Source organism: Tamandua tetradactyla, chromosome 9 (assembly GCF_023851605.1).
Source record: "Tamandua tetradactyla isolate mTamTet1 chromosome 9, mTamTet1.pri, whole genome shotgun sequence".
Lineage (NCBI taxonomy): Eukaryota > Metazoa > Chordata > Mammalia > Pilosa > Myrmecophagidae > Tamandua > Tamandua tetradactyla.
This window is the reverse complement of record NC_135335.1, coordinates 33,305,719-33,594,076: the sequence shown is the minus strand read 5'-3', so window position 1 is coordinate 33,594,076 and position 288,358 is coordinate 33,305,719. Positions and strand designations below refer to the sequence as shown.

The following is a 288,358-nucleotide window of genomic DNA, read 5'->3' as shown; positions in this document are numbered from 1 at the left end:
AATTATCGATGAAATTCATTTCATTAATTTTGCATTCCTACTAAGTCCTCGCAATCCAGTGTATATTTTATACTTTTAGCACATCTCAACTCCAATTAACCACATTTTAAGTGTTCAGTAACCACACATGGCTGATGCTGCAATATTGGACGGCACAGATCTGGAGAACGATGGGGCTGGGTGTGGGGGTAGCCAGGAGTGTCTGTCACACCAGTTGATCAGACAATGCCTCTGATTTCCAGAGACAGTTTCTTGATTTTCAAGCATGGCCCTGGAGGCAAGGCAATAAGCCACTCAAGCAGAGGGAATGGGACATGCAAAGGCCCTGAAGCTGGAGTGAGGTTTTGCAGCTGGAGCTACAGAAGTCACAGAGGGAGAGTGGAGTGGTAGGAGATGAGTGAGAACTGAGAGGCACTGTGGCCAGACTTTGGTTTTTCCTCTAAGTGCTTTGAGTTCTAACGGTAACACTCCACGCGACTGCACAGGCTCTGCCTGGGTGTGAGTCCTGACCCTCGGTGGTGTGACCTTGGGTGTGACGTGTTGTGAGGGTCGAAGGAAGGAATGGAAGCACATACAGAGCTGCATATAGTACTGGACCCACGGTGGAAAGAGTCCTACGTGTCAAAGGTAGCTCCTGCTCTCTGAATCTGGGTCTTTAGGTGAGACTCAAACATTTCCAGATGCTAAGGATCTGGGCTTCCTGTTTCTTGGAGAAAGTGGGCAGCCCTTCCCCTCCCCGCAAACACACTCCTCTCTCCATGCCCTTCTAACTTTGGTCTCTCCAGTTCCACATCCCTCCCTTTGCTACAGGTGACAAATGGCTTCCCAGTCAGGCAGCCCTTGGGCCTCTGACATGGCGGCCTCCACTTCCTTTGCCCCAGGATGGGTGGGCAGGTGAGACCCTCGACCCCACCATGAGGTCCCCACACCCCATCCTGGCCTCTGGGTTTCCCTCCTAGAGGCAAAGGACCATTGCAAGATCCTCTGCTCTTAGGTCCATGTGGTTCCTCCACACTTCACTTACTCATTCAACAAACATTTATTGAGCACCTGTTCTGGGTCAGGCACTGTGCTAGACCACGGGGATGTATGGCTGGACAGGACAAAGGCGCTCATCCTTGTAGAGCTGTGGGGGTTACCTAGGAATCCTCTAGCCCTCACATTATGGGATGCTCTGAGCCCCTGAGCTTTACTTTATTTCCACATTATGGGGTTCTCAGAGCCCTTCAGCTTTCTGACTAGATTCCAACGAAGTCCCTTTTTCTCACCCACCTCTGACCCCCAGATGGTAGCTTCTCAGGGCATCAACCATTTGGGGGGGCATAGTCTGCGGTGAATTCCCCAAGAGGGATCTAAGCTAGATGCAAAGAGCATTTACTGGTCTTCTGAGGGAATAAAACTTACAATAATAAAAGGAAAAAGTGGGACTTCTCCTTGCCTATAGAAGTTTAAATAAAATCTTTGAAAACTAAGTATTGTTAGGGATAAAAAAAAATAAAGGACCTTGGCAATCCAAGCCCCATAGTGTTTCCAGTACAGAATTACAAAAGATAGTTTTCACTTTTGCTTTCCTATATTCCAGATTTTTCTACAATGGGTATATATATATATATATATATATCAACTGTAAACTCAAGGTTTTAAAAAGAAGAAAATGTGACCAAACAATCATGGTTTTAAAACCTAGCATGTCATGGAGTCTTCTGGAGAGATGATGTCTGGCTGGTAGGCCCAGGCTCTCACTAACCCAGGAGAGAGATGGGGTGACTATTTGCTTTAACTCCAGGGAATCCTTCTGGCTTGGGGCATTGGGTGAGGGCAGCAGTGTTGGAGTTGGGTAACTGCATGGCCAGGAGCTGGGCTGGTGGAAATGGATAAAAGGCATGCTAGGTGGAGAGAACAATGCCAGCAGGTGAAGTGGGAGGTGAAAGTGAGGCTGGGGAGGACATAGGTGTCAAGTTACCCAAAGCTCTGGGTTGGTCCTGTAGGTGATGGGGAACCACTGAAGGTCTGTGAGCAGGAGAGGGATGTGGTTTGGGAAGACCAGTGGGGCATCTCCCATTTATGGCACTTTTTCCTTTATGGCACTCATCCTAGACTTCTTTGTAGTATAAATTTTCTCAGCCTTCTCTGGAAGGCAGTATGATTTGGTGGTTAAAAGGAGGTTGTCTAGAGCCTGACAGCCTGGGTTCAAACCATAGGTCTGCCACTTTCTAGTTGTGTGTCATCTCCTCAGAACATGACCTGACTGCATTCTATTTTAACTCCTCACCTTAAAATTAGGAATGATCCTAAAATCACAACCTCATGGAATGGAGAAGGACATGACATGAGTCAAAATATATACAGCATTTTAAAAGACATATAGTAAAATACTCAATAATTGTTAGTCATAGTTATCACCACCACCACCACCGTCATTGTCATCAACACCATCCTCACCACCACCATCACCATCATCACCACCACCACCATCATCACCATCATCACCACCATCATTATCTTCTCCACCACCATCACACCACCATCACCATTACCTCCACCACCATCATCACCATCATCATCATCTACACCACCATCATCTCCACCACCATCATCACCATCACCACCATCACCACCACCATGATAATCACCACCATCATCATCTCCATCACCACCATCACCATCATCTCCACCACTACCATCACCACCATCACCATCATCTCCACCACTACCATCACAGCCATCATCATCATCTCCACCACCATCACCATCATCTCCACTGCCATCATCATCATCTCCACCACCATCACCATCATTTCCACCATCACCATTGCCATCACCACCATCACCAACATTATCATTTTAACCTTCCACAATACTTTAAGTCCCTCAAGGGCAGAGATCAGCTCAAACTTACGTCTTTCTCCCTTTAAACATCATTATTTGTTGGACAAAGGAGTAAAAACATCTCTTTCTCCCCTCAGGAGACCACTTGGCTCTTTATCTTATTTAATCTCTTCAGCAACCCTGACAGGGTGGCCATTATTATCCCTATTTTACAGAAGAGGAAACTGAGGCTGAGAGAGGTGAGGAGGCCTGCCTTAGACCAATGCCACCAAAACCACCACTCAATCAAAGTGGCTTCCTCAGGGCCCTTTACAGGCTAGTGCTTACTAAGCCTCGTAAAATGCATCTTCCAAGGCAGAGACCCAAGTGGAGAGGGTGAGGGCCCGGGTGAAGGCAGGAATAAAGAGAAGTGCTTTGGTTTCCCAGGATGCTCTTGGCTCCCAGAGCACCAGGTGATGTAGCTGGTCGGGGCTGGGGGCCCCAGGTGGGGAAGGGTAGAGATGGGGAGGCACCTCTGGCCTTTCATCTGGAGCCCGCAGCCTGGCCTCCTCCCAGCTCCTCGGGGGTAGGGGTGGAGGGCCACCGTCATTCATCTGGAGCCATAAATGAGCACAGTTCTGAGGCCCACCTGTTGCCTAGCAGCTATACCAGGACCTAAGGGGGGAGGGGCCTCCCAAGAGAAAGCATTGCCCACCTTGAGCTCACCTGTGCCAAACTTTTAAAGCACCAAAAAAGCTCACAGACCTTAGCCTCTGCCAAACCTCACCTGTCTGTCGAACTGACCCCCATCCCCATTGGGATTTGAAGCTGGGATACCCAGCTGAGTGTCAGCCGAGCGGAGACCAGACCTCTCTGACCCTCAGTTTCCCCTTCAGGTCCACCGTGCTCCCTGCCCCTGGCCTGGCCTGGCCCTGAGAAGCCTTTCCGACTGTGGGGAGAAAGCTGGCATCTTCACCACCCCACACTGTCAGCTGTCTCTGCGGTTCTGAGCTGGAGTTTACCCTGTAGCGGGCAGCAGGCTGGGTGGTCCCTGGTGAGGCAGCTGGGAAACTAGGCCCAGACAGCAAGTCCTAGCCTTTGCCTGGGGCTGGGTGGACTCTGTCTGCTCTGTTCCAAGATAGTTATTGAGCACCTGTTGTATAGTGGTTGCTGAAGAAAGCATTATGATTCTCATTTGACTGAGTGGCTGAGGCTCAGAGAGGTTAAGCCCCAGCCTGGGTACCCCTGGGTCAAAATCCTAACCCAGATTTGCTTCACTCTCAGACCTCAAAGAAGCCCCAGATTCCTGTAGCCACTGGGAATCGGTTTTCAGGAGCCAGGGCCCCACCCAGAAAGGACCGCAACACACCTGTCCTTGCACTATGCACTGGAGCTCCTGGGTTTCAGAAGTTGGATTTTCTAGAAAAACAGGTATGGAGAGGAATGGGTGCATACCCTACCCAGCAAAGAGGGAGAGGTAAGCCTTAAGGTAACAACTGTGCGATAAGGCACTTGTGCATTTTCTTTTTGTACCTTCAAAGCGATTTACAGAACCCAGGCTAATTACTTTTCCCCAGAGCAGTGAGGGCCATCACCTGTCTCAATCCCCAGCGTCCCCCCTGCCACCCCCTGCAGCCCCCAAGCGCATCTGAGGGAAGGAGAGCTGATCTGGGAGTCCCCGAGATGGCAGAGAGGATAACTCAGCTGGCAGAGCCCTGGGGGAGAAATGAGGGCGGGACTGGCCCCTGGGAGGCAGCCCAAATGCAAGGAGAGAAGCCCAAGATTAGAGGCAGTAGGAGGGCTTAGAGCAGGCAAGCCTCCACCTGCCCACAACAGCAGGGCCACATGGTCTACCTTTGTGGAGAACCTTAGTGATCACTGGAGCAATCCATGTGCCAGCATCACCTCTGGGCTGTGCTCTGTACCAAGGGCTGGATGTGAAGAGGAGCGGCCAACCTGGTCTCTGACCACAGTATGGCAGCCGAGAAAATTCATTCTTTCATTCGGTTGCTCCCTCACCTTGCTCATTTATCTGATCAGCAATAAATTGTTAGTCTCTGGTCTGAGCCCTGCAGTCTTTGTGTTAAGAGCAGAGACCTCAGATAATAAAACCCAGCCCCTGCCTTGTGGAGGACCCAATCTCCATCAGGAGAGACCATCAGCCAGTGTGGGTGGGAGTGGAGTAAGAGAAGCACAAGAGGGATGCCAGGAGAGGAAGCCCAGAGACTTGAGAAGTTTCACACAAAAAGCAACATTTGGTTTCAAGCTGAGCTTTGAAGGGTGAATAAGAGTTTGCCAGAAAGAGAAGAGCAGAAAGGGCATTCCAGCAGAGGGAATGGTAAGTGCAAAAGCCTAAAGCCCTGACAGGGAGTAATTCCAAAATATTTGAGGGGAGGGTGCCATGCCAAAGATGGGTATGGCTTCAACAGTGGAACTCTGAACCCATAAGGGCTTCAGGTAGTGCTTCCCAACCATCACCTTCCTTCCCCACCCCCACAGCATTTAGAGAGAATGATGGCATGGGGTCAGAGGTTACCAGGCTGGGGGATCTAGCCATTCAGACCCCTTCAGCTGTCTTAAGGCAGAGGGAAACCATCACTCAATACATCTATAACCTATTTGTTTCTCATTGATTAGGAATATTTATCAAAAACATTCATATTGAACAAATAAGAAGTTCCAAAGTAGAGACCCTGGGCTTGTTCAGAACCTAAGTTTTTCTAATTCCCCACTCTGCAACCCTTTGCAAGTCACCATATTTCCCTTCATGGTCACAAGATAGCTGCTACAGCTCCCAACATCACATCCCCTCCCCTGATGGTAGCAGCATGAGCAAAAAGTAGGGAAGCTACAGCTAAAAGGAGATTTTCTTTATGCATGTTTCTTTCCAGGAAAATCGTTCTCAGAAGCCCCTGACAATCCTTCCCTAAGTCCTACTGGCCAAAATGGAGTCACATGTTCATACCTAGGCCAATCCCTGGAAAAGGAGAGTGGGACTGCCAACATCAACCAAGTCCAAGCAGAATTCAACTTCAAGTTTAGGCACAAAACTCAAGAACAAAATCTCAAATCTTTGAGCCTTTAATATATATTAAATACTCCATCCTCACTCTCTGTCCCCAAACCTGCTCTATTTTTCTAATCAACATAACTTCAACTGTAGCCTTATATTTTAGTGTTTTCTGTATTGTCTATTTCCCTGTCAAAATATCAGTTCCACAATGTCATGGTCAAGTTCATGTGTCAACTTGGTCAGGTGGTGGTGCCCGTTCACCTGGTCAGGCAATCGTTGGCCTATCTGTTGCTATGAGGACATTTCATGGACTTAAATCATGATCATGTCAGCTGCATCCACAGCTGATTCCATTTGTAATCAGCCAAGAGGAGTATCTTCTGCAATAAGGGATGCTCAATCTGATCACTGGAAGGCTTTTAAGGAGGATTCAGAACAGACAGTCACTCTTCCTGCTTCAACTGGTGAGCCTCTCCTGTGGAGTTTGTCCAGACCCTTCATCAGAGTCACCAGCTTCGCAGCCTATTCTATGGATTTTGGACTCTTTCATTCCCCTGGTTGTCTAGTCAGCCTCTCCTGAGAGTTCATTGAAGACTTTCATCAGAGTTGCCAGCTTGCAGCCTGTTCTACAGACCTTGGACTCTACATTCCCACAGTTACGTGAGACACTTTTTATAAATTTTGTATCTATGGATAACTCCTACTGGTTCTGTTTCTCTAGAGAACTCTAACTAATACAATTTGGTACCAAGAGTGGTTCTTAAGAAACAGAATCTTAAAAATGGGTTTTTACACTTGGCTTTCTACTCCAACTGGACTCAAAAGGCACTAAGGACTCTGTTTCCCGTAATCAGACTGACACTACCAATCTATGGGTGAGCTGGCAAAAGAGACAGTCAAAATTTCACCATTGGATTCTTCTAATGTGTCACTTACATGAGGCCAGGTTCTAGGGGATAATGTTTTTGACATCTTTATGGAGTTTTGTGGAAATAGGATATATAGAGATGTTGGCTGGTTGTTGTTAGATACGCTATATACATTGATGAGGGAAAGGGATGAGCTGAAGACTTCAAATGAGAAGTTTATGCCATATGACAGATGTAAACACTTCTATGAGTGCCCTGAAGGAAAATCTCATTTTCTGTAGCCACAGACTTGAGATCTCTGAAAATCAGACTCAGAATCTTATTGTTGGAGTAGCAACTTTACAACATAAACTGAAATCTCAATGTTGCATGGTGTTTGCCATTAAAGTGAGGGCAGTGATTGGAAAGGAGTGGGACTCTGAAAAATAGGATGGTGACATATGGATTGATAATGATGTCGGGGGTGAGGCTGAAACCCTCGGTCATGCTGAGTCTTCTCTAGATAACCCTGTAATAGTCTGCACTGAGGACATAACTGCCCCACCTCCAGCCTGCCCTGAGGAGTTGGCCACCCGACCTCTACCTGAAGGGGTTAACCCTAGAGTGATTAATCCTGTTTCACCAGATGAAACTGCAAATGAATGCCTTGAAGCAATTGGCTTGGAAGATACTTCTAGGTCTTTTCATGACCCACTACCAACACCCCTCATTTCTTCCAGACCTATAACTAGACTAAAGTTCCAAAACTTTACCAAAGTAACTTTACCTCCCAAAAGGTAAGGTACAAAGTGTCACCCATGAGGAGGTACATATACTCCAAAAAAACTGTGGGCGTTTTCCAATGTATATAGACAGAAATCACGGGAATATGTGTAGTAATGGATTTTAAGGGTGTGGGATAATGATGGAAGGAATGTAAAGCTGGATCAGGCTAAATTTATTGATATGGTCCCACTAAGCAGAGATTCTGCATTCAATGTTATAGTTTAAGGGGTTAGAAAAGGAATTAACTGTTTGGATGGTTGGCTGAAACATGGATCAAAAGGTGGCTGGCATTACCTGAGGTTAAAATGCCAGAACTGCCCTGGTATAATGGAGATTAGGGGATCCAGAAACTTAGAGAGATTGGAATGTTAGAGTGGATTTATCAAAGCCTGCTCTTACACCCCAGGAATATCCAGAGGACACACCTTTTATCAGAACAGTGATAAATTTGTGAGACTAGCACCATCATCCCTGAAGAGCTCTATATTTGCCCTTCTCTGTATGTCAGATATAATGTGGGAACTGCTGTCACTGAGCTAGAATCCTTAAACACAGTGGGGATGATGGGATCCTGAATTGGCAGAAGCCAGGTGGCACCTCTTAATTACCAAAGACAAAGTGAAGGTGGCTATCAGAAAGGACAGCAGACTCAAAGCAAGAGTTAAAATAATCTGACCCACAGAGACTTATGGCACTGGCTAGTAGATCATGGGGTACCTATAATTAAAATGGATGGACAGTCTACTAAATTCTTGTTTGAGCTGTATAGGCAAAAGAGTTCTAGGTCAAGTAAATGTGAATTACAAAAACAGATAGTCATGGCCTCTTAGTCAATTTCCAGGCTTGAGACAGTTTACAGACTCAGAGCCCCTTGAATGAGGGGGAGGTCAGGTCCCTTTGGGGGAGGACCCTGTTACACTGCCACAAATTTATATTGTTAATCTTCCTCCAAGCCTTTCCCAAGGTGATTGACAGCCTTTTACCAAGGTAATTGTGCATTGGGGAAAAGGAAATCATCAGATATTTTAAGGATTATTAGACACTGGTTCAGAAGTGATATTAATTCCAGGGCACCCAAATTGCCACTCTGGCCCATCCATCAGAGTAGGGATTTATGGAGGTAAGGTGATCAATGGAGTTTTAGCTCAAGTTCATCTTACAGTTGGTCCAGTGGGGCCCCAGACCCATTCTGTAGTTATTTCCCCGGTTCCAGAATGTATAATTGGCATAGACATACTGAGCAACGGAAAGAATCCCCACATTGGCTCTCTAACTCGTGCAGTGAGGGCTATTATAGTAGGAAAGGCCAAGTGGAAGCCACTAGAACTGCCTCGACTTAGCAAAATAGTAAATCAAAAGCAATGCAGTGGATTATCATAAGCTCAACCAGATGATAACTCCAATTGCAGCTGCTGTTCTAGATGTGGTACCATTGTTTGAGCAAATCAGTACATCCCCTGGTACCTGGTATGCAGTTATTGATCTGTCAAATGCTTTTTTCCCAATAGTTGTTAGTAAGGACCACCAGAAACGGTTTGCTTTCAGCTGACAAGGCCAGCAATATACTTTCACTGTCCTACCTCAGGGGTATATCAACTCTCCAGCCCTATGTCATAATCTTGTCTGCAGGGAACTTGATCATTTCTCCCTCCCACAAGACATCACACTGGTCCATTATATTGATGATATCATGTTGATTGGACTTAGTGATAAGGAAATAGCAACTACTCTGGCTTATTAGAGGATGGGAGATAAATCCAACAAAAATACAGGAGTCTTCCACCTCAGTGAAGTTTCTAGGTGTCCAGTAGTGTGGGGCATGTTGAGCTATCCCATCTAAGGTGAAGGATAAGTTTCTGCATCTGGCCCCTCTTATGACCAAAAAACAGGCACAATGCCTATTTGGTCTCTTTGTATTTGGCAACAACATATTCTTCATTTGGGTGTGCTACTCAGGCCCATTTATCTAGTGACCAAAAAAGCAGCTAATTTTAAGTGGGGACCTGAACAAGAGGACAGATCCGGGCTGCTGTACACTTGGACTGTATGACCCAGCAGATCCAATGGTGCTGGAAGTGTCAGTGGCAAATAGAGATGCTGTCTGGAGCCTTTGGCAGGCCCCTATAGGAGAATCACAATGCAGACTCTTAGGATTTTGGAGCAAAGCCTTACCATCTGCCACAGCTAACTATTCTCCTTTTGGGAAACAGCTTTTGGTCTGCTCCTGGGCCTTAGTAGAGATTGAATGTTTAACCGTGGGCCACCAAGTTACCATGAAACCTGAATTGCCTATCATGAACTGGTTGTTGTCTGACCCACTGTTCTAGTTTGCTAGCTGCCAGAATGTAATACACCAGAAACAGAATGGCTTTTAAAAAGGGGAATTTAATAAGTTGCTAGTTTACAGTTCTAAGGTTAAGAAAATGTCCCAATTACAACAAGTCTATAGAAATGTCCAGTCAAAGGCATCCAGGGAAAGAGACCTTGGTTCAAGAAGGCTGATGAAGTTCAGTGTTTCTCTCAGCTGAGAAGGCACATGGCGAACACAGTCAGAGTTTTTCTCTCTCATCTGGAAAGGCACATGGTGAACACGATCAGGGTTCCTCTTTTCTCTGGAAGGACACATGGTGATCACGGCATCATCTGCTAGCTTTTCCTGGCTTCCTGTTTTATGAAGCTTCTGGGAGGCATTTTCCTTCTTCATCTCCAAAGTCGCTGGCAGGTGGACTCTCTGCTTAGTGGTGCTGCAGCATTCTCTGCTCTCTCCAAATCTCTTTCATTCTCCAAAATGTTTCCTTTTTTATAGGACTCCGGAAACTTATCAAGACCCACCCAAATGGGTGGAGACATGTCATCACCTAATCCAGCTTAACAACCACCCTTGATTAAATCACATCTCCAGGGAGATGATCTGATTAGAGTTTTAAACATACAGTATTGAATAGGGATTATTCTGCCTTTATGAAATGGGATTTAGATTAAAATATGGCTTTTCTAGGGGACATACATCCTTTCAAACCAGCAGAAATTTCTCTGCAAGCCATATAGTTGAGCACACACAGCAGCACTTCATCATAAAAAGGAAATGACATATACGAGATAGGACCAAAGAAGGTCCTGAAGCTACAATTAAGTTACACGTGGAAGTGGCCGAAATGCCCGTGGTCGGCACTCCTGCCACATTACCTTCTCTTTCCTAGACCAGAGCTATGGCATCTTGGGGAGTTCCTTACAGTGAATCAACTGAGGAAGAGAAAACTCAGGCCTGGTTTATAGATGATAGGCAGGTACCACCTGAAAATGGACAGCTACGGCACTACAACTCCTTTCTGGGATGTCCCTAAAAGACAGTGGTGAGGGGAAACCCTCCCAGTAGGCAGAACTTCGAGCAGGGCACCTGGTTGTTCATTTTGCTTGGAAGGAGAACTGGCTAGAGGTGCATTTGTATACTGACTCATGGGCTGTTCATAATGGTTTGTCTGGATGATCACAGACTTGGAAAGAACATGATTGGAAAATTGGTGACAAAAAGGCTGAGGAAGAGGTATATGGATAGACCTTTCTGAGTGGGCTAAAAAACATGAAGATATCCCATGTGAATCCACACCAGAGGATGACTTCAGCAGAGGAAGGTTTTAATAATCAAAAAAAGGATAAGATGACCCGTTCTGTGGATACCAGTCAGCCTCTTTCTCCATCAACTCCTGTCATTGCCCAACGGGTTCATGAACAAAGTGGTCATGGTGGCAGGGATGGAGGTTATGCATGGGCTCAGCAATGTAGACTTCCACTCACCAAGGCTGACTTGACTACAGCCACTGCTGAGTGCCCAATCTGCCAGCAGCAGAGACCCACAGTCAGCCCCCAATATTGCACCATTCCCCGAGGTGATCAGCTGGCTATATGGTGGCAGGTTGATTACACTGAACCGCTCCCATCATGGAAAGGGCAGCAATTTCTTCTAATTGGAATAGACACATACTCTGGATATCAGTTTGCTTTCTCTGCACACAGTGCTTCTGCCAAAGTCTGTGGATTTACAAATGCCTTATGCATCATCATGGTATTCCACACAGCATTGCTTATGATCAAGGAACCCACTTCACAGCAAATGAAGTGAGGGAGTGAGCACATGCTCATGGAATTCTCTGGTCTTACCATGTTTCCCATCATCCAGAAGCAGCTGGATTGATAGAACGGTGGAATGGCCTTTTGAAAACTCAATTACAGTGCCAACTAGGTGGAAATACGTTGAAGGGCTGGGGTAATGTTCTCCAGGAAGCTGTATATGCTTGGAATCAGCATCCACTGTATGGTGCTGTTTCTCCCATAGTCAGGATCCATGGGTCCAGGAACCAAGGGGTGGAAATGAGAGTGACACCACTCACTATTACCCCCAGTGATCCACTAGGAAAATTTTTCCTTCCTGTCCCTGTGACCTTGAGCTCTGCTATCCTACAGATTTTAGTTCCAGAAGGGGAAGTACTTCCACCAGGAGAAACAACGATGATTCCACAGAACTGGAATCTAAGACTGCCACCTGGTCACTTCGGGCTACTCATGCCCCTGGATCAACAAGTCAAGAAGGGGATTACTTTACTGGCTACAATGATTGACCCTGACTATCAGGGGGAAATAGGACTGAAACTACACAATGGAAGTAAAGAAGAGTTTTCTTGGAATATAGGAGATCCCCTAGGGCGTCTTTAATACTACCATGCCCTGTCATTAAAATCAATGGAAAACTACAACAACCCAATCCAGGCAGGACTACCAATAGCTTTCAAACTTTAAGAATGAAGGTTTGGGTCACACCACCAGGCAAAAACTCATGGCCAGCTGAAGTGCTCGCTGAGGGTAAAGGAACATGGAATAGGTAGTGGAAGAAGGTAGTTATAAATATGAACTACAACCACATGATCAGATACAGAAACGAGGACTGTAATGCTGTTTTGTTCATGTGGTAGTATTTAAGTTATAAGATATTCAGTTTAAGAGTGAATATTACCCAAGGATTTGCACCCTATTCTAGGGAGATTTAATGTGTTTCTGGTTGTACACCAGACAGTTGAGTATTGTTAGGTGAGGGAAAAATGTGTCCATTATTGATTTCCATTTAGAGATTAAGTATGGTTTAAAGTGATGTGTATAGCTGTCAAGTTGACAAGGGGTGGGCTGTCATAGTCAGGTTCATTTGTCAACTTGGCCAGGTGGTGGTGCCCAGTCATCTGGTTGGGCAAGCGCTGGCCTGTCTGTTGCTATGAGGACATTTCATGGACTTAAATCATGATTACATTAGCTGCATCCACAGCTGATTGCATTTGTAATCAGCTAAGGGGTGTGTCTTCTGCAGCAAGTGATGCTTAATCTAATCATCAGGAGGCTTTTAAGGAGGTTCAGAGGAGACAGTCACTCTTCCTGCTTCAGCCAGTGAGCCTCTCCTGTGGAGTTCGTCTAGACCCTTCATCAGAGTTGCCAGTTTGCAGCGTGCCCTACAGACCTTGGACTCTACATTCCCACAGTCATGTGAAACACTTCTATAAATTTTATATCTATGGATATCTCCTGCTCATTCTATTTCTCTAGAGAACCCTAGCTAATACACACAAGATCAAGAACTTGTTGGTTGGTTTGGGTTCATTACACTATGTCTGTATTCTAGAGCAGGGTCTGACACAAAGTAGGTGTTCAGCAAATGGTTGTTGATTGAATAAAGAACAAACTGGTGCATATGAGTAGGAAGTAATGGGATGGAGGCTGGAGAATCAGTGAGTTCCAAGTCACCAAGGACCTTGAATACCCTCCAGGAAAAAGCAGCTATGGGGAGGGTTTAAACAGGGGATGGACCAGATTAGTGATGAATTTGGAAAAGAGTTCCCCTTGGCAGAGGCATCAGGAATAGATTGGAAAGGATGGCTAGAGACCAAGAGGACAAGGAGGAGATGGTGTAATGTGTCCTGAGCTAGATTAGTGACAAACAGAATGATTTCTCTGACTCCCTTCCATGTCCAGCCCCTCAAACTTTGATCCCAATGCCTTCTATACTTAGAATGCCTCAGAGCCCCATGTCCAGACTTCTCCCATGCTCAGGATCCTGCTCAGGCATCCCCTCCTCCAGGAAGCCCTCTCTGCTGCCTTTGGATAACACAGGCCTTGTAGTGAACCTTGGATTTGAGCTACAGTCTGAGCCTCCCTTTCATACCCCCCACAGGGCCTCCACTGCACATAACAGCAGTCAAGCAATGTTTGAATGAAGGAATCAGAGACAGCTGGAGACTGATAGACGTGGGTTCTGGGATGGCACTGGCCTTAGGAAAATAAAGGCAAGGGAGCTCCTATGCAATGCAATGCCAACCCACAGAAGCTTCTAGGGAGCAAGGTAGTTGTGAAGCCCAGCTCTCTGGGGGGGAAGGAAGAGCAGGGGCTGTGAGGTCTGATGAGGGTCTGCAGGGGAAGGAACAAGGGGAGCTCCCTCCCACAAACTACCAGCTAGGGTTAAGGGTGTAGGCCTTTCTCAGGTACTATCTCATCTAACATCTCAAAGCTCCATTTATCAGAGCAGAAAACCAAGGCTCAGGGAGCTAAGTAGTTTTTCCAGGGCTCTACACTCAGCCATGGTCCCTGCAGCTCACAGACTCTTCTCTAAATAAACTAGACTTCTTCAAAGGGATTGATCATAACCCCCTAGCAGCAAGTAGATATGTATAGGGTGTTTATGGACATCCTGGTCAAGGGGAGGGTGGAGCTACTGCTATTTAGCAGTTGGGATTCCGGAATGCTGGGCCCCACCCCAGAGGAACTGTCCTGTATCCCTGCTGCCGGACACCCATTTAGGTGAAAAAATCTGCTTACGATCATCAGAGTCTAGAACTGCTCTCTGACAGTTAAACTCAAAGTGGTGATTATTTTTTTCAAGGTTTTATAAAATACTTCAGTACGCCAGGAATGGAACAACCATGTAAATCAAGAGAAGACTGGGTTTTCTGTTTCCCGGAACTTCCCCAAGAGTTGTCCCCCTGTCTGAAAATCACAATCTTCAGGGAGAAAGCATCAACTTGCTGATGCCTTGATTTTGGATTTCTCCTAGCCTCAAATTTGTAAGCCAAAAAATCCCCATAATTTAAGTCAACCCATTGGGTGGTTGACCATTCATGTCACCTGGAATCTGGAAACTAAAACTCTGTGTGACCTCAGGCAAAGGCCATAACCTCTCTGTGCCCCAATCTCTTCATCTATAAAGTGGAAATCATGTTAGCGCTTAGATTATAGAGTTGTTGTGAGGAATTATTGCTTATTTCATCTTAAATACTTGTAGTCCCTAACACATAGTAAGCTTTCCATAAATGTTAGCTTGTTTTATTATCTCAGAAATCCCCCCTGGGAGAGTTGATAATCCTTTCAACAAAATATTCTCAAATTCAACCATGTATCAAGACCTGTGCTGGGGCTACAAAGAGAAAGAGGAATTCCACCCCTACCCTTAAACTTACATGTACGGTATCTTGATCAGGGTAATAGAAAGACCCTTGAGAAAGCTTCAGAAAAAAAAATTAATGTAATTTAAAGTGATTTATAGAACAGACTGATAAACGAAAGGAGCCAAGACCTGGAAATTCAGAGGGTTATCAGGGCAGATTCTTTCTCTTCATTTCTAGAGTATCCACTGTTGCATATTCTCTATTCCATGCTTGGAAGGAACACTATTTCACTTCAGTTGAGAGCTGAAGTTTCAGGGTCTATCCCTGCTCTGTCATTTACCAGCTGGGTGACTTGGGACCCCTTTCTCTATCTCATCAAGTTTCAGTGTCCTCATCATACAAACACAGATAATAATAAGGATGAGGAGAGTTGTGGGAAGGGTTAAGTAAGCCCATGGAGTAAAGCCCTTAAAACAATGTTGGGCTCAGAGTAAGTGCATAATAAATAAATGGTGATTCTAGAAGGCGACATGAATGGTGCATTCTGGAATCATGTAACACAGTGGCGCCACCTATTTCCTCCTTCTAGGACCTATGTACAGACTCAGTAGGCTCTGGGTCTTGGTTTGATGAGGCCAGAGAGGTCTACTCCTTCAGAATCACCCATGCCCGTAGGCTCTGGCCCCCGAAATCTGCACCAGAAGATGGATGTCTTCAAAAGCTTTGAGCAGGAGTCTTTTTTTGATTGAGTGCAAGCCAAAAACGAATCCTCCATTGCATGGCGCTATGACACATCCTGTCTAACTCCCCTAATTGCCCCCCCTCAGCTTTAACTGGGAGAAACTCAAGGTTGCTAATACTTGACCACTCTGTCCATGGTGAAGATAAGCCATTCAACCTATTGAATTACATCTAAGCCCAAGGGCAATAAGAGGGCCAACAGAGATGAAGACTTCAATAGCAAAGATGGTATCATTGGCTAGTTCATTGTGATTACAGTTCAGCAAACAGGCAGCATTTTACTTAAATTGGCATCAGTGTGGGCTCTTTTCTTCTCCAAGCCATCAAGTGCTCACAATTGGACTAATTTTAATCCTTGATTCATGGGAACTCAAAGAATCTACAGGTGAATTACTAAACACAATGGGAAAGTTTAGCAAGGTGACTGGCTATAAGATTAATATACAAAAGCCAACTGCATTTGTCTATATCAGCAACAACCATTTCAAAAACATTATTTTTAAAGACCTATTTGTAAACGCAAAAGAAAAAAAAATACTCTACCTAGTTATACATCCAAAAAAAGTATTTTACAGAGAAGTAAAACATCACTGAAAGGCATTAAAAATGACCTAAATAAATAGAAGGATATGTTATGATCGTGGATGGGAACATTTGTTAAATGTTGCAAAGATGTCGTTTCTACCCAAAAATAGTCTTTAGGTTCAGTACAATTCCAATCAAAATCCCAACAAATTTCTTTGGGAACCTTGATCCTAAAATTCTTCTGGTCCATTAAAAAAACTATTAGAGCTAATAAATGAATTCAGCCAGGTTCAGTCTACATGATCAATATACAAAAACCAAGTTTTATTTCTATATATCAGCAATGAACAATCTGAAAATGAACTTAAGAAAACAATTCCATTTACAATAGCATAAAAAGGAATAAAATACTTAGAAATAAATTTAATAAAAAAAGTTCAAGACATATACACTGAAAACTATAAAACATTGTTGAAAGAAATTAAAGACCTAAATAAATGAAGACAACCCATGTTCACTGTTGATGAGAAGATTTAATATTGCTAAGCTAGCAATAGTACCCAATTGATCTACATATTCACTGCAATCTCTATCAAAATTCCAACTGCTTTTTTGCAGCAATTACAAGATGATCCTTAAATTCATATGAAAATATGAGGGACCCAGAATAGCCAAAACGATCTTGGAAAAGGAGAATGAAGTTGGAAGCCTCATACTTACTGATTTCAAAACTTATTACAAAGCTACAGTAATCAAGAAAATGCGATACTCCATAAGAATAGACATAAGATCAATGGAATAGAATTGAGAGTGCAGAGATAAACCCACACATCTCTGGTCAACTGATTTCAACAAGGGTGCCATTCAATGGGGACAAAACAATCTCTTCAACAAAGGGTGCTGGAAAACTGGATAGTCGCATGTAAAGGAATGAATTTGGACCTGTAACTCACACCATATACAAAATTGACTCAAAATGGATCAATGACCTAAAGGTAAGAGTTAAAATTATAAAACTCAGAAGAAAAAAATAGGTGTAAATCTTCATGCCCTTAGGTTATGATTTGACACCAAAAGCACAAGCAACAACATGAAAAGAAAACAAAAAAATTGATTTCCTCAAAATTAAAAACTTTTGTGCTTCAAAGGACACTATCAAGAAAGTGAAAAGTCAACCCACAGAATGGGAGAACATATGTGTAAATCATATATCTTAGAAGAGACTTGTATTGACAATATAAAACTAAACTAAATTTTTAAAATGGGCAAAGGAATTGAAGAGACATTTCTCTAAAGAAGATATTATAAACAGCTGATAAACACATGATAAGATGCTCAACAACATTAGTCATTAGGGAAATGCAAATCAAAACCACAATGAGATACCACTTCACACCCACTAGATGGCTATAATAAAAAAAAAGGCAGACATAACAAATGTTGACAAGGATGTGGAGAAATTGGAACTCTCATGCACTGCTGATGGGAATGCAAAATGGTCCAGCTACTTAAGAAAACACTTTGGCAATTCCTCAGAAAGTTAAACACAGATTTACCATATGTCCCAGCAATTTCAGTTTTAGAGAACTGAAAACATATATTCACACAGAAACTTGTACACAAATGTTTATGGCAGCATTATTCATAATAGCTAAAAAGTGGAAACAACCCAAATGTTCATCAACTAATGAATGGGCAAATAAAAGGTAGTATATCCATACAGTGGAATATTATTCGGCCCCCAAAAGGAATGAAGTGCTGATACATGCTACAACGTGGATGAGCCCTGAAAACATTATGCTAACTGAAAGCAGCCACGAAAGTCAGCATATGGTACAATTTCCACTTATATGAGATGTCCAAACATAGGCAAGCGTATAGAGACAGAAAGTGGATTCGAGTTTTCCAGGGGATGTAAAGAGGGGGGCGGGGAGGGTCTGTTTAAGGGGTACTGGGCTTCTTTCAGGGATGATGATATTCTGGTATTAAACAGTGTGATGACTGCACAATCCCGTGAATATACTCGAAAACCACTGAACCACTGGGAATCATGAGTGCTATGGTATGCAATTTAGTTCTCAATTTAAAAATAATAATAAATAAGAACAACCAAAAAAATTATACAGAAACGAAAACAGCCAAGACACACCTGAAAAGGAGGGTTGGGAGACTTGTCTTAAAACTCTAGTAATTGAGACACTGCTACAGGCCAGGGACGCCTTGGGTTTTCTATTAAAGCTCGACCATGGCATGACCACACTAATACGCATATTTCATTTTGTGGTTACCTTCATGAAAATACCATTGATGACATTCCACAAATGTTTGCAGGCATCTCTATTCCAGTGACCCACAAAGTAATAAATCATCCTGTCAGTGGGGCCGTGGTATTTCAGACCCAGCCCCCAGAGCTTTCATTGGCTAGGTGTACCCAGCAGGGAAGGAAATACAGACAGGAGATGCCACAGAGCCGTTTCTCAAAGTGGGGTCCATGGGCTTTCGCATCAGAACCTTTGGGAGTACTGGGAAAAGACGCAGGCAGCTGGGCCCCATTCCAAACCTCCTGTATCAGAAATTCTGAGGGTGGGCCTGCAAATCTCCATATAACTAGGGCACTGTGCGATTCTTCTCTAAGTGTCGTTAAGGCAGCATGGCCGTGAAGTCTGTGACAATGGACTACGGGGCTGGCCAAATGTAGCCAGTATATTCCAGAGTTCAAACTCCTTTGAGGCTCATTCCAGAAGAGTGTAGCTTGCCTGAATTCCTTAAAGTGCAAGGAGTGGGGATGCATCTCTCTGCAGCATTTCGCAGCCTTCAAAAATATTGGACAAGGCAAACCGCTTCACAGATTGTGGACAACAACCGTCGGACAATGAGCTAAAAAGATGGACAGGGTTTTGTTGGAACCCACCTAGAGGACAATTGCCATCCTAAGAGCTACATGAAAAGTAGCTCTTTTAAAGTCATACTTCCCACACCCCAAACTCCCTTGGCCAAAATTTTAATGGGCTCTGATGATGTCACAGAGGTTTCTTGCATCATCTAATTCTTTCCATTAACCTGGGGAAAGCCGGGATGCCAAATGCGTGATCTTTTGCTGATTTTTAAAAGTATTTTTCCATGGATGTTTGATATTGTAAATACAGTAATTAGCCTAAGATTTAAAGGGCTAAGTATTATTTTGCAATTTTACTCCAACCATATGAACTTTGATAGCACGTGACAATTTTTTTTCAAGTGAACTATTGGAATCATTCCCAATCCAGTGGCTGCTTTGCTTGAAATCCTTTTTAAAAATCACAAGGAAAAACTTCAAACCACCCTTGAGTCTGCCTAGAGTGTACTTTAACAGTAAATCCCAGGTTCAGGTGTTTCTAAGTGTATTCTTATTTTATTGTTGACAACTCCCATTACTGTACCTACAATAGGGTGCCCTTCCACCTAATTAAAAATTATTTATAACATACAATGAAAGATAAAAAGGTTGACCTTGGCCCAGCTTCTCAACTGAGAGAGTCCAGACAGTTAAAACCTAAAATCCTAAGGGTTCTTATAACATTATAACTCAGTGCTGTCAGATGTATTGACATTCTACTGTATGTGTATCAGTGACTGTGCTAATGTCAGATTATGCCAAAGCCCATTCTAAGTTTGCAGAAAATCTTCGCATTGAAGAATAGCGTCTGTGCTTTAATATATGACCTGTTATTTTCTACGATTTTTTTATGTAGTCAGTCTTTTATTGAAAATGAAAAGGGGTTTGGCACCTACATACAGCACATGACAGTTTCAGAGCTGTGAAAAGACAAGGGGAGAGATTCAAGTTGGCTTCGAAGCCCCTTTGTCCATGCTAAGAACATGACTTGCATGCTGTTTGGCACTGATTTGGTGGAGCAGGGGTCTCTTTTCTACAATATTCAGGTTTCTTGTTTTTTTTCCTAACTTAAATATCTCGAAGAAGCTCTCTACATGTCATAGAACTACTAATAGAAATGATCATAATAGAAATAATCACGTGAACTATTCATTGATCACCTATCAGCCAGTCCTTTTAAGCTATTTTTTTAAGGAATACACGTGTCCTTACAATCTTTTTTATCATCCGGATGAGAAAACCAAGCCCCAGAGTAATAGATTAAAGTATCCAAAGGCAAGATCTCACTCAGACCTGAACCCCAACTCTGACTGATTCTGACCTCTGCACTGTCATCCCTCCTGGACAGAAATTCTGAGTTCCTTGAAATGATAAAGCAGGAAATAAGAATTACGTGATGGCAACCCTTTCCAAACCAGCTTGCCATAGAATCTTGGAGGAATTTATTTAATACAGATTTCTGAATCTTGTCCTCTGGGATCCCAATGGAATAGGACTGGGGTGGGGCCTGGAGCTCTGTTTTTATATTTATAACGTTTTGAAACAGCCTCCTAGGGGATTCTGAAGTAGGCTGTGCACAGATTATTTGTGGGGTAGTGGTGGAAACTGCCCTTGGAACCTCTCCTTCTCCCTCCTCGAGTCCCTGCGTTGGGAGCTCCCCTAAGGCACCAGCCAGCCTGATGAGGACACTCAGTGTACAGTTGCAATGACACTCAATGACTAGATGAAGGAAAAACAGCGTCAGGAGTCCCTTCTGGGTGGACAGTGTTTTCAGTTGGTAAAGCACATCCACACCTGCAAAGCCGTCTGAGCCTCCCAACCAGCCTACACTGTTATCCCATTTTTTAGATGAAGAAGCCCACAAGTTACAGGCAGGGCTCAGACTCTGAAATCTCCCTTCACTCTTATCCCCTGCACATTCCAAAGAGGACTTTCAGCTCCAGGCTCAGAGCTGCGTGGCCTCGGAGTAGGAGGAAGTTGAGGACAAACTTTTTCACCTGAGTACTCTCTGAACTTTCTGACCCTGGCTACTTTTTCGACCTCATATCCAGGAAGAAATATTTTCCCGATGGTATGAGCCAATGATGTGCCAGACCCTGTTCTAAGCATTTTCTGTAGATGATCTCATTTCATTGTCCCCACAGCCTAGGAGGGAGGGGTGACTGCCGTCTCTGCTTTGCAGATGAAAAACTGGGGCTCAGAGAGGCTAAGCAACTAGCTCACGCACACACAGTGAATAGGTGGAGAAGGTAGCCAAGGGCTCTGGTTCCAAAGCCTGTGCTCTTGAATGCCATGAGTCATTAGCATTCATTCATTCCCTCAGTCACTGCTTCACAGTCCCAGAAATTGTGTTTATGCCATGCAAGATGACCCACTGCAGGAGAACGCCCCTTATATTTATCCAACTCTTTCACAGTTCTCTTTCTGTGCTCGTGCAAAATCCTATGAGTACATGTATACGAAATGTATAACTTATAAATGAATAAATTGTGAAAATGGGGAACCATGCTCAATTTTTTTTACTGATCAGGGTGTGCACTCAAAACACTGGTTAAAAGCACCCCCATTTTCTGTAAAATGGGATCGGCAGTCATAATGCCTCTCTCATGGGGTTATTTTAAGATAGAGTGGATGCAGACAAGACCCCTGATTAATTTTACTTCTTGTTTTTCTCTCCTCTCCCTTTCACTTCCTTCCCCAGGTATTTGCTCCCTTCATTCCTGTGTTTCTTCAGAAACATCTATTAAGCACCTATTGGGATCCCTGATCAGTCTCTAGGGGCCCAGAAGATTCTCAGCTGCCGGCCCAGACCCTAGAGGAGTCCCCAATCAGGTACAGATGAGTGACTTGAGTAGAGGGACGTTAAGTGTCCTTGACAGGGGAAGCTGTGGCCCACTAGGAGATTCCTGGGAGGCTTCCTGGAGGAGGTGGTCTCTGTGCAGAGCCTTGGCAAGATGCTCAGGACTTCAAGAGAGGCAAAGGGAATATATGGGCTGTGAGTCAAGCCATCTGTGTGACAGGCATCTTTTAGCCTTTAGGGGGGCCAGCAGTGAGCCAGACAGACAAAAGTTTCTGGCTCCGTGGGGCAGACAGAGAGCAAAACACAATAAATAAGTAAAAATATATGGCAGCTTAGAAGGTGATAAGCTAAAAACAGAACTGCAGTAGGGAAGGCGAATGGGAAGGGCTGGAGGTGCTGGAGCCAAGAGAAGGTGCATCCTGAAGGAGATAAAGCAGGGTGCGTTTGGAAGAGAAGCCCTACAGGAGGAGGGAACAGCATATGCAAAGTCTCTGAGGTGGGTCCATGTCTGGCATGGGCTAAGGAAATAGCAAGGAGGCCAAGGGGCCTGGAGCAGAATGAGTGAGGGGATGCAGAGATGATGGAGTCAGATGACATCCGGGGTTATGGACCACCTTGAGGGCTATGTCTCTGCCTCTGAGGAAGGTGGGAGCCATGGAAGTTGCTGAACAGAGGAGAGATGTGGTATGTCTGCATTGAGTTCAAATGCATGCCTTCTGGCTGGGTAGGGAGAATACAGTGTAGGAAGGTGGAGGGGGGGCATAGGAAGACAAACTAGGTGACTGTGGCCATGTCCCAAGCAAGCCAAAGAGGCTGCAGGCTCGAACCAGGAAGGAGTAGGGCAATGGCAGCCCCTCACCCCAGCTCTTAGGGGGGCTCCTCTGGGCTCGGGGCCCTTCCCCACCTCCACCACTCCAGCCCAGGCTGTGTACGCTCAGAAAGCCCTGCCAGCTCCCCCAGGAAAGGCCCAGGCTAGCGGAAAGAGACGTTGCAAGACCGCCAACCCTACAATTACCAATAAGATGGATTCTTTTCCCTGACAGGGCTGGGGAGATACAGAGCCTGTTATTACAAAGAAGGCCTAATTACAGCGTCTCAGGCTGCAGCGCTCATTTCGGGAGAAATACTGGCTGCCTGCAAAACGAGGCTAATTGTTCCCTCCTCCCTCTGTCTTTTTGTCAGAACCATTCAACCTGCCCGACATAATTACACATCTTCTCCCCCAAGGGGCTCAGAGACAGGCTCTGCTCTTCTCCCAGGGCTGGAAATTCAGTGTCCCTGAATCTGAAATTGCCAGTACGCAGCTTGAACGTTGGGATCAAGGCTGGGTGGCCCTGGGCCCCTATTTCCCGAGCCCGAGGACTGGGTGCAAGTCCCAGCACTCCCATGCCAGGAGAAGCCCGCAGGTAGCAGACAGCTGAGCATCTCCTGATGCTCGAGCAGACGACTTCACATCTCGAGTCTCGTTTCCTCATCAGTTAAATGGCAATATAATGCATATCATATGGGGGCCGAGGGAGATGACCTAAGGCAGGGAAAGCATTTAGCAGGCACAGGCTCCTTTCATAGGGGAAGGAAGTTGCATGTATTGGTTATCCTTGAAGCGCCTAGCATCTAGTGTTTAATAACCATCTGCTGAATAAATGATCTTCTCTTAACGCCACCTCACAAGCAATCTGGAAAGGGGACGGTTATTGTCCTTCATTGTACAGATGAGAAAACTGAGACCCAGACAGGGCAGGTGGGTTCCCCAGGGCCACAGCGGCACCGTGGAGGGTGCATGGTCACTGGATGCCTGGGGCGCTGAGGGATCTTCCTAGAAATAAGGCTTTCAGAGCCAGCCTCCTGCTAAGTGACCAGGAGAAGTCCCTCCTCTGTTTGGACCTAGATTCCCCCCAAAATTACAGTTTTCTGTAAAATGACATTGCATCGGGTCCGGATATTTAAGTAACGTGGACGTACGTGATGAGCGAGTTCTCTCGATGGTCTCTTCTTCCTCCTGCTTGCTACATAGAGAAAGTCTCCATTTGGTGCTTGTCTCTCTTCCCTGCCTCCCCAGTGCTCGCTCATGGCCTTAATCCACCAAATCGGGCCTCAGGCCATCATCCTGAGACTAGACATGTTGGCTAGCATTCACTGCTATTACTTAAAAGTCACCGTGTTTACTTTTACCATTATCTTTCATTTACAGCGTGTGATGCTGGTAGCTTTTTTTTTTTTTAAGGCAATCTACCAAAGTTTCCATTTGTTTAAGTGAACAAAGCAAATCTGCTTAAAGAAAGATAAGTCTGTCCTAGGTCTTACAAACCCCTTAAGCAGAAACCTGGCCCAGGTGACCTCTGCCCCTAAATTGCCACGACCCTTTACATGACCTCGCCTCTCTGCGCCTCAACTTCCCCATCTGTACAGGGGAAAGGACTGGCTGTTGCAAACTCTCTTCACAGCTTCATCAAACCCCAGGCTGTTTTGCAGGAGGGGGCGACTCTGGAAGCGGGTCCCCTGCCAGGTGCCGCAGCTAAGTGAGATGTCTGCACTCAGGGGCTCCGTGTAGGCTGATGGGCTAATGAGGGGGCAACTGACAACCCTGAAGACCTGACGTGTCTATTCGCAGGAAACGCAACATCTGGTTCCCGGCCTTCTCCCCTGCGCCATCTGCCTGACCCCTGCGCTCGCCAGTAATGTCTTGCCTGACAGATTGCCCTTCTGATATCTTTATTATTGCTTTGAAAAGACGCCATGGGGGCCCCTGACCCACCATCCTTTCCTGGAGAAAGGCTCCCCCTGGGGTGTTCCGATGTCAGCCAGGTTAAGGATGTGAGACCACAGGCAGTTCCTGGCCAGAAGTTCCCCTTGTCACAGGGACATCTCCATAAATAATGCCAGCATCTCCAAGAACACAGGACAGGGAGCTGCATGTTGCTTGCACAAGGCATGGCTGCTACCATCATCCTTGCTTAGATGAGTTTCAGGAAATGAGGATTTCCAAAAATAAAAAAAGTCAGCAATAAATTCAGGTACCATGGGTTGTACACACTCTCTGACACCTAAGGTTAAATTCGACACCCTCACATATTCCCTGCAAAGATGCCGCGTGAGAATGTGTATGAACTATCATTCATTCACTAACCCATTCATTCATTCATTCATTCATCCCAAAGCATGTATTGGGCTACAAGAGAAATGATCCATGTTTGTTAAATTTTCCATACATGGCATGAAAATGAAAAGAGGGATGTTACAAATTATAAACACTTACGAGACTTATAAACCCACTGCATCATGTAGGCCTTATTTGGATCCAAGAAAAAGAGATAGCACAAATCGCCAAAATCAAGAATCAAAGAAGGAGCATTTCTACTTAACTCTCTAAAAGATTATAAGGGAATATTATGAATAACTTTATTCTATGAAATTAGACAATTTTACCAAAAAAAGTTCCTTAAAAAACACAAATTTACCAAAACTGACTAAAGACAAAATAGAACATCTGAACAGGACTATAATAGGTAATGAAATTGAATTAGTAAGGAAAACCCTTTGCACAGGACAAGAGCGAATAGATGCACTTCTGCCTATTCTTCCTTGTAAGTACATCTAGAAACCTTCTTTCATATAGAAAACAAATACAAGAACAATATGAAAGACGGAGAGAAAAAAGCAGACCAACTAGAGATTTTGACACTCAAGGAATTCTTTGGGTCTTTGGATTATACCTACTTTTTATTTTGCCTCATATGTCTCAGACTGAATGCTGACAAAGCTGGCAACCCAGAAACAACGATGGGTGCAAAAATTTTTTTAAATCCCCCAAAAGCCTACTTTCTCTATCCAAAGAACCAGGAAAGGGGCAGTCTGGCTGGACAGAACACTAAGATAATAACCTCCACACTGCAAACAAAATGCCTTACTCCTACATGCAATAAATGGTGTCTCCACCGCACTCCTATAAGCAAAGGTCAAGCAGGGAGTGAGGACCTTCATCTCCACCCAGTGGTAATAAGGCACCTCCCCTCTCCTTGCTTCGGGGGTGGTGTCAAGGGATAACAAGTGGAAGTCAGGTATCACCACTGTCCGGTGATGGTGAGACCCACTGTCACACAATGCCAGTGGAGGTCAGATGAGAAGCAATAACCAAGTTTCCTTTTCCCTCCCAACCACACTGAGCCAGAAGACCCCTAGTGGGTACGACTCCAGAAGTCAAAGGCACCACCCCCAGGGTGCCAACAGAGTCTGAGTAGAGAATCTGGATTTCCCCTCCCACACGATCACCACAAAGCGATACCCCCTGCCCCACCAGTCCCATGTCAGAGGAGAACCAATCCAAACATTTTGTTTTGTTTCTAAAACAAAAGATTTAAGCAAGATATAAAGATCTACAGCATATTGTGCAGAATGTCCAGGACACAATAAAAACAAACCAAAAAAAACTCATCATACCAAGAACCAGGAAAATCTTACCTTGAACGAGAAGGACAAAAGATGTTAACATGGAGATGATATAGTATTGGGTTTATGCGACAAGGATTTTTTTTAAATAGTACACATTTTTACTATGCATTTTTCAAACATACAGAAAATAGAAGAAAAACAGTACAATGAGCATACATGTATGTGCCGTATAGATTCAACAATTAACATTTTGCCATATATGCTTCATGGACACACACACACACATCTACATCTTGCTAAACACTTTAAACTATATTGGAGACATTATAGCATGTTACTCCTAAATACTTCAGCATGCAAAATTTATTTTTTTAAAAAGACATTTATCTATAAGCTGTAATACTCACCACAGCACATAAAATTATCAATAATTATTTAATCTCATTTAAAATCAGTCATATTGTGACAAGGATTTTAAAGGAGCCATCATAAAATTGCTTCACCAAGCACTTAAAACCACTCTTGAAATAAATGAATATAAAGCATCAGTAAAGGAACAGAAAGCCTCAACAAAGATATAAAAAATATAAAGGAGAACAAAATGGAAATTTCAGAGCTGAAAAATACAATGACTGAAATAACAAATGCAATGCATGGGCTCAACAGTAGAATGGCAAGGACAGAAGAAAGAATCAGTGAACTTAGAAAACAGACTTGCCCAATCTGAACAACACAGAGAAAATAAACTGGAAAAAAATGAACAGTGTCCAGGACAGTAGGACTATAAAAAAGATCTAACATTCATGCCATCAGAATTCCAGAAAGAGAAAAAAAACAGGGTGTGTCTGAAGATGTGCCTGAATAAACAATGGCTGAAAATACCCTAAATTTGGTAAAAACATTAACCCTCAGATTCAAAAAGCTAGGCAAATACCAAACAACTGAAAACAGCCCAGATGTCCTCCAATAGTTGCATGGTAAAATAAGTATGCTTGACTCAAGAAGAAATAGATGACCTCAACAAACCAATCACAAGTAAAGAAATTGAATCAGTCATTCAAAAGCTTCCTAAAAAGAAAAGCCCAGGACCAGATGGCTTCACATGTGAATTCTACCAAACCAACTCTCCTCAAACTCTTCAAAAAAATTGAAGTGGAGGGAAAGCTACCTAATTCATTCTATGAAGCCAACATCACCCTCATACCAAAACCAGGCAAAGATATTACAAAAAAAGAAAACTACAGGTCAATCTCTCTAATGAATATAGATGCAAAAATCCTCAACAAAATTCTAGCAAATCAAATCCAACAACACATTAAAAGAATTATACATCATGACCAAGTAGGATTCATCCCAGGTATGCAAGGATGGTTCAACATAAGAAAATCAATTAATGTAATACACCATATCAACAAATCAAAGCAGAAAAATCACATGATCATCTCAATTGATGCAGAAAAGGCATTTGACAAGATTCAACATCCTTTCCTGTTGAAAACACTTCAAAAGATAGGAATACAAGGGAACTTCCTTAAAATGATAGAGGGAATATATGAAAAACCCACAGCTAATATCATCCTCAATGGGGAAAAATTGAAAACTTTCCCCCTAAGATCAGGAACAAGACAAGGATGTCCATTATCACCACTATTATTCAACATCGTGTTGGAGGTTCTAGCCAGAGCAATTAGACAAGAAAAAGAAATACAAGGCATCAAAATTGGAAAGGAAGAAGTAAAACTATCACTGTTTGCAGATGATATGATATTATAGATTGAAAACCCAGAAAAATCCACAACAAAACTACTAGAGCTAATAAATGAGTACAGCAAAGTAGCAGGTTACAAGATCAACATTCAAAAATCTGTAGCATTTCTATACACTAGCAATGAACAAGCTGAGGGGGAAATCAAGAAACGAATCCCATTTACAATTGCAACTAAAAGAATAAAATACCTAGGAATAAATTTAACTAAAGAGACAAAAGACCTATACAAAGAAAACTACATAAAAACTGTTAAAAGAAATTACAGAAGACCTAAATAGATGGAAGGGCATACCGTGTTCATGGATTGGAAGACTAAATACAGTTAAGATGTCAATCCTACCTAAATTGATTTACAGATTCAATGCAATACCAATCAAAATCCCAACAACTTATTTTTCAGAAATAGAAAAACCAATAAGCAAATTTATCTGGAAGGGCAGGGTGCCCTGAATTGCTAAAAGTATCTTGAGGAAAAAAAACGGAGCTGGAGGTCTCACGCTGCTGGACTTTAAGGCATATTATGAAGCCACAGTGGTCAAAACAGCATGGTATTGGCATAAAGATAGATATATCAACCAATGGAATTGAATAGAGTGCTCAGATATAGACCCTCTCATCTATGGACATTTGATCTTTGATAAGGCAGTCAAGCCAACTCACCTGGGACAGAACAGTCTCTTCAATAAATGGTGCCTAGAGAACTGGATATCCATATGCAAAAGAATGAAGGAGGACCCCTATCTCACACCCTATACAAAAGTTAACTCAAAATGGATCAAAGATCTAAACATTAAGTCTAAGACCATAAAACAGTTAGAGGAAAATGTAGGGAGATATCTTATGAAACTTACAATTGGAGGCGGTTTTATGGACCTTAAACCTAAAGCAAGAGCACTGAAGAAAGAAAGAAATAAATGGGAGCTCCTCAAAATTAAACACTTTTGTGCATCAAAGAACTTCATCAAGAAAGTAGAAAGACAGCCTACACAATGGGAGACAATATTTGGAAATGACATATCAGATAAAGGTCTAGTATCCAGAATTTATAAAGAGATTGTTCAACTCAACAACAAAAAGACAGCCAACCCAATTACAAAATGGGAAAAAGACTTGAACAGACACCTCTCAGAAGAGGAAATACAAATGGCCAAAAGGCACATGAAGAGATGCTCAATGTCCCTGGCCATTAGGGAAATGCAAATCAAAACCACAATGAGATATCATCTCACACCCACCAGAATGGCCATTATCAACAAAACAGAAAATGACAAGTGCTGGAGAGGATGCGGAGAAAGAGGCACACTTATCCACTGTTGGTGGGAATGTCAAATGGTGCAACCACTGTGGAAAGCAGTTTGGCGGTTCCTCAAAAAACTGAATATAGAATTGCCATGCGACCCAGCAATACCATTGCTAGGTATCTACTCAAAAGACTTAAGGGCAAAGACACAAATGGACATTTGCACACCAATGTTTATAGCAGCATTATTTACAATTGCAAAGAGATGGAAACAGCCAAAATGTCCATCAACAGACGAGTGGCTAAACAAACTGTGGTATATACATACGATGGAATATTATGCAGCTTTAAGACAGAATAAACTTATGAAGCATGTAATAACATGGATGGACCTAGAGAACATTATGCTGAGTGAGTCTAGCCAAAAACTAAAGGACAAATACTGTATGGTCCCACTGATGTGAACCGACATTTGAGAATAAACTTGGAATATGTCATTGGTAACAGAGACCATCAGGAGTTAGAAACAGGGCAAGATAGTGGGTAATTGGAGCTGAAGGGATACAGACTGTGCAACAGGACTACATACAAAAACTCAAAAATGGACAGCATAATAATACCTAATTGCAATGTAATTATGTTAAAGCGCTGAATGAAGCTGCATCTGAGCTGTAGTTTTTTTGTTTGTTTGTTTGTTTGTGTCTTTTTTTATTATTATTATTATTTTTATATTTTTCTCTATATTAACATTCTATATCTTTTTTTGTTGTTTTGCTAGTTCTTTTCTTAAATCGATGCAAATGTACTAAGAAATGATGATCATGCATCTATGTGATGATGTTAAGAATTACTGATTGCATATGTAGAATGGAATGATTTCTAAATGTTGTGTTAATTTCTTTTTTTCTTTAATTAATAAAAAAAAAGAATAAATGTAACTAACTTATACCTAAGAAGAATTTGAAGTAGTTAGTAGCTAGGTTGAGTCTTTCTTCTTTCTCATGTGCTTTGTTTATTGGTTTTATTTTTAAGTCTTCATACTATGTAAACTCCATATTTAAAAAAAAATAAATAAGTATGCTGCATCCATACCAAAGAATACTACTCAGCAATAAAAAGGAAGAAATATTGACACATGCAACATCTTGGATGGATCTCAAAAACATCATGCTGAGTGTAAAAAAAACCCAGCATCTCAGAAGGTCACAATACATTACATTCTGAAAATGACAAAATTGTAATTATGGAAGACAGATCAATGACTGCCAGGTATTGGGGTGGAGGGGAGGGTGAGACTATAAAGGGGTAGCATGAGAGCTGATTACAGTGATGGTTACACAAATCCACACATGAAATAAAATTTTACAGAACTGTAAGAGCACTCAGCCCAAAAAAAAAGAGTGCATGTAAAAGCTGATGAATTTTGATAAGATGAACAATTTATTTAATTGCATTGCATCATTGTCAATTCCCTGGTTTTGATTATTGTACTTTGGTTATGTAAAAATTTTTAGCATGAAGTGTGAGTCCTCCAACACTGTTTTGGCTATTTGGGGCCCCTTACTCTTCCATGTCAATTTGATGATTGGCTTTTCCATTTCTGCAGAGAAGGCTGTTGGAATTTTGACTGGGATTGCATCTATTCTATAGGTCATTTTGGATATATCTGGCATCTTGACAAGATTTAGGTTCCAATCCATAAGCATAGAATTTCCTTCCATTTAAGTGGGTCTTCTTTGATTTTTAAGCAATCTTTTGCAGTTTTCTGTGTTTAAGTCCTTCACATCCTTAGTTGACTTTATTCCTAGATATTTTTTTATTTTAGTTTCTATTATAAATGGAGTTTTTTTCCTTAATTTCCTTTTCAATGTGTTCATTACTAGTATATAAAAATGCTACTTCTTTTGGCATATTGATCTTATACCCTGCCATGTTGCTGAATTCACTTATTAGCTCTAGGAACTTTGCTGTAAATTTTTCTGGATTTTCCATATATAAGATAATATAGTCTGCACATAAGGAAGGTTTGACTTCTTCCTTTCCAACTTGGATGTCTTTTATTTATTTTTCTCACCTAGTTGCTCTCCTATGCTACAACTTTCAGTATAGTGTTGAATAACAGTGGTGACAGTGGGCAGCCTTGTCTTGTTTCCAATCTTAGAGAAAAGCTTTTAGTCTTTCACCATTGAGTATGATATTAGCTGTTTGTTTTTCATATATGAATTTTTGTCAAGGGGGTGCTAGATTTTGTCAAATGCCTTTTCTGCATCAATTGAGATGGTCAAGTTATTTTTTTTAATTTGTTCTATTAATGTGACATATTACATTAATTGATTTTCTTATGTTGAACCATCCTTCCATGCCTGAGATAAAACCTGCTTGATCATAGTATATAATTCTTTTAATGTGTTATTGGATTTGGTTTGCTGGTATTTTTTTGTTGTTTTTTAAGAACATTTGCATCTATAGTTACAAGTATATTGCCCTGTAACTTTCCTTTCTTGTAGCACCTTATCTGGGTTTTGTATTAAGATGAGGCTGGCCTGATAGAATGAGTTGGGAAATGTTCCTGCCTCTTCAATTTTTTGGAAAAGTTTGAGCACTATTGGGGTTAATCTTTCTTGGAATGTTTTGTAAAGTTCAGCAGTGAAGCTATCCGGTCCTGGGCTTTTCTTTTTTGGGAGGTTTTTTTTTATTTTACTAATTCAATAACTTTACTTGTTATTGGTGTCTTGAGTTCTTCAAGTTTCTGAGGCAGTATAGGTAGGTCTAGGAATTTATTTCTAGGAATTTGTCTACTCCATCTAGGCTATCTCAAAATTAATCAACGACCTGCATGTGAGAGCTAATATTACAAAATTCTTAAAAGAAAACATAAGGTAAGTATGCATGAACTCAGATTTAGCAATAGTTTCTCATATATGACACCAAAAGCATGAGGAACAAAAGATAAAAGAGATAAATTGAGCTTCATCAAAACTAAAATCTATTTTACTTCAGAGGACAACATTAAGAAAGTGATGAGTCAACCCACAGAATGGGAGAAGACATATATAAATCATATATCTAATAAGAGACTTTCATCTATAATATATAAAGAACACTTACAACTCAATAATAAAAAGCCAAAAAATCCAGTTTAAAAATGAGCAAAGTTGGGGGAGGGGTGCAAGGGTAGTTCATTGATAGAATTCTTGCTGAACTTGCTGAATTGTTGCAGGAAAAATTTTTTTCAACAAATGGTGCTGCAATAATGGGACAGTCACATGGAAAAAATAATGAAATGTGACCCCCACCATATAGCATTGAAAAAAAAATAAGCGAAGGATCTAAGTAGACTTTCTCCAAAGAAGATATACAAATGGCCAATAAGTACATGAAAATATGCTCAGAATTATTAGTTATCAGGGAAATTTCAATCAAAACCACAATAAGATACTACTGTACACCACTAGGATTGCTACATTGAACAAAGAATACATACTAACGAGTGTTGACTGGGATAAGGAGAAATCAGAACCCTAGCGCGCTGCTAGTGGGGATGTAAAATGGTCTTTAGACCACCTCTTTAGAAAATAGTCTTGTGGTTCCTCAAACAATTATGCATGAAGTTATCAAATGGCCAGCAATTTCACTCTTGGTACATACAAGCAAAATGAAAGAATATGTCCACAGAAAAGTGGACATTTTCTTGGATACATTGCATTATGGACACAAATGTTCATTAACAGCCATTATTCATAATGGCAAAAAGACGGAGACAACCCAAATACTCACCAACTGATGAACAAATAAACAAAATGGAATATTATTTAGCCATAAAAGGAATGAAGTTCTGATACATGATACAACATGGACAGACCTCAAAAACATTGTGAAAGAAGTCAAGTCACAAAAGATCACATATTATATTGTTCCATTTATATGAGATGTCCAGAATACAAGTCTGTAGAGACAGGAAATAGATGAGTGGTTGACAGGCCTGGGGGATTAGCAGTTGTCTAGGGCTGGGAGAGATAGCTAAAGAGTACTGGGTTCTTTTTGAAGCTATGAAAAGTTCTAAAATTGACTGTGGTGATGGCTGAGTAGATGTATGAATATACTAAAATGGATAGGATTGTACACCTCACATGCATAAGTTGTATGGTATGTAAATTATACCTCTAAAGCTACTATTAAAAAAAAAAAAAGATAAGGTGGGCCACTCAGCAGGCCGAGTTCTCACCTGCCATGCCAGAGGACCTGGGTTCGATTCCCGGTGCCTGCCCATGCAAAAAAGAAGACAACATTTTTGTGACATCGGAACTGAGAAAGATTTTTTAAATAGGACACAATCACCATAAATGAAAAGATTTTAAATTGGACTACATTAAAATGCAGTTATTAAATTTGTTATTAAAAGACACCATATGAAGCCGAATTGGTATTTTCCAAATACAGCTGCAACAGTATCTCCCATCCCATTTGCTCTTCTTACCATGTGACTCGGATGCGTGTCCCATCAAGAGAATGGAGTCTTCATTCCCCCTCTTTGAATGTGGATGGGCTTGTTACTACAGCAGGATGAAGACTACATGACTCCCAAAGCCAAGTCTTAAAGGGGGATATGGCTTCCAATTGGGTCTCTTTGGACTCTTGCTCTTGAAAGCCCAAGAAGCTTATGGAAAAGCCTCCACGGAAAGGTGCACGTGCAGAAGGACTGTGGTCCCCCAAATCTCATCCCTGGCTGAGCACCCAGCCAATAGCCAGCACCACCTTACTAGACATCAGTAAGTCCTCTCTGAAGTGCATCCTCCATGCCACCACTGAGCCTTCACAAGTGATTCCAGATGGAACAGAGACAAGCCTTCCTCATGAACCCTACTGAAATTGTCAACTCAGGAGTCAATAAACAATTAATTGGTGTTTTAAGCTAAGCTTTGGAGTGGCCTATTCCACAGCAATAGATAACTGGGTGAGCAGGACTGGGCTAACATTTTTGCAACATATATAGGTGACAAAGGGCTCCTATCCAGAACTCACAACAGACAAATCTGTAAGAAAAAGGCAGACACACCAGTACAAAATACACGGCAAGAAGCTTGAGCAGAAACTTCACAAACGAGACTGTCTAAACGCAGAAACAGATGAAAAGGTGTTCAACCTCATTTGTCATCAGGGAAGGGCAGATAAAACTCACAAAAAGTATCACCACATACCCATCAGAACAGCACAAATTAAAAGCACTGACGAAGTCTGACGTTGGCTTGGATTTGGAGCAATTTCAACTCTCATACATCACTGGTGAGGGTATAATTGACACAACTATCTGATAAATAGTTTGGTGTTCTCTAGGAAAGGAGACCATGCACTTTCCTTATGATTCAGAAATGCTACCCTAGCTATACACCAGAATGCATGTATAGATGTGCCTCAGGAAATATGCACACAAACGCTCACGTGTATTTCCAATAGCCCCAAACTGGAAACAGCTCCAATGACCAGTAACAGTAGAATGGGTAAATGAATTACAGTCCAATCACACAACGGAAGCTTACACAGCAAAGAGAATGAATAAACAGCTGGTACACCCAAGAGCATAGCTGGACCTCATAATGTTGAGTCAGAAAAGAGAACACATTCCATTTCTATCAAATTCAAATACAAGCAACACTTAATGATGCTAATCAATGCCTGTGTAAGAGATGCGAGTGTAAAGAGCAGCAAGGAAGCAATTGCGACAATAGTCTCTGACACAAAGGGCAGTGATAGTGATGGAAGGACAAAGGGAAGCTTTGGGGATATTGACAATGGCATGTTCTTGGCGTGGATGGTGGTCACGTGGGTGCTTGCTTTATAATTATCACTAAGCTATATATTTACGGCATATAATTTTTTTCCTGTAGGTGTTATGTTTCCCAGTTGAACAATGTTTTAAAATTGGGAGTCATGCATTGACTTGGGTCACTGTAAAGTTCCAGAGGGACCAGGCATGGTTTGACCAGGGCTCTGTAAGTAGTCTGGCTCTCCTTATGGCACCATCGTTCTGAGGCTGCCATTCCTGCTGGTGACAAAATGACTGCAGCAGGTCCAGCCCTCACATCTACACGTGGCATCACACACAATAATCAGAGTCACCGTGACCACCATTTATAGAGTGCTGCCAAGCACTACACTAAGCACTGTAGAAAACGTCCCATCTAATCCTCACAATAACTCTAAGATGAAGTGCTAATATGAATGCACTTTTATAGATAAGAAAATTAAGGCACAAGGATAATCAGTCACTTGTCCAAAACTACACAGCTACTGGATGGTGGAGTTGGGATTCCAACCCTCCTCTTTTCAGAAGACGGAGGGCATCGCCAAGGAGGTTTGGCAAGAGAAGAAAGAGGCTTCCTTCCAGGAAGACCCAGCAAATGTCTCCCTGCCTCTCACTCACTGGATCAGGTCACAAAGACTTTCCCTCAAGCATTCACTCTGGGGAACAGGCTGAGATGGGCTGTTTGGCCAAGTCCAGGGAAACGCCCCTCCAACCAAGCTCCAGGCTGCCTGGGGAGTGGGACCTGAATGAAAATCAGAGCGTCACTGCCAAGAGTGGGTGAACACCGCAAAGGCTCATTCAAAGGAGCTTGGGGTGGGGGAGAGACCGAGGAGGGAACAGGAGTGGGCACACTGGTTCCCAAACAAACGCCATTCGTTCCATCCCAGCGGGTGTAGACAGGGTCCTGGAGACCTGAGATCTCAGCTAGGCCCTGCCACCCGCTAATTGGGTCATTCGACCTCCCCTTCCCTTTCTGAACCTCAGTTCATCCCTCTTCAGACTTGATGAGATTTTCCCAAAGTGTGGGGCTTACCCCACTATTAGAAGGCAACGCTGAATTAAATGCACTGAATTTCAAGGCACAAAGGTAGTTCCCATCCAAATCTTTTCAGCCCATTTGATCCCTCCACGTTAAGACTGTGAGCTCGGTGCTAAACATATTTAACAGGCTTTTAGCATTTGCCAGTGCCCTTTGGGACAAAGCTAGGGCCACCTGTCGGCTCAGGGCCTCTGCTGACAGCAGGGTCCCACCGGAACCTAGTGGCACTGCTCGGTTCCATGGTGCTTACTTCCATGCTAACTCTACTTACGGGAAGGAATTGCGCATTTGTTTTTCATTTAAATGTACTTACGTAAAAAGGCTGATTCAAAAAATCGTAAGTGATAAGAGCACAGTGTAGGACAATAGGCAGTGCGTGCTATGAACTGTCTTTAACCAGGGAAACACATGCCACCCATATTTTATATAATAGGCTTGCCAGTGAGAAGGGGGGCCAGGCAGTGGCAGACAGAGGTGGGAGAGAGATTCTCCCCCAACTATTTATTAAACTTTTTGATTTTTGAACCATACGAGTCCAGCTCAGGTGCAAGAAATTAAATGAAATAATAAATTTAACATTTAGACAAGCGTGAGATAAATTATAGGAATGTTCCTGAGGCAAAACCCTCAAAGGTGGCGCCCGGGTGGCTGGGGTCCCTCCAGCTCTGGCCGTTGGCCATGGGGGGCTGGATCTGTGGGCACAGGGCCCCGTCCCCACCCTCCACCTCCTGCCCTGCTTCCTGGCAGGCGCCCGGACGTGGCTCCCTTGGCCCGTGGGGCTCCCTTCAGGGCACGAGGTCCTGCCTGTTGTTCCTCGGGCTGGTGACAGGACGCCCTCCAGAGACCTTGGGCCTCCCCGATCCCTCCAAGCCAACCCCAGTTCCTGGGCCGGGAGTCTGGCCTGAAGATAAGAAGCTGACTGCAGTCTGGGTTCGAGAGAAGGCTCCCCCAACCCAAGCAGACTGTTTCCTCCCTTTGAGTCTGTTTTCTCAAGTTTGTCCCAGAAGATAATAGCAACAAACACATACAATGTTCCTCTAGGCTGGGCCCTGCTCTAAACATGCATTCATATATTCACATCTGCACAGCCCAAGGACAGTTGCCATTAGCTTCACCGTCATTGGTCCATTTGACAGATGCGCCCATGAAGGCAGACTGAACACCTGGCCCTGATGCCACATGTCAGAAAAGGCAGGGCCCGGATGTGAACCCAGGCCACAGGGCTCCAGAGCTCCTGACCACTTCTATGCAGATGGCTAGAGAAGCTGAGGCTCTAAGAAGGCCTTGAGTCTCAGCCCTTGGAGTTCTGGAGGAGAGAGGAAGCACTTCTCCCAAATTCTAGCACAGCAGATGAGAGGCCCAAACCCAGCCCTGGGTGATGGAATCCCTTAGCAAAGGCTGTTCGTCCACAGGGACAATGCTTTGTGCACCTGTTTCCTAAAGGCAGTGTGTGGGTGTGTACAGAGTGTGTGTGAGTGTGTGCATGCATCCGAGCCTGGAGAGCTAACTTGGCAGGTTCTGCTGCCCACCCCCCAACTCCCCCCGCAACACACACAGCCCTGCGCACAGACTTTTCCTCCCCCTATTGTTTCCATCTCACTCAAAAGAACACACACATTTTTTTTCTGCCGGAGACACACCTCTCTCCCTGCCGCAATCCACCAGGGGAAAATGGCAAACGGAGGGGAGTGGAGGGAAGGAATGTGTGTACGGAGTTGGCCACACCAGGCAGTGGAAGAAGCTGAGATTGGGAATCAGACGGACTTGGGTTGGATCTCAGGTCCTCAGTTTTTTCACCTGTATGTCCCTAGCTCATCCTTCAAAGATCTGCTCTTAGGATTCAACGAGATTTATGTGAAAAAGTCTAGCCCAGTGTGCCCAACCTATCGTAGAGGCTAATATATGTGCATTACTTTTCTCTATGCCTCAGTTTCCTCATCTGGAAAATGGGGGTGATAGGAACCCCTTTCTCAGGTTTCTCAAAAGGATTAAATGAGTTAGTCATTATAAAACTCATGCTAGGTGGCAGGTGCCACATAAGCTGTGTGGCCAACCATCCCGATTTATGCCTGTCATCCTGAAGTCATCATTAATACCATCCCCATTCATTCCCAAAGGGTCCTAATTTGGACGGAAAATTATATATGGGTTAATTTGCTGAGATGGTTTCACAGCCCACACACAGCACTCCCAGGTCTCCTGTCTGTCAGGCTGTCATTTCTTCCCTCTCCCAGCTCTTGTGCAAGGGGACAAGAAGACCCAATGGGGGTGGGCCGCGGTGGCTCAGCGGGCGGAGTGCTTGCCTGCTATGCCGGAGGACCTCGGTTCGATTCCCGGCCCCAGCCCATGTAACAAAAACGGAGAAACAGAATACAATAAAACAAGAAAATGTTTAAAAATGTTTCCCTTTCTTCCTTCCTTCCTTCCTTCTATCCTTCCTTCCTTCTCTCTGTCTTTCCTTTAAAAAAAAAAAAAAAAAAAAAAAAAAAAAAAAAAGAAGACCCAATGGTTTCCAGTGTGATGACCCTGGCTGGGCCAAGTCTGGCTTCTTCTTCTTGCCTCAGACCTGCATATACTGTTCCACTCCTTTGACTGTCCTCCCTCTGTTCTCTGCCTAGCTGGACTCCTACGCATCCTTCAAAGGCCAGGTCAAAAAGCCCTTTCCCAGAGATTCCTTCCCCTGTTCCCCGATGGAATTAATCACTTCCTTCTCTGGGTTCCCCCACCATTCTAAGATCTACCACTTACTAGCTGTCTCTAAACAAAGCACCTTCCCCAAGAGTCTCCAAACCTCTCTGTGCCACAATCTCCTCATCTGTAAAATGGGAATAAAAACAAGACCTTCCTCCTAAGATCTGTATAAGAATTCTTTGAGATAGTACGCATAAAGTGCTTCAAAGCATGCCTGGGATATAGTGAGTATAACATACTATGATGATGATATTTGAATTAATTATTATTATCATAATTACCCTCTTTCACATCACCTCAGCCCTTGCCACCTCACACTGTCACTGATGATTTTTCTGGCTTTGTCCCTTATGAGCAGGGAGCACTCTAAGGGTAGAGGTTGGGTGATGTGTCTCTGGATTCTCAGCTCACAGAACTGGGAGGAGCACAAAACAGGTCCAAAAGAAAAACAAATCAGATCTCTTGGCTCTTCCTTAGAAGGGGACAGTACTAGACAGGCCAGTCTGGTAATTCTGGGATTCTGGACGCCCTTCCAAGGCCAGGCTCGTCCCACAGCTGTCTCAAGAACTTCTTGGATTTCTAATCAGGAAATTGGCTCTCAGCTATCCATTGCTACATAATACGCTCTGCCACCCAAATAACAATTTATTATCATCTCTTACACATCGAAGCAAATTCTTGGTTGGGCCAGTTTGGGTTCCCTCCCGCTACTTCCTTCGGCAGGGCTAAAAGGCCCTTGGTGCTGGCTGTCCCCAGGGGCGCCCCAGCCCCACTCCATGTGGCCCGCCAGCCCCAGGGGTAAGCCAGCTTCCCTGATGATGGTCTGCGGGCAGCTGTTCAGGAGAGCCAAGGTGGAGGCTGCGAGGCCCTTATTGGCCAAAGCAAGACACGTGACCAAGGGGGCGGGGATATAGGCTCCTCCAGTGGGAGGAGCCACCCACACCCGCAGTGCGCTGCAGAGGTGGATGCGAGGGCTGGTGGTGGTGGGCTTTGCATTACCAGCTATTTCTTTGACTTCTTTTATTGTTCACTGTCAAGGTTATGTTCTCACCCCAGCCTGAGCACACGAAAAGGGATGATACAACTACGTGTCCCTACGCCGAAGGAGTTCCCTGTGTGTTTGATGAGAGAAATGCATAGATAGGTGGTGAGGAGGCATTTTGTTGGGGGCCACGTTAGAAGGTCCTTCCGTCCTTCCTTCATTCTTTTTGAGTGGACCTACCACGCACCGGGCACTGAGGATACAGTCTGCCCTCCTGGAGCATGCATCCCAGTGGGTTAAGAAACAAATCTACGTATTGGGCCGTGATAACTGCTACAGGGAAAAATAAGGCAGTGTAAAGGGACAGAGAGGGATAGTGGGGACTAGTTTAAATGGGGTACTCAGAAGCACTCCCTGGAGCAGTGACATTTGAATAGAGGTCTATGCAAAGGAAGATGCAAACCCTAAGATACTGGAGGAAGAGTACTCCAAGGAGAAGGGATCACTCGTGCAAAGGCCCTGGGGCAGGATGTGCTGGGGATTTTGAGGGCATCAAAGTGGAGCCAGTGAGGAAAAGTGTGGTAGGAAATGAGTTTGGAGATGGTTTGTTAAGTTGATGGTGCAAAGGGTCCCAAATTAAGGCCCAGAGATGGGAGAATTCAGGGCATTGCTCTAACGATGCTCAGCTCAGTGAACTGAAACTTGGGGCATGTCCAGAGATGGCAACAGAGAAGTGAGCCACAGTCAACTGTTTAACAGCTTTGAATGCCAGCCTTGGGACTTCTGGCCAGGAAGGGGGAGCCAAGGATGTTTCCCCAGCAACGAGAGGTCAAGGACCATGTCAAGTAAGGCTGTTCTCCAGTGAGCCTCAGGTTTGCAGGAGCCATGCAGGAGGGCCTCTCCTCCCCCCTGGCAGCCACTGTCTGGCTCCTGAGACCCTGTCATCTGAGATGCTCACAGGCACCCAGACCGCACCCCTGAGCTTGAAAGCCCAGACTCTGCATCTCGGCCCATCCTCTGGCTCACTGAATGACTTTGGGTGACTTGGTTCCTCTCACCAGGCCTCAGTTTCTCCATATCTAAAATGAGCCCGGTTGCAGGAGTTTGGACTGCCTTGTCGGTCTCACTGGGACCTGAGCTCACACTGCAGAGCCGTGGGACGAGCAGCTTCAGGCTTACGACATGGAGCAGAGAAGCCAAAATCCTTGTACGGATGGGAAGGCTGAGGCCAGGGAAGGCAGGGCTGGCTGAGACACGTCTGTTGGGTAAATATTTGGGGAGGGAGCAGGCAGCCGGCACCCAGTGCCCACTGTTTGGACAGACGGGGAGCTCCCGGTGAACTTGGTTCCCGTAGTAACAGTATCTGTAAATCCTCTTCCCACTCCAGCCAGCTGAGCAGCGAAGGTACACCCTTTGACATCTACACTTCAGGATCCAGGGCAGTGAAGGAAGACAGCTGGATGGCAGGGAGAGGGGAATTCAAGGAAGACAAAAATACACTGCGTGCTAAAAGTGCTTTATCTTGTTTAATCCTCAGAGCCCCTGTAATGAAGCAGGGACCGTCATTATCCATCATTATCCCCTTTGAACAGATGGCGAAACTGAGGGTCAGGGAGAGGAAAGGGGAGAAAGACCCACCAAGAAAAATGAGGATCCCAAATGCATAGGAAATTAAGATGACCTTCTGTAGAGAAGAGAAAAAGGAAACAAAATAAAGTGTCAGTGGCTGGGAGATTTCATACAGAGTCGAGAGGTTATCCTAGAGGTTGTTCGCACGCATTGTATAGGTATCCCTTTTTTAGATTAAGGTGTATTAGGCTAGAGGGAGGTGCCTGAAAATGTAGAGCTGTGTTCCAGCGGCCATGTGTCTTGAAGATGATTGTATAATGATATAGCTTTTGCAGTGTGACTGTGTGATTGTGAAAACCTTGTGTCTGGTGCTCCTTTTATCTATTGTATGGACAGAAAAAAAAAAAGAAATGCCATGCTAATTTTTTTTTAATTAACCCTTCTCATATGCAGGCCCTTCTCATATGGACTCTCTTGACGCTAGCAGCAGCTCTGTGATGTGGGTATTGCTGTCTCATTTCTCAGATGAGGAAATCGAGGTTCTAAGGGGTTTGCTGACCTGGCAGTTGGCAGAGGAACGAGCATCTGACTCCAGAGCTCCCCCTTTCCATCTTTGCATTCCTCCCCACACTTCTGCAGACAAGGTGCTAGCCAGATACTTTGGTCCATGAATCTCTGGCTTCCTCTTTGCAGCTCTCTGCCTGGACCTAGGGTTAGCCCCTTCTGGGGTGGAACAGGGACACCTAAGGACAGAGAAGCCCAGGGGGGTGGAGGGCCAGGCCTGAGCCAGCCTCAAAATAGGCCATATCTACCACTGAGGAAGAGGGCTAAGCTTCCCAATTGCTGTCGGAACCATCGCCTTCCTCCATAGATAGCTGGGTCAGGTCAAAGGACAGTTGAAATACTCATACCAGCACTCACCAGCAACCTCACTTACATGCCTCCCCTAATGGGGAGCTCAGTCCAGATCCCAGCTCTACCCTCTGCTGTTCCACCCACCTCAGGGCAGCCCTGCCAAGGACCAGATTCCAGCAGGGCCTTGAATGTCAGGTGAAATTCGAGCTCTGGGAGATGCGAAGGCTTTAAGCAAAGGAGTGGAGGAAGTTTTAGGAAGGGCATCAGCAGCTGCAGACGAAGGAGCTTAAGGGAGTCAGGGAGGCCAGGCCTGGGTGAAGGCAGGGTCCAGGCCACAGAGGGGAGACAGGTACTTTGGTGGGAAAAATGACTTGGATGAGAGAAAGCCTGGGTGGAAGGTGGGGGCTGAGAGGCAGGAGCCCGGAGGACACCTCACCACTCAGAGGGGCTCTCCCCTTCCCGCCCAGCATGGGCAGAGCCACTTGGGACAGAGGGCAACCAGTGTGACATGAGGCGTGCGGCCCCCAAGACCAGATGCCCTTCTTTCTACCCTTTCTACTTCTACTGTCTACCCTTGGGCAGCTTGCTCTGACTCAGTTACCTCATCTTAAAATGGAGCTGAAATGAGATAAAACATGCAGAGGGCTTAAAACAGTGTCTGGCACAGAGTAAGTGCCTGACAAATAAATGTAAATTGTTGTTGTTAAATATTTCTGGATTGAAAGAATGGTTCGGGATAGCCTGGCAATGGCTGGCATGAGGCGGGGGCGGGGCAGAACTGAAGCAAGCCACTCTGCAGCAGAGGTGGGGCTCCCAGCGCCCCTGGCTCAGGCAGGAATTACCATCACAAGCTTAGTGATGAGCTCACCCACTCTCCCTGCTCCAATAATACACAATTAGCCCATAAATTCCCAGGGGATGCTGGGAGCTAAGTTGGCATTTGAATATGAAAGGGCAAGAAACAAAACAGCATTCTGGGGATTGGGGACAAAGAGGGAGGGTGTGTGTGTGGGGGTGTGTGTGTGCGCGCAGCCAGTCTGGGCGCAGCAACTTGTGCACACACTCACACACATCTGCAGGAAGGCCTACACACACATACAAATACAAACACACACATGCACACCCACACAGCCACACACAAAGGCATATTACAAACACACATGCAAATGCACCTAAAAGCAAACACAAGCACATGCACATGCAAAGGCACACACACATGCACATGACATGCACATACACAAACACAGTTCCATGTGCCTCCAGTCGTACAGTAGTAGCAGAAAAGACAAGAGTATCGGCCATATGTTAAGAAGGTAGCCAGGATGCCATTCAATCCACAACCTCGGAAGTTCAAGAATTATTTTAAAGATTTTTTTTTTAATATCTCAAATTCATTTTCTGACTCCAACTCTCATAGAAATTCAATTGCTGCCATTTTTTTGGGGGGGAGGACCGGTATCCCCACCTTTCCCCAGGGCTCACTGACCATTCAACCAGTCATGGTGCCTGGCTCTCTGCTTGGGATCCCCTGGTACCCACCTCCAGGCCATTCTGCCAGCCGCTCATCCCATTGGGGGTGGGGGGCAGGACAAAGCCCATTTCCTGCTAAAGAGCCCACCAGCCACTCGGGGAGCCTACAGCTGGGTACCCAGCCTGGTCCGCATTCCCACGGCTTCCCACGGAGTCTCCTTCCTTGTTTCCCCAGCTCTTTCCCAAGCACGGGGAGACCTTATTGTGTGCTGGAGCAGGGAAGGAAGGAGCTTCTGGGGACCCCAAGTTCCCATTGCAGTACATGGCAGAAGAGCCCCGTGCTTAAAAAGTCAGGTCCCCCAGTCCAGGTTGGGTGTGGTGGCCTGTCTCAGTTAGCCAGGGCTGCTATGATGCATACCACCAAAGGGTGGGCTTAAACGACAAGAATTCATCGTCTCACGGTTTTGGAGGCAAGAAGCTCATTCTCCAGACTGTAGAGTCCTGGTGGTGGCTGGCTGGCAACCCATAACTCAATCTCTGCCTCTGTCACATGGCCGTCTGTCTCCTTCTGTCTCCTCTCACTCCTCCAGTGTCCAAATGTCCTCTGATTATAAGGTCTCCAGTCATGCTGGACTGAGGCTCACTCTGATCCAGTTTGGCCTCATCTTAACAGGTTCTTCAAAGATTTTATTTACAAAATCTTAACAGGTACACACCTACAGAACTGGGGGTTAAGATTTGAACAGGTCTTTGTGGGGGATGTGATTGAATCCATAACATGGCCAAACAGGAGATGTTTGCAGATAAAATAGACACTGTCTGCACTGTTGAAAACAAACAAAACCGAATTCAGGTCTCCAGGGTCATATTGCCTCTGCCCACACAAGCTGTGTGTCCCTGGCAACATGGGTAACCTCTCTGTGCCTCGGTTCTCCCATCTGTAAAATGGGAATAATAAGGACAACCACCTCATAGATTGGCATCAGGAGTCCAGGAAATACTATGCTTAGAGAAATTAGAACAGTGTCCCGCGCATAGTAAACTCTCACTAACTTTCTAAAGGCCCCCCATTCCCAGTGTGTCTTGGCTTTTGAAACTCAACAGCCAGGAAGAAGCTGGCTCACTGAATGGAGGGAAGGATGAAAATAGCAGAAAAGGGACAAGCAGTAGTGCACCCTTTCTGGGAGAAAAACAACTATACATTAATATTTCAAAATATTAACCCTCCCAAGCTTCCCACTGTGTCCGGTCTCATACTAAATTCTCTACAAGCATTAACTCATTCTTCCTCACAGCTCTGTGAAGTCAGTTCTGTCACAATCGTTACCTCCATTTTAAAGATGGGAAGACTGAGGCTCAGTGGGTGGGCACCCCTGGGCCAGGTCCAGAGCTAATAAATGGGAGACAGCTACAACTTTACACCATGGTCAGCTACTTCCCATTTTACAAACAGGCAGACTGAGGCCCCCAGCGATGAAGCTGCTTTCCCAAGGTCACACATTCAGGCTACAGCCAAGCCTGCACTCCAACACAGCCGGGAGCCTCAGCACTGTACCAGCACCTCATTCCTTGGCCTTGCAACACTTGGGTATTTTGGGGAGACCTTGGCCAGGAAGATCGATAAGACCCAGGAGTCCCAGAAGTCATACATTTCTCGTTTCCTGGTGGAAAAGCAGCTTCAGAGAGCCTCCACTGTTCACCCCAGGTTTCTGTAGGATTGTCCTGGGGCAAGGGGAATGCAGATAGCAGAGGCTCATCAGGGAGAGTTTAGGGGGGATGACCACAGGGAGCAAATTCACAGCTTCTTCTGAAGAGAGCTTTCTCCTAGTCGGGGTGTCCAGGCAGATGGAGAGGCTCCTTGTAAGGGAGTGGGGTTCCTATCAGGGGAGCATCCAGTGGGAGTGTTGCGCTGAGGACTGGGGGACTCTACCTGATAAAGTCCCATGGGAGAATCTCTAACCCTCCACGATCAGGCTTCCCAGACCAGGAAGCCAACTGGTATGCTGAAATGCATCACTCACCTGAGGTTCCCAGAGCTCAACCTGATACAATTGATATGTGTCAATTCTTTGATACACATTGAAGTGGGACACAATGCAGAAGAGTTTGCCCCTAGCTGTACTTCCGATGCAGAGACCGTGAATTGTCCACCGATATTCACACTCGCCTTCTTCCCAATAGTAACGAACCCCTCTAAATGTTATCTGGGAACGTGGCTTCTAGCCTCCCTTGCAGCTAGATAAGGGCACACAATTAAGTCCCAACCAATGGGAGTTGAGTCAAAGAGGTGTGTGCCACCTCCCACCTTACATCTTGTCCATCTTATACCTGCCACTTGCCATTGAAAGTTTTGGGTGTGCTTTCTCCCTTTCTCTGCTGGCCAAGGGAAGGTGAGCCTGGGATTCAGAAATGGAAATCTTGTGTTGATTTCCCCTCTCTGCACTGGAACCTTCCGGGACTATAAAGTGGGAGACATAAACAGTCTGCCCTCACCCTCTCATGGCTCCTATCACTCTCACTCTGTCTTGTTTAAGCCAGTTTGTTTGGGAATCTCTTCATCATAGGAACCAAGCTTATGTCCTATGTGATACAGCTAAAGGGACACACTAGCTTTAGAAGTCCAGATGGAAAGAACTCTCTTTGTATCCCCAGCTCAGGAGCAGGCATGGAGAAAGTATCTATACGTGTTTGTGTAAGGAAAAATGAAGAGAGAGAAAGATCTCTGCTCAGTCCCAGATCTCCGCATCCAAATTCCTACTTTACCCTCTCCTTAAGGAAACTCTCATCTTTTGCGTTCTACACTGACCCTCAGATTTATTCATACTCTCTACTTCCCCACGTCAGTAAATTGCACCTCAGGCCACCTAGTGATCCAGGCCAGAATCCTAGGAGGTCATCTTTGACTCCTCCCTCTCTTCTCACCCTCCACAAATCATCAAGACCTCCTGATTTTACTTTGTAACTCTCTCTACCTTCCATGACTTCTCGCTAGCTCTACTTCCACATACTCTCTCGTTCAAGCTCCCATCATCTCTTTCCGCATTCGTTACAGAAGCCTCCTCATCAGCTTTCTTGCCTCCACCCTGGTCCCCTACAGAAGCCAGGTTGATCTAAAAATTGAACTTTTAAAATCTTTTAGATCATGTCATGTCCATGCCACCATCCCCCGCCAAGCCTCCCATTTCACAGGGATGAAAAGCCCTATTCAGTGTGCCTCTGTTACCCTTGAAACCCAAATCTCACTCACTGGAGATGCTTTGTCCCCACAGACCCACACTCTGTCCTCCCAGACTCCAGGCCTTTGCCCAGCGCAGGTCCTCTTTCTTTGCCCATCTTATACCTGGCACCTCCCTCCTCAGCTCACGTGTTACTCCCACCAGTAACTGCACTTGCCCTCCTCCTGATCTACAGCTTATAGTTTCTCTCTCTCGTGGTACCACTTTGGCCCAGGGTCTCAACTCCACGCAGTAATTCAGGGACCCAAGTTCCTTCTAGTTTGTGCACCTCTGTTTTCAACATGTGGCCACCAAGGGTGCCTTGGTATCTTCTAGCTGGGGGATGAACACAGAGGACATGTGCAGGATAATGTAGGATTCTGAAGGTGGCATACATCCCTTCTGTTCACATTTCTTTGGCCATAATCTAGTGTCATGACCCCAAGCGACAGGGAAAGTGGCCAAGACATTGTTCGGGCACTAGTAATTTCTGCCACAGTCCACCCCTCTGACCACCCCTCCTCCCACATATAGAAAAGATCCATCTTCTCCCCAAGGGAGACAACCCAAAGTCCCATCAAGCCACTTCATCTGTCTCGGAGTCCAAGATAGCGGTCAGTGGTCTCCTTCAAGTCTGGGCGTAGCTCCCCTTGGTCTGGTGTCCTATGAACTAAGGAGAAAAAGCATTTGTTGTCCTCCAACACACACACATGCACGGAATATGTGATGGCCCGGCAGGGATAAGATAACCTCAGTAAAACTAACCCATCAAAGAGACGAGTGGAAGACATCCAGCAGCAAGTGGGCAGTTGTGTAGTGTAATCTCATGGGGCCAAGAATTTCCCTATCCTGGCAATAAAGGATGCTCCCTGATTAGATTCTGCCTCTGCTCTCTTGGAGAAGTCCTTGTTCATTTTCCTCCCTCTCTCCTGGCTCCACATTTTGTGGGGTTCTTCCTTATAAATTGTCCTCCATGGCCATTTCTGATGTTGAAGTTGCTTAATATGCCTTCCTTGGATGCTGTAGAATTTTCAGAGCCTGTTCATAGATACGGGGTCCAAGGGATATTTTAAGTTTCAGTCAAAGACCCCTTTGTGTCCCAGTATTGTTTCTTCAACAACATATTTCCTTTGAAATCTACGTTTGTGATCTGTGTCCCCGTCAATTCTGAGTGCCAACAATCATACCACAGTTCTCTCCTAGACTTAATTTTTGAGCCCCATATAGTTTTCCCCACTTTCTTGCCTCCCTACCTCTCCCTCTCAACTTGATCATGGCAATCTTGAGTCTATGAGGTTGACTGGAAACGGCATATTTTTAATTTAATCTTCTCTGCAGCCAGACATCTTCCTCAATTTTATTTCTAACTGTTTTAGGTCCAGAAGCAATTAATTATGCCAACCCTGAAAAGTCCATCTCTCCATTCCCTTTTCAAACCAGTTGTCTCCTGAGCTCATCTCTTTCCTGAAATACCTTTGCCAAATATGGTCAAGAGTGGCCAAGACATACTAACCTATTGATTCTTTTCAACCACTTACCCTAGAGCTACAGGCTCAGTGCCCATGTGCTCTGTCTTTCAGGCAGTTGTTCTCACCAATATTTTGCTACTTCATAGCATGGACTGCCATATTCCAAAGGCCCTGGCATCAGTCCCTCCTGTCTGTCACCCAGCGGTTAAGCTGCTGCCACATAGTTTAGGTTCTACACTTCAAATGGCCAATTTCTGTTATCAGTAAGGGAAGGCTAACTGCTATAACAAACACCCCCCACAGCTTAGCAGTTCATCCTTACAACCGTCTACATGTCATTCTTGTTGTAGTCTAATGAGGGTTGGCCAAGGGCCTGTGCCCCATGGAGTTATTTGGAAACCCAGGTGTCTTCCATCCTGTGCAGCAGCGTCTTCAACATGGGATTACTAAGGCTGCCCTGGCATCACCCAGCCAGTGAGTGGAGAAAGAGAGCATAGGGAGAAGGAGAACACGGTTTCTCTACCAGGCCCACTTCTGCCCACATTCCATTGGCTGGAACTCAATCACTAATTGCAAACTGGCCTGAGAGATGTGCCTTGTCAGTGTACCCCGAAAGAAGGGGAAAACTGCATGTTTCAGGTTCTGGGCTTAGCAGGTTCCCACAGGGGCCTTGGTCTGTCCTCCCTCTGCCTGGATGTCTCCATTCTCCCTGGAATGCAACTATGCCTCCTACAGAATGCCAATCTGTGATGTCTTCTTTGTGACACTTCCTTCCTGCCAGGCAAAAAATGGCAAGTCCCTGCTTTGTGCCTGCCCCGTAGTATCTTACTACAGGCCTTTTCCCCAGTGTATCCTACTAAGGGTGGCAATTGTTTGCTTACTGGTCTCCCGGAAGTCCCTGAGTGCAGGGTCAATGTATCTGGTCCATCTCAATGTGTTCCTCATGATGCAGGGCCTGGCATGGAAGAGTCTTGGTTAAAAAAGAGAGAGAGAGAGAAAGAATATTGTCAGGGACTCACACTCCCTGAAGCAAGTAGGTTTCCATTGCTTATACCTCTTGCCAGCTTGGAAGGTATATCAGACCCCTCCGGTTCCTCACCTGGCATCCTTTGGACCATGCCTTCGCTCCAGCTGTGGGTGCAAGAACAGCTTTGCACAGGTGAAACCTAGAGCACCTCACCCACGTAACCGCTTATCTCTCACATTTGCCCGGGGCTTTGCTGAAGCCACCCCAGGGGAGGCAGCAGACCCTCGGGGCATTTGGACACATGCTCAAACCTGGAGCACTCCATGGGGAGCCTTAACCAGTGAGCAATGGGAGAAGGCAATAAGCATGCCCCATTCCCAGCTTTTTGGAGGGCCAATCCTGGGCCGTATTTTACGTGCTCCTCAGAGGGTCCCCAGCAGGATTGAGCCCCAGTTGCCCACTGTAGCATTCGGCTCAGGAATGTTTCCTTGGATCGGTTTTCCCCACTTCCTATCTTGGGATCACATCCCAAAATAAGCCACCTGGGCATAAACCCTTCCCTCAGGTTCTGCTTCTGAGGCGGGGTGGAAGACTCAGGCTGAGACCAGGTGGCTTTTCCTGGAGTGGAAGGCTCATAAGTCCCCAGAAAACTGGCCTGCACAAGGAAGAAGCCACATGCGAGCCTTGCGTTGCAACTGGAACGGCTGGCTGTCTCCCAGGCACCCCTGATCCGATCTGACTCAGCTGGCATCGGTTTGATTGGCTCCGAAGGCCCTTCTCATCCTGAAGTTCCTGTCTTTGGGGACTGTGGCATGTGTCCATCAGGCAGTAGGTGAGAATTGGAGTTCTCAGCTTTGATGGTCAAGGTTCTAACCCCTGTCCACTCTCTCACTCCTTCATTCCCTCTTCCATCTTCCCCCTGGGTCCCTCCATGACACCTTTCACCTCCGCATCTTTGTCCCCCTACCCTGGGAATGTCCTCTGGGTTCCTGCTTAGCTCCCCAGACCTTTGGCCTCTCTCCAGGAGCTCACCCCCTCCCCGCACTTTGAGGCACCCATCTCTCATGTGCCCTCTTACCTGGCTGTGGCCCAATCGGCATCCCCTTTCCTCATCTGTAGCACAGAAGAATCCTGCCTCACTCACGGGAGATGTGAAGTGACAGACATAAAGCACCTAGTGGGTGCTTAATCAAGGTTGGGTGTTTTCAAAGTCAAAGGACTCCATCTCAACAGCTCTGGTCAAAGAATGTGCTCACCGGACTCTGAGCCCGAATCTGCCTTCCCTGGGTTTCCATCCATCCCCCACCCCCAGTGGCTGCAGCCCTGTGTCCCCAGCCGCGCCTGCTGCCCCTGTCCCAGCCTATAGTTCTGGAACAGTCAGCGATGCCCGCCTGCTCCTTCCTCCAGGTTCCTCTTCTCCAGCCCTTCCATCGACAGACAGCACAATTTTGAGACCTTTTTATCCTGTCAGGTTGCGGTTCCAAAGACCACACACTCACTGTGTCAGCCAGCACCCCTCCCCGCCCCCGTTTTGGGAGAAGACAGAGTGAGTGAGTGGGGGTGGGGGGAAAATTGACTATGCAAATGACATGCAAATTAGCCACTTCTAGGCGGTTCATTTCTCAGCAGAAATAGCTCCCTTTTGCATCCTTTGAGGGCCTGCCTTAGTAAGTAGATAAAAATGCCTGTCGCAGGCACAGCAACGGTTGGCATGGAAACAGGGCTTCGGCGGTGCTTGAGGAGACTTCAAACCAGCCCGGAGAACCAACTATTTTAAACATTTTCTCTCCCTGCAATCTTGTTCACTTCAAGACTTGCACTTCAGCTGGAGAGAGAGTTATCTTGGCCCCTGGAGATAAGTTTCAGCCTGTGACTTTTGAGTGGGAATTCAAGAGATTTGCCCCCAAATAGTTTTCTGCTCCCCTCCTCCCCACCAGAAAAAGGACATATTCTTTAGAGTCACACAGACCTGAATGTAAAGCTGGGCTTCGCCAAATGTCCACTTGTGTGACTTCAGGGAGGTGGCCAACTGCTTTTTTGGAGTCAACCTAGAGTTCCATCTGTTGAACAGGTAAATGCTGAGGGAGTTGTGAGAATTCATGGAAGTCTTGGAACCTCCCTGCCCCCTCCCCATTTCCCCCGCACCAGGGGGTTCCACACCGCCCTGCCCACCGCTGACCAGGTCTGCTGAGCTGGCCCTGCAGCCTCAAGTCCAAAACAAGCCCAGCACTCAGTAAACACTCAACAAACTTCACTCCCCTCTTTTCTTCCTCCACAGTGAGAAGAAGGAAGAAACTTCCAACAGTTTGATCCATACATCTCGTGGGCTATTTTTATTTGTGTTTCAGGTGAAATAAAACAAGTTAAAGCAGAGCATGAAATCTGAGGAGGATTTTACCTTAAGGGGGAAAAAAATCAACCTTTGCAATAACAAATAGTTGGAGCCGGCGCATTTCTCCGGAGAAATTGTTACCCCTCGAGACAAGTCTAAACTCTTCCGTGTTATGAAAACTCCGCAGATTGCTTTGCCACTGAAAATTTATGGCCCCCCAAATCATTTCTCAACGACAGCACACATTCTCAACCAGAGGGTTTCCTTCCCGTGCAACCAGCTACTCTCTCCAAGAGAGCTGAAGAGGCCAGCTGCATTTGGGGTGCAAAGCATGTCGTTCTGCCTGGTGACATACCGGAAGACTCTTGGGAGGGGGTCCCCTTCCCCTCGCATCTCCAAGCCACCATCCCTCCACCCCCAACCGGCCATAGATGTAGAATCTCAATTGAAGCTGCAAGCTCTACAGAAATGCTGCAATTGCCCCTTCTTCACTTTTAAAGTTGAGGAACCAGGAACTGTCTACGCTAAAAGGAAACCTCTAGACTCAGGGGCTCATCTCTGGATTGTCTGGATAAGAAAACCAAGGCTAGAGAAGGATGCAAGAAATCCACCAGGGCCATATAGGGGGCAGCCCTGGGACTTGAAGCCTAGGCAGGTTGAAGCCAAAGTCTTAGCTTTTCATCCCCCAACAGATCATCTTCAGGAAGAGCTTGCAGCCCAGGGGGAAACAGGAACAACACATTAGAGTTTAAAGGACTTTTGCACAGACCCTAAGATAATATCTTGGAGAAGAGCATTTTTATCAGCCCTCAAGAGCTGGAGACTTTGGAGTAAGTGAATCCTTTTGCATCACCACCGACTTCAGAAACAGACAGGTGCCTCCTTGCTCTTGGCTTCCCCTAGGCTTCCCTTGGCCGGTGTTTGATCTGAGTGTCCCAGGTCACTTCCTCAGCCCCCCCTCCAAGACCCTCATACGCACTTGTCACACTTGCTGAGGTCCGAGGCCCGTCCAGGCTCCTGTCTGTCTCGCTTTGGGCGGGGTCATTCCCGAATGCCCCAGCTCCACCCAGGTTTAGACCCTCCTGCCAAACCTCCTCGACTTCCTGGTCCCCCAGCAGGGCCCTCACTCTCCCAGGGCCTCTCTTTGGCATGTGACTTCCTGGGCACATGTAGGGACAGAAGCTACAAGCCAGGCACCTTTCCCACCCTAACCCCCTCAAATCCCCACAACCATTCTTCATGAGGGTTAAAGGGAAAAGCAGCCCACAGAAATGGGGGCCTGTGCTGGGTTGAAGTGTTGTGCGCCCCAGAAAAGCTGTGTGCTTCTAACTCAATCATGGGTGGGGGGGCAGACCCATCATGGGCAGGACCTTTTGATTAGATTGTTTCCATGGAGATGTGACATAAAATCCACCAATTCAAGGTGGATTTTAACCCTTTCACCGAGTCCTCTATGAAGAGAATAAAAGACAGAAAACATAGAGAGAGCTCAGAGCTCATACAGAGAGGAGAGAGACAACAAACGCTTGAGGACAAAAAATGCCCCATCTCTTAGATATTAAGCTAAGAGCCAAAATCCAGAGTTGGCCCTGGAGAAGCTAAGAGAGGACCCACAGACACTTAGAGAGGGAAAATGCCCCAGGAGAGAACAGAAGAGCCGAGAACACCATTTTGGAAACCAGCCCAGGAGAGAAGGGCCAGCAGACGCTGCCATGTGCCTTCCCGTGTGACAAAGAAAGTCCAGACACGATTGGCCTTTCTTCAGTGAAAGTAGCCTCTTGTTGGTGCCTTAATTTGGACATTTCCATGGTGTGGTAGTTAGATTCAGTTGTCAACTTGGCCAGGAGAACGTGCCTCGTTCTGTTGCTGTGGACATGAGCCAATGGTACGTGAACCTCATCTGTTGCTCATTACATCTGCAGTCGGCTAGGAGGCGTGCCTGCTGCAATGAATGACGTTTAACTTAACTGGCTGGTGCTTAACTGAGAGACTCAACTCAGCACAGCCGAAGCAGCTCAGCATACCTCATCTCAGCACTGACAGCTCAGCCCAGGCCTTTGGAGATGCAGAAAGGAATCACCTTGGGGAAAGTCATTGGAACCCAGAGGCCTGGAGAGAAGGCCAGCAGAGACCACCCTGTGCCTTCCCACGTAAGAAAGAACCTCAGTTGAAAGTTAGCTGCCTTTCCTCTGAAGAACTAACTAAATAAATCCCCTTTTATTAAAAGCCAATCCTTCTCTGGTGTGTTGCATTCCGGCAGCTAGCAAACTAGAACACATGGCCTTAGAATCGTAACTTGAAATTAATAAATCGCTTCATAAAAGCCAGTCCATTTCTGGTATATTGCATTCTGGCAGCTTCAGCAAAATGAAATGGGCCCGAGAAGTCAAGTAACTTCCCCAGGTCACACAGTTGAAAAGTGCTAGAACTGGGGTCCAAGCCAAACTCCCCCAGACCAACAGCCCAGTGGGTCCTCACAGCCAGAGCAGGTCCCCACGGCCCACTGCCTCTATCCACTGTGGTTTCCTACATTTCTCTTCATCACCTGTGTCCATTTCAAAGGCAGGGCCCTGGGCATCCCTTTTGTTGTCCCTTAAGCATGGACAAAATCTCCAGAAGTCCTGTGCCAAGCCCTCTCCAGATGCCACATAATTTAATCTACTCAGGCCCAGGGACGCTAATCTTGCCCAAAGTTACACAGCTATGAAACAAGGTAGGGATTCCAAAGTAGATGAGTCCAGATGAGTTAGGGGTGGCAAACTCAGGTGTGCTCACCTGACAGGGGCCCACTCCCAGCTCCAGCCAAGGATCAGCAGCCGGGAATGCTGGTGGGTCCAAAAGAAAGTGAAAACCCATATTTTTTATGGGAAAACTTCCATTATTAAAGGTCACCTGCCCTGAATGTTTCATGTAACACAGTTCACCAGTTCATACCAAAACCAAATAAACAAAAAAATACATCATCAGGTCTAATCTAGGCTGCAAGACTACTTTATGGGGTTTGGGGATTCTTTGCAAATAAGAGTGTCAGAGCCGTAGCGTATAGATTCTTTCACAAATGCAGAAACAGAATCCCAGAGCTGAGGAGGGCAGCTTGCAGGTTGCAGGGCCCAATGGCTGAGCCCAGGATGGATAAAAAATCTCTGGGTAGAAATGCTGCCCAGCTTCCAGCCCCTGGCACCCAGGCCATGCCGAGGTTTGGGGAGAGACTGGAGACTGGGAACCGAAGCATCCCTATGTGACCAGGAGGCAGCCCTCATGTCTCTGAGCCTCAGTTTACCCACCTGCAAAATGGGGAAGGAAAAAAAGTAAGAATACTACTTCTCGCTTCCACCATTATAAAGATAATAAAGGAGGGATCGGCTTAGAAAAAGGTAAAAGTTCTTAAAATTTTAAGAAGGGACCAGGCCCCTCTCTGGCCCAGGACTGAGATGTTGGAACACATCCCCTGCACATCCCAGCCCTCAGTGTTGAAAACAAATGCTGGGGCACAAACTCACACACACACACCCCCCCCCCGGCAACTGGGGTTCAGAGCCATCTTTTACAGTTGAGGAGACTGAGTCTTGGCATGGAGGGAAGGGGGCCCTGCATGCCTTCTATCTGGCGTTCACAAGTTTTACTCCCATCCTGAGCCCATTTCTCAGGTGGGAGACTGAGGCTGGGGGAAGGGAAGTAGGTGGCAGCCTCCTCCAGCCGCCTTCCACCTCCACCCACCTCGCTCAGCCCACACAGCCAGCCATGGGGAGCGTCTCCCCATGTTGGTGGGTTCTCTGGGCACCCAGGGCTGGAGACCCAAGACCAGAGCGGTCTGGGCAGATGGGGGACGGGCGAGCCCCTGGGTTCAGTGGGCTGCCACCGGGAGCCGGGAACCGCAGCTTCACTAGCCGGGCTCCCTTTGAAGTTCAAAGAATGGGCCTCGCCCCTCCGAAGCAGGCCGTAAATCAGGCGGGAGAAAGGAAACTGTCGACCCCGGCTGAGTTATGGTGGGCACGGCGAGACAGCCCTCACCTTCTGGGACCAACGGCCCCACCCTTACCTGCCCCCTCCTGCCCCTCTCCTGGCCCTTTCCTGTCCCGGCTGGCCCCATCACCTGGAGCACGGCCGGCAGCCCACCTGCCCAGGCCCTGGGGTGTCTGGGCTGGAGGGCCCCGGAGGCCACCTCCTGCAGCCCCATCCCCAGGCTGGGGGCCTCTCTGCAACTTCAACAAGATGCGGTGTACCCACGGTCGCACCCCTCCACTCCCACACCCCCACAAAGCTCTCCCTTACGCGGACCTCGGGTTGGCTTCCCGGGACTCTCCCTCCCGCTCCTGTGGCTGGCCCTACACTGTGGGTCCCCGACCCCGAGCCCACCCTGCAGAGATGGGGATGCCAACCCCGGCCTCCTTGGGCGGCTACCTGGGGAGGTGGTGAGCCCCTGCCACGAGGGGGCCCAGGTGCCTTGGCATCCACCTGGAGGGGACACGTGGGTGGTTTTCATTCCAGGTGGTAGGTGGAGTGACTGAACTGGGGACAGTGGAGTGTGCAAGCCGGGGGTCTGGGGTGGCGGAAACAAGCGTAGGTGGTTGTGCGGCTGTGTGTGAACCCAGTGTGGGCTTCGGTACTTGTGAGTGGTTTCTGGAAGGTGGAGGTGGGAGGTGTGCCCTGTGCAGTGGTGCCTGTGCACGGGTGTGGCTGGACCAGCAGGTGGGGGGAGTGGGGGGATTGGGGGTGAGGGTGTAACAATGTGAGTGTGTGAGGAAGTTGGGCGTGTGCATCGGGGCCCAGAGGAGTGAGAGGGTAAATAGAGGGCATGCCAAAGGGAAAAAGTGAAAATATGGGAGGCTGTGAGAGTCAAAGTGGATGCGTGAGAATGTGAGTGAGAAAGCGTATGGATGTGCGAGAGTGTGTTTGTGAGAGTGTACATAGGAAAATATATGGAAGACAGTTTGTGTGAGGGGTTGTGTGAGACAGTATTGTGAGTGTGTGTGACAGAGGGTGTGTGTGAGAGAGTAAGAGTGAAGGTGGGTAGTGAGAGAAGGCATGTGGGAGAGTGTGGGAGAGTGTGGGAGAGTGTGTGAGAGGGTATGTGTGAGCGACTGTGAGACAGTGTGTGAGGGATTGTGCGAAAGTGTATGGGAATGTGTATGAGACTGTATAAGGGAGATTGAGAGGTTTTGTGGGAGAGTGTGTGAGTGTGTATGAGACTGAAAGTTGTGAGAGAATACGGGAATTTGTGAGAAAGTATATCTGAGAGGGTGTGAGTGTGTGAGTGAGAGAGTTGTGTACGTGTGTGAAAGAGTTTGTGGGAGAGTGTGTAAGAGAGTGTGTGAGTGTGGGGGGCAGAATATGTGACTGTGTGTGAGAATGTGAAAGTGTGTGAGTGTGCATGAGGGTGTGAGAGTGTATAGGGGACAGTGTGAGAGAGTGTGTGTGAGTGTGTGAGGGAATGTGCGAGAGTGCGGGAGGGAGTAAGCATGAGTGTGTGTGAGAGAGAGCATATGTGAGAAAGGGAGTGTGGGGGAGTGTATGAGAGTGCGTGAGAGCGTGTGTGTGAGGGATTGTGTGAGTGTGTGTTTGTGTGAGGATGTGTGTGAGAGTGTATAAGAGTGTGTGAGTATATGTGAGAGGGTTGTGAAAGAGTGTGGGCGTCTGCGGGAGCAAGAGTTGTGAGAGAGCGAGCGTGCGTGACAGCGTATGATAGTGTGTGTGAGTGTGAGAGAAAGTATGAAAGTGAATGTGAGAGTTGTGAGATAGTGTGTAAGAGTGCGAGTGAGTGTGGGTGTGAGAGCAGTGTGTGTGAGTGTGGGTGTGGTGCGGGTGGCTAGGTGTGTCTGCGAGGAGAGGAGCAGGGGGCGCCTGGGTGGGGGTGGGCTGCGCCCCCCTCTGCAGCGGCTGCCCTGGGCTGGTGACATCACTGGGCAGGAATAGCACTTGAGCTCATCGCCTGGATGCGTGCACAGAAGGTCGCCCGGGAGAGAAGGGCAGCCGGGGACTGCAAGGAGGGCCAAAGCCCCCGAGGGGCTGGCCAGGGGGTTAGGAGCATCTCCAGAGGCAGCGCAGAGGGGAGCAGTTCAGGCTCCATTTCAGAGGGCCTGGGAATAATCCCACCTTATCCCTGGGAATAATCCCACCTTATCCCAGGCTGCAGGGAGGATCGGTGCCTTAGCACTCAGGCCGTGCTCAGTGACCACCCTGCTGGGAGCCAGGCCAGGCTGGGAACTGTGTGATTAAGGCACGGCCAGCCAGGATCCCAGGCCAAATCCCAAGACTCATCATGACCTGCCCCACATCTTACTCACCCCCGAGCCTTCCTTACATCTCTCTCCTCCACTTCTCTCCAAACCAGTCCCCATAGCAGCCAACCTGCCTCAAGCCAACTTCAGCTCCTGCCCAGACCATACAGCAGCTTCCTTCCTGTTCTCCTGCTTCCCACTGACACTCCTACAGATACACACAGGTGCCCACCCATGGGCGTGTACATGAATATGCACACACACGCATGCATGCATGCACACACAGAAGCTTGAAAGAACAAAACGGTGCTGCAAAGCTCAGGGAAGAGAAAGAAAAAATCCTCCATGGAGTCTCTGGACAAGAGCTTCAACCCACTGCTCCTCCATTTGCTCCTCCCAAGACGCCTGAGAGGTTGGCATCGCCATTGCAACAGAGGAAGAAACAGAAGCTCGAGAAGTGGAGTGATTTCCCAAAGGTTTCCCACACCAGAATCTAAGAACAGGGCCACGGAACAGTCCAGAACCTCATGGCCTGGCTTTGGCCCTCGTGGCAGGGGCTGTGGGGCCAGATACCCAGACAACCATGCTCGTCACAATTCCAGCCAAGGTTTGGGGGTCTCACAAGTCCGCCTGGAGGTGGAGGAGGTGCCACTGAGCTAGGCTTTGTGTCCTGCCACCCCAGGAGCCCAGGGGCACAGAGAATCACAGCCCACACCTCTGGGCTCCCACACAGCTAACTCCCTGCCTCCAGCTCCAATGCCACCCAAGATGGGGTACCAGTCCTCTCCCTCTCGTCCTTCCAGCTCCACACTTCTCCCCATGCTCAGGGACACCCCAGCGGGCTCCTGTGGCCTCTGCTTCGGGCTGTGTTCGGCCAGGGAAGCAGCATGCCAGGAGAGAGGCCCAAATCCCTGCATCAGGCTCTGCTTCTCAGCAAACAACCTAAGCGTATTTAGTATTTAGCACAAGGCTCTCCCCCTGCAAGATCACTTGCTGAAGACTCTTGCCAAGGTGGCCCTCTCTGCCGCCTCTTTCTTCCTCTGGTTCTGGGATCCACACTCCTCAGGCCTGGGAGAAGGGACAGCCCTGCAGCCACCAGTCCTGGGTCCTCCCAGCCCCTTCCAGTCCCCCTACACTTCACTCAAACCTTTGAAATGGTCTGTGTAGTCAACCCCCTTTCCAGGCTCTGAATTCACATCACGCCCTCTGCTTCCTGCTGAGCTTTTCAAGCCGGCTGCCCAAGCACTCTACACGCCTCCCTAGCACAGCTCCTCTGCGGACTTGCTCAGACCAGGTTCCGCTTCTGCCTTAGTTTCCCAGGCCTGCTGCAGCAAAGGACCCCATGCTGAATGGCCGGAAACAACAGAGATTTATTGCCCTATCGTTCTGCAGGCCAGAAGTCCAAATTCAAGGCGTCGGCAGGGCAGCGCTCCCTCTGAAGTCTGCAGAGGAGAGTTGTCCCTCCTGATCTCTTCCAGCTTCTGGTAAGAGACAAGGCACTCATTGGCTTGAAGATGCAGCACTCTCAGCTCTGTCTGCATCGTCATGTGGCCTTCTCTGCTGTGTATCTGTGGCATTCTCCCCGGGTGTCTCTGTTTCTGTCTCTTCTCTTGTAAGGACAATGGTCATACGGATTAAAGGCCCACCCTCCTCCAATGTGACCACATCTTAACTTCATGCCATCTGCGAAGACCCTGTTTCCAAATAATGTCACATTCTGGAGTGCTAGGGATAATCAAGATGTCACATTTAAATATGACTTTTCATGCTTTGCTCTTTACAAATAAAACCGTGGGATTGATTAAAAAAAAAAAAAGATGTCTTTGGGTGATATACGACTCAACACACAACAACGTCCAGCTCCATCACGTGTGAGGCCAGGGGGGTGGACCCAGCTTGCACTGAGGTGCATGGGTCACGGTAGTGAGAGAAGGGACAGTGCAACTGGGACCCCTCTACAGCCAATGTCCTCCCACTACAGGAAGATGTGGGTTTGTTTTGGATGTGCTGGGTGGGGGGGTGTGAACGGCACGTTCCAGTGAAGGTGAGGGGAAGCCACCACACACAAAGATGGGGCATTCAGGAGAGAGAGCTGGGCTGCAGAGTCTCCAGGGCATGGGAGATTCTGGAAATAACACCCCCACCCCCCACCCCGAGTGGCTACTTAACCCCTTCAGTGCCCTTCTCACTGCTGCCTAAGCCCAGCAGAGTGTAAGTTCTCTGTGGGAAAGAGTAGAGTCACTTGTCACCTTTGGCCATCAAGGTAGCTGGCTGTAGTGTCACACAAGTGTCAGGCATGGAATGTCTGAGCTCAAAGGTTTGGGGGATCCTTTAGCCCAGGGATCAAAACATCAGAGGTCCCCAGGGACCTATAAACAAGGGGAATGAGCCAGGCGGGAGCCGTGGGGGATCTAAGGGCCCCCCATGCCTGGGTACCGAACCTCTGCTCAGCACCATCCAGATCTTGCCATTTTCAAGAGAGGTCAAAAAATCCAGACTGGTGTTCGATAATTCCCCATGAGTAAAATGTGCACAGTGGGCTCATGTCGAGAGCCTCTTATCTAGAGCAAGGCTTGCTTTCTGCAGAAAACAAATCAGCTGTGCCGAGAAACGAAGCGGCCCAGCAATGCCCATACGAGAACTGAAGCCTGGGGTCCCCAGTATGAGTTCACAGAACTCCCCGAGCAGCGTGTGTGCACCCAGTTGGCCAGGGTAGCAGATGCAGTCAGTGCCCAAGCTAGAGCCTCCTTACCAGCAGGTGCCCCTTTCCCAGATGCCACAAGGGGTGGTTGCTAACAGCTCACAACCACACCTTTTACTGGAGAAATACCCCGAGGCATCTGGAAATAACTGGGAAGTTTATGCACCATCCCCTTTCCACCCCCAGGGACCACTGTTACCAGTCCCCTTGCTCCAAGGGGACAGCTCTGCTGTGCCATTCGCCCTCCAGAGCTCCCCATGGGATCAGGCTGAGGCCAGGCTTCTCCGGAAACCACAGCCTTGCTTGGTATATTCCCCTGCCCTGTCCTGCTTTTCCCCCTTCCTTCCGGGTTTCCCTGAGGGACTTTCCTCAGACCACAGGCATCAAATCCCTGTCTCAGTCTCTGCTTCTCGGGAACCACCCTAAAGCTGTCAGGATGGCAGGGGGAAGCCTAGACAGAGACCAGGATGGAGGAATTCTTGAGCCACATCTGAAGACAAGAGGGAGGAGATAGGGGTTAGAGAGTATCAGAAAGCACCGAGTCAAATGACATGCAGTGCCAACTGGGAGAAAAAACTTGGGGAAATGTGTCATCACCATCCATACCCTAAGATGTTCCATAACCAGCTGGTGGACAAGACTCACTGCCTTTGCAGCAGGTCCCACTCTGGAATGCTGTAGGGAGTGTGACACATTTGGGTGGAAGGTACAGCCTCATCAGCATCCGCTTACCTGGATTCCTTCACTTTTTCTTTCTCCCTTCCTTCCTTGCATCTGTCCTTTCTTTCCAGACCGTTTTTCAATCCCTAAATTCTTCCAAGTCCTGTTTACAGTAGATCACAGTTCTTGGAACCCTAGGAGAGTTCTAGAGAAGCTCAGAAGAGGGAGGTATTGAGTCAGATTGGAAACCCAAGAAGGCTTCATGGAAAAGGGGACCTCAAAGCTGTGCCTTGAGAGAGAGAGGCTGGGAGGTGGAGGGGAATACAGATGGGAGTGAGGGTAGGGCTGACACTTACGGCTGACAGCGTCCTGTGTCTCTCCTAATGCCCCCAGATTTTTTTCAGAACCTCTCCTTTACCCTTCTGGGGATCCTCTTAGCAGAAGCGGGTACCCACCTCCTTCCAAGGAAATCTAAGATATCAGTTTCTCTTTCTCCCTGCCCTAGGGCAACCCAAGGAAGCCTTGGGTATGACTCAGGTCTTGAGAGAAGGACCCGAAGTCAAGGTTAGAGGAAGGTGTCATTGGGAGGCAAGAAGGTCAGAAGGTCAAGTATGTGACCTCACGGTCTCTACCAGCTGTCCAGAGAGTTCTTAAAGGTCATTTTTGTCTCCTCATATCGTGTTGGCAAATACGATGTCAGATTTGATGCTTGTCCAGTCCACTTAACGTTTCTGTTTCTTTATAGGCAAGTATCCGTAAACTATAAACAGTATTGTTTTGACTGTTCTTACATTTTATACAAATGTATCAACTGTAATATCCTCTTACAACTTGCATCTTTGGCTCAATTTTAATTTTTGAATTTTTTCCATGTTGACATTTCTGGTGCAAGTTTATTCATTTTAACAACAGTCTTATCTCAAAATCTGAATATCTCAGAACCTATTTATCCCACTCTCCAGCTGATGAACAATTGTGGAAAAAAAAGATTGCAAAACATCCCTGATTCATTATCCCTTCCTGTATCCACCCCCTGTGCAGCTCCTCCCAACCAAAGGTGGAATCTATTTCCCCACCTCTTGATCCTGAGCTGGCCTTGTGACTTATCTTAGCTCATAGAATGTGCTGGCAGATGTAACCATGTGCTCATTTTTGAGCCTAGGCTCCGAGAGGCCCTGCACACTTCCTCACTCTCTTAGAACCCTGCCCAGCCATCAAGAGAATAAGTCCAGGGTACGCCGCTGGGAAATTATGAGGGATATGAGACCCAATCACCCTCATCACTTCACCCTACAGCCATAAAACTGCCAAGTAATGTCATGCCAGATCATCCAAACCCCCTAGCCGACCCCTAGCTGACTGTACATGCAATGAATGAACCAACTGAAGGCAGCCAAATCTGACCTGGAACAACAGAAGTGCCCAGCTCAGCTCTAAATTCAAAAAGCAATAATAAAATGTTATGTTTTAAGCAACTGAGTTTGGGGTTGTTTTGTTACACAGCAGCAACTAACGAATACAGACTTGGAGTCGTCTGCAGAATGTCTCAACTATCAACGGTCCGGCAGAAATCAGTCTTATGTGTTTGTTGGTGCCCACAGGCTATAAAGAATTCTGAGTTCATGCAGAGAGGGTGTCATTGAGAAGGAAAGTTTGTGCATTATCAACTTGCCTGGGTTTCCAAACTCGGTCTTTCTGTTCCTAGTAATTCTGTGGGTTCTTGTTATCTCTCCAATAAATTCCCATGAACTCAAGTCAGAGGGGAGCCTGGCCCAGATGAGAAGAATCACCCAGCTCACCACAGACTTGGGACCAACAAGAAATGTTTGTTATTTTAATTCTTGAACTTTTTTGGGGGGAGTGGAATGTTGTTACATGGAAATCGTAAACAGATACAAAGGGCTACCCTCAAGCCAGCCACCAAATGGAAGGCATTCAGCTTTTGAGACACCAGTCATCCGAGACCTAAGGAAGAAACTCAGAATTTCAAAAGAGTCATACCCAGATAGGCTGGTTACATTATTATGCAAAAAAAAGAGTGACCTTCAGAACTCTCCAAATAATATCTCTAAACTGGGGCTCAAAATTACCTGTATGTGTTCCCAGCTCTCCTACTGAATCATCACAAAAAAGTAGGTCAGGTCCTTTCTCATCTCTGAGTCTCAGTATTCTTGACTGTAAAATATGGCATCAACACATAATAATAAGATCGAGCACAGCTTTTATATTTCAGTTCCTTTAGCCCCAATGGATTTGTTGAACTTAGATAAGCCCTTTCACTGTCAGAACCTCATCATTTGCAGCCTGGGAGAATCATTCTTCCCTAGGAATTTTTACAGAGTATATGACAATATGGATGTCAAGTGTTGTATAAGGAGGGTGCTTTTAGTGGCAAGTAACAGAAAACCCCATTTTAACAGGTCTAAATAGCAAAGGATATTATTGGATCACATAAGCAAAAATTGCAAAGCTTTAGAGTTTCAGGCATGGTTTGATCAAGGCTCCATCTTTCTTTGCCAGTGACTCTTTCCTCTCTATGGTCCTTTGGACATTGCCTCTGCCCTCAGAGTGATTTGTTTCCAGGCACTGATTGGCCTAGACACTCATGATGAATTCATCACTTCGACGAAAGGGATGAGACTGTGTCCTACTAGTTTGGCCAAGCCGTGCCCATGCTGGAACTGAGGTGGAGACAATCATCTCTGACATCTCATAACTTAATGAGGGAAGAAGGAGGAATGGATGCTGAGGAGGACACAACAAGGTATCTGATAGCTTCTCAGCCCAATGACAGCACATTGAGGAAGGTGTCACCTCCCCATTACTGGGTGCCTCAGTTTCTCCTCCAGTAATATGAAGGGTTGCCTGATGGTATCTTGGGACATGTTCCCCTGCCAGAGCCCAGGATTCAATGGACCACTTTAAGTCTTAAGTGGGAGGTTGAAACTTAACATCTCACCATTCATGGAGCAGAATGGGCTCCACAGAGCAAGCATGAGGACTTCTGAGCAGAACAAATTGCCGGGGCATTGTTTCTCTTTCTTTTCAGGGTGAATGATTTCTTGGAGGTGACTGGGGCAGGTGAATGATTTTCTAGTCCTGCCAAGCCCTTCCCAACCCTGTAATTGCATTTCCAATGCCAGTTTCTCAACTGGGGCCCCTCAGCAAGATCCAGGATGTGGCAGACTTCAGTTCACACAATTTGAGGCCATTTGTCTGCTGCCCACCCATCTCCTGCCTGCAGCCTGGGGTCTGAACCTTCTGGAATGCAGCAGAACAGCCACAAGTCCCAATCCTGACCCTAGCACTGTTTCAGCCAATAGAGCAGTTGCAATCACCTGTGGCCATTTAAATAAGAAACTCTGTCCTCAATCGCACCAGCCTTCAGGGGCTGAATAGCCACATGACTAGTGTCTACTGTATTGAATAGCACATAACATTTCCATTGTTGTAGAAAGTTCTATTGGCCAGTCCATTCCCAGTAGAAATTCACTGGGAGATTTCAGGCTAGTCCCACCTCTGAGACTCAGTTTCTTCCTCTGTAAAATGGGTACAATGGCGTTAGTCTCCTGAGGGATAAACATGTGAATTAATGGCTGTGGGATGCTAAGCCCAGGGATAGTAGTGCCTGGGTCTGGCCATGCCATGGAGGATGTCACAGGCAAAGGGCTGTTTGAATAGACTTCACATGGCAGATTTGGTTGGCTGTTGGTCCAATAGTCATTCCTTCCCTTTGTTTACTAACAGGTCTTTCATTTTTCAGTGGGGCTGAAATGCATAGTTCCAGACAATGAATGATGATCGGCCCATGTAAGTCATGGCATTTTTACAATCATTTGCCTGCAAGTGGTCAGGTGGTGACCATGTGACATCAGGGGAAATCTTCTGGAAGTTTCTGGGATAATTTGTCTTCCCTGATAAGAGAGGAGCACAAGAGGAGTAAGCCTCTTTTTGCCCCACTCTCTCACTTCCAGCTTTGACTCTGTGGTGCTTGGTGCTTCAGCAGCCTTTTTGGGACTACGAGGCACAACATTGAATGGGGAAAGTAACACACTGAGGAGGCCAAATGGGAAGATGGAGAGAACTGGGTCCCTGATGTTTTTGTCGAGTCACTGAAACTGCACTGCCCCCCTCACCTCCAAACTTTGTGTAACATAAAAATAAATGCCTTGGGGATTAGCCACCCAGGGTTGGTTTTTCCTTATGGCCCACAACAACCTAAGTGATTGTGATTCAAGGGTGAGTCAGAGTGTGTTGCATAGGGAAGATGCAGAAGCAGAGTTCAAGCAAAGGGACAGGGTGTGCAAAGGTGCAGAGGTGTGGGCGGGAATGCTGCATCCTGGGAGCTGGGACAGCAGTGTGTGGGAGAGGACGGTGGCTGAAACTCAATTTAGGCGAGAGACAGCTCATTGTGCCAAGATACGGCAGTTGGATTTTAGCCTGCATGCAGGGTGGTGGGACGGGAGAATATTGGAGGGCTTTAAGGAAGGATTTTGAGTTATGGGGTAAACTATAGATGAGGGCCAGGTTGGCCAGGTGAGACTGGAGGTGGGGAAATTAGGAAGGAGGCCAGACAGGAGCTGCTAGTGTGAGAGCTGGAGAGAAGCAGGGGGTGGAGAGGAGGTGGGGAATTTGAGAAGAAGATGGAAGAGGAGGAACAGACAGGTTTTTGGTGACTAACTGTGGAGGATGACAAGAGAACTGAGGACAGGGTCCTGGGGACGCTGACATGGCAAAGATAAAAGAGACTGAGAAGAGAAAGAGGCCAGAGGAAAATTAGGAGATAAGTGCCAAGAGAATTTCCAGAAGGAGGGTTGGACTCCTGCCTTGAATGCTTCAGAGACAGCCGCACCACCCGTCCCACCTTGACAATACACCCAGAATCCAATCCCCGTCTCCTCTCCACTCCCACCTGAACCCGCACCACGACCTCCTCTTCTCTGGTTCATTGCAGCAGCCTCCTAACTGTATCCTCCCTAGTTCCTTTCAGTTCATTCTCCCCACAGCAGCCAGGAGGAGTGGGAACGTGATAAAACCTAAATCGGGTCACAAATCCCTCCTCTGCTCCACAACCTTCCATGGCTCCCATCTCCATCAGAGAAAAAACCAAAGTTCTCCCAACCACTTATGATGCCCTTAAGATCCGTTCCTCCTTTCCACTTCTCCAGCTTTATCTTTGACTCCTCTCTCCTTACTGTGTCTCAGCCACAGTGGCTTCCTCTCTCGTCCTTGAACAAACCAAGCATATTCCCATGACAGAAAGTTTGCACCTCCTCTGTCCAATGCCTGGCACACAGTCTCTCAAAATTTTTGCAAGCATTCTTCTTTCACCTCCTTCAGGTTTCTGCTCAAATGCCATCTCCCCGGCACATCCTATCTGGCTGCCCTTCTCCCAGCACCCACATCCCCTCGCCCTCATCTCTTTTTCTCCAAAGCATGCATATATATTATACTCTGTATGGACATATATATTATAGTCTATATGGGCATAGACTGCACACTGCTTGGTTCACGGTTATATCCCTGGAACCTAGAAGAGGGCCCGGCATAGAACAAGTGTTCCATCAAATTGAGTAGAACCAACGAAGAATTGAGGTTCAAGTAAAGAGAAGCTCCCGAAGAGTGCTCTGGTTTTTACTGCAAATCCAGAAGATGGAAGGTAAGCAGGAGGTGGCACCAAGTGTAGACAACTCACTTGAGAAGTTTGGCTGCAAAGGGAGAAAAGAAATGGGATACAGGGGGTAGAAATTGAGAGGGGGCTTTATTTTTCAGATGAATGTAATACTCATGCTGGTGGAAGGAACCAGTAAAGAGGGAGGGATTCAAGTCACAGAAGAGAGGTAACTGATGGAATTTGGCTCCAAGGAGATGGGAGGGGGGAGAGGCCCAGAGACTCAACAGGAATAAGGGGTTACGTAGCACTTGGACTGCAGTATGGAGGTGGGACCGGGGGCTTGGTGAGTGGGAGAGTGTCCATTTTGTTAATACACCTCTAAAAGTGGTTGCCACAATGGGTAAAGCATATAGAGGGCACCCAATGAGGAAATTTACTCAAAGTAGTTTGAGTCATCGAAGGGAAGGTGCTATATTTCATGTATACAGGACATCCCCATTTTATGGGAGAGGAAACAGTCTCTTTTTCAGAACTCAGAGAACATCAAACCACAGAGGCTTAAGATTGCTACTTTATAGAGGAGGAGATATGACCCAAAGAGGTTATGTGACTTGTCTAAGATCACACAGCAAATTCATGGCAAAGGCTAGAACCCAGATCTTCTGAGACATACTTCAGATTGTTCCTGGTCCAGACAAAAAGCAAAAACATTTATTGTGCATCTACTTATGCTTGGCACTAGGCCCTGTCACTGGGGACAACTCTGTCTGTGATTTCTCCACAAATGAGCATCTGGAAAACCTGAGTCTCTCTTTTCAATAGTCCTTTCTGGGGGATAATGAGAATCATGCCAATGTCGGTATTTCCTCCTTTCCTTGGCTACTAGGAAGCTCCAGACCAAATTTTCAGCTCGACATTGAAAATTCTGGAGAAATCAGTGGCCCTTGTAGCTGTGTTCTTATTTTCTCCCCAAACTGGGTTACTAATTAGATTTTCACTTTGCCCTTCTCTAAAGTTTTTGTTCTTGATTCCACTCATTTGTGCTGCACTTCAGAGAAAACCCAAACAACTGTGGCTTAAAATGTGATCGTGGCTTGTTTTCCTCTCTTATAACTAAAAGCCAGGATGTGTACAGCTTAGGCAGCTACTTCACAGAATCCTCAGGGAGCCAGATCCCACTTCACCCTCCCCTCCTTTAGGCGTGGCTCTCGTCCTCATACTCTCAATGTAGTTACCGAGTTCCAGCCATCACATCCACAATCACAGCTCATTGGCTAAGATTATGCCCCCTGACCATTCCTGGCTGCAGAGGAAGCAGAAAAATACAGTTCTTCATCTTGGCACAGTAACAGTTTGGAACATAAGCCTATTACTGAGGAAGAGGGGAAGATAAATTTTGGTTAGGTAATTCGCAATATTGACCAAGGTTATTTATATTTGTCTGTTTCCTATTTTATAAACCTAAAGAGAATTAAAAATTGGAAATGATGTACACAAGTTGTACGTTTTCAAGGCATTCTAAGCTCTGTGTCTCTCTTGTTTGTGTCTTTGTCTTCAGTTTCTCGAGCAGAGTCTGGCCCAAAGTTGGCACTCAACAAATATTTGTTGCATTGAAAAGGAACCAACTGCCTCCTTGTGTGAAGGTGGGTGCCATTATCCCCATTTTATGGGAGAGGAAACAGTCTCTTTTTCAGAACTCAGAGAACATCAAACCACAGAGGCTTAAGATTGCTACTTTATAGAGGAGGAGATATGACCCAAAGAGGTTATGTGACTTGTCTAAGATCACACAGCAAATTCATGGCAAAGGCTAGAACCCAGATCTTCTGAGACATACTTCAGATTGTTCCTGGTCCAGACAGAGCCCAACCCTGAAGGTGGCTTAAGGACCCAAATTCCATTATCCACAGTTGACTTGGATCCTTGAGATCTGAGGGGACCTGCGAGGTGGGACTTTGAGTCATACGGCTGCTGCAAGATCAGGGGAAGGGGGGAAATAATTAATAATAACTTTCGACCAAATTCAGGGTGAAACTGGTAAACAATGAACCTGAGAAGGAAAAAAAAATTGTTTTCCATTAAAAGTCCATTTCCCTGGGTCAAAAACATTTTCAGCAGGATGGTTTTCCAGTAGACCATGAAGACCTGAACATGCCCAAAATATGTAATCCCTTAATAAGTGCCAGAGAAACCCCACGTTGGCCCCCTGACAAGTTGCCACCCGAATTACAATACAGTTTCAGCCCCCAGAGAGGAATCAAAGTCCCCGTTATTAAAATGCGTTATTTATGGCTTAGAGAAAGTCTTCCAGACCCCTGACAGCTCAGGAATGAGCTCAGAAATTAACTCTTTGATATTATCAGGGTCAATCCATCTCTCTGGATTCTTTTCTCCTTGTTCTTTCTTCTTTTTTTTTCAACTGAAAAGCACGTACCAAACTGGAATTTCATTCAAGACACAAAAGAATGACGAAGCCAGTTGGGGAATTGTATTCACTAATCAGTCTTCTGATTCATCTGTCCTTTCTGTAAAGACAGAAATGACTTCTCATTTTGTTGAAGGTAGAGGTGAGGCAGCTGCTTTGGGCTAGAACTGGGGAACTCAGGAGGTCAGCAGGGAGGCATAGTGTAAATCTAGGAGGGCTCCTAGAGATGACTGCTTCCTGCAAAGGTTCAGAGGGGGGCAGGGGGTCTGGCCACAGTCACACAGCAAGTCTGTGCCCCGAGGCTATGGGAGGTGGTGGGCAAGCAGAGTCCCAGTGCCCGAGCTGTCTTGAGGAGGTACCTTGGCAAAGTCTCAATTCTGCTTGGAGCCTCAGTTTCCCAATTTGTAAAAGGGCTGTGGACACAGGCCCAGTGAATTTCAAACTTTTTCTTTTCATGGGCAGGTACCAGGAATCAAACCCAGGTCTCTGGCATGATAAGCGAGAATTCTGCCACTGAACCACCATCACACTGCCTTCAAACTTTTTTTAGTTATTGAACCCGTATTTATTTTTTCAAGAAAAAACACTCAAGGAATCCACAAAACATTAAAAAAAAAAAAAACATGAGAAGTGTAGCCATTTTCCTGCTGGCCCATCTCCCATAGACACCAAATGTCCCCAAGAACTGTGGGCTCCACGAAAGATTGAAGCTCAGATGGAAACTTGGCATTGGGATACTTCCAATCTGAAATTTGGGTTCTGCAATTTTCCCAAGTGAGACCCCTGGGTCTCAGGCCATCACTCCACCCCTGGGTTAGATTCAGAATGCTGGCACGGGGCAAAAGCAGGGTTCCCTCAGCCCTTCCTCCAGTTCCATCCACTTCCCATACGACCCCCTCCTATAGCATTGACCAGCCCTCCCAGAAGGGACCTCTGCTGGGAACTGGCCCACCCAGCCCGATACGGGGGTCTCATGGCCCACACAACTCATTCCCCTCCTGCCCTCCCCCAAAAGCCATTTTAACCAGAGTAAAGCATGGCAAGCTGAGGGGGTTAGCATGCTAGGCAAGAGACTTCAGGTTAGGTCCCTGTTTGTTATCAGCTTGCTGGGTGACAACTCATTTCCCCTCTCTAAGGGACAGTGCAAGAGGATGCAGGGTTCTACAGGGACAATGATCCTGGTGCACGTAAATAAAAGCCCCATGAGGGTAGCAGCTTCAGGAATGGCTAGATCCAGGACTCAGATGTTGCCACCCTTGTTGCCTCATTCTCAGCCAAGACCTCCCCTGTGGTGGCAATGTCGTCCTCGACAGCTCCCAACCAAGAGCCAAGTAACTAGGAGCCCAAAAGAAGGCCAGAAGTCTACTTTCCTGGGGAGGCCAAGAAGAGTCCCCAAACTGTCTCTAATTGCCTTGTCTTGGGGCATATGACCATCCCTAAACCACAATCACTGTGGCCTGGCCTGAGTCATATGCTTACCACTGGAGCCTGGAATGACAATCAACCCTCCTATACCCATGGCTATACCCAAAGGATCATCAAGAAATCTTCCCAAAGAAGGCAAAGTGGATGCTGGGAAGGCCAAATCAATAGTTGCCCATTAGAAAGAAGTAGGGTCTCTAATACGTTAAAGCCATGGAACTATGGTCTCAAGCTAGCGCTCACTCAGGTACTCAATATCTGGTGAAGAAGGAAGCCTAAATAGTATGGTTGAGGGTATTGGGTGGTCCAGGACCTCATTCACACACTGTCTTTCTTTCCTCTCACCAGATCCCAGCTGGAATGTTAAAAAACCTATTCAGCTCCATGGAAGAGATGCTCAGACAGCCTCTGGGGGTTGGGAGAAAGGAAATCTCACCCAACCTTCCATCACACAATCTCCTCAAGAAGTAATCTTTCCACTCCAGTCCACCCCCAATTTGTGCCTCCACTGATGGGGAGCTCACTCCCTTAACCCTCACCCTTCTTAGCTGTTATGGTTTTTTAATCATCATTCCAGCCAGACTCTAAGCTTTGAGAGGGCAGAAATGGGACGTCTTTTCATGGCTGTATCCCTAGCCTTGTGCGAGAAGGCTCAATAAATATTTGTGGGTAGGATGGTTGGATGGATAAATGGATGGATGGATGGGTGGGTGGATGGATGTGTGGATAGACTGATGGATGGACGGATGGAAGGATGGATGGGTGTGTGGATAGATGGATGGATGGATGGAAGGATGGATGGATGGATGGATGGATGGATGGATGGGTGGGTGGACGGATGGCTGGATATGTGGATAGATGGATGGATGGATGGACGGACAAATGGATGGATGGATGGATGGGTGGATAGACGGATGGATGCATGGCTAGACAGACGGATGGATGGGTAGATGGATGGATGGATGGTGGATGGATGGATGGACAGATGGATGGAAGGAGGGATGGATGTGTGGATAGGCGATGGATGTGTGGATCGATGGATGGATGGTGGATAGATGGATGGATAGACAGATGGGTGGATGGATGGATAGATGGATAGATGGAAAGAAAGATGGATGAATGAAATACATATTTCCCAAGATAGCTCATTCCTTTCCCAAAATGGTTATTGAGAACCAGCCTCCCTCCATGTCAAACGACACACACACATACACACATACACACACACACACACACACTGAAGGTTCTCTGGTCCACAGATTTGTCTGTCCCCACCTCCAAGCTCTCCCTGTAGACACTGGGGGAGGTAATGAATGGGAAGCTGACCTATCCAAGCTGAATGACCCAGCTCCTCCAGTTACTCCCCATGAAGTGAAGTCTCTTCTGTCTGACTGGCCCCCTCTGGACACACCTCAGCCCTTACCCACCCTTTCCTCAATGACGTTCTGAAGAGTAAGGGGTGGAGGCACGAATCACCTCCCTCCTTCTGGGCTCTATGCCTTAGGTAACATAGCCTTGTGACACGTTTGCTTTTCTGTAACACTCAAGGACTGAGCCATTGGTTACCATGGACAGTGCCAAACCACATTCCTGGACCTGGCCATGTGCAGCTGGCTTTGGGTACCCGAGTGCTGAAAACAACATTTCGTGTTTAGACACATTTACTTTTTGCATAATTCCTTCCAGTGTGATGAGGCCACTCGACCAATCAGTTCGTGGCCTATCTACTACACTGAGCCATCTCCACCTCAGACCAGTCCTCACATGCTTTGAGCTGCCACAGGCAGGACATGGTGGCATTTTCCCTTCAAGAGACCTGGGGACTCTCATGTCACCTTCAGTGGAGAAGGGAAGGCAGGGTAGCCTCCTCATGGTAGAAAAGAGGCAAGTGCCTGAGTCATGTCCTGACTCTCTTCTCTTCCTCCAAGTTTTTTACCCCATCATTTGCTTTTCTCTTTATCCTAGGCTCGGATTTGTGGGCCCCTCCTGCCAGAAATTTCCCAAAGACTCAACTCCACGTCCCCTAACCCAAGAAGTATGGACAAACACGTTTTGTGCTTTTCAGAGGGGAAACTGAGGCTTTAGAGAAGTGCACCTCCCTGTGGCCTCAAGAGCCCCTGGGGCCAGGGTGGATTTCCATCTGTTACAGTGTCCCTATCACTGCCCGGGCAGCGCGGCACGGTGGGCAGACACGGGCGCCTGGCCGCGGGGGTGAAGTCCCAGCTCCACCCCTCACAAGCCAGTGACCCCCAGCAGCCACCTCTCTGCACTCAGTTTCCCCATCTGTGAAATGGAGACAGGCTTAAGTCTCACCTCACTTCACACAGGTTAGAAGGATTAAATGAGTTCATCTACGACAGGGGTAGAGAACAGCACCCAGAGCCTGGAAATGAACAACTCTGAACGTTTTAACTATTACATGTCAGACCCTATACCAGGCACTTTTCACCCATCATGTTCTTTCTTCCTTACAGCAAACATGCTAGTTAGGAAGTGTTCTTTCCATTTTTTAGTGGGGGGAACTGAGAGTCAGAGGAGGAAGCCATGTCCACTGCCCCACCCAGCACTGTTCCCAAACTGTCCACCATGTGTGCTGGGGAGAGCTCAGCCCTGGCTCACTGTCCCTACCTCCAACTGCATGCTATGTTAACTATCACTGATTTCTCGAGGATCTGCTGAGCCTCCCAATATGCCAGACCCTGCCCTAGGCTCTCAGGACACAGCAGGGAATGTTCAGTCAAGGTCCCTGCATGCAGAGACCAGGGCTGACCCTCAGCCAGTAGCCATTGTTATCTTCCCTTGATGCCCCACTGTACCCCTGAAAGAGCTGGACCTTAACCAAATGGATGAATGCACTTAAAAAAATCCAAACGTGAGAGTGCTTTGATGAATATAAATAGAATAATGAGGAGCTGGGGGCAGGGGAGGTATAGGTTAGCTAAGGTGATCAGAGAAGACAGCTCACAGGGGACACACTCCGAGTTGTCAAGGAAAAGACAGATCATGGCTCACTGAGCAAAGAGGTTCCAGCAGTGGAAACAGCAGATGCAAAGGTCCTGAGGCAGGAACATGATTAATATGTTAGGGAGTTAGCAAGGGGACCTGTGTGGCCAGAATGAACTGGAAGGCACAGAAAGTGGGAAGAGTGAGGATGATGGATATAAATGATCCCCCCAAAAGAAGCTTGCCTCCCTGGGTGGGTGTCAGCACTTCCAAAGTGTGGGAAGTTGTGTTTAAAGGAGAGAACAAACAGCGTGCACGGCTCACTCTCGACCCCAGGAAGGTTTTCATAAGGACTGCTACCCAGCCGCTGGCCATATGAACAGGTACCAAAAATCAAAATTAAAATGCACACCCTTTGATGGAGAAATTTTGCTTCAAGGGCCTGATGCTAAGGAAGCCACTTTAGATGGCGGCTAAGATTTAGCTGTAAGAGTGATCATGCTAATTACGGCAGTGAAAACCTAGAAAACATGCCTGGCTTCGATTGCATGTCTTACACCACGGCAATACCATGGAATATTGTGCGAACGTGTACAATGATGCTGTAGGGTAATGCTTAACAACACGGAAAGACGTACAGCATACTGTTAAATGAGACCGCAGGGTTCCAAATGGCAAGATCCTTTCCTTCTAATTATACGTGTGTGTGTATGTGTGTGTGTGTGTGTGTGTGTGTGTGTGTGTACACAGGTGTAGAAAAAGACTAGAAATGCCAGTAATCACCTCTGTGATAGGGATTGCAGGTAAGTTTATTGTCTTCCTTTTGTTTCTCCAGGTTTCCCCACCCCTCAAGTTGCTTCAGTTCCCCTGAGTCACTTTGCGAAGTTAAAATAGAATTTATCAACAAATGCATGACTCTGTGGTTTTGCAACCAAAACAGGGTTCAGGACCAGTGGGAGATGCGTGGTGAATCTGGGAGTCTCTGACTTGGCTCACTCCACCATCCAAAGCCCCCTGGTGACTTCTCAACCCCCAACTGAGTTATTTAACATTCTGGGAGGGGGGGGGGAGTAGGGGGGAGGGCATCGGGATGATCCGCCCAGAGGAGAGGAGAGATTTGGGGGTCAGGACCGAGAGATCTAAGGTCAGTGCCCGTGAGGCAGTGCCCTGGGATGCCACACTCTGTGCCCAACGCCTGCCCCACATGACCTCTCTGCATATCCCCAGCAACCTAATCTGGGAGACGTTACTGTCCCCACTTTATGGCTAGGGAAACTGAGGTTCAGAGAAGGACACCAACCCACGCAAGATGCCACAGTTAAGGAGCATCCAAGCTGGGACCCAAACCCTCATCTCTCAGACTCCAGATCGCAGCCAGGGGTCTGCCTGCCCCTTTAACATTTACCTGCTCCTGCCATGGGCCGGTCACAGCACAGGGCAGTCCCCCACACACCTCATCATGACTTCATGATGAGACCATAGCACAGAGAGGTTGACCTGCTGGAGAGCCACACAGTCTGCGAGTGGAGCAGCCCAAGGCTCCCACTCCTCATCAATGGGGGAGGTCCAGAAGGAGCTGGGAAAAGGGCTGCCTCCTGTCCCTAAGAACATGGTGGGAGACTGAGTCAGCCATGGGTGGTTGCTGGGGGCCGCTGGTAAAACCCCACCCCATGCACCCCACCTCCTTGCCTGACCCACCCTACCACCAGACTGAGGGCCATGGGTGGATGCCAACCAAAGGTCTCCACTGAGGTACTCTCAGCGTCATTGAGTCCCTTGGGGAAGCCCAGAGAGGGTCATTGACTTGCCCAAGGTCACACAGCATTCCAAATGCAAGACAGGACCCATGGGCCTCCCCATCCCAAGACCAACAAGGCTGGTACAAGGGGGCTGTTAAGGAGAAGGAAGGAGAGAGAGCCAAAATCTTCCAGGCAGAGAGGGATTCCTCACGCCTGGCGATCACATCATCGGCCGGGACGCCACAGCCCCAGGAGTCACCGTCCCCGTCCTTCATGACCTCATCTCTTGGCTGGGCCCCAGCCCAGAGCCTGGTGCCTGGAATCAATACCTCCTGGCAGGGCCCAAGGCCCCCCTGCCTTCCCGGCCACCCCTCCCGGGAAATCCTCCTCCCACTCCCAGACACGCCAAGTCAGAGCTGCTGCTGGAACAGAGCAGCGACGTCTCCAAGGAGCTGAAACAGGTCCCCTTCACCAGCAGCTACCTGGGCTGAGCTAGTTGCGGGCAGAAAGGAAGGTGCCATGCATCTCTGTGCAAACCCTGGAATCATCCCCCACTTCCCTTGCCCTGTGGGAGCAACTCGCAAGCCCTCTTTGAGACTCAGCATCTTGGCAGGTCAAAAGGGGTGATGACTCCAAATGCAGAGGGGACAGCGGGAGTCCATCATCAAGCACAGCGCCAGGCAAACAGCAGGCATCTAATAAATGCCATGCCCCCACTCTGCTTAGTGTGGATGCCCAACAAAGCACATTCAGTATGATTACCACGTTGAGTAGCAGCCACAGGCAGGAAGCACGGTATAACCAATGTCTCCAATTCATAGGAAGGAAAGCCAAGGCTCGATCGGAATGTAAGGGTGGAAAGAGATTTGAATCCAGCTCTTTCTGTCTTCAAACCCTGCCTCCAGGCTCAGTGTATCTCAGTGCCTGGGCTGGCAGGTCCTCCTAGAGACCCTAATTCCAGACCCACCAGCCCACTTACAGATGGGAAAACCCAAGGTCAGAAGATCAAAGGAGAGGGTAAAGGTTGCAGACAGAAGCAAAGGTAGAAGCAGATTGGAGCTTGGGGTCCAGACTCCTGGCCCATGGGAAGCCCCAGACCTGAAGGACAGGCCTTACCGCCTGCAGCCACCTGCTCACTTACTGCTGTGAGCATTAGCAAGCACCCAGTGTATGCCTGGCCCAGTGTGGTGGATTGTCCCATAGCATTTCCCCAGGGCATCTTGAGAGTGCTACTCAGACCCTGTTAATCAGCTCCCACCAGCTTCAGAGCGTGAAAACGGGGTGTCCTGCGGGGGGGGTGCTAAGAGAAGTCAGGACTTGCATGGACCTGTCATTATGAAGTCCAGGTCTCCGGGTACCAAGTAAGTAACAGAACACAAGTGACAGAAGGGGTCAGCCTGGGCAGACAATAGGGAGTGATGGGGACTGAGGTAAATCAGAGAACGTGGGTCCCATCCCAAAGGGGGCCCTCCCTGGTTCCAGCCACTCGATGCCAAGCAGAAATGTGGGTGGGTGGAGCTCCTGGGTTGTTTTGGTAGTGGTGGTGGTTGTTTCCAAGCAAAACAAGAAATCCAGATTTTTATGCAAAACTTCCCGATTTTGTATGAAAATACTGTGTCTCCGACAAAGCCTTGGTGCAGGCTGGGGACTGCCCCAGAAAAGGCCAAGGAGGGCCAAGTGAATATGGCAGCACAGGATCGAGGCCACAATGCAGACAGACAGTTGGTGTTTGGGAATCACAGACTGGGGGAGGCCAGGAAGGCAGGGCCTATTTGGGACCCAGACTGGGAACCTTGGTTTCCCCTCTGTAAACTGGGTGCATCAGTGCCTGCCTCACAGGGTGACTTGCCAACGCCTCCCGGGCCCTCCAGGGCTCCAAAGGGTCAGATTCATATGAAGGTTGCTCAGGCCTCTGGGTGGGGTGGGTCCCTCAGTGACCCCCAGCACTCCCCCCCCCGAAGTTTGGTATTTGGGTCAGTGGAGGGGCACCCCAGGGCAGGTACCCCACCCTGGCTCCCTGGGGCTGATGACGCACATTCACGTGCTCCCCTGGATTGGCAGCGATGGCTGCGGGTTTGGGTCAATTCCAGGGGTCCTCACTGACACCACCCATTTTTCTCCCCAACCCAGAAAGCAGGCAGGAAGGCCAGGGTGGGGAGCCGTGTGAGACCAAGGGTAATAGCCTCAGAGAAGCTCCGGTTTAGAGGGCAGAGGGCGAAAGGAAATCCTTCCCTACGTCATCAGTCTCGTATGTTTTATTCGTGGCACATTTGTCCCCACGCACCTCACATCCATTGAGACGCCCCCCGCCAGCATCCCCTCCCACCGCCCCCAACAGACACCCGCGGCAGAGGAGAGGGCCCGCCTGCAGGTATCTGCGTTCAGCCCACTTGTGGGGGCAGCCACACAGCCTGTGGCCCAAACCAGACAGGACCAGACAGCCCGCTTGTGTCAGCTTGAGGGGACCAGAGGCAGAATAAGAGACCTACCCCCCCCCCCGCCCCCAAAGAAAACCAGGTCCCAATGGCCAGAACCTGTCCGTGTGTTGTCTGTCCCGGCCAATGGGCCTTTGCAGACGTGATGAAGTTAGAGCCCCGAGACAGGGGAGGAGCCTGGTTATAAACCAGGTGAGCCCAATGTAATCAGCGGGTCCTTAACTGTAGAAGAGGGAAGCAGAAGGCCAGCAGCCCACAGAGAGGTTGGAAGACGCTGCACTGCTGGCTTCGAGAATGGAGGAAGGAGCCATGAGCCCAGGAAATGCGGACGGCTTCAAGAATATGGCAAGGCAAGGAATCCATTCTCCCCTAGAGCCTCCAGAAGGCACAGATTCCTGCAGACATCTTAATTTTAGCCCAGAGAGACTCATTTCAGATTTCTGAACTCCAGAACCATCAGAGAATGAATTTGGCATATTTTATGCTACATATTTGCTGTAATTTGTTACAACAGATAATGCAACTAAGATAGGTTCCAGAGGGATCCAGTGGACACAGGGAAAGGAGGTACAGGGGCTAGGGACCAGAGAGAGCCTGGAGCTGATAACTCATGCATCAGAGAGCCCTGGACATACCTCCCACTGGGTGCCACTCTATCCCCCAGCGAGGTACATTCCTATCTTGGGCGGAGCTGTGGCCACAAGGGTGGCCTTGCCTCAGTCATGGAGTGGTGAGCATGTACGTTGGCAGGAGGAATTGACCCTGTCCCTAGCTCCACAGTTATCCCATGACTCACCCTCCTCTCTGCCTCAATGATTGGTCCAGAAAACCCAGGACAAGGCCAGCCAGAGCCTGGTATTCTTCTAACCTGATGAACTGGCACAGAGATGGCCCCATTGGTGCAAAGGCCAGAACTTCTGCTGGCTCTGCTGGAAATTCTGCAAGTGAGGCCTGGAGCTGCTGCAGCCACGTTGTCATCTTGAGGAGCACCAGCCTAATGTAGGAGAGCAGTTAAGAGCAAGAGAATTACAAAAGATAAGAAGAGGCCTGTGCTGGGAGAATGGCTGTGGAGAAGGCAGAGGGGACCAGAATGAGACTTAGGAGAGAAAACTGGGGGCTGGGGAGCTCCATGTTGCTGGGTAAAGGCAGTTCCAGATGTAGTAGCTGAGGCAGGACAGCCTCTGAGAAAACTGAGCCCCCAGGATCTCATCTACATTCTCTCCACGGCAGCAAGGGAACCCTGAGAAAAACTAAGTAAGCTCAAAACCCTCCTGTGGCTCCCACTTCACCTGGAGGAAAACCCAAAATACTTATTGTGGCTACAAAGCCCCATACCACCTGGCCCTGTGCCTTCTCTGACGTCATGTCCTAGCACATTCCCCTTTACCCAGTCTATTCCACCCCGGCCTCCCTCTCTGTAACAACCATACCAGACATGCTCGGGCCATAGGGCCTTTGCACCAGCTGTGCACTCTGCCTGGACCGCCCTTCTCTCAGATATTTACCTGACTCATTCCTTCCTCTCTTCACTCAAATGCCCCCTTCTCAGTGAGTCCTTCCTAGACTGCAGTGTCCAAAACTGCAAACCCCTGATATCACTCCCCGCTCCCTCACCAGTTTCTTACTTGTTTTTGTTCCCTGATACCCATCACATACCATTCATTCACTTCTTTACTTTGGAAATGGACTGTACCCTCCACCAGGCTGGAGCTCTGGTAGGGCAGCGAGCTTGTCTGCCCTGTTCTCTGCTCTATCCCCAGAACAGTGCACCTGCACGTAATAGCTGCAAAATAAATATGTGAATCAGAACTCTGAGGGACTTAAGGTGGGTGCAGGGGCTCTGTCCCCGGTAACCCCCACCCCTGCTCTGTGCCTGGAGCTTGCTCTCAGGTGGCCCCCCACCACCCGAGCCTGGCTCGTGGAGCCAGACCTCTGGTTTCTGCACAGACGACTTTTGCCTTAAAAACAGCAGGCATTCCTGGGCGCCCCCCCCTCCCGCCGCTGCCGCCCCCAGGGCCTCCAGCGCACGCAGGCACGTGTGCAGACAGGCCGGCACGATTGGATTCCAGGAGCCCAGGGAGCAGCCCCCAGGGCCCAGAAAGGGGCTGGCCATGGTAGAGCACCGCCAGCCCCCAGTCCTGGGGAGAGCCCCAAATCTGCTACCGGTGAGGGGCCCTGTACCTGCACACACACACACACACACACGGACACACACACACGGACACACGCACACACGCACACACATGCACATATTTGGCAATTCTAGAATCTCTGAATCTTAGAATTTTGGAAACTTGTTTATTTCAGTTTAAACCACATTCTGTTCTGGAAAGTTGAAGACGTGGCAAATTGTTCATTTCCAAACCCTCGGACTCTTTGAGAGTTCAAAGCAGAAGGGCCCACGAGATGGCAATTCTGTAGCAGAGGCAGCTGGTAGAGCCCAGTACGAGTCTCTTCTTTTTTTCCGGGCAACAGACCAGACTTTTAGCTGGACTCCCGGAATAAAGGCCCCATTTCCCAGCCTCTCTTGCAACCAGCAGTGTTCAACTGACCAGGCTCTGCCAGTGGGAGGGAAGCAAAACTATCCTGCACAAGTTTCCAGGCACTTTTCTTAAGAGACACCTGATACTCACATTTTACTCCTTTTATTCTTCTTCGCTTTTTACTCTATCCTACAGCTTGGGACTCAGATGTGATGGCTGGAACTCTGGCAGCCACCTGGAACTGCAAAAACCAGATCTCCTCCTTATTTTTAGTAGAGTCACCTCCTCTGGGTTTTAATACAAAAGAGAAAAAAGGCTTTTATCTAGCTTAAGGCATCACCCTTTAAGGTTTTCATTTATAGCCACTCTACTTCTAAGTGACACATGGTCCAATCCTTTTCTTGTATAGATGGGGAAACTGAGACCTGAGCCAGGCAACGACCTGTGCAAGGTCAGAGAATGAGTGAGGGCAGGGCCAGGGCAGAACTTAGAAGCCTGCCTTGTCTTCTTATGAGGCCCTGGGCTGTTTCCTCTGGTTTCCACACTAATGGGTCATAGGGCCCCTTCCTCAAGGTCACCAGCCCTCTGCCTCATTTTTTCTGGGTGGAGCCATCAGGGGGCCCAGCCTCTGCCATGGCTGCTCTGTGAGCTTGAGAAAGCCCCTTCACTCTGGGTCCTGAGTGGGTGCTTCTGTCACCCACAGCCCTTGTGTCCATGGCTCCCTTCCCTGGTCTTCCCCAGGACTCAGGAATTCATTCTTAAATCTCAGGGCCAGAATCCTTGAGGGGCTCCCAGCCCAAGCCCCCTTCCTCCAAGCATCTTGGCAGGTGTCACCGCACTGCAGGTGACAGGGAGAACGCCTCCTCCCCGACAGCCCAGCCAGAGATACTGAGCCTGGGGAGCCCAGACTGCCCTCGGAATTAGAATGTATCCCCAGACCCTCTGGGCTCACCCCAGGCTAGCCCTGCAGAGCTGCGGAATCAGACATTCAGACTCCCCGAGGGGGCTCGTCTCCAAGTTCCTGGGGATTTGCTGCCCTGCCACTCTCTGAATTCTGCATCCAAGGAGGAAGTTTGGGCAGGAGAGAGGAGGGAAAGCGATGCAAAGTCACTGGGGGGCCTCCTGGAGCTTCAGATTTTTATCTCATCAGACAACGGCACTGCAGAAATTCCCCCAGGCCTCATGCAGCACAGGAAGGCACCCAGCATGGATTGAGCACTTACTGTATACCAAGCAAGAGTCCTGAGTACTTTCCATACATATCTAAAGGACCCATTTTACAGATCAGGAAAATGAGGATCAGAGAAAGAAAGTTGCCCAGCGTTTCTCAGCTAGTAAATTCAGATTCAGCCTAAGTGTCTCCTAGTCCAAGCTCTGTGCTCTCTCCGTAACCCAGTCCTACACCCCTTAAACCCTGACGTGGGGTCTGAGAACTTGCCTGCCCCCGCCTCTCTCCTGCATCCCTCGTCCGACAAGACTCCAGCTGGCAGAAGAACTTATGAATAAGGCGAAAGAAAGTTGTCCCGGCCGCCGTGCACGCCTTAAGTATTTAAATTCTTTTTCATAATTATCTCAAATAGTAATTATTGCAGGAGTCGATGCACTTATCGCAGACAAGAAACCACCTGCCTTCCCATTTTTGGCAAAAGTGGAAACGCTGACATTATTTTTGCGATTTGCCTCAATAGCTGTTTTCACTGTAAATACCACCTTAACCACAAGAAAAAATACCCTGGGAGACGCAGGAGGTATTCGAGGTTTTGGGGGAATTATTCCAAGAGGACTGCTGGTGTCCCACGTGAAAAACAGCTTCCTTTATACTCCAAAGGGGAGAGTGCTCCGAGCGAGAGAAGGCTTTAGCGGCAAACAGGGGAGCTTTCCACTCCGGACTCCTCGCTGCCCTCAATTTCCAACTCCTCCATCATCATCACCCACCTACCACAGACAGCTCATTCACCCCAAAGAACAGTGAACCAGGGGCTCCCTTCCAGGCTCCAGCCCCCAAAGGGAAGCTCTGAGAATTCAAAGATTAGAAGGCACTAGGTTTCCAAGAAGTTAGGATTCCAAGAGTTGCAGACCTCGAGTCCCACACACAGTGGCACAGGGAAAGTTGGAGAAAAGAATCAACAGGGAAAGTTGGAGAAAAGAATCAACACCAGGGACTACAGCCTGGAAACCTGCCTGCCCTGGCAAGCTCCTTCTTTCAGGAATTATAAAGGAGGAAGGCAGAGCCTTCCTTCCCAGTGAGACACAGGGGCGACCATCCCTGGGGGTGTGCAAACGGTACCTGGACGGTCACTTCTGGGAGCTAGTGTGCAGCCCTCGATCAGGGGTTTGGAGAGGAGGTCCTATGGTGTGGCTCGGAAAGATACGCCTTCCTGTCTCTGTCTCTGTGGTGGGGTGGCTTGGCCTCAGTGTCTCCATCTGACAAACAGACAGACAGTCTTGGAGGGGCCATCGTCCCATTTTACAGCTGGGGACAAAGGAGGTCCAGAGAGTGTAAGCAACTTGCCCAAGGTCACACAGCCAATTGGCACACCTAATTGCAAGCAATATTCTTGTCCCTCTGGGCGGGGGTCCCAGACTGGGGCTGCCCAAGCATCCCTGTGCACCTATGATGTGCCCCCCTTGAGCTTGTAACTCCTCCAATTGTGTCCATTTCACAGATGCAGGCATCAGGGCTCAAGGGAAACGTGACTGGCTGGAAGTGGTGTAACCGGGATTTTTGCAAGCACTGATCCTGCTGGTTAGGAAAAAGAGCTGGGGAAGAAAGGAGCAAGGATGGGTCAAGGGGCAGGGGACAGAGAAGACAGGAGCTGTACCCAGCCCCGGCTGCTGAAGTGCTTCTTCAGGGCTTCTATTCAGCCCTCAATCGCAGCCCTCTGCCCCAGTCACGTTCTCTGCTGCCCTCTGGTGGTCGACAGAACTGATGCAGCCTTTTGGAGCCACACAGCTTTAGAGGCTTGGGAAGGTGCTCTGGTGAGGAGGGGGTGGCAGCGCAGGGCAGAAGGGAAGGGGGTTCTGGTGAGGGGCTCACTCCGCTCCAGCCACGCAGCTCGCCTTGCTGCTTCTTGAGCAGACCACGCACATGCCCATTTCCTGGTCTCTGCATCTGCAGGTCTTGCCCGGGACACTTCCTCTGGCTGTTGGCACTGCCGCATCTTCTCATCATTTGGGTTTCCACTCCTATGACACCTCTTCCGTCCAACCGAGACCCTGTATCACCCTCTGCCCCCAACCCTACTCTACTAAACATCTTTATGCTTGTCACCACCTGCCATCACATTATAAATTTACTCGATTATTTGTTGACTGTCCAGCAAAATAATGTCAACTCCAATGTCTGACACACACGAGGTGCTTAATAATGATTGTTGAACAAATGACTGAATGAGCATCTCCATCAAATCGACATACACACTTGCTCACCTTCATGACAGGGAGCTCACTCCCTGTTGGGCACCTATCCCATTATGGGCCAGCTATGAGAAAAAGCCTAGGTTCTGTCTCCCCAAGGACCTGTTTACCCTTTCTGCCCCAGTACAACCTTGCAGAGAATTAAGGATGGCAGTTGGGCCCCTGGGGCTGCTCTCCTCTAGGATGAATCAACCCATCTCTTCCCAGGATACAATCTCCAAGTGTCGCTGTCCACCTCGGGGTCCACTGCAGTCTGCAGCTGATGGAGCGGAACTGGAATCCCCTCCCTCATTGCAAGCATAGACCTCTGGTAATGTAGCCTGACAGACACAATCATTCACTCAATAAATGCACCTCTATGCTGCTCCATGCTGGTACAGAGGGGGTATGCAGAAATGAATCCAACCTGAATATTGTTTGTGGGACAGAGAGAGACAGATATTGGCTCGGCCTCCTTCATCCTACCTACCTTTGCCTTATCCTGCCACCTGAGACAGAAGTCCCTTAGCCTCCCCCTTAGTCCCTCCAGTTTCTCTTAGGTACAGCGTGGGGCTACTGAGGATGGTCACCAAACTCCCTAGGACCTTGGGAGCCCCCATCTCTGCTCTGAACCTGTGGCTTTAACAAGTACCCACCTAGCATGCTTTCCCGCCCGTCCACCGGCTTCTACCCTCTCCCCTGCTGCCCAGAGCACGGAGCCTGTGGGGTCGGCAAGGAGGAAGAAGATACGGTTGCTGGAGGGGCCGTGCCCAGGATGAGGGGTCACTCAGGGATAGGGAGGGCTGCCCTCCACCTGTCCAGCACCCCTCAAAGAAGGCCTAACAGCAGCTGTCACAGCCCTCTTCTAGGGGAACAGGGATGGCCCGGCCCAGCTCCCCCAGTACAAGTCTCTCTCAGTGTGACAAAGTCGGGGGAGGTGTTTATTGAGCACCTACTGTGTGCCACGCTCCATCCTGGCCACTTCCCCTCAGCCTGGCATGAGAGGCGTGGGCACCCCATTTTACAGGTGGAGAGGCGGATTCGGAGAACTCAGCAACTTGCCCTTGTCTCCAAACTCTTGTGCCAGCTTTTGCCTGCTATGGCTCAACCTGCCGGGGTTCTTTGTTTTTCTTTTTTCCCAAAAGAGGAAAATTGGAGCCAAATGTCCCCTGAGCCCCTTTCAGTCATCCAGGCCATGCTGCTACATGTCTCAACTTCTAAGATCCCCTTTTTTCTGTGCCCTCAATTCTAAGGATTTGGGGGTTTCTGAGCCCCACAAATCAAGTTTGCTGTGATGAGTGACAATAACAATTCAGGTGCTGTGCTAGGGACTTAACACTCTGTCCCTAGTCAGTCCTTACCACAACCCTCTGAGGCAAGCACTGCTATTAACCCCTTGGACGGGAGGTAGGGGGTAAGGGGTGGGGGGTTGACAGCGACACCTGGAGATGCTATCCTGTGAGGAGATGGGGTGACTCATCCCAGAGAAGAGGAGCCCCAGGGTCCCAACCAGCATCCCAGTGTTGTCCTGGGGCAGGAAGGGTAGGTGGGGAAACTGAGGCCCAGACAGGTTAAGGAAATTGCCCATGGCCACACAGCTGGTAAATAGCAGAGCCAAGGTCGGAACCCAGGGTCTGTGTTTCTCATGGCTACAAGAACAAAAACTGAGGATTCCTAGGTCCAGAATTCTGAAAATTGCAACAGCATAGACATAGAAGAAAGTCTAATTCTCTTCTTCATCAAATGTTCCTGTGGAAAGTCTTCGGCTCTCTGGGAAAACAAAACAAAACAAAAACAGAAGTGCAAGTTTCAGGAAAAGCCAAGAGATGGCTGGGCACCCATGTCCTTTGGGGAAGTGACCCCAAGACTCCCTGAAATCTCTACCTCCCGGGTGGTTGCTTCCTCTGAAGAGTGCATGGGGGAGGGTGAGCAGTACACTTGAGGGGGACAGGGGACAATCCCCAGATTGATATGGGGGGCCCCCTGCTTTGGCTCTGTATTAGTTAGGGTTCTCTAGAGAAACAGAATCACCAGGGAACACTTGCAAATATAAAATTTATAAAAGTGTCTCACGTGACCGCAGGAACGCAGAGTCCAAAATCCACAGGGCAGGCTGCGAAGCCGATGACTCGGATGGATGGCCTGGATGAACTCCACAGGAGAGGCTCACCAGCCAAAGCAGGAATGGAACCTGTCTCCTCTGAGTCCTCCTTAAAAGGCTTCCCATGATTAGATTTAGCATCACTCATTGCAGAAGACACTCCCCTTTGGCGGATTACAAATGGAATCAGCTGTGGATGCAGCTGACGTGATCATGACCTAATCCTATGAAATGTCCTCATTGCAAGAGGACAGCAATTTGCCCAATCAGATAAACAGGTACCACAACTTGGCCAAGTTGACACGTGTCCCTAACCATGACAGCCTCACGTGGGTACTCCCGGGGGAAGCTGAGGCAGAGTATGAGGTGGGATTTGAGCCAGCCCCATCAGCCTTCCCCAGGGCAGTGGTGAGTAGCCAGGCCGAGGGAAGGGGCTGGAATGGGGGGTGAGCCACAGAAGCCAGGCCTTGGGCGGGGCGCGCCTGGAACAGCCTCGGGGACCACGCGCGACAGCCGCCCTTCTAGGGAGCGGGCCACGCACGTCTGGCAGCGCCGCGGCGCCCTCTGGCGGCGGCCGGCGTCTCTGCGGCGCCCTGTTCTGGCCTTGGGCGTGGGTGGGGCCCTTCCTGGGGCGGGTGCAGGGATGCTCCGGGCCGGGCGCGCCCCAGGAAGAGGAAGAGGCGCCCGCGGGGTGTGGGGTGTGGGGTGTGGGGTGTGGGGGGCAGCCAAGGCCTGGCCCGGGGGAGGGCTCAGGGACGGCTTGGGGGGCGGGAGCGGAAGGTGGACAGGAGGGCGGGGGTGGGAAGAGGCCAGCACCGGGAGGTGGGGTGGGGGTGGGGGGGCCGACTCCCTGGCGCGCTGTCCCTCCTGAGCCTCGATCTCACCATCTCTTGGGTGGGACTGATTCTTCCAGAGAGACCTCGGCGTTCCTGCCCCGGCGGGTCCTGGATGTGCTCGTCTGGGAGAAGGGGTTGACCAGAGGATCCCCCCTCCTTAGCTCTCAGCTGTGCCCGACAGCTGGCAGCTCCTTCCCTGCATCACCTGGGCCCTCCTGGGGAGACTAGAGGCAGAAGGGATGGCTCCAGCGCAGCCACGCTGCAGCCTGCCAACCAGGCCTACCTCAGGCCAGCTTGCATCCTGCACCAGTGGGGGCGGTTCTTGTTTTGTTAAGGTGGAAATGCCAGGGCTAAGGGTGCAGAGAAGGGCAAGGGGGCCTGCCTAAATCCACAGTGGGTTGGGGACACGCCCCTGGTACCCCAGACCCCACCCCCACCTGCCCATTTACCACTGTCTCACAAAGTGCTAGAGCAAATGGCAGGCTGGAAAGTGGGGGGGGGGGGGGGGGGATGGAAGAGAAGGTGCATGGTCCAAGTGGGCCCCCAAGTCTTGACCCTCGGCCGTTCAACCACGCCCAGACCTCAGGCCACATGCTTTTCAGAAACCAGGCAGCAGAGACCCCTAGAAGGCAGGCCCTGGATCTAACAAAGAGAGGCAGATGCTCCCTGGGGTGGTGCCTCGTGCCTCTGTTTCCATGGCAACCCCTCCTCCAGGACAAGGCAGCCACTCAGAATTACCCCCATCATGTTAGCGGGCTGCTAGAGGGAGATCCCAGACGTCAGGGTTCTGACGGGGAAACTGAGGCCTTGGGAAAGGCACTGACTTGCTCCAAGGGTTTGCCCCATCAGGCAGCCATCCCACCACAGGGCCTGCTTCCCAGGAACCCTCAGACAATCACAGCTAAATATATAAAATGATATCAGCAAGTGAATGAGCTTTAAAGAAAAAGATAAAAGGGTCAGAGGACAAGGAACTCAGAGGGTCTTCTAGGTTGTGCCAAATAATTTAAATTTATCTGGAGTATGGGAAACCATGGGGTGGGGGGTGGGCAAGTGAGAACAGGCAAGTTGCTTAAAATAATTGGTCAGGCAGCTATGAGGGGGTAGGGTTGGATGACAGGAGGAGGACAGGGTAAGGACAGAGGCTGGCAGGCCACTGCCGTCATCCAGGTGAGAGGTGGCGGTGGCCAGCACCGGGCTGGTAGCAGTGGAGGCAGGAGAAGTGGTAGGTCCCAGGACATGTGTGGATTGATTGTGCACAACTCACCGATGGTTTGATACGGTGGAGGGTGGGGGGGGATGTGCAAGAAAAGACGGCTGCTCTAGGTCTCTAACTGAGCCACCGAGGGAGTTCTTGTGCAGCCCCTGAGCCAATCCAGGCTTCTCCCATCTCCCCACTTATCACCTCCAGTCCCTTCCATTGCAGCTCCTGGAACTCAGTTTCCTGCCAGCAACCCCCCTAAAATTACATCTTCCCTTACCTCCAGCTCACTCCTTCCCCCCCCTTCCCCACCGCACTGTCCCCTGCCCCTGGAGGGACAAGTGGAATGGTGAGCAGGGGACAGTCCAGAGAGAGGATGGGGATTGGGAAAGGAACGCTCACCAACTGAAAATGGGTGCATGGGGGTGGGGGTGGGGTTGCCATATAATAAATACGGAAGGAATTGGCAGGGCATACCTGCACCCGAGAGTCACAGGGTTCACGAGATGGCTACTCAGTTATGCCTGTTCACAGCTGAGGAAACTGAGGCCCAGGAAAGCAAAATGCCCCAGTGGCTGTCACTCAGCTGGACGAAGGCTGGACCGCACAGGCCTCTGCGGCTTCACCACGTGGGATGGGCCGGCTTCCCCGCAGAGTTCTGTCCCGCTGCAGTGATGGTCTGGCGGGTTCACTTTGGGCCTAATCTGGGGACAGGCTGGTGTCTCCAAATGCCCCCTGCTCCTCTTGCCCACCCGAGCCAGGCCGGGTTCCGTGACCCCGCCAGGGCCCCTGCGGAGATGGCTCTACTTCACCAAAGGGCGTCCGCCTGGTGACTGGCGACCGGGTGGGAACAAGGCATCAATCCTGAGCTGGCCGACAGCACCCTGGAGCAGGCCCAGAGGCCCCACTGTCCCTTTCCTGTCCCCACCCTTCCTGGCGTGCCTCGCGGGGTCAGGAGTGGCTGGGGTCGGGAAGAGAAGCACACATAAACCTTGGCCCCCGCGGCCAGACCCGGCCCTGCGCTTCCGAGATGGAGAAGAGGGTGAAGCCCAGTCCAGCACTGACCTTTAGGGCTGAGAGAGAGAGAGAGAACCACAAAAGGGTGAGCCCCAGAGCTGGGACTCTGCTAAAGCAACACCCGAGGCACAGGCAGAGGGCAACCTGCAACAGAGGCTTCAGGTGCTGGGGGGAGGTACAGCTCACAGAGCAGCCCCAGCCTGAGACCCCCATCCCACCTGCTCCCACTCAGTCCCCCTACCCAGCCCTGCTCCCCCCTTCAGCTCTGGCCCCAGCCTGAGCAGTTCAACAAGCTTTTATCACACACACACACACACACACACACACACACACACACACACACACCAACCCCAATAGGTGGAAATGACACGGGTCTTTCTCTCAAGCAGCTCATAGGTGTGTGTATGGGGGAAGGGGCGGCAGTGCACAAACAAATTTGTTTATTCATTCTACAAGCATTTTTCGGTGCCTGCTTTATGAGTGCCTGGTGCTAGGTGCTGGAGACTCAGAAATTAAGTGATAAAATCCAGAGAAGGGCCAGGAATCCACGAAGGCAGCGGAAGCACAGGGCAGGTAGGTGCCAACTCTGTGTGAGTGGCCAGGGCTGTGCATTGAGGGATGAATAGGAGTTTGCCAGGCACTCCAAGTAGAGGGAACAGAATGGGCAAAGGCATGGAGGTGTGAAGGAGCTTGGAGGGAGCCAAGAAGGCCATTGTGGGTAGAGAGTGATGGGTCATGAGGCTGGAGAGGGGCAGGGGCCAGGATGTGATGCTGTGGTTGTTGGCTGGGGTGGAGGGTGGGGTCAAGGTGGGATTCCTATCTCCTGTCCTGGCAGATGAGGACGCAGGGGCTCAGAAAGGGCAGGCGTCCTGCTCCATCCCCAGAAGTGAGAGTACAGAGACAAGGAAGAGTTGCGTCCTTCCAGGAAGGCCTAATCCCCAGCCTCTTGCTCAAGCACAGCCCTGGGCACAGCATTGAGCCTCTGTGGACCTCAGTTTCTGCATCTGTAGAATGGGGCGATCACAGAAAGGAAAGGGGGTTAAGTGTTGCAGGAAGTTTACACTTGTAGTTGACCCATCTCAGAAGAGGCAGAGCATTCTGGGATGCTCTGGACTCCCAGACCATTCGTCACCCCTGGGAGTGCCTTCTCCCCTCCCTGGGTAAGTTGAGTCTGCTCTCGGGGGCAGAGAGCCTGGGTGCAGCTGGGAGCCGCGTGGGTCAGGCATCTGTGAGAACCCAGGAGCAGAGATCAGACCTCCACTTGCAGAGCTTTGTTACATACACAACCAGAGCAGTCTTACAATATACAGAGTTTCTATTTGAGACGATGGAAACGTTTTGGTAATGGATGGTAGCACAACACGGCGAATGTAATTCACACCACTGAATTATATATTTGAATATGGTTAAAAGGGGGAATTTTATGTCCTATATATGATATTAGAATGAAAGTTTTACAAAATATCCATAGAACTGCACAACATAATGATTTGTAAGATGTGCCTGCATCAATTGTAATGAATCTATATTAATGCAAGGCATTAATAGGAGAGCAGTGTATGGAAATCCTGTGTGTCATGCATGATTGTTCCGTAAATGCACAACTTCTCAAATCAATCAATCAACCAATAAGTACATCAATAATCAATCATTCGGGGCGGTGCAACAGTGGCTCCGTGGCAGAATTCTCACCTGCTGTGCCAGAGACCCGGGTTCAATCCCAAAGCCTGCCCATACCAAAAAATAAAAATAATAATAATCAATCACTCAATTTCAATCTAGGACACAGATCCGTGATATGGCACGGACATGGATTCTTAACACAATAAATAGCACGGTCTAGTTGCAAGTCTAATAACCACCATAATTTCAAAGAACTGATGAGTGTAAAGAATATTTTGAGCACAAATGTTATATTGATGTTAACACTGCCAAAGGAAATAGAATATTTCCATTACAGGTTAGTGACGAAGAAAATATGCCGTTACTTTGTGCATCCATGTTCACAGACCCATCTGATTTCTTTCCAGGTCCTGGAAACTGCTCTGGGACTTGGCCCGCGGACCTCAAAGCATGCTGCCCTGCCTTGGCAGCTCAGGCCAGCACATCTCTCCCCCAGCCTAGCTCCCCTGCCACCGCCTGCAGTCCCACACACCACCACCAGGTGTCACTGTGCGCATGCTGTGGCCAGGAGGAGTCTTCGCAAACCCAGATGTCAGGGTTCAACCCTCAGTTCCCAGAGTCCTTTTGCCTGCCTTCTGCAGCTTATCTCTGCACCGCACCATCCCCACATTGCACCTCTGTACTCCAGCTGCTCCCACAACACCTCACGCCTCGGTGCCTTTGCGCATGCTGGTTCCTCGGCCTTTCCACCTGGGCAGGTCCCAACTGACACTCAAAGTCCATTGGAGACACCTCCTCCAGGAAGTCTTCCCTGGTGCTAGTTTAGGAGCCCCTCTCAGTTTCCCCAGTCTTGTGGCTTCATCATCAGTACTTTGACAGTCTGGTATTCATCCCTGTCACTGTGTCCATCTTTTCACCAGACTGTGAGCTCCGTGCGGCTGGCTGAGACAATGCAAGGAGCCTTTGCAGCCTGGCACATCTCGGCTTGAATCCTTATGTGACCTTAGGTAAGTCACATGCCCTCTTTGGGCCTCAGTTTCCGCCTCTGTTAACTAGGGACAGAAGCCCTCCATCGAGGGGAGGAGTGTGATGGAATGAGATCTTAGCAATGCAGAGTAGCGACATCCCACTCCCACCCCTCACCACAGAGCCTGGCATGATGTGGGTGGAGCTGAGTCATCTCCTCACTCAGCAGCCAGTGCTGTCTTCCCTCTAGCCCCGGCAGACCTCCCAGCCTCCGCTCCAGCTATGCCTCACCCTTCAGCCACAACAGTCATGGAAAGTGTCCGGAGTGCACCCCAGGAGGTCCCACAGTCCTTCCTGCCACCCAAAATACCTCTCCTTGGGTGCCTACCTGTCTAAATCCACCCCTCTGTTGGTCAGGGGCAGAGCAGCCTGGGCTGGGGCTACAGCCACTAGGGGGCACCATAGCCCTGCAGATTTGCCAAAACTCATCTGGAAGGCTGGAAGGAGATGGGAGCTAGGTTGGGGCTCTAAGCTGGAAAACTGAGGCAGCTCTCCTAGGTTGCAGTCCCACAGAGCATCATGGGGCACGAAATCAACAGACTCTGGATAGGACTGAACTTCAGAGGCCCCGGTGATGTTCCCATGCCTGGGATCTTCCAGGCCCTGCTTTACACACCTCCCGAGATGGGGAACTCACCACCTCCAGCCCAGACCACCAGGTCCATCACAGGCCTGTGAAGAAAAGAGCTGTGCAGTGGTCTGAGTTTATTTTGGAGAAGCCAGGAGGTCTTAAGAGGTTACAGAATTAAAAAATAAAAATTTAAGAGAACAGCTTTACCTTGGGAAACCACGGGAAGGAGGAAAAGCTCAAAACCTAATAGTGCATGTGACATTTCTCAATGTTTGCAAGTTGGCTCGAAACTCTTCTAAATACCGTGTGTGTTGGTTTGAAATGATGTATAGACCCTAGAAAAGCCATGTTTTAATCCTAATCCCATTTTATAAAGGCAGCTGTTTCTTCTAATCCCTATTAGGTATTGTATGTTTGAAAATGTAATCAGATCATCTCCCTGGAGATGTGATGTAATTGTTAAGCTGAATTAGGTGATGACATGTCTCCACCCATTCGGGTGGGTCTTGAGAAGTTTCTAGAGTCCTATAAAAGAGGAAACATTCTGGAGAATGGGAGATTCGGAGAGAGTAGAGAACGCTGCAGCACCATGAAGCAGAGAGTCCATGAGCTAGAGACCTTTGGAGATGAAGAAGGAAAATACCTCCAGGGGAGCTTCATGAAAGCAGAAGCAGGAGAGAAAGCTAGCAGATGACACGTGTTCGCTATGTGCCCTTCCAGCTGAGAGAGAAGCCCAGACTGTGTTCACCATCTGCCTTCTCACTTGAGAGAGAAACTCTGAACTTCATCGGCTTTTTTGAACCAAGATATCTTCCCCTGGATGGATGCCTTAGATTGGACATTTCTATAGACTTGTTTTAATCAGGACATTTTCTCAGCCTTAGAACTGTAAACTAGAAACTTATTAAATTCCCCTTTTTAAAAGCCATTCTGTTTCTTGTATTTTGCATTCCAGCAGCTAGCAAACTAGAACAGATTTTGGTACCAGGAGTGGGGTGCTGCTATGGTTTGCAAATACCAAGCATGTTGGAACAGTTTTTTAAATGGATAAGAGGAAGATTTTGGAGGAGTTGTGAGACGCTTGATAGAGAAGGCCTACAATGCTTTGAAGAGACTGTTGGTAGAAATGTGGACTCTAAAGATACCTCTGGCTAGGTTTTAGACAGAGATGAGGTATGTGTTATTGCAGACTGGAAGGAAAGTGAGCCTTGTTTTGAAATTGTAGATAATCTTGCAAAGTTGACTAGTGGCTTTGTCTGGAAGGCAGATTTTAAAGGCCCTGAACTTGGATATTTAGCAGAAGAGATCTCCAAATTAAATGTTTAAAGTGCAACCTGGTTTCTCCTTGCAGCTTATAGTGAAATGTGACAGGAAAGAGATAAGCTAAAAATTTGAACTCTGGGGTACAAAGAAACCAGAAATTGAAGTTCTGGAAAATTCTGGGCCTCCAGGAAGGGATACCCCAGAGAACAGTGCCCCACATGATATCTTGGCCAAATGTGGAACCAGTCAGCCATTTCAGAGAAAGCCAGGATTGAGCATAGAGTTATCCAGGAAGGATTTGTGAAAACTCCTTATGTCTGATAGGCGTGATCCAACACTACTGCATCGAAAGCTGATGAGAGTGCTTTGGGACCTGTATAAACAGAGCCACTGCCAGTCTGGACTGGAGGGTTCAGAGAAGGGACACATTGGAGGAAAAATAACTTCAGAGGCAAAACCGTGGAGGCTGAAGTCTGAAGTCAAGAAGCCTTGGGCCAGGAGAGTGAACCCAGCCAAGCCCATGGAGAGGGTGACTTTGCCCCAAAGGCAGAGGATGGGCCTTTCACTGGTTGCAGTGGAAGCGTCATGCCGCCTCAGGCCTTGGAGAGAGTGAAGCACATTCCTTGGGGTTTGGGGAGAGCCTGGCTGCCACCACATGGAGGGGTTGAGCATGTTCCCCAGAGATGGTACCAAATCTGCTCTAGTTTGCTAGCTGCCAGAATGCAGTTTAACAGAAATGGAATGGCTTTCAAAAGGGGAATTTAGTAAGTTGCTAGTTTACAATTCTAAGGCTGAGAAAATGTCCCAATTAAAACAAGTCTATAGAAATGTCCAATCAAAGGCATCCAGGGAAAGATGCCTTGGTTCAAGAAGCCTGGTGAAGTTCAGGGTTCCTCTCTCAAGTGGAAGGGCACATGGTGAACACAGTCAGGGCTTCTCTCTCATCTGGAAGGGCACATGGTGAACACAGCGTCATCTGCTAGCTTTCTCTCTTGGCTTCCTGTTTCATGAAGCTCCCTGGGAGGTGTTTTCCTTCTTCAACTCCAAAGCGCTGGGTGGTGGACTCTCTGCTTCATGGTGTTGCAGCATTTTCTGCTCTCTCTGAATCTCCATTCTCCAAAATGTTTCCTCTTTTATAGGATTCCAATAAACTAATCAAGATGCACCCAAATGGGTGGAGACACATCTCCACCTAATCCAGCTTAACAACCACTCTTGATTGAGTCACATCTCCAGGGAGATGATCTAATTATAGTCTCAAACATACAGGGCTGAATAGGGATTAGAAGAATCAGCTGCCTTTACAAAATGGGATTAGGACTAAGACATGGCTTTTCTAGGGGACATACATCCTTTCAGACCAGCCCACCGTGCCAGTCAAGCAATGGATCGCTTGAGTCCTCAGACCCCAGGATTGGGTCCTGGCATATGGCGTAGCTCCACAACACACCCCACCTTGGGTCCCCACGTGTGGTGCTGAGACATCCCCATCTCCACACGGGCCACCGGCAAGCTAACGTGACCGTCACATGGCAGATGTCGGAGGCCATGTATTTGATGGGGATGTAGGTCAACAGGACAATGGGGCCACCTTTGTGGAGAGCAGGCTGGTAAAATGTTATCAGATGGAAAGCTCCCCTACCCCCCACCCCCACCCCCACCCCCCGGATCCAGCAGTTTTGACTCCTGCCTGCATATCCAGAGGCACCCACAGACGGGTCCCATGAGGACATCCACATGTGCAGAGTGTGCAGAGGTGGGGCCTGGGGCAGCCCCGGTGTCATCACCTGGGTGGAACAAGAAGGCATGCCTCCGAGGATTCTGCAGCAGCTAGCAGCTACAGGCCAGACAAACACACACAAACAGCAAGAAGACACAGTGCTGCGTGCAAAAAAATTGAGAAATTGAATGATATCCATAACGCTGTACCATTCAAGCAAATAAAAATACATGCACAAAAGAGTGCGGTGTGGAAAGGAGAAAATGAGTAACTCTACAGTGGAAAGACCTGACAAACGCTACCTAAGACTGGTGGTCAAGGTTAATCTCAGTGATAAATCAGGCTGACAGCATGTACTCTCGGCAGGCACCAGGCATTGAACCTAGGTCTGTGGCATGGCAGGTGAGAACTCTGCCTGCTGAGCCACCGTGGCCCGCCTGACAGCATGTACTCTTGATATCATGAATGCCACTTTACCACTATGGTCTTCCTCTCCCAAACCCATAATCCCAGTCTAATATGGAAAAAAAATCAGACAAATTCTAATTGGGGGAAATTCTACAAAATAACTGGCCAGTGGTCCTCAAAATGTCAAGGTGGCCCAAACATGGAAAATGTGAGGAACTCTCATAGTCTGGAGGATCCTAAGAAGACATGATGACTAAATGCACGTGACATCCAGAGTGGGATCCTGGAAAAGAAAAAAGGACATTAGATAGAAACAAAGGAAATCTGAATAATGTCTGTACGTTAGTAACAATGTATCAATATTGGTTCAATCATTGTGACAAATGTATGCACTAATATAAGATGTTAATAATAGTGAAAACTTGGGTGCCACAGGTGGTGTATAGGAATTCTCTGTATTATCTTTGTAATCTTTATGTAAGTCCGAAACTATTCTTAAATTAAAATTGGACTTCATCAGATTTTTAAAAATGTGGAGATTGTGTTAAAGGAAATACCTGTGTGATAAAATGCGAAGGAGGTTAGGGACGGCTGGGAGAGCAATCCAACTTTGACCCCCACTGAAGGTGAGGGGAAGGAACTCATTCAGGCTAACGAAAGTTCAGCAAGGCTGCTGGGGAGGCCTCCATCCAATATTGGCTGTCAAAGTCCTGTGTCTTTCAGGAAGGGGGCTGCGGGTCATGCTTAGTTGCTGGCTGGGAGGAGCTCAAGGGAAGCATAGGTTCGTGCGACATGGCAATGGAGTTCAAAGTTCGGCAGCTAGAATCCTCTGTCAGTTACACTCCCCACCGATGGACATCTGCAAGGTGCATTCTCAAGGCTGCCATGGACTGCATCCTGTGCGACAGAGATCTACTTCTCCACCCTGGTTCTGGAGGGAGCTTTCCTCTAGGTCTTGTGGGTCCTTCTTCCTGAAGGGGGAAGACTCGGGACAGGGAGGTTAGTGGAATGAACCACAGAGTCCATCCCTGCAGTGGATCTACTGGGACTCATCCTTTCCCTCCTCCCTTATCAACAGTCCCCGTCATCCTTAGCTATCACCTGGCTAGGTCTTGGTGGCTTGCCTGGTAGTATGACCCAAACTTTCACTCTGAGGGATCTGAACCCTTGACTATCTTATCCTGCTCAGACTGGGGTCGCTGCACATGGCTATTTAGTTACAATAGGGCAAGAAGATTCTAGCAGCTGTCCAAGCTGAGCTTCCCACATACTCCACCCTGTTCCGGCCATGTAAACGTTGTCCTACCTTGTCCTGCTGATCAGGTTCAGTTACCCCTGTCATTGTGGTGACTCTGCATCTCCCCACTTGTCCAAAGACACAAAGAGACCAAAGAGCCCTGGTGGCAGCTATGACATGGTTGAATGGGCCCTTTGCTGTTTCCCCTGGGAAGAGGACACCTATTTTGGGGACGAGGCCCCACAAAGCTCCGACCACACAGCTCAGAGCTTAAGGGACAGAAAGTAAAAAGTTTCTCAGTAGCCAAAGGGGCACTACTGCTTCCATCCCTTGGTTCTGGACTTTGTATCCTTCCTATTGGGGACATGGCTCCATTTAGGGGTCTGATTTAATACAGATGGCACCCCCTCCTCTTGGAATGTTCCCTTTAAGGGGGCATGTCAGTTGCTCCCCTGGAAGGCCATTCTAGAGAGCTGGGAGTTGGTTGCTGCTGCGTCACGGGATTTTTGCTATGACCAGTAGATCCCATATCATGGGGCCACTCTCTCCGTTCCTTCGCTGTGAGGCCCCCTGGTCAGATCCATCGCTGGGCAGGGCTGCATGCCTGAGGGTCAGGCACTCTGTGAGTCCCCTGACAGTGTGTCTGGCTGAATAGGATGAAGGGGGCCAGGGCAGTCACTCTGCCACCAAGTGGACAGTTGGTCATCTCGAGGAAAGGTGGCACACTGGGGCTCGTGTTCATCCCTGCTGTAGGCAGACTGGACAGTCAGAGGCAGCAGTGGCCCAATTGGCCTTGGTAAGTGGAAGGCCATGCTCTTGAGCCCATAGGTGACTTGCATCTCTGCCGTCATGACCACTCCATTCTCATGCCCACTGTGTCATTTCTGGGGTGGCTGACGATGAAGACTGGCCAATGTCAACTGGCTGACTCATTTTGTATTCCTGGTCCATGCTTTCTGGTGGGCACTGATGTGTGAACCAGAAATCTTACTACCACTCCATTTACCCAGCCCTTCTCTTCCCAGGGCTCTGACCAGATGGCCACGTCATTGGCCTCTGCTGAGGAATCTGCATCTGTTCCCCCCTTGAGCCTTTCCTTCCTCACAAAGGAGATGACTAGGTATCCTGCTCATAGGCCCTCCACTGGGAACACGTTCCCTCCCCATCCTTCGAGGTCATCCTGAACTGGGCTGCAGTATAGCTGCCAATGCCTTTCAACATGCACTCAAGTACTGAGCCAACCCACTCAGAAGCCAAGCCTGGACAAGTTATTTCTCTTTCAACTGGTCACCGAGAAATGCCCAAATGACCGAGAGCACAAGCCAGAGGTGGCTATAATCACTGCAGTGGGAGACATGGGACTCTGGGCTCCCTGCTCATGAAGCCAACTCATGCCTCTGGTCCTTCTCAGACTCCAACCTGGATATATTATTTCCATCTTACCATGGACTGCGGATGGGCCCATCTGACTTTAGACTCGGTGGGTCTGATAGGCCCAGCTCGGCTTGACAATTCTGGATGCATTTTCACTTGTTGCCCCCTGGTCAAATGCACTGTCTCTACTGAGACCCAGTAACACATCATGAGCTGTTTCTCAAAGGAGAGATGGCGCGGCCTTGTTCCGGAACCCTAGGAGCCCACACTGTGGCTATCCCAGGCTGCCTCTTTTCCCACCACTGGCGTCCACACCGTCAGGCCTCTAGTTTGTCTGGCCCAAGTGAACTGTTACCCGGGCCCCCCACTCAAGGCTGGCAGCCTTCTGAGCCCACCTCAGAGCTGGCCATCATCTTCTCCGGGCCACTAAAAGTCACCCTGGTAGCCAATTTCCCCCATCCTCTGGTGTCTTCATTTCTTTAGACTCCCTTAAGAAAGTGCCACACACTGGGCTGCTTAAAACAGTATTTATGGTCTCCCAGTTCTAGAGGCCAGAGGGCCAACAACATGGTTTCAGCAGCGTCATGCTCCCTCTGAAGGGGAGAGTCCTTCCCTGCCTCTGCCAGCTTCTAGTGTTTGCTGGCAATCCTTGGCATTCCTTGGCTGTTGCCGCTGCAATTCTTCAATCTCTGCCTCCAAAGTCATGTGGTCTTCTTCTCCCTGAGTCTCTCCTCCCCTTTTTTAAGGGACTTCAGTCACTGGATTAAGGGCCACCCTAATTTAGTAAGACCTCATCCTAGCTTGCATATATCTACAAAGACCTTTATTTCTAAATAAGGTCATGCTCTGAGTTATTTGAGGTTAGGACCTCAATATATCTGTTGGTGGGAGGGGATGCAATTAAACCCCCTCCACCTGGGTCTCTGGTCAGGGTGTTCCAGAAAGTGCCCCCAAGTCAATGAAATTATGCTTATCTGCTCTTATATGCTAATCCTGTGTTGACCAAGCACCCTGAAACTCCAATCTCTACATCAGCCCCACCCCGCACCGGCTGCTGTCCGTATCTTCCAGCTAAGCCTTACGATTCTCAAGTATGTAGGCCCTTTCCTTCCTTTCCAGGCTCAGCACCTCCCCAGCCACGTTATGCTGGGATTTAACCTTACTTATGAGTCTGGCAGCCAGGAGAGGAGGTGGGGGCAGTGCCCAGAGACGGTACCTGTTACCTTGCAGGGGTATGGCTGCTGTAGTACCTTCAGCCCAGCAGTGCTAGCTTTTGCTAGGGAAGGGACAGCCCCCTTTGCATTGCCAGAGGGACCAGAGGGGTCCAGTGTCACCACCCTCAGATGCCCCTGCCTATTTGCAGGATCTCAGATGTCGCACGCCAATGCTCTGTACTTCACATGACAGGCCTTGGCCTAGTACACTCGGAGCTCTGGGATTTCACACGCAGGACAAGCCGCACGCCACTGCACCGTGCCTGCTCTTCCCACTGCAGGAGACAGGTAGCTCCAGGAGCTCCCACCTGGGAGGCCACCTAACTCTCACACTTAGCATTATCTGCTTGCTAATAGACCCCAGTCTCTCCTTATCCCCCTGCAGGTGTCAACACTTCTTAGCTGATACCAGCCAACTCTGCTTGCTTTGTAGACATTGTCCCTCTCTGCTTTCTAAATTTCTACCTCAGCATTTCCTGCAACCGGGACCTGTTCCCAGGACGCCACTGGTGAGATCCTTGGCAATTGCAGGCCACATCGTGCTGGGGACTCTCTGGGCCCCAATACCAACAAGGTAGGCTCCTCTTCACCCCCCAGGCAGTGGGGAGTCAGTCCCAAATCCCCATATGACGGCTTGTGTCACCAGGCCATTCCTGAGTACTGTTTGTATCAGTCCGGGTTCCCCAAGAAGCAGACACTGAGGCAGGTTAAACAGGGAAGGATTTTATTAGAGGAAATGCCTGTGAAAGGATGGAGAGGGGGCTGGGCGATGCTGGGACAACTGTCAGGCCTGGATGCAAATCTGACCCCAAGGGAAGGGGGGTGAGGGATGGGGTACTGGGTGGAGGCTTCCTGATCTGCTGAGCAGGCTAAGGGCAGATTTAGCAAGACTGTAGGGGATTCCTGAGTCTAAGGCCACTGGAGGAGTCTGACATCCCCCAGGAACAGGTCTGCCTTGGCGACCCACTGTCTGGAGGAGTCCATGGCCTTGGAGCAAGCAGTAGTAGATTTCAGAGTGCAACAGCTGGACGCTTGCCAGGGGTCCTCCCTCCCATAACCACGACAGTGCCACTGTTACCCAGCTGTTCCCCAGGGTCCCCAGCACCTGGAAATCAGCAAAGTGTTTAACACATAGTAGATGCATAAAATACCACTGCCTGTGGGCGCATGATGAATGGCTGGCAGGACAGCAGAGCTCTGTGGGTTGTCAGGCAGTGTGTCCCTCGGACACTGGGTCCTGCTGCTCCGCTCCCTGTGTGTCTCTAGAAGATCAGCTTCCCTGACGTTTAAGCTCTCCTGCACCTCTCCCTGCAGCAGCCAGTCCCACTGTCCCGACCGCATAAACCAGGCACAACCCTCAGGGCAAGGCTGTGCTAAAGGTAGGGCTGAGTTTGTTCTTTTGCTCTGTGCATCAGCTTGAAAGAAATGGAATTGGATCCACGTCTTGCTCTCAGACCCGTTTATCTTCACTGGGCTTTGTTTCTTAGCTGAAAGAACCTTGAGGGCAGAGACAGAAATTGGGGCACCCCCATAGAGGGGTATCAGGATTGGGAGAGCTGGGAGCTCAGCCAGAGGGAAATGAGTACTAAGCTGGGGGTCACGACTTGAGACCTGGAAGTGGACAGCAGGCTGACCCTGCCTTCTGACGTTTACTGACAGGACCTGTGAAAAGCCCCACTCCGCCTAGTGCCCTATTTCTTCATTCGCCAAACAAACTCACAGGCAGTTCAGGAAGACTAAACCTGATGGTAGAGTTATAGCAGGAACTCTTTAAATCCAAAAGACAATCTGGACTTTAAAATCTTGGGCATGAGCATGGAATTCTAGAATCAATGAGCCTCAGAAATGCTAAGGTCAGAAGGAAACATGTTTTCTGAGAACCCACAGGAGTTTCAGATGCCAAGTTGGTTGCTTTCTATCTGCTGCTCATTTTATCTACACAGCAGCCCCAAGAGGGAAGAATTGTTAGTGTCCCCATTCCCAAATAAAGCCCAGAGAGGTGGAGGCATTTGCCCAAGGTCACAAAGGGAGTAGCCCATGAACTGGGAGAAGCACCCAGGGCAGCTGTAGGGGAAGGAGCAGCCGTGGCCAGCTATGGTGCTGCACCCATTGGTTTCCTTAACCTTCCCCATCCTCTTGAAGGGAACTTCATTTCATAGCAGGGCTCTGTTTAATATGTGAACATGGATGGCAAAAAATGTGGCAGTTCTGGTTTTCCTGTACCAAGACAGACACAGCTGGGCCGTTGAGAAGGACGTCCCCGCTTCTTCTGAACACCCTTGGGGAACGGGGGCCAGGGAAGAGCAGGGAACAGAATAGAAGTCCAGTGATGGAGGCTGCAGGAGGCCTCCAAAGAAGGTTTACGGCAAACAGGTTTTGTTTGGCTCACGCTTGAAGTTTTAATTAATCGCCACATCTTAAAACCAGGAGAGTTTACAGCAAAATGTAGCTTGGGAAATTGTCTTGAGAAAATCAGAACATCTGTCCATGCTGGGCCCGTGTTTCTGGAAAGCGGCTGTCGCCGGAGCGGAGCTGCCCCCCTCATTCAGGTCACACCCTCTCTCGTCCCCAACTGGCACGCTGAGCTTTCATCTTTGACAACTACTCACAGCGAGAACTATGGTTTATGTGCCAAGACAGAGCTGGTGTGCACACAGACGCACGCTTTTGTTCCGTGAAACAGTTCTCACCTTCATGAAGTGGGAAACACTTTGACATTGTCTACCCGATTATATTTCATTCTTAAAATGCCATGACCCACTCCATTCAATTCCAGACCTACAGGAGTCACGGCTTACAGTCAGAAATGCTTTGGCTTAGAGAAAGAGCCAGGGGTGGTTAACAAAAGTGCATGCACGGGCTCTGCGGACTTGGGCTCACAGGCCTGTACTACTGACACTGGCCGTGGGCCTGGGGCACGTCCCTTCCCTCCCGGGCCTCGGTGTCCCCAGATTCTGATTAATCTCCTTTGCCCCAGAAACCCACCCTGGAAAAGAAAAGCTGAATTTTTGCCTCACTTAGGCCCCTGCCTGAGCTGACTGTTTTTGTAGGCTCAGCAAGAGGAGCTGGTATTGGACTCCCTGGACAGTATCCAAAGTCACAAACCAGCTGGGGCCCACATTTAGGGAAGGAAAGGGAAGAAAGAGGGGAGAAGGGAAGAACAGAAGGAGATGTAGCCGCCGAAGAGAAGAGAGGATTGAAGAGCCAGCATCTCAGTCTCTACTTCGTTTCTTGCAGCCTCGGAGTGAACTTGCATTCAGGCAAATTATTTACCTAAGAATCAAAATAGTTTTCTGACATTTTGACATAATTGGGAGCCCGGCGACATTCAGATACCGTTGCCAAACTCAAAAACCTGTTACAGAAAAGGGGACCAGAGGTGTTTCCCTTTTTAACTTTAAAATCCTTTTGTACTATTTGAAAAAAATTTTTTTTTTACCACGTACATGTATTACTTTAATCATTTTTTTTAAATTTAAAATGATTTTTTAAAAATAGAGTAAAGAGTGCATCACAGTGGAACACGAAATGAAACATCCACTTTGGGGACAGGTCATCCAGTTGAGTTCCCAAGCCCCACCCAGGTCGGTGCGCTTCCTTCTGCAGTCCTCATCCGATCTCTGGCCTTGTGACTCCACCTAGAAGGCACCCACCGTGACCTTGAAGCTGTCCTTGAGGCTTCCACAACTCCGGGCAAATGCTCTCCACTCCCGGGAGTTGGGGTGGGGTGGGGAAGACCCACAAACCCAAGAGGAAGGAAGTCAGCAAAATTAAGTTAATTTACAAAATCAGGGTTAAAACAAACAAAAAAAAACAACCGAGATGATACCCCCGGCGCGTGTGCGTGACCACGGAAAGGGAGGGCGCCCTCCCCCACCCCACCCCCTCCCCGGGACGCAGGGAGAGATCAGAGCTCGGGGTGGGGCAGGAGTGCGGGTGGGGGTGGGGCCATCAGAGCGGCTTTTTACAGGGCGAAGGCCGTGAAGAAGATGTGCATCTTGGCCAGGAAGGTGGTGACCGAGCCCTGCCGCCAGAGCTTCATTTCCACGTCCAGGGCGAAGTCCCTCGGCTCGCGCACGGGCCGCTGCAGGAAGACCACGCCGGTGTAGGCGTTGAGCCGGCGCGTGCCAAAGTAGCCCTCCTCGTTGCCCTTGACGATGGCCAGGGCGATGGAGTCCGTGGCGTAGGCCGGCGCCGGGCCGATGCGGAAGATGTGCGCGGGTACCTGGAGGTTGGTCTGGAAGCTGAGCTGGTAGTGCGTGATGCGCGCCGGCGAGCTCTGGCACTCCATGAAGTCATGGCACGTGGTGCGCTCGCACTTCCTGCGGGGGACACGGGGGGAGGGCGTGCGGCTCAGCTGGGGCCCGGGTGGAGTGGGGTGGGGCTCGCCCAACGCCCGGGGTCCCCGCCCTGCCCAGCACCGCCCATCCCCTGTAGGTGGTACAGGCCCACGGGGCCTCAGAGCACGGGTTCAGGAGGGGCTTGGCCAGGGTTCAAAGGCCAGTTCTAATGCTGACCAACAGGTAGATTGGGGGAAGTCACGTCCTCTCTCTTGGCCTCAGTGTCCTCATCTGGAAGATGGGGGAATAACCGCCTTGTGGTTTCAGTAGGAGGATGAGGCAAGTTTATGAACATGCAGTGCCTGGTATGGTTTGATAGCTCTGATTTATCTATGTGCGCTTACCTACCCTTTTCCCTTGCACCCACCCATTCAACCACCCATCTGTCCACTGACCCATTCATCCATCCCCCCCCATCCATTTAACCATCCATTCATCCATCCACCCAGCCATCCAACCACCCATTCATCCATCCATCCTTCCCAACTACTTTCCTTCCTTCCTCCCTTCCTTCCATCCAACCACCCATTTACCTGTCTGCCTTCTTTTGTTCCCTGCTTTCCTCCCTCCTTCCTTCTATTCACCCAACCTTCATTCTGGCCTTCCTTCCCTCATCCCTTCCTACCATCTATCCATGTAGTCTCCATTCCTTCCTTCCACGCAAACATCCATCTATCCTTCTTTCCAACCTTTCTTCATTCCTACCTACCTTTCTTCTAACCACCCACCCATCCACCCATTCATCCCTCCATCCTCCCCTCCTTCTGTCTATCCATCCATCCATTCACCTTCCGCCCATCCTCCATTCTGACCCACCTCCCTCCCGCCCTCACATCGTCCTGCTCACCCAGCCAACCCACCACCTTCCTTCTCACTTGCCTTCACTTTTATCACCTTTCCTTCCCCTTTTATTTGCACACTGCCCTGGCAGTTTTTATTGATTTAATTATTTTTATATTGTTTCTTTCATCATTGACTCTCCTTTTGAGCCATTTCCCTTCCAGATCTGGTGGCAGCTTCTTGAGTACCAGGCCGAGGGCCCACGTGGGGCTCGGATCACACCCACTCCGGCTGGAAGCCTCAAGGCACAGCTGTGAGATATGCTTGGGGAACCCCCGCCAACCCCCCCAGGGTGGCCTCAGCTTCCTAAGCACACACAGCAACAGTTTTCAGTCTTTTGGCCTTGGAGCCACTGTCCTCTCCATTACTCAATCACTGACAAAAAAAACACAACTACTTGGCTTCCAAAAGGGGACCCGGCTCAGGTACTCACGGGACCAGGAGATGGTCCAGAGCAGAGTCCCCAAACTGGTGAGCCACAGGACTCACATTACATGGGGCCAAAGGAAGGATGGCGACACAACAAGTAGCCTTCATCAGGCACATACTACATGCCACGCGCTGTGCTCAGCATCCCACATGCATTTACTCATTCCACCCTCCTGCCACCTTTGGAGTGGTGCCATTATCATGCTCATGTGACAGATGAGGCCACTGAGACCCACGCAGGCAAAGTCACATGCCCAGGGTCACATGCACCGTCACCTAAACATCCCAAGACACATCCACAGGGATGCTGATGGAGCAGCATCTGTTATAGTGAAAAACGGCACCCCACCCCACCTGCCAGGCAGGGCACCAGCGACACAATCCTCCTGGGAAATGCCATGTGACCGGGAGGAACTATGCAGCCTGCATGTGTGAAGTTTAAAAAGCAATCTGCGGAAAAAGTGAGCCCACCCTGCTGCATGGATGAAGCTGGGTGGGGGGGTTAGTCTTGGAGAAGAGCAGATATGAGCAGTTCTGCAAGTTACCGGAGAGGCAGGGGACACTGACTTTTGCTCTGGATGCTTCTGTCATTTGGACTTTTTTATAAGCAAGTGTTGCTTTAGCCGTTTAAACAATTTAGATCTGGTAAGGCACTTTACAAAATAAAATAACAGCAGCGAAACGAGGGCTATTCCAGTAAGAACATAAGTGCTTTACGACACGCTTCAAAAAGGGCAGGAAATAGAGCTAAATGGCAAGCACCATAGGTCACGGGGTCCCGCTCACTGGCATCTGAGTCTCTGTGACATTCCCTCCCAGAGAGCCTTGCGCAGGGCCGGGCCGTAGGAACGGACAGTAAGTCACTTCTGAGACTAGCTCATGTCATTCAAAGGACCGGAGCGTCCATCCTTGACCTCCGTTGCGGGCGGCTCGCTCGTGAGACGCCACCCTGTGATCAGCCCTGGGGAGTGGCCCACGTGGTGAGGAACCGAGGCCTCCCGCCTGCACCCCGGGGGGGAGCAGGGGCGTCCTGCCACCCTGGTCAAGTCTTCAGATGCCTACAGTCCTGGCCGAAGGGCCGACAGCCACCTCAAGCCAGCCCCTGGAGCAGAACTGCCCTGCTCAGCTGCTCCCAAATTCCTCACCCTCAAACTATGTAAGATGATAAATGTTTGCTGCTTTAAGCTGCTAAGTGTTGAGAAAAATTGTTGCATGGCAATTGACGACTGGTATGTTATCATTTTGTGTGAAAGAGGGAGAGAGACAGAGAGGTGTGAAGGGGAAGGGGGAGGGAGAAAGAGAGAGAAGGAGGTGGAGGGAGAGGGAGGCAAGGGAGTGAGACAGGAGAGAGAGGGAAAGGGGGAGGGAGAGAGGAAGAAAGAGGGAAGGAGAGAGAGAAAAGGGGAGGGAATCAAAGAAAGGAGAGAGAGAGATTGAGGTTTTCTAGGAGCCTTGTTCTTTGTTCTCTGTATTTTGAACTTTCTGCAAGGCACTTTTATTTGCTTCTGGTAAAAAACAACAAAAAAACAGGCAGCCGGGGCTAAGGGGAGTGGGAGGGGATCCAGACTGGGGCTGCCCACCCCTGGGCCTCTGCCCTGGGCAGCCGAGGAGCCGAGCAGGGTGCCTGGGTGCAAGGCGGGGAGGGGGGCACTCACGTTTCGGAGACTCGGATGTAGTTTGGAGGACACTCGAAGCGCAGGCAGCGGAAGCCCCCTTGGATGTTATGGCAGGTCTCGGCCTCGGAGCAGTTGTGGGTGCCCAGGGCACACTCATCCAGGTCTGGGGGCAGCAGGGGAGGGGGCGAAGTGAGGGACCCGCATGGCCGGGGCACCCCAGCCAGGACCACCCCACCTCACACGCCAGGGACGGGGCACTCTGTCTTGATTTTGAGACTCCGAGTTCATGCGCCACCCTGCAGCCCACACATGGGACCCTGTACCCAGAAGCCAGGGCCTTGAAACTGTGAGCCACCAAGTATCACCCTTACGTCCTGTGAGCACTTTCCACCCTCCTCGAATAAAAGCCCCAGGCCCTTCCATGGATGCCAGGCCCTACCTCTGAGTCTTCTCCCATTCTGCATGGGCTGCAGACCCCCCAGGCGCCTCTGAGCAGCCCCAACACCCACCCTTATTCCCACCCCAGGGGTCTGCACGTGCATTGCCTCTGCTGGAACTTTCCCCACATCTTCGCACTGTGGCTCCTCCTCTTCCACGCCTCATCTCGTCACTCCCTCCCCGAGAGGCCCTCACCAGTCACGCTGCCCATCACCCCCATCCCATCCCTTCCTGTGAGCTCCACACTAGCCGTCACAATTGGGAACACACCTGAGCTATTGTGTGTGTGTCTGCTCTGTTTCCAGCCTCCCCTTCTCAACACGAGCTGCAGGCCAGCCGGGGACTGGGTCTCGCTCGTTCCCCTGGTGGCCCCAGCGCCCAGCGGATTTTGGCTCAGGGCATAGCGTAGGTATTGCAGGATGGAAGCCCAAGGCCCGTCACGTGTAAATGCAGTTTCCAAGGTGCACACGACTATGAAGGGCCCCCTTGGATTGCACAGACATGCTCAGGCTGCACGCACACAGAGAAACCAGGGTGTGCAAAGACCCACAGACACACAGGGCAGCCACACGGAGATGCTCAAGCATGGCACACAGGCACGTGGACAGACACAGGCATGGGGACACACGTGGACACGCAGGCATCAGGACACAAAAGCATGTGGACACTCGAATGCAGACACATGGACATGGGCACAGGCGCACAAGCATACAGACACATGGATATGGGGGCACACGGACATGCGGACGCAGATACACGGGCACACAGGCACATGGACACACAGACACATGGACCCAAAGACAGCCCATTCTGAACACTGAAACACACACACACACACACACTCATATGCAGGGAGATATACAGAAAGCGTGTGTGAGCCAGCAGGTTAAGCTGCCATCCTCTTTAAGACAGAAGAGCAAATAAGTGGATCCGAGAGACCCCTTTTGGGACACATCCACTGCTCAGCTCAGACAGGGCAGCCTCAGGAGACCCCATGTGCTGGGGTGGGGTTAGCAGGCAGGTCTGTTGAGGGCAGGGGAGGGACCCACACAGAGACCCCCAGTCTGCCCTGGGGCAATTCTCCACACTGACCCTCTATGGGGAGCCTCCCTCATCTAATCCCCAGAGGAGGAAACTGGGGCTCACAGAGGGGATGAGCCTTGCTCAGAGCTACACAGTGGTCGGCCAGACAGCCGAGGCTGACGCCCAAATCCAGGATCCAATCATCGTGCCGAGCTGATTCCCAACAATAACGACGGCAATACACATGACAGAAATAATAACAGCTCCCCTGTACCTGCGGTTTAGTACAAGATGAACAGGGGGTGTTTGAGGTACTCACTTAATACTCCCGACACCCTCCCCGGGACACTGGCTCTGCTGTGCCCAGGGTCACAAGGCCGCACAGCAGGGGCAGAGACGGGCACCTGAGCTCTGCAGCCCACTCCAAACCCAGGCAGTTGGCAGCCACGCTCAATGGGCTCGTTAATGGGTCACCTCTCCAGACCTCAGTTTCCTCCTCTGTAAAATGGGTTGAGATCCTCATTTCCCTGGGGGAGGTGTGAAGGCAGGTGGGGGGAAACCCAGCAAGAGGCCCGCACAGGGTGGGGTCCAGGATGGGCGGGGGCACCGTCCTGCTGGTGAATCAGCTGCATCCCCACGAAGGGAGGGCCGTCTCCTATCTCTCAACCTGTGCCCCGGGCCGCCAGCTCCGCTGAGCAGGAAGTCTGACCCCTGGAGCCTGGGCATGGAGGTAGGCATGCGGTGGGCAGGAACGGGGTGGGAGCTGGCTGCCCGTCCCCATCAGGCACCAATGGGGCCGAGAAAGGGAAGGGGTGGCGGCTGCAGCCTGGACCCACTGAGCTTTGCAACCCAGGGGCCTCGCTCAGCCTCCATTCTCTTGGAGCACTCTGCACGAGGATGTATATCGGGGAAACGTCATCTCGGCTTTATCGACTAATGGCAAGGCATCTGTCGCAGCTCAGATGTGCAGAAATAGGGACAAAGCAAAAATACAAAACAAAAAAAACACCCAGAAACAGAAGGTTCCAAGGGCTTTTGAAAGACCTGAGCATGTCATTATAAGACTAACAGTAATTGCCAAAAGCTACCCCTTATCAAGTAGCATACCGGGAAGGGCTTTGCACTATAAAAGCAGAGTTCAAAATTACTTTCAGTAAAGTCTTAATTAATATTGTATTTTGCATGTTGTATGTATAAATACGTATGTACGTAATATACACTTAAAAATACATATGCATATATATATATGTAGATACATACGTATATTCACAGCCACATAAAAACCAGAAAGAGATGCATCTACATGTTAGCAGTAGCTGCCGCTCAGTTCAGTTACATGGTCACATGTTCAATGAGCACCAGCCATGTGCTGGGTACCCCTTTTGGGGCTGGTGAACCCCAAGGCACGGCCTCTACTTTCATGGAATGGATATTCCAGGGAGATGATGGCTGAGTCTGAAGTTCTTAATACTTCCTTGTCTTTTTTTTTTAATCCTAGAGGGGCAGGATACTAGCGTGAGTGAGTATCCGGAACATTGTTTTTCCCTCTGGTCACCCTCCCATCCGGCCAATGGGGCGGAGAGACCCCACTGTTAGCCTGAGTCGGAACAAGGCCCGAGAGAGCAAAGAGGGCAAGCGCTCAGCTTTGTGCATCAGAGACCACAGGCGTAGGTCCGGACAGAGTGACCTGGGAAGTGGCTGTGACGAGCTTCTCCTGCTCTGGCCCTTTGCACCGACAGGTAACAGAGGGGGCTGAGAAACAGCCGACTCCAGGCAAAGGAGGCAGACACAGGGCGGAAGTGAGCATAAGCTGCATGCAGGGGGCAGACGGTGGGGGCAGGGGGCACCAGGGCCAGACGGAGGCCCCCAAGCACCCCTTCCAGTGGGGGATCAGGCGTACAGATGGCCAGATACAGAGAGGGCACCGGAGACCGGGGGCTCTCTCCGCTGGGCAGCACAGGTGCAGCCCGATGAACACAGTCCAGCCCAGCGCAGGCCTGGGGACAGCAGGGGCTCAGCGAGGGACTGTCCTGAGAGCGGACGCACTTTTAGCCAGAAGCACCTCTAAGAATAGAAATCACTTCAGTGTCTGGGTGAGTTTTTCTGGAAGTGGCTGCACTTGTGTCCTCCTCCTGGGGTCAAGTGAGGATGTCGGGGTCAAAAATGAAGTCACGTTTCTAGAAACATAAAGTCTCGTTCTCCTGCACCGCTGAGCTCAAGGCAGGTAAAATCCTTACCTTTCACAGAGTCCACACAGATTTTTTTTTTTTAATTAAAAAAGCAGAGAGTGGGCTCTGCAGCCAAGGAGAACCAGGCCAGCTTCTGACAGCCCCAAGAAGCCCTCCCTATTGGTGACTGACGTGCTCAGGGCTTTTTAGTTAAAAACTTTATTTTACACCAGTCTACAGAAAGAAACACTGTCACATCGAGACTGAGTATGCACACTCAGCCTAGAAGAGGGCCTGCCAGCACACAGGGCACCCTGCCTTGCCCCGTGTCCTTGAGCTCGACAAAACTGATTTCAGGACCCATTTGTGGGTAGCAAGCACCAGCCTGGACAGCACTGGTTTAATTCTGTACTTTTCTGGGTGCTAATTCTGACCCCTGGTCTCCCGGGTCTTCTCCTGCCTTTTAAGACCACTCTGAGACGCTGAGTGCTCCTTGGGAGACTGCGTGTCCCTCCTGCGTCCCCCTCCTGCGTCCTGCCCAGGTGGATCTGAGGCCCTGGGTCGCATTTAATGAGACTTCCCCTGATGGCTTACCAGGCCCAGAAATCAGAGGTCTCAGTAAACACTGATGGAACTGAACTTAAAATCATGGAATCTGTGGGTTTGAAGTCACATTAAATGTCCGAGAATCTGGTCCCCATCCAGAGCAAGAATCTCCTCTATTATTATTAAAATCCTGTCTATTGCAAATTTAATAGGTGCCCAGACCCCCCACTTGCATGACCCCAGTGATGGGGAGCTCACTACCTCTTGTGCTACCCTTTCTATTCCTACACAGCTCCAACTGGAAGAATGCCTTTCTGCATGCAATGCTTCCTTGTGACCCTCCTTGCCACTACCCTGTGTCCACAGACCCACCTGCTCCCTTGTCACTGGATACCACAGAGACATGGGGACAGAGAATGGATCCTTTGAGGCTGCTCTTTTCACAGGCTCTTCACAGGGCAGGTCTCTTGCCTTTTTGAGAGCCACACACAGTATCCCTATCCTTATGCCAGGGCAGGACCCAGGCCTGGAAAATTCCAAGCAGCAGAAAGACTGTCACGTTCCTCATTCCAGGCATAGACCTTGGTTAATGAGGCCACTGGGTGGCACTGACCATTGTAAGCTTATGCCCTTGGCGTGTGAGCTCCAAGCTTAAAGCAGACTCTGCACGAGGACCTGGTGGGGTAGGGACCCCTGGCTCACCCTTGCAGGACCTCCCGTTGGCCGTCATGGTGTAGCCCTGCTCCGGGCACGCACACTGGTAGCTCCCTGGAATATTGAGGCAACGGAAGGTACAGAGGATCCCGGCGCCCTGCTTGCACTCGTCGATGTCTGCCAGAGAGAGGCATGGCCTTCATGAACCCTGACCTCCCCCACAAGGGCCCCCACCACTGATGCTCATTCTATTCCTTGTGCAGCCCAGCCCTCACTTACATGTCCCCAGTGACGGGGAGCTCACTCCCTCTTGTGAGGGCCATCTTACAGATGAGGACAGTAAGATAAGGGGAAGAGAGGTGCCCAAGGCCACACTGCAAAACGAGACTCTTATTCCAGTGCTCACTCCCTGGAGTTGCTCCATGATGGCAACTATCAGCTGAGGGAGCACAGGTGCCAGTTAGGGGCCTGGGCACTCTCATATATGCTATTCAATTGACTCTGCTATGCCCTTGCAGTCAGGATCATTATTCCTATTTTACAGAGGAGGAGCCTGAGGTTCAGAGTGGGGAAATGATTTGCTCAAGGTCATATAGCCAGGAAATAGCAGGGCTGAGGGCTATGTGTGTATTCTCAGGACTCTCTGGGAACCTGGAACCTGGGGGAAACCTAAGGAAGAGGGCTTCCTCTCTGGGGGACCCCAGGCAGAGGAAAAGTACCTCTGCAGGTGTGCCCATCCTCGGCCAGCTGGTAGCCTTGGCGGCAGTAGCACTGGTAGGAGCCATAGATGTTGGCACACTCCTGGCTGCAGCGCTGGGCCTCACATTCATTCACATCTGCAAGGAGACCAGCGGTCATGGCAGGGCCTGCCCAGCCCCGGGCCACCTGCCTTGGTACTGGGCCACACACCCCAGGGATGAGGGCTAAGGGCCCCAGGACTTGCCTCAAGCCTCACCTTGAATGACCAGTAAATCCGGCCTCTCCTTGGGGTGAATGGGGAAACTGAGGCCCAGAAGGGACCAGGGACCCACCCAGGACGTGTGGCTAAGGCAGAGGCATAGTAGGGGCTTGCTGGTAGACCCCAGACCCACTGCCTGAGGGAGGCAGACAGAGACCCGTTCAGATGCCCTAGGTGGGGAGCCAGACGCTGGCACAACTGGGGGCCCCAAGCCTGGGCACAGGTGCCTCGTGGTGGCATCACCAGGATGCTAATGAGGACTCCCTCAAGAGCTGGGGCCTCATTTGTCTGCCCTGACCCCAGGTCTTGCACTGTATTGCAGGGAGTGGGAGAAGTGTACCAAAGGGACGAGAGAGGGAACCGATGCAAGGCTTAAATGGAACACCTACTGGACTGGCAGGCGGGGACTTGTCTTTCATTCATTCATTCATTCATACAACAAAGAGTGACTGAGCACCTACAAGGTACCAGGCCTGGGCTGGGAGGACGTAACTGTGAGCCAGACGGAAAGAGGTCCCCACCTTGCAGAACGGACATCCGTTGGGTAGGGGTAGGCGAAGGTGCTAGACTCATGAACTAAATAACCAGTATGCTAGAAGGTGGCAAGTACTACAGAAAAAAACTGAAGTTGAGAAGGGGGATAGGGAGTGTGTCAGAGCCGGATGCAATTTTAAATAAGGTCATCAGGGAAGAAGTCAGTAAGAGGGGAGGAGCCACGTGGTTATCTAGGTGAAGGGGGTTTCCTGCAGGGTCCAAGGCTCAGGGGTGGCAGGGGGTCTGGGGCGTTCGAGGAACAGTGAAGGGGGCCGGGGTGGTGCCTCAGAGGGAGCCAGGGAGAGAGGGATGAGCTGTAGGTACGTCCTCGGGACCCGGCAACACACGTGGTATTCACGAAAAATGGTGGAATGAATGAATGGCTATCTCCTCTACTGGTCTCGAAGCTTGGTGGAGGTCAGGGGCTACACTGGATTCATCCCTGAATCTCTAATGCCCAGCCGGTGTAAGGGCTAAGGAATGAATTAATGATGCCATGAGCGTACAGCAGTGCCTGGAAGGCGAGGCCTCCACCCCGCAGCTCTCAGCACACAGCTTCTTTCGCATGGAGGAGGTCCTCACACATGCTTATCGTGTGAATGAATGAATGAGTGAGTGAATGAATGGGTGAGTGAATGAATGAATGAACAGACCGACATTTGTCCCAGCTTTGAGGAGCCCATCTCAAATGGCGTCTAACAAAACCCAGGATGGCCCCACTCCTGGACAGGTCAGACGCATGGGAGGTTATAGTTAGCTCTTCTTCCAGGCCGGGGTACTGGGTGGGGGTCTGCAGGCTCACCTCACCAAGAAGAAAGTGAAGAGACAGCCTCTGGGCTGGGAAGGGGCCAGGAAGGTTGGCACCAGGTAAATGGGGCCAGAGCCCCCACGTCCCCTTCCCTCATCCCTTTGCCATTTACTGACCAGCTCGTCCCCCTCCACACCAGTTCCTGCTGGACCTGGCCTGACCATGCAGGGAATGTATGTGGGAACAGCATGACAGGCCCTCTTATACGCCCGCTCCATCGGCCACGGGTGCATCCCACACAGAAGGGAACAGAGACCTCCAAGTAGTAGCCTGGCAGCCAGGTCCAGCCTGTGGACATGCCTGGTTTAACGTGCATCTTAATCCATCAGCAAAGCAGAGACCAAGAGATTTTACAAAAATATTTAGATTTCTGGCTTCCCCAGAGAACCAGGGAGATGGAGCCAACCTGGGCCTGCAATGCCATCCGCGGGGGTTGGCCGCCAGGCTCTCCAGTTTGCCACGGTCCCTTCACTGAACCTCAGGGCACCGTAACCTGCAGCCTGGAACATGAACGCCACCCTGAGGGGCAGAGGGCTTGGCCGTGGCAGTCCCTGACTGCAAAAAGCTTCTGTTTGGGGGTGCAGGTGACACAGAGACCATCTCCTCCAGTCTGATGAGGCAGCTAGTGTCCTTAGCACTTGGAAGGAAACTCAAAGGAAGAGACAGCCGTATCTGCTTAGACCAGGGAGGGTTTGGACAGGGAGAGGAGGAGAGACTGACACTGTGCAGGTGGTGGGGGCAGGAGTGGGGCAGGGGGCAGGTATGACAGGGGTGGGTGCTGGTGAGCATCTGGGGAGGGTGCCAGGCTTCTTGTGGGGAGGGTGTACCATGGTGCCGTCTGCCGCAGGGTGGAGCCAGGCTGGGGTGGGGTCAGAGGTTGGGGATCAGAGGTTGGGTCAGAGAGGCACCTTCGCAATGCTTGCCGTCGGCAGCCAGCCGGAATCCCGAGGCGCAGGAGCAGCGGTAGGAGCCCAGCGTGTTCTCGCACGTGTGTTGGCACAGGCGGCCCGGGGCACTCCAGCACTCGTTCACGTCTGTGGGTGGGTAGCAAGCGTGGGTGGGTGGAGGGGCCCAGAGCCAGCTCCTGCCACCCCCCCAGGCACCACAGGCTACAGAGGGGGTTGGATGGGGGAGAGGTACCCAGAGGGAAAGACAGGGAGAGGTGGAGACAGGAAGAGGGAGAGGCAGAGACAGAGCAGGAGAGAGAATTAGAGAAACAGAAAGACAGTCATTGGAGCAGGGAAAGGGAAAGGGACACAGAGCAAGAGGCAAGAAAAGTGGGTGATAGAGAGAACCAGAGTGATGGAGGTAGGAAGGAGAAATTCAGGCACAGACAGAGGGACAGAAGGACAGACAGCAAAGGTCAAGAAAAGAGGATGACAGAGGCAAAGAAACAGAGGGTCCAGGTGGACAAGGGGCAGCTAGAGGCAGAAACAGAGGGAAAGACAGACAGCAAGAAGCAAGAAAAGAGGGCAGTAGGGACAGTGACTGAGAGAAGCAGGGAACAGTGGCAGCCAGACAAGAAGGCAGGGCACCGCTCAGATAGTGGGGGGTGCTAGTGGTCACCTGGGCTGGGGGTGGGAAGGCAGAAGGGGAATAGAGGGGAGGGCCTGGCCTGGCCCAGGGGTTACGAGGGTTCCCCAGCAGCCTGCCCCACAACATACCAATGCAGGCCCGGCCAAAGGCATCACGCTGAAAACCAGCTTTGCAGTCACAGCGGTAGGAGCCAGGGAGGTTGTGGCATATCTGGGCCTCGCCACAGCGGTGCACACCCGTCTCACACTCGTTGACATCTGACAGTGGAAGGAGAGGAGGGCTCCACTGAAGCCGAGGGCTCTCCTTCCACCCAGGCCTCCCCCTGAGGCATGGGGACACAGCAGGCCTGAGGCCAGCACAGGTGGGACAGGAGGCCTTACCCACACACTTGGTCCCATCCTCACTGGCGTGGTAGCCTCGGCCACAGATGAGAGGGTTCCTCTGGCAAGTGTAGGAGCCCACCGTGTTGACGCAGCTGAAACCCGGCTTGCAGGGCTCGGGCAGGGACGTGCACTCGTTGATATCTGTGGAGGTGGGGCTGGGTCACGGGGATCATGGTGCAGCCCCTGGGCCCAGGACTGCCTGGAGAGGTGGCCAGTCCAGAGACCTAGGGCAGACCCTGGTCAAGGCTGCTGGGCCAGACTGTCCCACACCTGTCTCCCCAGTACCTGAGCAGCTCAGCTTCCCAGAACCCCAAATGCCTGCCTGCCAAACTACTTCCTACAGCCTCCTAACATCTACCCAGATGGAGAAGTCAGAGGCAGAGGGGAAATAGAGGCTGGGCTCTATGATGATTAGAGCAAGTCACTGCCCTCCTCTGGTATCTCCCGTCACTACCCACCCTATCCAGCCTTAAATCCAAATGCTTTCCCACAGCCCACAGGGCCCCTGTGGACCTATGTGGCCTTATCATACCATTATCCCCTCAAAGACCATCCCACGATGCCCAGGCACAGTCCTACCACAGGGCCTTTGCACATGCCATTCCTCTTCCCTAGATCACTGACATGCTCTCTCACTTCCTTGTGTCCCTGCCCAAACATCACCTCTTCAGGCAGGCCTTCCCAGGACCATCTAGCAGAGGCCCCTCCTCTTTTTAAGTTTTGTTATTTATCAAAGCACCTGTGAGTCCTGCTTCTTTTCTACATTTTTTCATTTGGATATTCAATCTCTCCCCCTCCAACATGTCTTGTGAAATGCCTATGGCTTCTCCATACCTAGAACCCTGGGACACAGTAGAGACATAGGAGGTGTTGCTTATGGACAAAGCACTGAGGAGCTGGCTGAAGTTGGGGAGACCCTGCCCCACCTTGCTCTGACCTTGGCTTGGGAGGGGTGGTGGTCCCTGCCCCTGGGTGGGCAGCAATCTGGGAAGGCCAGGCCTCCCGGCTTCAGGACCACAGCATCAAAGAAGGAGCCGAAGGGGGGCGAGGAGAGCCTGGGACCTCAGACCCATTGGGGGACGACAGCTAGGCCGGCATCTCATTAAACTGCAAGTCTCAGCCCAACCGTGGAGTGTGCAATCAACCCAGAAGGTCTCAACCAGCATCCTTTGAAAGCAGATCATTTTGGTGTAGCTCACACACAGTAAGAGTAAAGGTGAGCAGCGTTTTGTGAAATCTGGGTTCCAGGTAGGTGTGGGTGTGCATGTGTGCCCAGGTATAGATGTACACATGTGCATGTGGGCATCAGGTCATGATAGAAAATATAGCTCCTATTGTGTGAGCTCACACTATAAAATATTGTTCTTACTCTGGTTGAGTTAAGTGATACCTAATATACACTTATGGAATCCAACTGCACTGTTGGGAAATTAATCGTGTTCCCCCATAAAGACACGTTGAAGTGTTAATCTGTGTTCCCGTGGGTGTGAGTCCATCTGCAAATCTTAAAGATGTTATCAGATAAGATGAGGCCAAAGTGATTCAGGGCAGGCCTTACTCCAATACGATGAAGTCTTTATAAGCAAAGGAAATTGGGCTCAACAGGAGCTGGAAGTCAGAAGAAGCCAGAAGATGAGGCAGCCATGAGATGGAAGCAGAGATACAAGCCAAGAAGCCCCAAGCATGGCGGTGTGATGGTGTGAAGGTGTCTATACCCCAAAAAAGATCATGTTCATAAATCTAATCCACTCCTCTGGGTGTGAACCCGTTAGAAGTAGTCTCTTTCTGGTGGGGAGAATCTTAACTGAAGCTGAGATGTGACCCGCTTCATTCAGGGTGGACCTTAATCTTCTTATTGGAGTCCTTTATAAGCGGATAAATGACGGAGAGAAGACACAGTAAAAAGCCCCAGAGAAGCTAAAAAAGAGAAACACACAGAGAAGCTGAGAGAGAAGCAGCTGAAGCTGGAAGCAACGAAACCTGGGAGAGGAGAGCAGGGAGAGGCCAGCACACATTGCCATGGGCCCTGCATGTGACAGAGGAGCTGAGGACGGCTGGGGAGCCAGTCTTTGGGGAGAAAGCATCACCTGTTGGTGCCTTGATTTGGACATTTTCACGGCCTCAGAACTGTAAGCTTGTAAGTTAATAAATCCCCATTTAAAACACCAGCCCATTTCTGGTATTTTATGCATTTTGTCAGCTTTAGCGAACTAAAACAGGCAGCAAGCCAGGACCGGAATGCTACAGACTCTGGGAGAAAGCATGACCTGACGAGCCCCTGCTATTGGACTTCTAGTCTTTGAAGTTGCTTAAGGCAACCGATTCGCAGCAGCCGCCTTGGCAAACGAAGACACCAGCAGATTGGTAAACTGAGGCCCCCAGAGGAGCAATGCAGCCAAGGTCAGACAGCTCACGGTAAGACGGGCAGCTACTGTTTGCAAGTGCCTCCAGGCTGCTGGACCATGGACAGGCCCATCTGCAGGTGAGGCTTGGAGAAGGAAGCAGCAGCACGCTAGGCCTACCTGATCTGCAAAGCACCCCCACCAGCCCCTTCAAGACACCATACCCCCGCCCCGCCAGGGCCCGGGTGGCCCCCACTCACCCACACAGTTGCCCTGGGGGTCCTGCAGGAAGCCCTCCATGCAGCGCTGCCGGGCCTGGCAGTAGAAGGAGCCCTTGGTGTTCTGGCAGGTGAAGCCTGCCTGGCAGGTGTGCGTGCCCAGCGTGCACTCGTCCACATCTGCACACAGAGGTCAGGCGTCAGGGCTAGGTGGGTGTGCCGGGGTCCGAGGACTCTCTGCCCCTCATGCCCTGGCTACCCTGCTCTCACGTCCCTAACCTCAGACCTGTGGCCCGAGACGGTCCTCAAGTTCCTTTAGCACACGGCATCCCCCCCGAGGCAAGGACAGTGGCCACGTTTACTGAGTCTTACCCTGACTCCAGGCACCTTTCTGAGCCTCAGGTGTATTCATTTAGTCCTCACAACAATGCTGGGCAGTGGGTGCTGTGCCCAGCCTCGTTTTACAAAGGGGGAAACTGAGGCACAGGCACGGTCACCCAGCTAGGGAGCATCGGGCTGGGACTCGAACTCAGGCGGTCTGGTTCCAGAGCCCAGGCCCTTAACTGAGCTCCACGCTGCCCAGAGGCAGGAGAAATGGGAATGAGTGCTCAAATCCCTGAAGCCACTTGTCAGGGATCCTGGGAGGTGGCCGTGAGAACAGTCGGGCAGGGAGCTGCTGTGGCTGGAGCTGCAAGATTGGGGGTCAGCTTCTGGCTCGTGCCCCTGCTGTGGGGCCCTGGGGGTGTCTCTCAGAGGCAAGACCAAAATATCCAGCTCATGCCAGACTCCCACAGTTGTAGCAGCTGCTATAATCATTTGGGGCCATGACAAGGGGGCGCCCCTCCCAGGGGTCAAGGAAGGTGATATGAGGGTGGGACGGCTGTAGGTCTGCAATGCATGTGCACGTGTGAGGGTGCGTGTGGGCGTGTGCACACGAGGGAGGTGACCCTGGGTCTGCAGTGCACGTGTGGGTTGTGACCCTGGATCTGCAGTGCGTGCGTGCAGTTGCGTGTGCAGGACTCATGCCTCCTAGCTCACTCCCAGCACATGGTGTGTGTTCCTCCAACCGCCCCTGGGCCACCTCCAGGCCACTCCCCGACCGGCCCATCCCAGGGTTCTGGACCATGAAGCACTCCTATAAGCTCACCTCTTTGGCGTCCTTCTGATGGATTCTTTTAGCTTTAAAAAAAAACTACTTCCCGTGGAGGTGGAAGAGAATCCAAACCGCTTCCATAATTGAACCTGCCAACTCTCTGTCCTCTCCTCCACGCTCCCAGGGACATTCGGTTCCAACCCCGTAGATCTGCTTTCTGGTTTCTGAACCTGCCAAGAGCGCCCCCACCTGCCACCCAAAGGGCTTTGCACCTGCCGTGCCCCCTGCCTGAAAGTTCCCTCTGCAGGTCTTACCCTCACTCGCATTTCAACTGACATGTCTCTGCAAGGGGCTTTCTTGGACTCCCACCTAACAGCAGCCGGCACACAGCTGCTCGCTCATCACGCACAGCTGCATCAGCTTCTGAGGCTCTGCTGGCCCCCGCCCCCTGATGTAAGCACCGTAAGCTCACCTGTGCCCTGCCTCCCCTCCCGCCACCATACCCCTGTCACCCAGAATCCTGCCAGGACACAGAAGCAGCTCAAGAAGCATTTGTTAGAAAGTGAAAACTTTCCAGGGAAAGGGACGGAAGTCCTCCCTTTGTGGGGGTTGGCCCCAGTGTACAAACAGGGAAACTGAGGCACGGCAAGGGGACTAACCGACACCCCAGATGCCCAGCAGGCAGCAGCAAAGCTAGGACCAGACTCTGGTCTCCCCCACTCAGACTCTGGTTCCACCCTCTGCGGGAAAGCAGGAGGCCCTCAACAGGCAGGGGGGTGGGGTGGGGGGCAGGATGGGGTACGGGGGCATCGGGGGAGGGGCGGGACTCCAGCTGACCCCTCCTTACCTTTGCACTCCCCATCCGTGAGGGTGTAGCCCAGATCACAGGTGACAGCCTTGTAGCACTGAAAGGAGCCTAATGTGTTCACACAGTGCTCGCCCCGGCTGCAGGTGTGCAGGTCAGTCACACACTCGTTGATGTCTGCGGGGAGAAGGGAGGCCACCAGGGTGGGGTGACATGTGCCAGGGGGCTCCGAGGGCAGGAGGGGCCCCTTGGGCCACCAGGAGGCAGGGACAGCCAGGCCCTGCCCTCAAGGCACCCACCATCCACGGAGAGCTTATCTATCTGTTCCTCCATTCATTCAACAAATATTTATTGAGCAGCTACTAGGGACCAGCTGTGGTTACTGAGATGACCATGAATGAGACAGAAACTCCTGCTCCTGTGGAGCTGACATTCAAGGACAGGAGACGCAATAAACAGATAAAACACGCGGAGAATATGGAAGGCAGCTGTGAGTCCTCTGGAGGGAAGGGTAAAGGAAAGGAGGAGGCGGAGGTGCAGGGGTGGGGAGTCCCATTGTAAGTAGGGTGTTGGGGGAAGGCTTAGAGAAGCCATTGCTTGAGTCAGGGTTTAAAAGAACTGAGAGCGGGCCACGCAGACACGAGGCAGAGGGATCATGGATGCAGGGGACCCCAGGAGGAAGCCTGCCAGCCCGCTCATGTTGCAGTGAGGAGGTGGGGGTGGTTGGGGTCGGGGAGAGAAGCAGAGAAGGTGCTATGAGGTGAGGCCTGACGAGGCAGGGCAGGGTGGGTGAGAAATCCGTGGCCAAGCTGAGGGCTGAGTTTTACCCTGAGGGAGGTGGGAGACACAGCAGAGGAGGGGAGTGGTCTTGTTTGTAGCAGGATTCTTGACTGAACATGGGGCCAATCGAGGGGGTGAGGGTGGAGGCGGGGAGGCCTGCAAGGGGGCTGTCAGGGTAATCCAGGCTCGGACACCTGCCTGGTCCGAGAGAGGAGGTGGGCCTCAGAGAGGTGGTCGGGTTCTGGAAATATCTGAAGTTGGAACCAGCCAGGGTTAGGGTTGAGATGGAAGAGAGGAGGATGTGAGAGAAAGAGGGAAGGCAGGGGAGGAGCTGGAGCCCACTGTGGCCACGTTGAGTCTGAGCCCCAAAGGGGCCCAGGTGGAGCTGTGCAGAGATGGCTGGAGGTATCTGTCTCTGAGTCCACAGAAGGGGCTGGATGGACAGTCATCCGGGAGAGGTGGCATGCAGATGGCATTAAAAGCCCAGCCTGGCTGAGATCACCTGGGGGAGAGGGCACCCAGAAGAGAGGCCAAAGACCTATGCCCAGGATACTCCAGGGACACGTTAGGATGGAGAGGAAGACGGCCAAGGAGCAAGACAAGGGGCATCAGAGAGGAAGAAAGAGAACCAGAGTTTGCAAACTCAAAATGTGCCCCGCAGGGGAGGTGCCTGCTCATTCACTCATTCATTTGGCATATGCAGGCCCCGCCCTCGAGGAGCTGCCAGTCTAATGGCAGGGACCAAGGAGGATGAAGGAGACAGGGCGGGGAGGCTGTAGCAAAATGCTGCAGTCTATGCGGGCTCAGGACAGAGACTCACATGCTCTGGGTTCCCCCCAGACTGTCAGAGTCACTGCTCAGAGGTGTGATGTTTAGCTGAGGCTACAAGGATGACCAGGGAACCGGATGGAAGGCAAAGGGCAGGGCTGTGGGGAAAGGCCCTTTCCAACCCAGCGATGAGTGAAATGCTGGTGTACACACTGGGCAGACCCCAGTTGGGTGGAGATAGGGGAGGAGGTAAAGGGAAAGTTTGAGGCCCATGGTTTCCAAGGAAGGCTTGGCTGGCCAAGATAAAGAATTCTGACTTATAGGCTCAATTCATCCAGGGACACACGTTCCCAGGATCCCAGGAATGTCACAGCCTAGTAAGAAGGCTGACAACAAGTAATCACAGCTACCATTAGTTGAGACTCACTACGGAATGGGCGGTTTATAGGAACTGGGCTTTTGCACCATCCCATGGTGCAGGGATGGCCAGCCCTCTCACAGGTGAGGAAATAAGGAAGCCCCCCAGGGATGTAAAGGGACCAAAGTCACACAGCCAACATGGGGCAGCAGCAAGAATGGAACCCAGAGCACCCAGCCCAGAGGCTGCACCCTTTCCCAGCTGCCCACGTGCTGCTGCAGGGATGGGCCCCAGAGCCCAAGACTGCTCCCCCCATATCTTCTCACAGGCCAGCCCACCTGGAGCACTTTTGCCAGGGGTCAAACACTGCCTTCAAAGCACAAGGCACACAAGGCAAATGGGGGTGTCCCCAGCAAGGTCACATGTCCGTTAGAGGACCTCTGGATTCGGCCAGAGGTCCTCTGGCCGAATTTGTCCCACTTTGGCTTGCATACCTCCAGTGACAGGGAGCTCACTACCTCTGCAGCCTACCTTGACATAACACATTTGCTGAATTATCACAATGATATCAAACACTAGCAAAAAAAAAGAACCACTAGTTTTACATGGATTAACTCATTTGATTCCCACAATGACCCCTTAGGGTAGGAGCTACTCTTAGCCCATCTCACAGATGAGTAAACTGAGGTGAGGCTCGAGAACTTAACTGACTTGCTTAAAGTTTTACAAATCAGAAAACGGTAGAACCAGGATTTAAACCCAGGCATTCTTCATGAGCCTGGGTGAAGAAAGAAAGAAAAAAAACAAAAAAACAAAAACCAAGTGAACAAATGAGCCACAGACACCCAGGGATGTTTGTGGGTGAACACATGATAGAAATGAGGAGCAGTTTGTGCTGTTGGACGATAAAGTGAACATAGAAGTGGGAGTGGAATGGAAAATTGATGAGAAGGTACTGATAAATCTGTGAAGGATATAATGCGGAGGGAAAGCAATGAAAGGGAGGGAGTGGGAGCTAATAAATTTTGCTGAATGGAATGTACCCATATGTTCGTTTCATCCCAGAACCCATTTTCCAGCTGGCTGGCGTGGGGGTGGAGGGTTCTTCTGACACAATGTCTTCTCCCCCCACACTGCAGGAGAGCTCTCGGGACATGCCCAGGAAGCCTGTACACCTGGGAGCCGGCGAGAGGGATGGGTGTCCTGGGGTGCGGGCGCTGGCAGGGTCAGCCTTCCCAGAACCACGCGCGCACACACGCACAGATGCAATTCCGGAAAGACAGCAGCCATCCTGCCCCATGGGCAAGCAGATCAGGAGGGACGCATGTTGTACCGACGCAGGGCAAACATGTCCATGGTGGCAGCTCCTGGGGCCCGTCTGACAGTGCCGAGGGTGACAAAGGGGGACATATTCAGGCTGTACGTGATCCACAAGCACAGAGGAGACAAACGGGGCTCCGGTCCACGTGCCCCAAACATGCTGCACCATTCCTTCCTACTTTTCCTCGAGCTGCTCCTTCTACGGACTGGCCTTCCCGCGCTTCCACTGTACCCAGGCTCAGAGAGACGGCAAATGCCACCTTCTCCAAAATGTGTGCGCCCGAGTCCCCAGTATTTGGGGTCCATCTTTCTGTCTGGGACCATGAACTCCAGGAGGACAGGGTTCTACGTTTTCTTGGTAACCATCAGATCTGCCAGCCACGTGAGAGCATCAGGGCCACCCACCCTCCTTGCTGCCCCCAGAGGTCTCCCAGAACCCCAGATCTCTGGCCCACATGGACATAAAGAGACAGGAAGGACAAGCTGTTACTGAGACCTGACCTCAGGCCATGCCCAGACCAGGAACTGGGTACAAGCACTCGCCCAGACCTCCCAGCACCCTACCTTGGCAGGTCCCCAGGTTAGAGGTGAGGAACTGAGGCTCTGAGAGGTCAGCTCAACTGTCCAAGGCAAACGAGCATCAAGCTGAGGTGCAAACCCAGATCCACCGGACTCCAGGGTCCATCCATTCATCTCCGGACATTGGCTATACCTAACAATAATCTGAGCCAGGCTTGTTATGGCCTCAGATGCTAAGCTCCCCTGTACCCTCATCCCAGAAGCCTCAGGACCACCCTCCAAAGGAGGGGTAATTGCCTCCTTGTGATAGATGAGCAAAATGAAGCAATGAGAAGGGAAGTCATTTTCCCAGGACCACCGAGCTACCAAGGGGCAGAGGCCCACTCTGAACCCAGGCCTCTCTGATGCCAGACCTCATGCAGACTATCCTGTTGCTTAACTTAGTGTCTGACCTCCCCATTCTCCTGCAGCCCAGACATGGTCAATGATGCAGTCAGGTCCCTCATCCTGTTAGAATCATCTGACCCTCAGGGTGGACAAGCGGGACAGGACACCACGACACAGAGGGCACAACACGGAGCGTAGGGAGGGTGCCGGCTGTGCTAAGCTCACATGCAAAGGGCCAGGCCCTTTAGCATGCGGCTGCCGTGCGGCATGGGGCGGCGTGGCGTGGTGCAGAACAGAGAGCCGTGATGGTGGGCGAGCAGGCAGGGGCTCTCGCTTACCCACGCACTTCCTGTGCACATTGAGGATAAAGCCCTCGGCACAGAGCACTGTGTGGTTGACACAGTAGAAGGATCCCAGGGTATTCACACAGAACTGCCGTCGGTTACAATCATGAACACCCAGCAGGCACTCGTCTCGGTCTAGGGTCAGCCGCGGGGAGGAAAAACAGAAGGGCTGTTAGAGGGATAGGGCCTGCCATGGAGCCTCTGGTGACAGATGGGGAAACTGAGGCCCAGAGAGGGGCAAGGACCTGCCCAGGGCCTCCTAGCCCATCAGTGCTGACACTGGACCTCAGACCCAAGTCACAGTTTGCAGAGCCACAGAATGTCAGGACTCCCTAAACCCACTGCTCCTACTGGAGAGATGGCAAGGAGGGACTCAGAGAGGGTGGGCGACCTGTCCAACATCACACAGTGGGGTGGGACCAGAGGATTCTCTGGACACGCCCCCACCCCCACTGGCAGCCAAGGGACCACACAGTAGCAGGGTTTGCATACTCAAGGGCATGGGGGGCAAGGCTGGCAGCATAAATGAGAAAAAGGGGTATTGGGATGGGGAACTCTGGAGCTGTGCCGTGTCAAAAGGAGGACCAGAGATGCACACTTGGCAAAGTTTCAAGAGAAACCCTATAATCTGGAACTGTCAAAAATTTCTCAAGTTCTTTGAGACTGGCAGCTTTTTAAACATGGTTGAGCCAACCAGGACCCCTTCTTCAGACCAGGCTGAGCTCAGAATGCAGGTTTGCAACCTCTGGTCTGGTTGCCCCAGTGTTTTCTTTGCAAGGATCTCTGCAGGTGAGGATGTGGAGGCCCGGGGACATGCAGGTGCTGGCTGGACCACACAGGCACAGAAAGCAGAGCTGCACCAAGCCTTCAGCTCCAGGGGCCTTACAAGGGCTGGTCCCCCCCCCCGAGGCCCACTGCCTGGCTGGGGCCCCTGTCTTGTCCCAGGACAGTTGAATTCCTCACATCTTCAGGGCCGTGGGCCAGTGATCACCCCAAGCCATCTGAGACAGAGGCCTGCCAGGTCCCCACCATGCTGTGTGACCCCTGGAAAAGTATCCCAGCTTCTCTGGTCACTTTGGGGGTGCTTTTCATCCCCATCAGAACCTCAGGAGGGTCTGGATATGAGATTTCAGCTGCTGGTAGGGATACAGGTCCTCTCCCTAGACAGACATGCCCCAGTTCCCCTGGACACCCACCAGGGCCATGTGCCCTAAACTGGGAAGTCTTGCCCAGACTCTCTGTCTGCTCTCAGCCTGTCCTGCCTCCAGAGACGAGGACATGGAGTCTCAAGACCTCTTAAGTTGGTCCTGGAGGTGTCAGATCAATGGCTCCCTTCTGCAGCCGCAGGTCCCAGCCCCCACTGACAGGAGGGGCAGGTCCCAGACAAGTTGCAGATCTATGTCCCCGGCTCCCAGGTGGAGTCTCTAGGGTAAAAGGGATATGCGTTGTGGACCCTCTCTGGGCCCTCTGTGAATGGTGGAGGCAGCTAAGCATCCCCAATATCCACTCTCCCCTTCTCTGCTCTCATAACAGAGCTGAGCACATGCCATCCAGGTGGGGACTCGGTTTCCCCAATTGCCTTCGCACTCCCAACTGTCAGAAGTGGAAGTGATAGCTGCTGCTTCTGAGTCTTTCCCCTTAAAACAATGGGGCAGGTGCTTCCCTCTTCCTCTTCCTCCATCCACACTGGAACATGGGCCTGGTGGCTGCAAACCCACTTCCAACACATGCATGAGGGCAATGCTCAAGGACAGGGCTGGCACAGGGTGGTCTGCAGACCTGAAGCATCGATATCACCTGGCCCCTTGTTAGACATACAGGTTCTCAGGCCCAAACACAGACCCACTGAGTCAGAACCTCTGGGTCCAGGAATTTGGGTTCTAACCAGGTCGCCAGGTTAGATGCCTGCTCTGATGCCTGCTCAAGTTTGAGAGGCTCTGCTCTAGGAAATAGCAGAGCAACAAGATGGAAGGGACTTGGGTCCCTGGACAACTCTTTGGAGCAGGGCTGCCATGTCCCACCCTGACCACCCATCCATCCCTGCAAGGGGAATGTGTGAGGAAACAGCTTCCAACCTGTTTAAGCCACCAGATTTAGGGATCTTTGTCACAGCAGCCAAACCTGTTCCCTAACCAATACGGTGAGTGTCAGACCTTGGTTCTCCACCCCTCCCGCGGCCCGTTTGGGTCATCCTGTCCTTGTTCTGGCCAGACCCAAATCCCTAGGCAACACAGTGTGGACAGGTACAAGGGTGGCCCCTGGGCACTCACCTTCACAGGACACACCATCTGCCATGATGGCGTAGCCGGAGAAGCAGGAGCACATGGTCTTGTCCCCGATGACGCTGCATACCTGCTTGCAGGGTCCATTGTCTGGGAGGAAGCAGCATGGAAATCAGAGACCACCTGGCTGGGGCCCGGCCCCTCTCTGGCTCACCGGCCCGGCCACGGCGTCACCCCTGGGGACAGGAGCAGGAAACAGAGGCCCAGAGAGGTGGAAGCAAGGAACCCCACTCCCGATTCTTGTGACAAAATGCTATGAGAGCCTCAGTCTGACCACATTTCATCAGCCCTAAAGTTAGCCGGGGCATCTGGGCAGACATCCCGTGTCTCCTGCCAAACCACTCCCCCCAGCAGAATAATGGCAATGAGGAGAAGGAAGGGAGACAGTGCAGGAGGAGGAAGAGAAAGCGGGAGAGAAAAGGGAAAAGAAATTGGGTGGCAGGGAGGGAATAAGGGGAGAACCAAACCACAGAAATTTCTATGCATCCCTGCACACCAAGTCTTCAGGACAGTTCCACCGTCAAGGACTTCATCATCCCAATTTGTGGGTAACTGAGATGAAAAGCAGTTAATCAACCATACAGGAAGGAAGGATATTAGGACAAAGAAAGAATGAAAGAAAGAAAGAATGAACGAATGAATGAGTAGGTCTACTGCCCAAAGCCTATGCCTCCGTCTGCCACTTAACTGCACCTCTCCAGCTATGCACTCACTCTTCACCCATCCTCAGTCCAACCAATCCCAGAGGCAACGTCCCTCTGCAAAGCAGCCACCTTGTACTCTCATACCTGAGACCTCACCACCTGCAGGCGGTTGAGACCCACCCCCAGGCCCCAGGGCCCTGTCCAGGGGCCCCTGCCCCTCTGCTTACCTTTGCAGGTATTGGGCTGCGGTGCTGGCAGCAGGATCGTGTTGGGGGCCACTTGGGAAGATTCTGACTTCAGTGCAGGATCTGCCTCCATCTCTGGCTGGGAGCGGTCCTGGTCTGTGATGGGCAGAGCTGACAGGAAAGCGGAGAAGGGAAGGTCTCACCATTTCAGCCAGCCCTCGGCACTAACGCATGTGGAACACACCCTGGGCAAATGCAGGTGCTTGGCAGAGAGCACACGTTGTTCAATCCTGCCCCACCGCACAGGGAGCTTAAGAGCCTTTTTTTTTTTTTTTGCATGGGCAGGCACCAGGAACCAAACTCCCCAGGTCTCCAGCATGGCAGGCGAGAACTCTGCCTGCTGAACCACTGTGGCCCACCCTAAGAGTCCTTTTAAAAGCAGGAGAAGCTGAGAAGCTGAAGTTCAGAGGGCAGATGTATCTCAGACCAGAACTCCCAGCTTTCGAGGCAGAGCAGGGGATGGAAGCTTCCACAACTCCAGAAGGAAGGAGGCAAGGAAGAAGAGAGAAAGGAGGAGGAAGAGTTTCCAGACTTAAAAGGAATCTATCCCTGGACAGTTGGCAGAGAGGAAGTTCTCCCAGGCCAGGATTTGGGGCAGACCCCTGGGCTGCCGATTTGGGCCTGGCCATCACGGGCCCAAAAATGGGTTTGGCTCTGAGAGCCTCTGCAAGCCTAAGCCCTGTGCCTGAGATCGAATCCAGGCCAGGGGACCAGGGCCCTGCAACTTGCGGATGCAGGTGGATTTTCAGGAAGAAGGCTGCTGTCTGCTCACCTCCCCAAATCTTCAAAGCAGCCCCTGTGGGCATCCAGGGTGGTGGGAGGTGAAGTACCCCTATAGTCCCTCCTGCCTTTCCAGGCCCCACAGCAAGATTAGCTCTCAGCCTGGCCCCCACCCCCACCCCACCATCCAGGTGTGCAGGTGGGCCCTCACCTGGGCGGCAGGTACGGCCATCATCCTGCAGTATGAAGCCAGGGAAGCAGGAACAGCGGTAGGAGCCCACGGTGTTAATGCACAAGTGCTGGCACAGCTCCCCAGGGAGGAGCAGGCACTCGTCCTGGTCATCGCCTGGCAAGCTGTTGGGCAGCTCCGTCTCCGTGCCCAGCGACAGGGCCTCCCGGCCTGCCAGCTCCGCCTCTGAAACTGGAGCAGGGGTCAGCTCTCATGACCTGGGGACTGGTTGGCCAGAGCAGGTGGCCGACACCACGGGCCACCAGGAAATCAATGCCAGTCCTCCTCAGAACCCTCTGTGTGCCCAGCACAGAGACAGCATGGATAGGGTTAGTTTGAATGAGTAAATGAATGAATGAATGAACAAGCAAGCAAGTGAACAAATGAATAAACCTCCAGCAATAAGAGCCAACCCAGCAGAGCCACGGTCGTCAGCATCTTGAGTTCCCTGCAATTTCACAGGGTCAGGTTCACAATTCAGCTAAAGTGCTGAATTAGATTCAGACCCCCAACTCGGGTGACAAACTGGAGAGGATCTCCCCTTGCAACCAAAAGGGGCCCAAGCCTGGATTCCACCAGGCTGGGATGTGAAACTGCCTCGGAGATCCCTGGCCGCATCGCCTCGAGCAGCATCAGCTCTCTCTGAGCCAGGGTGAATCCCATCTCCCAGGGCTGCTGCAAGAGGCAGGTGAGGTCGGGAAGGCCCCCAGGGCCAAGCCCACATTGGGAAACTTGTCCTATAATAATGGTGGGCAGGGCCTGCAGTCTGGACTTCAGGGGTGGGCCTGCTGCAGCACCCTCATGGCTCTGTATCAGCCCCGGGAGACTCAGCCCTTCCCACCAGCCCCAGGGCAGGTGGGCCCACTGATGAAGCAGCTGCATGAGGCTACAGCTGAGGAATGTGCTTCCTGTCAAGTGTGTCGATGTTAAGCTCCAGACCCACGGGCCCTGCCTGGTACCTGCAGGGGGGGATAGGTGCCCACAACGGCTGGAAGTCCCGTCCCTGCAGAGTCCTGGCACTACAGCCGACAGCCCTGGGCCCCGGGCTCCTCAGACCACTCCTGAGACTCAGGCCCAGTTCACCCTCATCAGCAAGTCCCTCATCATGATCCAGCTGGCACAGTGGGAAACTGAGGCCCGAAGGAACAAAGTGTCGTGCTAAAGGCCATTGGAGCAGGACTCAAACTCAGGTCAGTCTGACTCTGCTGCTGCTTCCCCTGGTCTTCCAGGAGGAGAGGGACGTGAATCTCTGGCTCTAGACCCTGCCACATCACCACCTGAGCTCTGAAGCTGGACTTTCTTCCAAACTTCACACTCGATCATACTCTTCTGGGTAATAATCGTGGCCTTTCCACCAGTACTAGCCTAGTCTGCTTAGAGCCAACCCCCAGCAAGTGGGATTTCCCTGAACTGCCCTGCATCTCCGTGCCCATACTGGCCTGGTCGGGGGGGCCGGCTAGTCCCTCTGCCTTGGTTCATTTGCCCTGGCCTGGCCTGGTCCACCCTGCATCCGCTGGCCCCCGCCCCACCCTGCCAGGCCAGCCAGGTAACTATTGGGCCCATCACAACATCCAGAAACCTCATGCCCCACAAGGTGTGAGCTTTTCTCCAAGAAGCCCCTCAGCCATCTGATTCTCAGGCAGAGATTTCCACATCTTGCACTGCACTGATGGGGATTTAGACTGACCCCGGCCAGGGCTAACTGGCAGAGGTGGGAGTTGTCAGAGCCCAAGTGTCCAGTCCTGGTCATGCCAAAGGCTCACCATGGAACTTGGCCAAGGCCCTGCCCCTCTGGGCCTCTGCTCCACCCCCACCCCCCAGCCTGGTGAAATTTAACAATAACAAAAAAGGATGGTGACAATTCTGAGAGCCTTCCTTGCCAGGCCCTATCCTACATTCTTAATAAGCATCAGACCATGTACTCATAATAAGGTAAAGGGTAAATTCCCATTTGACAGATGCAGTAACTGAGGTTCAGTTATAACCTTCAGAACTAAGGTTCATCCTGGGATAAGTGGTGGAGGTGGAATTCTGAGCAGGGCTGCCTAATCTAAGAGGCCAAGAGTTTAATTTTGGAACTGGGGTCCCAATCCATGAAGTACCAGGGCATGACCACAGGGGCCCCAGTTGGCCCACAGAACTGGAGAAAAGGCTGGGCTGGTGGTTCTGGATCCCTCCTGAGCATCTGTCTTCCCCAGCTAGCCACAGCTGAGCCCGTGGACACCTGCAGAGGGGGCCTCCAGGAATGTCACAGTCCTACTGTACCCTGAGTGCCTGCTGCCTCACTGGGACGAGCTCACTAGGCCTCTGCAGCACTCCCCACCCCTTGGCAGGAAGAAGCCTAATGCTACGGGCGACGAGTCCAGGAGATAGCCTGGTTGGGTAACAGGTTGGGCGTGGCAGCTGCAGCAGGGAGCCCCACCACCAGAAGAGCAGAGAAGGGAGGGGACGCCAGGACACTGAGGACCAGAAGCTCCAGGACGTGGCCCGGGCAGGGTCTGGGTGTTGCACTGGCCCCTGGAGTCCCCTGGGGCTCTCAGCTCCCCCACAGGTGGCCCGTATCTGCTTGGGGATGGGGTCCAGGCGTGGGCACAGAGTAAAGCCCTCAAAAGGATCAACAGGTGGCAAAGGGGTGACCAACAAATGAGCCCATCATTCGTTCACTCATTCAGTGGTTCAATCATTTGTTAGGGACTCCTCTGGGTCAAACACAGGGCCAGGCACTGAGACTACAGGACAAAAAGACAGTTCTGGCCTGAAGGGCTTATCAGGCAAGAGGGGAAAACCGATTAGTGCATTCTCTGTACTGGCCACATTGGGGACGGGGGGAACTGGAAAGGTACAGGTGATGGGGACGTGTTACAGAAGGACAGAAAGGAGGGAGAGGGAATGAACAGGTGAAGGAGAGGTTTGCTGACTGGGCTGGCAAGTGGGTACATGAACAGATGGGTATGTGAAGGGTAGGCGGGTAGGTGGACGGATGGATGGATGGAAGGATAGAGAGATGGACAGATGGATAGATGAGGGGATGGGTACGTGAATGGGGGATGGATGGATGGGTAGAAGGAGGATAGATAAATGAAAGGGGAATAGATGGATGGAGGGGGTGGATGAATGGAGATGGGGGTAGATGGGATAGACAGACAGGTGGATGGATGGACAGATGGATGGATGAGTGAATGGGTAGAATGAGTGAGCAGGTAGGGTATGGATGGATAGATGGATAAAAGGATGGGGTATGAATGGATAAAAAGGGAGTGTCGGTGAGTGGCAGAGCTTCGGAGAGGAAGGTGTACGAATGTGTTCGTAGACAAAGAGCTGGGTGGATGGGTGAGTGGACAGTAGAAAGGTGATGGGAGGTGGATAATTGGTGGTTAGGCAAGCGGGTTAGTAAGTAGAAAGTTGAATTAGAAACGATGCCCAGATCATCATCTCAGAAATAACGGGTCAGAGTCCACAGTCAGAGGCCACAGGACTTCTCCGAGGACAACACTTGGTGTCTCGAGTCACAGATGGCAGCAGACCAAGGGTCCCCACAGAAGGCCAAAGGACACCAGCATTGGGAGGCAATTCCAACAAGCTCTCCCCAACCTCACTCAACTGCCCCGCACCCCCGGCACAGGACAGGGCAGGACCCACCTCTCCGTGGTGCGGCCGCGGGTTCCGGGGGCCTGCGAATGTCAGGCACCATGAGGGGGTCTTCACCCTCACAGCAGGAGAGCATGACGTGGTTGCAGGGGTAGCCCAGGTTGGGGTTGGACTCGCACACGCGGCCCTCGCCCCGCACGCGGAGTCCCAGGCCACAGCAGTCACAGCATTGCTGGAGACAAGAGACACAGCGTCATTACCCACTCACCACTCCCTGGCTGGAACACAAAGGCCTCTGGCAGCCCGAGAGCCCACATGACTCGTCAGGGTCCCCTTCCTGCAGCCTGAGAGCCCACGTGGCTCATGAGAGTCCCCAGAGTCCCCTGGCCTAGGCTGAGGGGAGGGGCTGATAAACAGGACTGAACTTGTTCAGAGTCTTGTCTGTTCTGCCATCTATGTGTCCTCCTAAAAGCAAATAAGGGTCATTATCTCCCAGCCATGCCTGGCACAGAGTACAGCTAATACAAGTTTCAGGAAATAATTAATAAAGGACAGCTTTTTAACTGAAAGCTTACTCAGCTTGGAAGTACATCCTTTTTGTTCTCCTCTCCTTCCTCCTTCTTGGAACACCTATCAGATGGCTAGCACTCCAGCAGCCATCTTGGACCATGAAGTGGGTTTGATGACAGATGCTATAAGTGTAAGATGATTGAGCAGAAAAATGCAAGAAATCTAGACCCCTGAAAATATCATGTAGATTCACCCCTGTTCCGGACACCCTATCTCCAAAGAGAAAATTTTAGTTTATTTAAACTACTGTGGTAGATTGATTGCAATAATAGCCTCAAACATTCACCCCACCTGGTGTCCACTGCTTTTGCAACACGATATTGCTGCTCCTCTTATTAAGAAAGAAAGCTTATCGCCCAACCTCTTAGCTGTTCCTTACAACTTCGGTTGGTCAACAGGAGGAATCATAAATGGCAGCGTGCCAGGGTCGGAGCCTATGCCTCAAAAGGCCTTGCATGCTTCTACCCCCACCTCTTGGAACCCTGCCCAGTCACTAAGTGACCTAGCCCAGGCTAGCCTTCTGGAGGCGGACGGACTACACAGAACAGAGACACGTCATCACAGCCGAGGACATTCTAGACCATCCTGTCCCAACAAGCTATCAGCTATCAGCAGACACGTAAGTGAACTCATCTGAGATCAGCTGAAAGAGACCCAGGTCAACAGAACTACCCAGCTGATGCATTACTGCATGCACTCAGCCACTTAGAAGCCACTGAGTTTTGAGATGATTTGTTACCCAGCCACAGCAATTTGGTACTCCAGACCTAACGTTCCCAAAGTTGGACACCTGCAGTTACTGAAGACCTACCAGGTACACAATAAATTTTAAGTTTGCTTTATCTCTGATCTTCCCAACCAACCCCATATTAGAATCCCCAATTTACAGATGGCGAAACTGAGGCTCAGAAAAGGGGGATTGTGAAGGGTCAGACATAAAGACAGGAATGGGATGCTAAACTTGCCTGTCACCAGTCCTTTCCCAAACACCATTTTTAAAAGAGAAAACTGACTCCACTGTGACAAAAACTGAGAGGTAACATCCTCTTTCCAATGCTACCCCCTTCCAGAGGTCTCTGTCATAGTCACCCAGGCTTGAAACACCCATGCCTTTTTCAACCCCTTCCCTTCCTCAGCCCCGATCAGGGCAAAAGTCCTGTCTGTGATGTTTCCTGAAACTGTTCCATTGCCCTAGGATGCCCTCCTCCTCTGCTGCAGACAGCCAATATCTGCTCCCCCTTCTCCCTGAATTTTAGCTTGCCACGGGAGCTCCCCATAATAAAGACTACATTTCCCAGCCTCCCTTGCAGCTAGGTTTAGCCACAGGACTAAGTTCTAGCCAAGGAGATGTCCTTCCTTCTGCCTGCTGGCTGGAGCTTGAGCAGCCGTCTTGGATCATGAGGCAGCGATTTAAATTTTGTGAAGCAACAGGATAGCAGAAGCCTGCATCCCCTTGACAGTTGGAGCTGTCACACCAGCTCCAGCCAGCCTGCCTGCAGCCTCCAGCATATGAGAGACAAAACAAAAACTAGCAGTCAAGCTGACACCTAGCCCTGGCCCCGTCATCCATGTACCTTCTCTGATGCCAAAATCAATTTTCTCTAACCCCCTCCCAAGGCTCCCTGGGCCTCTGCTTGAAGCCCAATCAGCACAGTATTTACCAGCCTTCATAACTGAACCCAAGGACTCCTTGCAGCCTATCCCCTGACGTCCCTCAGACCTGCTGGGCTGCACACCATTTCTGCACACTCTGGCTTCTGGGCATTTCCTCAAACTGCTTCCTCTGCCTGGAGCACCCTCCCCTTGCCTCTGCCTGCCCACTGCTGCCTGCTGAGGTTTTACCCTGTCCTCATCCCACTGCCCATGTGGGAGAAACCCTCCCAATGACTGGTCCCCACAAATGCAAGAGGGGTCCAGGATCATGCCCCTCCTAACTCTCTGTGGCGTCCAGTTCACAGGGTAAAACCACAGTCCTTAGGAGGAGCTAGAGGCTCAGCCCCAGCACCAGCCTCCTCCTGCTTTCCCCTCGCTCACCCGCTCCACTCTGGCCACACAGGTCTGCCCACTGCTCCTCAAACACGCCAAGCATGCTTCTACCGCAGGACCTTTGCACTGCTGTGCCCTCTGCCTGGAAAGCACTTCTCACAGACGTCTATGTGGCTCAGCCAGCCCTTTCCCCCTCCAGGGTTTTACTGAAATGGGCCCTTCTCAATGAAGCCGTCCCCTACCACTGTTATCCAGAGCTACGACCTCTCCCTACCTCTGACACTGCTTGTACCCCCTCGTCTCTTCAGTTTTTCCACCTTAGCACTTATTCGCTTCTATCGCCACCCATGAATCATTCATCTTGAGCTTTGTCGGTCTCCCTGACTAGAAAGAAAGCTCCATGATTCATGGGCAATGATTTTCACCTGTCCACTCATTGCTGCATCCCTAATGCTTAAAACAGCGCCTGGCACACATCGGTGCTCTCTTTATGTCTCCTGAATTCATCCATCAATATAAGAAGTGATGGCTTTGCTATAAAGATGAACTTACACACACACGCTCAGTGAGGAGCCCCTGAACAACTCCACTTGTCCTCAAGGACCTCTAGCCCCAGCGCAGCATCCCGCCCTCACCCCAGGCCACAAGAAGTTCCAGGCGCGGCTTGCCTTATACAGGGAGACGCCACAGGTGTCATTGTCCTCAGCCCCGCAGGCCTCGCCTTCCTTGGCCCCCAGGACGCCGGCCATGCAGCTCTTCTCCTTCAGGTAGGAGACACAGCAGTGCTTCTGCGCTGTCCTGCAAGACAGGGGGTGCCTCAGCCCCACCCGTGAGCCCACCCTGTGCGGGCACTTCACCCCACCAGGAGGGAGCATGGTCCCCATTTCACAGAGGGGAAACCGAGGCTCAGGGAAGGGAAGTCCCTGCTCAAGGTGGCACAGGGAGTAGCTGACAGTGCTGGGCGCTTTGTGGCTTAACGGAGAAGACCAGGCATGAGTCCCACTGGACTCCGTGCTGTGTGTCTCTGGCCACTGAGGGAGAGGGGTCAGTATTCAGAGCACCTACCCCAAAAGGGGCCAAGAAGTATATAGAGGGCCCATCCCAGGAATGCCTGGTGGGCCAGCCTGGAGGAGCGAAGCCTCCAGGGACCCTGGTTGCTGCAAGGCAGCCTGGGACAGAAGGAGCTCTGTGGCATGGAGGGCAGCATCAGGACACGAGGGCGGGAAGAGAGACACAGGAAGCACTCAAGGAACAGCAACTCCCAGCGAAGGCTACCCTGTGATGGGACCGTTTTCCCACAATGTGGTGAACGTCCCATCGTAAAAGGGATGTAAGCACGCAACAGGGCTGCTTAAGCTCAAAACTCCAGGGGTTTGCATGGTGCACACTTAAGCAGCCTCAAACTGGCAGGATGTCAGAAGAGAGAAAAAGGGACTAGAATCAAAATAGTTTCGTAAAGGGATATGCAGTGAGCTGGACATTGGGAAAGTGAAGTCTGATTCCTAGTCAGGTGCCAATTAGCTGTGTGGCTTTGGGTGAATCACACAACCTCTCTGAACCTCATCTTCCTTGACTGGAAAAATGAGTAGGTTGGAAAAGACGGTATCTCTGGAAAAAAAAAAGAACGGGTAAATGGTAGACCAGGAACTCTTCAGGGACTGGGCAGAGAGAGGTCCTGGTATAAATTATTCCTTTGCTGAGAACACCAGAATCAGCAGGACTACTTAGCACAGGCAGCAGAGGTGGATGGAGAGAGGCCAGCCTTTCGGGAGCCTGGAGTAGTAAAGTAGGAAAAGAGGACTGAGGACCTCCAGGTCAAAGCTGAAGGAAGGAAACAAGTATGGGGCTGAGGTGTGCACAGTGGGAGCTGCCATGTGCAGAGCTCGTTGCTCCTAAGGGATAATGATTCTTTCAAACTTGCTCCAGACTGGAGGCTGCTTTGATTACGCTCATTAGACCGGCTACTCCTTACTGCAGTTAGTTTATTCCTGGGTCCAGTCTTGGGCTATCCACGCGTGGAGAAAGCCTGGCCAGATGGCCCGGCGGTCTTGGGGTCCAAGGCAGGTGGGGATCTGGAGAAGGAGAAGGGGCAGCTGTGCCCACCGAGGGGGATTGCCTACCTGCAGACGTCGCCCTCGGCGCCACTCTCAGGGATTTCCACGCACTCGTCGTTGTCGATGGCCCACTGCTGCCCGCTGGCACAGCACGTCTCAATCAGGTCCTTGGTGGAGACTGCAGGGGGTGACATGGGCACAGTCACAGCCCCAGAGGGGGCGGGCAGGGTCTAAGGGGTCCCCAGATACAGTGGATACTGCTGTGCCCATCCAGAGTCCCCTCATTGGGGGGTGGGGGGGTGACATCACCCCGTCCCCTCCCCCTCGCCCCTCCCCCTCCTCCCCATGCTCACAACTTGCTACCTTCTTCAGAGAGTCCCCTAGGCGGTTAATTAAGGCCTCCCCACGGTGGGTGAAAGGTGAGGAGCAGGGCAGCCAGTGAGGGAGTAACACGGCTGGGGGGGTACAAGAGCCCAACCCCCCCCCACCTCAAAAGGGACAACCATGTGGCATCACCTGCACCCCAGGGCTCCCGGCAGGAACGGGCGGAGGCGAGACCACAGCCGAACGACAGTTTTGCCCAGTCCTTCCTCAGTCTCATCCTGCCCCCTCCCCCACTGCCCTGACGGTTTCTCCCAAAGGGTCTCCCCAAATGAACCACATGCACAAGAAGCTCAGATTTGGGCTCTATCAAGAGGAAAGCCAACCTAAGACCCCCCCAAGACAGGACAAACCCCCAAGATAAGGAAACTGTTAAAACAAGGCACGTTTAAAATTTGTCTTAAGATTACCACTACAAATGCAAGTAAGTTCTTTTATGAACTCGTACACAGGTGCACACGTCCAAAGAATTAATAACAGAGTGGGATGTGGGGTGGGGGTGGGGGGGCCTCTTGCAAGCTCCGGACTAGAGTTAACAGTAATATTCTAATATTCTTTCATCAACAGTAATAACTAGGGGTCAGGAATGGAGGAATCAGGGGTAGGGGGTGTTTGGAGTTTTCTTTTTTTGTGATTCGTTACTTTTCTTTTTTCAACAGTGATGAGTATGGGCTGACATTGAGTGTGACGATGAAGCAGGCACAGGCACAGGTAGGTGAGGACGCTGTGAGCCACTGATTATATACCATGGATGGAGTACATGGTATGTGAATATATCTCAATAAGGTCTGCAGTTATAAAAAAAACTTGTCTAGGAAAGCTAAGGAAAGAAGGGACATGGAAAACATATCTGCTACTGGGCGAATGGGGTCATCGGGAGTAAAGAGAAATTCATAGATCTTAAAGGCACGGAGCAGTTTTAAGAAATTGATGAAAGTGAGACTAACTAAAAATTTTGCCCAAAAAAGAATCCCAAGAACAAATACAAAAGACGGTGAACAGATGAGGAGACGTGGCTGCGATTTCTAAAATGTAACAAGGAATTGCTATCTAGGAACTATTAATGAACTCCTGGGTAAATTAATCTTGAATTAACAACCACAACAAAGAAAGACCAACCCCAAAATAAAAAGCATATGAACAAGCAGCTGATAGAAGAAACCAGAAAAAGCATATGGGAAGATACTCAAACTCATCTTTCTACAAGAAAAATGAAAACAAAAAATTAAATTATATACAAATAGGGTCGACTACGAGGGCCCAGTGGCAGAGTTCTCGCCTGCCTCACCGGAGACCCGGGTTCGATTCCCAGTGCCTGCCCACGCAAAAAAAAAAAAAATGCTTAAAAAAATTATATACAAATAAAAACAACATTAAAATGTCCCTTTATAACCCTGGTGCCCTGGGGTTGGGAGCAGTGACGGGCGAAGCTGGTCTGGAGGGGGCTTAGGAAATTAACGGGATGCCTTGTCTGGGACCCAGCAGTTCTGTTCCTGGTGTAGGTCCCAGGGAGGTCACCTCCCAGGCCCGTAAGGGACAGGCCCAGGGACACGCATCAGCGTCCTTTGTGGGCGGGGTTGGAAGCAGCCTGGGTGCCCATCAGTGGGAGAGGGGACAGCTAAAGCGTGGGGACTCTGCATCTGCCAGAAATGACAGCCTTGATGTATACCCAGCAACGGGACATGAGACATGTGTCCGGAGAGCCATGTGGTGGCGCACGGTACCCGCTGTTGGGGGAGGAAAAGGAAGGCAAGTGAGATCCATGACAAACATTAAAAACACTAAAACACTACGCGCAGACAAGACAACCGGGCACAATCGCTTCACCAAGCTGACACCAGGCCCTAACTGTCACAGCACCTCAGTTCTTACACACTGGAATGACCTAAATGTCCATCATTTAATGAGTGGATTAACAAAATTTTGACCTTTCACATAATGGAATATCACTGAGAAATGAAAACAAATGAACTACTTACATGCAACATGAGTGCTTTACAAAAAAAACATGATGAGGGAAAAAATGACAGACACAAAATAGTATGCATTATATGATTCCATTTATATGATGTTTTAGATCAGACTAAATTTACCTACATGATAGAAATCAAGGCTTTCTTTTCCCAGGGCCCTGGAGTGAGGGTTGATGTATGTGAGGGGTGTTTCTGAGGTGACGGCGATGTATGCATAAGATGCGCGTGTAAATATACTTATTATTCTATTCTAATATATTATATATTCTATTATTATTAATTTTAATCTTTCATTAATTTTATTCTCCTGGTTTTTCTAAGAAGATGAAACCTTATAATATCTGCAAATAAAAATGACTGTTGTCTCTTTAATGTTTTAATTTCCTCTTTTTTTCTGGTTTATTGCATTTGCTAGTATCTTTAGGACAATGCTAAACAGGGGTAGCACTGGTGGGCATTTTTTTTGACATATATATGTCAATATTAATTGAAATGTATATGTAAAAATAGGTGCATTTAATGGTTCATGCTTTAACTCAATAAAATTATGTTAAAAAGAACTATACACAAAACAATATACATTTTGTGAGAACACACAGAAACAAACCCCAAAAAAGTATGAATTAAACCGAAGAGAACTATTGTCTACAGGAGAAGAACAAGGATGGGGAAAAGGGAATTAAATGCATCAATACTGGTGCCAGGAAATGAGCAGTACCATGAACCCAACCACTTGCCCCTGAGATCTGAAAATGAATTACACTCATAAAGAAAGCGCATCTAAAATGTTCTAAAAAATGATCATGGTGATGACTATACAATTATATGGTAATACTGTGAGTCACTGATTATACACCAAGCATGGACTGTTCATAGATTAAGAATGGTCGTGTTTGTATGTTGTTTTGTTTGGTCGATAAAAATATAAAAAAAAAAATTAGCATGGTGCTAGGATTATAGATAACCATGTCTCTGGGTGGCGGCCAGCACCATTACAACCAGATATGGACAACATTGAAATAAGAAGGATAAATTCCCGTGAATGGTAACCTCAGTTTTTCAGTTCTTCCCTCTTGATCTGCTTAATTGGTTACAGAAATAAAATTGTGGACTACTCAGCATAAGAATATGTGATAGGATTCAAATAAGTCACAATGTCAATAAATAACGTGTCTTTGTCACATATAAACAAAGAAAGGAAAGTGCATCTAGAATACCTGGGTACAGCTGAGGGCTGCAGGGGAGCGTGGGAAACTCTGGAGACCGACAGGTGTGGGTCCACATCTGTGTGCAACCTTTACAGCTGAGTGACAGGGAGTGGCTCCTTTCTCCTCCCTAAAGACGCATCCTTCTGTCGTGAGAATGCAATGGCGGTTCCCAGGCTGAAACCTCCAAGGACCTCTAGCCATGTCCTCAAACAATTCAAGTAATCTGACAAGATTTAGGAAGAAATGCACCACAGGACTTCAGGAGCCTTCCCAGTGCCAGGAACAGGGCAAAAATCGCTCACCACGCATCAGTGTCACCTGCTTTGTAGACTTGGTATGTCATTAAGCTTTTCTAAGTTTCAATTCCCCTCTGTAAAATGGGGAAACAAGCTCAGTAATAATCTGAGCACCAGGAAGCATGAAAATATTTCTTGGTAACAGTGTCTGCCATAGATAAGGAGCAAACATCACACTCAATTTATAAAACATCAGACACATACCCACTGAGGTTGAAAATATGACCAAAATGCCCACCAGGGCGGGCCACGGTGGCTCAGCAGGCAGAGTTCTCACCTGCTGTGCTGCTGTGAGAGGATGTATGGACCCTAGAAAAACCATGTTTTAATCCTAATCCCATTTCGTAAAGGCAGCCGTTTCTTCTAATCCCTATTCAGTACTGTTTGTTTGACTCTGTAATTAGATCATTTCGCTGGAGATGTGACTCAGTCAAGAGTGGCTGTTACGCTGGATTAGGTGGAGATGTGTCTCCACCCATTCGGGTAGGTCCTGATTAGTTTACTGGAATCCTATAAAAGAGGAAATATTTTGGAGAAAGAGAGATTCAGAGAAGAATGACATAGCCACAAGAATCAGAGAGTCCACCAGCCAGTGACCTCTGGAGATGAAGAAGGAAAATGCCTCCCAGGGAGCTTCATGAAACAGGAAGCCAGGAGAGAAAGCTAGCAGATGATGCGGTGTTCGCCATGTGCCCTTGCAGCTGAGAGAGCAACCCTGAACTTCATCGGCCTTCTTGAACCAAGGTATCTTTCCCTGGATGCCTTTGATTGGACATTTCTATAGACTTGCTTTAATTGGGACATTTTCTCGGCCTAAGAACTGTAAACTAGGAACTTATTAAATTCCCCTTTTAAAAAGTCATTCTGTTTCTGGTATATTGCATTCTGGCAGCTAGCAAACTAGAATACCTGCCACGCCGGAGACCTGGGTTCGATTCCTGGTGCCTGCCCATGCAAAAAAAAAAATGCCCACCAGTGCTACCCATGTTTAGCATTGTCCTAAAGATACTAGCAAATGCAATAAAACCAGGAAAAAAAAGAGGAAATTGAAACATTAAAGAGACAACAGTCATTATTTGCAGATATTATAAGGTTTCATCTTCTTAGAAAGCCCAAGGGAATAAAATTAACAAAGGATTAAAATTAACAATAGAATTAATATAGTGATCAAAAATAAAACCAGCATACTAAAATGTGTGGCCATCAACAGTCAAACAGAAAAGGGAGAAGGAAAAACTCCCATTCAAAACAGAAACAAACCTAGAAATAAATATACTGTAAATGTTCCAGGTCTACAGAAAGAAATAATTTTAAACTTCCCAATGGCTATGATAGCAGACTCAATTAGAAATACATATTATGTGTCTGGATGGGAAGATTCAATATCTTAAAGATGTCAATTCTCCATTTAATCTATAACTTCAATGCAAGCCCAGTCAAAATCTCAACATAATTTGTCATGGAATTTGATCAAATGATTCTGAAATTCATCCAGAAAAGGAAATGCTTAAGAATACCCAATAAACATTCTGGAAAAGAGAAATAAGTAAGGTGGGTCTTTCTTTACTTGATATTAAAACTTACTGTAAAGTTTCTATAATGAAAACAAAGAGCTAAGGAGCTCAATGGAACATAAGGTTCAGAAAGAGAACTATGCAATTATGTAAAACTATATTATATAATATTATTCACTATATTATGTAAAATATATTACATAATACATTATGTACATGATAAAAGTGGTGTTCAAACTCAGTGGGGAGAGAGTCCATATAGGACTGGGACACAGGGCAATTTACTTGAAAAAAAAAAATAATGTCAGATTCCTACCTCACATCATAGACAAAAATAAATCCCAACTCTACACAGGTAGTATTGGAAAAAAGATAAGAAAATAATTTTGGAATAAAAAGTGGTGGTGACGGAGACTTAAACAAAAGGTGTTTCCTCTTCCTAAAGAGCCTTCTCCAGAAATAAAATCCACCAGTATGAAGGAAAACACTGGGCGGGCAATGGTGGCACAGGGGAAGAGTTCTCGCCTGCTGTTCCGGAGACCCGGGTTCGATTCCCGGTGCCTGCCCATGCCAAAAAAAAAAAAAAAAGTGATACAACATAAAGGAAAACATTAATCAACTGACAACATAAAAATACAAAATTTGCACATATGCATATGGCGTAAGACAGCACACTCAACTTTAGCCCCACTTCAGCTCTTCTTCCATCACTCCCTTTCACAACTCCCCACAGCATGTCTCATGATGTGGAATCCTCTTCTCTACTTAAGAGTTGACTTTTTCAATGGCCTGATTTCTCCTCTGCAGTGTCAGCTCCAAGAAAACAGGGGTTTACTCTGTGTTGTTCACGGGCACATCCCCACTGCTGGTGGGGTGCTCGGCACACAGTGAGTCTTGAATGAATATGTTTCGAGTGAATCAAGGAGATACTGGGCAGCTGAGCATTGCTGGGTGAGAGGGCAGGACCGGGGCTTGCCGTCTGCATGTAACACGCAGAGCTGTACCTGGCGCTGGACTTGGGGGCACCAGGTGTTCTCGTCTCCACCTGCCTAGATGCCACAGTCAGGATGTGGATATCTGTGGTCCCTGAGAGTGAGGCCGCTGCCCCATGCTTAATTCTGTCTAGCTACGCTTTGGAGAATACTTGCGGGAACAGGGAGTTTACTCCACCTTGACAGTTTGTCCCTTTTCTGCACAAGGTCAGACTCAGAATGTTCTTTCACTGGACTTTTAACTTTACAGAGCTTTGGAGCTTGTACCACCAATCCCCGGGTCTTAGGCAGACAATAGGAGAGGAGAGCTCTAGCAAATAACAGTAATAGTGGAAATTGTACTGAGTATTAGCCGGGCATGGATGGGGTCAACCTCTGTAATCCTTACAATTATTATGAGTAAGTACCATTATTATTCCTATTTCACAGACAAGATGAGATAAGGGATTGGGAATCCCAAGCCTCGATCTCCCTTCTTCCCTTCCCCTCTCCAGGCCTCAGTTTACCCACATCTGTAGCACGAGTGGCTTGATGTAGCCGTTCCTGAAGGCCCTGTATGAAAATCTAACCACCGCCAACCTGCATAAGTGGTTTTCTGCTTTTGTGCAGATGGAATGGTGCTCTCTTCCCACCCTCATCTTGATCAGATGCCAGGTTTCAGCCTGCATTTGGCAGACTTCCCACCATTCTCTCCCAACCCTTCCCACCCCAGTTTCCCTCCTTTTCAGACAAAGGAACTCACGGGCCATGACCCTATGGGCTGGGAGGCCACCGACTCAGAGCAGGAGGGGGATTTACTGCAAAAGTCGGGGGTGGCATTGCCAGTATTGTGCAAAATGTTTGAGGCAGGCCCAAGAAAGAACAGCAAGACGTGTACCTTCTCATCTCCTGATCTGGAGGCCCCACCCATTCTTTAAGACTTAGCTCAGAGGCCTTCCTACCCCCCCCCCTTCCAGGAAGCCTTCCCTGATTACACCCTCTGAGTTCTCCCAGCCTCAGTCTCACCCTCTCTGGCTCTTCTCAAGCACCAACCTTTCAAAGTTTTAGTCCTGAGGCCTCTGCTCTTCTCCATCTAAACCTGGTCCTATGATCTCATCCAGTCTGCTGGCTTCAATCGTCCTGTCCCTCTGCTCACTCCTGCATTTCTAAGTCCAGTCCTGGACTCGTGCATAATACAGCTGGCTAAGGAACCACTGCATCTGGCATTCCCACAGCCAGAATCTGTTCAGCAACTGTTTCTCCCCCAAACCACCTCCAGACCACATCTCCTCCATATCCACCATTCTCAGGGGTTCCTCTTAGATCAATTCCTTCCTGCCTCACCTTCCTCCTCCCATCCGCTGCCCATCGATGCTATCTCCCAAAGACAGACAAGGCTGTCCACCTCTCCCCATCACTCCCACAACCATCTTCTGACTCGACAACCAGCCTGCTCCCACTTCCGTCCTCCTCTAGCCCATTTCCAGGATATGAGAATGACCTCGTACAAATATGAAACAGATGGCCCTCTCCTCCACCTACAAGCCCCCAGAAGCTGCCAGTTTTCCTTACAGAGTCCCACCAAGAGTGGACTCTACTGATCTCCCCACCTCATCAGCTTTCTCCGACCCCTTCTCTTCTTGAACTTCCTCCTTGAACTTCTCAGGCTCATTCCTGCCCCAGGGCCCTTTGCACCTGCTGTGTTCTCTGCCTGGATTCCTCCTCCCTTCCCTATGCCCCTGCCCCACTGCCACACTCAACAAAGGCGGCTCCATCTCCTTCAGGGATCTCACCTCTGCATCTGAACTCACCTCCACCCCACCCACTCATCCGGCCACCTGTTTGGTCTCCTTATAGCACCCTGGCCCTCACAACCCAGAGTCATCTCAGGGAACCCCACGGCTCCACAGCCTCCATTTGAAAGCCACTGCCTGACAGGGTGAAGGGCTTGTCACAACACAGCCCCAGACTCATGTCCTGGATCATCTCCCCTCTACTCTGGCCACACACATCTCTTCTTGCCTCTGTGCCTTTGCACATGCTGTTTCATGCCAGGAATGCCTTTCCTCTGCCTTGTCCAACTGGCACATGTCTAATGACCCATTCTTAAAGAACCAATCCAGACATGCCTCCGTGTCTCTCCCCCAACTGTGCTCCCACCAGCACCTACTCCCCCACCCCACCCCCACACAGCACACACCAGCTAAGAATGGGCTCAGTCATTTCCAGATCCCCAGGGCCCTGGAGCCAGCATGGGCCACTGACAGTAAAAGCCGGGGCTGGGTGGAGCACACCAGGCCCTGGAAATATAGCATCTCATTTAAAGCTTACATCAAAGACATGAAGTCGGTATAGATTCCCTTCTTTCCCAGATGGTCAACAGAGTTCAAATAGCGTAAATCATACAGGGCAGGGACACAGGGTTAGGAAAATGAGATGGAAGAATTTCACCCCAGCCTACCCATCAATCTCCCTTCAGGCTACCTGCAAGCAGCAGCGCTTCCTGACACAGATCACAGGGACAAGCTTAGGCGTCTCAGGGGCTCCGGCAAGTCACCACTCCTGCGAGCCTCTGTTCCTGCACCTGCAAAATGGGCAACCCCCCCACAACCCCCACCCCCACACACAAAGTAGGGAGGCGAGCCGATTGGTGCCTGGCTCAGGAAACACCATCTCCTGCTCCCCCCGTCATTGGTGACGGTTTTCTGAATTAATGAATCCACAAACTAGGGAACAGACAAAATGGATGGCTAAGACAACAATCCCTTTCAGCAGAACACGTTGGCGGAACTCTCTGCAATGCCTGCCCCCGCTCCTTCTGCTCTCCTCTGGGTCAGCGCAGGTGGACCCCCCAGTTTCTGTCCTCCAGGCCACTCTGCATGAGCTCCGGCCAAGGGGGCGGGTGACCCTCGTCTCCTGCTGGTGCAGGTGGTGGCTTGCTGCGACGGCTACAGCCGCGGCCCAGGGGTCTCCTTCCATCCCTTGGGATGGACAGTGACGTGGCAGGCATTATCCGGGCTCAACAACACCCTGCCTGGACTACTTCGCACGGTCGGGAGAACAAGCCTCGAGCACCCCGTGCTCTTCTTGGGGACCCGCAGACTCCTGAGCCCCAAGCTGGAGACAACCCAAATACCCACACACCGGACAATGGGCAAATGAACTGTGGTGTCATCGCACACGGCACACGCGGGCAGAGGCACACACTGTGCCACGCACAGAAACTTCATGAACATCCAAACACAACGCTGGAGGGAAAGACACGAGTCACAAAAGAATCCTGTGTGCTTCCGAGTTCAAAGACAGGAAGAAAACAGAATGATATTGTTTAGGATGTAAAACTGCAGAAAGAGGCACAAAGCAGTTATAACCACAGAAAGTAGGGGGTGTGGTCGCTGGTGCCCAGAGAAGGGGTGTTTTCAGAGCGGCCAGGCCGTGGCTTTCTGCTCCCACGAGTGCTTGCTTTAAATGTTTCTTTAAGCTGTTCGGATAAGCTCCACGCACTCTTTTATATGCAAATATATGACAGCAAGAAAACATTACTAGAAAAGGTAGTAAGAGTTCATAGAAGCATTATCTAGCCCAAAGGGGAAAGAAACCCAAATGTCCTGCACAGGCTAATAGATAAACAAAATGTGGTGCATCCAAACAATGGAATATTACTTAACTATAAAAAGGAATAAAGTTCTGTGCATGCTGCGACATGTACGAACCTTGAAGACATGTTGAGTGAAATAAGTCGGACACACAGGGACATATATTGGATGATTCCACTTATATGAAATACTTAGAATAAGCAGATTCATAGAGACAGAAACTAGCTGGCAGGTTAGCAGGGACCGGAAGGAAGGTGGGGAATAGAGAGCTATCGCTTAACAAAGACAGAATTTCTGTTTGGGGCCAAGAAGAAGGTTATGGTAATGGATGGCGGGTGAGGGCAGCACAATATTGTGAGCATGATAATGTCAGGGAACTGCCCACATGAAAGAGGCTGCAAAGGTACAGCAGCCATCTCATCTCCATTAGCAGGGCAAGTGAAACAATGCATGCCATACGCCTCCAGTCTCATGCAGGAATTAAAATGGATTGGGGAACCCTGCATGCAGGCTACAGAACAGTTTCTGAGACGTTCTAGAAAGAATTGTCTTCCTAAAGCACAACACTGAACAGTCTGTGTGAGAAGCTACCATTGCCTTTTTAAAGGGGTGCTGGTGCATGGAGTATTTCCGGAAGGAGCCCCAAGAAACCGGTAAATGGTGGCCTCTGGGGAAGAGCCTAATCCTGGCGAAGGACAACGCACCTCCCGTGTTTACCCCTTCTGCACGCTTTATTTCTCCTTTATCACCTGCTGGTAGCACCGCGGCATTCAAGAAACTTTGTTATAAAAAGCTCCCAGCTCTCCAGGGAGTCCGACTTCCTTTGATCCCAGGATAACGGGTCTCCTGAACAATCCAGACTGGAGGTCATGACCCCTCTGGACAGTCCCCCTCCCCGACATTAAAGCCCTGGTGGCACAGGATATTTGTGGGGTCCCTGTGCAAACAGCTCAAGACAATTCAGCCCCATGCCCCCAACTCCCAACCTCTGTACTCTTCTAGATTGGGGGCGAGGGGAGCTGGATTTCCTGCAGTCCCCAGAGCGCTCCTTGCTTCTTTTTACCACTACTATCACGCTCAGTTCTTCTGCCCTCCAGCCACAGTCAGCCCCGAGGGCCTAGACCCAGCCCTGGAGAACGGCGGTGGGAAAATATGGCAGGAGCCACTGAGCTGGAGGCTCTGCTGGAGACCACCCAGCATCCCCCGGGAGAGCCGTCTGCGCAACCGCCCAGGCCGGGGCAAGCCCCACAGCCCCGTCCCCCCCCCCCAGCACCCTTCACTTCCCACATCACCGGGTCCCAGGTCCTACCGTCTCTTTCCAGCCTCTCACGTTACCCTGCTTCTTTGTGTGGGTGTTTTTTGGTCTGTTCTCCCCTCCCTGAGTTGGCACTGCTCCTCCCTGCAGCCCCCAAGCCCAGCCCCAGGGTCCCCGAGCCTGACCCAGGCTGGCCCAGCAGACGCACCCCATAACTCCAGCTAACTGCCTGGATCTCTGGCCTGCCAGGGCCACCCTGAGCCCCGGCTCAAACCCATTTCACCTTCCCTGCAGCTCTGGAGGAGGCTCATGTCACCAGCCCATTGTGCAGATGAAGAGATAACAGTCAAGAGAAAGGGAACAATTTGCCCAAGATCAGCCACTGCACGGAGGGACAGAGGCAGGATTTCAGCCCCCACTGCACAGCTACAGAATGCCAGCTCCTACGCACTGCTTCCAGGAAAGAAAGAAGGAGAGGAAGGAAGACGAGAGGGAAGGAGAGTTAAGTTCCTCCTGCACCCATCATTTCAAGGGAAGCAGGACTCACCCCGTCCTCCCGCAGGCCCCTTCCCAAGCCCCACTCTTAGGACCACAGCAGGCAGCTCTGTCACCCCTCTGCCTGGCACAGGTGGGAGTCGGGGACACAGGGTCTGGGGGCCACTCTGCCTCTCCTGCCAACCTGGAATCAAGCCTGACCCTTGAGCTTTGGAAGCCAAGAGGCCCAGCCCCCAGGTAGGGGAAGGGGGCTCCTTCTCTCACCAAGAGTCCCACAGAAGCCAAGAAAGCAGGAATCACTCTGCCAACAGCCACCGCCAGTTAGGAAATCCGAGGCCCAGGGCAGAAACATGGCCTGCCTGAGATCGGGCACAGGGTCTGTAAATGGCAGGCTTGTTTCAGGAGAAGTCAGTCCCCACTGACCCCCCGGGACAGGAGTCAGGGACTGCCCAAGCAGCAGACCACCCGAGCCCAGGAATGGTGAGGGGTGGGGGTGTGAGGCCAGAAAGAATCATCAGATGGCACTCGGACTCAAGGAGACGCCATCCCACCCCACCCCACCCCAACCCAACCGGGCCCAGACAAGCCACCCGACTGACCACGTCATCTGGACGCAGTCTGCCCAACACCCAAGGAGGTTTAAACACATTTTCCAAAGACCTCCAAAAATGTCTGACCCACATCCCTAGTCGGGGGTGGGGGGGAGAGGTAATAGCTTCTAACTTCAATAAGAAAACCACCCAATTAAAGATGGAAAGATATGGCCTTAAAGGTCAATAAATTGTAACAAGATGTCAGCTCGTCAACTGCATCTCAGCTCAACCCTAGTCTGAAATGGAGGTAAATTGGGCATTACAAACACCTGCAATGATGTGGGCTGAGGGATGGGGAGAGGAAGGAAGTCCTGTTTGCTGAGCTCTCGTCAAGGGTGACTATGACGGACATCAAAGAAGTCACTTAATTCTCCCAATGACTCTTCCAGGTGGGCAAAAGGAGATTCAAAGAGGCTGAGCTAGTAAGTGACTGAACCAAGACTGAAACTCGGCTCTGCCTGGCTCCAAAGTCAGGCTTTTAATCAGTCTGAGGACTTTAAAGCACTTCTTTGTGATCTGGATGGCAATGTGAGGTTCTGGGTTAACTTTAACTCCTACCTGACCAGCTAACATTTGAAGGGCTTTAGTAAGGATTCGACACTCCAGAATCCTGAATTATTCCTCTCTGTGATAACTGCAAAAGCAGCTGCAATGCTGGGCCATTCCTCCCACTGAGAGGCAGTGTTTATTTCTCCATCCCTTGAGTCTGGGTTGGCCTTAGAACTAAGTTGCTTTGGCCAAGAGGATTCTGCAGAGGTGAAACCCAAAGTATGACCTCTGAGCTCTCTTTTTGGGATCCTGGCAAGCTGCCCTTTAACAAGTCTGGGTTAGCCCACTGGAGGGGAAGAGTGCGTGCAGCGGAGATGAGTTACCCCAAATGAGGCCGTCACAGACCAGCCCACCCCAAAATGAGCCACCAGTTGATCACAGAGACATGAGTGAGCCAAGCCTGGTCCCAATCAGCAGAGCTCAGTTCAGACTGCCAACTGAGATCTGTAAGCGGGATAAATGGTTGCAAAATTAAAATTAAATTAAAATCAGAACTGGAGGCGGGTTTGTTGAAAAACAAAAGGGATGTTAGAGATCATTTTTCTGGGTGAAAGGAGTAATACTGAGCACAAATTATTTACCAGCAGTATTATGCAGACAATACTGTTTCATCAGCAAAGGTCTAACAATCCAAAAGCTCAGCCCACACCTCAGATAGAGAACTCACTTTGATCTTGTGCTTCCTCAGTTCAACAAGGACTCTGTCACCTGAGAGGAGCAGAAGGTTAGCTGATCCTATCATCAAAATTCCACGGCTGGGTGGCCCATGGTGGCTCAGCAGGTAGAGTTCTCACCTGCCATGCCGGAGACCTGGGTTCGATTGCTGGTGCTTGCCCACGCAAAAAAAAAAAAATCCACTGCAATTGATGAAAGGTACTTGTCTGTGAGGGGTTGGGCCCGCCACATACTGTTGAGCAGGTTGAATACTGCAATGCAAGCAGAATAGCATTTCCCTATGTTTACAGAAGAAAGGGTGTCTAACTATTTCTGCACCTGCTTGCTAATACATGGCAAGGTTCAGCCTGAGACCTGCTTTCCTTGTACTGAAGGAAAGTACCTCCTGGTAGCAAGGTCCTCGGTAAGGAGAACCAACAGAGAGGGCCTCACTTTCCTTCAATCATCAGAAGCCGTCAATATTCAGGAAAAAGAATCCAACAAATGTGAATGTCCACACCATCTTCAGTCACCTGACAGCACGTTCTCTTTCTACCACTGAAGGCTGAGTTTTACAAGTCTATCGAAAATTAAGTCACATATATTTTAGCACCATGCTATCCTGTATGAATACCCAGCAGCTCTTTTCTAATAAAAGAACTTGCTCCTCTCAGAAATAATGGTCTTTTAAAATGGTATGTACTTTGGATGGAGGATGGAAGTGGGAACAAGGAGTCTCACTGGTGGAGAGGACTGTAACAGATAAGGAAGACAGGAGAGCCAGGAGGGCCCCCGTGGTACCAGATTAGAATTGGAGACATCAGTATAAATGCATATATAGCTTGAAATACATATACAGATGAACATATACAGAAACAAGCATAGGTGTGTGTGTACATATGGGTTAGCGCACATAAATACACACGCACGTTACCGAGGCAGGCTGAGAAAGCCTAACTATAATGACACCCTAAGCGACAAGCATACCCAGAGCCAAGATTTTCATTTCTAATATCATTCTCCAATTAAAGAAATCAGGGCCCCTTGGAGAAATGTCTGATTCCAGGGCTGGGGGTGGAGGGTGGCGTCAAGATGAACCTGGAGTTTCATGTGGTGTCAAAAAGTGAGGGAGGACTTGAAGAAAGTAAGATTAGGGGCGTGTCGGAGGCCACAAGGCAACGTGAAAGTATTCCCAATGGGCAAATCTGAAACAATCGGAGCAACAAAATAAATAATGGGGTATTGGGTTATAAAATCCAAAGTATAAAATAAATGCCCATGAGTCCACAATGATCTAATTAAATGGTTGAATGAATAAATATGTAAATAAGGAGGAGAGAAGATCTTCCTTACGGAAGAATTGCAAATGACATATGTAAATACCCAGGTGGCCTTCAATCCCTCCATTCCCACCTTGAGAGTAAAGTTGGATTTGTGACTCACTTGCAAAGAACCGAACATGGAAAGGGGGAAAATGGTAATTTTCCAATGGAGAAATCCGGTAAACACTGCCTTCACTGAGAGACCAAAATTGGTATCGCCACGTGCGTGTCAGGCAGCCCCTGGTATGACGGGATGAGAAAGCACTCCATCTCTGGGCTGGTCTCTCCCCAAGCCCACGACTCCAGGCTAATCATGAGAAAACATCAGACAAACCAAAATGGAGGAACTCAAAATACCTGACGGGTGCCCCCCAAAACCATCCATCACCCTCAACGAGGAAAGACTGAGGAAAGGTTACCATCCAGAGGAGACTAAAAAGACATGACAACCAAAAGCAATTTGGTATGCCAGACCAGATTCTGGGACAGGAAAAGGACATTAATGGAAAAAAAGCTGGTGAAATCCAAATAAAGTCTGGAGTTGAGTTAACAAACCAATGTTAGCTTCTTAGATTTGACCAACGTACCATGGAAACGTAAGATGTTAACAGCGTGGGAACTTGGGTCAGGGGTACATAGGAACCCTCTGTACTATCATTGCAATTTTTCTGTAAATAGAATATTAATCCAAAATTTTAAAGTTTTTTTTTAAAACTAAGTATGAACATAGAGTTGCTAGATACAAGGTAAACATACAAAAGTCAAACACATTTCTAAATACCTGCCACGAATAAGTAGGAAATAAAATGTTAAAATCAATACAATTTGCAATAGTATCAAAGACATCTAATAACTAGGAATAAATCTAATTGAAGATATGCAAGATTTCAAACTAACAATTACAAAACACTGCTAAAAGACATTAAAGACCTAAAGAAATGGAAGGATATACCACATGCACGGATTGGAAAACTTAATATCGTTAAGATATTTGTATCGTTAAGATATTTGCATTCTTAAGCCAATTCTTCCAAGAGTCATCTGCAGATTCAATACAATACCACTCAAAATGTTAGCAGGATTTTTGAAAAAAGAGAAATTCACCAGGTGATTCTAAATTTACACAGAAACTCAAAGGACCGAGAATATCCAAAACAATCTTGAAAAAGAAGAGCAAAGCTGGAAAAGTTCTACTACCACATATTAAAAAAAAAAAAAAGTTACTGAAATGAAGTCAGGGTGATACTGGTGCAAAGATAGACAGATAAAAAATGGAACAGAAAAGAGCACACATAAACATCAACTAGTTCCATTCCCCTATTCCATAATATTGACACCCCCTTCCAACATGAAAAAGTTAGAATGGGCACAGCCCAAATAACCCTAAAGAGTGGGAGAAAGTTCAAAGGTGAGGATGGAGTTATACAGAGAAAGTAGGGTTTAACAAATGAGTATGATTGCTGAATCATTATACTGATTTCTTTGGTTTCCAGTACCTGAGAGCAGCTAGAAGTAAAAACCTAAAATTGTGGAATTGAAACCCATACAAAACTCTGAAATCTGTCCTACAACTAATTTTTTTGGTGTGCTTTGAAATGTATTGCTCTTTTGTATATACGCTATTTTTCATGAAAAAGAAAAAAAAAGAATTGTGATAAATGCACAGCTATATGATGGCACTGTGAGCCACTGACTGTACACTTTGGATGATTGCATGGTATGTGAATATATATCAACAAAATTGCATTAAAATTAAAAAAGTAAAAATAAAAGAGAGCACAGAAATAGATCGACACATATGCAGTCGGGTGATACCTGACAAAGGGAACGATGTGGGGGGAAGATGGCCTTTTCAATAAATGGCACTGGGCCAACTGAAAAGCCATTGGGCAAAAAATAAAGTTTGGCTCCTACTTACACCATACACAGAAACAAATCTCAGATGGACTAAAGATGTAAATGTGAACAGTAAAACAATAAAATGTCTAGCTTATAACATAGGGAAATATCTTTATTGTCTTAGGGTGAACATGATTTCTTAAACAGGATACAAAACGTGCTCACACAAAGGTAAAGATTAATACATTGAACTTCATTAAAATTGAAAACCTGGGTTGATCAGAAGACAGCATTTGCAATGCGTTCATCAGAAAACATCATTAAGAGAGTGGAAAGTCAAGTCACTGAAAGCAAGGAGTTTGACAAAGGGCTCAACACTAGAATATATCAAGAACCCCTACAAATCTATAAAACCCTGACAATCCATTCAAAAATACGGCCCAGGGCGGGCCATGGTGGCTCAGCAGACAAGAATGCTCGCCTGCCATGCCAGAGGACCCGGGTTCGATTCCCGGTGCCTGCCCATGTAAAAAAAAAGGCCCAACGATCAAAAAGTGGCCAGTAATAATATGATAATGTGCTTATCATTACTTAGCAGGGCATGAAAATTAAAACCCTACTAAGATATTGCCACACAGCCACCCAACTGGTTCAAATGGAAATGAATCACAACACCTAGGGCTGGCAAAGACATGGAGAAAATAAAAACTCTCACTGATGGCTGGTGGGGATAAAATGAGTAATATGCTTTGGAAAACTGTTTGGCCACATCAGCGAAGGCTAAACGTATCCTGTGATGCAGCAATTCCACCCCTAGGAATACATCCAACAGAAATGTACGCCTGTCTTCCAAAAGATACATCCAAGCACCTGCATTCACCATGGCCAAAACCTGAAAGCAAGCCAAATGTCCATCAACATCGGAAGAGATAAAGATAGCTACGAATGATTCATACAATGGAATAACAAAGAGAATTAAAAAAAAAAAAAAGATGAGCTACTGCCACATGTGACGACAAGGATGCATGTCTAGCACGTTACCTTGAGCTAAAAAAGGCAAACAAAGAAATTCATATTGTATGGTACCCTTCATATGTAATAAATTCAAGGATAGGCAAAATCAACAGATGGTGATAAACATCAAAACAGTGGTTTAAAAAAAAAAAAGTGGTTTTTGGTTGGGGGGAGGGAGACGTGGAACCAGATGATAAAGAGGCACCATGAAAAATTCTGGAGTGCTCAAAATATTTTGTAACTTGATTTGGGTGGTGTCACTGGGGCATACACCTTTAGAAAGATTCATTGAGCTGTTCTCTTAAGGCTAGTTGCTTTAGTGTATATATATTATATTTCAATACAAAAGTTATTTCGATCTTGATTAATAGACCCTCAAGAGGATGTTGTTTATATTTCAATACAAACTTTTAGAAAGAAGGAAACTTGGGAGACAAGACAAGCAAAAATAAACCAAATCATACCTAATCTTCCTTGACTAGATATTACTTCTAAAAGACCAGCTATACAATTCGTTCTGAGGACAAGTGGAGAACTATGAGTGTTAGCATTAGAGAATTACTAACTGTGCTAGTTGTAGGATCATGTTATGTGGTAATATAGGGAAATGTCTATTTTTTAGAGTTAAAAGACTGGAATGGTTTCCATGTACCCACACACATGTATTTCTCAATAGACAGAGAAAGAAGAGGGAGCACTGGACAATAATGGAGTAAGAATTCTTCACTCAGCCCCCTCCCACCTCGGCCAGCTCCACAGAGGGTTTTGTCCCAGTTGGGACCCAAGGATGTTGGGTTTGCTGTGGCTGGCAAACCAGAGGGAGCACTAGGGTGGGCTTTGACAATGCAGAGGGGCTGTGAGACCCCAGAGCTTGGCTTCGGGCTGGTCACTGGAAAGCTTTGGGTGATGGTGGCCAAGCATTCCGACGACTTATGAAGGAGCCCCACCCTCCAATGGCCTTACAGGAAGCTGGTGGCATGTGCACCTGTCATTGGCATTTTAATGGGTCAACAAATCAATTAGAAGTCGAGTCTAAGCAAAAAGGGAAAAGCAGAGCTTGCCCAAAACACATGCTTCCCTAATTCAGAATTATAGAAATCCATGACAAACTTAGCTCTGTTTGGAAGAAATGTGCAAACTTGGCAACATTTTTAGAGAACATCACCCTCTTTCTAAGTGCCACCAGAAATTTGGAATCTAGAGGAAAACTAAAAGGCTGAATGAAACCAACTCCATCACTGGGAGGAAATAATTTTCCAAGAACAAGAATGGATCAAAGAGCAAGAGATCCGAATTGTATTAGTTTTCCAACTGCTAAAACAAGTACCATGCCATGGGTTGGCTTAGCAACAGGAATTTATTGGCTCACAGTTTCAGAGACTAGAAGGCTTCCTTCCTCCCAGATTGGAATCTTCTAACTGGCCGGAAGTCTCTGTGGTCCCTTGGCTTTCCCATCACATGGCAACGCACACAACTGTATCTTCTTTCTCTTCTGGGTTCCGTTGACTTACAGCCTCTGGCTGTTCTCCATGGCTTCTCTTTCTGTATCCAATTTCCTCCGCTTAAAAGGACTTCAGCCATATTGGATGAAGGCCACCTTCTCTCAGTTTGGGAACGCCTTAACTAATAACATCTTTGAAGTCCGGTTTACAAATGGGTTCACACCCACAGGACCAGGGGTTGGGACCTGAACATGTCCTTTGTTGGGGAAGGGGGTATGGATCAATCCCAACTCTTGGAGCACAAGCACTGGATGGCTCAAGTCAAATGATCCAGTTGCTGGAAGATCATTCCAGAATCAGACAATCACAAGCATATTTTCCAAACAGAGCATGTGGCCAACAGCTGACTGCCATGTGACCTCTCACTGATGGGCGGGCCTTTGTTCAAGAGGCGATCTGTCTCTCCCTCTCCCAGGCTCCCCCCGGGCTACAAGGTATGTTCCCTCACCTGCTCTTCCAAGCTGGGGCTCACTCTGGCCCCAGGACCTACTCCTTTCCTCATCACCTTGCAGGAAATCTCTATGGGCCCTCCTAGCCCCCTGTGCTGGTTCTCCAGCCACCTTCACAGCCTTCAAGAATAATTCAAACCTCCAGCAAACCAACCCTTTGGACTTCTAGAACTTTACCAGGACACTGGGACTTTTTCTGTCTCCCCTCATAAAGAATTTTGAATGTTCTCTCCACTATTAGTTTAAGAAACCGCTACTACTTAAGAAATTATAGTTTTGCTGAAAATGAAGTCAGATGGGACTCCAGTTCTTGGGACAGTATTTTGAAAGTATTGTTTATAGATGAATCTTATAAATGACTCCATTCTATTTTATTGCTCTTTCAAGATGGTTTAGTTTAATTACCAGTCTATTATACATGCACACTGTTTAATGATGTTTAACTACAAGGCAATTTTAGTTTACCCGGGCCAGCACATACTATAAAAGAGCTATAAACATAGCTTTGTATCTTGACCTCAATAAATAGTGATTGATCTTTTAAAAATATACACACATACACAAAGTCACACACAAAAACAAAAAAAAAAAAAGAGAGAGAGACATGTTTTTTCTCTTAGAGGCAGACGGGAAGTGGGGACCAGCACTGTCCAGCACGACTTCCTGCCAAGTCCCAGGTGACCGAGGGGGCTGGGAGGTGTTTACCCAGAAATCCTGCCTGACCAAGAAGCAGCCAGGCGATGTGGGAGCACTGGGCAGACGAGGCAACGCCGGGACAGGAGAGGGCAGAGGGCAGCCCTGGCTAAGAGTCTCTGTGCTATAGGTTGGTGAGCTTGGTCTCCAGGCCCAGTGTTCCACAGTGGGAAACCCCGGGGCTGAGGCTGGGGCCCTTCCAAATGCAAACTCTCGGCATTTCTCCTGCAGATTTCCATTTCTGCTGCTCCCTTCACTCACACACAGCCCCACTAGGTTTGCCCTTGCTTGCCCTTGACCAGGTACTGGACAATCGGATCTCTTCACCACCCCAACCCTCCCCCCACCCCCACCAAACTGCATCTATTCATCCTTTCTCCTCCCCACCAAAATGCATCCATCCTTTCTCCTCCCCACCAAAATGCATCCATCCTTTCTTCTCCCCACCAAAATGCATCCATCCTTTCTCCCCTACCCACCAAAATGCATCCATCCTTTCTCCCCTACCCACCAAAATGCATCCATCCATCCTTTCTCCTCCCCACCAAAATGCATCCACCCTTTCTCCTCCCCACCAAAATGCATCCATCCTTTCTCCCCATCACCAAAATGCATCCATCCTTTCTCCCCCCTCCACCAAAATGCATCCATCCTTTTCCCCCCACCCCACCGCCACCTGAATGCATTCCATCCTTTGTCCCACTCCTTCTCCAGCCTGCAGAGTAACTGGTGCCTCTGACTAGTCAAAAAAGAAACAACCAGAAACTGATAAAGAGACCAGGTCAGCGTGCTCCCAGCCCCCACCCCAGGGGGGACAACACTTCCGGCCAGGGACTATGGCTGGCTGTTGGCAGAAGCATGGAGCTAGAAAACCAGACAACCAGCTCCAGAGCCCGCTCTGCCTCTCCCTGCCTGGGCCGCCCCAGGCAAGACCCTTGGCCTTCCTGCTCCTCCATCCATGCAGTGACACACTCCTCAGACACTCACCCCCCACCAGCTTCCAAGTCAAGGACAACCTCACAGGGAAGGAACAGAAGCACAGATATTCTCTCATCAGGTCTCTACCTCCAGCCCAGACCTCTGCCCCAAGCCCCAGACTCGAACACCCCACTGTCCAGGCGGCATCTCCACCGGCCCGTCACAAGACTCATTTTAACACCTCCGGAGAGAAGCTGCGAGGACACCTCGCCCACTTCCCGCGATGTAAGTCTGGAGAGCTGGTGGCTGGGTGCCTCCCCGCGCCCCTCACCCACCTGCGCCTGCAAGCTCAACACGTACCCACGTCTGCTCTCTGCTCCCCTCCGTCCCAGGCCTGCCTTCCGGCCACTCGGCCCTGCTCCTGGATGAGGGAGGTCAACCAGAAGGACAGCATTGCCAGGTCCCTCCACCTAAGGCTGCGACCCCCTCCCACAGCCTCAGCTCTGGCCGGGCTCCTGTTAGCTGCCCCTGCCCCACCCCTCCAGGCCTGGTGCATAACAGGCCTCGCTGCTGCCCACCCAGTTGCTGCACCGTCCCCTCAACTCTGCCCTCACCCTGGGCAGATGCTCTTTATTAAACACCCTTCACTTGCCCTTTGAATGTGCCACCTACTTTGGACTGAGATGGGTGGTCTGGGAGGAAAGAGCCCTGGGCTTTGAGTCAGGACCCCTGGGACCCCACCCTCTGAGCTGTGCCTTCAGTCAGCTCCTTAGCAGTCTCTCCGCCAGGCTGTAGTTGTATTATATGTAGATGCATAATATGGGGTGGGGGGATGGGGGAATTTGATGCTCCGTGAATTCAAGCTGGGCCAGCTGCTTGCTTTGTTAGTGCTTTATAGAGATCTAAATTAGTTATCAACATTTACAGATTGGGCGTTTCCATGTAGCATTCCAGATCTGAGGCCTCTTTTGGAAAATGCTAAGTCTGAGGTTATCCCAGGCCTCCACGACCCCAGAGTAGTGACGGGGGCTAGGCGGCAGCTGCCCGGGACTCAAGGCAGTGGCCTGGCTCGCCCACAGTCCTCCCACCTGCCAGCCGCTCGCTCCACTTTCCGTAAGCTGCCTCACCTGTCACATCTGGGTTTTTCGGAGTTGAGGGGATCCCCTCTGCACATGCACCCCGGGACCCCGCAGGCACTGGTCCCAAGCACGAGGCCACTTCGTGTATCACAGATGAGTGAATGGATCAGAGGGTGAGGGCTGGAAGCAAGACAAGCTTTTCTCTCTTTATCTCTCAGATTCTGGGGTGCTCTGTGCCCACGCAGGCTCCCTGCAGCCTCTGCCAGACCCTCACCACACTGTACAGATTCCAGAAGGTTCCAGGGCTGAGTCTGAGGTCTGCCCTTGGACCCGTGTAGATCTTGCTCAGCTGACAAGGGGAAACACTTCCTCCTACCGGGTGGATGGGCCAACTCAGGGAGAGGTGGGTGGTGGGTAAACACCTGCTTCCTTGGCCTCAGTGACCTCAGACAGTGTGCCTCAGTCACTCCGTCTATAAAATGGGTGTGGTGAAGACTGAGTAAGCCTGTGCAGGCCAAGCCGTGAGCACATGATAAAGGCCCCACCGATGCTGGTCAATACTATGGGAGTTGAAGGAGAAGACAGGCAAGCCTGCGCCCAGTAGAAGCTGCAGACTCAATGAGACCGTGCCCCCTCCTCTCCCCTCTTCTTCCTGGGGATGTTAGTCTCACAGCCCAGCTGCACCACGGGAGAAAAGGCCACATGGCTCCAGCATATGCTGACTCAGTTGGCAGAAGCTGATACAAGAGCGTCGGGGTGGGGAGGGGACAGCCGGCCAAGAAGCATCCCCCGCACACCTGGGGGCGGCTGGAATGGAGGTCACCAGGGGTGGGGTGGAGCAGAAAGCGAGCAGCTGAACATCTCCCACCCAAACTCACTGGCCCTGGTCTCTTGGACTCTTTTGCCAGGGGCAACGGCTTACAGCCACCAGAAAAGTCACACATCTGTCCCCTTAAACAAAGACACAAATCTTTGGGCAGGGGAGAGAAGGGGACTCGTGGTATCGAGCAGCTGCTCGGTGCTGGCTTACACTATCCCACTCACTAATCTCAGAACCCTGGAGGCAGAAATTATGCTCTCCTTCTTATAGAGGCAGCAGCAGAGGCTCAGAGAGGGCGTGTTGCTTGCCTGAGGTCACACAGCTAGGGGGTGGCACAAGCAGGATTCACACCCAGGACTCTCTGAGGACACTACTGGACTCATTCTCAGTACCACTAGGTCCCAAGCCCACTTTCCCAGCATGGGAACTCCGGAGAGGTCTCAGGAGTGGGATGTCCCAGCAGAGCCTCAGCCCATGGGAAGCCCACCTCCAGGCACAAGCTTCCCACTCAAAGGGCCAGACGCTGCAGGACAAAGCAACTGGGGCCCACACAGTGCTGGCCCAGCTTGGAGGTGGGGGCTGGTAAACAGACAATGCAGACACTACCGCCCAGGAAAGCCTGCAGCACAGACCTCTAATCTCCAACCACCTGTGGCACCTACGATTCCTACAGGCTCAGGGGGAGGAGGCTGAGGCTTCCCAGGCCTGGAAAGAGCCCTACTTGCTGCCTCAGCCTGGGCGTGTGAATGGGAAGCAGCCCAGAGCTCAGAGACCAACACCCACCCACCAGAGCCCACAGGGACTTGAGGGACAATGGACAGACCCACCATCAGGTGCCCAACACAACAGAGATCACGGCTCTGGGAGCCCAATCTACAGATGGGAAAACTGAGGCCCAGGGCAGTTAAGCAGGTTTGTTTAAAGTCACACGCCTAGTGAGGGACAGAGCCAGCCTCAAATCTGAGGAGCTTTAGATCGGGTCTAACTAAGGAGCCAAGCATGAGAGCCAGAGATGCCTTAGGCACCAACAGACCAGGGTTCAGAGCCGCTCATGACTCCTTCACTGCTGGGCCACAGGCCAGTCATTTTATTTCTCCTCCTTTTGAGAAGGGACTCGCAAATCTCTTTGTTGCAAGGTTGATGCCAGTGAAGCACCTGGCGGGGGCCTGGGGCTCAGTGCTTAGGAGATGGTGGTGAACTGCCTGCCTGGGTCACCCCAATTCTCCTCCCATTTCTTTGCCCACACTCTCTACAAGGAGACTTTGGGCTCCTCCCATCAAGCTGCAGCGTCTCCTTCTCCACCCCATGAATCTGGGATGCCCTCCTGATTGGCTCTGGGCCACAGAACATGGCAGAAGTGATAGTTTCATTGGTTCCACGCCTAAACTTAAGAATCCAGCCACGAGAACAAGCTGTGGTTCCATGGGCTGACCTGCTGGGGGCTGAGAGAGCATGTGGAGCAGAGACGAACCGTCCCAGATAAGGCCATCCCAGATCAGCCAGCCACCTGCTGAGCCACCAGCTGACACGGGCGTGAGCCCAGCTGACATCTCGGCACCTGACCCAGATCAGCAGGACCGCCCAGCTGGCCCGTGGACTCAGAGCAAGGACAGAGGCTTATTGCTGTGCATTGCAGAGGTTTTGCGGTTGTTTGTTACTCCACAGTACTGTAATAATAGACAACTATACAGTAGCCAAGGTCTGGTGAGAATGGCAAAAAAAATGACACAGCTGGTGAGACCTGCTAGGCAAGGGGGATGAAAAATAAAGCACGTATACACATGCGTAAATTAAACCCCTGCAAGATGCCTTTTCTCTTCTCTGATAAGGAAAGTTTAGAACATTTTATAGCACACTGATTGATCCTGTCCTCCACACTTACCACACTCTAACCTACCATAATTTTAATTATTCATTTTATTTATTGCTCCCTCCACGAGGGAAGGGGACTGTGGCTGTTTCATTCATTATTGTATCCCTGGCACCTGTAACAGCAAAGCAGGCTCTCGATAAATACTTGTGAATGATCAAAGTGGAGAAACAGGTATGCTCCTGTATTGTCAGGGTGAGTAAAAACTGGCCCTCCCCCTAAGAGGATAAACTGGCTACATCTACGAGGATTATAAACGTACATCCTGTGTCTCCAAAAGCTGAGTACAGGCAGACCTCACTTTCCTGCACTTTACAGAGACTGCGTTTCTTTACAAAGTTAACATCTGTGCTATCTATTGGCACCACTTTTTCCGACGGCATGCGCTTACTTTGTGTCTCCGTGCCACATTTTAATGAAGGCCATGTACCTTGTTTTTTTTTTCCAACATAATGCTATCACACACTTAATGGACTATAGTAGAGTGTAAACATAACCAAAAATTCATGTGCGTTGCTGTCTTGCACTGGTCACTTTGTGGCAGTGGACGGGAACTGAACCTGTGATATCACCGAGGTATGTCTGCACCGGTGAGCCAACCCTTCCGCCCCACAGACATGCGTGTATGTGGTCACCGAATATAGAGCCATGCTCTTCACGATGGCCAACCCGGCAACAACCGCACACTCGTATAGGAGAAATGAGCAACGGAGCACTTCTCTGCAACGAAACACCCAACTCTGACATGGTCAACCTCGAAAACATTTGGCTGAGCCAGAAAGAAGACAAAATAAAAGAGTTCACACTACATGGTTCCTTTTATCACTGTTTAAGAACATGGAAAACTCATCTCTGGCATTGGAAATCAGGGCAGCGGTTCCCAGGGAAGGGGCAGTAGTGATCAAAAGGGGGCACAAAAGGGACTCTCTGGAGCGGCTACCCGGTTCCATTGCTAGATCTGGGGTGCTGGTGATTAAGGTGAGTTTATTTGTGCATATTTCTTGAGTTGGACACTCCCAATAGGTACATTTTCTGCAGGTCCCAATCCAATCAAAAGCGTACCAAGGAAAAGACAAAGCGATGCCCCGTGGATGTCCACCCAGGGATTCCACACTGAGGTGTGGCCTGACGATGCATGCTCAGTGCTGTTCGCTACAGCAATCCATTTTTAATGGAAAAGACTAGAAAACACATCAGCAGGGAACAGGTAAATTAAACCTGGGACATGCAAACACTGGAGCACTGTGCAGCCATCAGACAGAATAAAGGAGCCACCATGGACCGAGAGGAGAAAGACGGCAAGAGACATTGTTAGTTGAAAAAGCATCAGAAACGGTGTGCATGATATGCTAGCATTTGTAGGGAGAAAAATACGTGTACCCACCGACATGCCTGCATCAGAACGGTGTGCATGATATGCAAGTATTTGTAGGGAGAAAAACATGGGTACCCACCAACATGCCTGCATTTCTATTGGCCACCTGTTCTCAAGTGTGGTCCTGGGCCCCAAATTATTTTCATAATAACACTAAGACATTAGCTGCCTTTTTCATGCTCATTGTCCCATGAGCAAGAGTGTACAGTGGAGTCTTCAAGGGGCTACATAGCAACGTGATGATGTCATCACACTGATGGCTAACGGAATGCTTGTGCATAATCATGTGCTTTCTAGAACTTTCTAAAGTAAGCTCATAGAAAAACGCATTCGTCATCAGGGGAATATGAATCTAACCACAATGGGATAGCACTTCACACCCACCGTAATGTGTGCTGCACGAAGGGAGACAATGGCAGGTGTTGGCCAGTCTGAGCAGACACTGGAACCTCACACTCTGCAGGTGGGATTGTAAAATGGTGCAGCCGCTTTGGAAAACAGGGGCAATTTCTCTAATAAAGAAGGGTGTGAGGTTTACCAAATGAGCCGGAGACTCCACTCCTAGGTAAATGCCCAGGAGAAATGAAAACACACATTCACACAAAACCCGTACACAAATGTTCACAGCGGCGTGATTCAGAATATCCAAAAAGTGCAAATAATCCAAGTGTCCAATGATGAATGGGCGCGCCGAGTGGAGCACAGCCCCACAATAGGACACTCGGCAGCAATAAGACATGGCATTCCGGGACAGGCCACTACATCAAGGAACCTTGAAAACATCATGCTAAATGAAAGAAGCCAACCACAAAGCACCACGTACTATATGATCCCAACTATAGGAAATGTCCAAAATACACAAATCCATTGAGACAGAAGCAGACGAACGGTTGCCAGGGACTGGGGGGAGGGACTGGGGGGAGGGCAATGAGGAATGAGCACTCAATGGTGATGAAAATGTTCTAAGAGCAGATGTTTTTTGGTGACGTTTGCATGACTCTGTGAACTGCACACTTCAAATGGGAGAATTTCATGATAGGCAAATAATATCTCACTAAAGTTGCTAAAAGAAAGCAATTACAGAATTGGTTTAGATATTGAGAAACCACCACTTTCCTGGGGGTTGGCCCAGGGCTCTCGTTCTGTGGCAGTGGTCATCGAAATGCACTGACACATGCAGGCGAAACCCAGTTACAGCCACCAAGACCCACTTCTGCTTCCAGGCCCCAGAGGAGCCCCTGAGGTTCTGACGCCCTGTCCAGCTCTACTGTGACTTTCAGAAAAGCACCATGCAACGGGGCCCCCCTGCCCCACAAACTCCTTCTTCCAAGGACGCCACAGGGTGAGATTCTGTGCTGCTGCAAGTGCCCTCCTAGGAGAAGATCCGAACCCAGCTGCCAACCGGGGCAGGGAGACAATAAAAGCAAGTCAAGAGAGCCGGCCTGGGGAGGGGGGGTTGCCGCAGCACAACTGCGGGGGCAGCCTCTGCCCAGCATCCCCGCCAACCCATCTTCCAACTGTCCAACCAAAACCAGAAAGCTGGGCTTCATAGGAAGTCTTCTGATTCATAAACGACTGCAACAAATTCTAACCCTTGTCCCTCGTTAGTGCGTTTCACAGAAGCTCACATGCGGCTGGTGGCAGGTGGCAGGGCCGCTGGTGCAGCGCAGCTGGGGGCAGAGGGGCTCTAATGGCGGCGGGCTTGTTCCCTGCCCGGCCCTGCTCCCGGCGCTGGGCTGGGGCCACCGTGGAGCGTTCTCACAGCAACCCTGAGTGCTCAGGACTTTCAGGCCGCCACGCTGATGAGAAACTGAGGCACAGAGGTCGATGCCACTGGCCACTCATGCAGCGAGGGGGTGTGGCTGCACACACCCAAGACCTGTACTCTGGCCCGCACGCCATCTAAGCCACTCTGCAGTCCAGTGCGTGGGGCAGGAGGATTCACTCCAGACCGGGGGCGCCGGAGGCTGGTGGGAAACCCAAGACCAGGGGTACAGAGGGGGCTGGTGGGAAACCGGGATGAGGGGCACAGAGCAGGTTGGTGGGAAACCCAAGCCTCTCGTCTGCCCAGCCACAGTCGCTCCCAGCAGAGCCCCAGGCAGCCCTGGGACAGTCATTCAAGACCTCCAAGGGGGTAGGTTCCCTGGAGGGGCCCATCCCTGGGGTAGGGGTGAGAAAAGGACAGATTGGTTGAGCCCACCCATAAGCCGTCCTCTCAGGGCTCTGCTGCTAAACAGGGGCCACAGCTTCACCCCAGCCCACCCCCCAAAAAGGTCAAAATACCACCCCTTCACTTCCTGCTTGCCCCAGAGGCTTTTAGCTCCCCCAGGATGTGATTCTGTTCTGCAGGACACAGGCCTGCATATTCTGAAAACTGGACCACTTCCACGGACCCTCAGACTCCAACAAGCTTAATACATCCAAAGGCCAAGATTAGAGAGGAGAGACGAGGGTCCCCTGAGAACAGGGTCAATGTGGGTAGGTCACTCCTTCCTGCTCTCCCAAGCTAAAGCCTGGAAATCCTGGGGGTGGAGTTTTTGGAGACTCCAGAGCCTGCAGGATGAGAAGGAAAGAGCCTTGCCCCGGGTTCCCCTCCCTGCACCCAGGAGTTCTGTGAAACACAAGTATGACCATGCCACCTGCTGCATTTCACCTTTACCGGTTCTCTACAGCCCTGGGGACCAAGGGCCAAAATCTATCACAAGAATGAACACAATCCCCTGGGCTTGGGCCTGGTACCTGCCCCTCCCCATCATCCCCTCACCCACCACCTCAGCTCCTTCTGACCCCAGCCACACAGCTTCCTTTCAATACCTCACCAAACTCCATGTGACCACAGGGCCTTTGCAGGTGCTGCGCCCGCCTCCTGAAGGACTGACTCTCTTCACACTGCTCCAACTTACCAAGTGAACTCCCCTCGTCCCTCATTCTCCACTTCTCCTCTCATGTGCCACCTCCTCCTGGAAGCCTCCCCTGATAGACAGCTGCACAGAGCATTTTTTGCCTCCATCTGCAGGCCGCCCCACACCCCTTCACTTCACCTCCCTGTGATCACTGGACTCTACCGACCACAAGGAGCCCAAGGGCAGGGACTACACTGGGTTTTGTTCACATAGTTTGTCCAGCATATGCGACAGTCTGGGTACAAATTGGGCCCTCAACATGACTGTTAGATGAAGAAATTGATTAGTACACGACACACTTCCCCCACCCCACCCCCACCTCCTAAAAGTAGGTCTCTGGGACACGGGTCACCGCTCTCTGAACCTCCTTTTCCTCTCCTGTAAACCAATGATACCTCCCTTGCAGGGTGGCTGCGAGGACTGAAAGGGTTAACAATCGCAGAGTTGCTTCAACAGGGCCTGGCACAAACCAGACATGCCATATAGTGTTTGCAATGAACATAAACAGTCATTTGCATCTTAAAGAGTTTCCCTGTCATCTTAACTGGAATGTCAAAGTATTCCGAGGCCCTGGGCCCCCACTGATCCTGCTGGAGTAAGGACCAGCTTCCTGTCACATGTTTCTGGGGTACCTCTTCCAGGAGAGGGGCTGCCTCCTGCTGCTCCCAGAGCCCTCCGACTTCCTGAGGGTCAACCTGCCCCAAGGAGGGCAGCCTGAGGGGGGGAGTGCGGTCCAGGGTCCCCTCCACCGTGCCAGCCCAGCGGGAGACACCACCCTCACGGGGCCCATTGAGTGGCCACAGACATCAGACCCCCTTCTCTCAGCTCCAGGGCCGTGCATGTGGCTTCCATTAGGGCCACATCTGGACACGCTCAGAGGCTGGGACGGCCCAGCTGTGGCAGCCTGGATCCCTGGCAAGGCTCAGGCACAAAGACAGGACCTCCCGCCTGCACCGGGCCTGGGGCAATGGCTGGGAGCCTCCTTCTCCGGGCCCCAGGGTTGCCATGGTAACCTAGCTGAGGGAGGGGGGTCGTTTCCTGCCCCTTCGCCTACACCTTCTCGGGCTCTACCAGCCCAGTAGACCAAAGCCACCACCACCCCGGGAGGCCCTCCATCCCTGAGCCCTCCCACCACAATCGGTGGCCAGACAGCTCCCCCCGCAGTGTCGGAACTCTCCATCGGGCACTCTGGCCTCCCCCCCTCAGGGTTCCATCATCCATCCTTCCCACTGCACGCTTTGCATCATAAGATCCCAAAAGGGGCGAGGCCGCGCCCGCCTGACTCACTAGCACGGCTCCCGGCATAGAGCGGGTGCCCCATAAACACTCGATGAAGAAATAAGTGGGCGGACTCACATTTTTAATTACTCAGCAAATACGAAATTGGGTGCTGAACGGTTGACGCGGAGCAGTTTACTTTGCAATCTTCAAAGCCACCCTAGTCAGCGGGGCCTCTCCTTCTCCACTGTTCTACAGGTGGGTGAAGAAACCGAGGCAGTGTTGGCCATTAAAGCATGTGCCTGACCTGCACACGCCGTGGAGCCGGGGCCCGTGAGGGATGGGTGACTGGACGGACCGTGGAGTGGGCAGGAGGATGGAAGGACGGATTGGAGGACAATGGACGGCTGGCCAGCCCTTGTTGGTGTCACGGAGGAGTAACTCTTGGGTCCCATTTAAACCCACTTCCTTCCATGCCTTCCGATCCCTCCATGTCCAAAGACAGTCACCTGCCATCCCACGCCCTGCTAAAACCTCTGCCCTGGGCCTCTGCATGTGCTGAGCCCTCTTCCAGGACAGCCCCCAGATGGGATACGGACACTCCGTGTGGGGATCCTACCTCCCAGCAGCCCTCGCCCAGGAGCACAACCCAAAATCCATCTGAGCAAGCTCAGGGCAGAAAGGAAACCAGGTCTTGTGAGAACAAAGCCATTGTCTGGGATTCCAAAGGCCCAGAACGGCAGAGAGGCCTCTAGCAGCAAGAGGCAGGGGCGGGGCAAGGGTGGGCGCTGCAGCTATTTTGGAAACCCTCTAGTCTGCAGCCCAAATGCACGGCTCCACGTTCCACACTCAGCGCTGTAAGCCAGGCCATAAGCCCTCCCAGGGCCGCGCATGCACTCGATTATTTCGCTGGTCTGCCCCATGCAGGCTTGGGAGGACCGGCTTGGGGCGGGGAGGGGGGGGGGGGGCGTGTGATGCCGCCCTGAAGCCCACTGCCCTGGGCGCCAGCCAGTCACCACTGGCTGTGGGCACTGGAGCCACTAACCACAGCTCTCCCTGCTTAGAATGGGGGAGCTCACCTCCCCACCTTGTTGGGAGGATCGAGTCACAGAAATAGGTGCTGGCAACCCGTGGGTGCCCAGCGAGGGTGGCCCTACCCACCATAAGCAGGCCAGAAGCAGAACTGTCCGGGCCTGTGAGGCTGTGTGAGCCCCCCAGTCTCACCCTCTTGGCCTGGAAGGCCCTCCCTGTGGGATGGACAGACCATTTCTGTCTCCCCAGGGGCCTGCTGGAGACTGCAAACAATCAACGCCCTATGAAGGTTTGTACAGTGAAGGCACACACATGTGAGATAACCAAACAACTCCCAAGAGAATGCTCAGAGCAGAGGCAGGAAGAAAATGGAGCTGAGGCGAGGGGAGATTGAACAAGACCCAAAGCCAAGCCAGGGGCAAGGAGAGATTCAGGGAAGGCTTCCTGGAGGAGGTGCTGTCTGCACTGATGACGGGAGCAGTGAGAGCAACTGTGTGGTCTGGAGGGGAGACAGTGTGGAGTGTTCACAGAATGGCAGGGAAACCAGCATGAGGAGGGACAACAGAGAGGGGAGAAGTCACAGAGCTTCATTCATTCATTCATTCATTCACACACTCATCCAAAATTTGTAGAGCACCAACTGTATGCCAAGTCCTGCTCTAAACTCTTGTGGTGCTGACATTCTTCTGGGGTGGACAGATGATAAATAAGTGAACAAGTAACTATATATGATAACGTCAGATATCACTAAGAGAAACCAAGCCAAGCAGAGAGGAGAATGGCAGAGTACTCTTTTAGCTGATATGGTTAAGGAAGGCCTCTCTGGGGAGGTGGCTTCAAGCAGAGAGCTGAATGACAGGAGAGGGCTAGCCATGAGCACATGCAAAAGGACACTTCTGAAAGTGGGAGGGGTGAGTGCAAAGGCCCTGGGGCAGGACAGGGTACCTGGAAAGGAGAAGGAACAGCAACGAGGCCAGTGGGGCTAACGCAGGGAGGGTGACAGAAGAGGGGTCAGGAGGTCACGGGGACAGACTGTGCTATGCTTTGGGGTCACTATAAGGACTTTGATTTCTACTCTGAGGAAGGTGGGAGCCATAGAAGGTGCTGAGCAGAGGAGGGACAATGGCTGGCATGTGTGTTACAGGATCCCAGGCTGGAAGGGGGTGCAGAGCTGGTAAGGTACCAGGATCTCATGAAGGGCTCTCACAAGAGACCATGTCCCCTCTGCTGCCACCTCGGAGACCAAGAATGCAACTGCGCCCAGAGGCCTCCCTCAGGGAGGATGTGATGGGGATGTGATAGATCTGTGGAGCCTGGCACTTCTTGCCAGGGGGTCCATGGATCCTGCTGGGCTCAGCACTCCACAGGGACCTCCTAGCTCTGAGGTTTCCCTGAAGGATCCACAACCACAACCCTAATAGGTGAGCCGGTGCCCGTGCCCAGCTCCTCCTGCAGCAAGAAATTCATTCTCACCCACCACTCCACTCCTACCCCAGCTTGTCCTGGGAGAAGACTGTCCTGGAGCCTTTTGCCCCACACCTTGGAGCCTGGTCTGAACACCCCAAAGAGGCTCTCCTTGGGCCCTGCCCTGACTTCCTCCAGCCCTCCCCCACCCCCAGACACAGCCAGAGACCTGGGGACCCCTGCGGTGGCTCATCCCGTGGCCAAGTGTCCCTGGAGGAACAGGGAGAGGGTCTTACCTTCAGGGTCACGTCTGGGCACAGAATGCACAGAATTGGGATCTGTGTCCTCCTTTGCCTGGGCACGGGACACAAGCTGCAGCTGCTTGGGCGCTTCCTGGGTCGGGGGGCCCTGGGTGGCCTTGTGCGTTGATGTGGTCAGTGCAGTGTGGACACTTGGCTCGGCCGGGTCCCCAGGAACACTCGGCACAGCCTGGGACAAGTCAAGACCTGCCGCGCCTGCCCCTGCCACCTGGCCCGGGCTGCGGGCGGTGGGCTGGGAATCGGGGATGAGGTTCTCTTCCGGCCTGGCCACGGCCTCCACTTGCCCCTCCTGGACCCGCAGTGGGGGCTGGGCGGGGCCCGTGGGGGGTGGCCCTTCGAGCCCCGTGGGGCTGCCCGCTGCTGGCTGCTCCAGGACGGCCACTTCCTCTGGCTCCTCCTCCTCCTCCTCCTCCTTCTCCTCCTCCTCCTCCTCTCCCTCCTTGCTGTCTTCGAACACCCTCTGTGCTTTGGTCCGAGCAGGGGCTGGAGGACCCAAGGCAGCTGCCGCCGTAGGCCTGGGGAGGGCGGCCGGCCAGGGCGTCACCCGCATGGGGGCTGGAGGCTGACTCCCGCCTCCGAGGCCGGCCGGGACCCCCGCGCCTGCCTGCAGCTCCGCCGCCAGCGCCGCCGCTGCTTCCGCCTCGGCCACCTCCTGGTCGTAGCTGTAAGGGTCCTCATAGTACCGCACGGGATCGCCCTCGTCCGGGTCTGAGAAGTTCCCGGCAGGGGCGACAGGGGCGGCGGCGGCGGCCGGCAGGACCTGGGAGCCTCGGTCGCAGCCAGGGAGCTGGTAGCAGATGAGCTTGCCGCCGGCGTCGGGACAGTGGCAGGCCCTGCAGGGTGGCAGGTGGACGGTGTGGCCGGCGGGGTACTTGCGGCCGGCGTGGACACAGCCCATGCGGCCGCACTGGGGGCAGCTGTCGGCCACCACCACGGTCTCGATGCAGTTGGGCGGCAGCTCCGGGCACAGCATGAACTGGCAGCTGATCTTGCCGCCGCCCGGCGGGCAGGTGCACTCGGTGCTGCCGAAGTCCACGAAGTAGGACTGGCCGGCGGGCACGCGGCCGCGCACGAAGCCGCCCTGCAGGCAGTCGTAGTACTGGTAGCCCTCGCAGGCGCAGCCCCTCTGCACGCACGCGGCGCAGCAGGCGCCGGGCTCCAGGGCCTCCTCAATGCAGTTCTCCAGCGGCGGGCACTCAACGCCCGTGCAGTCCCGCTGCGGGGCCGCCGCGCCGCCACGTGGGCCCGCGGTCAGGGTCACAGTCAAGGTCAGGGCCAGCCAGGCTCCCGCCGGCCCCCGGAGCAGCGTCATGGTCCTGCGGTCAGCTGGGCACCTCCCTCTCTTCCAAGGCCCTGAGTGGGGGGTGAGGGGAGGGGGCAAGAGTGGGAGAGGGAGCTTGTCAGCAGTAGCAGCAGGGGCGCGCGCACACACACACACACGCACGGGGCACACGCTGGGACCCGGCCTCAGGCACCTGCATGCCCGTGTGTGCCGGTGCACTCTTCCCCACACCCGGCTCCTGCTCCCACACACACACACACACACACACACACACACACGCCCAGCCACCTCTGCTCAAACCGGACACGTGCCTGGCCACCTGTGCGCTCCTTTCATAAGCAAGGGTACAGCACAGTGTCGTCAGGGCGCCCATGGGTGGCACTGCCAGCACGGCTCCATGCCTGCTCACAGGGGCCCCGTGGCATGCCCACCCCTCTCCCCCTCTTCATTCTGATATGGTCCCCAGGCCCTCCTGCCCACAGTCACACACGCACGGCTGGGGCTCTCACACACACACTCTTGCACACACTTGCTCACCAGGGCAAACACCCAGCACGAGGCGGGTACCCTGGGTTTCCCATGCCCTGGGTCGGGCACATGCTACATGCGCCGTCACTCACACACCCTGCCCCACAGTCACGCATGCGCAATGACAGACATTCGCACACACAACCATGCCCACATGCCAGGCACACCCACACACTGTCTCATCTCACGCATGCACACACGCCTGTGCACACCCAACCACCTGAACAATTTCTCTCCCTAAAGAACACAGATCAATGCCCGGCCATCTGCTGAGAAGATGGTCAGTGATCCAGGATGCTGGGCAGAAACAGACCGTCCAAAGAGACCCCCACACAAGCCCCAGGCTCTGGCACAGACAACCAAGCCCCCCAGTTGCAGCCCAGCCCTCAGACCCCAGGGCTCAGAAATGTCCCCATGAGAACCCCCCATCTCCTGGGTCAGCCCCAGAGGATGCTCCTGCCAGCCATCTCAACCTCAGCAGCAAACGTTACCATCATTCCCAGAATTCTCCTGCACATCTTGCTGTCCCGATACCCCCCTCCACACACACACACTCAAGTCCAGTGAAGATCCGCCCCCCATCTTCTTTCTGTCACAAAGCCTAAGCCTCCTGTCACAGCTGCCCTGAGGAACACACCCCGGCCATGTCCCTGCCCTCCCCTCTCCATTCCTCCCTTTTCCCTTAACACACAACCATCCCAAACCCCGTGCCAGTTTTGTAACCATGAAGTTAGGATTTAGGGGATGGTTATGATTACTGAATCGTCGTTATATAGATAAGTATTCCTTTTACTTGCTGGTGTATTAGAAGAACCAGAGGGAAATACCAGAAATCTCTGAACCATAATCCAGCGGCCTTGATCTCTGATAATAATTGTGTAACCATATAGCCTTTATCTTGTGATTGTTAAAACCCTGTGACTGACCCTCATTTGTACTCTTTATCCTGTTTTTCAACTTTGGTGTCTTATCATCACTAAAGACAGTCCCTAGTGTCCCTAACGCTTATTACTGAAGGGCCCTGAGTCAGATGAGAACTAACCTACCCCAATCCCAAGCTATGTTGATAAACGAAGCTGGATCTAACGAAAATGGGCCCGCCTGACATGCACAGCAGCTTAAACCTTAACCTATTAGTGACCTAACCCCATTATAATACTAAACATTACACCATCACCATTTTAAGGCTGCCTTTTTCTTACATATGTTCTGCAGCTAAGCATGCAAACAATCTGTGCAGGCGCAATAATTAAAATCACCTCTAATTATATCATCTAGAGTCACTGTGCCCATTATCCTAAAACTTACCCATCTCTTAATAGTATAAAACTCTCACACTTACTGCATGCACTTCAGAGAGACAGATCTTTAGGCCAATAGGCCATCTGATCTCCTGCTTCGTGCCCAGCAACAAACTCTTCCTCTCTCTGAAACCCCAGAGGAATTGGTCATTTGGGCTCGTTAGGCAGAGAACCCACCGCTTTTGTCCGGTATCAATTTGGCGACCCAGATGGGACAAAGATTCCTAAGAACCAAGGAAGCTGACTGCCTGAGGTTCTGGAGCCCCAGCAGGGCAGATAAACATGGGAAGTGAGCCTTTTGCAGCTGCTAGAGTCTTTCCTTCTTAGAGGCTTGGCAACTGGGTTTTCCCTATTCTGCTAGCACTGCAGACCCTCGGTGCCTTAAAAAGCTTCAAAGACAGAAACAGTTTCCAGTTCCAAAGCCAGAGCAGGTCATAAAGATAAAAGCCGACTAGGAAGTTAGTACAGAAGTTCAAATCCCCTCGACCTGGGTCACTTCACGCTTCCAGAACCATCCCCTTGCTCTGACCTCTACACCTTTCTGTTTCCTGGGAACCGTTTTGTTCTGGGTTCAAGGCCCTGCCCTGAATTTGTCTACTGAATGTACACCTGGAAAACAAGTAACCCCACAATTAATCAGTGTTTAATGAAATTAATTATATCTGTTTAACTGTTAACTGTACACTTAGGTACAGTAAGTGCTTAACGCCTGTTTAATTGTTAATCAGTGTGTTCAATCTAGTTATTAGTTGGTGTGTTATTTAAATATATAGTAAGTGTTAAGTGTTTAAATTTGTTAGTAGGTATGTTGCTGTGTTACTGCATTTATACTGTTCAAGTGTTCCTAATTGGTTACTGATTGTGGAAATTCTTTTAAATGAGAAATTCTAATTCTAATAGCATACCTGAATATAGCCTTTAGAGCTATATTTCAAAAAACTGGAAAGATTTCAGTTATGAGCCTATGAGAAAAACAACAGAGAAATAGTGTGTTTCTGTAACATATGCTGGCATCAGTCCGATTTAGAATCAGGAATGAAATGGCCTGAAGATGCATCTATAGAAAAGGACACTGTATTGCAGTTAGAGTTGTTCTGCAAGAGAGCAGAAATGAGATGAGATGATGGATATTCAATCCTTTATTTATCTCTCTCAAAAGGATAGTCTGTGTTTCTGCTTTTTTGTGTGACTAAATTTCTATTTGTGTTGGTCTGCATGTTCAACATATATTTTCATAGCTCTGAATGAGGTATGAATAACAAATTAACAAAAAAATTCCTAAAGAGCTCAATTCAAATTGCATATATATATATGCATGTACGTATATTTAGTGCTCCTGCCGACCCAGAGAAAAAGAAAAAAAAATACTAGACACCAGGGTTCAGAGCCTTAGTACCTGTAATCACTGTAAACAAACCTGGACATTAGAAAGAAAACATCCCTGGAATTTCCAGAAGGCAGCAGAGGGTTACCAGAGGGCTGGCTCAGGAAAAAGCTAAGACCATTTCCAATTCTCTGGGTCACAGCTTTCAGTGAAATAGATCTAATAATTGGAAACAATGAAAGGAAGGGCGAAGGAACTCTCATCAACACTAAGGCCACTTACATTCCACCACCCTCACCTAAAAGTTTTAAGACTCAGTTCAAAAGACCAGGCCTCATTCTTTCTGTCTCACCTTTCCCTGCCCTCAGGGCCTAATCAGCTAAGGCAGCCATGGGGGAAGGGCTGGGTGAAGACGGATGCGGAGGTAGGGGCTTAATTTAGAATTCTTTCAACTGGACCTGGAGACTAGAAATGATAGGCACAGAAGAAATGGTGTGGAATAAGCCATGTTTGTTCTGAAAGAATTTCCCAATACAAGTGTGGCGTTTCCTCCTTGAGAATGTGTAGGACAAAGCCTGAGTGAATAGGGCAAGTTGCAGAAAGTGTGTGTAATATGCATGTGTCCAAATTAGCAGGGTTGCAAGAGAAGATAAGTACATTCTTATCTTCCACTAAGACTCCACTTAAAAACTAGCCTAACTAGGCTGTGCAAGGGTAGTTCAGTGGTAGCATTCTCACCTGCCACGTGGGAGACCCGGGTTTGATTCCCAGTGCATGCGCTTCTGAAAAAACACACAAGCAAAACAAAGAAAAACAAACAAAAATTCAACATATGATCCTGCAATAACGGGATACTCACATGGAAAAATAGTGAAATGTGACCCCGCCATACAGTGTACAAAAAAAAGTGTAGCCTAACTAGACAGATTGCATAAACTGAGCACCGTACCTGGTAATGACAACATTTATATAAACTGTAATAAAACCAAGGCTATGTTGACACGTTGAATATATTCGATTTAAGGAGTCAATTGAGTTCAGTAAGAAATATTAATGCGATTTTTGTAACCTTAATATATGAGTTTGTTGAGTGCTGCTAGAATGCAATATACCAGAAATGGAATGGCCTTTAAAAAGGGAATTTATTAAGTTGCAAATTTACAGTTCTAAGGCTATAAAAAATGTCCACACTAAAGCATCCAGAGAAAGATCCCTTGACTCAAGAAAGGCCGATGTGGGGAGGCACATATGGGACTGACATCTGCTGGTGCTTTGGCTTCTGGTTTCAAACAGCTTCCCCAGGGGTGTTTTCTTTCTGCATCTCCAAAGGTCTCTGTGTTGGCTCTGAAGCAACTGTTCACCAAGCCACTGAGCTTCCTCCAAAATATTTTCCATTTTAAAGGACTCCAGTAAACTAATTAACACACACCTTGAATGGATGCAGTCACATCTCCATCTAATCAAAACGTCACACCCGGGCGGGCCGCGGTGGCTCAGCGGGCAAAGTACTTGCCTGCTATGCCGGAGGACCTCGGTTCGATTCCCGGCCCCAGCCCATGTAACAAAAACGGAGAAACAGAATACAATAAAACAAGAAAATGTTTAAAAATGTTTCCCTTTCTTCCTTCCTTCCTTCCTTCTATCCTTCCTTCCTTCTCTCTGTCTTTCCTTTAAAAAAAAAAAAAAAAAAAAAAAAAAAAAAAAAAAAGTCACACCCACAAATGGGTGTGTCACATCTCCATGGAAATAATCCAGTCAAAGGTTTCCACCCTAAACAACAGGTCTGGATCCACAAGATTGGACCAGGAAAGAAAACATGGCTTTTCTGGGTTACCCAACAATTTCAAACCAGCACACTTTACCTGGATTTCAAATCAGCTGGCTTCCTAATTACTTTACCATTTGTCACAACCCAGTATGTGGAAGAATTCGGATTTGTAGTGGCTTTGTTACAGTTAGTAACAAATTTTCATACTGTTAGTCAGTATATATATACATATTTTTTTGCATGGGCAAGCCCTGGGAATCAAACCCCAGGTCTCTGGCATGGCAGGAAAGAACTCTGCCACTGAGCCACCGCGGCCCTGTAAATTAGCATATTTTTGATGAGTGTATTATATAACCAGGTTAGTAAGTGCTGTCATGAGCAGGAAAGACATAATTCTTTGCTTCAAGGAGTTTACATTCTAGTTGGAATATACCTGCACCAGGACATAGTATAAGACGGTAGCATTTAAAGTCCCTGCCAATTATCTTAACAAAGGAGTAAAAATGCTAGAGAAATTCAGAAACAAAAAAAAAAGGATGACCTAGGGGAAGATCTCATAGAAGCGAAGACATTTATAAGACCTTTAAATAGGTCTAAACTGCTCTAAACTAGTTTTTCAGAAGCCATACTTTAATTCTGTAAACTAACATACTCCTGGTATTTTTAGTACTTGGGAAAAATATTCAAAAAACTGTTGAGTTTCTTTCTTGGTTATAAATCCCTGAATTATTGAGGAGTTGATTATTATATATCAAACTTGGGCTTTTTTGACCTTCCAAGGTAGCGCTGGACTGGATGAGAGGTTTTAAGCATATTGTGAAGCAGGCCTTTGGGTGCAGCAAGTATAAAGTATATAAATGCCTGGCTGCATCCCAAACCCAAGCATAGATTTTTCTTCCTCCATTATTTTGTAGTATCTGCACACTGGTGTTTATGGCGGCAGAGTTTGCGAACTGCAAGGCATGGAGGTGACCTAGGGAACTTCAACTGAAGATTGGAAGAGGGACTGTGGTGTGTGTATGCGATGGACTACTTAGCGGCTGCAAGAAGGAAGGAAGTCCTGAGGCATGCAACTAGGCATGTGAAACTTGAGGACAGTAAATTGAGTGAAATAAGCCAGAAACAAAAAGAAAATAGTATTACTGCCTCACTAATATGGACTAACTATAATGTGTAAACTCTGAGAATTCAATAGAGAGCACAGGTTTATCAGGTAAAGACTGATTGTAAAGGTTCCTAGATGGTAAGCATTTTCGGCAGTCACATCTATTCCAGAGTTGTAACTGTTATTTCTAAATTCTGAGATGCTGAGCTCTATGTGTATAACTGGTCGTTCTTTGCAACTTTGGGTGCTTGTATGAAAACTGAGACTCAGGGCTAGGTTTCTGCAGGTATGAAAGTAAGTATTACCCCATACAGCAACTGTTTAAAATACTGAAAAAGTGATCCGACTTCAATGAGATATATGAATGAAGCTGATCTGGTTAGGACTAAGGTAAGACAGGTTATAGGGTAAAGGATGATAGTGACTGCATTTTAAAACTTCAACTTCTACGTGAGACCAAAGGAGACAACGTCTGTTTGGTGCAAAATTTATATTTTCAGTAGCACATTATCTAATTTGATTTGTATGGTCAGCTTATTCAAACACCATAATTACATGGAATATGAATAGGGAGTGAGATCTTGTTGGTTATTACAGGTTGGTGTGGTGCCTTGATACATCCCAAAGTAAGCTGGGGGCAAAGGATTAAAAAGCAATTGCAAAGTCCCCTTGAGGGAGTAGGGAAAAAGGTGGAAATACTAAACTTCCCCACGTGGGGAAGTCCTGATGTTCTCACAAGCATTGGGTCTGCAAATTTGATGGGCCAGGCCCTCAATCTTTGGGCTTGCCCCATGAAACTTATTCTTGCAGAAGAGAAGCCAAGCCTACTTAGGATTATACCTAAGAGTCACCCCCAGAGAACCTCTTTTGTTGCTCACATGTGGCCTCTCTCTAAGCCAACTCCACAGGTGAACTCACTGCCCTCCCCCCACTAAGTGGGACATGACTCCCCAGGATATAAATCTCCCTGGCAACATGGGACATAACTCCCAGGAATGAGCATGGCCCTCGCATTGTGGGAGTGAGAAACCCTTCTTGACCCAAAGGGGGAAGATAAATGAAACAAAATAAAGTTGCAGTGGCTGAAAGATTTCAAATAGAGTCGAGAGGTCTTTCTGAACATCATTCTTATGCATTATATAGATAGCTAGAGGGAAACACCTGAAATCCAATAGCCTTGATTCTTAAAGATGATTGAATTACTATAGAGCTTTTAAAGTGTGAACATATAAGTGTGAAAACCTGTGACTGACACTCCCTTTCCCAGTGTATGGACAGATGAGTAAGAAAAAAAATAAAAATAAACAAAATAAACAAAAGGGGGCATGGGAGGTTTGGGATGCTGTGAGTGTTCCTTTTTACTTTTATTTTTATTTTTATTCTTATTTGTATTGTGTTTGGAGTAATGAAAGTGTTCAAAAATCAATTGTAATGATGAATGCACAACTGTATGATGATGTTATGAACCACTGATTGTACACACTGGATGCTTATATCTCAATAAAAAAAATGATTGAAAAATAATGGAAGGGTGGACCTTAGATGAAAGGTGGTTCAGTAGCTGCTGATGACAGTGGGCAGAGTTGCCAGGAAGCTGTATGAATGGATGCTTCTGAGATGCTCTATCTTAAATAATCTAGGGGTGCATACTGTTGGATATATTTGAACTGGGGGAGACAGTGATGACCCTTGATAATTTGCAAATAAATCATATTCTGAAAGTTAAGCCGTAAAAGAGCAGGTAGCAGATTAGCTAGTATTTGGATTATTCCAAATAGTATTCCTATAACATAAGTAGTATTATTAGTATTATTCCTATAATAATAATAGCTAACACTATATAATAAACACTGTTCTAGGCATGGGGAAACAGCGGTGAATATGACAGACAAGGATGTTGCCCTCTGAGAGCTTACATTCTGTTGGTCTAATCTTAATGAAAGGTTGTAAAAAGTTTTTCTTAAGCATCGGAGTACTCTGTCTAGAACACAAGGATTTTTATATACTGTCAGAATAATTCCCTCATCGATGTTTACGTTGCCCTTATCATCCTTTATTGCACAAGACAAGTTTTCTCGCTTTAAAGAAAAACTGTTGCAAAGGATTTGTTCTTTTAGTTGTAAAGGTGAGGTGCTTTTACATGTTTCTCTAAAAGTACATGTGGTCAGCTATAAGTCAGAACTTCATCTTCAACAAAAAGGGTACTTAAAAAGCGAAGCAAGGCAAGTATGTAAATTATCTTCTACTGGTTATTAGCATAACCCTGGTAAATGTGCAAAGGTGAGACAAGACAAAACTTCTGTGATGGTTGGTGGCTGATGACCCCAATATAAGTCAACTGTCAAATGTTTTTATTTCTGAAAATAGCTTCATTTGAAACACTCTTATAAGAAAATTAGGGCCTGGATTGTAAGCCCTTAAAGCAGTCCATTTACTCCTGAGCTTTAACTGTTATTTCTAAACTCTGAGATGCCTTGCTCTATGTGTATAACCTGGTAGCTCCCTGGAATTTTGGATATCTGGGTGACACCTGAGACTCAGCGTTAGAATTCTCCAGTTCTGAAAGTCAGCATTGCTCCATACAGCAAGTGTCAAAGAAACTGAAAAAGAGATCTTCAATGAGAGATGAGAATGCAGTTGATCTGGTGAGGTAAATCAGAATACAGGGTAAAGGATGATAGTCTGCGTGGTAAAATTTAATATCTGTGTGGGGCCAAAGGAAGAGAGATTTATTTTGTCCAAAATTTAAATTTTCTGTAGAACATTATCTAATTTAATCTCTCTGGTCAGTTTATTTAAATAACTTGATTCTGCTTTATTTGGACATGGAACCTAGAATAGGGAATAAAATCTTGATATTCTAAACAGTTAATGTAATAGCTTGATGCATTCCAGAATATTCTGGGCAGAAAATGAAAAAGTATTTGCAAAGTCCCTTGAGGGACTAGAGATTAAAAAAATATATATGTAACTATTAAACTTCCTCACCTGGGGAATTCCTGCTATTCTCTTAATCAACAGAGACTCCTAATTTAATAAGCTAAGCCCTTGAGGTTTGCCCTTATGAAAATTATTTCTGTAATGGCAAAGTTAAGCCTACTTATAATTTATGCCTAAGAGTCACCCCCAGAGAAACTCTTTTGTTGCTCAGATGTGATCTCTCTCTCTCTCTCAGCCAAATTCTGCAAATAAACTCACTACCTTCCCCTCTACATGGGTGTGCTGGTTTGAAACTCTTATGTAGCCCAGGAAAGCCAGGCTCTTCTAATCCAATCTAATCTGTTGTGGGGGGATCTTTTGATTAGGTTGATTCCATGGAGATGTGACCCACCCAATTGTGGGTGAAATCTTTTTTTTAGCATTTTTTTATTACAAGATACACCTTATATAGAAAAAAAAGCAATAAATTTCAAAGTACATTGTAACAAGTCATTATAGAGCAGATCTCAGAGTTTAGTATAGGTTACAGTTCCACAGTTTTAGGTTTTTCCTTCTAGCTGCTCCGAGACATGGAGACTGAAAGAAATATCAGTATAATGATTCAGTAGTCATACTCATTTGTTAAATCCTATCTTCTCTGTTACAACTTCTCCTTTTCCTTTGTTCCTTCTTTAGGGGATATGGGCTATGCCCATTCTAACTTTTTCATGTTGGAAAGGGCTGTCAATACTACGGAATATGGGGATGGAACTATCTGATGTTCTGGAGAGGCTGGTCCCTCTGGATTTCAAGACTTATCTGGTCTGGGGACCCATTTGGAGGGTGTAGGCTTCTGGAAAGTAATCTTAGTGTGTGAAACTTTTGTAGAACCTCAGATAAAGGTCTGAATGTTCTTTAGGGTTGACAGGAAAGGTTTTGGTTGGGGTTTGGCAAACCCTGGTAATCAGCAATAACTAGCTGAAGCTAGCGTAAGAGTAGCCACCAGAATAGCCTCTCAACTTTATCTGAACTCTCTCAGCCACTGATACCTTATTTTGTTACATTTCTTTTCCCCGTTTTGGTCAGGAAAGCATTGTTGATCTCATGTGCCAGGGCCAGGCTCATCCCTGGGAGTCATGTCCCACGTTGCCAAGGAGACTTTCACCCTGGACGTCATGTCCCATGTAGGGGAGGATAATGATTTTCCTTGCAGAGTTGGACTTAGAGAAAGGCCACATCTGAGCAACAAAAGAGGTTCTCCAGAAGTAACTCTTAAGCATCCCTATAGGTAGACTTAGCTTCTCCACTATAGAATCAGGCCTCACCAGAGTAAGCCTCAAGACCTAGGGCTTGGCCTATTAACTTGGGAGTCCCTAATGTTTGCGACAATATCAGAGGTTTCCCCAGTGTTAAAGCTTAATAGTTCTATAGGTTGGGACCTTTTGATTAGGTTGTTTCCATGGAGATGTGACCCCCACCTAGTCAAGGTGGGACTTAATCAACTTACTGGAGTCCTCTAAGAGAGGAACATTTTGGAGAAGATGCAAACATTTGGAGATGCAGACAGAAACACCGCAGATGCTAAGCTTTTCCCCAGAGAAGCAAAGAAAAGACCCACAGATGCTTAGAGAGAGAAAAATCACTGGAATCAGAAGCTGAAAGCAGCGAACTAGAAGCAAGGACCAGGAGATGCCAGCCATGGGCCTTCCCAGCTTCCCAGGTGCCGGCTGCCTTTCCTCTGAGAAGGTATTCTCTTGCTGGTGCCTTAATTTGGACATTTTCATGGCCTTAGAATTGTAACTTGTAACTTAATAAATCCCTTCATAAAAGCCCATCCATTTTTGCATTCCGGCATCTTCGGCAAACCAAAATAGCAGGACATGACTACCGGGGTGGAAGTCTCCCTGGTAATGTAGCACAATTCCCAGGGATAAGCCTGACCCTGGCATTGTGGGATTGGTTGACCAAAAGGGGGAAAAGAAATAAAGTTTCAGTGGCTAAGATATTTCAAATAGAGTCAAGAGGTCATTCTAGAGGTTACTCTTACGCAAGTTTCAGACAGATACTGCAAACTGCCACAGTATGCCAAGTCAAACCTATGTGCTCAAATGACCAAATGCACTAACAGTTCCTGAAAACCCTAAAGAATACTCTGAGTTCTATCTAAGACTCTTTAAATGTTTTACTTATTACATTTATGGTTCTCAGACTTCAGGCCTCCAGACTGTTCCTATGCCATATGAGCCCTAAAACCCAGAGGTACCAGTCTCTCCAAAAATGACAACCGGGTTCATCCCTCTACCCCATAATGTCGATGCCCCTTTTCAGAGTGAAGATGTTACAATGGTCGCCATTCAGATACCCCTCAAGACTGAGAGAATGGTCCGATAAGAGGGAGGAGTTGTAATCAAGAAGTTAGGATTTAGGAGGTGATTATAATTATTGAATCATTGCACAGATATTCCTTTTTACCTCCTGCTATCTTAGAGCAGACAGAGGGAAATAACTGGAATCTCTGTACGGCAATCCAGTTGCCTTGATCTCTGATAATGACTGTATAACAATACAGCTTTTATCTTGTGATTGCAAAAACCTATTATCCTGTTTTTCAACTTTCGAGTCTGGTGATTACTAAAGACAGCCCCTAATGCTTATTACTGAAAGGTCGTGGGTCAGTCCAGAATTCACCCCAATTCCCAGGCTATCTTTATACACGAAGCTGGATCAAACCAAAATTGGCCCACCAACATGCACAGTAGCTTAAACTTTAACCTAAAAGTGATCTTACCTTACTATAATACTAAAACTCATGCCCATACTTACATTAAGAACCATTTTCTTAGCCACATTCTGACTAAGCATGTAATCTATCTGTGCATGCTCAAAAATGAGATAACCATTGTGCCCATTATCTGAAAACCTGCCCATCTCCTAATACCATAAAACTCTCAGAGTTACTGCAGTTCCAGGAGACTGATTTTTAGGCCAATAGGCCATCCGATCTCCTACTCTGCACTAACCAACAAAATCTTTCTCTCTCTGAAACCCCGGTGTCTCTGGACTTGGTCATATGAGAGCTTCATGAAGAGAACCCATTCTGCATAATCAGTATCAGTTTCTCACCTCCAGCAAGCAGCAAGGTCCGAGTCCCCACGCCTGGTGTCCCAGCCCTGGAGGGACCTCCCTGGACTTCCTCACTCACCGGCCCTAAGTCCTAAGCACTCACCCATGGGCTCTTTTTGTCTTCCCCCAAGCCCCTCTCTTTCATCTTCTACAAACCTCTCAAATGCCAACTTCTTAACAAGTTCCTAACTTCCCCCACCCATCCCCTTCACCTCGCAAATGTCATCATCTGGTCCCCCCACCCACCGCTGTGATTTTCGGTGGCCAAGCCTGGCCTCCACCTAGACAAGATGCTCCAGTGAGACACAAAGGCTCTTTCTCCACCGGCTCCAAGCCCCCAGCCCCAGGCCAGCTCAGACACTGTAGTTAATGTCTGTTGTTTCTTTACTAAAATTGATTTAAAAAAAAGGATAAGGAAGCAACATCTGTAGTAATTTAAACACTTCTAATTTCAAACCTAAAAATAATAGCTTTAATAAACGTTTCTGACGAAGACGAGAAAGGAAGCAGCGAGCTTGGCCATCACTGTGGTTCCTAGAGAAAACAGCCCATGGGGCTGCCCGCCTCCTGGCTGAGTTCCCGCCAAGGCCAGGGGTGAAAACCACATGAGCCTTGTTAGGTTTTGGGGACCAGGGCAACAAAGACTGTCACCTGAAGAGGGGCCAACAGCCCAGGCTATCTCAGCCCCTGCAGCAATCACCAGAGGCTGCAGGCAGGCAGAAAAGCTGGAGAGGCTCCCCAGATCTCTTGGTGCCCCAGTGCAGTGAACCAGATTTACTGACACCCACTCTGTGCCAGTCCCTGCTTTAGGAACTGGGGATTTATCAGCGAACAAGACAGGCCCAGTCCCCTACCTCTTGGTGGGGGAGGTAGATAAACCCGGCGCAAGCAACTCTAGATAACTGAAAGCCAACTAGCGATTATATGCAATGAAGAAGTCAAGGAACACAGGCAGGGAAAAGGAATAGAAAGTGATTGTGGGTGGGCGGGGTAGCCTAATGTAGCCAGGAGAAATCAAGGAAGGTTTCTAGGAGGAGGTGACATTTGAACTAAGACTTGAATGGATCAATGGAGACAGTCGTGTGTGTGTCGAGAGGTAAAATAGGTCAGGCAGAGGGACAAGCAAAGCGGAAGGCCTGACACAGGAGTAGAATGAGCAACAGCAGGAGTGAAAAGAACATGAGCTGGGGGAAGATGTCAGCAGTCAGAAGAAGCAGGGCTCTGGAGTGGTGGTGAGAGCTACTGGAAGTGTGCTTGGGAATGGCACGGTCTGGCACTGAGGCTGAAACAGGGGGACTGGGGAGGAGGTGAAGCAGGGACACGCAGGGCAGTAAGGGGTGGAGGCAGAAGAGGAGGCTGGAAAGGGAATACCAAGAGTCCATGGTTTGTGCTGATGGGCGGGACGGGTGGGAAAGAAAAGGAGTCAAGACCACACCCGAGCACCTGGAAGGACGGAGCTGCGGCTTCCGGAGGCAAGACTGCAGGAGGGATGTGGGCGGCGGGAGGATTCGGGGAGCTCGGCGAAGCCCAGGAGATGTGGAGATGGTTAAGAGGTCCTTGGAGATGAGAGGCTGTGCCCAAGCCAGGTCGAGAGGCTGCAGAGTGGCTGGAACCTAAGGCACACTTGGGGGACATTCCCTCGGGGGGGCGCAGGGCTACATAAAGCCACTGAGGAGCTGAGCCTGCAGCTCCAATTGACAAAAGAAGTGCCCCTCTAGAGTGGTGTTGGAGGCTGGGATTGGGGTGCAAAGACACCCTCTGGTCCACTCCCACGAGCGCCATCCAAGGAAGGAAATCTTTTCCAGACCTCGACCTCAACCCTCCCTCCCGCCTCCATGTGCCTTTCCACTCATCACACGTACGCACACGCACGTGCAGACAGGCACCAGCAATGCATCCTGAGAGGAAAATGTTCCTGCCAGAGGTCGGCGGAGTTCTCCCAGAGTTTCTCCCACAGAAACTTCGTTCCCAGCCAGCGCCAGCCCTGCCCCGCCCCACCACCCACCATGCACTCTCACCAGGTCTGTTCCTTTGTCTTTTTGCTCACCCTCGTGGCCTGCCTGGGTGGTCTGCCCCCTGGACCCCCCCATCACCTTCTGTCCACACCTGAGTGGTTCCAGATCTTGGGGCCGACCATTCCCCTTCTCCTAGGCCCAGGAGAACTATGAAGAGGTCAAATCTGAAGTTCTCTGACTTGCTGTGTGACCCTGAAGGAGACGCTGGCCCTCTCTGAGCCTCGGCTCCTGCATCTATTTAGGAAAAAGGTTCTACTGTGCCTCAGGTCGTGGTCTGGGGATCCAGAGGAATTAAGTGGCCCATTTTGTTTGGCCCACACGGTGTGTCTTTTAAGTTTTAAATTAGTCACCAGCATTGAGCAATTGGAAACAACACTGGGGCCACAGATGGGGTGTGAGCTCCTCAGTTCCCCAGAGCCCACCCTGCCCCTTCCCTCACTGATATGCAGCTGGCAGTGTTTGAAATCATGGCCCCTGTGCCAATACCCACCCATCGGGCTCACAGCCCCCTAGCTGGGAATGCCGAGGTCCAGGGCCCACACTGAAAGCCTGATGGCCCCATGTGGCTGCTCAGTCTCCTGTACTGTCTGAAGGCTGTCTGCCCCAGGAAGGGGACCTGAGCAGCTGTACTGTATCCAGTGCCGAAACCCAGGTGGGAAGAGGGGATCAGGCCCCCTTGAGTGGCTCAACCTGGAGAAAAGCAGCCCGAGGGCACCCCGGCCCCACATTTCCAATATCTCTATAACTGTTTCTGATGGGTCATGGGCCCAGGGGGGTAGAAAGTGGGGGGTTGGGGGGCTCAGACAAAACAGTGCATCTCTCGGTTCCATGTGAGGAAAACTTTCTCCAGATCAGGGACAGACAGGCTGCTGTGGGGTGATAGGGAGCTCCCCATCCCAGAAGGTATGCAAGCGGGACTAGCGACACTCACACAAGTGAGAAGTGGGAGGGTATTATCTCTCTGCTGCTGGTTCTACAGATTCATACATGACCCCCCCACAATCCCCTCTTGGGGACTCCAGTTGCTGGTTTCCCACCGCCCCTGGGGTGAATACCCTCTGAAAGGTCCCCTCCTGCTTCTACCAACTGAGGAGGCCACTGAACAAAAGGGGAAAAAAAATGCAACCCGAAAACAAGAGTCATGCAGGAAGGGGTTGGGGAAGAGGCCTAACCTCTCTGCAGGGGACAGCCCCAGCAGCAGACTCTGGCTGGCAAACAAAGACCCTGGAAAACAGCGGTTTGGGCAGGATGGGTCACAGGAGGCAGCAAACACATCGCCAATCAATCCTCCCAAGCCAGAGCCTCATGACAATCAGAAAAATTGATTTCCCTCCATGGTGATGATCAGGCATCACTCTGGTAATGGGAGGTGACAGCAAGCGGGAGCCACTGGGCCATTATTTTTCCAGCTTCTCATCCCTATATTGGCTCCCTGCCTTTTCCTACCTGCTTTGCACCTGGGCAGCTGATTTCTGATTGTGTCCCCCAGATGCCCTCCTCCCTCCAGCTTCCTGTAGGATTCAAACAATGGAGTCCCTGATAGGAGATCAGAGGGAAGGAAGAAGGAAGAGGAGGTAGGGTGTTTATTCCCCACCTCCTTCCCTGCTGAACTGGGGCCTGGTGGCAGCTAGGTGAGCCCCAGTCCACCACCCCAAGGACGCAGCTCCTGCTGGGGGGCTTCCCCCAGGACTGCAGCCTTTAGGGGTTCAGATAACCACTCCCACCGCACTTCCGGGCTGTGTGGGGTGTGACGGCAAAGGCTCCCTGCTGTGGCTAGCCCCTGGGTGGTGCACTGTCCTTATTGCGCCCCCATACTCTAAAATTCCTCGGGTAAACCCTGGGGGTGACCTCTGTTTCCTCCCAGAACCCCGATGGACGCATCCCTATGGAAGACGCCATGGCACGAGAAGCAAATGATCTGGCGTACACAGAGCAAAAGACGGGCCTTAAGAACAGAATGCTAAGTGGGAACAGTGAGAAACAGAGCAAAAGACATAACCAGACACCATTTAGGTCAATTAAAAATGCATTCACCTGGACCAAGGGATTGAGAAAACCTTCTCGACCGAAAGGGGGAAGAAAGAAATGAGACAAAATAAAGTGTCAATGACTGAGAGATTCCAGAGTGGAGAAGTTATCCTGGAGGTTATTCTTATGCATTATATAGATAACACCGTTTTAGTTAAGGTGTAATGGAGAGGCTGGAGGGAACTGCCTGAAAATGTAGAGCTGTGCTCCAGGAGCCATATTTCTTGAAGATGATTGTATAATGATATAGCTTTCACAATGTGACTGTGTGATTGTGAAAACCTTGTGTCTGATGCTTCTTTTATCTACCTTATGGACAGATGAGTAAAGCATATGGATTAAAAATAAATAAATAATGGGGGAACATATGTTAAAATAAATTTAGTAGATTGAAATGCTAGTGATCAATGAAAGGGAGGGGTAAGGGGTATGGTATGTATGAATTTTTTTCTGTTTTCTTTTTATTTCTTTTTCTGAATTGGTGCAAATGTTCTAAGAAATTATCATGATGATGAATATACAACTATGTGATTAAAAAAAAGAACATTGATATTGTATGCTGACTGGTTTTATTAATAAAAATTAAAAAAAAAAATGCATGCACCTGGGAGGTACAATGGTGGCTCAGTGGCAGAGTTCTCACCTGCCATGCCAGAGATCTGGGTTCAATTACTGGTGCCTACCCACGCAAAACAAAAAAATGCATGCACCCAAACCTGAAATACACATTCTGCAAAAGATGGGCAAACAAAAAGACATGCACTAAACAGAACTGAATACAGCCTATTGGGGAGGGGGGGTGCCAGTGGCAGGTAAAGATAAAGGGACGAGATAAGCTAATAAAATAAAAGTTGGAGACTGCTCACACAAAGAAAATAGCATGCTGCGAAGTGAGGAGTGTGATTAACTCAACTCAGCTCCTGGGGTCTCGATGAAAAAAAAAGCAGCAGATGAAAAGAATCCCGAGTTCCGAGTGCACACCTCTACCAGATGGAGCCCCAGCCGAGGTTTCTGGTGGGCTGGCCTCAGCCCAGTCCAGCTGGGGTGCAGGACATGCCCACATCTGGCCAATCCACAAAGTCTGTCCCCCTCTTCACTGGGATTGGCTTAAGTGGCTTAAGGATGGGCGTGTGACCGAGCTCAAGCAATGAGAAAGCTTTGGCCAAGAGAGGCATCCTGCTGAGCAGGCTTAGGGACCAGCTTCTCAGGGGGGTGGAGCAGCTTCCGGCATGGCCCTGAGACCCTGAGATCTAGGGAAGCCCTGCAAAAGTGTATGTGTGCGTGTGTGTGTGTGGGGGGGGGGCTGCTCTAGAGGACAAGAGGCCAGAGATGCAAGAGGCAGTCACGAGTCAGCAGCCTGGCGGGAGGACGTGTTTGTACCACCCACATGGCACTTCCTGAATTCATCACCATATTACGAAAATCAGAACGTTTTACACTGAAGTTGGATTGTCACGTTCTCTAGGAAAATCAGAAGGTCTGGCCACATACTCCATCCCCTGCACCCCCATGCCAGCAGGGGTTCGACTGTCAAAAACACGAGATCTACCTTCTTCTCTCTCCAGTGGCCTCATCGGCTCCCTCTCTACCAGACAGCACTGACCCAAGCCTTGAGTTTCTCCGGCCTACACCCAAAGGAGAAAGGCTCAGACAAGGGACAGGAGCTCCAGCTGTTAAAGGGCCAGCTCATTTCGTGGGGGAGGCCCCACCTCTTCTATAAACGGCACATACTGGGAATCTGAGCCCCCTGCCCAGGAGACCCCTCCCACCAATCACACCAGAACCCAACCGACAGCCCCACACAGCCCTACTAGATGCACAGGGGAACTGAGGAGCCATTGGGTGGCACCCAGTCTTAGGGGGCTTCCCCAGAAGCAGAGGTGGAGATAGGGATTCTTGGGCATGTGACTTCTCATGGTGGAGGCCCCGGGAGGAAGGGATGGAGGAAGCAGGAGAGGGTAGGAGAAGGAGCCGAGCGAAGACAAGGTGTCAGCTGGAGTCCGGCGCCAGCCTGGTCCCACGGGGAGTTCTGCAGCATCACAGGAGTGTCCCAATGACAGGAATGCTAGCCAGCCATCGGTCAAAGAGCACGGCAGGGCAAAGGCGGCAGAAGGAGTAGCCCCCTTGCATCTAGGGGGAGGCAAGTTCTGTTGGCCCTAGAGAAGGGCCCAGGTGTGAGCCAGGTGCAGCCAACACCTGTAGCAGCTGCAGGTGGCAGGGATCTGACCAGGAAAGGAGTCACTTGTGCAGAGTCCACCACACCTAGAGACACAGAGACACACATGCACACGGAGGGGTCACCACCCACCCATGTGAATGTGGGGAGAACAGTTTGGTCCTCGAAACTGCCCAGGAACCTATCTTTAATGTGTCACTTAGCCTGGGATCACCCCAGGCCTAGGAAGATAAAAAGTAATTTATTTTTTTTTAATTATGTTACATGCACTTTGGCTCCACAAGCGAATGATCAAAGAGCAGAGAAAGGAAGGGGAAGAAACAACCACACTGAAAGCCTGACAGGAAATAAAGGCCGTAACTGAGACCTCCTGTTAGTAATAAGCTTCCCAGCAGCCAAGGCCAAAAGGGAAATTAGTGGGTGACCCAGTGCTCCTTGTCTGATAAGAGGAAGTCATCTAGTTCACTGGGAAAAACAAACTTGCTCTTGGCACAAATCCTTGGCAGGAATTTTCGCTGTCGAGCAGGTTCATATTTAACTATCATTTCCTCAGTGTTGAGACAACACCAGACACTGGCCTGCAAGTTTCCAGGGATATTCATTTTATTTAACCATACTCTACAGATGACAATACAGACAGAGCGCTGGAGATTGGCTGAGAGACTCCTTTGGAATATGAGAGAAGACCTCACTGAGGAGCTGACATTTCAGCTGAGACCTGCCTGGCAAAAATGTGGCAGTTATGTGAAAATTGGGGGGAAAGGCATTCCAGGCAGCGGGAACAGCATGTGCAAAGGCCCTGAGGCAGGAACAAGCTTGATACTTGTAGCCAGTGTGACTGGCCTACAGGGAACAAGGAAGAGGGTGATAGAAGGCCAGGTGAGCAGCAAGAGGAAAACTGGTTGGGAAGGGACATGAAAATCAAGGAAGAAGAGACGCCTAAGAGGCAGGGAACAGGCAATCACCCATATCCAGTGCCCTAGGGAATTCTGCAAAGCATCCAGTGCACTTAGTGGGTATTGTTCCATGGGGAAGGTGGGGGGAAGGAACACTACTAGGCCACAGCATACTGGAAATTCAAGGAGGATCTGCAGATATCCCTTTCAAGAAGTCTAAAGATTTCATTCATATAAAGCATAAAAACAGGTAAAACCTAAACAACGTCATTTAGGGAATGCAAATGGAAGAGGTAAATCTAGAAAGAAAAGCTGGAGTGATCAGCATAAAAGTCTTGTCAGTGCAAACCTGCAGTGGGGGAGGGAACTCAGGCAGGACCTTGGGTTGGCGTGGGGGTCCCAAGAGCTGGTGATTTCCTCATTCTTCACCTAGGCCATTCTCCCTCGAGGGGGATTTGCTTTACCATTATTAAAACTGCACACTGATTTTCATGTACATACTTGCATGTGTGCTATTTTGCAATAAAAGAGATCCTCCAACGAAAAGGGAAAAGAGCCACTTGCAGTAGTCCAATGAAAGGAAGCAAAAGCCAGAAAAGGGTGTTGGCGGAAGAAATGGAAAGGCAGGGAATGATGTAAAAAGGGAGTCACAAATTACACCAAGGAGAAAAGTGATCGAGTTTGGCTTCCGTCTTTAAAGTCCTGTTTTCCTTCACCTCCCCAAGGACCGAAGTCTTAATGATGGATGGCACGATGTGCAAAAAGACAAGACGTTTGCCTGAAGGGAAAGGCTGAGGCTGGGGGTCTAGGGAAGGGGTCTGTGGCCGATATGGCAGGGGAGCTGGCTGAGAGGTTTGCAGGCAAAGAGAAGGACGAGGGGGAGGTGGGGAGGCAGGGATGGATTGAGAGGGAAGGGGAGATACCAGTTCACCGAGCAAACCCTGGATTTGCTGACGGAGCCACAGCAAGGCACCACGGTGGATTTTGAGAGGTGCCAGGAGCCCCCCATGTTTCTCATACACTCAGCGGCCACTGGGGATTTCCTTCAATGGGGTGAGCTCATGCGAACACTGGGAAAAATAATCCTTTGAGTGGAACAGCCAGGGTTTTGTTTTTTTGGCTTTTTTTTTCTTTCCCTTCCCTCTCCTCCCTAAAAAAAAGAAAAAAGAAAGAAATGAATTAAAAGCTCCTTTGCTCTTGACTGAGAGCCATCCCTACATATTTAATCGTTAATCTCATTACCCACGCGAGCAGGTGAAAAATTACAAAGATTAATGTCCGTGACTTACAATCAACCTTTGAGAAAAGAAAATGTTGCTTTTGGCACCGAGGTGGGAGCTGATGTTTTCCTTCCCCACAAGTCGCTACTCTGGAAAGAGGAAATGGTCCTAGGGCGGGAGTGATCAGAATGCGCCTGCCCACCAGCCAAGACTGAGCTCACCAGCTCCCCTCACCTGCCACTCCCCAGGGCCCCTCTGCAGGGTCCCCCATGGGCGTCCCACCCCTGCCCCGCCCTCTGCTAGACCCTGAGGCACCCTCCCTCCAGGCCATCTTATCTGATCATATCCCTTCCCTGCTCCAAATCCTGAGCTCCCTATCACCTCTGGCCCCCTTCTGAGAATCTGAGAAAAGTTATGGATAACCCATTTCCCCAAGAAAAGAAAAATATGACCAATGCCCTGCAGTGGAGAGGGGTTCAGTTATATTTACTGGACCTCCACTAACAGCCCCTGGATTTTATTTTGGGGCCCACCCCACTCTGCTCTCACTCCAGTCAGTTGGTCCCATTTCCCATATCCACAGCTTTGGGATGGACCCTGGACCAACTGGAGCCCATGAGACCCAATTCAGGGGCTTCTGGGTGAGAAGTTGGGCCAACAGCCTCTCTCTTTCCCACCATATGGGACATGAGAAGATTGACTTCAAGTCAAGGGCCCCTACAGCCATTCTACCACCTGACACTGGAGCCAACTCAAAAACAGAAGACCTAAAAGGTGGAAAGAGAAATAATATGGTGTTATACGTTGAGTGCCTGGCCTGCATCCAGATAGGCCTGAAACAAACTGAAAAGCTGAACCTTGCAATGACATGAACCCATTTTGTGTAAGATAACTTGGCCCAGGTTTTCTGGCATTTGCAACCAAGAGTCTTAACAGATATAGAGTCATATGGCAAAAACTGTTTTGTATCATTGCAGGGATCTCACAGATGCCCTAGGGTCAGGGCTGGAGCTCACCTATGGACACCAGATTAAAGACTGCTAGCCCAGGGATAAAGTGAAAACTCCTAAGGGTGGCAATTCAAAGGCTTTACCATCCTTCCAAGCCCATCTCCCTCTGTTGCCCTCCAATTCTTACTAAACTGGAGGGCTCTCTTTGATTCCCGACCCCTCGTCTCTGTCATATCATTACCTCAACCCATGATGCCCGCCCTCCTGAATCTCTGTGCACCCAAATCTCACTCTTTTCTTTTAAGGCCAAGTCCCAAGGGTGCTTAGATGGTTGGGTGGATAGAGGGTAGGTGGACCGATGGGGAGCAGATGGAGGATAGATGGATGGGAAGGCGGGTTAATGGTTGGGTAAGAGAACTGGTATCTAGATGGATAGTTAATGGTGAGTAGATGGATGGTAGAGGAGTCATGGATAGGTGGCTGGGTGAACGGATGGTAGAAGAAGGACAGATGGATGGAAAGATGGATAAATGGATGGATGAATGACTCTGCATGTGGCTATATGTCTGATGGACAGGTAGGTGAGTGGGGAAATGGGTGAGTGGGTGAGTAGTAGGTGGAGGATGGGTGGATGCAAAGGTGAGTTAAAGGATGGGTGAGTTAGCAGGCAGAGGGATGGCTGAGGGACAGATGAAGGAATGAATAGGTAATTGGATCAGTGAGCAAATGATGCATGAAAAGCAAGCATATAAAGGATAAGTGAGCCTGTGGATGGGTGAGGAGAGCTAGGAAAGTTCTGACACTCAATCTAGTTCCCCTCTGGAAAACCGCAGAACAAAACCAATCACTCTTTTGCAGACAATTCTTATGCATCTCAGACAATTCTTATGCATAAAAAGCAAAAGCTTTGGAGTCAGACTGGCCTGGGTTTAAACCCCAGCTGAGCCATTTCCCACAGACTCCACCAAAACAAAAGAGTCTGTCTTTCTGAGCCTCATTTTCCCCATCCTCTAAATGAAAGACCAATCATGCTCTCCTCACAGGAAGCTGTGAAGATGAAAACAAATGATCTATAGAGGCTAGCATAAGAACTGACAATAATCTCCATGTTACTAGAAAAAATTTTTTCCAGGGCCTCGAAAGACCCTCTTCTCACTTTATAAGATGAGGAAAATCCTAATACCAAAAGCAGATATGGACTCTAAAAGAAAAGGGAATCACAGGCTGGTTTTACTTATGAATCTAGCTGCCAATTCCTAAATAAAGTACAAGAAAATTGAATCCAGAAGCATATTAAAAGGCTAGTAATATATAATGTGCCCAAAGAGGATTTACCTCAGGAATGCAAGGGTGGTTCAATATTAAAAAAAAAAAAAAAATCAGTGTGATTCACTCTGCTGTAAAAGAGTCTTAGAAGGAAAGCTCTACGAGATCATCTTACTAGATGCTGGAAAAAGTATGCAATATAATTCAACATTTTGTGACTAAGAGCACAGAGAAAAGCAAACCTTGCCCAGGAAAGAGATTCATATACTAGGCTCCTACGGGAGGGACCCCTCCCCTACCAGGTACTGAAAATTGGCCCAACCCATCTCCTCTCACAGAGAACAAATTGGCCTTTCAGAGGGAGGGGGCCTGGCAGGGTGGGGGCTTTAATCCCCAAGGGAACACAGAAGGTGGGATTTTAGGCACTGTAGCAGGCGAGTGGGGCCATACTTCAGGGTCCACCCCTCTTCCAGGACCTCTCAAACCCCTTCAGGGAGGCCGTGGCTTAGCTCAGCTCCTTCCCACTCATTCTCCAGCCTCTAGGGCTGGGTGCTAGCAGAATCTGGTCTATCTGGGTGGAGAAATCGAGCAGAGAACAGAACTTAGACTCCCGGGGCAACGGGGAGTTGGGGAGTCCCAGAGAGGTTTCTGGACTTGGTTCTCTCCCTTGTCTCTGGACTCAATCAGACATTCTCTTGCTTCCTTTTCTCCTCCTTTTAATACAAGAAGTTTCTCCAGGGAAGCCCAGAAAACAAGATTCCCTTCCATTAGTGATATATTTACATACAAGTGAGGGAGTGTGTGGTGTGTGTATGTGTGTGTATGTGAATGTGGGAGTCTGGGTATGTCAATGTGTGTGTATGAGTGTAAATGAGTGCAAAAGAATCCATGTGCATGTGAAACATGTGGGAGTGGGTATGTGAGTTTGAGTGGATGCATGTGCAAGGCATATTAAGTGGGTATGACTGTGGATGATGTGTGAGCATGTGTGTGTGTGTGTGCATGTGTGTGTAGGATGAGTGCGTGTGCATATGTGCCTCCACATTTAGAGGTCCCTTCCCCACTAGTCCCCACCCTACCTCCAGCCCCAACCCCTGGGTCACTGTCCCCAACTCTCCCTGACAATTTTCCTCCCTGCCTTTGCCCTGTGGTCCTCTATCTACACCATGACAGCCCCTCAGTCCTTCAGTGACTTGATTCCTATTTCCCTGGCCATACCCCTGCATCGCAGCTGAGCCCCCTCCACATGGCACAGTGTCTCAAGCCTGAACTCAGTGCAGTATTGCCCCATTTGATGCCCAGAACAGCACCCTAGAGAGACACATTCTATTCTTGGTCCTATTTCACAGATTATCCATTTTCCCCTCCAGGACAGAGAGGATGCTCCTGGGCTGGGCGTTCCCTCCTGACATTTTATATGACAGGTAGGCTTGCACAGCTGTTTCAGTAACTAGACTATGACCCTCCAAGGCCATGGGTCCTGCTCATCCCTGAACCCCAGGGCTGGGAGCATGGTGGTCACTCCAGATGCTTTTGTTGGATGTGTGGATGAATGGATGGATGGGGTGGGTGTGTGGGGGGATGGATGGATGGATGAATGGGTGGACAGGGTGGATGAGTGGATGGATGGGTCAGTGGGTGGGTCGACTAGTGAAAGGGTAGAGAGGTGAGTGGATGGACAGTGGACGGGTGAGTGGGTGGTGGGTGGGTGGATGGGTGGATGTGTGGGTTAATGGAGGTGTAGAGTAGTGAAAGTGTAGACAGGTGGGCGGATAGAAGCTGGGTGGGTACAGTGGTGAATGGATGGGTACATGAGTGGGTGGATGGAAGGGTAGATGGGTGGACGGATGGGTAGATGGATGGATGGATGGATGGATGGGTGGATGGATGGATGGGTGGTGGGTGGATGGGTCAGTGGGTGGGTACAGTGGTGAATGGATGGGTACATGAGCAGGTGAATGGAAGGGTAGATGGGTGGACGGATGGGTAGATGGATGGATGGATGGATGGATGGATGGGTGGATGGATGGATGGATGGATGGATGGGTGGGTGGGTGGCGGGTGGATGGGTCAGTGGGTGGATGGGCAGACGTATGGGTAGATGGATGTATGGGTGGTGGGTGGATGGGTCAGTGGGTGGGTAGAGTGGTAAATGGATGGGTAGGTGAGCGGGTAGATGGAAGGGTAGATGGGTGGATGGATGGGTAGATGGATGGATGGGTGGTGGGTGGATGGGTCAGTGGGTGGGTGAGTGGTGAACGGATGGATGGATGGATGGATGGATGGCTGAGTACAATGGTGAATGGGTAGATAGGTGGGTGGGTGGAGGGGGTAGATGAATTAATTAATTTCTGTGGCCTCAGCATGGGGCTGACCCAGAGCATGAGCTGAGTTACAAATATGACTGCCACAGACACTCACCCTCACAAGTTGCCTTAGAAAAAGAAAGAAACGTGCCTGAGGTCAGCGGGCAAGTGTCTGACCAAGCTGGGACTCCCACACTATAAAAACCAGAGACACCTTCTGCCCTTTATACGAAAGCACTTTCACTTGTGTGCCCTGCTTTGAGCCTCATGAAGGCCTGAGATTCCAAACTGGGAGGGGAAGGGGGACAGAGACATGTGACAGAAAGACACAGAGACAACAGATAGAATGGGGAACAGACAGAAAGAGCTAGACACAGAGAGAGGCAAAGAGAAAGAGAGAATGAGAAAAAGAGTAAGAAGGAGAGAAAAAGAGAGAGGCCGAGACAGGGGCACACAAACAGAGGAGCAGAGGCTGAAAGCCCAGTAGGCAGCAGACAGACAGGCAGGGACAGGCAGGACATGAAGACAATGGAAAGAGGCAGGCAGGGCTGGGTCCAGGGCCAGGGGCTACAAAAGGCAACTGAAAGAGGCATGCAGCCAGGGAAGGGGGCTGGGGAGGCGGCCAGGCCTGGCCTCCGCAAGGAGTGGAGCCAGTTAAAGCAGCTCTGTGTCTCCCTCGAGGCTTTGCCATGCCAGCCCCCCAATTTATTTACACAACCCTAAAATTTAGGAATTTGCTGGGGCTGCCACTGGATGGCTGGTGTGTAGCAAATGACCCAGGGGCCTGGCCCAGGCTGTGGCATAACAATCTGGCCCCAGGAGTCTCAGAGATGCCCCAAGACAGTCTAACATTGCTGCTGAAAGTAGAGAGCAAGCAGAACCAAGCTCTGGACTCCCAGGGATCAGGGCTCAAAGGGGAAGTCCCATTCTGCTTGCCTGGACATAGCTGGGGGACTCCAGCAATGTTTTCATCTGGAAAATGGGCCCTTTCAGCAAAGCTGGGAGGATTAAAGGAGATAACATAAAGAGCCAGGTCTTGCAAACAACAGACACTCAATAAATATTTTGTTTTGTTTTTAAATTACCAGCTCGAGCTATTCCAACCTTCTCATAGCTCTTCAAACTTGCCCATTCTCACTGTCAGGAACACCCTACTACTTCCCCTTAGCAAACTCCTATTCATCCTTCAAGACCCAGCTCAGCAGCCTCTCTTCTGGGAAACCTTGCTTCAGAGTTCACACCTCTCTGTGACTTCCGTGCACTGTAAAGGCAGAGTTCCTGGATCTTCTGATTCACCGACAAGAAAGATGACAATAGACTTTCTTTGCCTACATCCTCACAGCTTGGGGGTCGCGTGGTTGGATTAGAAGGTCAGTATCCTGCAGCCACCACTCTCTTTCCAACTCCCTATTTCAACATGAATTATCCCCAGATCTTGAATAACTGCTGTTACTCCCTGTAGAAGGTCCCATCATTCCCTCAAGGATGGATCCACCATGGGAGATGAGCATAGAAAAAGAATATGAGCAGGTCGTTTGTGTGGAATAGGCTGGAGAGGCTGTGGGAATCTCTGCCCCCTTTTCCGGATAAGAGCACCCCAATTTCCATCTGAGGGAGCAACCCTCAGGCTGTGGGGACTGCAGGATAACTAATGAGAGGCCTCCTTCCTGCATCCTCGGTAATGAGTGAGGGACAGCCACATGATCCAAGCTGAGCCCAGGCAGGAGCTCATGGAAAAGAGGGGCTTCCTTGCTCTGGGGTTGCTAAGCTAAGACTAGGGCTGCTGGAGATCCTGGGGTTGCTGGGGCCATCTGGCCACGATGTGGGCAGGGAATGCCTGAGAATAATGCTGACTTAGAGAAAAGCAGAGCAAGAGATAAAGACCTGGTCCTAGGGCATCTTTAGAGCCCCTGGATACCACCACACCTGACGCTGGACCTCTGTATTCTTCAGTGCCAACTTCTTTTGCTTCAGTTGTCCTTTCTACCACCTTCATCCAAAATAATTCTGCCATTTGCAAGAGTAATACAAGAATAACAACTATGTCTTCATTGCCAACTTGATCCCAAGAATGAATGGGTTTCTGCAGTTACTAAGCATTGTCCTTGCAGTAGGCAGCTTGTGGTGGCAGCCTGGGTCACTCGATTCCCTGATTCTCAGGAAAGAACTCAAGACAGAAGGAGGCCCCTGGAGCCACGGCAATCCCATCATTATACGACCTCACCACTGGCCAGAGCTGACTGGCCCAGAGTAGATATTTTACACAAGCTGAGGCAATTGGAGCTCTTTCCCAGGATTTTAAACTGCAACTAAAGGAAAACACAGACCAACCATCCCTGGTCCCTGGTCAAAGAAACTGTGAGCCATGAGGCCTCCAAGCTAAGGCGCCCACATGTCCTACCACTTTGAGATCATCAAACTGGCTCACAGAGGAAAGCAGAGACGAAACAAAGATGAGGAGAGAGACTCCTGATGGCACCAGAGCCCCCAGCTGCAGCTTCCTCCAGGGCGAGCTGATCACTGGGTCCCTCCCTGAGGATGCAGCGGGGCCCTCTGCTTCTGAACGGGAGGCAAGGGAGGCCCCAGCCCCAGCAATGGACAGTAGGCCCCACTTCTGAAGCCAGAAGCAGGGGAAACCACTGTGAAGGCCAAGCCCAGGATATGGGTGACCAAACCAACCCCTGGGGTCACTCTTCCATCCCCTGCACAGGAAGCCAGCTCCATCCCGAGGGAGCACTTCTTGGGTCAGGCCTATCCTGCCAGGAGGTCACAGTGAGGTATTTTGGGGAGAGGCAGCTGATGTCACCAAGCCCTCAGTAGTCAATTACACAGGTGGGGAAAGAGAACGGGACAAACTTTCTTCCATGCCAGGTCCCATCTCTAATTAAGTGGCCAACTGGCCACGACAGAGTCATTACCCCTGGAGAGTACGATTCATGACCTCCGCTCTCCTCGGCACTGCACTTCACAGTTTACAAGGCACCTTCCTGATGCAGCCAGGCCTCCTCCATGGACTGGGCCTAGCTGGGTCTTGCCATGCCCCACCACCCCCTCTCCCCCTCAGCGCCCGGCACTGGCTCTGAGACCCTGCCTGCTGTGGGTCCCGCCTCCAGGTGCTCCTTCTCCCTGGCACAGAGCCCAGGCTGCAGGACTCTCCAGGCTAAGACACCTTCACTGTCAGGGGCTCTCCCCAGGCAGCAGAAGGTTCTCAGGGTGGGGGGTGCATGGCAAGGAGGACTCCAGCACCCAAGAGAAATGGGAATCCGCCACTTCCGAGAACCAGAGACCTTGGCTGGGAGATGACACCCCTGCTGGAGGCGCTGGGAGCTTCCTCTCCTGGCCTGGCCCCAAGGCCCCAGCTCAAAGGGTCCCAAGGAGGGCCCAGAAGGTGGGAGGAGTTCCTCCAGGGATGCGAGGCTGACAACATCCCAGCCAGCAGGGCGGGGAGCTGGAGGCCACAGTTTATGGTCATTTCCTGTGTTCAGGGACAGAGCAGCAAATATCAGTGGTTCCCTGATGAATACTTATCCCCTTCTGTATTCTTTTTTTTAATCATTTAGGACATCAGAGGGCATATCCATACCACTGTCTTGCCTTTATCATCTTTGTGACACCTGCTGACTTTCTTTTTTCACAAAGAAAGGGCAGGACTTGGACTCAAAACCCAGGGCAGGAAACAGAGGTAGCTAGAATTTCAGAGTACCACTCTGTTTCCTGTTACATTTATTTGTATGAATATTTCTGATTTTAGGAGTGATGCTGATTTCTATCTACAGATGTGACAAAATAAGTATAACTTATCCTAAAATAAGTATAACTTATCCCATTAAAGAAAAATATTAAGCCATAGTGAGCAATTAATAAATATTAAGTAATAATAAAATATTAAGAAGGAGATGAAAAAAAAACAAAACATGATATGCAATGCTAATCATCTTTTTTATTGAAGGAGGAAGCCAACACCCAGTTGGTTTTCTACCCAAGAAAGAACAGAAGTGTCCCCTCTGGGACATGCCCTCTCGGCCACAGCAGCAGCCAGGGATGCTGGGACGCCCATGGGTCAGACAGGCCCGTCTTCACTTTACAGCCCCAGGTTAAGGAGGGAGAATTAGGGAGGTGTGTTAAGACCTGGTGTAGGGGTGTAAATCTCCCTGGCAACGTGGGACAGGACTCCCGGGATGAGCCGGGACCCGGCATCAAGAGATTGAGAAGGCCTTCTTGAGCAAAACGGGAAAGAGAGAAATGAGACAAAATAAAGTCTCAGTGCTGAGAGATTTCAAACAGAGTCAAGAGGTTATCCTAGAGGCTATTCTTATGCATTATGTAGGTATCCCTTTTTAGATTATGGTATATTAGAGTGGCTGGAGGGAAGTACCTGAAACTGTTGAGCTGTGTTCCAGTAGCCTTGATTCTTGAAGATGACTGTATAGCTATTTAGCTTTTACAGTGTGACTGTGTGATTGTGAAAACCTTGTGTCTGATGCTCCTTATATCCAGGGTATGGACAGATGGGTAATAAAAAAAAGTGTGGATAAAAAATAATAAGGGGGATAAGGGGTAAAATGAATTGGGTAGCTGGAAATACTAGTGGTCAATGAGAGGGAGGAGTAAGGGGTATGGGATGGATGAGTTTTTCCTTTTTTCTTTTTCTGGAGTGATGCAAATGTTCTAGAAAATGGTCATGGTGAGGAGGACACAACTGTGTAATGATATTGTGGGTCCCTGATTGTACACCATGTACGCAATGTATGTGTGTGAAGAGTTCTCAATAGAAATATTTAAAAAAAGAAGAAGAAGAAGACCTGGTGCATACCCGAGCACGAGGACAAGCCCGGATGCAAAGTTTGGTTCCGCAATGATCAGAACAAAGCGACAGGACAGGTGGCCCCAAGGCTCAAAAGAACCGCACCAAGGCCTCTTCCGTAAGCCCGGACTCCGCACCAAGAGCCAATCTCCACACAGCCTTATGAAGTGGAATGGGACTACGGTCAAGTCCCATTTTACAGGTGCCACAAGCCGAGGCTGAGAGAAAGCAAAGAGCCCAGGACTCAGGACCAGGGGGCTGCACGACAACCGTCGGGGCTTCCCGCACACGCACCTGGCCTACCCCTCACCACACTGTCACCCACCGCCTCCCAGTTCTCTTCCCACATTCCAGGTCTTTCCTGGGTACCAAATGCCCAAAGAGCCAGGAAGTCAGTCCTCAATTCACGGAGGAGGAAACTGAGGCCCAAAGCGGCGACATGGCCTGAGGGGGACCCCCACCCCCACTCCGTGTTCACTGGCCATCGGGCTCCCACTGCATACAGATGAGGTCGCCGCCTCACCGGCTCCTCCCTGGCCAGGCTGAGGCTCCCAGCAGCATCCCCTGTCTGTCCCCAGGTTGGACGAAACCACTCCCTTACCAGCCCGGGACCTGGGCAGGGAAGCTCTGGCCGCCTCTGATACAGCCCCCCCCTCATAAAAGCCTGGCTCCCCACCCTCAAGGAAGGAAATAACCTTTCCCCAACCAGCACTTTCTTTGCAACAATCTCCATATATGAGAAGAGAGCCAGGCATTTTTGCAACGTTTCCAAATTCCAATAGCCGTGAGGACAATGGAGCACAATGACGTGAGAAAGGGCACTGGAAAGGGGTCAGCTCGAAGGGGGGGTGTGGGGAATGGGGTGTGGGAGCCTTGGTTTTACCCCATTATAGAAGGTAGCTTGCTCACGGCAGCACTTTAGGGCTGCACAGTCCTGGTTCCTTCCTAGCCCTTCTTCCTGACTCGCTGTGCAACCTCAGCCAGGCACACACCTCTCTGAGCCTCGGTTTCACCTTCACAGGGCTCTGGGCCCACAGTCTTGGCCCCCTCTGGTTCGACTCCACATCTGGATGGCCAAAGGGACCTCCAACCTCACAGGTCTGGCCATGTCCCTCCCTGGCTCAGAAATGCCTAAGGCTTCCCATCACCTGTCCTCAGACCAAGATTTGAGATCCTCCAATTTTCAGGGCACCCTAGCCTCATCCATGCCCTGTCCCCAAAACCATACCCCCGAGAGAAGCCAGGCTTTCTCCCATCTCTGTCTCCCCTCAATCACAGTGCCAGCATCACCCTCTCCAGGAAGCCTTCCCTGACCACTCCGCAGCTCAGCAGGATGCCCCCCTCCTGATCCCATAGCCTGTGTTCTCTGTGACAAGCGGTTTGGAACTGTCTGGACAGGCGTCTCAGGGGTCCCCTGGGACCGCAAAGCAAAAAGGTTCTTTAACTCCAGATATCCGGGACCCAGTTTGGGGCCGGCCACACCAGAAGCTACCAGAACCCCTAGTGACACATCCCTGGCACAGAAGTTCAGGGAGCCACCATCCTGGGGCACCCCAACTCCAGCGAGTCCCTCCCTAGCTGCTCCTATTAGGACATCCAATCAGGGCTCTAACTCTCCCAGGGTGATTCTGCCCCAGCAGTGGCAAACTCTCCCCACCCCTCTGCCCCCAAATCTGCCCTGCCATCAGTCCCGGTCTATGCAGGAGGGGCCCAGTGGCAGTGCCTGCACCCCCGGAATTCAGAAGGAGCCCCGGAGGCAGGGCTGCCTGTGGCCCAAGGACACCACCTCTGAGAAGGCCTCCCCTACCTCGGAGGGGGCCCCCCGGGCTACGGCAAAGTCCCGACCAGGGTGAAACCCTTCGTGTCACCCCAGCCTCTTCTCTTTCTTGCTCGCTCCACTATCAAACTTCAGGAAACCCTGGCAGCTTCACCACCTTCCAAGAAAGCCCCGAATCTGACCACTGCTTACCTCTGGCACCGCCACCACCCTTCTCCGCACAGCTCCTCACTGGCCAGCTGGGGTGGGCCTCGCCCCTCCCCGAATCGGAGTCCTCCCGCGGCACCCCGTCACAGCCAGAATGAGATGGAAAGCCTGGCCCACGGGCCACCACCCCTCACTCACCAGGCCCTGTCCCCTGGCTGTCCCCAGAGCTGTTGTTGCCTAGAGCTGCTATGCCCTCTGCCTGGACATCCCTCCCCCAGCTACGCCCACCTTCACCTAAGGGCCACTCGAATGCTACCTCCCAGGCCTTCTCTGACGCTCTATCTAAAAGACCCTCCCACGTCTCCTCCCTGTGCTCAGACCCAGCTCTGCTCGCGCCTCTGAGACCATGCAGGTCCGGCACAGGACAGCATGCATCTATTTGCCTCCCATCTGTCCTCCTACCAGAAAAACACTCCACGCAGGCAGAGAGGGCCTTATCTTGTCACTGCATTATCCCTAGCGCTTAACGTCCAGCAAACAGTTGGTATTGAATAAATATCTTTTGAATGAACGAATGATCTCATTTCCTCCTTCCCACAAACCTGAGCCATACGGTTTATGGCGCCCATTTTACAGATGAGGAAACCGACGCTCAGAGCGGCAAAATCACTGGTCCCGTGGGAGCAGAGTGTGTGAGTGACAGAGCTGGTATTTGAATTTTGTTGGACTCCAATGCCCAGACTTGCCCTCTGCATCTGACATTCCCTACTCAGGCACTGGGCCTGCTTGGCCCCTTCTGGGGTCTGGAGCCCGTAGCCAAGTGCCAGATCGAAAGGAAAGCCTACAGAAACAGGTTAAGACAGAATGGTGAATGCAAGAGAGCAGAGCGTGAAATTGCTGTGATGCCCAGGTCAGGAAGAGCCAGCAATCAAACCACCAGAAAGAAACACACCCAAAGGAAAAGAGGTTAAGAAAAAATGGGAGAAGGAAAAGGTGGGTGTTTCTTTCTTCTTTTTCTTTTCTTCCTTTGCCAAAGTTTGCAGAAAGTGACTTTGTTACCATATAATTTTAATCGCCGAGGAAACTTTCTTATGTGATGCCAGGAAGAAGTTCAATCCCTAGGCAATAAAATTGGTAAAGCAGGGAATTTTAAAACCACCTTAAACACCCTGACTTCACACTTGCAAATGAACGTTCACACACCAACTGCTCTTTAATGCTGCGTGTTGGACAGGTAACACAGTAACACGGTTTGAAAACCAGAGAGCATAAAAGGGCAGACAGTGGGAAATGCCCAGACGCCTACCCCACCCCTCTGGGTAACCACCGAAATGCCCTCCTGTGTTTCCCATCTCCCCCACCTGCCTGGAGCTCCTCCAGGTAAGAATGGCTCCGGAGTCACGCTGGAGACCTGCCCCCCAGCACAGGGCCTGGCACAGAACCAGCTCTAATGAATGGATTATCAGGGAAGGTGGCACTTCTGCCAACACCCTCTCAATAGATATGCAGAGCCTCTTGCAGCTAACGAGTGTATCTTCCAGTGGAAATCAGATCTTCTTGCTCCTTGGTGCAAAACTTTTCAATAGCATTCAGACTCCCTGCCCCGCATGACCTGTCCTTGCCACTTCCCCACCTACCCTCCCTTGCCCGGCCCTGGCCTTCTCCCTCTCTTCATACACACCAAGCAAGATTCTACCACAGGACCTTTGCACTAGCTTTGCCAGGACTTCAGCTCAGAAATTGCCTTCTCAAAAGTCTCTCCTGCCTACCCTGGATAAATCATGGCCCGGCTGGCTTTATCGCCTTTCTACCTGTCTGAAATCATCTTCATTCATTCATTTGTTGCCTGATTCCTCCCACCTTATTCCTCCAGCCAGAATATAAGCTGTATGAATGAGAACAGAGACACTGTCTGTACCATTCACCACAAGCTCCCCTACCTGACCTAGGAAGGGTGTTTGTTGGACTCGTGTTTATTGAAGCAATCACAAGAAAGCAAAGGACTTCCACACTCAACCCAGGAAAGCATCATCTCCCATGGCAGCTCTAGCGTGCTAGAATTTGGTCCTGCCCTCACCCAGGCCTGAGGGACCAAGAGAGGACAGTACTCAGAATCCTTTCCCAGGACAGAACTGCACCCTGGGGAAAGGCTTCCAGCTAAGGGAGGCCCCTCAGAGCTCAGGAAACCAGTAGCCCCCAAATCTATACCCAGAATTTCCATCCCCTCCCCTCCCCACAGGCAGCCCTGGAAGATGTAAGTCTGCACCCATTTCACAGAGAGGAAGAGACTGAGACTCAAGAACACACAGTAGGTGGCACAGGGCCCAGCCTCCACCCTAGACCCACACCTTGCCCAACCAGGCCTCAGCAATGTACCTTCCTGGCAGGAAAAAAAGCAAAAAAAAAAGCCACCTGTTGTCTCTCAGGAAGTACAAGGGACGAGCCAAGGCCTCCCAGCACCCCCAGCCCCAGCTCCTCATTCAATCAGCAGGAGGCCTCTAGGCATGGGGGGCAATTTAGTTGCCACAAATTCAGCTCCACACACGTGGCAAACAAGTCAGAGCAGAGAGGAACAGGAACCAGGACTTAGAATCATGCAGTGACGGCCCCACCCCATGCCACCCAAAGAGTGGGCACGAGCAAGGAAGCGGGACCTGCTGTCCCTCTGTGTGATTTGGTCCCCTTGAGGACGTGCAGCTCATCTGCCAAAGCTGACTAGGTGTTTAAGGGGAAAAAAAACATTCGACCCCACTCCCCCTAAAGACAAGGCAGAAACTTCATCGGATATTCAACAGGACACACCACAACGGGGCCCAATGCTGAGGACAAAAATGGGTCGTGGGTCCAGGCTGGACAATGGGGCTGCATTCCATGGCCCATAAAAAGGATTTTGAACAGTCATTCGGACTGTGGGTGATCTGCACCTCAGATCCATCCTGACCCCTGCGGAGAATGTAAGCTAGGCTGACATTCGCCATCCCACAAACACTTATTAAGCACCTACTATATATCAGGCAACAGACCCAGCTCAGGGAACTCCCCCAGGACAAATGAGATCAAGTCCTCATTCTGCTGGACTCAATGGGAAGCAGTGGCGAAAGGCTTTAGAGTCAGAAAACACAGGTTCAAATCCCAGCTCCACCCCTTTGTCGCCATGAGACACTTGCCCTTTTGGAGACTCAGTTTCCCCATCAGTCAAACAGGGAATAAGAAGGCTCCCTGGCAGGGTCACTGCAAAAATCTGGAAAGAAAGGAGCTAGATGTGGGCTAGCCTTGAGCACGTCCTTTCCCTGCATGAGGTGAGTTCCTGCCTTCTTCCCCAGGCCCCCAGGCCACGGTCCAGAAGAGAGCGCCTGCCCATCCCAAAGCTGGTCCCAGCTCCAGGGCGCGCCGCTCGGAGTTGCTATGACTAAGGCCTTCAGCTGGTAGGAAGCTCCCTTAAGGTTTCCCCACCCACAGGACTAGCCCGGGGTGGACAAAGCAGCACACAACAGCCAGCACGGAGACCTGCGGAGGCCAAGCAGGAGCTGGGAATGATTTGCAGGGCCACCCCCTGCCCCTGCTCCTGCACAGAGGCGAGGGACCTACAGTACCAGTCCAGGGCCCCCCGTGGGAATGCAGACCCCAAGCTGCTAGACCTTGGGGTTTTTTTCAAGAGAGGACGGAAATCCGGACTTTCATGTGAAACCTGCCTATTTGTAAATGCTGGCAGCTAATTAATTTTTTGTTTAATTATAATAACACAATGAGAGCCAAACCAAACACAAACAGGGCCAGCCATGGCAGGGGTGCCAGGTTTGCGCCTCTGGAATAAGATTCTTTGGACTTCATCCCCTGCTCCCCCATGACACAACTCTGAATGCAAGAGAGGAGGCGGGTCGGTCCAGAGAGCAGGCAGGGGGCGTCCCCCCCTTCCCTCCAGCTGGGGAATCTTCACCCCCATTTTGCACATGGGGTCAGGGTGGCTGGGGGCCCCAATCGCTCGGCCATAAACACGCATTTGGTGTCTGCAGGGACACTGTCCCAGCTGCCACCAACACATCAGGGCTTAGTGCCGGAGGGCCCCCGACTGACCCCTTCTGCAGGGATGCACCCAAACCATCGCTCTTTTTCTTTTAGGCTTGTCGCAGCGACACCTGCAGGCTCAGACCAGCTTCAGACCAGCCCAACTGGCCTCACAAAGCTGAGATGGGGGTGAGACCCTGGGACAGCAATGAAGCTGGGGAGCAGCACCCAGCTTGGGGAAGCGGGGAGGCCAGCAGGAGTCAGGCCCACCCGGAAGGCTGAGCCCCCTCTCCCTGCTCCCAGCCACCACCCAGGCACCAGGGTCAGGGAACCTCAATCAAGACCAACGTCTGCCCGCCGGTTCCCCACACCCCACTCCAGGCCCCCATCCCATCCCTGAGAGCAGGGAGGGCAGTGCCCATGGGCCGGGCTTCCCAAAGGAGCTGTGACCATGCAGTTGTGCTTACTGATGTATGTGACACTGTGGGTGGGACGCCGCGTGTGGGATTGTTTGACCCCCGGGTATTGAGAGTGTAAGACACACATGTATGACACATGTGATAGAGATGCAAGGACGTAATAAAGACATGCGGGTGACAGACGTGTGTGTCAGAGGGGCACACGTGCTTAACAGACAGCTGTGTGATAGATATCCGAGACGCAGCTGTTGTGCCCTGCGTGTGCAAGGCATAGGCATATGAAGCGTGTGTGTGTGTGTGAAAAGCATGTGAGAGAGATGAGCCTGGGAAAAATTCCGGAGGGTGGACGGAGGTCTGGGTGCCAGGCTGGGAGACTGAGGGCATGGGGGGACCAAAGTCAGGGACAGGGGGGAGGTAGTTGCGGCTATGCAAAGTGTGCAAGAACTTCTGTTGGCTATTGGTGTGAGTGTATGTGTATGTGTGTGCGGCAGGGGGTGTGAATGGGGTGGGGGTCGGCTGCGAGTGTGACGATGGTGGTGCAATACCTGGGGGGCGTGGGGGACGGGGAGGGGGTTGACCAAGTCTTTCTGGCTCTGGGTCGGTACTGGAGCCTTGGGACAAGAGGGGCTGCAAGACCCTGCGAGCGAGGGTGGGGGGGAGAGTGGGGGGGTGCTGGGGGAGGGGCTGCGGCAGGGGAAAGGTGAGCTATGGGAAGCAGCAAGGGACCCAGGGTGGGTTGGAGCAGAGGGACCCCGCGAAGGTGGACACACACACACACACACACACACACACACACACACACACACACACACACCACGGGCGCGCGCGCCCGCCTCAGGGCCGGCATCTGTATAATGGGCCCCTGCGCACTGCATTGGGGTGGTTGTGGGAGGTCATGCCTCGGGCTGGGACCCGGGGACGTGAGGCCCCAGGGGGGTCCGGCTGCGAGGGACAAAGGCGTGGTCACCCCGAGACGCCTTGCGCACGTCCTTTTCGGTCCGTCTGACCGTCGGTGCGTCCGGGCGCCCCCGAGCTGCATCCGGTGAAGGGCGACCTGGAGAGGTCGCGGGACAGACCCGGGGACACGGAGACCCCAGGGCGTGAGGGGGGATCCGCGTGGACTCACCTCGGTACGGTCCGCGCGTCCTTCCGTCCGTCAGTCCGCCTGCCCGTCGGTGCGGCCGCGAGCCGGAGCGCCCCTGAGCTGTGTGCGGCGTGGGGCGGGGCAAGGCGCGGGAGGGGCGGTCCCGAGCCGGCCCCCAGCCCCCTTCCCTGCCCCCGCCTCCGGGGCGGGGTCTGCACCGCTCCGCTGGGGAGGGGGCCGGTCCGGGCGTCCCAGACTTGCTACTCAGCCGAGAGGCGCGAACCCCAGGAAGGGGAGGGCTGTGCCCGCCCGAGGCCAGTTGGCGCGTTCGCCGCGGAGCCCCGAGCACCAATCCCCACTCCTACCCCACCTCCCCACACATCCTCCCAGCGCCCTCTTCCCTCTTCCCCCGCCCAGACTAAACTCTCAGCTCCAGACCTGGCGCCGCTGCCCGCAGGCTGTGGGCTTCGGTCCTCTTCAGCCAGCCTGACCCTCAGTGGCCCCACCCGGGAGGAAAATGGGTTCCTGGACCTGTTCCTAAGGGGCCTGCTGTACAGAACTACCAAGACGCAGACCGGTGGGGTGGGGTCCGAAGGCAGGCCCAGCCTGGACCTAGCCTCCCCACCCTTGGCTTCCTGCCTTGGAAACTCCCTCTGGGACCCGGCAGGCCCCACTGCTACTACAGGTCCCTGGGCAAAGGGTTCCAAGCCCCCAGCTTTGGGACAGGGCAGATTTGCCCCTTTTCCAAGCTACGGTGCTGCTGCCTGTGAGCGCTGTGTGACCTCGGCCAAGGTCCTTGACCTCTCTGAGCTCAGCAACCTCCTCTCTTGAACTGGGCAACTCCAGGTCAAGGCCCAACAGGTAGTGACCACAGGGCAAGTTGTAAACTCCAATAACATCAATTACAGTGACTTGGAACCCCAACATCAAGGCAGGGTGGGGCATCCCGCACCCCCCCCCCCCCCCCCCCAGGAACCCTATTTGACTCAGAACCTGAGTCTGGAGGAGGCCCTACAGGGGGCAAGCAGTTGGTGAAGTGTCCTTCTCCCTGGGCAAGGCCTCAGAACCCCACCCCCAAAACCCACACAAGGAAATTCCAGGCACTGCCAGACCAGGGCAAACATTATGGCACCGGAGCAGCCCAGTGGAAAGGGGACTGTCCCCAAACCCCCTGGGCCCAATGGGCCTGGACCTGGGGACAGACCCCTTTCCCAGCATCCCTGAGGTCCAACATCAGATCCCAAAGCCCGAAGTCAGGCTGGAAGAAAGGCCAGGAATTTTGTCTTTCTATCTCTGTCTGTCTGTTCTCCTCTTTGCTTCTCCAACTGAGTCTCTGTTTTGTCTTTTTCTCTCTCTCTCTTTATTGTGATAAAATGCCATAACATAAAATTCACCGGTTTAAGGTGTGCGGTTCAGTGGCAGTTAGTACATTCACAACTTTCTCTCTTGTCCTCTGCTTGTTACTGCATCTTTGCCTTTCTGGGTTTCTTTTTGTCACTCAACCCCTCTCTGTATCTCTTGGTATCTCATTCTAATGATGCATTTATGTCTCTCTCTCATATTTCTCACTCTCCCCTGAGCTTTTCTCTCCCTTTCTGTGTCTATCTCTGTGTCTCACCTTATCTGTCCCTCTTGGTCTCTGCATCTCCCTCTGACTTTATCTCCTGGACTCAGTGTCTCCCTCAATCCTGGGGCCACATTCTGCAGGACCCGGGGCTCAGAACCACCTCCGAGCCCTGCCCAGAGATACAGGGCCCAGCGGTCTCTACCTAACACCTGGGCAGCAGCCACAAACCCAGAGTGTGTCCCACCCCACCCCCAGGGGTCTCCCCGCAGCCCAGCCCAGCGGTGAGGCAGTCACGATCCAAGGCACAGAGAAGGGAAGGAGCCTACCCAGAGTCACACAGCTGGAAGGTACTGAAGCCTAAATGCCTCGGCAGCACAGGCAGGGCCTGCCACAGAGGAACCGGGAGAGACAGAGGAACTAAGCCTTCTAACTGAGGACCCAGGCACTGCCGGCCCCTCCTGGAACAAGTACCTTCCCCTCTCTGGGCCCTCTACCCATTCCCCCTTCAGAGTCTTTCATGTGTTGTTCCCTCTGCCTGGAGCACTGGGCCTCAGATCTTCCAGTGAATGATTTCTCCTTGCCTTGAGATAGCAGCTGAAATCTCACCACCCCCTCACACTCTCCCAGACCAGCCTAGCAGAGGTAGCAACTGCCCATACCCAAGGCACTCTCTATCCTGTTTCTCTATTGCGTTCTCATCCTAGTACTTGTCACTGGTTGACTTTTTCCTTTGTTTGTAAATGAAGGTAGGTAGGGTGGTCCAATGGATAAGAGCTCCACCGCCCACTGGCTACCTCTCCAGCGACAGTGAGGGTCCCTTCCTCACTTCCTGCTGCAGTGAGCTGAGATTTGGCCTCACTGCAGAACCCAAGGCCTGGCCAGGGCTTTCCATGAGATAAAGTGGAGACAGGTCTCCTGTCCCCTTTTATCTGAACCGGAGATGCCGCCATGGTGACCATCCCCTTGGGAGCCCAGCCAGGACTGTTATCACAGAGAAAGCATGCATCACCCCCTAGGAATCTGGGGCCCAGGACCTGGCCAAGACAAGACTGTGGGGGTTTCAGGCAGATAAGACCAAGACAGACAGAGCAGGCAGTAGTGCTAGTTACAGCAACAACACTGTCACTAGCCTCCTGGGCACTGAGACACCAGGACTCAGCTCACCTCCACCCACCTGGCCAGCCCAGATGGGGAGGAGAATGTTTGCTGCACTGCACAGCTCTGGGTCCTCGCTGAGTAGCCTTGGATAGGATGCTTTCCTTCTCTGAGCCTCAGTATGGACATCTGAAAAATGAGAGTAACAGCGATAATAAAAGCCACCAGCATGACAACAACACAGAGTTCAGGGGCATGGACACTGGAGCCAAATGACCTCGATTTAAAATCCACACCCTCCCCGTGTGATTCTTCAGCACGTGGTTTCATCTCTTGGCTCCCAGTATCTCCATCTGTAAAACAGTTCCTCCCTCCCAGGATTGTTTTGTAACTGAGATGCTTAGAACACTGTCTGGCACTGATAAGACCTCCACTAAACGTTTGCTGTTGTTGATAGTATCATTACTTGCAAACAACCTAATTTGGTTCCTCCAGGAACCAAACCCGGAGGGAAGAGAGCAGGCAACAGCACCCAAAAATCTCTGTGCATACCTGGTGCAGTTCAGTGGCAGTTAGGACATTCACAACTTTCTCTCTTGTCCTCTGCTTGTTACTCCAGCTTTGCCTTTCTGGGTTTCTTTTTGTCACTCAACCCCTCTCTGTATCTCTTGGTATCTCATTCTAATGATGCATTTATGTCTCTTTCTCATATTTCTCACTCTCCCCGGAGCTTTTCTCTCCCTTTCTGTGTCTATCTCTGTGTCTCACCTTATCTGTGCCTCTTGGTTTCTGCATCTCCCTCTGACTTTATCTCCTGGACTCAGTGGTCCCTGCCCACCCCTCCAATGGTGGGCTTGAGGCTCCTGGCCGGGTCTTCTGCTGATGCTGCTTTCCAAGAATGAATTCTGCACTGGGCCTGCTTTGTCACACCTCATCTCCCATTCAAACCCTGGGGAAGCCACACCCAGCTGGTGCAGGGGTGGAGCTGAGGGTGGGGTGGTCTGGTCTGTCCCCAGTTGTAAAGAAGGCTCAGAAAGGGAATATCTGGCCCCAACAAGACTCCTGGGGGGAGCAGGGGGAAAATCCCAGAAATATAGCAAAGATATTCAAAGGCGATAGGCGGTGATTTTCAGACAGCTGGCCGCCTCCTCCAGAGAATAGCACGATGGAGCAGTGCCACCCCAGGCTTCAGCTTTAGAATAAGGTATCTCAGATCTGGCAGTGCATTAGAAACACCTGGGTTCTTTTTTTAATGCCGTAATCTAGTCTTTACTCCAGAACAATTAAATCTGAATCTCCAGAGGGTAGAGATGGGCACCAATGTTTCTTTAAATCTCCCGTTGATTGTAAGTTGCTGTCAGTTTTGGAAAACACTCCTTGGAGGGCCTCACTCTGGTCTCCTTCTTCCAGCTGCATCTCTCCCCAAGGGCTGAACCGGACGTGCCCACGCCAGCACCCCTGCCCAAATGACCCTGGTCTCCAGGAGGTCCTCTCCGCCTCATCCATCCTCCCCAGAGCAGGCCACATCATCCATCTACACACCCGGAGGCCCAAGGGTGACCGAGGGCAGCTGCTGACATTGGAGTTTGGACGTGGGGGCACACGAACAATCCCTGGGACAAAATTCAGGCTTCGTCCTGAATTTACCCAATTACACCTTGTCCCTATTCCCAGCACCCACTCTCCAACCAATTGAAAGCTCACTCGTTACTGTACACCGGGAACTTTCCCATCTCCCTATCTTTTCCCATCCCACCACAAATCCTGTTGCATCCACCCAGATCCTTTCCACCTATGGCAGAAATTACTCGTTGTCCAACTGTTCATGTCCGAAACACAACTGGAGACGTTTTAGCTGGACACAGGGCTGCCTGGCCAAAGATCCCATCCCTAGCCTTCTTTGCAGCCAGGTAGGACTGAAAGTTTTGCACCATTGAATGGGAGCAGAAGCAACATGGGCAGCTTTTGGTTCATGCTTTTAAAAGGAAAGAATGTCCTGGCAACTCTAAACAACACCTAGGATTCTTTCTGTCTGAGATTCTACAAAGGTTCCATGCACTGTGATTACTTTCCAGAAACCTACAACCTCCAGATGGATTCCTAGGCCAGATAAGTCCTGAAACCCAGAGGGGCCAGCCTCTCCAGAACATCAACTGGTTGTATCTCCTTATTCCAAATTGTCAACAGCCCTTTCCAACATGAAAAAGTTTGAATAGGCATAACCCAAATACCCCTAAAAATTGAGAGAAGGAGGAGTTAAAACTGAGAGGACAGGATTTGACAAGTGGGTATGACTGCTGAATCATTACAGTGACATTTCTTTTCGTCTCCAGTGTCTTAGAGTAGTTAGAAGGAAAAACCTAAAATTGTGAAACTGTAACCCATACCAAACTCTGAAATCTGTTCTATAACTAATTGTTGAGCTGTGCTTTGAAATGTATTGCTTTTTTTGTATATATGTTATTTCTTTCACAATTAAAAAAAAAAGGGAAAAAATGTGCATTCCTCTTTTCCTTTTCCCCTTCCTGCTTGCTGGCTGGAATGCAGACCTGACACAGCAGCAGTCTTGTATTTTGAGGTGGGAGTCCTATTTTGATGGAAGAAGCACCCCTGATAATTGTGAAGCACCCATAGCTGGCCTAGACCGACACACGAAAGAAATATACTTTTAAACTGGCTCAGTGTTTCGGTTTGCTAAAGCTGCCAGAATGCGATAAACCAGAAATGGGCTGGCTTTTACAATGGGGATTTGTTAGGTTACAGATTTACAGTTTTCATACAGTGAAAATGCCCAACTCAAGGCAACCGCAGGATGATGCCTGGATTCTGAAGACAGGTTGCTGGGACTCCTCTGTCACGTGGGAAGGCACATGGCTGGCGTCTGCTGGTCCATCACGCCCAGATTTTATTGCTTTCAGCTTCTGGTTCCAGGGGCTTCCCCTCTTGGGCTTTTTCTGTGAGCTTCTCTTGATTTCATCTCTTAGCTTCTCGATCTGTTTGTTTCTTATCTCTTATCCTCTTATGAAGGACTCCAGTAAAAGGATTCAGACTCACCTTGAATTGGGTGGGTCATATCTCAATTGAAATAACCTAATCGAAAGGTCCCACCCACTGTAGCTCTGCATCCACAGGTATGGATTAAAAGAACATGGTCTTTTCTGGGGTACATACAGCTTCCAGCTAGCACAGTAAGCCCTGAGGCTTTAGGGTCTCCTTGTTATGGCAGCCCAGTCTAGATTTAACAATCATCCATCCACTCCAATATCTAACTCAAATGCACCTGCTCTAATCTTGCACAAAAGCTCATGGTTTGGGACCTCCCCAAGGAGACCTGCATAATCTCTATCTGTGGTTTCTGTCCACCCATGTCCCTTATTCCAGGTCCCAGCCCCTCAAGTCTCCTCTAAAGAACCCCTACTTTCCATAGGTTCAGATGGAGCTGGAATATTCCATCACCCAGCCACAGTGACTGGCTCAGACATGGGCATGAGACGCAAGTGAGGGGGTCCCTTTATTTGAGGCAGGCTCTGCCTGGAGTGCAGCCAGAAGAGAGAAGCACTTTCTTTCTACTCTGTAGCTCAGCTGTGGGGTAGGAGCCTGGAGCTTGTGGGGCACCTTTAGGAGAACCAGCACAAAGGAAAGCAGAGCTGAGAGGAGGAGACAGAAACAGAGAGAGAGAGAGAACTTTCTGATAACATTAATATTTATTAAGCACCTGATTATAGCTCTGTCTGAAGCCATCCCACCCCTGGATTTTTCAGTTATGGGCCAATAAATTTCCGTTGGGGGTTTCAGCCAGTTTGAGCTAGAGCTTTGTTATTTGCAGACGCAAGAGTCTCGCCTGTTAGAATTTGTCTAATGGAGGCTATTAAAGACAAAGCCCTGTGCCTGCCTTCCCAGGCCCCCATTTGTCTGTTGGGGTTAACCAGTGGGGATCAGATATTTAGGATATCCAGACTCTCTCCAAGGGTGACTTGCCTTAAACAAAGGGAACCACGAATGGAATGAAAAATAAACCCATACTTGTTTATCACACACTGTGGGCAAAGATTTTAATAAGCACCAATACGATTAATCCATTTAATTAAGGCAATCCTACAGGTGCTAGGTACATATTACCCCCATTTTAAAGAAAGAAACTGAGGCTCACTGACATAGCTAGGACCCCAAAGTCTCACTCCAGAGTCTGCACGCATTTCCCTACCTGGCTTGGAACAAATTATAGCGAAGTAGTGAGTTCTCCATCACCCCGAGAATGTAAGCAGGACCTGGGTGTCCCTTTGACAGAATGCTGAGAGGGGTTGATGTGAATGGAATGGTAGGGGCAGGCGGGGAACCATTAAAATTTTTTCTTTCACTCTGGGGTTTATCTACACTTTCTCAAACTGTCTGCTTATTCCAGGAAAGTTGCCTGGCCTGACACCTCCCATCTGGGAATGGTCGGCCCCCACTCCTGGGGCCCGATTCACTCGTGACTCATCCCCACCCGCCCCTCCGCCTGGTGTGATGAAATTTCTGGCACTTTCTGGTCATCCTGGACAAGACTTGGAGCGGCCTTGCTGATCAGGCCAGCTCTCCTGGCAGGGGAGATGGGCAGGGAAGTGAGGGCACTGAGCCATCCTGAGACCTCCCCACCGGGCTGAGAAACTAAACTGAGGGGCTTCAAGAGCCCCTTCCTTTTCAGACCAGCCCAGAGACAGAAGGGACCTGCCTAAGGCAACACAGTAGAGACCTGGGAGACTGAAAAGGGCCCCCAGGACAGCAGAGGCAGCCCAGAGACAGGAGGCTTGTCCACGCTGATCCTCAGATTCCCCATCAAATGGGAGAGGCTGATCCTGATTTTAAGAAATAAATTAGAAAATATACATTGTAAAACCTTCAAAACCAGTAAATCTATCTTCCTGAGTGCATGTCTTCTAACCACTTCTGAACTATACATATGTATATATGTAAGTATATATGTGTGTATTGTGAATTTCCACAATCAAATTCTAATGAATGTCTTCTTTGCTATGCTTTTCCATATGATGCATTGTGGCCATTTTTCACTTCGATAAACGCATATCTACATAAACATTGTCGAAAGCCGTATGGTGTTCTGCTGCCTGATAACTGCAGTTTGTTTATCTGATCTACCATTTATTGTTTCCAATTTTCCTTGTTATCGAAAAGGATTTGAAGTATGTCTTCAAATCTGTATTTTGGGGCACTCATCCACCTCCGAGAAATTGCAAGATAAAGAGCATGTACGATTGTTAATGCTTTTGTTATATATTGCAAAAGAGACTTCCAGAAAGCTGTGCAAATTTACGCCCACTCATAATGTGTGGGACTGCTTTTTCCTCACAGATTTGTCCTCACTGAGTCCATCAGCCTTTCTAGTTGAGGTCACTCTGTTAGGTGGAAATGCTATCTCATTTTTGAGGTTGACCATCTTTTTAAATGCTTATTAGCCATTCGCATTTATTTCCTCTTCTGAAGACCGCATGTACAAATTCTTTATTCATTTTCACTGCTGGGCTGTTCATCTTTATCTGAATTTTTAAGAATTCCTTGTATAGTAGGAATATTGACTTTTTGTCAAATACATACTGCAGATATTATCTCTGTTTTAACTTTCATTATGTTTTTCTTTCTTTTTTTACATAAAGACTTTTAAATTTTGATGCCCACAAATTTACCAGAATTTGTCTATGGCTTTGGAGCTGTGCTTAGAAAGGCTTTCCCCACTCTGAGATTGGAATAGTAAGCTATCTGTATTCTTTACTAGTTCTTTTTTTTCATCCATCCATCCGTCCATCCACCCATCCACCCATCCATTTATTAATTGCTGCACTTAAATCTGTCTCCAAGCCCCTTTGGCTGCTACTTCCCACACCTCTGGTGGCTCAGTTCTCCAGCCCATTGCCTGGTTATGGGGCAGGAATTTCCAGTAATACTTAGAAACCTTCCCGTCTGGGAACGTGAGGAGGGGAAGCACGTTTCAGTTTAGAACACAAACCTCAGCCCCTGAGCTCCAAATAACCTCTGGTTCCCCGGCAGGGCTCAGCCCAGCCAGTTCTGGGGTATTGACAAGTTTGGAATAATGATGATCACAGTAGCCATGAAATTGTGTCACTTGCATCTCCTGCTGCCAGAAGCATAGGTGACCAATGGTCTCTCTAGATCCACCGCCGCATTTGTGCTGAGGCCACCGTGAACCCCTCCCAGGCAGCTACTAATAATGCAGGAACTTTCAGGCGAGACCCAGGACTCCTCTAGTGGAAACGTTTCTTTTTTGGAACTGCACTACACCTCAATGCTCTTCTTATTCCACCTTCCTTCCCTGTCTCCTTTCACAAGTGTCAGATCTGCTACTGCAATTTGAGGCTCTCCCTGCACTCTTCTGCTCCCTCCCCTGATAATTTTCTTGCACATCTAATCCTATCTTGACATCTCCTTCCTGACATTTTGAGGCAATAACAAGAGCAGTACTAAAATTGTGACTGTCGAATATGGTTTATGAAGCTCAAGCACGCGTTCTCTTCTCTATATCCATCCACCACACTGGAAGTTAAATACCGCATGCTCCCAATTTGTAGATGTGGAAACTGAGGCACAAAGAGAGGAGCGCTTGCCTCCAAATCCAGGCAACCCACCCCCACCAAGAAGCTTGGTGAACTCTCTGACCGCTTGGAATCCAGAGCTGGATTCATGTTACTGGACGAAGACCGTGAGTTTTTCTGCCCAGTGCACTCAATAACCAAGTCCTGAGACATCAGGGTATCAAAGAGAGAAAGAGTTTGTTACTATGCGCAGAGTAGGAGAGCAGATAGCCTAAGGCCCAGAATCTGTCTCCCGGAACTGCAGTAATTAGAGAAGAGGTGGGCAGGGTTTAGGATGAGGAGCACAGTGGCCCCAGGTGATGTAATTAGGGGTGACCTGATTACTGAGCGTGTGCAGACTGATGACATGCTTAGTCACCCAACCTGTGAAAGACAATGGCGGAATGGGGTATAGGTGACTTGTGGGTTAAAGTCTAAACCACTGTGCATGTCAGTAGGTTAAATCCAGTTTAATTTAGGTTAAATCCAGTTTTGGTCATCAAGATCATTTGGGACTTGGGGACCCTTCCTTAACAGCCATCAGGGGCTATCTTTAGTGATTATAAGACTCTAAAACTGAAAGCCTGGATAACTAGATACAGATGAAGTTTTGTCACAGGTTTTTATAATCACAGGGGCAGGAGATAAAGGCTATACAACCATTATCAGAGATCAAGGCAGCTGGATTACAATTCAGAGAGTTCAGATATTTCCCTTTCTACTCCGATACGCCAGAAAGCCAAAAGGAATATTTATATAATGATTCAGTCATCAAAATCATCCCTTAAATCCTGATTTCTCACTTACATTCAGTCCAGAGTCTCTCGAGCCAGGCTCTTGGCCCCCACGGCCATGGCCTAGCAGGGTTTGTGTTTCATGGTCCAAATCTGAGGTGTTTGGATGCCAGTGAGCCACAGGAATGGCAGAGGGCCCAGAACCCCCTTTCCCTAGTGCAAGGAACCCAGCTCAGAGCTGCCCTAGCTGAACTTGGAGGAGGGTATCAGGAACTCAGCTATGGGTGGAAAGACAGCACATGGACAGCTCTGAGCTGCTCTTCTCCACGCTGAGCGACACCAGCTCTCCTCAATCTCTGCCCTGAACTCAGCCTGTCCCTATCTTTAGGGCTGGGCAGGGGCTGAGCACAGGATCCTGGGGTGGCTTGTGCAGCCCAGAGGTAAGTTTCCCCTCCTGCATTCCAAACATTAGGCCTCAGGTAACATGACCCAAGCTGGTGGTGGTGATTTGCAGTAACTGTATCAAAGTGCCAACATGCCCTGGCTCCGGGTTCCTCTCAGCCTCCCAGCTGACGCTTCAGAGCTCCTGGGCTCCATGCTAGCCCAGATATGGGCTTGGGAACCCACAGGCAGGCCTGCCCGTCTATCCTGGTGAAGTTCCTGGGCACTGGAGCCAGGCTCCTAACCTCTCCAGGCTTCTTTTCTTCCTCTATAAAGCAGAGGTAATAACTGAATGAGTTCCCCCAGTATCTTTCCAGCCCATCCAGCTCTCTTCTTCAAAAGCCATTCATAAAATTTCACCCCCCTAGCCCATATTATCGGCAGCCCCTTCCAACATGAAAAAGTTAGCATGGGCATAGCCCAAATACCCCTAACGAGTAGGAGAAAGATCAAAGGTGATGATGGAGTTATACAGAGAAGGTAGGGTTTAACAAATGAGTAGGATTGCTGAATCATTATTTTGATACATCTTTTAGGCTCCAGTGTCTTGGAGCAGCTGGTAGTAAAAACCTAAAATGGGGAATTTTAACCCAAACCAAACTCTGAAATGTGTTCTATAACTAATTGTGGTAATGTGCTTTGAAACTGCTTTTTGCATATGTATTCTTTTTCACAAAAAAGAAAAAAGGTAAAAAAAAGAAGAAGTTTTGAATTCCTTTAGGTGGGACATGCATGTTTCAGTTTGACAATCTCTACCAATCTTATTTATTTTACATCTGGTCAATTATACTTATTTATGTTACCTGCCAGATCTTTGTGGGGATTTTATTTCACAATCTCAAAAAAGTATGTGCCAGACTGTTTCAGAAGCAATAGCAACCATAAGAGATCTGCTTATGTGTACTGCCAAAAAAAAAAAAAAAAAAAAAGCCCCTGATAAGGCAGCAGGCAGCGGGCACACACTCTGCAGCCAGCTGGCTCCAACCGCAGGAAGCAGAGGAGGTCCCCAGTGAGATGTGTCTTAATTTTTCAACTCTGTCAATGCAACCCTGGCCTCCTAACTTGCTCAAAACATAGGCCCGGTCTCAGCTCTCCATCCCTGACCTCGCTTGCCCTGACCCCCGTCAGCATCCATCCATACAGGGGTGACGTAGCACATGTTTACAGTTCAGACCTTGGAGCCAGGCTGCCTGGGTTTGAATCCCAGCTCCTCCACTTACTAGCCTGTGTGACCCTGGGGACGTCCCCTCTCTGTATCTCAAGGGTCCCCAGCTGTAAGATACTACTGCCAGCTCCACATGCTGATGTGAGGACAAAAGGAGTTATCTGGAAGTGCTTAGAAAGCAGCTTGCACATCGTAAGCACTCCTTAAAGACCAGCTTATATGACTCAAATATGTGACCAGAGACCTACTATGTGCCAGGCCCATCCCATTAAGTCGAGTAATGGGTCTGCCAGACTCATCTCTGCCCTCTTGGAGCTCATACTCTAGTGGAGACAGGTAGGAATCCAAATCGTCTCACAAATAAGCAGCCAGAAGAGCTTCAAGGAGGTGGTGTGGGGCAGTGGGTAAGCCCGGGGGCGCTGGAGCCAGGCTCCTAACCTCTCGGAGCCTCACTTCCTATTGCACAAGGGCTCAGTGCATCAATATGTAAGAAGGACTTAACAGCAGGGCGCCGCACACACTTTGCACTTCATGAAAATTAGGTTGTCCTGGGACGACTCACAAGACCAGAAGAAGTAATCTGGAACCGCGGGGTTATTGGGGGAAGGGGTGAGGGTGGAGAGGACACGGTAGGGCCAGGACCTCACGGAGCCCTGTGGGCTAGGGAAAGAAGTTTGGTATCTATTCTGAGAGCAGTGGGGAGCAGCTGAAGGATTTTAAAGTCGGGCAGTGGTGTGGTCTGATTTCTGTTTTACAACGTCCGGTCCCCGTGGCTGCTGGTTGGGGAGGCAGGGAGCCCCTGAGGAGGCTGATGCAGGAATCCAAGCAGGAGGTGATGGATTTAGACAAAGGTGGCAGCAGCGGGAAGAGAAATTGAGGAGAGAGACTACATAGGACCAGATGCTGGATGGGGTCGGGATGACTCCTAGATTTTTGCCACCTTAAGGAGGGATGCCAGGCTGCACTCTGCGGCAAGTCACAGTACGCGCAAGTCAAACAGTCTTAAGCCAAAAAAACGAACAAACAGACCAAAACAGAGCTTTTGATCCCAGTAATGAAAAAGCATACAGGTGGATTTCAAGTACAGCTGGATCCAGGTACTCAACTAAGTCAACAGGAGCAAGTTTCTCTGTCCTTGTCCCTCCATTTGCCATGAAGGCCACCTCTTCAGGTGACCAGAACAGCTCAGCAGCTTCATCCCACAACCTTTGAGTCCAGGCAGAATAGAGCACTAGTCCATGAGAGTTGAGATTCGTTCTAACTGGAGGATCCAGAGAAAATGGGCTGTGTTGATTGTCCCCACCCAAATCACAGGCTCTCCTCAAAGCCCTAGGCAGGATTTACCAAAGATGAATCTCTAAATAGAAAATGGGATTTTTTTTTTTATGCAGATGTTGGAGAGGAATTTCTGAATGACCCTGACAGGACAGGTGAGTTTGAGGTCCATTACTTCTACCTTAGATTCAAACCCCATCCGATATTTCCTTACCGCACTTTTTTTAAAGTGTGTTCTCTATAAAATTCCCAACAGGTACAAGGGGACTTCACTTAGCTCATCTGTGATTGGCTGTCAGCTGGCGGAAGCCCAGACCAATCCAGCCAATTGTAGGAGGTCCTGGTCTCCCCCAGGCCAGGGTACCACCGAGGCCAGCCCACGGTGGTGGAAGCAACTGGAGTCTGATGGGAAAGTCGCTGTGGTCAGTGACTAATAATAAAACAAGCAGGTTACACCCATTGCAAAAATGTTAGCCAGCAGGAGAGAATGTGACATGCACGCAAGGACTGATTCAGGTTTGGGGAACCCTCTTCTGTGCCCCTCTTCGACCGCAGATCCTCCCCACCATGAAAGCTCTCTCCTCACTTGCGGGGTCGTCGTCCCCTTATTTTTCTTAGACATTTTACCACCTCAGTATGTGTCCCTAAACTCTGTTATTTCCATTCAGGCTGTTTTTACAACTTGATACAAGCAGACTCATCCTGTAAGTATTTTTCATCTACAAGACCGTCCACAGCAGTACCTCTAGCTGTCCATTTATGTTCAGGATTATATAATATTCCACCGGTTGGCTCCACCACAAGGAATGATTCTCTTGCCTGTGGACATTTAGGTTGTTTGCTGTCTTCTTCCTATGAAAAGCACTGCTGCTATAGCCACCCTTGTCCCAGGCCTCCCATGACATTTGTGTTCTCTAGGATGGAAATGCAGGAGGGCTGAGTGTTGGGAAAATACATATTCAAGTTCACCGGCTCCTGCCAAACAGTTGTTTCGGAGCATCCGTACCAACGCTCCCGCCAGCCTCTGCAGGGCCTCCGCCTTCCCCCCAGCGCTCCTCCACCTTCCCCCCAGCGCTCCTTCACATTTGCTGGTGCAGTGGGTGCGAGATGGTATCCTGGTGTGGTTTTAATTTACATTTCCTTTGTTCCTAATGAGGTTGAGCGTCTTGACATCTGTTTGTGAGCCGGCTGTACTTCCTGCTTGGTGAAATTTCTGCACACGTCTTTTGCTCCTTTAAACATTTTGTGTTTTTTTTTTCTTTCATGCAATCCTTGATTTCTGAAACCTAAGTCTGACCATGTGATTCAGTGTCTTTTCAAGCCTTGTGTGGTTCCCCATCAGCCTCGGAATAAAGCCCAAGCTCAGCAGCCTGGCCTACGAGCCGTGTGGTGGTTTGGCTCTGTTTTGAGTCTCCATTCTCGATAGGAGCCATTTCCTTCCTCTTCACACTGGTCTTCCTCCCTCCTGTCTGGTCCTAGAGTGCTTTCTTCCACTTGCTCGGCCACCTTCCCCCCACGTCAACTCCACCCCTACCCCCCCACCCCCACCCACCCCCACCCCCAACCCTCCCCAACCCGTGCTCTCTGAGACCTTCCAGCTCTTGCTTGTGCTCTGTCCCTTCCCCTCTGGCCTCATCCCCTATGCCTGGCTTCTTCATATTTCAGCCATCCCCTATGCCCTACTTCTTCCACAGCCATCAGATTTCAATTTAAATATCACTTCCTCCAGGAAGCCCACCGAGCTTCTTCTCACTCCCACCCAGACTACTGCCCCAGCCCCTGTGCACTCTCGCTCCCCCTTGTGGGTTTGTCAGGAATTGCCACTAAATAGCAAACTCCCTGAGAGCAAAGACTGTTCTGCCTCCTCATTATATATCCTGGTACATAAAGAGTGTGGCTGCACAAAGCTCTCCAGAATTCCAAGTTGCGGGGGATGGAAAGAGGGAGGAATTGACCGGGAGGGGTTGTCAAAGAAGATGCTGCACCAAAGTGTACCCCAGGAGGGACCCCAGGGAGCCCTGGGAGCTTATGTTAAGGTGGAGGAGGGGAGAGCCCTGAGTTGGGAGTCGGGAGAGCCCGGCTCCAGTCCCGGGGCTGCTGCTGAAAAACCGAGCACTCTGCAAAGTCCCTTATCCTCTCTGGCCTCAGTTTCCCTAACCGGACAAAGTGGGGCCTCCAGCTTGTAACAGACGGTGCGCCCCCTGCCCCCACCATCCCTCAATGGCGGGTCTGAGACCTGACCCGCAGTTCCAGGACCAGGGAGCGGGCAGACCCCCCAGCTTCAGACAAAGGAGCCTTGTTCTCCATGCTCTTTGGCGGAATCTTCTCCCCCCACAGCTTGGCTCCCGCTGAACAAAACCATATGCCACCACGTGGGAGGAAGAGGCGGGGCGGGTGGGCAGCAACCCCGCACCCCTCTCAACGTCTGGGCCCCCCACCCACAGTGCCACATGCCACAGACTCAGGAGAAACCTCCTTCCGTCACATCGGCTGCTGCAGGGCTCTCGGCTGAGTCTCCCCAGGGGTAGGGGCTGAGGGAGCCAGTGGAAGCCTCTTCCCTTCTGGTCACATGCCATCCTCATGCCAAGCCTTCAGGCGGGGATTGCTTCCAGGCCCATTTTGCAGATGAGGAACCCGGAGAGGCTAGGAGGTCATTCCATTGCACCTGGGGCTTCAGCGGGGTCGGGGTGGGAGCACACCTGGCTTTCCTCCACGCGCCCCAGCTGCACTGCCCTCCTCAGCCCCCCAGCAGTCGGGGAGGGGAGGAGAGGGGCATTCCTTCCCTACCAACTCCCACCCTGAACTTCCTTGGAGAAGCCTGGGACAGGGCAGCCTCCCCCACAGCTATTCAGAGAATGGGTGGGGACAAGTGTCATGGCCAGGCCTTCGGACAGCTTCAAGACAGGAAGCAGCCCTCAAGTCCCACTGACCACTCTGCATCCAGAAACTTGCCCTGCGTCCACCCACCACTCCATCCACCCTACTCTGCCTCCCGGCGAGCAGACCCCCAAAGAGAGTTCTGCCCCAATCTCCCGTCCTGCCACCTATACCGCGTGTGACGTGAAGCCCGGGTCTTCCTTCTCAGAGCCTCTGCTTTCTCATGTTTGAAATGTGCATGAGGGTGATAAAATTGTGCATGCGAAAATGCTGTGGCTCCGTGCATGCTAGGCTTGCAGGCTGAAAAAGATAGAAAGTTAGCAAGTGTAGGCAAGGATGGGAAGCAACTGAAATTCTTATCCGCTGCTGGGGGGAGAATTTAAAATGGTACGATCGTTCTGGAAAATTCTTGGGCAGGGTTGACTAAAGCTGAACATATGTGCGTACTATGACCCAGAAATTCCCCTCCCCTGAGTTTTCACTCAGGAGGAGAAAGGCAGATGACAGGTACAATATTCCTTGTAGCACGCTTCATAATATCCCCAGACTGGAAACCGTCCAAACGTCCATCAACAGTGGATGGACAAACACGTCGGGCTTTGGAGCCACAACTGAGTGCCCTGGAGCAGGGGGAACGAGCCATTTACAACTACACCCAGCAACGCCCAGGCGGTCACAAATGGAACCTTGAGCCAAAGAAGTCGGATGCAAAGGATTTCGGGCAGTTGATTCCATTGGTTACTAAGTTCTAGGAAAGATTAGAAGTTCGGAGAGTGAAATCCTTCAGGGGGCTGTGCCGTGGAGGGCAGACAGAGGGGGCTTCTGAGGGAGCTGGGCAGGTCCTGTTCCTTATCTGGGCTGCACGAGTGTGTTTGCTCTGTGAAAACTCATCCCACAGACATGTGTGACGGCGGGGTAAGTAGGTAATGTGGTGAGACGCAGAGTTGCCCCCAGGTCAGTTTATTTTGTTGTTTTTATTATTATTAGGTGCCCAAAGGGACGGCTAGGGAGCGGTCTGGGGGCTATTTCCTGGCCCTTTGTTCTACCTTCGGGGTCCCCAGCTGCATGGAACCCCATGTGCTGGCAGCAGTGACTCATTCATGAACTCACTCTCGGTGGAGTTTCCTCCTTCCCTGCCTTGTATTCTTACTGTGCTTTGGGGACCCCCCGGACAGACAAGCTCCTTGCCCCCAAATCCTCATCCCAGGACTTCTTTTGTGTCCCGGAGGATCAGGACAAGAGGGGATGATTGATGGACTGACTTTGGGCAAGGCATGGGCTGTTGAGTGAGACTTTCCCTCCTGTCGAGGAATTTGTGGCCAGGACCCAAAGCTAAGGACAAAACAGCATCCAGGAAAGGGGGTGCAAGAGTAGCTCAGGGGTAGAATTGTCACCTGCCGTACAGGAGACCCGGGCTTGATATCCGGCCCGTGCACTTCACACACACACACAATTCCACAAATGCTGCTGCAATAACGGGGTTGTCATACGGAGAAAGAATGAAATGTGACCCCCATCGTGCAGCATACAAAAAAAAAAAAAAAAGCATCCAGGAGTTCACAAGTCCAGACACACCCTGAAGCTCCAGGCCCCCTCCTTCCCCTGACACACCTGTCTGTGAGTGGAAATGACCAGAAACAGAGTGAAGACTCAAAAAATCATCTGGGCTGTGAATTGTGGCTTAAGAGGCAGGAGCTGTGCTTCCACCCCCCACAAAAAACAAATGCACCCCCCCCCCCAAAAAAAAGCTCTCTATTTCCCATAGATTGTGCATATCTGCCAGGATGGGCTCAGTTTGGATGTCTTCTGTGCAGTGGACTAGCAGCTCCGTGTCCTGGGCCCTCTGCATAGGGACGAGGAGGACTAGAGAAATGGGGCAGGGCAGAGAGGGGCAGCAGGGAACCTCCGGCCTGCCCACCACCTGGTGGGGTGAATATCTGCAAGTCTGATGGTAACCATCCTAGAGAGCCAGGCTGGGGCTGCCTGGGGGGTTCTCCACCTAAGAGTCTGCAGGAGCAGGGGACCCTTCTGGGGTCAGTGACTAAGCGGAGAGCGAAGGGTCCAGCTGGGGCCAGTGCTCCGTGTCAGGGCCCTCTGCACGTCAGAGCCCAGAAGAACGCACAGGGAACTCCAAATGAGCTGGTGGGGACAGAGGCCACCCAAGGACTTTCATGGCCTGTCAGTGCAGCCTGGAAACTGGCTGAAAGAGCAAGGCACAGTCAGAGGGGACGGCCTCCACCCAGCTGGACTGGAAAGAGGGCAGGACAGCAGGGAGAGGGCAGGCCACACCTCTTCACCCTTTGCAGGTGGAGGGAAAGGGAAGGGAGGGGAGGGGAAAGGAGGGGAGGAAAGGGGAGAGGAGGGGAAAGGAAGGATGGGGGAGGGGAAGGGAGGGGAAAGGAGGAGAGGGGAGAGAAGGGAAGAGGAAAGGAGGGGAAGGGAGGGGAGGACAGATTTGCAATTCATAGTGACCTGAACCAGACTTTCAGGCTTACAACATCCAGAGCTCAGAGATTTGCAGGATGCCCATTAGGGGATAACAGGGCCTGTGTGACAGCTCAGAAGGAAGAACAAGTAAACCCTTTCCCATCTGTCCTCCCAGAGAGCTCAGGCGCTTGAATCAGGCTGCTGCGCTCAGGAAGGAAGAAGGCAGGATATAAGGGGGTTTATGGGGATGCAGAGTTAGGGTGTGGTCCCACTGTGGGGCCCAGACCCTTCCATGCACCATGCAGCTTCTGGGAGCCCTACACACACACAGCCACAGAGACTTTGCCAGCAACCCCATCATCACAACCCAGACACCACTAATTCCCTCCCACCCACCCCACCCCCGGCTGCACAGACGTGTCCCAGAAGCTGCACCCCCGAGCCCAGGCTCACCCTCGGACCGCGGGCCGGGCCAGTTCAGATGGCTGAGCCGGTGGTGGCTTTAGCAGGGCAGGAGGGCACAGCTGAGAAACAGAGGCCCACAGCACGAGGAAGAGAAATCACAGGCCAGCCTCTCTCGGCAACACAGGCGCGAAAAAATCCTCAACAAAAGCCTAGCAAACCAAATCCGGCCATCGCTGTAAAAGATAAGGCGTCACACACCAGTGGGATTTATCCAAGAACCCACGTTTGGCTTAAAGCTCGGACGGGAAGTTCATTCATTTCACCACATTAGAGGGGGAAAAAATCACGTGATCATCTCAATGGACACAGAGAAACCAGTGTTTCATGAAGTCAACATCCATTTACGAAAAAATTCTCAAACACCAGGAATGGAAAGGAACTTCCTTAACTTGATAAAGCGTATCTACCAAAAAAAAATAAAAAATAAAAATAAAAATTAAAAATTCCATGTCTAATGAAAATAAAAGACAGCCAGATGAGCCCAGGGCTTAAACCCAGTGGAATGTGCCAGTCTCGTGTCAGTAGGGATTCATTCAGACGGACAGCAAGCATCTCTCAGTGCACGCCGGCTCTGTCACCGTGCACTGAGGGTGCAGAAATCACTGGACGGGGTCCCCACACCCGTGGAACTCGGTGTTACCCGTCTGGCTGTGTAGACTTCCTTGTCTTGTCACTGGAGCTGGCACCAAGGCAGGGCACTGCCCTCCTAGCTCCCCCATCCTGCTGTCCCCTCCCTCGCTCCAGCATCTCGGCCCGCTCTCCATGCAAGGCACCACTGCCTCAAGCTCATGGGAGGGCCCCAGCCCCCACTGCCCGCCTAGAGCCTGGGACGGGGAAAGAAGTTTTGCTGCAGAAGGAGGAGGCTCGTATTCAAGAAGGGAAAGGACTGCTCTTTTTTGGAAAAACTGAAGGGATGGAGGCAGAAGCTGGGGGACAGAAGGGTGAAGCCAGCCAGGAAGGAACCAGAGGAGAAGGGGTTGGAAAGGGAGGAAAGGAGCAGGGGAGAGCAGGGTGGGGACAACCAGAAGAGTCCCAGTGACAGAGCTGCAGAGAGGGCAGGAGAATGACACTGGGCACACGGCCTGCATTCAGTCTGAGTGCGACAGTTAAGTCCATGTATCCACTTAGCTAAGCTATGACATTCAGTTGTTTGTCAAGCAAGCACTGGCCTGATTGCTACTGTGAGGATAAAGCATAAATATTTGCATCGATAGTCAGTTGATTGCATCTACAATCAACAAGAGATTGCCCTCATCAATGGCAGGAGGCACCTCAGCCAATCAGTTGGAGTCTTAAAGCAAGTACTGGGGATTTCTGAAATCAGAAAGAATTCTTCCTCTTCGTCAGTCATTCTGCTCCTCTGAGAAATATGAGCTCACTTTCCTTAGAGTTTCTAGCTTACAGTCTGACCTAGAGATTATAGATGTGCCAGATTTCAGAATCACAGTTGCTGAAGTTTCCAGGTTGCAGGGAGCCCTATGGAATTCAGACTTGCCAATCCTCACGGTTGTGTGATCCAATTTTTATAGTAATAAATCCTCTTAAGAGACATCTATCTATCTATCTCTGTCAGTTCTATCTGACTTGAGAACCCTGACTAACACACAGGGTTTGCGTCCTTTCTTGAAGCCTCCTCTTCCCCTATTGTCCTACCTTTGGGACAGGATGAAGGAGATGGGGCTTGGGCAATTCACCACTTGCTGTACCAGGGAGGCAGGGCAGTTCACCAAGCAGAAGCAGCCAGTGATCATGTTAACAGAGATATGACATGCGGAATGTGGGAGTATGGGACACATCTGGTAAACTCCCCCAGTACTACCCAGGTACCACCTCTAACCTTACCATCCACAGCCTCAGCTTTGAACCCAGCCCTATTTCAGCTGCACCTTCCACACATCCCCTCCCCAGCCCAGCCTTGCCCTCCCTCTCTGACCTGGGTAGCACCTGCCTTTCTCTGAGTGGATTTGTCTGGGTCAGTTGACCCAGAAAGAGAGCCTCTTTCTGCCAACGCTCTGAACCAGCAGCAGCGCCTATGAGTTTGATGCTCAGAAACGGTCACTTTTCTCTGTTCTCTAGATGACATAATTACTTGCAATAATGATCATGAGATAGAATGACTATATTTTACATATGAACTAAAACTTGTGCTTACTTAACAAAAATATGACACTTGGAGTTTGCATTTGTTTCACAGCTTTGCATTTTAAACCCAAATATAACTCCACATGACCACCTGGAAAGACAGACTTGAAGTAATTAAAGTTCTGCTTCTTTGTCTTTATGATAACTGTGTAATCATCATGTATTGTGAATAGAGATGCAAACTGCATCTTCAACTGTTCAAACGACTCCAAACCATTATGAATTTACGTCTCCAAACAAAGGCTTATAGTTGAATCTGCATGTGTCAGGGGCCAGCAGTCTAACTGGGAGTTCTCCAAATGAACTTCTGTGCAGAATGCAATGTTTCCTTCAGGCTCAGTCATAAAATACACTCATATGAGGCATGCATCTATGTTACTAAAACTTAATTTAAAGGATGAAATAAAAGATAAAAGCAAAATAAGAAAAAAATTTTTTAAAGACTTAACATGGCGGTGCAACGGTGGCTCACTGGCAGAATTCTCACTTGCTATGCTGGAGACCTGGGTTCGATTCCCGGAGCCTGCTGAGGCCAAAAAAAAAAAAAGACAATAGTATCTATAGCAATTGCTTAGCGCCAAGACTAAAAAAGATATTTTCAAGAAGGAGTTTTTTTATCATTGACCTTTTTTAGAATTACTGGAGCAGGGTGTTAATAAAAAACAGACTGGCTTTTAGTCAATTTTGTGATCGATTTTTAGATTATGTGCAGCTGATGCGTCCCTTTGTTGGCTGCTCTGGGAATGACAGCTTCCCCCACCCACCCCCAGTCGTTTGCCCTGTCATCTCGGGCCCAGCCCTCTGGCCACGACACTGGGGCTGGAGCCTTTGTACGTTTTGTCCCGGCACACCTGGTAGGCATTAGGCCAACTCAGCACTCCGCCTGTCCTGGAGCTGCAGGGCACCCCGTCAGCAACGCCAGGGTGGGGCCGAGGGGGAGGATGAGGACATTTCCAGCGGCATTCGCACCCCAGGGAGATGCTTGTCGGGGGCCCATACCATTCCCCCCACCCCCCACATCGTCTGCCCAGCCCTGACACGTGAGCCAACTCTGCACAGAGACGTGACCCAGCAGCTAAGCCTCTGCCCCCGCAGGGACGCTGGACCCAGCAGGCAGCCCGGCTCAGCCTGGACCTGCCTTGCCAGACTGCTGACCCTAATCCCGTGTGCAGACAGGGCCGCCCCCCGGCACGCTGCCTCCCACAATAGGTCTTTGTTCTGCTTTTCCCCGCCTCTGGCCCCTCCATCACTGCCTCCCCCGACAGCCTAGGAGGAAGAAAGCTTCCCACCCAACGTCTATTTCTGCCAGGCCCTGAGCTACCCTGCCCTTGTCCTGCAGCTGGGGAAGATGCTGGAAAGGTCAAACTCGGGCTTGAGGGTCAAACCCAAGGGGGCCGGCTCCACGACTGCCGCGTACCAGCTGTACAAACTTGAGCTTTGTTCCTAAGCTTCTCAGAGCCTCCCCTTCTGGACAGAGAGATTCCCACCTCGCCGAGCAGATTTGAGGGAAATGGGGGGCCATGTGTCCCGTCCTCATTGCTGTGTCCCTGATATCCCAAGCCTGGCCCAGCCTCAAGGACTCACCGAGCCTTAGCACGGAGTCCCTTCCCCCACAAGGCTTGTCCTTCCCTCCAGTCAGTGATCCAGTGTCACTGAGTCACTGATACTCTTCCTCACACTTCCTTATCTAATTTCTTTGACTTCGAAACGCTACACTTAGCAGTATATTATACCAGTGGTTTGCAAAGATTTTGCAGCCAGGACCCCTTTTTTAGGTGGGTCGTCATATTTAGTAAATAAATAAAAATAAGAGCACCCATTTGAGTTTGAATTTCAAATAAATAACAAATAATTTTTAGTATATTCTAGTATGTCCCAAATATCTCATAAGACATATTTGTAATTCATCTGACAATCCTATCCTTTACATTCTTAGAAACAATTGGGGACCCCAAAGAGTTTTAATTTATGTGGGTTATAAATATTGATATAAGAAACTAAAATTGAAAATTGTTAAAATACGTGTTTATCAATTTGTTTAAAAATAACAATAATGACCCATTACATGGTTATATAAATAATGCATTTTAAGTTTTCAAAAAGTTGCGTTTTTTTCAAAACGAAAAATTAATGTGAAGAGGCATTGTTTTATATTTTTGCAAATCTCATTAATGTCTGCCTTAATTGAGGACAGCTGGATTCTCATATCTGCTTCGGCATTCAGTCTGTTGTGATATGAGGTTTTAGTTGAAATATGTGAAGAAACTCCAGCCTCACACAGATACGTAGTTGAAAAAAGAATGAGTAGTTCAATAGCCTTTTCAGATAACTGTGAATATTTTTCTTCACAGAACACCAAAAGTCTACAAGTGGTAATTTCTTAAGTTCATTTGCTAGTTGGAATCTGAAGCCATACGAATGAACTTTTCATATTTTTTTACATGAACACCCATTGCTCTATCTTGCATTTCGAATGGATCTTTTATCCATTTAAGATTTTGTAACTCACTCTGATCATTTGGAAAATATTGGTTCACGGCTCTTTCAAACTTTGAAACAGTTCATTATTCGATGGCTAAAAATGACACTTGTTGATGACACTGCCAGTCTCATCAAAAAAGTCTTACGGTCCTTCTCTTATCAAACTCCTAGTGTCAACACAAGTTTTACAAAATGTTAATTTTCACTGGAAAGTATAAATGTTATCTTGGCAGCAACTGCCATCAGTTGGTTTCCTTGATGTGACAGCTCACTTCATTCATTTGCAAGAAAACATCTGCCAAATGCCCACATCAAAGTCACCACAGTTTGTCAGTCCTTTCAAGTAAAAATATGGTGTACCATAAAAAAAAGTGGCTAGTTTAGCTAACAACCCAAACAATTGCACAAGGGCTTTTCCTTGCACCAACACCGAACTTTGGTTTGCCTTATGTGTGTCCCATTTCATCTAGCAGAATTTTAAAAGAAGTGTACTCAAGAGCCAAGGTTGAATAAAAGTAATCCTTTTAATGCTTTATCAAAGACATTTTAGCTGACATCATTTTTTTATCACAACTGCATGGTGGTGAAGAATCTGACAACTACTAGTACAATTTGGTGCCACAGCCCTGATTGGTGCTTTACCTGCCATCTTTTGCATCAGCATTGCAAATGTCAACAACAGAAAAGGGCAAAAAATTTCTCAGTATTACGATGAAAAATAATTTTAATCCTGGTGATCCCCCAAAGAGGGTCTTGGGTATCCCAAGGGGTCTGCAGACCATGCTTTGAAAACCTCTGTGTTATATATATTTATTTCTGCCTCTGCGCCATGAAGCAGGGTCTTTGTCTGCCTGTTCCCTGTTGTAAAACAGCACCTGGCACATAATTAGCAGCAATAAAATACTCGAGAGTAAATTAATGTCTCCGTAAAATACAAGATTGACAATCTGTGCTTCTCCTAGTGAGAATGGGCTCGAGAGGGAACAAAGACCGTGAGGTTGGAGTACATCCTTGCAGCCATTTTTCTATGGGTTTCCATGCATGTACACACACCCCTGGGAATAAGTAATATTACTTTGACAAATCCTTGTCAGTCATTGTGCCATCATTGCTTCAGAGACTGGGGTCTTCGTGGTTGACAAGACAAATTCGCTGCTTTTGTGGGACTGACAGTTTAGGAGAAGAGACAAGCTTTAGACAGGTGAATATGTAAATATACGGTATGTCAGGTGGTGATGTGATGAGGGGGAGAGAAGCAGGAAGTGCTGGAAGGAGGCAAAAGGTTAATGTTAAATGGGCAAATCGAATAAGGCTTATCTGAGAAGGCGATATGGAAGCAAAGACATGAATAAGCCGAAGGAGTCAGCCATGCAGGTATTTAGGGATACAACAGCCAGTGCAAAGGCCCAGAGGCCAGAGCATGCCCAACTTCCTGTATTGGTTTAATAGTCGCTGGCCCAAAAGACTAGTGATTCATTAAACACTCCCAGAATAGTTTCTGAGTATGTGCTAGGTATTGTTTTAGATGCTCATGGAGCTTAATCTAATGTGAGGAGATTAAAAAATAATAAGTAGAGATGATAAAAAACGATAAGTTAAATAAACACATAATATGTCCACAGTGGTTAGTGGGAAAACATCAAACAGGGAAGAACAGAGAAGGTCCAACGAAGGCCTCTCAAGGTGATAAGAGCAGATACCTGAAGAAGTGAAGGGAGACCTGCTGGTTTCACTGCCATTTCACACACAGGGAAACTGAGGCTCCAAGACAGGCCGTCCCACACTCAGGGACACGGCCATGCTGACTCCAGAGACCATAATTTTTTTTCACAATTTTCTATACGAAAGACTTAATTGTTTTAAACTGGCATAGCAATGCTAAATTCCTTGTTAGAGAAGTTGTGGGTTTACAGAACAATTGTAGTTTGCTAGCTGCCGGAATGCAACACACCAGAGATGGATTGGCTTTTAATAAAAGGGAATTTATTTTGTTAGTTCTTTAGAGGAAAGGCAGCTAACTTTCCACTGAGGTTCTTTCTTACGTGGGAAGGCACAGGATGGTTTCTGCTGACCTTTGCTCCAGGCCTCTGGGTTCCAACAACTTTCCCCGGGGTGATTCCTTTCTGCATCTCCAAAGGCCTGGGCTGAGCTGCAAGTGCTGAGATGAGGTACACTGAGCTGCTTAGGCTGTGCTACGTTGCGCTCTCTCATTTAAGCACCAGCCAATTAAGTCAAACGTCCTTCATTGCAGCAGGCACGCCTCCTAGCCGACCGCAGATGTAATCAGCAACAGATGAGGTTCACGTACCATTGGCTCATGTCCACAGCAACAGAACTAGGTGCCTTCACCTGGCCAAGTTGACAACTGAATCTAACTACCACAACAATCATGCATAAAATACAGGATTCCCATATACCATCCTATTATTAACACTTTGCATTGCTGTGGTAAGTTTGTTACCATTTATGAAAGCACCTTTTTGTAATTGCACTATTAAGAAAGCCCATGGTTTAACTTAAGTTTCACCGTTCAGTGCAGTTCCACGCATTTTTAAAATTTTGATTCTGTTACCGTATATACAGTTTAACATTTCCCCCTTTAATCTTATTCAACTTTATATTGCAGTGCTCTTAATTACATTCATAATGTTGTTGATCCCTTCAGCACCATCCATTACCAAAACTTTTCCATCATTCCAAATAGGAACCCTGTGCAAGTTACCTTTAAATGCCCATTCCCTGCCCTCACCCTGTCCCCTGGGAATCTGTATTCTAGAGTCTGTCTCTATGAACTTGCTTATTCTAATTATTTCTTATCAGTGAGCTCATATAACATCTGTCCTTTCCACTCAACATAATGTCTTCATGTTCATCCATGTTTTCACATGTATCAGAACTCCATTCCTTTTCATGGCTGAGTAATATTCCACTGTGTGTATATACCACATGTTCTTTATCCACTCGTTGATGGATGAACTCCAGAGTTGCTCCATCTTTGGCTAATGTGAATAATGCCTCTATGAACATCAGTGTACTAATATCTGTTTGAGTCCTTCAATTCTTTGGGGGTATGTACATCTTTTTTTTTTCTTATACATCTTTTTTTTAAATGTCTTTATTGAGATGTAACTCATATATCATTCAGTTACAGATTTTGCAATGTACAATTTAGTGGATTTTAATATATTTACAAGGTAATGCAATCATCACACAATCTAATTTTAGAATATTTTCTTCACCCCCAAAAAGTAAACCCGTCCCCATTGGCATTCACTCTTCATTTCCCCTCTCCACCCCCTCCATCCCACCCAGTCCCTGACAACCACTAATCTACTTTCTATGAATTACCTATTTTGGGAATTTCGTATAAGTGAAATTATACAATATTTGTCTTTTTGTGTCTGGCTTCTTTCATCTAGCCTTAAGTGGTTTTTTTTTTTTAACATAGCATTGTAGGTTTACAGAAACATCATGCAGGAAATGCAGCATTCCTATATACCCCATACACACACACCCACTCTCTTAGCATAATGTGCTTTTTAAGAATGTGCTAATACATGTAACATAAAGTTTGCCATTTCAACCATTTTTAGTGTGCAATTTAATGGTATTAATTACTTTTACAATGTTGTGCTACAATCATCACCGTCCATTACTATATCTTTTTCGTCACCCAAAACAGAAATTCTGTACCCATTAAGCAATCACTCCCTATCCCCCCTCCCCTCGGCCCCTGGTAACCTCTACTTTCTTTTCTAAGTGAATTACTTATTCTAGATGTCAGTAGAACCACACAATATGTGACCTTTTGTGTCTGGCTTAGTTCACTCAGCATGATGCTTCAAGTTTCATTCATATTGTAGCATGGTTCAGAACTTCATTCCCTTTTTTTTTTCTTTTGCATGGGCAGGCACCTGGAACCGAACCCGGGTCTCCGGCACGGCAGGCGAGAACTCTGCCTGCTGAGCCACCGTGGCCCACCCCAGAACCTCAATCCTTTTGGTGGCTGAATAATATTCCACTGCAGGGATAAACCGCATGTTTATCTATTCGTCTGTCTATGGACACTTGGGTTGCTTCCATCTTTTGGCTATTTAAATAATGCTGCTGTGAACATCAGTGTGAAAATATCTGTCTGAGTCCCTGCTTTCGATTCTGTGGGGCATATATCCCAGAGTGCAAATACCAAGTCATCCGACAAATCCATGTTTAGCTTCCTGAGGAACTGCCAAACTGTCTTCCACAGCAGCTGCTCCATTTTACATTCCCACCAGCAATGCACAAAGTTTCTCTGTATCCTCCTCAACGCTTATTTTTCTTTTTTAAAAATAAATAAGCAGATTCCCTAGTGGATGTGAAGAGGCATCTCATCATGGTTTTGATGTGCGTGTCCCCAATACTTAGCGTGACATCTTCAGGTTCCACCTGTGTTGTCATTTGGACCTGCACTTCTTTCCCATGGCTGAACCATACTCCATCGATGGAGAGACCACCTTTTGCTTATCCATTAGTCAGTTGTTGGACGTTTTGGCAGTTTTCTCTGTGGGGAACACATTTATTTTGCACAAAAGCGCAAACCATGTTGCCAAGCCTACATCACCTGGATCTGGGTTACTTCCTCACCACATCCATCTATGAAATAAAGCCGGAAAGTGAGCGATTTGGTGCCTCTGTGGTTTTGTTATTGTTTAGGATTAGCTGCATAACCTGTGATTAGGGGAATTCCTAAGGAAATAGAGAGAATAGTATAACGACGCCCCCCGTGTACACACCAGCGGCTTCCCCAGGTCCCAGCCCACCGAAATCCCCCCAGGTCCCACACTGGCCTTTTGGGAGTGAAGCTTCCGGCCTGAGTGCTCCAGGCCACTGGCCAGCTGGGAGCCCATCACATTCATGCCCAGTGAGGCTATAACGTGGGGGTCGGGTTGGGGGTGCTGGGTCCGGGGATCCGTCCCACTGGACAGCTGCCCAGCTGTCCCTGACCACACTGCCAGCTTCCCCTGAAGATTTTGGCTTCTGCTCAGGCAACATTATCTCAGGATTGATAACTTCCCCGCGGAGCCGGGGCAGACAGGAAAAGATGTCTGGTGGGGGGTGGGGGTGCAGCTGAGGGGGGAGGGGAGGGGATGTCAGCGGGGCCTCCCCCAGAGCCGGTGCCCAGGGACCCTCCTCACCTCAGCAGCTGGCTCTCCCCGCGGGCGCTCCGGAGGACTTGCCCCTGCCCTGTTCAGCCCTCCCCGTCCCCCCACTGGCCTTGGAATCGGTCCCCTCAGACCCAAAGAGAAGGCCCAAGAATAGCACAGAAAGAGCTAGAGTCGGAGAAACGGGCCCTGGGACGGTCAGGGACTTGTCAGAGGCCCCATATCCCTGCTTTTCCCTGGGCCTCAGTTTCCTCAAGTCGTGGACAACCCAGGATGGTATCCTTACGACTGCAAAGAGGCAAGTGAGGACAGGCCTGGGCTGCCCTCTGAGGGGAGGAAACTGAGGCTCGGGAAGGAGGCAGGCCCCATTTGGGATCATACAGGGAAGCGGAGTTGAAAAAACCCTCGGGATCCTGGATCATTGCTTTTCCCTGGACTTGGGCCGATTCGGGTTTCCAGAGGGCAGAGGCTCCGTGGGGAGGGGCAAACAAGACTCAGTCTGTTGATGCTGCTCTTTGGCTCTTTGGTTTTTCATTTTTTTAACACTTACTTTGGGCCCAGACCCTGGGAGAGGGTTTAGCCAAGCTTGTCCTATTTTTTCCTTCCAATAGCTATGGGAGAAGGGAGGAGCCCATTTTATAGATAGGGAAACTGAGGCTCGGAGAGAAAAGTAGCCCAAAGCTAAACAGCAAGCACAGGCGGAGTCAGGGAAGGGCCCCAGGTGGGCTGGACTTCAAAGTCCGGGCCCTGTCTGCTGATAAAGAGGTCAGGGGCCTGCGGAGGAGGAGGTCAAAACCAAAAGGGTCTGGACTAGGGAGAAGGCATCAGAAAAAGGAGAACTCCCTGCTCTCTTCTTTAGTCCCCCAGGCTCTAGCCACTGCCCCTGACAATTCCTGAAAAGTACCAAACTCTTTCACGCCCTGAGCTTTAGCATATGCTATACCATATATGCATATAGACCCTTTCCAACACCAACATGTATCATTTACTCTTCAAGTCTTAGCTCAAATGTCTCTTCCTCCAGGAAGACTTCCTTGGCTGGAGCTTTCTCCTCAAGACTCCCATAGCCTCCTGTATTTCTCTCCTTCCAAGCACTGAGTAGCCTGGGTTGCTCAGGGGCCTCTCTAGAGGTTTGGGGGGCAGCCACTCCGAGACTGCCCTCTCCAGGAGAAACGGCTTAGTTCCTAACAGGACGGGAGGACTCGCAAATCACTAGGCTGAGTACATTCTTTTGGGGATGCTCTAAGAGGACCTCAATTTCAACCTTAACTCTCCACTTGCCTGCTGCTGAGGGCATAGCTGCGCCAATCTGTGGCGCCACCCCACAGGGGGTCCGTGGTAGAACCCCAGCCCCAGCTCGCCACCATCTCTCCAACACTCAGGCTGCCAAGGGGTGGACCTGCTTCAGGAAACTCCGCCCGGAACAAAAAACATCCATCTCAGCCTGGCACTGCCTGGGATGGGGGGCCCGGGGGCACGCGGGAGGAGGGAGGGTCAAGGTGGGGTGGGACTCAGTACCAGGAGGGAGTGCTCTCTTCTCGGGAGAGACCTGCAAGGCAGCACAGTGGGGGGGAGTGGGGGGGAGGGGCAGGGAAGAGGGGGAAAAGGGGGTGGCCGGGGGAGGATCCCGCAGACATCTGAAACAGAGCAGAACCAGCATCCACGGGACCCCTGCTGTTCACTTTTCCCTCGTCCTCCCTAAGTCTTCACAAAGTTTTCTGACCAGCCCAGCCCTGCGTGCTATGGTATCTCAGGGCCAGGAGGGCATAGAGGGAGGGTGGCGGGGGAGGAAGTTCACCCCGGCTCCGCTATCCCCCTACCCCCAGGCCTGAAGTCACTGATGAGGGAGAAAGGACACTGGGGACAAAGTCAGCCAGGGCACTCTGCTCCATTCCTTCTTCCAAGCAGGATAGCCTTCCAGCACCTTCCAGCGGTATACAGTTGTACCCGACTGGGAGGCCAGGGCGGGGAGGTGTGTCCACCCTGCACTTACCCGGCTGTGTCTGCCCCACCCACCGGGGGCGCCTCTTCCCAACATGCTCAGAAGTACGCCAAGCACTAGCCTGGGTCCGTGCAAACCTCATAGACCCCAGGGGGAGGGGAGCTGGCCCCCGAAACCTTAGTTCAAAGCCAGGATACCTGCTGCCTGCTCCTGGCTTTCCAGCTCCAGACTCTGGACTGCCCAGCCCGGCTGGACACCCTCCCCTGGCTCTGAGGAGGCGCCCCCCACCCCCACCCCAGCCCTTCCCCATGCATCCGGCCACCATGGGGAGCTCCCTGAGTTGGCTTTGTTCCACGCATCTTTTGGGAAAATATTTGCTCACCCGCCCCTAGGCCTCTCCACGGCCCCCCGAGTCCCGCCTTGGGTGGGACGCCGCTGTTAGTCCTGGCGTCTGGCCGCCCGCCCTTGGCACCCGGCTGGGCAGGCGGGCGCCCTCTCTTCCGTCTCGTGCCGGAGCGGCCTTGGCAGTGGCCTGGCCAAGCCTCTGTCCTGCCCACTCTCCTGCACACAGTCTGGCCTGAGTTGCTGGGATGGACCCAAGTTCCCATAAGCAGAGAAGCCTTCCCTGGGCTGGCACCGCCGGGGACAGTCCTGGGAAGCCAGCGCCAGCACCAGCGCCAACTCCACCAGCACCTGCTTCTTAGTTGCTCCGTCCAGAGAAGAGGAGGCCTGGGGCAAGACAGGCACTGAGCACCAACTGCATACCGACCTTTGGTGTACACGGCTTGCACATCTACTGTACTGTGTTAGACACAAGGAGGAGAAGGGGGCTTGCTCGAGGTCACATAGCCAAGAAGTATCACAGGCGGGATTTGAACCCTGGACCCAGTCTCTAAGGCCCCAGAAGCAGGCCTCACCATGCTTGAGGCCTAGGAGTGGCCTGACCAAGGAAGGAGGAGGTGGTAGGGTTAGAAAGCCTTGGGCCTTGGGTCCTGGATCTGCAGTGACCCTGGGACCCGAGTCTCTGCCCAGGAGCTGCCTCCTCCCCTGGGTCATGTTTATCACACCCCACAACTGGACTCCTGCCTCAGTTTCCCTTTCTGTCTAGAAGGTTGGGCTCTGCTGCTACTCCTGCTTCCGGCAGCCCCTGTACCCCTCACGCCTCTGCTTTGGCCCCATTTCCTCACTGGGACCTCTTGGCCCGGGACGCAGGCCCCTGACCCATGCCACCAAACTCCCCTCCTGGAGAGGCCCAGGCAGCTAAGCTGTCCTTTCCTGCCCCTTTCATTCAGGCCCAGGAGCTGCTGCCCTCAGCCCTGGGAAATGAGGGGTAGAGGAGGCAGGAAGAAAGGGATTGTGGGGAGACCTCCACATCCCCAGACACCCCACACCGGCCTCAGCCTCTTCTGTATACCCTCAAAATCTCTCTGCCTCAAATGCCACCAGGAATGTAAAGTCCTAGGGTGGCTGCCCCCTTCCATACACATCCCCAGCCGGCGCCCCCTGCCCTCTTCTTTACAGTCCTGGAGTCAGAAGGGCACAGAGAGGCCAACGACACTGTTCCCTCTGGTTGAGGTGGAGGCAAGGAGACTCAGTGAGGGTTAGGGCCTGCCCAGGCCACCCAGCACATAACCTCAGTCAGCCAGTGGCCATCCCAGGCGGAAGAACCACGGGAGGGGAGCCAGGGGGCAGGGTGGGGCCAGCGGGGATCCGGGGCCGTGTGAACTCCTCCAAAGGGACGGCAGCCAGGAGAGTCGGGACAGCTTGTTCCCGCAGCAGGGCCCCAGGGAACCCCGTCTGAATCCGGCCTGACCACACCTTGGCTAGGATGGGCCTGACATCTGCCCCGCTGCCTGGGTGACCCAGGCCGACCCTCGGGCCTCTCAGGACTCAGTTTCCCTTCTGCACAAAGGGATGTGGCAATACCCTGGGGCCCATTGGTCACTTCTTTCTGTGGCTGATGGAGCCAGAGGTCCTTCCAGAGGTCAGGCTGGAGGAAAAGAGGGGAGGGAGAGGAGGAGAAGGAGGGGAAAGAAACTTCCACCTACTTTACGTATTCTCTAACGTGCCTGCTTGGACACAAGGGGGTCTCCAACACACTAGAGGCTCCACCCAGGCCCAGAGATGGGAGACAACACACCAGGGGCCACATAGTTGTCAGGTGTCAGAGTTAGGACCAAAAGCCAGTTGGAGTGATGTAACAATACTCCTCGCAGCATATTACACAGACTGACTTAGCTATTCCTTGCAGTGATCGGAAGAGGAAGGTACTGCTGTTATCCCCATTTTGCAGATGAAGACTTTGCAATCAGAGAGGTTAAGTTACTTGCCCAGCCCGGTCCAGGCTGACCCCAGCTTTGGGCTCCCCTGTGGAACAAGAGGACGAGGAGGGGGGCCCCTCCTTCCTCACCCACTGGCATCTCACCCCGAGTCCCACCCCCCACCCCCGCCCCTCCCAGCCTGGCTGCCAGTGGCTCCTTGGAAGCTCCAGGTGGAAAAACAATTGTGGTGTTGGCCGGGTTGTTGGAGGGACCTGAGAGCTTCCTTCCAGATGTCCCGCCAATGCCAAGCAGCCATCACAGCAAAACCAGGGAAGGGGCTGGAGAGGAGGGGAGGGGTGGACAGGGGTGAGACAGGGGAGCGGGTCTCTGCCCTGGCCTGTTGGCACAATCAGGAGGCCAGAGGCAGCCCCAACGGACATCAGTCATCAATTTCCCTCCCAACTGGAGCAAATGACAGAGTGTTTACAAAGCACCTATAAAGTACCAACAGGTCGTGTCCTGGAGAGAGGGTGGAGGGAACAGACCCAGTTCCTGTCCCCTTTCTGTCCAATATGGAGAGCAGACATCGAAACAGGCAATAATAAGGAAGCATGCGCGTGTTCCCCAGCACCCTGAGAATCATGTGCATTTAACAGATGAAGAAACAGAGGCTCCAGGAGGCTAAGCGATTGTTCACGGGTGTTCACAGGGGCTGCACTAAGATTCAAGCCCGAGTGGGTCTGGGCCCATGTGAAGCCCTACCCTGTCATCACCCTGACACCAGTTGCTGTGCATTGAATACCTACTACGTGCTGAGCGGGTGCCATGCCCATCATACCCATTTTAGAGAAGTGGCAACTGAGGCTCCAAGTACGTGGGCAAGGAGGTGTCACTTTCCCGGGATCACACGCCTGGAAAAGGCAGTGCCAGGATTCCAGCTCCAGAGCGTCTGGTCCCCAGGGCCCACAACCACCCCCAGACTTTTCCTAAAAACTCTTAACTGTCTGAAGCTGAGCAGAGTGGGCTCAGGGGCCCTGCACAGGGGAGGGCTGGAGGGCTGGATCTTAGCAGATACCAGCCTTTCTTTTATAACGAAATGTTACTGATTTAGCTCATGTCCCACACATGTGAATTCTCAAGATAATTTTGGTCTATCCTTTGAAGCAACAACACACTTATAATTTAATCATTTTAAGAGACAGTGAAGTCTAAGCCATGTCTTCTCTGTGTGCCTAAAGGAAAATTACTCCTGTGGGTAATTTTCAGGCCATGGCATGGTACAGCAAGGGTTTTGGTGTCTGTTGAAATGGGAAATGTCATTTGCACCTTTGCAAATAGCCCCAAATCGATATTTTTGTTGTTGTTATTTTTATGTCTGCTTTTAATGGTTGTTCTGTCTCCCCTCTTACTGCCAAGCTATTCTTTTTTAAAGCACTTAGGGTTTGCTCTGGAAAGTGGAAAACAAGCTTTATGAGGTTTATGGGTGACTGGATCATCAACATTCTGCTGTGAACAGAGCTTCACAAGAATTTATCACAAGAATAAGTTCTACCAAGTACTCCTGGGGGCTAGGGAAGCTCTGGGGACTCAAGGATTGAGTCAGGAATCTGACACACGTGGATGCTGGCCTGCATAGCAATTTTGTACAAATGAGAGAAAGTTTCCACTTCTCTGCTGGAAAATGATCCTAATAGATACACAAACCTATAGGGATTACCGTGTGGTTCCCTAGAGTTGTGCAGTGTCTGACTTGTACAACTCTTCAAGGCAGCCTGGTCTTAACATCACCAAGATTCCCTTTTTCCATCATCTTTTATCTTTTCCTCCTTCCGTTTTACTCTTTCATGCCTCAGACAGTGGTGAGAGATATAGCAGCTCTATAAGCTATGACTCAACACCCCTTCCTCTCTAGCCCCCCAGATGAAAATCTCGAGGGAAGAACTGTGGTCCAGCTGAGTCACACTGTACCACTAAGCCATCCTGTGATCAGGGAACTGGGGTGTGTATCAGTCAGCTTGGGCAAGTTTATGCTGAGTGACAAAACTACTCGTAAACCTCAGTAGCTGTAAACAGAGGTTTATGTCTTGCTTTCTCTGCGAGTTATTCCAGTTTGACTATAGGTTTGTGTATCTATTAGGGCCATTTTCCAGCAGAGAAGTGGAAACTTCTCATCCTAGGCATTCAGAGACTCAAACTGAAAGATGCTTCAGCCTGAAACACGCCATCACTGCAGCAAAAAGAAGAGAATGCAGAGAATCACACATTGGCTCTTTTTATTTCTAACTGCAGTAACATTTATATAGCATACATTTTGCCATTTTAACCACTTTTAAGTATACCATTCAGTGGCATTAATTACATTTACCCATTCGTGCATGGTCACTATCCTCAATTACCAAAACTTTTCCATCACCCCAAACAGAAACCTTGCTCCCATTAAGCAGTGACACCCCATTCCCCCCGATCCTGGCCCCTGGTAATCTCTAAGCATTCCGTCTCTATGAATTTCCCTATTGTGAACATTTCACGTAAGTGGATTTATACAATATTTTATTGTATGGCTATGTCACATTTCATTTATCCATTCTTCTGTTGAAGGAGTCTTGGGTTGCTTCCACTGTTTGGCAAAAGTGAGTAACACTGCTATGAACATTGATGTACAAATATCTGCTCCAGTCCCTGCTTTCATTTCTTTTGGATGTATACCTAGAAGAAGATTGCCAGGTCGTATGCTAATTCTATATTTAAATCTCTGAGGAACTGCCAAACTGTTTTACACAGTGGCTGCACCATTTTATATTCCCAGACACAAATGAATGAGGGTTCCTATTTCTCCACATCCTTGCCAATTCTTGCTATTTTCTGTCTAATATTAGCCATTCTAGAGGGTGTGAAATGACATCTCATTGTGGTTTTGATTTGCATTTCCCTAATAGCCCGCGATGTTGAATATCTTTGCGTGTGCTCTTTGGCCATTTGTTATCTTCTTTGGCGATAGGTCAATTCAAGTCTTTTCCCATTTTTAAATCGGGTTGTTTGTCTTTTTGTTGCTGATTTGTGGGAGTTCTTCATATATTTTGGAGATGAAGCTGTCATTGGATAAGTGGTTTCCAAATATTTTCTCCCATTCCATAGTCATCATTTTACTTTCAAGATGAAGTCCTTTGATGGCAAAAGCTTTCATTTTGATGGGGTTTTGATTTTCTATTTTTAATTCTGTTGCTCATGCTTTTGGCATGAAGTCTGAAAAATTGCTGCCTAACACGAGAAACTATAGATGTTTCCGTATATTTTCTTCTAGGGGATTTATAGCTGTGGCTTTTATATTTAGGTTTTTGATCCATTTTGGGTTAATTTTGGTATATGATGTGAGGTAGGCGCCCATCTTCATTTGCTGCATTTGGAGAGCCAGTTCTCCCAGTACCATTTGGTGAAGAGACTCTTCTTTCTCTATTAAGTGGACTTAGCACCATTGTCAAAATTCAATTGGCCACCTAAAGAACACCTAAGACATTATATAAGATTCCACAAGGGTTCCATGCGTTAGGGTAACTTTCCAGAAACCTACAGCCTCTAGATGGGTCCCTGGTCCAGATCAGTCCTGAAACCTAGAGGGCTCAGCCTCTCCAGAACATCAGCTAGTTCCACCCCCCTATCCCATATTACTGACAGCGCCTTCCAACATGAAAAAGTTAGAATGGGCATAGTCCAAATACCCCTAAAGAGTGGGATAGAAAGATTAAAGGTGACGGTAGAGTTATACAGAGAATGTAGGGTTTAACAAATATGATTGCTGAATCATTAAATTGACATTTCTTTTAGTTTTCAGTGTCTTAGAGCAGTTAGAAGTAAAAACCAAAAATTGTGGAATTGTAACCCATAGCAAACTCTGAAATCTGTTCTACAGTTAACTGTTGTGCTGCACTTTGAAATTTGTTGCTTTTGTGTATATATGTTATTTTTCACAAAAAAAGAAGAAAAAGTTGACCGTGATGATAAAAAAGTATTTATTCCTTCTAGCATCCTGTATACTAGAGTAGCTAGAAAGAAAAATCTTACAGGATGATATGATAGCCCATGAAAAACTCTGAGAGGGCTTTGAGAGCTATTGCTTTTTTCTTTCTTTGCTTTGTACATATGTCATATTATACAGCTTTAAAAGTTAAGTATAAAAATTGGCCATACTGAAAGATTTCAAGCAGAGTCAAGAGATTATCCTGGCGGTTATTCTTATGCATTATATAGATATCCCTTTTTAGTTTATGGTGTATTGGAGAGGCTGGAGGGAAGCACCTGAAACTGTTGAGCTGTGTTCCAGTAGACTTGAGTCTTGAAGACAATTGTATAAAGATATAACTTTTACAATGTGACTGTGGTATTGTGAAAACCTTGCTTCTGATGTTCCTTTATACAGGTTATGGACAGATGAGTAAAATAATATATAAAATAAATAAATAATGGGGGATAAGGGGTAAAATAAATTGGGTAGATGGAAATACTAGTGGTCAATGAGAGGAAGGGGTAAGGGGTATAGGATGTATGACTTTTTTATTTTTTCTTTTTATTTTTCTGGAGTGATGTAAATGTCCTAAAAATGATCATGGTGATGAATACACAACTATGTGATGATATGAGCTATTGACTGTACACCATGTATGGAATGTATATGTATGAAGATTTGTCAATAAAAATATAAAAAAAAAAAAACCCTCAATTGAGACCATATCAGTGAGACCATACAGTTTTTCTCCTTTTGTTTCTGGCTATTCACACTCAGCATAACATCCTCAAGGTCCATCCACGTTGTTACATACTTCATAACTTTATTCTGTCTTACAGCTGCATAATATTCCATCGTATGTATATACCACAGCTTGTTTAGCCACTCGTCTGTTGATGGACATTTTGGCTGTTTCCATCTCTTGGCAATTGTAAATAATGCTGCTATAAACATTGGTGTGCGAATGTCCGTTTGTGTCCTTGCCCTCATGTCCTCTGAGTAGATACCTAGCAATGGCATTGTCGGGTCATATGGCAATTTTATACTTAGCTCCCTAAGAAACCACCAAACTGCCTTCCACAGTGGTTGTGCCAATTGACATTCCCACCTACAGTGGATAAGTGTGCCTCTTTCTCCACAACCTCTCCAGCACTTGTCACTTTTCATTTTATTCATAATGACCATCCTGATGGGTGTGAGATGATATCTCATTGTGGTTTTGATTTACATTTCCCTAATAGCCAAGGAAGTTGAGCATCTTTTCATGTGCCTTTTGGCCATTTGTGGTTCCTCTTCTGAGAAATGTCTATTCATGTCTTTTGCCCATTTTGTAATTGGGTTGTCTGTCTTTTTGTTGTTGAGTTGAACAATCTCTTTATATATTCTGGATACTAGACCTTTATCTGATATATCATTTCCAAATATTGTCTCCCATTGTGTAGGTTGTTTTTTTCACTTTCTTGATGAAGTTCTTTGATGCACAAAAGCGTATATATTAGTGAATTAGTGAATGAACTTGGAGAATTTCAGTTAAAAACAGAGACCATCAGGAGATAGAAAGACGGTAGATATTGAGTAATTGGAGCTGAAGGGATATAGATTGTGCAACAGGACTGATTGTAAAAATTCTGAGGGTGGGCCACGGTGGCTCAGCAGGCAAGGATGCTTGCCTGCCATGCCAGAGGACCCAGGTTCATTTCCCGGTGCCTGCCCATGTAAAAAAAAAAAAAAAAATTCTGAAATGGATAGCACAATACTACCTAACTGTAATACAATTATGTTAGAACACTGAATGAAGCTGAATGTAAGAATGATAGAGGGAGGAGGGCTCAGGGCACAAATGAAATCAGAAGGAAAGATAGATAATAAAGACTGAGATGGTATAATCTAGGAATGCCTAGAGTGCATAATGATAGTAACTAAATGTACAAATTTTAAGATGTTTTTGCATGAGGAAGAACAAAGGAATGTAAGAGTGTTGAAAATAGATGGTAATTCATATTTTAAAACTTTGACTTATGTGGTGACTAAAGCAAAAATGTTTATTTGGTACAAAATTTATATTTTGACTAGTGCAATTTCTTATATAACTTATGTGGACAGTTTAATTGAACACCATAAGTACATGGAACTTTGAGTTGGGCGTGACAGTTTGTAGATTTGTCCAGAGTGATGCCCCGATAAATCCCAGAGTGATTTGAACAGTGAATAAAAAAGTATTTGCAAAGTCCCCTTGGGGGAAAAGCGAGAAAGGGGGAAAATTCCACTTCCCCATATGGAGAATTCCTGATATTCTCACAGCAGTGGGAACAACCATAGCAATAGGCCAAGCCCTCGATCTTAGGATTTGTTCACATGAAACTTATCCCCGCAAAGGATAAGCTAAGCCTACTTAAAATTAGGCCTAAGAGTCACCCCCAGACAGGTGGGCTATGGTGGCTCAGCAGGTAAGAATGCTTGCCTGCTAAACCCGAGGACCCGGGTTTGATTCCTGGTGCCTGCCCATGTTAAAAAAAAAAAAATCTTGAGAAAAAAAAGAGTCACCCCCAGAGAACCTCTTTTGTTTCTCAAATGTGGTCTCTCTCTCTCTCAGCCAAGACAACTGGCAAACTCACCACCCTCCCCCTCTCTATGTGGGACATGACTCTCAGGGGTGTGGACCTTCCTGGCAACGTGGGACAGAAATCCTAGAATGAGCTGGGACTCAGCATCAAGGGATTTAGAAAACCTTCTCAACCAAAAGGGGGAAGAGTGAAACAAGACAAAGTGTCAATGGCTGAGAGATTCCAAACAGAATTGAGAGGTTATCCTGGAGGTTATTCTTATGCATTGAGTAGATATCACCTTCTTAGTCAAGATGTAATGGAGAAGCTGGAGGGAACTGCCTGAAAATGTAGAGCTGTGTTCCAGTAGCCATGTTTCTTGAAGATGACTATATAATGATAGAGCTTTCAAAATGTGACTGTGTGATTGTGAAAACCTTGTGTCTGATGCTCCTTTTATCTACCTTACAGACAGGTGAGTAGAACATATGGATTAAAAATAAATAAATAATAGAAGGAAAATTTTTTGAATAAATTTAGTAGATTGAAATGCTAGTGGTCAATGAAAGGGAGTGGTAAGGGGTATAGAAAAAAAATAGGGGAAACAAAGGCTAAAATATATTGGGTAGATGGAAATAAACACAAGCAGTCAATGAGAGGGAGGGGTAAGGGGTATGTTATGTATGCATTTTTTTCTTTTTCTGAATTGATGCAAATGTTCTAAGAAATGATCACAATGATGAATATACAACTATGTAATGATATTGTGAGTTATTGATTATATACCAAGAATGGAATGATCATATGGTAAGAATGTTCATGTTTGTATGTTGATATGTTTAAAAACAATTTAAAAATTTTTTAAAAAGCCTCAGTTGGCCATAGATGTGAGGGTTTTATTTTTGAATTCTCGATTTGACTCCATTTCTCTATCTGGGTGCCATTTGTCTGTCTGGGTGCCAAAACCAAGCTATTTTGATTACTGTGACTTTGTAATAACTTTAAGACAGGAAGTGTGAGTCCTCCATCTTTGTTCTTCTTTTTCAATGTAATTTGGGCTACTCGGGACTCCTTTTCCATCCACAAAATTGATGACTGTTTTCTCCGTTTCTGCAAAGAAGGCTGTTGGCATTTTTATTGGGATTGCATTGAATCTGTAAATCACTTTGAATAGGATTGACGTCTTAACAATACTTACTCTTGCAATCCGTGAACACGTGGGTTCTTCCATTATTTAGGTCTTCTTTGGCTTCTTTTAGCAGTGTTTTCAAGTTTCCTGTGCATAAGTCCTTGACATTCTTGGATACATTTATTTCTAGACATTTTGTTTTTTTAGGTGTTATTGTAAATGGACTTTGTTTCCTTGAAAACCTCTTCTGATTGTTCATTACTAGGGTGTGATGGTTTGAAGCTTTATGGAGCCCCCCCAAAACAGGCTCTCAGAGTGAATGCGTTCCTGTGGGTGTGAACCTTTCGCCGAGGCCTCTTCAATGGAGGTGTGACCTGCCTCAATGCAGAATGGCCTTATTCCCATTTATGGAGTCCTTTATAAGAGCATGAAATTCAGACAAAGGCAGAGAAAGCCGTGGAAGCAAGAAGCTGAAACCAGTGAAATCTGGGAAAGAAGGGAGAGACCAGCAGCTGCCATGTGTGCCTTGTCATGTGGCAGAGGAGCCAAGGTTCTCCAGCAGCTGGTCTTCAAGAAGAAAGCATCGTCTTGATGATATCTTGATTTGGTCATTTTCTGAGCTCTCACCACGAGCAAACCATTTGTTCCCATTGCTGAAGCTGAACAATTTCACAGTACCTGCTTTCAGCAGCCTAGGAGACTAAAACAGACTTTGGTACTAAGAGAGTTGGGTGCTGCTATTGCAAATACCAAAAATGTGGAAATGGCTTTGGAATTGCAAAATGAATAAAGGCTGGAAGAAGGGGTGGTGCTTGATAGAAAAGGCCTAGACTTCTTTGAAGAGACTGTTGGTAGAAATATAGGTGCTAAAGGTTTTTCTGATGAGGGCGTAGGCAAAAATGATGAATGTGTCATTGCAAACTGGAAGACCTTAGTTTTAAAGTGGCAGAGAACTGGTCCAAATTGAGTTCTGATATCAGATGGAAGCAGAATTTGAGTAATGAGCTTGGGTATTTGGATGAGGAAATTTCCAAGCTAAATGTGAAAGGTGCATTCTGGTTTCCCCTTGCAGCTTATAGTAAAATGTGAGAGGAAAGGGATAAACTGAGAACTGAACTCCTGGTCACATGCACACACAAACACATACACACACAAAACCAGAAATTGACGGTTTGGAAAATTCTGAGTTTCTGGAAATCAAGACCTCATAGAATAGTGCTGGACCCAGTCAGCTACGTTTTCCCAGTCAGGATTGGAGGTACAGCTATCCAGGAAAGATCTGTGGAAAGTTCTACTGTCTGACGGCTTGGACCCCTGTGTCCTACATGCAAAAATGACAAGCTTTTTTGATATCTGTAGGAATGGAGCCACTGCCATCTAGACTAAAATGGACAGAAAAGGGATCGATCAAAGGAAAAATCACTTCAAGGGCAGGTCCATGGAAGCTGAGGTCTGGATGGTAGACATCTTCTCGGGCCAGGAGAGCAGGCCCACCCGTGTGTGGAAAGGTTGCTACGTCCTGGAGCTTGGAGAGAGCTGGAATGCCACCCCCATTTTTCCGGAAGAGTGCTGCCAGCCCAGTGTTCTCAGAGGGTGGAGTCTATTCCCTTGGGATTGTGGAGAGTTGGGCCATCACCTCAATGCTTAGAGAGGGTAGAGCATCCACCCCAGTGTTTGAGGAAAGCATGGCCACTGAGCAAGTATGTGAAGGGGTTGGGGCTGCCACCCCGTCAAGCCTGGAAGACAAAATATCTGTCCATAGATGACTTCAGACCTTGAAATCTAATGGAGCATAACTTGCAAGATCCCAGAAATGTTTGGGACCTGTGACTTCTGTTTCCTTCCAATTTCTCCCTATAGGAATAGGAATGTTTATACTATGATGTTTCTCCTTTGTCTATCAGAAGCAGATCATTTATTCTCTAGGTACCGCAGGTCCATTAACTGAGGGGAACTGGGCCCCAAGGCTGACCACATCTATAACAGATTTAGGTGATATTTTATACTCAGTATTGTTACTGAACTGACTTAAGGGATATTGTGACGGCATGAATGCATTTCACATATAAAAAGAACCCATGTCTTTGGGGGCTCCAAACATAGGGTAAAGAAACTCTACTGATTTGGGGGTGTTGATTTTGCACCCTGCCACTTTGCTGAATTTACTAGCTCTAGCAGCTTTATTTGACATATCTCATGATTTTTCAACATATGAGATCACATCATATGCAGATAGGGAAAGTTTTACTTCTTCTTTTTCAAATTTGGATGACTTTTATTTCTTTTCTAGCCTAATTGCTCTGGCTAGAACTTCCAGTACAGTGTCAATAACATCACGTCTTGTTCCTTGATCTTAAAGGGAAAGTTTTCAGTCTCTCACTAGTGAGGATGGTATTAGAAGTGGGTTTTTCGTATATGCCCTTTATCATGTTGAAGAAGTCTCCTTCTACTCTAGGTTTTTGAGTGTTTTTATGAAGAAGCATCGTTGGACTTTGAAAAATGTATTTTTTACATTGATTGTGATGACCACGTGTATTTTTTCCTTCATTTTACTAAAGTGGTTAATTGATTCTGTCATGTTGAACCACCCTTGCATACTTGCAATAAATCTCACTTGAGCATGGTGTATAATTCTTTTAATATTCTGTTGGATTCAGTTTGCTAGTATTTTGTGGAGGATTTCTGCATCTATATTCATAAAGGATATTGTCTGTCATTTACTTTTCTTGTGGTATCTTATTCAGGCTCTGGTATTAGGGTGATGCCAGCCTCATAGAATGAATTGGGAAGTGTTCCCTCCTCTTCAGTATTTTGGAAGAGTTTCTTAATTCTTCTTGGAATGACTGGTAAAATTTACCAGTGACTTCATCTAGTTCTGGTCTTTTTCATTTTGGGGGGTGTGGTGATTGATTCAATCTCTTTACTAGTTATTGGTTTGCTGAGATCTTCTATTTTCTCTTGAGTCAGTGTAAGTAGAATTCTAAATATGTGTGTTTCTAAGAATGTGTCCATTACATCTAGGTTATTTAACTTGCTGGCAGATGACAAGTTATAATTTTATAATCCTTTTAATTTCTGTTGGATTGGTAGTGATGTCCCCCACTTTCATTTCTGATTTTAGTTATTTGTATCACCCCTCCTTTTTTCTTTGACAGACTAACTAAAGGTTTGTCAATTTTATTGGTGTTTGTAAGCCTTATATCTTTTTTGTCCTTCAATTCTTCCTTTAATGCCTACTTTCATATTTATTTGACGTTTTGCTTATTGTACTATTTTGAGTCCCTTCTCATTTCTTTCTGTATTTTTTTGATATGCTGATTGGCAGGGGTCACGTGACATTGCATTCTTGTTCCATGTAAGTATCCCATTATTGTAGCACCATTTATTGAAATTTTGTTTGTTTGTTTTCTTTCTTTTGTTTGCTTGTTTGTTTGTTTTGGGGAAGTGCATGGGCCAGGAATCGAACCCAGGTATCCCTCACGGAAGGTGAGGATTGTACCACTGAACCACCCTTGTACCCTTGTATGACTTTTTAGTGTATTTTACTTGTGGTCCTCATGACACTTAAATTTAACATCATAAGTCTATAACAATCATGTTTGATTTGAAACCAACTTAACTTCAATAGCATATACAAAACACTCTTTCTATACTCTACTGTCACCCACTTTTTTTGTTCTTGTTACAAATTTTATCTTTATGCATTATATGCCCCAAACCTTAGATTTATCATTACTTTTATGTGTTTGCATTTTAGAACTTGCAAGAAGTGAAAAGTGGAGTTACATACCAAAAAATACAACACAATAGTACTACCCATATGGTTACCTTTACCGGAGGTCTTTATTTCTTTATGCTGCTTTGAACCACTGTCTACCGTCCTTTCCTTTCAGTCTGAAGAATTCCCTTTAGCATTGATCATAGGGCAGGTCTAGTGGTGAGAAATTCCCTCAGTTTTGCTTATCTGGGATTGTCTTAATCTCTCCCTTAGTTTTGGAGGACAGTCTTGCTGGATATAAAATTCTTGGTTGGTGTTCTAGTTTGCTAGCTGCTGGAATGCAATATACCAGAAACGGAATGGCTTTTAAAAGGGAGAATTTAATGAGTTGCTGGATTACAGTTCTAAGTCTGAGAAAATGTCCCAGTTAAAACAAGTCTACAGAAATGTCCAATCTAAGGCATCCCGGGAAAGATACCTTTGTTCAAGAAGGCCGATGAAGTTCAGGGTTTCTCTCTCATCTGGAAAGGCACATGGTGAACATGGTCAGGGTTCCTCTCTCATCTGGAAGGGCACATGGCGAATACGGCATCATCTGCTAGATTCTTCTCCTGGCTTCCTGTTTCGTGAAGCTCCCCGGGAGGCATTTTCCTTCTTCATCTCCAAAGGTCACTGGCTGGTGGACTCTGCTTCTCGTGGCTGTGTCATTCTGCTCTCTCTGAATCTCTCTGAATCTCTCTCTCCAAAATGTTTCCTCTTTTATAGGACTTCAGAAACTAATCAAGACCCACTCAAATGGGTGGAGACATGTCATCCCCTAATCCAGTTTAACAACCATTCTTAACTAAATCACATCAACCAGGGAGATGATCTCATTACAGTTTCAAATATACAGTATTGAATAGGGATTATTCTACCTTTAAGAAATGAGATTTATATTAAAACATGACTTTTCTTAGGGGGCATACTTCCTTTCAAACCAGCACAGTTGGTAATTGCTTACTTTAAATATTTCTCACACTGCTTTCTTGGCTCCATTGTTTCTGATGAGAAATCTAGTAGTGCCTCCCTTGTACGTAACACATTGCTTTTCTCTTGCAGCTTTCAGAATTCTCTCCTTGTCCTTGGCATTCAACAGTTTGACTACTCTGTGTCTGGGCATGGTTCTCTTTGCGTTTATCATTTTGAGGATTCATTGAGTTCCTTTAATGTGCATATTCATGTCTTTCATTAGATTTGGGAAATTTCTGCCATTATTTCTTCTGCCCCTTTCCCTATTTCATCTCCTTCTGTGATCTCCATAATGCCTGTACAGGCTCTTAGGCTAGATTCACTTTTTTTCATTCTTTTGTCTTTGTGCTCCCCAGGCTGAATCATTTCAATCACTTTGCCTTCAAGTTCACTGGTTCTTTCTCCCACTGGTTCTAATCTATTGAAATCCTCTAGGGAATTTTTTCATCTCAGTCACTGTGGTCTTCAACTCCAGAATATTTTTTGGTTCCATTTTTAAATTTCTATATCTTTATCTAAATCCTCACATTGTTCATTTGTTGTTTTTCTATTATCCTTTAGTTCTTTCCCTGTGTTTTTCTTTATCTCCTTGAGAGTATTAAGGATTTTTTTAAAAGTCTTTGTCCAGTATGTCCAAAGTCCAGCCCCCTTCACCAATGGTTCTGAAATTTGTATCTTGTTCCTTATTGGATAGGCCATCATTTCTTGTGTATCCTGTAATCTTCTGCTGCACACTGTACATTTTAATAGTTTAAAGTGCTAACTCTGGGATTTAGTCCCTGAGATTTCTGCTCCTTAAATTTGTATCCACCTAGTGATATAACAGAGATTTTCTTGTGTGGCAGGAGCTAACAAAAACAATCAAACCTTCCACTGTTTTGGCAATTTGGCTGTGCATTGGCTGGTGCTGTCCTTTGTCTCCTCTCCTCCCACGAAGGAGACAGCCTGAGGCAAATGTGAAGTGGAGTGACCTCTCCATCTTTCCTGAGCCTGGGTCTTGCCTGAGCTTGTGGAATTTGAATCAGCCTCTACTCCTTATAAAATAGATTTTCTCCCCCTCCCAGGTGTTCTATTGTATGACTGAAAGCAGGTAATCCTTAGTCCCAGGCTACTTTGGTGTAATTGTATCTTATACTGCTTTTGTTATCTGCAAGCCTAAATTCTGGGAGGGCAAACCAGAGTGGAGTTTCCTGGTTCAGTCTTTCAAGCTGCCACTGGCTAGACTGACACTGAAGCACAGGCATCACCGCATGTGCATGGCGGTTACTCTGCTCCCTCCAGAATAGGGCCAGGGACCCACAGTGGGAGCTCAGGCTGACTCCCCACCGTGTCAGGGATGGAGCGCGAGAGAGCCAGCAAGGGAACCCCAAGCAACGCCTGCCATTTTTCAAGCTGTGTTTTCTTGATTCAGCACTTGTCCAATTACTGAAATCCTTTAATTATTTTCCAGAGTTTTGAGGAAGATAACTCTGCCAGTTTTTGCTAGCTGTTCAGATTCCATGGGGGAATAGCACTCCGGGGTGTCTCATGCAATCATCTTGGTTGACCAGAAGCTGCTCCTTTCAGTGGCAATTTTTATGTCTTGACATTCACCCTATTACTGTAATGCGTTATTTTCTGGAGCTTTTAGAAAGATATTTCTGCCAATGCTTGCTGGTTGTTTGAAGCTTCTCTTGGGGGGTGGAGCCCTGAAGCTTCTCATTACACCATCTCGATCAGGGTGGGGCTCCAAAAGGATTTTCTATTCTGTGGGATTTCAGTAGTGCATGCCATGCATCTACCATTACAGCGCCACGCGGAATAGTTACACGGCCCTACAAATGCTTCACCTGTTCATCCTTGGACCCCTCTCCCTCAATCCCATCTTCACAACAGTTTTCAACCCATTTCACAGAGGAGGCTACCAGTGCTAGGATAAGTCAAGGAACTTGATCAAACTCACAGAGCTCATTGGGAAAGCTGCACTTATTGAGCCCCTACCCGGTACCAGGCTGGTGTTCAATCTCATGAGAACCCTGCACGCCAGGAGCTCCCCTCCCCTTTATAAAGCGCAGAGACTGAGGCCCACTGCTAGGCCAGGCTGGCCCAGCAACAAGGCAGCTGCTCTCCCCATGGCACGCTCAGGATCACGGGGGGGGGGGGGTTGCTTGGGGCTGGGGGATGGGGTGGGGGTTGTGCGAGGGAAGAAGCCGAGACCCTTTAAAAAGTAAGATGGGCGCAATGTGTGAGTAGGAACTCCCAGAGCCAAATGGGCGTCTGCCGGCTTGTGTTGGAGGCACATTCCTAAGCTCTGAAAGGAGAAATAGAAGTGTTCCCTTGTCTGTGAGCCGAAGAGACAGCAATATTGTGGCGTAACTAGGACCAGATGGGCTGCAGGAATTTCCAAAGGCCTTTTAGCATATTAGACAAAATAGCCTCGCAGCCACACGCCATAACTCTGTCTGGCCGCCTGGGTATCTGTTACCTTGACGACCGGCGGGCTGAGTGCCGTGGTGCAAAGGGCCGAGGAGGGAGTGGGCCTCTGGCGGAGCCCCTGCTGCTCCCCCCTACCCCAGCAGGAACCTTCCTTGAATGTGAAACCTTCCCCAGAGTTCCAAGATGAGGGCCCCACACCGAGAATCTCAGGTTCTTAGAAGGGGAATGGGTTTGGAGGTTCCAGACGCTGCCCAGCCAGTGCCCCCTCTGATGTGCAAACCCTCTCCCAACACACCTCCTGGGAGGGGCTCTCAAAGGCGGGGCATGGACAGCAAGCAGGCATGGCCCAGGCTCTGCAGAGAGTCTAGAGAGTGGATCCCAGCCCTCCATCCCGGCTGGGAAGACCTCGGCAAGCCACTGTGCCCGGTTTCTTCATCTGCAAAACACAACTTCGGGAAAAACAATTTGGCAGTTACTCAAAAAAGTCAACATAGATTTGCCATATGATCCAGCAAGTCCCCAAAGAATTGGAAACAGAGACTCAACCAGATACTTGTATGTCATTGTTCATAGCGGCATTCTTCACAATAGCTAAAAGGCGGAAAGCCACCAAGTGTCCATGGACAGATGAATGAGTAAATAGAGCATGGCTTCTACGCGCAGTGGAATATTAGGCAGCCATGAAGAAGACCGGAGTTCTGACACCTGCTACGACATGGATGAAACATGAAGACATCAGGCTGAGTGAAACAAAGCAGATACAGAAGGATGGCTATTGATTCCTTTTATATGAAATATCTCTAATAAGTAAATTCATAGAGACAGAAAGTAGATTAGAGGTTATCAAGGACTGGGGGCAGGGGGTAGTTATGGCTTAATGGGTACAGAATTTCTGTTTTGGGTGATGATAATGGTTCAGTAAGGGATGGGTGTGAAGGTAGAACAACATTTTAAATGTAACTGATAGCACTGAATTGTATGATTAAAACGGCAAATTTATATATATATAAAGAACACATATATATATTCCCACAATTAATGTATATATAAATCATATATTAAATTTTATTAGATATTATATATATATATATATATAAAGAAAACACATATATATATATATATTCCCACAATTTAAAAAGAAAAACATTTGGGTAAGAAAGAAGCATTTCACATGTGCACGGTGCTTAAAATATGCCCATGAAGTTGAAAGTGTTCCCTTGGTATTCAGAAACTCTGGCTATGAGAATGTTCTTCCTTATTCCCACCTGAATAATATAATTAGCTAATATTGAGCACTTGGCATATGCCAGGGGCATACACAAGGTGCCTTACCTGCATCACACCTCCTTTCTCTACCACCCTGGAGGGAGGGGGCACTATTTTGAGTCCCATCTCTTAGGGAACCAGACTGAAGCCCACGGTGGTGACATGGCTTGCCTGAGGCCGTGGAGCGAGTGTGCGCCAAGTTGGGAAGCGCTCACCACTGCATCGGCCTCCCCATGGATCACAGCGCCCATCTCTCTGAGTCTCAGTTTCCTCGTCGGTGCAACAAGAGGGTTGGTCTCTGTGAGGGTCTCCCCACGCTGACCCCGTGGGCTTTCATTCTGTCCTCAAATGACCCCAAGATGCATCATGTTGGGTCCCGCCCTGGAAAAATCTGGGGTCCAGTAGGAGAGAGGGGCTGTGGTCTGTGACCCAGCCCAGAAGACACAAAATTGCCAAATCCTGTGTTGCAGGCTACCTGAAAGTGAGGCCGGCGATTTACGCTGATGTCCACAGCCTGTGCCCCTTGGTAATATTAAGGGCTGGCATTTATTAGGTGAGGTTCTCAGTGCTTGAACTGATTGACTCACTTCTCCCACCACTTTCCGAGGCTGGCACTTGGTCCATCCCCATTTTACAGATGAGTGAATGGAGGCACAGAGTAGACCAAGGTCACATGGAGATCTGAATTCACCACTCTGGCTCCTGGGCCTGTTCATGTGCCCGTCATGCTTCTGGAAGGGCACCCCATCTCAGCACACCCCATGTCAGGACAAGCTGAGATGGTAGGTGGGGCTGAGGGGTACTTGGGCTAATGCTCACCTGCCCGGCCTCCTTCAACCCGCATGCCAGCCCTGGAGGGAAGGAATTGTCACCCCTGTTTTACGGAGAGGGAAACTGAGGCACAAATAGACTGGGTCATTTACCCAGTGTCCCCAGGAGCCTAGATTCAAACATGGATCTGTGTCCAGGGCCTGAAATGACCCCACAGGAGGCCACCTTCCTTAAGCAGGTTGCTATCCTACGGTTTGGAGGGCTCCGGTGACCCTGCCAGCCCATTCCCCAGGAGTTGGAGGGGCAGCAGCAGGTTTCTGACAGGTTCCCCAGCCTCCTGGAAGCTAGGTCTGGCTGTGCTGACCAAGGGCCCCAGCAGAAGAGACCCTGAGGTCTCTCCAGGACACTCGCCAGTCACATGGAGCCGAGAGGCTGCTGGGCAGAATTCAGTCCTGAGGCTGGCAGGTGTGTGAGAGCAGACAACTGGGGTGGTGGGGGCAAGTCTTGACCCGGGGGTCCCTGCCTCAGTCAACAGCCTCCCTCTGAAAGACCAGCCCACCCAGATGCCTCAAATTAGAGACTCAGAAATTATTGTGTCATGTTCCTGGGTGCAAAAGGCAATGAAAACGGAAAAGCGTGGAGGAGAATGTGGCAAATCACAGGTTATGCACCTACTGCATGCCAGCCCACCGCCATTATCATAGACAGTTCTCTGTGGAGGAAAGAGCGGAGCTTGGAGAAGGGATATGACACCTGTTGGGGCCCCATCACAGATGAGGCGAAGAGGCAAGGTTGGAACCCGGGTCCACCAATTCCACAGTGTCTACTCTCCCAACCCCACCCCCCAGCAGGGCTCGGGGCTCCTACTCACCCAGCCATCAGTGCCACCAGGCAACTGACCCTACTGTGTGAATCCAGAGGGAAAGCCCCGGAGGTGGCACATGGCACGATATCAAGACATTGGCAGCGGGCTGTTGCCTCTGCTACTTAGCCACGTGCGGCCCGGGGCTTATCCAAGCCTCAGTTTCCTGGTCTGCAAAATGGAGCCCAGGGTTCCTACCCAGGGGAAGTTGCGGAGAGGCTGCAAGGAGATTGGGAAAGCCATGGGATGGGATGGGGTGGGAGTCTGCAGGGCTTTTGTCCACGTGATCACCATGGTGTCATGTCTGGCACACGCGTGCACTTACGACAGCCCCTCCCTTTTGCTACTCCCCACAAGGAGGAGACGTGGGGCGGAAGCCAGGGAAGCTGGGGTTGTGCTTGCGGTTTGCTTGCCAGGTGGGGTCAGGCTCCTAAACAGCGGCCCCCGCCCTGGGGCCCCAGTTTATCATACAGATAATGGTGATCGACAGCACCATGCCCGGACCGGGCGGGCATCTATGAAGACAGCCGGCCCCCTTCTCCACCCCGCACACCTGCCCAGCTGCAGTGCTACGCGGCTGTGCCTCCCTGTACGTCTGTCCAGTGAGCGGGGGTGGGGGAACAGGTGGTCTGTTTTATTAAGGGGGAAAAAAAAAAGTCACTCTGTACTTTGAAAATTCAAGCCAAAAGCCGGATGGCCCTTTGGAGGGCCTGGGGTGTGTTTTCCAGCTGGGCGGCATTTCAAGGGCAGGACGTGTGAGCAAGGACTGCCTCAGCAGCACCCCCCCACCCCACCCCATTGCCTGGCCCAAGCAGACGGCCTCCTACCCACAATCACCACACATACCCCCACACCTGGCCAGCCACCAACTGAGGGGTTGGCAGGGGCTGCCTTCCCCATCTGGGTCTCTTTTCTCATCCGGGCGAGGGGGTGCTGCTATCCACCCATCCCAGGAGAGCTGGGGTGACCGGGAGCCCTGGAAGCCCTTAGGAACCCAGGCAGGGTGTGGGGTGCAGAGCTTGCCAAGATGACTCTCAATCCAAACCTTTGCCAGTGGGTCTTGTTGGGGGGAAAGGGCCTCGGTTTTGGAGTCAGTTGGGCTTGGTTCCATTCCACAGCATTGTCGTCACCTGGCTGTGTGATCTCGGGCAAGTTATACCACTTCTCTGAGCCTCTGTTTTCCTCTTCTGGAAAGAGGTGATGGTGGTGAGGATTTTGGATCAGATCTATGCTGGACACTGCTGTAAGCACTTTACAAATCCTAGCTCATTAAATTCTCCTAACAACCCCATAAGGTAGACGCTGTCAGTCCCATTAGATGGATGAGCAAATTAAGGCACAAAGAGGGAGAGTCTCCCAGCTAGCAAGCAGAGGAAGTGGGACTCAAAGCTAGGCTGGAGGGGGACCATGGCGCCCGGTTGCCTCCCCAACAATCACACCTAAGTCCCAGCTTGGCCTTGAGCCTCCCAGGGGGCTGGGGAGGGTTGGCCCCAGGCGCCTGGCACAGGGTATCTCTGGCCGGTGCTGGCTGAGCTGAAGGAAACCAACTCAAGGGCAGGCTGCCCTGGAGGAGTTCCTGGCCCTAAACCCCAAACATGTGGCCGAGGAGCCAGGAGGCATCATGAAGTCTTCCTTCAGATCTCCCTGGAGTCCCGCAAGGGCTGGGGGGGAAGGCCCCCCATGCCAGCGCCCGCCTTCGTTCACGCCAGAGGCTGCAGGGTGGGTACTTTCACTCCTGCCTCTACCCAGCACCAGGGCTCTCTGAGTACCACCCCAAGTGCAGACCCCACGGGAGGCCAAGTTCCAGGCTGGGGTGCTTCTGTTTCCTGCCAGAGACCCCACCTCTGCCAGCCCCACGTGCCAACAGGGTCCATGGGGCTGCCGCCCACACACACGAGCTGAGCGGCCACCCGTCAGCCCAGTCCTGCTGTCTGCACACATGCTTGCAAATCCAAGACCACAACCCACCACGACGGCTGGGTACCGGGAGGCGTGGAGGGGCTAAGTGTTCTGCTCAATTCTGCACAGCCGGCCCAGGCAAAGCAGGGCTTCCCAGGCAGGGACCTGGGGGCTGCGCTGCCCAAGCTGTGCCCCACCTCCCACATCAGACGCCTTGTCTGGTGATTTCCAGGAGCCCCCGGCCCTTCTGCACACAGAGCCCCACATCTGATGGGCATCAGCGCTGGCCCCAGAGGCCCCGACTCAGCGGTGCTCTCCCCAGCAATTCCCCGACCCCTCGGCCGACCGCCTGCTCCCCACCCCCAGCCTGGCCGGCCAGCCCCGCACCTCACTGCACTCCAGGGCTGCCAGCACCCGCTGCGCCTGCCAGGGCTGCCTCGCCAGCCCCTCAGCCCTGCCTCCCTTGCGCTTCTGTAAACCGGAGTATAATTTACAGTAACATCTACAGATCTTAAGAACAGATTCCGACTGCTTCACCTCGACTGGTCTTATAAGTGGCTCATTTACTGAACGCTAAATAAATGCCGGGTATATTCTGAAGCACATTCCGTGGCTCAGTTACGAGTGAGGGGACAGCGCGTGGGTTCTGGGGCCGAAACGGTTTAAATCGTCGTTCTCCCACTTGTCAGCTGCACACTTGGAGAGATAAATAGACCCTTAAATTTGGGATAAAAATTGTGCTTGCCAGAGTGCCGTGTGATGAGGGTATGACAGAGAAATCCCATCAGGGTCTTTGGCAATTCAGCCACGCTAATAATCAGAGCCAAGACCTCGGATTTTTCACCAGAGCATGCTGTGAGGCTGCAGGTACCAACTATCTATTAAAAGCTGCCATAAAGGGTCCCTACCTTTAACGTTGAAATGAACTATCCTTATTGTTTCATTTTTGGTTTTCATTTTCTGCAAGATTTTCAATGTTCTCAAAAGTACTCACCCCAAAGGTGAAAACATGTGGATATGTGGTGATGCTAATACCACAATATTGTAAATGCAGTCACTGCCGCTGAATTGTACACTTGAAAATGATGTAAATGAGAAATTTTCAGTTGTATATGTTGCCACAATAAAAAGTTAACATTCAATTTTCAAAAAAAGCTCTCACCCTATACCATAACCCCCATAATGACTCTGGCCCGTATACAAATCAAGTGTGGTAGCCACTTGATCTCTTATTTCCTTTATAGCCATCTGCACCTCGTCCCGATAAAATGCATTTCCAAAAAAAGAAGAGCTTAGAATGGGGTCTGCAACAGGTTCGCTCAGCCACATCTGCCTTTGGCATTCTCCTCACAGCTGGCGTGGGCTAACCCCAGGTCCCTGCTCCCAACCTGGGATGTGCCAGTGGTGCTGGGGATCCCCTCGCCACTGTCAGCCCAAGGACATGGTTCCTACCCCCAGAATAGAACCCCCAGGTCCATCTCAGGGTGGCCAATCCCTGGATGTCCCCCTATCCCGCCCCGGGCAGGACCAGCATCGTGGCCCAATCCCATGTGGACCCCACTCCACCGTGCTCCGAGTCCCCAGGGACCCCAGGCCCATGACAAATCAGCTGGTGCAGAACCGACACCTACTCTGGAACCCAAATCTGGCCGTACCACTCACTAACTGTGTGACATGGGGCAAATTCCCCACCCTCTCTGAGCCCCAGCTGCCTCTCCTGTAAGATGAGCATCACCACCTGCTTCCCAGGGCTGGGAGGATGGAATAAAAACACCAGCATTTATGGGGCAGGACCCTGGGTCAGGCTTTGTGCCATGTGAATTTTAAATCCTCATTTCATTTCATCCTCAGGGGGTTGGAATCCTTCCTCTCAGGAACCACACAGCAGCCAGGTCTGATCAAGAGCCTTTATGATTCTCTACGAACAGAATGGAAGCTCAACAACGTCAGGCAGTGCCCACGGCCCGCCCCTGATGTCACAGTGGCCTCTGAGCTCCTTAGGGTGTCATCCCTTAAGGGAGACGAAGGGATGTTAGGGACCATCAGAGATCAGAGGTCAGCGTTGTTGAGCCAATTTGTCATCCTGTAACCTCCCCAAGTAGAGGGAGCAGAGAGAGTGAGGGGCACATGGAAGCACCCCAGATGCCAAGGGACCAGGTCCCACAGGTGAGGTTAACAGATGACAGGGGATGCCTTCACTCCCCCACCTTCCCTCCCCACCCACCCCCCTTTGATCAAGGTGACAGTTGCTGGCTAGGAACATCCCGAGGTAATGGAGGGGCGAACACCCGCCCCGCCCCCTGCCCCAGCTCCCTAGGCGGGGAGGCCTTCCCAGGGTCAAAGGTCAGGGTTCACCCAGGACCCCTGGACACTCTGAGTGAGGCCAGTGGAAGCTGCAGCCCCACCCAGGGCCCATCCCAGCCGCCTACCCCCTCACAGTCTCCTTGAGTCTGGAGGTGTCCTTGGACTTGGCCATGACAGAGACCCTCTGAGCTCCCTCCAGGAACTGCCAGCCTCTCCCTGGTGCCCAGTCCCTGCAGGACCTGGCTGGGCCCCCTGCCCCCTCCAATTTCCACCTGCCAGCCTCGCCCTCCCATGACTCCTGTCTCCTCCTGCCCCCGACCACCCCAGGAGGCCCCTCCCTCAGAGAAGAACTTTCCCCTCCCCCAAACCTGCCCCCGCCCGCCCTCAGCAGGTGACGCTGTGGCTGAAGCAGGGACTTAGGGGTCCGAGGCCTCCTTATGGCCGAGGAGCTCTGGGAGAGCAGGTCCAGCCCTTGCTTTGTCAAGGGGGATGTCAGATGGGAGAACCTACTTCGCCACCCCCTTTCCTACTGCCCCTTAAATCCAGGACCAGAGGCATCACTCCTGGGGCTCCTGCCTGCTGGCCAGGAGCCCCATGACCACAGCCCGAAGGCCTGGAGGGCTGGGTCCGTACACTGGCCCCTGCTGCTTCTTGCACCCTGTCTGGACAACCCGTCACTCCCTGAAGGGGAGGTAAAGGGAGCAAAGCAAACCACACCACCTGAAGAGGAGGGAAAGGGGCCAAAGTTGGTAGATACGACACGTCCTCTGTCCAAACTCGGCCTGACTTTTTCAAAAACCAGAACACACTGCCCCCCACCCTGGGGTCCCTCCTGGTGGCCTCCAGCGGCCCAGCCTGCCCTCTTCCTTCTTTGAGAACTGTCTACCCACCTTCTCCACTTTCACACATCTGAGTACACCCCTTCCCAGGGCCTCGCTGGACCCCCAACCCCACGTGGGGTCTTCCCTGGGACTCAGGCTCTGCCTTCTGCCCCCTGACCCCAGCACACAGGGCCCCTCGGGGCTTCCCTTCTCCGTGCTCTGAAGAGGCCGCAAGGGTCAGTTTTCTTGCCCAGCGGCCCAGTCCACATTGATTGCTGCCCTCCACCGTCAAATCAGGTTAGAAAACAAAAAGCACTACAGGGGGGGCAGGGTGGGGGACCGGGAGGCGGGCAGGGAGACGGTGAGGAAGGGTAGGGAAGGGCAGCTCAGGTCAGGGCACTGCTGGGGGCAGCAGGGGTGTGTCCGAGCTCTGGGCTGAGATGCTGGGCATCTCCTGTCCGATGAGCCCCAGGCCATGCAGGTTGAGGATGGAGTCGGCGATGATTCGGGCTGTACGTTTCTGGTACCCACCCGACGTCACCATGAGGATGGGCACCTGGCGGCTGCGGACCACTCGGAACACCAGCTCGTCCCGCTTCACGATGCCCTGTGGGGGTGACAGGGGAAGGCTGGGCTCAAGCAGGCCTGGACCCCATGGCATCAGGAAGTCCTACTGCCAGTCTAGCCCTGGTCTGGGCTGCTGCTGCTTCAGCCTGTCTCTTCTCTTGACATTGGGAGATGCACCCATGCTGCCCACCTTTCCTGCTGCTGAGTCCCCAGAGCAAGCAGACCTTCCCTTGCCCTCCACCCCAGGATCAGGACCTACCTCTGGGCTGATGGACAGCCCCCCGAGGCGGTCGCCATCGAGGATGTCAGTGCCTGCATTGTACACCACCACGTCAGGCGGGTACTCCTGGAGGGCTTTCTTGATGTTCCTCTCCACTTTATCCAAGTACTCATCATCCTCCGTGCCCCACTCCAGTTCCACCTTTCGCCTTATGGCCTCTGAGAGGGAGACAGGAATAGCCCTGCTTTGCAGAGAAGGGAAACTGAGGCTCAAGATGGGGGGAGCCTATTGGTATCCTAGCCAGGAGTGGAAACGGGTCAGTCTGACTCCAGCACTGCACTGCTTCACATTTCACCCAACATTTATCTGAATAAGCACCAAGAGCTGCAAAGAAAGGGAACCCCAAGAGGAGAAGGGGAATTCAAGCTACAAAACCTTTTGCCCTAGGGATTCTGGGACACACGTTGACCATGTCCAATTTTATTGCGCCCTTGAGCTCTTGCCCAGACACACAGATACCCGGCAGCACCCTCAAGCCCAAATTCAGCAGATTTAAGATTCAGTTCAGAAACTGGCCCCTTAGGCCATCCCAGAGGCTGACTTATCCACACCAGATTAACACCTCATGTATTGGTGCCCCCTGACTACAAACTGGGCAGGTCCCTCAGTTCTCAAATCTCATCTGAGAGTCTCTGCTTTTTGATTTGTGAATCTAACCCACTTTTGTTTATTTTAGTAACTATTATATTTGAACTTATTGCTGCTATCTTATTTTGTATTTCTGATTTATCAAATTTTCCTTCTCATTTCTTTTCTGTCCTTTCTCAGGACAGATGCATACCTAGGAGAAGAAAATTCTATTCTTATTATTCTGGCAGTTACCCCTAACTTACGGGGCTCATACATATTGATGTCTGGGTTTATACAATCTCAGTCAAGTGACTTTTTTTGGTCTCCTTTGCCTCATCTGTAAAGTGAAAATGATCCCCACCTCCCAGGGAGGCCAAGGACGTACTAAATAACAAGTGCTGTCCGGCCCTGCAAACAGACAAGACTCAAGCAAGAGATCCCTGTCCAAGCACGAGTGTACAGAAGAGCGAGGGGTGGGCTGGCAGCTTACGCTTGGCAAAGCGGTCCCCGGGGTATATGTGGCGGTTGTAGACATCCATGATATACACGCGGCTGTCATCCATGAAGTCTCGCTCGTGCCCATTGCCCTGGGAAGGGGGACACAGAACTGCTTGCAGGCAGGCCACAACTCATCCCATTCCTGCCCCAGGAAACTCCCCCACGGGCTTGGGCCACAGGGCCTGCACTTGGAGGAATCACGTCTATTAAGTGGCAGAGCTGGAATTCAGACTCAAAACACAGCCCTGTGGCCTTCTCATATGACCTTGAGGAAGCACTAAAACCCTGGCTCCTTCTCCGGGAAATGAGACAGGAATCCTGGCCCTGCCATCCTCTCAAGTCTGTGGGGGAATCAGTAGGGATCAGTACTGTGAAAGAGCAAACTGTGAAGAGCTGTGCACTTTAGGGGAGGGAATGGTTTCTGGCTTAGTTCAGGAGTTCAGTGCCACACAAACTAAGAGCAGGACCCCGACTGGCGCAAAGCCACGATACTGGTGTGGGAAGGGGCTTTGGGAAGCCATGGAACCCACTGCCCCATCTCTGAACACAGAAGCTGCTCCTGTGTTCAGAGTCTTCAGAGGGAGATGCTGCTACACTTTGGCGCTCTCCCTCCTGGGCAGCGGATTTGGGGAACCCAAGCACCTCTGAAATTGTGTGCATGACTGTGTGAGTGTCTTCCTGAGGGGAAGAGCGGAAGTGCCTTAAATCAACTAGAAGCAATAGGGAGCCATGGCAGAATTTAGAGCATGAGAGTAACATTGTCGAACTGGGTTTTAAGAAAAGCCATTAGGCTGGCTGGGATGAGTGTCAGAGGGACCAGGACACATGCTCTGTTTCCTGCCTCAGATACAGAGGGGTGAGCTGTGAAAGAGGCAGAGACCCAGCTGGGGGTCACAGGAAGTTCTTAAAGGGAGGGAAGCCCCACAGAGGCTTTTGGGAATGCCCAGGGAAGGGGGGTTCTCCTGCCCTGGGGAGCGAGGTGCTGGGGCACAGGGTGGCAGGTCTCTCAAGTACCCTGCCCTCTTAGAGCACTCACCTGGTGGGCGTCAAGATCAACGATGGTGGCTCTGGAGATACCCTCAACACGCTCGAACAGAAACTGCCAGAGGAGGAGAAAGGGGTCACGAAGGGCCCACACAGCCCAGAGGAAGCGACAAGGAGACAAGGGGGAAGGCTGGGAGGTGCAGTGGGCAGGTGATCCAGCTATCACAGAAAGACCTCACATGCCACAGGAGAGCAGTGGGGCTTCAGAGAAGCCTGTGTGGGTTGGTGCAGCCCCTGGGTGGGTCATGGAAGCCTCCCTGGAGGAGGCACCATTTGCTGGGCCCTGAAAGGCTGGAGGTCAGGAGGTAGACTGGGCAATTAGGCCCGGTCTTCAGTGACAGCCCAGATTCTATAGGTCTGGAGGCTGTGCCTGGAACTTCATTCCCCAATCTCCGTCTCATCCTGCAAGACCAAGCTCCAAAGCTGCCTCCTCCAGGAAGCCTTCCTTCTCCTCCAACCCAACTCCTGGGGTCTCCCAACCTGCCCACCTCCCCTCATTCGTCTATAGTGGCCCCCGAGAACAGAGGCAATGTATGTCAGCTCATTTCTGGGGCCCAGTGCCCACTCTGCCCTCCTGGCTGCATGACTTCACTTCTCTCAGCCTCAGTCCCCTCATCTGCAAAACACGGAGATTACAGATTCTACTCCACAGAGATGCTGCCAGGATTAAAAGAGATGAGTTAGGAAGGACGGAGGCAGGCACAGGATCGAGTAGTAAGAAATACCAGCTGCCATTATTAATATCGCTGTTGTTGTTATGTCTCCAGTCCCCTTCCCTCCTCCTCACTGCCCCCTAAAAGATGTACACCCGTTCCCCAGGCCCCTGCAGGCGATGAAGGCTGTAACATCTACCTGCCCTCACAAGCAACACTGAAGAGAAGGTGTCAGATCCAGGCGCATTTGGTGGTGGGGCCCAAGCAAGCCCTCTCCCCCACTGAGCACCTCAGTTCCCTTACTCTCTTATAGGGCTTGGGAGATGGAGGGTGGGAACACCAAACACGGGGCTGTGGGCAGGATTCCGGGCCCTAGCCCAGGGCCTGGCTTGGAGGCGAGTCCGGCCACACCGTAGGGGGGCCCACCTTGATGGCTAGTGTGATGTCTGCATAGGCACAGAAGCCCCCGCCCCGGTCGCTGGAGCAGTGGTGGAAGCCGCCCCCTGCAGAAGGATGGAGAGGGGTGCCTGTCAGGGCCAGGCGTGTCCCAGGCCCCTCCCTCCTCCCAGCATCCCCTCCTGGCTCAGCTCCCTGGGGCCCCTCCTCCCCCCAACTCCAAGTTGGCCAAGTGAACTGAGCGATGGGGTGTTGTGACCGGTCACAGGTCAGGAGGCAGCTCAGCCAGGATGGCCACCCCCTGCCCAGAGCAAGAAAGCTCTCAGGGTCTTCCTGATCTGACAGCCCCCAGTGCCTGCTCATACCCCCAGCTGGCGGGGAACTCACTCCTTCTCGAGGCAGAAAGCTGGTCCTTGCTGCCTCCAGAGCCCTTCCTGCAATTTCAGGTAGGCTGGGTTGAGGCTATGGTGGGCCCGGTTTGCCAAGGGACCACCAAATCTTGTAGGCAGTGGAAGGGATGGTTGGGAAGGCTGGTGACGGCTGGTGGGGCTATTCTTTCCACCACGCAAAAGGTCATTGTTGAATAATAATGCTAAGACAATAGCTAACATTTACTGAACACTTAACCAGGCACTGAGGTCACTGAACCTCCCTACGACCCTACACGGGTCTATTATCATCATTCCCATTTTACAGGTGGAGAAACTGACACACAGAGAAGTTCGGCAACTTGCCCAGAGTCACTCAGCTGGCTTTGGGCAGAACCAGGATTCAAACTCAGGCTGGATGGGGACCCAGGCTCTTAGCTACTCAACTAGGCCATAACAGCTTCCAACATGGGAAAGGCTAGTCCTGGGATGTGGGCTGGAACCCTGCCATTCATATACAGGGCATGAATGAGCACCCTATCTCTGGAAATATGCAAGGAGGGCAAGAGAAATGCTTGTGTCTTTTAGACAAGGACCCACATCTGATGCAGGGGCGGGTGGGTCCTTCCTAGGTATGAGGCTGCACGCCTGCCACCAGAAGGCATTCAATAAGGGGAGGTCTTTGGGACCAGAGCCGTTGAATTGCATAGCTGCCACCTCACCTCTGGGTTCCCCTTGACCCTCCCTGCCCCCAGGCCCCCTTCAGGCCCAATCCACACCAGATGTGCAGGAACACTCACCCACGTTGATGGCCCAGCCTCGCTCCACCGCCAGCTTCCCTGCCTTTGGAGACAATCACAAGATGAGGCAGGCAGCTGATTCCTTCACTTGCTCACTCACTCACTCACTCATTCACTTACTCACTCACTCCACAAATACTGTTTTGAGCCAGCTCTGGAATAGGGAGGAACTCCGGGGGTGAGTTGGGGGTGCTGGGAGCACCTCTTTCCCTCACAGCAAGCCCAGAGTTAGTCCTAGAAGCAATTACCAGGTTGGCTGGTAGATGAGTTTTGCAGTGTACACACCCTTTGCAATTCTGCAAGGAAACTGGGAGAAATAAAAGGTACGTGCTCACCATCATACATTAATTGACAAAGATTTTGATGTGGCTGTGAATGGGAAATTTGGTTTTTTGGTTTTTTACTCAATTAAAAAAAAAAGTAGCTTCAGGATCCTGAAAACTAAAATCGTGTAGGAAATTAGAGTTTTGGGGTAGGTGGTAGAATTCTATTATAATAAAAAAATGTACAGATTCATAGCTAAAAGGAAAACTATCAAAAACAGGAAAGATTCAGGGCTAGGTTAAATCATTCTACATTTAAATCTCGACCTCCAATCAACTCAGCAGCAGCCTGTGGCTCAGTTTTGAGAAAGAACACATAAGATGTGGAACCCAGTTTCACCGCAAGGTGCTCTTAATTGCCACATCTATAAATGAGGAGGGGGCTGGAGAAGCATCACCCATCATTCAAGCCATGGGGCTTCTACTTTCCATCTTAAATTTGGATGTATTGGAGCCGTAATTTTTGGATCTACACTTTGTGGGTGGTGGTGGGTCTCATATACCAGCAAATACGGTAACTCTAACAGCAGGCCCCTGGAGGAAGGAAACTGGGTGCTAATCTCCCAGGATGGGAAAGGTTCTTTGGAGAAAGGGTCATTTGTACCAGGACTTGAGGGATATTTAGGATTTTGTTCAACTGCAAAGTATGGGGAGGGGATTCCAGATGGAGAGCAGTGGGTGGCAGAGGCACGGAGAAGGTGGAAAGGGGGCCGGGGGTGGGGTCCCCAGCCCAGCCTTCTTCCCCACCTACCATAATGGTCCCTCCCGTCTGGGTTCGAAGTGGCCTCAGCACTTTCCTTTGCACGAGGAAATTGGGAAGGAAGATGACTGGGGGTATTTCGGTGATGGTCGCAACAGCAAAGGACCACTGCAGAGAAAGACGGGGCGGTGACCTCCCACTGCGGCAGCCCCCTGGGGCATCAGATTTGCCTCTCGAAGCCTTGAAGATGGTTTCAGGGTGAACTTCCAGGTCTAGCACAGTTTCTAGAGGGAAGGTGCCCCCCACTTCCTCGCTGCAACCTCCACCAGGCTCTGAGGTTGCCGAGGTGGCAGGTCACACAGCAAGTTTTCAGCCCACGCAGTCCAGGCAACGCGTGCCAAAGTTCTTGGCTGCCCTCTAGTGACCAGAACCAGAGCTGCAGGGGACCCCGAGATCTCAGGTATGCAGACCTAAGGGGGGTTTTGGGAGCATTGGCCCAGGCGGCTCATGGCGTAGGAGGGGGCATTGTACAGAAGAGCAGGGAGGATCTTCCCAAGGTCACAGAGACGGTTCTCCTTCCCCCCCTGCACCTCCTGCTCCCTCACCCACTAGGAGTCATCTCTCCCAGCCCACCCCTCGCCCAGCCAAACCCCTCCCTTTAAAGGGGAACCTCATGGCCTGGGAGCAAGGATGGGTGCGGCAGCAGTGAGGACCCGCGGGCTCAGGGCTGGGTGGGACATTTTAACGACGTTGTTAACCTCACACTTCATGCAGAGAGACAGAAAGTAGATTAGCGGTCACCAGGGACCAGGGGAGGGGAAGGGTACAGAGTCTCTGTTTGGGGTGATGGAAAGTTCTTGTCAGGAAAGGAGGGGAAGGTAGCACAATCTTGTGAATGTAATTCAGGCCTTTGAATTGCACATTAAAAAAATGACTAACATGGGAAATCTGATGATATATATGTACATAAATATGTATATGTAAATATATATAAACATGTATATATTTACATAAATTTATGTATATATATTTATATATAAAAATAAATATATACACAAACGCACACATGCTATCACAATACATTTTCTTTTAAATGTGTGTGGGGGGTAGGGAGCTTGCTGCTCTCGTCTCCAGTTACCGACTGAGGGTCTAGGACACCCAGAAGGCATCGGCACCGAAACCAGGACACAGCCTCTCCTTTGGTCTCCCATCCCCTGGGGCTACGGGTGTCCCAGCTGCCCAGGGCCTGCAGAAAGCAGCTGCACCCAAATTCTGAACTGGCACCACCCCCAAACCTCTCCCTTCCACCACACACAACCCCGGCTCAGGGTCCTTTGGATATTGTCAAATACACCTGGGTTCCTTCTCCTGGCTCTCCCCAGGCAGAACGCCAGTGGGCCTGTCCCATGATGCCAGGGGGTGAGTCTCTACATATTTAACAAGTGCCTGCAAGGTCCCAAGGCCGGAGGTGGGTGCTGGGGATACTGTCTTCCCCCCAGGACACTTGGCCCATGGCAGGCAGGCGAGGCAACGGCACTCAGATGGGACATGGCGAGTGTGGGATAGGGAGCCCGGTGGAGCAAGTGACACAGATCCTGGGGCTGACGGTGAAGGGGTGTTTACAGACGCAGGGGGAAAGGCAAAAAGTGACTGCAGGCTGAAGGGAGGAAGTGGGTCTCACGTTCCAGAGAGGCTGGGTGCAGCTGGGACGGGGATGCAGCATGTAGGGCCCGAACTCCAGCAGTGGCACCCGGGTGGTACCCTAACAGCATGCTCCCTGATGCTCACTCCTTCTGCAGTCAGATCTAATCAGGGCCACAAGAGTACAAGGAGCGACCCCAGTGAGCAGGTCAGAGATAATGGGGACCTGGGGGAGGTGAGAAGTGGGCCAATTTGAACAGATTTGGGGGCACACCTCACGTCGGGGTAGGGAGATGGGGGTCTAGGATGAGGCCCAGGTCTCAGATCCAGGGGCCTGTGAGGTTGGAGGTGGGAACCAAGGGGGAGAGCTCGGGGCTGTGCTTTGGAGGGGCCACGTCTGTGCTGGGGTAGTCAATCTGGGGTGCCCAGGAAGCCAGGACTCAAGGGAGAGGGAGGCTGGGGCTGGGGACAGAATAGGGGGAGGGAGTGAGAGGTGAGAGGCCAAGGGCTAAGGTGAGAACCCTGGACCCCCAGCATTTAAGGGTAAGGCCAAGGGAGGCCCACCGAGATGGTGCACGGAGGCCTGCCCTAGGAGAGGGCAAGAAACCACGAGCTGCAGAGGTCTGGGAGTCAAGCAGAGAGGTCTCAGGAAGGAGAGAACGAAGAGACAGCCCCTGAGATGGACGCAGGAAGCGTGACCACTGCATTCACCAACCAGCAGGTGGGCTGGAAAGAGGGACAGGAGTCGTGCTCCATAACGGGAAGGACTCAGTACAGAGGGAAAGAGAATGGGGAGTGATGGTGGCCGGGGGCGTGCCCTAGAAGGGCAGGGTGGGTATTAGCCAGGAGGCACCCCCGTGAAGCAGGGGATGGAGGGTGGGACACCGGCAACAGGGGGGAACACTGTGTCAGAGGTCGTGGGGTACTGGGTGGCCGGCACTGCTGGAGATGACCTATGTGGCCACCCCTCCCGGGCTGCGAAGCTGAGGACAGCTGAAGGCTGGGGAAGCACGCTGTGCTCCCTGCTTGAGGGAGTGTCCTGGGGGAGCCGCCGTGGTGTGGAAGGAGTACAGCCCACCAGGCCTTCCATGGGCACTGGGTCCGGCACTCAGACACTGCAGGGCCTGGGACGGGGCCAGAGAGTTAGAGCTGGGGCCAGGAAGCTGTAGGACCCCCGTGTGTGAGTTGTGTGATTGCGTGTGTACGTGTGTGTGTGTGTGTGTGTGTGCAGACTGTTCACAGCACAAATCACATTGCCCAGCACAGGCCTGCCACCCAAGTATGTAACCACTACTTTTCTGCATAAATGAATGAATGATGAGCCACTGGAGAAACAAATTAACTCACTGCCTACTCCATCTCTAGGCAAGCCAGAGACTGAAAGAAAAAGAAGCCATATCCCTGCATCCTCAGAGGTCCAAAATATTCACAAAACCACAGAACAGCATTTCTCAAAGTGGGTTCCACAGCCACTGGTCTATCCACCCAGAAAGGTTCCATGGTCAAACAAGTTTGGGAAACATTGCTTATGTTGCCCACCTCTAGGAAATTCACAAAGCCCTGAAAAGTTCTGTCATGAGGAAAAAGAAAGAAATATTAAAAGCAAAAATAGCCTAAGACACCTCTGGGATAGCATGAAGTGTATCACAATATACATATATATTCCCAGAAGGAAAAGAAAGAGAGAAAGAGGCACAAAGAATAGTCAAAGAAATAATGACAGGGAACTTCTCAAAAGTTCAAACTAAGCAAAAGATGTGAATAGGTACATCCAAGAAGCTCAGAGAACACCACACAGGATAAACATGAAGATAAATATACCCCATCATATACTGATCATACTATCAAATGTAAAGGTAAAGGAGAGAGCTGTGGAAGCTGCAAGAGAAAAAGCAACGTATTATATACAAGGGCATCCCAGTAAGTTTGAGTGCCTATTTCTCATCAGAAACCCTGGAGGCAAGAAAATAGTGGGCTGAAATACTGAAAGTGCTGAAGGAAAACAACCATCAGCCCCAAATTTTAAATCCAACAAGATTCTCTTCAAAATGAGGGAAAGAGTAAGACATTCGCAGATAAATAAAAGTTGTGGGAGTTCATTACCACTAGATCTACCCATCAGCAAAGCTAAAGGCAGTTCTTCAAACTAAAAATAAAGGATACTAGGCAGGGGTTCAAAGCAGCATAAAGAAATAAAGACCTACAGTAAAGGTAATCATGTAGGTAATTATTGAATTATATTGTATGGTATGTAATTCCACTTCTTATTTCCTACAGGAGCTAAAATGTAAATGCACAAAAGTAATGATAAATCTAGGTTTTCTGGACACACAATGTACAAAGATATATGTGGTAATGAGTATAGAAAAATGGTGGGGGGACAGAGGGGCATAGGAAAAGTATATGTGCATGTTACTGAAGTCAAATGGGCATCAAATCAAATATGATTATTGTGTATTTAAGAAGTAAAAATTTAACCCCATGGTAACCACAAGAAAAACGATAAAAAATAAATCCAGATAGAAATGAGAAGGAACTTAATATGCTACAACACAAAAAAACCAAATACATATGAAAGTAGGCTTTAACAGAAGTGAGGGATAAAAAAGAGATATAAGACAAAGACTAAATTAAATAGCAAAATGGCAGAAGATACTCTGTTATCAGCAGTGACTAAATGTAAATGGATTAAACTCTCTAATCAAAAGCAGGGATTGGGAGAATGGATAAAAGAGCATGACCCAACCGTATGCTATCTGCAAGAGACTAACCTTAAAGTGGAAGATACAAGTAGACTGAGAGTAAAAGAGCTGAGGTGGTTGTACTAATATTATATAAAATAGACTTTAAGTCAAACCAGTTATGAGAAACAAAGGTGGACATTACATACTAATAAAGGGGACAATCCAACAGGATGATGTAATAATTATAAATACATATGCACCTAACAGCAGAGCCCCAAAATATATGAAGTAAATACTGACAGATGTGGAGGGAGAAATTGATGGCTCCACATTAACAGTAAGAGACTTTAACATACCACTCTCAATAATGGATAGAACATCTAGACAGAAGATTGATAAGGAAGTACAAGACTTGAGTGACACACTAAACCAAAAGACCTAACAGAGCTATATATAGAACTCTGCACCCAAGGCCAACAGAACACACATTCTTCCTGAACATGCATGAATAATTCTCCAGGATAGACCATAGGTTGAGTCACAAAACAAAGTCTCAATAAATTAAAACATATTGAAACCATGCAATGTATATTCTCCAACGGTGATGGAATGAGGTTAGAAATCCATAACACAGGGAGAAAAGGGATTCACAAGTATGTGAAATTAAACAGCATACTCTTAAGCAACGAATAGGTTAAAGAGGAAATTAGGAAATATCTTGAGATGAAAATGCAACATACCAAAACTTACGGGATGTGGCAAAAGCAGGGCTGAGAGGAAAATTTATAATTCTAAATGCTTACATTAAAAAAGAAGAAAAACTTCAAATCAGAGACAACCTCAAAACTGGAAGAACTAGAAAAAGAGGAGCAAACTAAACCTAAAGCAAACAGAAGGAAGGAAATATTAAAAATTAGAGCAGAGATAAATAAAATAGAAAAAAGCAATAGAGAACATCAACAAAACCAAAAGTTGGTCCCTTGAAAAGATCAATAAAATAGATACACCTTCAGCTAGACCGATGAAGAAAAAAAGAGAGTGGACACAAATAACAAAAATTAAAAATTTAAAGGGGAACATTACTACTAACCCACTGAAAAAAAAGGACTAGAAGAGGATACTATGAACAACTGTATGCCGATAAATGAAACAACCTAGATGAAATGGACAAATTCTTAGAAATATACAAACTACCTACAATGACTCAAGAGGAAATGAGATCTCAACAAACCAATTACTAGTAAAGAATTAAATCAGTAATAAATAAAATCTCCCAGGAAAGCAAGCCCAGGATCAAATGGCTTCAGATTGGAAATTCTACCAATCATTCCAAGAAGACAACACCAATTCTTCTCAAACTCCTCCAAAAAATTGAAGAGGAGGGAACACCCCCAAACTCTTTATATGAAGCCAACATCACCCTCATACCAAAGCCAGAAAAAGATTCCACAAGAAAAGAAACTACAGATCAATATTTTTTATGAATATGTATGTAAAAATCCTCAGCAAAATACTAGCAAACCAAATCCAACAGCTTATTAAAAGAAGTATACACCATAATCATGTGGTTTAACTTTAGAAAATCAATTAATAAACTTTAACAAAATGAAGGGGAAAAAACACACACACAATCATCTTGATTGAAGCAGAAAAGGAATTTGACAAATACAGCACCCTTTCTTGATAAAAATGCTCAGAACACTAGGAATAGAAGGAGACTTCCTCAACTTCAATAAGGTCATATATGAAGAACCCAAAGATAATTCCCTACTCAATGGTGAAAGATCTAAGATCAAGAACAAGAAAAGGATGCCCTCTATCATCACTGTTACTCAACATTGTACTGGAAGTTCTTGCCAGACAATTCGGCAAGAAAAAGACATAAAAGGCAACCAAATTGGAAAGGAAGAAGTGAAACTTTCCCTATTTGCGGATGATATGATCCTATATACAGGAAATCCTGAAAAATCCATAACAAAGTTCCCAAAGTCAATAAATGAATTCAGCAAAGTGGTAAAGTACAAAGATCCACACCCCAAAATCAGTAGTGTTTCCATACACAAGCAAAGAACAATCAAAAGAAGAAATCAAGAAAAAGCTTCCATTCACAATAGCAACTAAAAGAGTCAAATATCTAGGAATAAATCCAACCTAAGATGTAAAGGATTTGTGCACAGAAAACTACAAAACACTGTTAAAAGAAGAACGAAATAAATGGCAGAATTTTCCACGTTCATAGATTGTAAGGTTAAATATCATTAAGATGTTAACACTACCCAAAGCAATTTATAGATTCAGTGCAATTCCAATCAAAATTCCAACCTTCTTCACAGAAATGGAAAAGCCAATCATCAAATTTATATGGCAGGTTAGAGGGCCCCAAATAGCCCAAGACATCTCGAAAAAGAAGACTGAAGTTGAAGGACTCGTACTTCCCAAACTTAAAACTTATTACAAAGCCACAGTAATAAAACAGCACAGACTCTGGCATAAGGACAGACATATAGACCAACAGACAGAACTGAGAGCTCAGAAATCAATGCTGGTATTTACAGCCAATTGATTTTTGACAAAGTGGCAAAAATCACTCAAATTGGGAAAAAAAATTAGTCTCTTCAACAAATAGTGCTGGGAAAACTGGCTCTTCATTTGCAAAAAAAAGGACCCCCTACCTCACATCATATACAAAAATCAACTCGAAATGGGTCAAAGACCTTCATATAAGAGCTAGAAGCACCAAACTCCTAGAAGAAAACATAGGGGAGCATCTTCAGGACCTAGCGTTAGGTAATGATTTCTTAGACTTTACACCCAAAACACAACCAACAAAAGAGAAAGTTGATAGACAGGACCTCATCAAAATTAAAAACTTTTGTTCTTCAAAGCCACAGGAAAGTAGAACAACCTATATGTAGAAGAAGACATTTGAAAAGCACATATATGATAAAGGATTATATCTAGAATACATAAATAAATCCTACAACTTAACAAAAAGATACGCAACCCAATTTAAAAATTGGCCAAAGACTTGCACAGACATGTCTCCAAAGAAGATATACAAATGGCCACCAAACACATGAAAAAATGCTCAACATCATTGTCCATCAGGGAAATAGAAGTCAAAACTACAATGAGACACAATTTCATACCCATTAGAATGGCTACTATTAGCAAAACGAAAAATTACAAGTGTTGGAGGTGATGCAAAGAGACAGGAACACTCATTCATTGCTAGTGGCAATATAAAATAGTGTAGCCACCATGAAAGACAGTTTGGCAGTTGCTCAGAAAGCTAAGTATACAACTACCATATGACCTGTCAATCTCACTACTAGGAATATAACCCAAAGAACTGAAAGCAAGGACTCAAACGGATATTTGCACACCAATGTTCATAGCAGCATTATTCATCACAAATGCCACAAGATGGAATCGACACAAGGGTCCGTCAACTGATGAATGAATAAACAAAATAGGGTATATCCATACAAAGGAACATTATTCAGCCCTTAAAAGGAATGCAGCCCTGATACATGCCACAACATGGATGAACCTTGAAGACATCATGTGGCGTGAAATAAGCCAGACACAAAAGGACAGACAGGGTATGATCCCACTGTTTTGAATTATTCGAATGAGCAAACTCCTAGAGCCAGAATACTGTTTACCGGGGGATGGGGTAGGAATATGGAATGGGAAGTTAAGGCTTACACTGTACAGGGCTCCTATTTGGAATGATGGAAATGTTTTGGTAGTTGCATGGTGGTGATGGGAGCATAACACTGTGAATGCAATTAGCAGCACTGAAATATATATATCTGAATATGATTAAAAGGGGAAATGTTAGAGTGAACACATGGGAACACAATAAAGGAATTTTTTAAAAATCCACGTAACTACACCAATAGTAAACCCTAAGTTAAACCATGGACTTTAATTAATAGCATAATTATAAAGAAGTGCTGTCATGAATTGTGATAAATGTTCCACACAAACGCAAGGTGTTGGTGGTAGGATGGTATACAGGAATCCTGTATTTTATGCATGATTGTTCTGTAAATCCACAACTTCTCTAAGAAAGAAAAAAAAAACCTCTCAGGTGAAAAAACATAGGAGCAAAACTTTCTGACCTTGGATTCATCAATGGAGTCTTTATAATGATTCCAAAGGCATGGCCAACAACAACAACAAAAGGATAAATTGAATAAACTTCATCAAAATTGAAACCTTTTGTGAATCAGAGGACATTATCAAGAAACCTAACCTATTTAATGGGAGAAAAAATTTGGAAATCATATATCTGGTAAGGGTTTGATATCCCGTATATAGAAAGAACGCCTACAACTTAACAAAAAGATACACAGCCCAATTTTAAAAATGGGTGAAGGATTTTCACAGGTATTTTCTCCAAAGAAGATATACAAATGGTCAACAAGCACATGAAAAAGTGTTCAACTTCATTAGCTGCCAAGGAAATGCAAATCAAAACCATAATGAGATATCATTTCAAGCCCACTAGAATGGCTCATATTTAAAAAACAGGAATTTACAAGTGTTGGAAAGGATGTGGAGAAATAGGAACACTCCCTCATTGCTGGTGGCAATGTAAAATGGTGCCACTGTAGAAACAGCATGATGGTTCCTAAAAGTTAAACACTTAATTACTATGTGACCTGGCAATTCCACTCTTGGATACATACCCAAGAGAACTGAAAGCAGGTATTAAAACAAATACTTGTACATGGATGTACTGTTCATATTGTAGCATTGTTCACAGTCGCCAAAAGGTAAGGGAAATACATCAAAAGTCCATCAACTAATGAATGGATCCACAAAATGTATCCTTGCCATGCAGCAGAATATTACTCAGCCATGAAAAGGGAATGCTACACTGTGGTTGAACTTTGAAAACATTATGCTAAGGGAAACCAGCCAGACACAAAAGGTCACATATTGTATGACTCCATTTATGTGAAAGGTCCAAAGTAGGCAGAGATCTTTAGAGACAGAAAACAGACTGGTGGTTTCCAGGGGTGGAGGCAGGGAATGTGGAGGGATGGACAGCAACTGCTCAGTGGGTGTGGGATTTCTTTGGGGGATGATGAAAATGTCTTGTAACTAGATGGAGGTGATGGCTGCAGAACAATTCTAACATTGTCAATGTCCTAAATGCCACTGAATCGTACATTTCAATGGGCATAATGGTTAATTTTGGAATATAAATTTTACTTCACATAGAGAGAGAGAGAAGGGGCTCCCTCAAGGAAGAAGAGACAAGTCAGAGAGAGGGAAGTGGAAAAACCCATTCTTCCAGAGATACCTGCCCTCCAGGGGTGAGCTGGGGTACTGGGTGCTGTATCCTCTCCTACAGTCACTAAGCACCATCAGGGTCACAAGCGGCCCAATTCATTCCCAGCCTTCCAGAGACTCCAGTCAAAATTCTGAGATGCCCTTGTCTTCTTTCTCTCACATGCCCCCCACAGCCAATCTGTCAAGCAATCCCCCTTCATAACATGCCCCAGACTCAACCACTTCTCTCTGCTCCACACCGACAGCTTCTAGCCTTGTTTGAGACACCAGGATTATTGCCTCAACCTCCTTCTTCGCTGGTATCCCTGCTTTTGTCCATATGACCTATTCTCATCATACCAGCCAAAACAATCCTGTAAAAACATAGCTCAGATCAGGTTCCTCCTCTGTATAAAACACTCCTTGGCTCCCACCTCCCTCAGAGCCTCCGGCCCCTGTTAATTTCCTGACCTCATCTCTTACCAATCTCCCTCTCTAGCCTTCTGATCCAGCCACCTTGACTTCTTCACTGCTACTGAAACACACTGGAGAATTGCATGCCTCAGGGCCTTTGCAATCGCTATTCCTTCTGCTTGGCATGCCCTTCCCCCAGATAGCCACACAGCGTACTCCCTTGCTTCCTTCTAGTCTTTGAGCTCATCACCTTTTCTGTGGGCCATCTCTGACTGCCCTATTTAAAAACTGCAGTCCTTCCCTACCCAGCTCGCCCACCCACTTTCCTGCTATACCTTCCCCAGAGCACTCAGCACCTGCTAACATACTGTACCATTACTTAATTATTATGTTTACAGTCTGACTTGCCCACCTAAATGCCAGCTCCATAAGGAAAGGGGTCTGGTATCTTTTGTTCTATCCTAACGCTCCCAGCACTTAGAACAGAGCCAGGTGCTCATTAAATATGTGGGGGATGAGCGTGCCCCATGCGCTGCCAAGGATAACACTGCTGGTGCTGCATCCCCACTAACTGGCACACCATGGCCAACTGTGGTCAGCAGAAGGCAAGAACCTAGCACTGGCCCAACCTAACCACCACCCTCCATGGGGCAGTTCTGGGCCATGTATATAGGAGGTGCTCAGCTAACATGTCTGTGTGAATTGACATCATCTTGCAAAGATCAGGCTCCTGCTTCTCCTTGGGTGCTCTGTTTGTTATTAAGCATCGAAGGCCACACCAGCACAAGGGGCAGGGGGCAGAGCGAGATGGGGCAGGGGAGAAGGTGCGTGGATATTACACAATACACACAGTCCCCAGGAGACCTATGGGAACTCTCCATGGCACTGCTCTGGCTACCCACTGCAGAGAAAAGAAACAATGCAGATAACTGGCTGGGGAGGTGAGAGGAGGGCAGGGGTTTTGGTTCCTGAGCTGTAGCCTGCAGCCCCCTAAAAACAGGTATGGGACCCACCTGAACAGCAAGGGCATATGATACTATGTCACTCCCCTGCTCAAAACTCTCTTATGATGATACCTGGTACCAGGAATAAAATCCAAACCATGTCCTGGCTGCTGCTGGCCTCACCTGGTACCATGTCAGCCGCGACTCCCTTCAATCTGGCCACTCAAACATCCTTCTCTCCTATAGTAGGCCAAGTCTCCTCCCCTCCAGGCTTTTGACTCTGAAACATTCTTCTTTCAAGCTCCACAGGAGTGTTGCCTATTCCTCATTCTTTAGACTCAGCTCAAACGACACCTCCTTCATGGGGTCTTCCCTGACTACCTGTGCACCCAGTTATCCTCCATTTTTTCTTTCCTTCATAGTCTTTGGCACTTTCTGAAATGCTCTGGTGTTTTACATCTTTATTTTCCATCTCCCATCACTAAAACACAAATCCATGGGTACAGGGAACCCTGATGTCTTATTTTCCCCTTTGTACCCAGCATACTGGTGCTGATCAATACAGATATGCCTGATAGCTCTTCACTTTAGTTGGTACCATGGAAATGAGCAGGTTTTGGAGCCCCAAGCCAAACCTTCAGCTCAATCACAACATCTCATGAATCCTTCGAGTTGGCATATCTGAATTCGCCTCCTGCCCTTGACCTCAACTTTCTACTTGGGATTCAACCTGCTAATTTAAATGCATACTCACCATACAGTGAAATAAATACCTTGAATCTTTTGGGTACCCAAGCCCAGGCAAGCAGTCTATCCTATACAATTTCCCTGAAGGACCCTCCAAAAATCCGTGAGGTCCTACAGCCTCCCTCTCATTCACATGCTCAGGATCTGCCCTGATCCACTCGCCCCATCCTGCCCCACTCTCTGAGCTGGCTCCTGTCACTGTCCTCATCGTTGGACTCTGACAGGCGTGACCTCCCGGCCCAGCCCCTGGGCTGTGGACTCTGACCCCACGCCAGAGCCCCAGGAAACGAGGGCAGAGCCAAGCACCGGGCTGCCTGCCAAGGCCTCGCACATCTCCGTCTCCTGGGAGCCAGGTTTCGGCTTCATCCTGGTAATCCATAATGAGCTCACACTGTTGTCACCCCATCTAGAATTCTCACGGCCCAGACCAGCGCGGGGGGTGGGGTGGGGACAGGGGGGACAGGTGGCAGCTGTGACCCAGAACCTGGGAGATCTGACTGAGGCTCTCCACCAGGCCTGCCCCGGCTTCCCGGGTGACCTTGAGTGAGTGGGGCCCCTACTTTTCCACCCATAGAGCTGAGGGCCCCAGTGAGCTCTGGTATGCGCTATGCCCCTGAATCTAAATGAGTCCACTATTGGGGACAGAGAACCTGTGTATCCCCACCACCACCACCCCCCCAGGACAGGCTGGCAGCACCATCTTCTGATGCCCCCCACCCCAGCTCCTACAATGGGATCAGGGGTCCCACCCTCTTGGGTACTGAGAACCTGCAGCATCTCTGACCCATCCCCTACCAAGACAGGCTGGCAGCACCGGGTGGTAGAGACCACCCACTGACAAAGGGGCAGGCTCTCCAGCTCACCCCAGAACCTACCATCTGCCTATCTACTTGTTTGTTACCTGTTAGGCCCTGGGGGTTTCAAGCTGGTTTTCAGCCCAACAGTTTTCAACAAGTCTTTATCAGTGGAAGTCCTCAGAGCAGAATCTTACATTTCAGCCCAATATAAAAACAAGCCCAAGTGGAACAGCTCTGGTTGAATGGAGATGAAGCTCTGGAACCAAGCCTCCTCCAACCATTCCAGGAGTGGTCTTTGTAAGTGACTAATATAGAAACCCCAAACCCCTAGGAAGGTTCAATAACCACCAAGTGAACAACCCTGTTTTCATACTCCCAGAGACGGGGAGCTCACTATCCTTTGGAGCAGCGTAGCCCATCCCTGGTGTCTGCCTTTTAATGACACCTCTCTCCCCACCCTAGGGATGGGAATGGGAGCCCCTTGAGCCTGTGCTTCTCCAGGCTGAGCTGCCATCTTCCACCAGGCAGTCCTACTGGGCATCTCCACCCGGTCCCTAAAACACCCTCCACAGCCCCCCGCTTCATACCTTCAGCTCGTTGAGGTAACGCCTTGTGTGGACCACTAGCAGATCCTCCTCCGAGGCCTCCCGTGCCTCCACCAGCATGCTGTCTGCTAGAAGCTTCTCTTCTGAAACCACAGGAATGGGCACTCTGCTTCCCGCTGACTCCAAAACCCCTCCCCACTTTGGACCCTCCCACAGGCTGCAAGTTGGGCCTCTGTCAGCCCCAGGCTTCCCTCCCTCCACCACCAAGGTAGGGACCGCTGGCTTCTGGGTATTCTGAGAATGTGCTGGTTCCCAGGCCAATGTGGACAATGGCCAGGCCCTCTGACGGGGGGGGGGGGGGGGGGGGGAGATGGGCGGGCCTCACACTTTGCACACACAGCCACCCCCATGTCTTCCAAGGCACTGAGGTCCACGAGATCGGTTCAGGTGTGACTGACAATTTTCAGAGGCAGAACAAGAGGCAAGAATGTTGCTCCAGGGCGGGGGGTGGGGAGTTATTCTTCTCAATAGTTTCCTGACAGTAGAAAAACTGCAGGGTGGGGTTCGCCCCTCTTCAACATCTATTTGCCTGATCATGTCTCTTTTTACCAAAAGGAGAGTTAAAAAGAGTCACCAGCAGTCACCAGCTTGCATTTAATAATACTGTGGTTTTCACTGGATTTATTTATTTTTTTACCGTGACCTTCTATTTATGGCAAGTGAAACTTTCCCCATTTAGATGACATAATATTTCCTTTTAAAATATGTTTATTTAGGTTTAAGAAAGAGAGGCTAAAAGTAAATAAAGCTAAGACGTAAATAATGGAACAAGTGAACTAAGGAGGTGGCAAGGTCCCAAGACCCTTTTGCAAATGACTGACATTTGAGAAACAAGGCATTATTTCATCATCCCTCACATATACCAGGCACGACCGGCTCTGTGTTTTGCAAAGCAAGAAAATGCAGAGAGTAGAAGGTGCTCCAGAGCACGGTAAGAACAGGATTCTGATGCTCTGGGTTCTAGGGAAATCAAAGAACAAGGTCAGAATCCAGAGGATGTATTCTAAGGAGTCACCCAGAGAAATCAACCTTGGTAGAAACCAACTAGTGACAAACATTTCGTATATACAGCTCTGGGCAGGTACCCTTCTCTTCCCAGAACATTCCATGGCTCCCCCATGCCATGAGGCAAAGGGTGTGGCATCCATGGCCTTTTACCACATGGTCCTGCCCTCCTTTCCACCCTCATCCTCAGAGGAAAAAAGGAGAGAATTCAGGGCCAGCTGTAAACTCAGAGACAAGGGAAACAAGGAACCCTACTATCCAGCTCCTGGGTGACACAGGAGTCCAAGAAGGAGCAGCTGGGGAAGTGACTTAGGCTGAGTCTATGCAAACAAAATACACAGAATCAGGAGCAGAAAGGCAAGAGAACTGCAAGGTATGAGGCCAGTGGCTTCACTCACCTCTTCAGGATTCTTGCCATAGCTGCACGCCACCTGTGCTCTTTTCTAATATTTTTCTTTGGATACACACTCTGGCCTCTACTGTAAATGGAAAATTAGTATCACTTGCCATAAATAGATGTTAACCAAAAAATTAAAAAATACAAGGGAAACAGCATTATTAACCTCTGATTCAAAACTATTTTCTGCAAGGCCCAGGTCTGGATTGGTTAAATAAGTCCTATTTTCTGAGGCTTGCTGTAGATTTGTTTTTTAAAGACGGAACTTGCCAGCAAGTCCTGGAGAGGTGTTAAAGATAGGCTGGCTCCAAAGCGAAACGTTCTCCTCGGTGTGATCAGAAGGGTTGTGTGATTGAAAGATATTCAATGCTTCATCCTATGCCCGGGTAACACTTCCAGGTAACATTACCTTCCTCTCTCAGTTAAAGAAAGCCTCAGCAGGGGATGAGAAGAATATTCAGGCACTGGTCTTTTATGATGTCTGAATTTCCCTCCTAAATCAGAGCCTTGGACAGGGGCAGTTAAAATGCATGTGTTTTCTAGAGCATCACCTGGTTTGGTGGGAGGAGCCATGGAATGATGGACAGACATTACTGGCAGCATGGAGTTCACAATTGCCACTTGGTGGCTGTGTGACTTTGGCATGTTTCTCAACCTTTCTGAGCCCTCATTTCCCCTATCTGTAATCAAGTAGGTTGGAGCAAAGGCTCTCTACCTCCTGGAATCTCTAAGATTATGGAGGATGGACACTGGACTCCAAATTTCAGCTGCCTTGTGCCCTCACTAATCAGCTTCCTTTCCACTGGGATTATGGGTGCAGAAGCAGGACTCAGGACCACAGTGATGGGGAGCCAGTGAATTTAAAGACAGGGACACAACACACTATGTTGACAGCATTGGCGGAAGGCAGTCTGGAGGGCTGAGACTGGCAGTGGGAGAGTCTGAAGGGAAAGACAGCAGGGACAGGTCTGCGGGGAACAGGTAGGGTGGAGGAAGTTAGGGATAGGGTCCGAGGTGTGGGAGGGGAGGGAGCTTTCATACCTTTTAGGAAGTTGATCACTTTGCCCCATTTACCCGCATCAAAGGGGTGCAGCTTCTCCAGGCCCATAAAGGTGATATTGTAACGCGGTGAGTACACGATGGGCCAGCGTGTCTCCGGCACATGCTGGTACAGCTGGGTGGAGTGTGGCCTGCAGTGTGCACAAGGACAGACGCACAGATGGGGGCAGCCTCTGTATGGAAAGCAGCCATCATGGCCTTCCCGGTGAGCCCACCCTGGGTCATCAGACCACGCCAACCCAACCTACTAACTCCGTCGGCCCCAGAAAAGGGTCACTTAGCTGCAACCAAGACCAGTAATAATATCAGCTATTTATTGACCACTTGCCATCTTTCCTTGAAACATGTAAACTAATCCCCACAGCAGCCCTGGGAGGTAGGCACCCTGACCCCACCAGAGGCCCAGAGACGGACAGAGGTGTGCTCAAGGTCACACAGCAGGTCTCTGAACCAGCAGGCTGAGCACCCAGGTGTAGCTGGCTGCCAGACCTTAGCAGCTCACCTGCGCATTAGAACAAGAACACAAAACACCTGTGTGGCCCCGGGCCCGGCGCCTCAGTTTCCTCAACTGGAAAATATGTGGCTGTTGTTGAGGATTGAGATAAGGCATCTAAAGAGCTCCTCAGAGAAAACGCTCGGTGCCTGAGAGGTTACATTTCCAAGAAAGCAGCAGGTCGCACCTCAGGAGGCTGGGATCCATCCCGGAGCCAGAGCTGGGGAGTCACCCCGGGCCCCACCCCGCAGTTGCCCTTCTTCCCCACCCCCCGGCACCCAATTACACCCCCGCAGCAGCAGCGCAAGGAGCAGAAACCCGGCTCCAGCTGCCGCCACTGCGGGGGCCTCTGCACAGCTGGCGGGGCCCGAGGTAGGTAGCACAGACGTCAGACCCGCGCCTGCCGCCCGCTCTCTGCCCGGGCCGGAGCTCCGCAACCAGGTGCCCGCCCCTCGGGCCGCGGCAATGGGGCACCCCGGGATGGCCCGACGCGCGGGGCCGGACTGGGCGAACCCCTCGTTCGCCGCACCTGAGCCCGCACCTGGTGGGCCCATGGACCGCCAGCGGACTCGCAACCCCTGTGCCCGGGAAGCCCTGGGGCCCCCGCGCTCCACCCCGCGCCCCCAGCCCCGCCGCACTCACATCCCTGAACCCGGTGCTCCTTGCGCCCGCCGCCCCGCTCCGGTGGCGGAGCGGGGCGGGGCGCGGGAGGAACGCGGCCCCGCCCCGGACACGCCCCCAGCCCCAGCCGCCTCCGCCGGGGGGCGGGGCGCTAGCAGGTCTCGGCACCGCCCCACCCGCGTTCTGCGCCTGCGTCACAAAGGGAACACCTCCCCCACGGACCGCGCGGGCCGGAAAGGAGGCCACGCCCACAAGTCCGTCAGGCGGAATCCCGCCCCGCAAAGGCCAAGGCCCAGTGAGACTCCCTCCTGGCTCGGAAGCCACGCCCCCTCGCTGGGCTGGGAGCGGCGGGTTTCCGCCCTACGCGTCGCTGAGGGTTGGAACGTGCGGCGTCGCCCCGCCCCACTCCGCCCCGCCTGGATCTCTGAGGTCTCCCAAGTTCGGTAGAAAACAGCTCTGGACCTGGCGATAAGGAGGAAAGGAAGGCCGCGCGACCGTGGGCGAGCGTGTGTGCTCTCTGAGCCTCGGTCTTTCCACGAGTGAGATAGGGCCATCGCGCTGGCCCTGCCATCTCTGGCCCAACAAGATCCCGCAGAGTGACCCTGCCCCCACCCCATCTTTGACAGTCTGACATGGGACAAGCACTCCCCACCCAAATCTTGTGAGCTCTCGGCGCCTCGGTTTCCTTAACTGTAATACAGGACTGGCGATCCGGCCTTCGGGGTACGGTCAGGTAGCTGTCAGTGCACGTCCCCTCCTCCCTCCCGCTCCCCGCCCCCCGGGGAAGCTGAGACAAGCCCCAGGGACAGTGACAGGTGGAGTGTTTGCGGAGCTGGAAGCTGGGAGGAGGCCTCAACAATAGAGCCCCAGACGACAGACAATGGGCTTCTCTGTCGGTCAAGCTGCCCCAGCCACCCAAACAGGAGCAGCTGACCACGGAGCTGCCAGGAGCCGAGCAGCTCGCGTCGCTGGTCGCTCGGCCAGGGCGGGTTGTGACAGCGTGGAGTGCAATGAATGGCAAGGGCTCAGACTTTTTTTTTCCCTAACTTTTTTCTTAAAATATAACAACAAACAAGCAAAACATTCTTAACATATCATTCCGTTCTACATATATAATCAGTAATTCACAATATCATCGCATAGTTGCATATTCATCATGATCATTTCTTAGAACATTTACATCAATTCAGAAAAAGAAATAAGACAACAGAAAGAAATTCATACATACCATACCCCTTACCCCTCCCTTTCATTGATCACTAGTATTTCAATCTACTTAACATTTGTTCCCCCTTTTATTTATTTTTATGCCCTATGTTTTATTAGTCTATTGATAAGGTAGATAAAAGGAGGAGGGCTCAGACTTTTGAAGGGTGCCTTCCATGCGCCTTTTCTTTATTGCATGATGGCATTTCATTCTCACAGCCTAATCCTATGAGGGGGTGCCAGCATCCTCCCGATCTTGTGATGACATAACAGGTCATCACAAGATTGTTTAACCCAAGGGTTAACCCAGACTCGGCCACCTGCCAGCAAAATGTCCTGGGGTAAATTGGAGATTAGAAGGAGCTTGTTGTAGTCAAAGAACAGAAAGGAAGGAATGTATGTTTTTTTCTTAGTGCAAAGGTAGATTATGTACCAGACAGGAAAGAGGGCCCACTCAACAGGGTTTACCATAAAGAGTTG

General features: G+C 49.5%; 2 protein-coding genes and 1 long non-coding RNA gene across 14 annotated transcripts; all 3 read right to left on the bottom strand.

The window, feature by feature from the left end:
* Positions 1–102,677: 102,677 nt before the first annotated feature.
* On the bottom strand, positions 102,678–208,566 carry FBLN2 (fibulin 2). 2 transcript variants are annotated; one of them, XM_077116416.1, is made up of 18 exons: positions 208,484–208,566; positions 169,975–171,351; positions 136,822–136,933; positions 135,370–135,499; positions 132,197–132,377; positions 128,540–128,749; positions 127,591–127,719; positions 126,708–126,809; positions 124,432–124,572; positions 120,004–120,138; positions 118,106–118,243; positions 115,501–115,644; positions 115,249–115,377; positions 114,493–114,618; positions 112,004–112,120; positions 111,333–111,461; positions 106,495–106,618; positions 102,678–103,552 (listed from the first exon to the last, which is right to left on the bottom strand). In XM_077116416.1, the coding sequence occupies exons 2-18, from the start codon at positions 171,308–171,310 to the stop codon at positions 103,195–103,197; spliced, it is 3,741 nt and encodes a 1,246-aa protein (XP_076972531.1). In that variant the 5' UTR covers positions 171,311–171,351; positions 208,484–208,566; the 3' UTR covers positions 102,678–103,194. The 2 variants fall into 2 exon arrangements, with proteins under 2 accessions (XP_076972531.1, XP_076972532.1); XM_077116417.1 differs by lacking the exon at positions 124,432–124,572.
* A 47,045-nt stretch (positions 208,567–255,611) lies between these two features.
* On the bottom strand, positions 255,612–260,537 carry LOC143646029 (uncharacterized). Its single transcript, XR_013157230.1, has 3 exons — positions 259,799–260,537; positions 256,150–256,303; positions 255,612–255,729 (listed from the first exon to the last, which is right to left on the bottom strand). It is a non-coding gene; the product is annotated as an uncharacterized LOC143646029 (long non-coding RNA).
* Positions 260,538–262,547: 2,010 nt separating this feature from the next.
* HDAC11 (histone deacetylase 11) lies at positions 262,548–286,796 on the bottom strand. 11 transcript variants are annotated; one of them, XM_077116405.1, is made up of 11 exons: positions 286,694–286,783; positions 286,061–286,200; positions 285,541–285,689; positions 283,080–283,180; positions 270,028–270,216; positions 268,954–268,996; positions 267,816–267,892; positions 266,729–266,791; positions 265,685–265,781; positions 264,604–264,782; positions 262,548–264,384 (listed from the first exon to the last, which is right to left on the bottom strand). In XM_077116405.1, the coding sequence occupies exons 2-11, from the start codon at positions 286,066–286,068 to the stop codon at positions 264,169–264,171; spliced, it is 1,122 nt and encodes a 373-aa protein (XP_076972520.1). In that variant the 5' UTR covers positions 286,069–286,200; positions 286,694–286,783; the 3' UTR covers positions 262,548–264,168. The 11 variants fall into 11 exon arrangements, with proteins under 11 accessions (XP_076972520.1, XP_076972521.1, XP_076972530.1 ...); XM_077116406.1 differs by lacking the exon at positions 286,061–286,200 and having other exon boundaries at positions 286,694–286,796; XM_077116415.1 differs by lacking the exon at positions 286,061–286,200 and having other exon boundaries at positions 285,541–285,731; positions 286,694–286,789.
* Positions 286,797–288,358: the final 1,562 nt, after the last annotated feature.

What these genes read in the sequence shown, in the direction of transcription:
- FBLN2 (XM_077116416.1), bottom strand. Translation starts at nt 171,310, where the DNA reads ATGACGCTGCTCCGGGGGCCGGCGGGAGCCTGGCTGGCCCTGACCTTG. An exon ending in TGTGCACAGGAAGTGCGTGG is followed by an intron (nt 120,139 to 124,431) that starts GTAAGCGAGAGC and finishes TTCTCCCCGCAG; the next exon opens with ACATCAACGAGTGTGTGACT. An exon ending in CGACGGCAAGCATTGCGAAG is followed by an intron (nt 112,121 to 114,492) that starts GTGCCTCTCTGA and finishes GTCTCCTTGCAG; the next exon opens with ATGTGAATGAATGTGAGGCC.
- HDAC11 (XM_077116404.1), bottom strand. Translation starts at nt 286,258, where the DNA reads ATGGATCCCAGCCTCCTGAG. An exon ending in AGGCTGGGCCATCAACGTGG is followed by an intron (nt 267,893 to 268,953) that starts GTGAGTGTTCCT and finishes ATCCTTCTGCAG; the next exon opens with GGGGCGGCTTCCACCACTGC. An exon ending in CGGGGACCGCTTTGCCAAGC is followed by an intron (nt 264,783 to 265,684) that starts GTAAGCTGCCAG and finishes TCTCCCTCTCAG; the next exon opens with AGGCCATAAGGCGAAAGGTG.